This window comes from Cataglyphis hispanica, chromosome 4 (assembly GCF_021464435.1).
Source record: "Cataglyphis hispanica isolate Lineage 1 chromosome 4, ULB_Chis1_1.0, whole genome shotgun sequence".
Lineage (NCBI taxonomy): Eukaryota > Metazoa > Arthropoda > Insecta > Hymenoptera > Formicidae > Cataglyphis > Cataglyphis hispanica.
In genome coordinates, this window is record NC_065957.1 from 9436834 (window position 1) to 9680626 (window position 243793).

Sequence of the window (243793 nt, forward strand, 5' to 3'; positions counted from 1 at the left end):
AAGTTAAAAAGGTACCGTACGAAAAATTTAATCATATTGATTATATGTGGGGTAGAGATGCGAGAACACTTCTATATAACCGCATTGTACTCGTGTTAAAAAAATTTTAATGTATATTGTAATAATATGTTAAATACTAAAATAACTATATATAAAAGAAAGATTTCGATATTTTTGCATTTACATTGTATGTATTAATTGACTCATTAATCAAACCAAGTATATATATATATATATATATATATATATATATATATATATATATATATATATATATATAAGTATGAACATTGAAAAGACTTCAAGAACTATCGAGCAGGAGCAAGTAGTATATAATAAGAATTTGAAATACAATAGAATATAATATGTGATCTAATTTTTTTAAATATGATTAAATATAATATTTTTTTATGCGAATATATATGTCTATGATATTTAAAAAAAAATTGATACATACTATTTTTGTATATGAAAATATTATTTAATATTTTATGTATAAATAAATTTGTAAAAATAAAGAATTTACAAGAAACACATTTAGTAGTTTATAAAATACGAAATATTACTATCATTTTTGTATATTAAAAAAAACGAAAAGATGACTTGGTGTGTATATATATCTTTATGTTATAAAGTATATGTATTTTATTTTTATAATAAAAACTGCACATGGTCTTATGAATATTTAGATCAGATTAAATTTGCGGTTTCCAATGATGTAAAAGTTTCACAACTTTTTCTTTTTCTCATCAGACCGACGATGCAGTAAATGCATCATCGAGGGAATTACATCATATTACAACATACCTCATATAATGATAAACATATTTCGTGAAAAAAATTTCGTGACTATGCAACAAACATAAAATTCAATTTCATAACATATATATATGTAAATAGTTACCGCCGCGATAATGGCAATAGGGCTCTTAAATTTAATACGTAAGGCGGACGAGTTGACAAAGCCAGCACTGATTTGGACATATATATATATATATTTTATTTATATCATTGAGACGTAGTGTAGAGACAAAGAAGAGGAAAATTGAAAAAAAATGCAAAAAATACAATTGTAAAGAATAAATCTCTAATTATAACAGAGAATAATCTCCAATTTACATTGTCTTTTTTTCCCCTCCCCTTCTACTTCTGCATTCTTTGCATATCATACGTGATTTATTCAAAGAAATAGCTGATAAACGAGATGATTAAATGACTTTGCAATACATTGTTTAATATAATAAAAATCATATCAAATATAAAACATATATTTTTTGAAATCTCTATCTCTTTTAAAAGTGAAATCAAGCGTGATACAGCACGCTAGTAGATATATATTTGATTTCCGCATACCGAGATCTTTTACGTATATTTTGTTAACAAATACATGTGTATGTATATAGAAAATGTGATAATAAGAACATTTTCTGAAAAATAAATATATATTTACTTTATGATTCAAAAGTTATTTATTTTCTATGATTCATTTTTTATGATCAGGTATATGCCATGAATATATGCCTATGGCGATCTTTGAAATTATCTCTGATCGCGATAGTTGCTATAGATTTTTTTCTTATCATAGAGATAAGAATTATTATATAATATATCAATACATGCTGTAATTGACTAAAAATTCATTTTGTAATAGATCACGTTTTGTATAACTACTACCATGGCTTTAAAGTTTGCTAGTAACCTATCTTTTATGTTTACGGAGGCCCCCAGTATTATTGACAGATATCAGCTGGCTAAACAAGCAGGATTTAAAGCAGTTGAAAGTGGATTTCCATTTGGCTTTTCTATTCAACAGGTTGCCGCAGCTAGAAAGAAAGCAGATGTCGATCAAATACTTTTAAACGTATTCACAGGTATGTATTGTTTAGTATTCACACGCTACATTATAAAAGTAATATCATTAATTCTTTAAATTCTAAATTCTCTTAAACTGTCATACAGGTGATGTTACAAAAGGAGAATTGGGCTTTGCTGCAATTCCAGGTGAAGAGGAAAACTTTAAAAAAAGTATTGAGAAAACGATAGAATATGCAAAAGCTTTGGATTGTAAAATGTGAGTAACTATATATAATAAAGGCACAAATACAATTGAGAATTAATGCTTGTATGGATAAATAATTTATACTATATAATAGTGATAGCAAATTCTATTCTCAAGATTCTATCCTTAGGATTCATGTAATGTCAGGAAAAGTGGAATCGCCCACTGCTGCTAATGACATAGTTTATGAAAAAAATCTGTTATATGCCATTGAAAAATGTAAATCGGAAGACATTGTCGTTCTTATTGAACCAATTAATAATTACAGTGTTCCTAATTATTATATGAATAATTTTCAGAAAGGTGCGAGACCAAATTCATGGTTCATGTAATTATTACTTTTGTTTCTTATAATAGACTTATAAAGTAATTCTTTTATTTTTGTCATTACAGGTTTAAATTTGGTTAAGAAGATAAACAGTATACACTTTAAGCTACAAATGGATATTTTTCATTTACAACATTGCTGTGGTAATATTACAAAATGCATTCAGGATTTTTTACCTTATGTGGGTTAGTTTCTTTATAATATTACATTAATCTTTAAATATAATAAAAAAAATAATATTAGTATATTTATATAAAGTTATTTTTATAAAGTATAATATTATCATTCTTATAGGCCACATTCAAATAGCTCAAGTTCCTGATAGGCATGAGCCAGATACTCCAGGAGAGATTGATTATAAATATGTCTTTTCTTTATTAGAAAGAACAGGCTACACTGGATATATTGGTTTAGAATATTGGCCAAAATCATTAACAACAGAAGGATTAAATTGGATTAAGAAATATGGTTACAACCTGTAAATAGATATTTATGTATGTATATATATCAATGTATAAATGATTTTTTTTTATTTATAATCTCTTAAATGAGAAATATATTTTCATATTATATCTGTATTACATATGAATTATAATGAAATAAACATCTACATACCAATTTTATGTAAACATATAAACTACATTTTAAAACAATCAACAGATTGTTAGCTGTGATTAATGAATAATTTTCAATAAACCATATAAGAGATATAGAATTAATATATTTAATTGTAAAACATTATTATTACATAACTCATATATATGTAAGTTAATGTTTATATGTTTATTTTGGCTTTTGATATTTATTATGTACATGTGAGATTGACAATGTATATATATTGCTTTTATACCTTGCACAAGTATAAACATAAATAATATCTTAATACATATAAGCAAAAATATGGCAGTCTAATATAAAACGTATATATACAACCTTTTATACCTGAAATTCATAACATGTAGTAAAGTACACCACATGTATTAATAGCATAATTTATTTTTTCTTTAAGTATTTTTGTAAAAATAGTATTTTGTTTTCTTTGCAAATTAATGTAAGTCATAAATAATCAAAAGTGCTTAGAAATATAAGTACAGGCATTGTCATTATTCTGTATAATAACATTATACACTGCAACTAATTTTATAAATTTCAAAAACTGATGGCATTTATATATATGTATATATATATATATATATATATATATATATATATATATATATATATACGTATATATGTATATAATAATCAAATAGATTTTATATCATGTAAAATAAAATAAAATAATATTAAGTATTTATTCTGTAAAAATTAATAGGATGATTCTTGCTATATCATAAAAGATTATAATAAACATTATACTCACATCCATGTGTAAAGATAATCCATTTATAAAATGTGCTAGATATTTTTTGTATTTAGCACATTTTGTAAATGGATTAGATGAATCTTTTCAGTTAATAATAAAATATGTATAATTCTATTGATAATTTTTTACATTGCATACATATTTCTTTTAAAAAAATAATTAAAAATTATTTTATGTAAAAAATTATTAACAAGTTTAACATAATTTACATAAAACTCTAATAAAAGAAAGGAATATTGGAATCATCCTATTTTTCACAAGTATGGACGAATATTTATTTGTAAATCTTGTTTTGTTCAACACACCCATATACGTATGTCTATATCTTGACAAAGCTAGTCATTGCAAATGCAGTACCCTCTGGATTATACTGCAGTGATTCGTCTCATCATTTATGATACAAGTAATCTATACACTCAAGCAATTATAAATGTATAGTATGACAGATATTAATGTATTACTATAGAGGATAGTCTAATTATTTGATATATACTATAATTAAAATTACAAGTAATTGTAACAATATTTTTAACGATCCATGTATAATATATATTACAATATATATATAATACAGTTAGTATTCAAATCTTTTGGTGTGCGAGACACAATCTATAATGTTAAAAAATACTTGCATTTACTAGGCTAACATTCCAGTGTGAATTTTCAATTTGCAAAAACAAAAAAATTTCAACGCACAATGCCAATAATTAAAAAAATTGTTTAGGAAATATAAAAAAGCACACCAAAAATAAATTAATATTATATTCCGGATTATGTTCGATATCATAAGCAAACTAGCAATTGCATGAAAACATACATGCCGATTTGTGGTACAAATGGTGCTATTCAGACAGATTCTGTGTTATTCACCAGTGGTTGATCGACATCAACAGAAGGACCTATCACAGCAGTGCTGTAAAAATTTTAATATATTATATTAAGAGAATTACTACGAGTTTATGAAATATAATAGCAATGTAGAACATGGAGATCTTATGTATTACGACAGAAATAAGATATAACATATAATAAAAGCCGTCGAATCACACATATTGCACAAAAAATCAAAAATAAAAGCTATAGCTTTCCCAAATGTTGTTACATAAATATCATCATTATAGAAATATAAGCAGTATTAAATTGCATTTCTCACACCCAGATAAAGTATACATTAAGATTAAATAGAGATTCAAGATTATAGAATGAAAAGAAGGAAAGAATGCCCAAATCTTCAGAAACCTTATATATGTATACATATGCAAGCAGGCATAAAATTAGCTGTAATATATCATCAGGGGATTATGGATAATATTACCCAGTGCCAAGAGCCAAAATTGTAGCTTCCTGTACCAAAGTCATTTGATCAATGGTGGACCTGTGATCAATCAAAAATTCAGTAAAATAAATTATATCAAAGGGAATATATTATGTTATATTTACCTATATACATCATACGTAATTATAATATATATGCTACAAAATAAAATTCAAGTTGCAATTTTTTTTTATTTATAAAAAAGTTTGGAACATTTACTACAAGCTTTCGAAAAAAATATATAAAAAATATCAATCTGTTTATTTTAAGCAAGAAAAATATGCGATTGCATATATTACTTATTATTTTTATATATTTCTAAGCATATATTAAATTGACAAAATGAAAATTGTCTTGTAATGAGAGTTAATATTACAAATCATTTAGAAAATAAGTTATCTTAACAGTTTAATACAAAATTATTAAAAGGGAAAATAAAAAAGACAAATAACTTGTAAATGATTAATTAGTTTGTTGAAAGCAGGAGCACTCGGCAAAAAAATAACATTTAGTATTTATTAGTGTTAAAGAAACTTACTGTAATTTTTTTCGTAGCGCATGATGTATATTTTATATATAATTTTATATATAATTCTAATCTATTTGATCAGTATATATTAATAGTATTTCTATAATCATATGACTTTATGAACAATACTAATTTGTATAAATTATACACAAATTTTTTGTATTTCTTAATATTGTATTTTTCATAATATTTGTTAATATTTGCGTTGTAAAATATAGGATAGGAACATTTTTTCTGAATAAAGAATGATGATAAATAGAACTTTATTTTCATAGAAAAAAAAACTGATTTTCTTTTAAGATGTTTAAAGTATATTTTTCCTACTTTATCCTATACAAACATTCTTTCAATAAGAAAATAATAGTATTTAGAATCAGTATTGGAATCTATATATCATTGCCTATTAATAGACAAATAGCATTAAAAATAATATGCATTAATTATATGATGTAATATGAATTCCATTTTATCACAATTCAAATTTGTTCCTAAATATACATCGATTTATTTGCTATTAATGCAAGAATATGTGCCAAGTCCTCTAAATAAATAAAATTCACAACTCATGATCTTAATTTCAAGTGATCAATTTTTTAATTAATTTGAAGTCGTTTTCTCCTCAACAATGAAAAATATCGAGGAATATCATCTCGTTTATAATATATATAATTTTGCAATTTTTAAACACATGTTTCTTGCTTACATACTAAAATAAAATTTCTACTGGAAAACACAATTTTATTATATCTATTTAATAGAGATAATAAAATGCAAGCTTAATTCGCGAAAATAATCGTTCGTATAATTTGAAAATTATTGACTCGTAGATATTTTCGCTCAAAGTAAATTGTTTTTAGATTCGTCAGAATCTATAAAAATTAAAATTATGAGTTGTAAGATGCATTTCAATCAAGATCTTACAGCTACATGTAGATTACTAAATAATGACGAAATATCTATGCAAAGTATAAGGAACTTATAATGATTGCTATATAAATTGTCATTTTGATATGCTCTAACTGTTTTGAGCAAGATTATTGACTCGATCTAAGAATCGAGTCTGTAAAGTACCTGATTTACGTAGGGAAGTGGGGAATCAAACTCGGTTTCATCACCCCATTGTTGGGTGCCGTGGGAGCCCAATAGAGTATGTGTATCCTCATTGCACAGCCGCTCGGGAAAGTTTACCCCATCTCCAAAGCTGCAAGCCATACCCTACCTTCTACTCGATGTCATCCCATGTCCACTACCCTCATGATGTAACTATCTTACATATTATCATCTTGATTCATTGATTTTACTTATCTGTTTTTGCTAATTTGTTTAATTAATTTTCAATTCCAATAAAGAGAGGAGGAAAATACCATAAGAAGAAAGATACTTCTTCCATAAAAAAAATTATTATACATAGTTACATCATTTTTGTACTACAAATTACTGTCTGTAAGAACCAGATGCACAATACCTCACGTAATAATTGTAAAAGTTTTATGCGAATTTGTCTTAAATTGAAATTTATAATGTGATATATAGAACATGCAACTTTGAGACAAAAAAATTAATATATCTCTGAATTGTTTCTATGTGTAATTTAAAAAGATGTCATGTTATGTCTTTCAACACACACAATCTGTAATAAGTAAAAATTTATATAAATAAAATATATATAATCGAGATATATTTTTAGAAAATACTGTAGAGACTAGTTTTGTTTCTCTTTTTTTTCAGTAATATCCCATTATTTTCTTCATTTCTTTAATATCCATTATTTTCATTTTCTTTAAAACACATTTCATTAAAAAATAAAAAATATAAAACTGATAAAAATCATATTTTGTAAAATAAAATTATATTTTGTTAAAAAAATATGCAAACTATAAAGTGTCAATTCTGCAAAACATAATTACATTTACAAAAAATATTATTTTCAAAAGCAGAATAAATGAAGATTCCATAGATTTTGCAGATATTATAGAAAAGCTTGAGATATATTAAGAAAAGATTGGGGAAACAGCTGTAGAAATTATAGGCAGCGTCAAACAAAAATATCAATATACAAATGCGTTACATGCAGTATGAAAGCACTTATAAATCATGTCATTACTCTGGAACTCTGAAGAAAAATAATTAATATAAAATATGAACACTAAACATATAAAACAAAAATATAAAAATATAAACATTAAGAGAGTGGCACGAGAAAGAATGCTTTTTTTAAATAAAATATAATTCACACAAAAATAATTTATAGGAAATATCTTTCCTTCAAGATTTAGTAATAAATTTAAAAATATTTATATATATATATATATATATATGTGTGTCAATCATATCTTTATAGCAAAGAAACGAGTTCCATAGTAAAGATAAGTCAAGATAATTATCACTGCATTTGTATTTAAAGTTTTCAAGATGCTGACCTGTTCTGAGTACTGCCCATGGAATCATAAGTATTGGGTGTGCCCTGGTGTTGCGATCTTACTGGATAGACGACACCATTTCCCAAACTAGAACACATCCAATGCAACCACTCCAATATAAAAGTGAAAATTTAAAGTGACTGAATCTACTAAATCTCTTATCGGCCGTAATCGGTGCAAATATAGTGCTCATCGAAACAATTTGAAATGTGCAATAATTGCATACTGATCAATGGTGCACCAAACAACAGTTTTCACATTTCAAAAAAACTGCGTTTGCATGAAAAAAAAAAAGGAAAAAACTAAGAAGAAGAATTTATACACACGGGATAAAACGTAGAACAGTCAAAATTTCAACTTATGTAAGTATCTATTTGTGTGTGCACATCCTGTTCTGATTATAAATATAAAATATAAATCGCACTGACTTCTTTCTAACAAAAAGATGTGTTAGAATAGTTCTTAACACATATATTCTTCCATATTTCAACAATATGTGTAAATTTTCCTAAACTAATTTTATATAAAAAAAAAAATTAAATTTAAATAATATCATATATATATATAGATAGTATTGCCACATAATTAGAGCATTCTACGTGTATTTAGACAAAAATATATATTTATATAGAGAAAAATAAAAAAAAATAATATTACACAAAACATGCAATCGTTTTGTCTTTGAAGGAAAATAAACTTTAAAAAATTAAAATTGCTCACACTTTACTTAAGGCCCTGCAGTACTTATATGTTACCGCATTTCAAATTTCGTTTAAGTATGCCATAAACTGCATAGTTGCTTTTTTATGATAAAGATTATCATAGGCAGTATACTAGAAGCATACAAATTGATACAATAATTCAATTATTACGTATGTGCAAATGGTTCCCACTTTGTAAATTACGCAATTCCGTCGCATAAAAAGAATTAAACTAAACATACATACCTACTAAATATGGGAAGAAACCAGAGTCGTGGATTGTCACCAAATACTTCCTGAAAATTATTGTATTTTCCCAGACTAAATCCATCCTTGTCTTTCCCTGTTCGAAACATAGGTGTTCTGAAGGCCTCTGTAAACATTGTGTTAATTAATATCTCCCCCAAAAATTTATATATAAGATATATAATACCCAATAATTACCTAGTGTTGATCTATTATGCACAACAAGATAGCAATGGTAGAAGAAAAGGGAATTAAGACTGACTGCAAACATCAACGCAACAAAAAAAAGAAATAATAGATGAAATCTACCCATTCCATCTAATTCTCCCTACAACAAAAAGATTAAAATTCATCATGAATTGCAAGATCAAATTATTGATGTAAACATTCCATCATGTAATCTAAATATATCGTTTTCATATAAATTTATTATGAAAAAAAGAAGAGTACTCACTTTCCAAAATTGTATAAAGTATTGTAAAGATGTGGCGGTAATAAACATACAATAGAGAAGTGCATATGCAAGAAACAGCATAAAAAATTTATAGTTGTGAAAGCCCACACAATTGTTCACCCATGGACAGTGATGATCCATTTTTAGGACACAAGTGCCACACACACTGCAATGGTGTGCCCTATCAGGCTTTATTAACTGACATTTCTCACAGAATCGCATAGCTAAAGAAAATATATAATTTTTTATAAGTATGAAATTCTTACATGTATTAAATAAATTTGTTACCTCCTTTTATAGTACGATTAGTAACTGGAAGATCTTGTGCAAATCTTTCTAAAATTTGTCTCTGTACTTCTTCCGTTTCGGCCTGCTGTAATTTTTCCATCTCAACATCAGGTATTTTAAACTGTAACATTTGTAAAAAAAATATATATATATATATATATATATATATATATATACAAATTATTCTGCCTTATTATTTAATAAAATAAACAGTTATTCAATTGATATAAATTAAAAAAAATACCTTATCTGGCACTGGCATTAAATTTGTATATACTGTCTGCCAATATGACCATAAAAACATCAGAAGTAGGATGTGGAAGAAAAGCAGGTAGAAAGCTGTTAACATACATAAACAATAAAAGTATTGTGTGTACAAGAGATTGATTGATATCAAAATTAGGATAAAATATTCAATATCATATAAAACAATGATATTCAATAATATTCGATAACATATAAAACAATGAGTACTAATATTTATAATTACAAAAAAATAAAACAGCTAAATAATGACAATAATAATGCTACAAACATTAACAGGTGATTAAAATAATAAATGATATGTACAAACCTTTTTGAACATAGTTGTCTATTGTATCTGAAACAGACATATCATAATATAATAAAAAGCTTCTAAAAGATTGAAAGCTTTATTTTATAATTACGCCACAAATCTATAAATAGAAACATATACATTTATAGTATAGCTGTGTAAATAAACGTAAATAAATTAAATGTGTAAAGAAACATATGTAATTAAATTAAATGTTTAACTTTATTTTATTTCTAGTTTAATTTTCTACATTATATATTTCTACTAACAACCAAATCATTTTTACAATTACACTCATGTTCGAGAATCATATAAGATGTCATGAGAAGACGGATACATCGTTATTGAGTTATACTTCGAGAAAAAAAAAATATGTGAGGTTAGAAAGATCATATTTCAACTTTTACGCTGATAAATCGATCGACAGCGAGCAAACGGCGTAAAATTAAATATTCTGGAATACTCACAATAGCACAATTGCACGACGTAAGCATAATAGGACCACACGACGATCGTCAGAATGAATAACACTGGTATCCACTTGACGGCCTTTACGCACCACCAACATGAGCTGTTTTGCTTGCCCATTTTTGTTCACCGGGTCGATGCCGTGCACGAGGATGCGTGCCTTCCGATCGTCATCAATAATAATACATTATTCTTCCCGCCGCTAAAACGCAGCGGCATCGCAGTATTGAAAAAAAGAGGAGACAACTTCGTCGCGAAGCGAAAACCCTTACGAGGATTCCGTGACTAGAAGGACGAGCGCCAAAGCGCGAAGAATCGTCATTGCGCAAGCGGATGCTTATCGCGGCGTTCTCAATGGGCGCAATGTCAAAGATGTTTGTGTATAAATCTTATTTTGGACCCAATCCTACTTTGCACACCGCACGCATCGTTTCACTTCCAACGTCGATCCGTTTTACGCCTGTCGCTTTTGACAGTTGTCGCAACCATGGATGAGCATACATATGTATGTACGCTTGTGTAAATATTTCTCCTACCATAAACAAAAAGGGTTATTACGCGCGCATAATAAAGAAATGGCGCGTCCCGCGCGTCAATGACGTAACAATATGGCGCAGCCAATCAGCTGTCTCTGTCTTTTATGAATTTTCTCATACACAAATGAAACTGCGTATATATGATGCGCAGAGCGTTGCTTTCTGCTTGCCTAAGCAGAATCGCGATCGCAGACACAATCGTAATCGCGGTTGTCTAGATATTTAATCGTGAGAGAAGTTTATTGATTGGAGATTTTAAAATGTCATAGTTGGCGAGACTGAAAACTGAAATTGTCGAGAAAATCGCGAATTTTCAAATCTTCCGTCATGACCGCTAGCGCCGAAGATAAGATTTTTCGCATAAACAATCATTTATGCCATTTTTCGAATAACGGAGTATATTTGGCGGTTGCATTTCAAACGAATCTGCTTATAAAGAGTGCAAAAACTCTCGAAACCTGTCAATCTTTTATATTCACGGATGTGATACAGGTTAGTTTTATATTGGCAAAAAATAATTGAATGAAACTTTCAACTTATTTAAATATTGTCATTGATAATTTATGTAATTTTACCTCTCTATTACAGTATATGGAATGGTCTTTAAATAGCGAATATATTTTATGTGCGAATATAAAGAAGGCTATCGTACAAGTATATTCGGTGCATTATCCGCAATGGAAATGTAAGCTCACCGAAGGCAGTGCGGGTTTACAGAGTGTTGCTTGGTCCCCAGACAGTAAATGCATTTTTACAATAGCAGATTTCAATGTAAGTATAGTATAATTTTTGATAAAATCTACGCTTTATTCTAAAAAAGGAAAAATTTAATTTTGAATCCTATAATTAAAAAATATATATTATTTAAAGATTCAAATATCTATTTGGAACTTGGAAGATCAGACTTTATCACACATACAAAATCTAAAGACCTCTGCTTTCGATAAATTACATTTTAATCCGGATGGTAAGAAATTGGCTGTGATAGTTACAGAGGAAGGTCAGGATAATGTAGAGATTTACAAAACTGATAATTGGAAGATAAGTCAAGTAAGTAAAAAGTTAAAATTGATTTTAGAATTTTGTAGATATTTATAGATTTCAACCATAGATTTGTATAAGATTGTGTACAATTTTATACAAGAACATTTTATAAAACACAATATTGAAGTAGAAATTTATTTGCACGTTGTAAAAATTATGTCTTTAACATTATGATAGATTTATATCATATATCTTAACTGAATGATCGGAACTACAACTTGCTAATTGCAATGTATTGCATGAATGTTCATTATTAGGTCGAAACATAAGTTTCTTTACAGTTAAATGATGAGCCTGAGAAGTATCATATTTCAACAATTCCAACCATGTCTTCTCCAAAGTAATAGTGATTTTTCGAATTTCTATGTATCCTGTTTCATATCCAATAGCCAAAACATAAGATCCTTCTATACTGCTTGGCGCAAAGCAAAGTGCTGTAACTGATTGATTTTGTGTATCTAGAATCATTTCTGGTATAACATCTTCAGTTGTGTCCTCCATCGCGAACCACACACCGATTTTTCCATCTCTGGAACCAGTCACAAAATAACTCGAATCGCTCGTCCAAGCACAGCACCAAATTATTCGCGAATGCGGACTGTTTTTCTTCGAACTAACTGCGATTAACGTGTAACTTTCGCCTTCATTTTTGAACAGCGACCATCTTCGATCTCTAGAGACAGACAGTAAATATCTGTCATTCGGAGAGAACTCCATTTGTGTTACTGTTAATTGATGAGAAAATAATTTTTGAACTTGCGACCATGAATCGGTACTCCATAATATAATTGCAGAGTGTTCTATAGAAGTTGATCTGCATGCTGTAGCAAGTAATTGTCCGTCGTGTCTCGCTGCCATGCAGAATATTTCATAACCATGTCCATAAAGCTTTTGCAACTCTGGCCAAAGTGTATTTTGTGCTAGTTCCTCTTCTGTAGGTGGTTCATATACATTCTTCGTTATTGGATCTTCTTCATTTTGACCATTTTCGCATTGACCATTTTTTTCGTCAAATGTTGCTTTATTCGTTAATCCAAGAGAAGGTACAGTAGCACCATGGGCCGCTGTAGATTTGAAATCTTCGACATTCGCTAGCGGTCTCAAGCGTTTTTTAAATGCTGATGTAGCTGCGAAAATGCGCACTACTTTTTCTTCTGCGCCAGAAGCATACATATATGGTGCTAACATAACTAAACATGTCATATCATATCCATGTATCTGAGGACGTGCAATCTCGTGCCATAATTCTTTGAGATCATCCTTCCATGGTGCATGAACCTTTGTAGTTTGATCTGTGCTGGCTGTGATGAGGAATCTATAAATAATTTAAAGTTATTCTCTTTTCATATTGCTTCATATTTCTAATCTTTTTTTATTAAATTGATCAAAAAATTCTAATTATTTACAGATTGAAATGTAATAATTCACAAAAAGAAAGAATTTCACACTCATCCATCAGTCCAATTTTATATACATTTGCATTGTAATTAAATTTTCTTACAAATTCTAATCAAAATTTAATTTTTTTAGTAATGTAATATGAATCCAATTAATCGATACAAACCTTCCTTTTGGTTCCCAGCATAAGTCAACTACTTCGGCAAAATGGCCACTGGGTGTAGATCGTGGAATCCAATTTGAAATTTCTTGGGAATATTTCCAGATGTGAAAAGAACCTTGATAACCATGTGCCAATATATGTAATCCATCTGGACCAAATTTACAACCATAGAAACCCAGGGAATTGCCACCAACTTCTCCGACACGTATTTTCTCTGTCCAAATTCCACTGGATTCGTCCAGTTCCCATATAATCATAGACTTGTCAAGCGAGGAGGATAGTAATTTCATTGTTTGGTGATTGTTTACTTTTATAGACTGCCAGTGCACTCCATAAACCCAACCTTCATGACCAGAAAGAATAGATTCTAGAGTAATATTATATTCTTTATCATTTATTATAAAGATATCTTTTTTTTGTTCAAGTTCATCAGTCGACGATTCTGTGACAGTCTCGGTAATTTTCCATAGTCGTATCATATTATCTTGCGATCCTGTCGCAAGAAAAAGATTTCCTTCACCATCGTGATGAAAATCGATACATCTTACCCAATCTTCATGCCCAAGTAAACTCTGGATTCTTACAAAATTCGATTCTGATACATCAGAGTCTTTGGTGTATAACAGAATGGAAGCATCCTCCAATGCTACAGCCAAGAGAGGACATTTAGCGTTTGGCAAGTACATCAGGCGACAATGTACTGGTAATTTCCTTCCATAGGAAATAATTTGAATAACTTCAATGTCGGCATTTCCCTTTCTCAACCATAATTTTAACTCGCCGTTGATAGAACCCGTGCATATCAACAGTTTCGGGAAAGCGATGGACAAGGAAACGTCAGATAATTGGAGGGAGTCAGCAAAAGTTACGACATCTCCCACATCCAACATCGAAGTAACTCGAAAGCCATCTCGACGATCCTCGCTCCAGATGATCGCGGTACCGTCCACAGAGCCGGACAGAAATTCCTTCTCCGGTGTCCCGTTTCCCGGCCTTATCCAGTGCACCGTGTTGACGCGGTCACGATGCCGATGCAACGTGTGTGTGACGTGACCGATGTGCATGCATGGTTCATATATCGCGATCGCATTGCACGTTCCGAAGCAGACGAGGCCGTTGCTACCCCAATCGGCGCAATGTGGCACGCGGTTGCACGAACAGGAGACGTAACGCATCGTCATAATCCAAATGTCATGAGCGCACGTGCTCGGACTCTCGGACTAGGGCTGCGTTGGCGGGGGACGTTTTTAGCGCTATGAATAACTCGTCCTTGTTCAACATTCAACAAATAACAAAGATAGAACGACGCTATTAGCGCTAATATCGTCTTCCCGAGCGCACTCTAGCGTTGTGAATTGAGACGAATCTCGCGCATGCGTTAGAACGCAAGTGCTAGCAGACGCTACTTCGCTTCAATCACGTATATATATTTCGTTGCAATAAAGAATATCATCAAATTCGTTGCGGAAAGGGAGTACAAATATTAAATATATATAATTTCATATTTCTTACTTCATTTTTGCGAGGAGTCTAATATATATATATATATATATATATATATATATATATATATATATATATATTTTATTGTAATGTAATATATATGCATAGTATATATGTTATGTATATATGGAACTGAAGCGTAATAATGTCTGCTAGGGCTTATGCTATTACGCATGTGCGAAATTTATTCCTTGAATTTGCAACACTGGCTCGAATTGTTATATTTACTCGATTTTTCCATTCATTCATAAATTTTATTTTAGCGACCACAGAAATCGTACACTCGTCTGACGCGTAATAATCGAATTGTTGAATTGTTCTAGAAACTCATCTGCGAACGTTTACATAGTATCGATGGGATCCGTTGGTCGCCGAATGATGAGTTGTTATGCATATGGTGTTCCTCTCCCGCCGAATCGAAATTGCTCATTTATTCCACCGTGTGGGAGAAACCCGTGGGTATGTTTTTTCCATTGGAGACATACAAGGAGCTTAAAGGAATTGAAAATATTGAATGGACTCCCAGTGGACAATTATTAGCTGTGATCGGATTTAATGAAACGGTAATTTCTCTCACATTATTTTTCACTCTTGTTAGCTCTGTCACATTAATATTTACAGCTAATTGAAATTTGTATACACAGATCATTCTTCTTAACTACATCACATGGAAACCATTGTTGAAATTATATCTGGATCCTGTGATCAGGGAATGTAATTACTTAACAAAAGTGTACAAGGAATGCACTGATTTGGAAAAATCTTCTGATAAACGCTTTGCTTCATGTGATGAATATGTTGGTAAGTGAAAGATATCAGCAAATCAATGTTTATTAAATAAAAGAAATCTATTATAAAAAATATTTTAAGGAAATCTGAGTTTATTGTAATTTCAGTATGTGAAATACACGAAAGGCCAATATTTATAGAAATTGGGAAGAAAGATGATAATGACAATTTCTCAATAGCAAAAGTAAAACTATTTGAGTTTAGCACATGTGGACAATACTTGGCTCTGAAGCATGAGCTTTATCCTACCACATTGTGGATATGGAATATCTGTACAGACTATCTTGATTACCTGTTACTCGAAAACCCCATTACAGGTATGTAAAATTAAAAACCAGGTTAACCCTTTTGAAAACAATATGTTGATGCATTTTATTATCTTTAGCTATCAAATGGAACCCTGTGCATCCACAATTGCTTGTGTTTTCCGAATGTACACGTGTTTACGAATGGACCCAAAAAGGTATAAAATCTGTGCCAATATCTAAAAATATGACAATTGTGGATGCATATTGGCATCCCACAGGAGAAAAAGTTGCATTATGTGGTTATAACAAAGCGATGATTTACGAAATTGCATGTTAATGCATAATAATTTTTTTAACTATAAATCTACGCGGTTTTTTTATATTGTGCTATACAATTTTCTGATGTTTTCATAGGAAAAAAAGTTTTAAAAGTAATACAATATTACACATACTTTATCGATCATTTTATGATTGAAGTTGATGAACACTAAAGATTTATAAAGAATATGTATTAGGAGTCATTACAGTATATGTAGATTGATCTTTAAAGATATAAGAGATAGATAGAAGCAGTTTTCTCTACTCAGGAGTGTAGTTATAAAGTACGATTTATCTTAGTCATTCATTGGTCTAATAATTTTTGCTGAAAACAACTAACAAAAATATTTTTAATGATTATATATTTTTCGTGATTATCACATTTTTATTAAAAAATAACGAATAAAAAATATCAATCTGAATTTGCTATTTCAATTCAAGTAAAAATGCATTTTTTAAATCCATCAAGTTTGGAACATTTTATGTATTCCTTAACTTTATTTATATAATAATTTATATAAAATTCTTATCGCATTTATAAAATAACAATATGAAGAAATTTACATTTTCAATTTTCGCAAAAAAGAGAAAGCATTGGTAGATTATTATTTTGTTGAATAACTGCAACTTGCAATTTTAGTCATCGAGATTTTTTATAAAAAATGAAAAAAATTACATTTCGAAAGATTTATTCTATAAATTTTGACACAAGATACATGTAGGGCGCATAGTGCACTGAAAATGGCATGATCACATTACTGTCGGAGAAAGCGAGTCTTCGCGATGGTTGACGCGCGAGCATCTATTCGTGATACATTACACGAAGAGGATCAAAAGATCCTAAACGAGTATGATTATGTGGTTTATGCACTAACATACACGTTCCCCACCCACGGACGGAGAAAACATATTTTTCTGCGGCTCTTCTCTCTCGCGATGCGTCTACCGCCGGCTTATCTCGCCTTTTATCACCGAGAAAGACCGTTGCATGGGAACACCTATTTTCTCTACGATGGCGACAATGAATGTAGGAAAGATTGCACGCGAGAAGGCATTCATTTAGCATCGTTATAAACGGCCATGAAATACCGTTGATACATTAGCTAGCGAAAAAAAATTATGTATTTGATATAACAAATTTATATTTAAGTTATTTAAATATAGGTAATTTTTCGCATTCACGAGAAATGATTGGGAGGAAGATTTTATTGTACGTATTATATATATATTTGTAATTAAAATTGTATGTAAAAGTAATTGGAAAATGACTGTATAATGTTGCAATTTCAAAGTGTGCATGTGTATATATGTGTGATCTAGCACGGTAACGATCTAGTTATAGAAATAATGTTTTTGTTTGAAAATATTAAGTGAAAGCTTGTAAATCCGAGAAAGATGCAAGAAGTTTATCGAACCAACCGTACTTGTATTGCAAATTTTTTTCTGAGAGTAAAATTTGCGCGCAATATCGTTTTTAAATTTGCATGCAAAATGTTAGTCCTAAAATGTTTTGTGTCATTGATAATTGTTACGTGTACATAATTGGCGGGAGTATAAGTGGCAAGATTGTAATTAAATTTGTCGCTTTTCCATGCGCCTAATTATACAATCGTCCCCGTTAAAATGGAATAATTAGCCGAATGTAGTGGATTTCGAAGCAAATATAATCGAATCGGAAAAAAATTAATCCGTAGAGCTAAACTATTCCACACACATCACGCAATCAATGCGTGCATTTAAATTCATTACAATATAGTGCTAGAATCTCCCTCCGGTCTTTCAATCATACCGCGGCCACACCCTTCGAATATATATCTGTTGTATATCTATCTACATAACACACATGATTTTTTTATGCGGGTTACCATATGCGATGAACAAGCGACGATTTACTATCTGCGGCCTCATATCTACTCAGGGGGACGTACATTTCCTACTTTCTCCGCCATCCGTTCGTCACACGCTCGTACGAGTATTTACCAATCTACTTACAAATGTCGCGCATTAGCTTCTCTGTTTTCTTCAATAATGAACGCTCATTTACGAGGAAGATTTATCCGCGAAAACACAATGCCATTTATATGCTTTTATATATTTTCTCTTAAGAATATATCTAATACTTTAATGCAGTTAAGAGATATTGTTAAATAAATTCTAATAATTTAAAATTTATTCATTAAAGCTATTCTATGTCGCGAGCGATTATTTGTCTACAATATTTTTTTTCAAAATATGTGAATATTTGTTATTTTGTACTAAGAAATATTCACATTTGTAAAAACGTTGCTCACCGCAATTAAGTATTATTATGAACGAAGGTGCTTTCTCGAAGCTACTCCCGCCAACTCTCTGTTCACTGCCACATAGACATATGATCATCTACCATATATTACCGTTGTAATATAAACTTCTTTGCCTTCTCGGGCTGTCACTTGCTGCGAATTGCAGGGGATCCGATAACGTCACTTCTATACATCGCACGTGATCGTTGTTGTGTCCCTCTTCTAAAAGCGCTCGTTCCAACAGCGATTGTGCCAAACAATTATTTATAAAAAAATTTATATTACATGCGCACCGATTATGATTTTCGAATAAATATCAAATAAAGAAAATGTAAATAAACGTAGAAATAAGAAATTTAAATATTTATGTACGTTCAATTATTGATCCTGCAATTTTGATTGTAAATCTTAAGAAAGAACGAGGCAAAAGAAAAAAATAATGCAAAACCATCGTCAATCGCGGTGTTGCTATCCACAGGAGCGTAGCGTATATAGCAGCGAACCGTTGACGTTCACTCACGCTCGTGTGCTCGCACACACATGGTGTTTAGAAAGTCCGGCAACAAGAACACTACCACCGACGATCGACGAGCGCGGAGGAGGTACACCTTGGTACCAGAAGGTAACGTGGTAGACGAAGGTAGTGCACGCCGGCTTAGAGGTGGGGGCATCTCTAAGCTAGCGGTGTCAGCGCTTCCTCGACGCTCACTGCTCGTCGACCCGTCGAGCCATCGACACCGGGTGACAGATCGTAGAGAGTTTTTAAATAATCGTCCATCACCGGGAGAGAGAGAGAGAGAGAAAAGAATAGTCAATCGGTTAAAGAAGAAGAAGAAAAGAGAGAAATATTGACTGTCCTGGATCATCTGACCGGTCGTTTTGTGCTACGTGGATTAAGTCGAGCTGAAAATACAATGGAGAAGGAACAACCAGACTCCTTGGCGACCGTCGCCGTCGTCTCGGAGAAGATGCCTCAGACTCATAGCCACTATGCTCCCAGCGAGGTCTATTCCTCTGCCGAGCCGCCACCGGTAAGCTTTCACCTACGGATTAGAAATCCATTCACTTCTTATTCGTTTATTCTTCGGCCAATTTGGGATCAATTTTTCTTTAGCGAAAGAAACAAGTTTATTACTCATTCCAATTTTCACAACATATCTAAAGAATTCTATTTTATAATTTCCAAATTAGAAATCTAAAAAAAATTTTGAAGTCAACGAGAACTTAAATGAAGTTTTATTTTAATTAAAACCATATATTATCTTCTATATTTTTTGTGAACTTTATAAACGGATTTTTAAACAGTCTCCGAGAACTCACACAAAACTCGAAAGCTAAATTTTCATGAATAATGAAAATAATTATTACATTTTTACACTTGTGCAAATTTTATTGCTCTCATTATTTTATAAAAAAGCAAAAGTAAATATGAAAATAAAGTTTGACGTAAAAAAAAAGAACAAAACGTTTAAAATCGCAAATTGTTTTACTTGCATTAAAAAATATTCGGTTTTAGAAAAATACTCATTTGCACGCATACATATATATACAATAAATATAATTTTTTAACTCATTTAGATACAGTTAGTAATAATAGATGATATTTTTTATCTCTAAAATTTCGATTAAATGTAACTGCAATTAAAAAGATAGTTTACTAATGTGATTTGCTACGTATAGATACAGAATGTATCATAAAGCAAAACTTGATGTTAGTTTTCACGTGAAATCATCAAGTTGCAATTACGACGACTAAAACGGCAGATAATTTTGTATACGTGCGGTTGTTTCCCTGAACAGAAAAATGGCAAATAATAGCGAATATAGTGTGGCGATAATAGCAATTCAAAAATTGGCACTATATATAATTGAATATTGCCGCTATAACGAGAAAGATAATTATAATGAAGAAATTACAGTACTTCTCATGATATATACTCTTTGTTTGTCGGTTCGGATGATCCACGCGACTTGTCTTACATAATTACGTCTCTGTCGTTATCGATAATAATGGCAATCAATCGATTTCTCATTTGCAGTCCGTATTATCACGGATGTTATTAATTTTCTTGGATGCGAAAGGAACGCTTTCATATAGCAAATCTATCGAAATGATTTTAGAAATTTTAGAAATTTAACAGGTAGAAAGTAATAGTTTTTATCGATAATTTTTAATATTTTTATGCAAATCTATCATGTTATCGGAAAATAGAAATATTCCATGTCGAGAGTGAATATTTATTATTGTCGTGATTGTCGTTGTTTCTCTGAAAATGAATATGTTAACGAAGTATATCCGCATCATTAAGCTCGAAGCGAGACGTCATAAGAGAGCACGTCGCGTAACACCCATAAATTTGGCTTCATTCAAATTGATGAGCTGAATGTGAACAATTAATAATATACATATAACGTCTCATCCATTGATGTCGCTGACGTAGTAATATCGTATATTGTAACGCACTTGCGAACGCTCGACTCACTTCAGATCATCGAGTGAAATTTAATTGTTTGCAAATCAAGAGCCAATATCGGATAATACGATCGTACAATTGTCATTACGCGCTCAACTGTGTCTTTGCAAAGATTACATACGAGGCTCTATTGATCAGGATGATAAAACGCATATAGAGACGTATTGAAGAATTTTCGAAGGACATTAACGGAAAGATATAGAGAAAAAGGATATTCAACGAGTTACGTGATTTTTCCTTGAAAATGCATTAATGACATATTGGACACAGCTTACATATAATACAGCATGAAGCATAACAAATGGCCTGCAAAAATTAGAAATTATCATTGCTTAAAAAAAAAAGTCTAAGACAACGTGAATAGACATAGAATATTTTTTCCTTGTAATTTCTTTAATTAATCCTAATATATCCTTGTAATGTATTATCAGTTTTCTTTTTATTTCTCAATAATTTATACTGCAGTTTTTGCACTTGCAAGTTTTAATGCAAAATGATCGCACGCATAATTACATAATTGGAGAACAATATTAAATTTAATGATCTTTAAATTAATCTATTGAGATCATAAGCTTTTTTTAATTATAAAATTGTATTTGCAAAAAACGCGAAGATAAGTTGTACACCACTTCCGCGAAAGTTGTTTTGTAACATAATTATGTGTGCGCGGAACTCGCAGTCACAACAGCGATTGTACATTTGCGCGATTGTTCATTATTATTGTTTATTCATTTGATCATCTATCTCTCAGACTAAGACAGATAAAAAATAGTTGACGTTAATTAATGGTAAGATAATTAAGAGAAGTACTAGAATAAGAGAAGTCTAGAATATATCAAGTACACTTCATTAGCAGTCGACATCTATACATTTAAAATGGATATTTTTTTTTTTTTGTTCATCGACACAGGAGAAAATTTTACTTCATTTCTTCATTATTTTATATTTCTGCGAAATGTATTTTAACGTCTAATCGAAAAACGCATACATTCTTTTCTTCAAGAAAATTAATAGAAGAATTAAACAAAGATGATACTCGAAATAAATAGCACGCGTTGCATTAGAAAAATAAGGATTTAATTAATTATAGTAATTATAGTAATTATAGTAAGCAAAAGAACGTGCGATTATTAATTTTACGACGAATAGACTTAAATATGTATCATATTCCAAGAGACCGCGTGCACTTCCGCTACGAAAAAAAAAAAAACAAAAAAAAAACACTAATGTTGTTTCGTCGTTAAAAATTAACGCTTAATTGACCAACGAGAGAGTTTGGGAAAAAAACAATAAATACAGCGTATATTTCCTTCCTGAAAATATTTAATTTTCTACTTATCATCGTACTTAAACTAATATATGTGTATGTTACAAAAATTATGAAAAATTACAAGTACAATGATCAGATTAATATTTTATTCCAGATAGTAAAAAAGTTAATAATTTTAGCAGTGTGTTTTTTTGATAGATATTTTACACAAAATTGAATTTTACTTTATTCTACGCAACAGAAATATTGTTGTCAAATATTTTTTTATTTAATATGAATGATTTTTTCATATTTCAAATAATTAATTACACAATTATATCATGGATTTTTATTTGCTAATAATCACATTGTTGCATGATGATAAAAAATTTACTGTTATAAAATAGAAAATTACAGTACAAAATAATAGGTGATGAATAAAGAATATAAAAAAAACAGTTCGCTTTCTGTCAATTTTTTAATCAGATAAAGAGAAGAGCGTCTTTTCCGTCCGAAAGAACCACGTATTAGTGTTAAGCAAAAAACGGTCATTTACAGTATGAAACATTGCTTGAATACGTAAAAGAAGGAAAAATTAAACCTTGAAAATATATGAGAAGTGAAACAAAGCTTTCGAAACTCCGTTCCATCGTCGCGATGACATCGTGTGCTATGTTTATCAACTCGTAGGGGCCTTGAATGCCGAATTTGTTGGTCATTCCATTCTCTTTCTGTCTTTCTCTGATACACGCATATGTATGTAGATATTACTCGCCGATGAATTTTGCAAAGTCGTAAGCAAAAAAATCGATGTTTGGCAAGAGTTGTTTTAAATTTTGATTATTACACAAGAAATAATTTAATAATATTATTAATGTATCAATTCTTTTAAAAAATCGTAACGTCTGAATATAATACATAGATGCGAATATTATGAACGTAACATCGGAAATATATCTATATAATAAATATTGGAGAAAGATCAAAATCATTTATAAGAGACGTTTTTCTTATAACATTTTCGCGTGAATAAATATCTTCTTGAATAATTTTTTAGCTGTTTTTTGCATCAAGCGCAAAATTCTTATATCACTGACTCCAAATAGCATGTTTCGCATTTCGTTTCACTATTGAGTAATCAACCATTCATTCACTGAGGTTTGACTTGCGCGTCGAACTTTCCGGAGATTTCAACGCGCGAAGCGGACTTGCAACAATATCGAATAAGGCAACCATAAGCGTATAATAATTATCATTAGTAATATGCACTAATTTGCTATAAGGAAATCGTATTATTTTATTTTTTTATGAATTCAAGCCCCTTCACCTCCGCAAACCAGAAGGCCATTTCCGTCTATGCCGTCAGCAACAATGATTGCTCTGCCATGCATATCACCTGCCCCTGATAGATATTATGTTTTTTTATTAAATAATATTATACGTGCTAATAAGATAAATCTCGATCACGCATAAAAAATTCTTTTTAATCATACGTACGTACTCAAGTTTTACATCTTAACTTTTAAAATAAATAAATGGACATGATATGATTACCTAGTACATATTATATAATATTTTACTGTACAATATAATGGTTGTACATTTTATAATGTTTTTCGCACTTCTTGTAAAGTGATTTGGCTTGTAAAGTGCTTGAACAAAAAGATATTTGTCCCTGAACACCTCCGCATTTTCGATTCTCTCTCTCTTTCTCACGCATTATTAGCGATTATTTATTCGCGCGTGTACATATAATGGAAGCAGTCTGCGCTTACATAAGACGAACTTGAACAGGAATTTCAGGGAAGTACATGATATACGAACCGAATTTTTTCCCGTGATTGCTTAATCGTCCCTTCTAATGAGAGTTTGTCGACTTTCATTTATTCGTGAATTTTAATAATTCAATTATGTTTCCCAAATTAAATAACAGGATAAGTGAAAAATCAGAATTTCTTGTGAAATTACAAAATATAGAATTTTTTTTTTTTAAATGAAAGTAATAATAGATATATTTTTTTAAATTAGTGCATTAGATAAAGATATTGAAAAAAATGAAAACAAAATAATCTTGCAAAGAAAGTTGGACATTAAAATGTGTGTTTAAATATATGAAAGTTTAGAAATGTGTGTCAGAATATATGTACAATGCAATACATAATTTTTTTTTATATTCGTGCTGTTCATGCATATAATCAAAATACATACCTTATTCATCGAATACGAAACAAAAGATACGTTTACGAGCACACGCTCAACAATTTAAGGAGTTAATAAATGGCTAAAAACATTACTTTCATTCGTTAATTTCAAGCGTGCAGCCTGAATCGTGCACTGGTATATATATTAGAGAGAAAGTGCAAAACGTTGTCTCACAAAATTATACTACGGCGATCACATGACGTAGGAATTACAGTCTTTAAGGTTGATTGTCATCTTCGAGCGCGTTTCACGATTTATCAGAGCATCGAGAAATCACATCTTCTATTAAATATAAATTAATTAAATATAAAAAATTTGATTGACTATATCATACAATACAATTTCTATAAGTTATTATTTACGAATGATTTCGATTAAATATATAAAATCACGATTTTCTCTAGCGCGATTCTATCGAACCAGTTCGCGACGCGATTAACCATTGTTCCGGAACGTTCTTCGCGAACTCAACGAGTGTCAATGACTCACGAGTGGAGGACAAACCGAGATATTCGTCTCAAAGAATAAATAATAATTTTTTTTTTTGCCTCCAATGCCTGGCAACAGTATCTGTTTACTTTCGTCAGATAGATAGCACGGCATAAAGCCAGCTTCGGATGGCCTACTATCTCTTGGAAGCCTCTCACCCGAGTCGTCCATCCGCATCGAGGTCATTACGAATTGTATGTACAAGTACAGTCTGTGATGCAAGTCTCACACGCATCTTGCGTAGAGAAATTTTCGTACAGGAGAGTATGCAAGATTTATTAAAATTTGTGCCGATGAATTAACGTAAAAATATTTGATCCATTTTAGTCTAAAAAAGCGGATGGACTGTTAGAAGTGTGCTTTTTATTTAAAAATCAATACGGGAGACGCGACATTCATCTCGATCAACGTCTCGACGAATCATATAGCATAATTATAATAATACAGAGATCACACAAGTCACATTTAATCGGCGAGTTTCGCGTAAAATAGCGGCGAGCATGATCTACAAAGGCGTCAGGCGTCAAAACGGGCTCGCACCACGCTATAATAATGTCAAGGTACAGTTATCACGCATCAGATGTATTTTATCGAGTTTATTCTCCTTCTTCTCTCGAAGAAATTAAATGACGACGTAGTAATTTATTTTTAGCTGTCGTTAACCCATTCGATTGCGAGGCGCGGATTTGTCATTCAATGACTGGTCACCGATGTTATTATTTAAATATATGGATATGTGCGTATTTATTGTATAAAATGTTTAATTTATATCTTGACGGATTTTGATGAAGAGAGAGGTCAACAAAGATGAATCGATAAAATTTAATGTATGAAAATATATAAATAATATTTTTAAAATACAGTATGTAAATTGAAGAGAATCTACATACGTATATATGATACATATTTCCCGTGTAAAATCTGACGTAACTTGGAGAACACGCCAAGGAAAATCGAGGCTTGCATTTCCACGATATCTAATTAAATCGGTTGAAAATGAGCATACAATAAACACACATATAAGAATTTACATAATCACCTTTCTCCCTCCTCTATCGTTGTAACTAGGCGCGGGAAACCGCGGTAAAGCGCGATTTGTTCACGTTCGCAAAACTGCTTGCATGTATAAACGTACAAACGCATACGTTTCTGTCACACTTTTGTCACAGAGCGATGCCAGTATATTCTTCTCAATGCGCATACGTACAATAGTACATGGGACTTCACGCTGGTTAACCAACCGAGTCGAGGCCTTTTGTCGTTTCGCGCTCTCCTTTGACATTCTCTTCGCGATTGTCGCTTTTAAAACGTTAATGTTAAAAGCAGTGGATTTATTTGTCTCTGATTTATTTGCCTCTGATTTAATAATAAAATAAAGAGATTAAACCCTTTTCCGTAAAATGTTGCATTTTTTTTACAGGCGTACATGAGACCGCCGATGAAGAGCACGGCGGTTCAGATCGCCAGGATCGCCGCCGTTACCCTGATCACGATGTCCGTGGTGCTTGGTAGCTTCATCCTGGCGGCATCCTGGGTTCAGGCTAGAGCCTCCTGCACGCCGGAATCGATCGCGGCGATGCAGGCCGAGCTGAAGCAGCAACAACAGATTTCCGGAACGTATCAGCCGCAAGGCGAATTCCTCAAACATCTACAGCCGGAAGCTTTGGTGCAGGTAAGAATACAGAAAATCAAAATAGGAGTCAATTAAATTATTGTTAAATATTTAATTTGTTTACGAGAAAAAAAAATGAGATACAAATGTAGATATATATTGTTTCTATATTGTTGTTATATAGAAATATGCGAAAAAAAAAAACACTCAGACAATACATATTTGATGCAAAAGGATAAACGTAATTCCACATATTATATATCAAATGCTTTTTTTCACAACGCTCGAAATTTCCTGCAATGATAACGAAAATTGGCATTGATCTTGTTATCAGTAGATTTGATCGATGAATTTGACTCGTGGCGATCACAGCGATTTGATTGTATGGAGCCCAAGGTAAGTGTGTCGAATGTAATTATGAAGAAAGAATAGAGTAAAACAGAATTTTCATGAATTTTCTGAACGCCGTTATCGACATTTATTCCAAAAATACAGTTATAAACGATTATCGAGCATCCAACGATCATCGTTTTGCCTATAGTCGTTACAAAGAAATCGCGTCTTGCTAATTTTTCGTAGCAAGGAAAGTAATTCTATCCGTATCAATGACGGCAGATCTCTCGTTTAATTATTAAACTCTCTGTTCGATGCAAAAACGCAGCTTTCAGCCTCGTTACATTCACGATGATGATTTTCATGGAGATTTCTCTAAATTTTCACATTAAACGCGACGGCGTTCGACAGATCGTAAAAGGAATTGATCGACGGAGAAGTCACCAAGTGCGTTCTTTACGATCGAAAGTGAGAAACGTTAGTGCGATGCCGTTAATGCAATTAACGCCCGTTTTTGCGCCTGCTAAAAAAAAAACATAAATTTGCTTTCGTAAGTCGCGACGCAGAATACACGTTCAATGCGCGCAAAGATTTAACTGATGCGATATACACTGGAACGAATAAAACCTGACGTTTCGGGAATCTAATGAGTCTGTACATAATGAACCAACAGATGCTCATTCACAGATTCTACCTTTCCTTTCAAATTCTTTTGAACGCTTACAAAATTCGGAATTTGGATGTCTTGACGATTAAGCTTTGAATTTATATTACCTGCTAAGGTAAAATATTCATTAATCACAACTTTTATATATCGATTAATTTTTTTAAAAATTGTGCTAAAGTCCGAAGGATATTCACCGTTATATCAGCGAGTGGGATCGTTTCACGCCGTTCGTTAGAAAGAAAGGATCGTATTCGATTTATCGCGGTCACGCCCATCTTTGTGGTATTTGCTTATTTTTATTACCAGCATGATGCTTACTGAGATCTGTCAAGATTAGTCAAAGATTCTCTCAGCCGCTTCGACCGCAAATTACGACTTTACAACTTTGTAGATATTTAGAATCGACAATCGATAATTAGAATCAATCGACAAATCGGTTATTCCAGTAAGAGTTCGTAGAGAAATTTTATCTGTCAAGAAAAAAAGTCTCCGAAAAATTAATAAGATAAATTGTTGGTTTATACCATATCGAATAAAGTAAATAAATATAACGAATAATTGCGATGTGAGATTTTTTTTTCAGAAAGTACATAATTGCAAAATTATCCACGATATCGCGTGCATGACTTGTGAGTAACAATTACATGAGATAATTATCAATTGCTATTTATACATATGTACTATGTATAATATTTTGTTAATGTTGCGTTCAATGTAAATTATACACACATTTGTTTTAATAAAAATATTTAATATTTTCAATTTATATCGATATAATAATATATTGATTTTAATTAGTGTTTTATATTTAATTTTAATATTTACATTTATTTTAATTTGATATTAATATACATATATCTATAAATGGAAATTTTTGTAGTCTTGAATGTGTAACAATTTAACGGAAAAAGTTAAATTCTAAAGGCAATATAAATTGTTTTGTTTCTTTCCAGCTATTGCATAATGACAAAATATATTTCTCGGAGAATTACCCAATAATTGTTTCTTGTCAATATTCTTGTTTTTTTTTTCCGAATGTTTTTGTTTGACTCTATTGCATTTATACGAATACTTGCCAAATTTCACATTTAGCAATCGATTCGTCCAACGAATCGAAAGTGGCATGCGTCTCGTCGAGATGAATGATCCGCTGAAATTTACAAACGATCGGATGCTAATGAGTGAATTAAGCATAAAATATCACAAATTTAGAAAGCGTAGAGCGATTTACAAGCGTATTCTTTTATGCACCTTGTCAAGAGAGCGAGAGAGAGAGTGCGCGAGAGTCTTGTGGATATATGCTTGAGTTGGCATGATGGATATATGGATGAATTGCTTATTGAACGGATTATGATATGCCAGACAATAAAAATATTTCTATATTGCTGAGCGCCGAAATTTGTGAGAAAGTTGCAAAAAACGTCGATGGCTTGGACAATGTTATGCACGTTCATTAAATCGGAAATAGCGAGGCTTCGATGGGAAACGCATTGTATTATTATCGTTTGACTTTTATATCTGCACGCGATGACACGATGTCGCATTGACTTGCTCGTCTCGAGCACGGAGAAAAGAACGAGCGCCTTACGTAAAACAAGAATGCAATGGCTTGGAAATGCATTCGAAACCAGGAAATTGGAAAATACCTCTCTCTCTTTCTTTCTCTGTCGGTTAAGAGTCCGAAATTTTACAAGAGACATTTAATTGACTCCCGTAATGTTCATATATGCTACTCAAATGATGGAAGCTTAGAAGATAATAGCACAGCGCTCATTTCGAAGATTACGATGCCACGATCTCGCCGTGCTCATTGACAACAAAATTGCGAAAATTGGCACATAAAAGAAATTGTGAATTATATGAGAATTACATATAATTCACAAATGTCAAATCTATCTTAAAAATGCTAATTTAATCATGTGATTCAGAACAGTGTACACATATACATCGCATATATTATAGCAAACATTATAAAACGAAATCTCAATAAAACGAATCTCTCGAATTCATGTTTCGCTTGATTCGTTTCTGCTTAAACCGAGATTCAAGGTTTAATTACAGACAAAGCAATTATCGTAACTGCACGTGACAGTAATGACATCGGCGAATCGTTCAGAAAAGATTATTCATACTAAAGCAATGTTAATATATTCAATAGTTGGAACATTTAAAGACTTTTATATTAATTAAGCTTTTCTCGATTCTCCAATTTAAAATTGAGATTTATTCATCAAGTACGTTATTTAAATGTGTGCGTGTGCTATTTAGATTTATATTTAGATTTAATATCATTATAGATAGATTTAGATTTAATATCTTTAAGAAGATAATATTTATGAAATTTTTTTTTATAGCGTTTCTAAAATTCAAGTTTGTAAATACATATTAACGAATACGAAAGTTTAGATATCTCGGATACACGCGAGTCGCAGGTAACTTTTACTTCGAATCTCTCATTCATCTCGACGAGCACTCTATCTGGTATTCTCCCTAAATCGCAACCATACTTTCGCTCATGATCATGTCGCGAGAATATAATAGCCGCGTAGATCCAAAAGAGATTATACACGTATCTCTTCCTAGTGTCTAGTTGACTGACATTTGATGCGGATATAAAGATCGCGATTTTTTTTCACGCATCATCATTCCCATCATAAATTCGAGATGCGATCTCTCGTCGCCGCGAGCGCGGAAAGAAGCGGTGGGAACGTGCCGGCACGTAGACAACGGCGATTAATTCCGGCAGTAAAGTGTAAAAAAGGATGGACTTTCGTAGAGGCACGTTCGGCATGTAAAAAAGGACTTTTGAAGAGGCACGTTTCGATCTCGTCCACGAGTTAAAAGAAACAAAATGCGCACGAAACTGGTGCGAAGCGGTGCCAGGAGCCAGGCGCGCTCAAGGAGAACCGCAACCGAGGAATTACGTAATTCGGCTTCTTGCGTTCCTCGTATGCGATTGCGATCGTAGATCGAGGAGCGAGCTACTTGGGTTTGCAAATTCGTAATCGATCATCGCTTTTACAATCTCGATTAATCTATGACAAAGTATAGATCAAGATTCTTTTTTCATTTGTTGATAAAGCTCGATTAATTTCTTCTTGATTTTCGTGTTTTGTAAATCTATAAATATTAAATAGTTTACAGTTTAAGTAATTACCTCGTCAAATATTCGATTTATTTCTCTTGTAAGAACTTTTAATTTACGAATCTTTCATTTACCTCTGCTTTACAAGAAACATGTTATTTATTTTATTATATATGTTTTATTATATACAAATGTAAATTAAACTCGCGCTTCTTTTGAAGTAAACTCGCAGCACATTCCGTCGCCCATCATTTAGCTTCCGTTAGACGAGGCTCGAGTGCTCATTAAATAATCGCGGAAGTCGCACAACGTATTTTCTCCTTTGTCGTTAATCAATTTCTCTCGCTCACGAGAAACCGACTCTCTCAAATTAGATTGTTTTCACGAGCCTTGCGGTGAGCCTAGATAATCAATGTTTTCGCGATAATGTCAATTCGGAGTATCTTTGTAATTCTCGGTAATAAAATATCGCGCGAGGGAGTTGTTTCATCTTAATTGAATTGAACGAAAAATATCGAAGATCGATTATTTCCCGTGTCGATAAATGTCATGTATCATGATCGTTCGTTACTATATAGTGGCCGTTTCCGGTTCGCTTATGGCGACCGATAGAAAGTAAGATCAGTATATGTACACCGCGAGAATGTAAAAGCACTTTGTACTCATGTAACGATCGTGCAAAGGTGAAAATCGGTCATCGTGAAGTCGATGAAATCCGGTGAGATCGGTTACAGACGAACCATCCGTGAACATCATTTCATCGACGTCAAGATCTAGAGATCCGGGGGATCAGGGAATTTTTCGATAAAAAAGGACAAAAGAAAGTTTTATAAGAATAGAATATAAAATTTGAATATAAAAATTAGAATATAAAAATTTGCAAAATATAATAATTAAAATCATTAACTATTAAAACTGATTTTTGAGAAATTATTATCTCGAAATTTATTATCGCATCTGAAAGATTAGTCAATTCTGAGAAAACCAACTAATTATCAAGCATACAATTGCTTATTGAGAATTTTATGAGAGTGTATTTAAAGAACATAATTGTGTTCTCTCTTTGCCTTAATCACCTTGACATTAATCACTGACAATTTCATACTGACAACGAAAAAGAAGCTTCCTCGAGGCTTTAAATAGATGTTTTGTCCACATTTTAGAAATAGCGTGATTTCAAGGATCATCCTTGAACACGATATCCTTAATTTGCGGTAAGTCATAAGTGCAAATTAATAATTGCATGTGCATGTTCCTTGCAAATTATTCCCGGATTTTATAACCATTTTCTGTTTTGCCATAAACGGAAATCATTTGGTTACATGATGCTGGATCGTAACGCATAATATCTTCACGAGGATCATTTGTCTTCAAAAACGTAAATTAATATTTCCAGTTTATATGAACTTTATGATTTTTTAAATCTCTATTGAAAAATTCTACTTAAGAATTTCTTTAAGAAAACTTAGAATTTTAAATGCATGTTTATCTAATATAGTATAAAAACCAGTAAATTACTCAAGTATGATTATTAGATAAATCAATTTTCTGTTAAATAAAGATTGTTCGATATTTATATATCAGTAAAGTGAGAATTATATTTTCAAATGCCATTAATTATACATAAAAACGTGCAATGCAAAATTGGAAAAAAAAAAAGAATTACACAATTCGAGAAAATTGTAATTTCTCTCGTTAAATTCATGGACGACACGGTTGCCGTATCTTCAGGATGCTGCTCAGTTTTATCACCTCGATGAGAGCAACGAGACTTGGAAAACGTACTGCGACGAAAGTGGGTTGCCAGTTGCGCGAGGTGAACGCTCTCTGAACAGATTTTCTCTCGTCGAATTGGCTGTTATTGTTATATTATTTCGTTTGTCAGTTTCTTTCTTCAAGTCAACTCAATATACCGCCATTCGTCCGTCATCGTCATCGGTAGAAAATAGAATTCTGACTCACTCATTTACTTATACGTAATGCTCTGCTCTCGTGGCCGTCTCTTCCTTTTTTATACGTGAGAATCGTCGATCGGTGATATAAATTATAAATGAATGTATCTAGACGAGTTTTTTTTTCTGTCCATTGAATAGTAGATTCTGTTCTGCGTCTTAGACAGAGCGCTGCGCATTATGATTATTAACTTGTGAAGGAAATAGCACGGACACTTGAATATATTTAGCTCGCACGCAAGACTTTTTGTACAATATCTTCTATGCTAAGTGAATTCAAGTGACTATGCTATTTATTCCATATATAAGAGTTACAATTTCATATAGATATATCACATATATATTTTTATATATATATATATTATTATAAAATTAATGTACGCATTTCTTTAATGAAAAACAAAATTTTTATTTATTTATTTTTTTTAACATAGAAATGTTTAGTTTTGAAAATCTAAATGTCTTAATTAATAAAAATTTCTCTCAAGCCAAAAATAGACGAGTCTAGTCTTTAAATTAATTTTGAAAATATATTTCATTCTATAAATAATAAATATAAAATTAAAGACGCATGATGCAGATAACAAGCAAATATTAATAAAGATAGTAAAACTAATAAAGATAAACGCATATATAAATTATCTATAATTTTATTAATGAACAGAAAAAATTATCTCGTATTTCTATCTATCTCTTTCCGCATCAATAATCAATTTACATAATACATCAATAATAATAAATTTAGTTTACTAATTTCTCTTGACGTGCGATTGAAAATTGCAACTAATCGCGTCGTATCATTTCGCAATGCCACTACATGTATCCAGCACCGTGTCTTGAAGACGATAAAGTAACTATAATGTCTCGCTAATTGATGGATCGAAGGTAGCCGGTGCGTTTTCTAAAGAAAGCCATTTGCCTTACGATGGAGTCATCGCTGCGGCAAATTACAATGACAATTTCTTCCATGTCGCACGCTTCGTGAATCCTGAGCGGGTGGAAACATGGTTCTCGTTTCCCTTTTTCTGCGGGATTTCGTGCCACGATGGTTGCACATCGCGATGTACACAGGATAATTGTACTGTAATATAGCAAGCCTAGAAAAGAGTGACACGTATCGCGCAACGTGATGCGTTTCGCGTACATGCGTGTATGTATGTGAAAAGATATGGAAGAAATTTAACATTTCTCTGACGGTTAACGGATACGGTTAATAATCACAATTGTCGATTTAATTGACCATCTAATTATTATTGTACATATTAGAGAAATATTTGTTTCGAACGAGAGGTTGCAGCTAGCAATATGTGAAGATATGTATCGTATCTACTTCGACATGAAATTTTATACGCTTTAAACACAAGGAGAAGCGATGTAGATCAGCAGATCTTTTCTCTCTCCGAAATTAAACTGAATTTAAATGGAAAATTAATTACTATGGAACGGGAAAGTATTATATTTACTATTTTACTGGGAATAAATTAACGAGTTTCGTGTATGATAAAATTTTAATTGTCTATCTGATAAATTTTCATCATTTTTTCTTTATTATATTTTCTAGAAACTTTTCAGACATCCTATAGAGATTTGAAGAACATTTTTCTCGTCTTGTTTGAGGTCGTTAAAGCATGCTCTGGAAATTGTAATTGCTTGCTAAGAGCTGCGATACATTCTCTAATAAAGCTGCGAGATAAACGTCAGCCTTCTTCATCGCGTTCCCATCATTAAATCAATATCGCGATTTATTTCACAGGACGTACATATATAAGGCGCTATCTCTTTGCCCATGTCATGTATAACGCATGTTCCCGCAGTTTATCGAGTTTTATTCCCATTCTAACTAGACGATTAGGTTGTCTGTCGCTCTCGTCCGGTCTATCGCGAAATCCTTTCTACATCCTAGGCACAATTTCCCCGAGTGGAAAGTGTTTAGTCGTGTTCCCGTTTCTTCGCGCCCGGATTATTGCCGGTTAAATCTTTTAAGCATAATGGCGTGTACCTCTTATGTCTCTAATGACTTTAACAATTATTATATTATATTGAACATAAAAGAAAATATATGTGCATGTAAAAGAGATTATATTATAGATTATGTTTCAATATTCTTATAATGATATTCGATATATTTAAGCACAACTTTTGAAATAATATTATTTAAAAATAATATTCAGAAGAGAATTGAATTAAAAATTAATTTTAATTCCAAATGATAAAATTAAAAATGATACTTTTAGCTGTTTACAATTCGAAAAGATCGTAGCAAGAAGACTGTGTCATAAAAATAATTGCTGCATTGTTGCAACAATACATTTCATGCGTTGGCAGACATCCCAAATGTTAGTTATGATCCACAATTGTATAGCTGTTGCAACGCGCGTTTCTTGCACAGAACTGTAATCATTTATTACCAATCGGCCTGTGCGTTAGGAAGGAAAGACACCTAACAGCCGTGATGATTCGTGGGGAGAAACGTTTCAACATATTTACGCCGCGTTCGTGGTGATCCCCGATTTAGGCATTTTACCGGATGCGATGAGAATACAGAACGAAATGGCACGCTTGGATCGACAAATCTCTTGCACAAAATCCAGTAATTGCACAAGATCCAGAAATAGAGCCGATGAGAAGAAAAATTTTTACTAAATATCTATTAATTTACGTTATTGCAGTTATTATAATCTTATTATTGTGAAAGAGATTTAAACAAGAGAAGTGGCTTGCATGAAATTATTATCGGAGAAAGTAAGCTCTAACTACGATAGTTCTGAATTTATTCGTGCAGAAAGTTATCCCGTTTCTCTACCACATTATTTATTATTATTTTAATCAGTTTGTGATTTAAAAAAAAAAATTTCTAATTTTGCATATATAATATTAATTTATTCGAATGTGCGTATGATATTTATCGTGAAAAAAAAAAACATATGGAATCAAGATAAGATTCTACGGTTTCGTTTATATTCAAACGTTTTTCTCTTCGCGTGCGATTTCCATCGTTGGTGAAGTCACAGTACAATAATATAAAGCGAGTTTACTTTCACTGGTGACCCGATGTCGCGACCAGGAAGACGAGTTGCATCAACGAATAATGATTGCCGCCGTGATATTTGTCCTTTCGAAGCCTCGGGAAACTCATCTTTTTTTTCATCAGCATTTTTTTAAGTTTCTCTCGCGAAAGATAAAAAATTGTAGAGTGATCCATTTTATTAAAGGGAAATAATTTTGTTCGATTTTTAATATAATATTAATATTAGAATTATAATGTATTGATTCATCGCCGATATAAATACAAACTTTTTCAACGTCTGTGACATTTGTATACAATTGTCTTCAATATATTTTGTAATTAGATTTAATTATTGACATTATATTATACCTAGATACAGATATCTAAACACAGATATGTTGTCGATATAAATATTTAAAAAAAAATAATTTAATTTATAAATATAATTTAATTAAATATAAAATAATATATAATGTGCGAAGTTAATTTTTTTTTATAGCAAAGACATGCGATAATGCATTCAAATAAACAATCAAAGTTATATTCTTCTACAAAAAATTATTTTTTACAAAAACCTCAGAATTTAAAGAAGTACTACTTTCTTTGCAGGAGTCTGTCGAATCGAAGGATTCTTTGCAAAATCTCGCTGCACCAACAAAGAAGGAGATTGATCCCGATACTAAGGATATGAAAGTCCAAGGAGAGGGAGAGAACAGCTCGAAATCTGACAGCGACAGCAGCGATGACGATGATGATTACGATGACGATGAATTCCCTCCCGTGCACATTAAGCTTCCTCTACAGTTGGATCTCGACGACATTGCAGGCGTAAATATTATAATTCTTACACAAATTTAGGAATATTTTTCGCACATGTGCCTCACAGATATATTAATGATAATTATCATATAATAAAATTTTATAATTTTATAAAAATTTTTATAATATTTGTTTGCAAAGATACTAATTCAAAAACATTCGAGCCGTTCTTTGAATTGTGATTGTGATCTTCTAGACGCTAATTCAACAAGCTCGTAGCAGAGTTTCATGCGTGGTTGAAAGACGACGGGCCGATGAAGTGATGGACGGAACTGGCGACAACGGTTTAGATAACAGTACCGATCCGCAGCGTTTCCAAAGACTGAGCGGCGAACGAGTTGCTATTCTTTGCGAATCGGGCAGTCCAAACCACGAGTAAGTTAGAGGAGAATATATGTATAAATCAAGGCATTAAATGAGTGAATGATATTAAGTCATGATCTAATTAATAATAAAGTACCAAGAGACAATATCATTTGTCGCAAAATTGATAGCTAGATAAAATAACTTTACATTGTAAAAAAAGTATTTTTACAATTATTAAATAACAAAAAAAAATAAGCAATGGAGAAACAAAGAGTTAAATATTTTTATATGAGTTACTGTTAATAATGTAAATAATAAAGCGCATCGATAACGTTTTATTATTAATGTTTCTGTTTTTGCAGACAACAGGAACAGGAAATGCTCACTCCAATCATCGTGCCTCTGGGCACCGTGCAAATTCCCCTCCAATCCCAGGAACCGAATCCGGGTTACCATCAGTATCAGATACACACCCAGTATCAAGTTCCCGATATGCAACAATTGCCACTCAGTGATCCACGAGGATTAAATCACATTCCACCGGGTGTACTTCCACCTGAGCTCCGTAATCTTCCTCAACTTACTATGGAGATGAGACCGCCTCGAATGGGCCCGCAGATGCCAGTGATGGGACCTCAAAACAATCCGATGGGACCACAGGTGAGTCTTGCCCGTCGAACGATGTAAATAAATTCGGCGCCGTCATAGATAGAATTCATCTATTAATAATTTATTCAGCGCAATGGTTAATTATTTCATATTGATGCAGGTCGAGATGCGCCAGATCCCTATTGAACTGCGTCACTTCCCGATGGATCCGCTGAGAGGAATGCGACCGATTGCTCCGGAATCTCGTCAGGAACCGCAGATCTCGGTGATGTATCAGCAGCAAGCCGAACAAATGCCCAATACTTACAACCAGGAGCAGCAGGGTCCGGTTATGATGCCTCCACCTCCTCCGCAAGCCGAGGCGCAGGTCCAAGATAACAGGATACATCAAACGTCGCCCGTGATGATCCCGCAGACCGAACAGAGACCACCCGCTCCGCCTCAGGTCGCGCCTGAGAAGCCACGCTCCGCTTTCCAGGGCATTCCCATCGAGATCAGAAGAATAATTCAACAGGTACCGTTGGAGATCAAGAATATCATTCAACACATCACTGGCGAAGCCAGATCGTACCCGGTGCCAGATGGAGCACGTCGTGAAGTAAGTTTGCTTATTTGCCTCACGTTAAATCGTAAAATGGTGTTTTGAAAGAATATACAAATTATAATTTTACATACGTAACGTATCTTGATGATAAAATTATGCAAGAATTTTGGTATAAAACTAGCGATATAAAAATCTTTACAGTAAATTTTCCGGAGAAATGTGACAAATAAAAGTTAGAACATGTTTATTATATATAAACTTACGTTGTAACGTTAACAGGAATACAAACCGTTCGCGGAAAATGCGAGACCAATACCATTAGGACCGTTCCCACTTCCGATGGAAGTGAGAAATTTGATCGAGCATGGAAACATTGAAGGTCGCCAACGCCCAGATGGCGGCGACGAACAACAGGAAGCGAAACCTTTCCCAGGCCCAGAGGATGAGGGTGATGAAGTCGAAAGAAACTTTCCCGTACCTGTGGAGATTCGCAATATAATTCACCAGGTAAAATAATAAACACATTAACGATATATAATAACAATTATTATAAGTATTTTATTTTTTAATTATCAAATAACTATATAGTACCGGATTCCTCTACATAAATACGACATAAATTTAATGCAATTCTATATGAATTTTATTAATCTATATATTATATTCCTTATTTTAAAAAATTGATTATATGACCTCCAGAATACATTTATTTCTTTACTAAAGCATAATTTTATCTTATCATTCTTAAGAAGAAGACTTGACAGAACTTGACAGAAATAATCAATTAAGAGAAAACAATTTCTGGAATCGTAGGTCGTAGAGGGCCGTGCTTTCCCGGTTTCGAGATTTGCGTTAAGACCAGTCGAGTCTATGGAAGTACCGGTAGAAGCACGTGCTGAGGTGACCGATGGCCAATCTACAGAGCAACAATCCCAACAACGGCCACAAGAGCAGCACCAGGAGGTACACATGATGATTCAGCAGCAGCAGCAGCAGCACGAACAAGAACAACAGCAGCCACAACAACAACAACAACAACCACAACAACAGCAGCCAATGCAGGAGGAGGAAGTCCGCCCGCATTGTAAGTAAAAATTGATTTAGATTTAGATTTTTTATTACTATCATTAATCCATTAATAGTCGCAAAAATTCATTTTGGAGAAAATTTATTATGAATAATTTGATTTGAGAAAGTATAAAATAAACGTTAAAGAGAGAGGAAAAGAATTAAACGGATGTATATATTACAATATTCAAATTTGATAATAAAGGAATATCCAATTATTCACAGATGTGCAACCACGTTCTGTGCGCTCTGTGCCAGACGACGTCTTCCTTCATCATCGCGAGAAACGCGTGCGTCGTTGCGCCTGTGACTGCGCGTGCTAAAGGATGCAGCCGACTGCACTTCCGTGCGTGTGTCGGACGGTTCAAGGTTTCAAATTCCGTCTAAGATAAGAGATTAAGAAGAAAAGAGTTCTAAAATCGCGTCATCGACGCACACTTTGGTCAAACGATTGCAATCGTTGCGGTCTTAAAGAATAAAATAAACGCAAGGAAAATAGTTGCATATATTCTCATTAATATTGCAATCTTCTTGTATCAAATTTTTCTGATCCAAAGTATATCATTGTAACAATAATGTTCAAATATTTTTTTTTTTAAATTATACCGGATTCCGAGATTTTCGATAATATGAATAAAATATCGTACGAAATTGATAATATTTTTATATCCCGTTCGACAGATAAATACTAATAAAAAGATATAATTGATTATATGATCGAGGAATAATATCCGATTTCAATGACAACGCGTAATTGATTTCAGAATATTTACCTTTCTCTATCGGCTAAGAGAATAAGATAAAAAAACATTTATAAAGATATTAAACTGTTATATATAAGTATTAAGATATATTTTAACAACTCGCGAGCTGTTGATCAGACAATAAATAAGTTTTCAAATCGATTCGATTGATTATATCGTTATATTATTCTTTCATAGAGAGAGAAAAAGTAGAAAGATAGTTTAGTGATCTGTGATTCTCCTATATAAATCTTCTTGTGAAAACGCTCTGTAAACAAGGATGGTTCTATTTTAAAGAATGATTTATTATTAGATATTTTTCTGTACAATAATCTTGTCTTTATGTTTCGTTATTAATTTTGCATTTTTCTTTATTTTCTTCATGTCCCTATCCGACTCTTCCAAATAGTAGAAAAAAATAAAGATCAATTTTTTTTTTACGTAAAATTGCCCCAAAAAAAATACTATGTATTATATATTTTAGTTTTGATTAAATTACTTACGAAAATACATTTCTATAAATTGTTTGCGTTTATCAACAAATTAATTTTAAGCTTTGAGTGTTTTATTGAATTATGTTCTTTATGTATTATGTTTTTTTCTTTTTCATGACAAATAAAGTGGTACAATGATTCAATTGATATCTTACAGTACATCTGGACGTATACGAATCTTTTGCACATTCTAAGATAGAAATTAAACATATCGCAATATAAGGAATAAAAGAAAAAAATATTTTTTTTTAATAACACCTTCCTCATTTATTATTTTAAATATTTTATTTAATATTTTCAAAGATATTTTAAATATAATACATATCAAATATTTTGCAGCTGACAAACATTGTTCGGCGCTCATTTTTTGTTATATTTAACAGATTATTAAATGCATTCAATCATTTTCAATTACAATTATATGACGCTTAATATAATTCGTGCGATTCACTATTTTCTGCGATTATTGTTTCATAAGCCTATTGAAACGATAAATATTTTTTTTCGAAGATATTCCTCGCGCGCGCGTACACATTTATTCTAAATTTATTCTCTTTGTAATTTGCTCGTTATTTTCGTTATTAAAAACACGCACACATATATACACATACACACACACAAATATACTAATCATAATAATCTGCATACAGTTTGAAGCAAAGTAATAATTAATCATTTACTAGAATAATTAATTCGATATTTAAGAATCAAATTATTCTGCAGACATTTATTTTGTAATATATAAAATATTTTAGTTGTGAGTGTGAAATATACACTACATAGCGCGCTATTGTTTACATTCCTAGGCAGCTTTGTTATTTATTATTGTTATTGTATTGAATCTTGATTCAAGAAATGATTGTTGACAGTACACTCTGCTTCGGAGAACGGTTCAGCTCGAGTCAGTTAGTTTGGTCGATTATTTTGGAATCGTCGGTCATGAGTCCTTTCTCTTGTACCGTCTAGCAATATGAATCGCATTGAGGACAGTTGGCTGGGTTAATTAGGTTCAATTTTCAATCGCTAGAAAAGAAACTGACCCCATTTTTTAAATTGTCTAAATTGTTAGCATCTTGGAAATGGATATCTTTATTCTCGTCTACCTGCCTTATGATATCGCCAATTTCCGATTGATATTAGAAACTTGGTGATTCGTTTGAAATCGTTCCTAATGAATTTCGAGCCTGCCTTCGATGCGAACATGCGCGGATAAGCGTGATTGAGCCTCATTTACATCGATCTCATCAATTCGATTTCGTTTTTTTTTTTTTTCGTTTTGGCCTTAATTTTTGCTCGAAGTAATCGGTGAATTCCCGACTTGCCGTCTCGAAATGTGATTCTCGTATGAAACGGTATTTAATCATGCGGAAATTCGAAAGTGCAAGAGTGTCATTCAAATTATCGCATGTACAAATGCGGGAGTAACATATTTAATAAAAGTGCGGGAGTGTCGTTTAAAATATTACGCGTGTGAGTCAACGACAATTTGACAATGAGAGAAGAAGGAGGCCTAGAAAAAGCACACCGGTGGAGCAATCTTGTGGTATGTAAATAATTTATTATATATTAATTATTTATTAATTGTGTAAGTGTGATATAAATTAAGCAATTAATCACATAATTTAATTTTTTACTTATATGATTTAAACAAAAAGATTTAGAGAAAAAGATTTTTATATAAAAGCTATAATTGTATTCTTTATTACTATATGATTTATTATATATATTTTTATTGTATTACATACAATTATATTATATTTTATAAAATGATATAATCTGTGTAATTAAATAAAATAATTATAATAAAATTTTTTTATACCTCCTCGATGAGGAGCATCTTCACCTTAACGAAGGCATTTGCCAGGTGAGAAAGTTTGAATATTCTGATAAATCTAAGAGCTATGCCGGCAATAACTTAGTTACCGGTAGGGTCATCCATGCCTGCAGGGAAAAGAGTCAAATAATAAGAAAGAATTATATATAATATTATATTTATTATATCAATATTTTATAATAAAATATAAAATAATAAAAAAGACAATAATTGAGAGAATAAAGAAAAGGAAGCTTTAGTTATTTGAACATTTTTTGTTAAATAACTGAGAATAAATAATCACAGAAGATTCCAAAAAGTACTATAGGAAGGAAGAAAGCGCGACTAACTCCTATGATCTTGAGACAACGGAATGCGATAGATTATAGCAATCCGAAGACTTGAAGAAGAGGATGCGTTGGACAGAAATGTCTTATTAGGAATAAAAAAAATATTTTTTGAGAAAAAGAGAAAAAAATATGAATTCTGCGTAATATCATCGTAAAATTTATTATATTCTCTTTTTGTAATTTTTTTTTCTTTAAATAGATATCCCCATTATATATATGCTTTCTCACTTTACGCAGTAAATTTTTTTCAGTTTTTGTCAATGTAGCATGACGCTTTGCCATAAATATAATGTCCTAATTTTCAAAGAAATACATTTGCAACATTCCCGTGTTTCTTGCATTAATAAAACATTCCACGAAAATCTTGTGTTTTGCGAGCTTCTACGCAGAATGCGGAAATCGTTGTGATATTTCTTGTCGTCCTTCACTCGGGAAAGTAAAGAGATGCAATTTAGTATAATTACATATATTATCATTATTTTTTCTCTCTACATTTTGCAGCTCAATGCCGAATAAAACCACACAGGTTATAGGTCGCGTAATATATTCCGATAAATCGCTGAAATAATTACTAATCACACACACACACACACACACACACGCACACACACTTCTTCTTATAACCATAATTAAAAGTATGTCGTTTCTATTCTTGTATTAAATTTATAAATTTTTTATTTTAATTCTTTTTTATGATGAAGAAATTATTGCAAAATAACGCCAAGTAATTTTGCATTCTTGAGATTAACAGAAAAATGAAACAAAAAAAAAAACTAAAGAAACTAATTAAACAAATTAATTAAACTCATATACAGCAAGTTTGAGCAGTATATTGTACATTTCAAGTTGATTTTATAACATGTTTTACATAGACATATTTGTTTAATAAAAAACAATTTTATATTAAAAATATGTTAATTTATATTGATAATTCCTTGATGTGACAATGCTGAAACAATATAATATATTTTTTTAAAATAAAATTATTTATATAAGAAAGAAAATTTTTAATAAGGATATATGTATAGAAATTTATATTCTAGATTTTTTATATTTCTTAGATTCTCACGGCTTGATATAAATAAAATAATTGGAGATGTTGGTATCTTAATCGTGTTAAAAAAAATATGCAGTTCAGAAATTCTCCATGCGCATCATGATGCACTGATTAAAGTGCATTACTTGCCGCGTAACGGAATACGCGTCTCAGAATGTTCCAATCTAATCCCTGCGCCGAATAATCAATTCATGGCACATATGAATTGACATAATCCTACGAATAATCGAACGTAGAACGCTAGACCACCCGTGTGATCAGCGAGATTTTCTTGTCAGGATTCATCGAGAAAATTATATAAGAACACGCGTTCGATGAAATTAAATTACATCGTACGCCAGACGCAATGCAAGACGCCCGATGTTTGCACACATATATTGCGCACGAATGATTATCCTTCGCGGGTATATATTATTAAACAATCATCTTGGAAAGCGGGCCACGCATGACAATGTAATTGGCTCATCGCGAGCGGTTAAATCGCGTTTCTTCGTCTATTAATTTTCGCGATTAGGTCGGTGGCTTCGGTTCAACTCGCCGGTGTCACGCACGAGATGTTCCTCGTGCGGCCAGATGATTATCAGGCCAGAGAACTGATTCACATCGCCAATTAAAGATGGTACATACTTGCCGCCGGAGACTTATACATATGTATGTATGCGGGAATTATGCGCCGCTGCGGATTCATTTTTCTGCTAAGCGCCGGCGAACGTACATATTTGCATACATTCTCGACGGAAATCGAGTTTTGTGATCGTCCGTATCACTTTCGCGGTTCTTCGTAGGGGATTACGAGAGCTCTTGTCACGAAAAGATGATTAATCGATAATTAAATCCAAAAGCGTGGCTCCGATAACCTTTAGTATCACGATTTAACGTGATCGATTTTTATCTATCACTTCCTGAATAAATTTTGATTTCAATATTTACTTTCTATGATTTTATATTTTATTTTTTATAGAACGACTAATCGCAATATTTCTCATTTTTTTTTTGCAACATTAAAAATACTTCCAAAAATTATTGTCGTATATCACGGCGCTAAAGTTATATCAGTATGAAGCCAGAATAATTTTTGCAGTCAGGTTATTCATTCAATTTATATTGTCACGCACCAACACTTATGTCTTAGTAATTCTTCAATCGGTATACTGACCCGAAATATGCGCATAAAATGCATTAAAAGCTGAGAATTAGTTCCGTTCTGTTAATATTCCGTAAGCATAGAATAAGTATTTTAACCTCCTACTCTCTTTCATTACTCTACATTGACGTATTACCGTTAAACCAAAAAATTAGAAAAAAAATTCATTAAAAATTCATTACAATGATACAATAATACATGTGTGTAATAAAGTATAGCAATGATTATATAATAAGATTATTTAATATTTGATATCTGATATATCGCGGAGAGATTAATTCAAGTTTATTTTCGTAGCAACATTGTATAATCAGCTGACTGGGGATTAAATTGAAGACAGAAGAAGCAATTAAACACGGTTTAAAAATTGTCTGATCTCATATCAGTTGAGTGAAATGACTCTCTTTGCCGGCGGCAATTAAAAATATCGAAACGATTCTCGAAGGAAATTATGTGCAATTTCTTCCAGCATTTAATGATCGCTTTCTATGAGCGAAATATTCCGCGAGCAGTTATGGGTTTCGTGCGAAACATAGACGGAGAGGAAAGATGAATTTATGCAGATACTCTGCTGCAACGGATCGACCGGTTTAAAGGCAACTGTTGCGAAACGTATGAACAAATCGAAAAAATCAAATATCGAGAGTCCGTTTTGACAGAAAACATCGCTTCAATCTTTGGCCTTTACTTTCCATTTTCAAATTAATATATCAAGATAAGAGCATCATATATCACATTGCGATACTTATCTCCGCTTTACATAATAGAAGATCTAGGTATACTATATATTATGTAATTAATAGCACGCGACATCGTCATATTTGTGAGATCGTCTCTTTTCACCGAAGATTAGAAAGTATATTAATTGGATATTTAATAATTACAGTCATATTCAATATTGTAAAGCGCCGATATTTATGATTACTATTATTTGACCTAATTTCTTTTTTTTTTATATATATAAAGTGCACTCGTTATTAACTTAATATTACTTAAATTAATAATTAATTATCCTATTTATTTAATTGGTAATAAAAAATTAGAATAATTTATCTATATTAAGAAAAAAATTAAAGTTATCTGTATTTCAATATCGCTTTGTAAAATAGTTAAATTCCTCGAAATTATTACTATCAAAGCAGATTTTACGGAACAGTAGACAAAATGAGAAGCGACGACGTGATACATCGTTGATTCCAGGATGCGTTGCATCCGCGTAAGATTTGAAAATGAGCAACACAAATTTAATGCATTTAACGAGCACACTGCTTTCTGGCTGTTACGTGTTATTGTCCATTAGTGATTGCAAAGGCTAACGAACCCTGGACATCGAGACCTTTCTCTCGCGCGAGTCAAGGTACCTTTGCTCTACTTAAGGCATACTTAAGAGATCCGGTGGCAACCCCTTTTTCTCTTCGATGCAGTATCCATTGGCCGACATTCACCTTGGAATTTCTGCCTCTACGGTTTCTGCTTTACAGAACCGTGCTATTGAAGGTCGTAGAATTTTCGCATCTTTGCACGCGATTCTCCTTATTGAACTTTAATTTAATCAGGAATTTTGATGAGATTAATGGACTGGCAAAAATGAAGAAATAATTATCGATAACAGAACTTATGGGGCAATGAAATTCTCAAAAATAACATTGATTTGTTAAAGAAAAAAAAAAGTTATCTTTAATTTTCTTATAATTATCTTTACACATTGCATATTCTGTATACAAATTGTAGTGCGAATATTTATTCAGCGTAATTCTAACTTTAAAGTAAAACTTTATTGATAAAACTACTTTCATTCTCGTTTTTTAGATAAAGAACTATATAATGAAACATACCGATCTTCGTATAATTAACAATATTTTATTTAAAACTCAATTTTCATATCAAAAAGCTATTATCTTTAAATTGACGACCGCACGTCGGCGATTTTGATCACAAAATTTAATAAGTCGAGAAAATAGAATAATTGCTTCATATTCCGATATATAATGATTCTAGCAGTCAGTCGTTCGTTCGATAACCCTACGAGATACCGTTGGCGAAACCGGAAGTTGCAGACACTCAGTATTCAGTGTCAATGCCACGAAATTGCTTGGGACCTTCGCTACGGAACGAGAAGCATCTGGTATGTGTGAGAACCTGCTTCTTCCGCAGATCTCGTTCGCCATAAAATTGTATTGCTTAAAAATTATTTTACAAAAATTTAATTGTTATTTTTTAATAAATATTGTCACTGTTTAATTCTATGCAATTAAAGTTAAGATTATAATAAGATAAGAAGTTAAGAAACTCTTCATATATCGATTAAAAAAAATGAATATTGAGTTAATTTTGAATAGATAAATAAGGTTCCAATTATTTCCTTTTATAATACAAATTGAAGCTATACCGATTAAGCTTGCTAGAAACTCGATAATTTCACGCTTTAGTGGGATTCAATAATCCAAGGTACCTTCAATCGTATATAGATTATTATATACATGATTCGCCTCGTTGTTTACTGCGCGTGACTTGGTGCGAGACCGTGTTTCTTGATAACCGGCAGTTCTTTCGAGCAGAAAGCTCGGACGCCATATATATATAATTTTTATCCATTATTCCATAAATTTTCAAGCCGATGAAATTGACGAGAATGAAAGCCGAGAGCGAAGAGTCATTAAACTCCCGTCAATTAGCTTCGCGCGGTTATCAGGGAGAAAGGCGCGATAGTCAGTAATAAGGACGCAAATTCTATCCTGTTCGAAGGTCTAATTTAAACTCCCCCGAGATTTAATTAAAACAAATCGACTCGTCAGATCGTGCCGCCGCTATCTTGAAAAAGAGCTTGCCTATTTAAGGTAGGGAAGATCTCTCTCGCGGTGCGCTACGAGCGCATCTAACTACACGAGTCTCATCTCTGCGAATTAATTAGACTAGCGATAAAGGAATAAGTGTGTTACGTAATTACGCCGACTAGGGTTCTCTGGTTTCCGCGGCGGCGGAAACGCGGTTTGTTTTGCCACACTTGTCATAATCAACGCGGTGTGAAATGAGATTATTCGGTTCCACTGGCATTAGTTGTAACTCATTGAAATTATTCGGTTTCAATTCTCTCTGATTCAATATCGAAATAACGGAGATCGTTACAATATACGTGCGATGACCCTCTTTGATCCAATTTTTTTTTTTTTTTTTATATCTGTGTTTGAGGTGCTTATTCAATTATTTTATAGAACGACTGATTTCATACGTTATATGCGCATGATGCATCAACCGTTGGCCGATATCAATCTAAATGAAACAATTTCCAACAACAAATCGCTTTCCGGTCCTCGCTTCTCCGTCATTAAGATGACGACGTTCGATTACTCAATTTGCTTACACAACACTACGACCCGTTACAGGGTCTACCGTTAGAGTCTCGATCGAAGAGACAGAAAAAAAAATAATCGGGAAAATTTTTAAACGACATACCGACCTTCAAACGGGTCTTAGAAACCCGGTGGAGTTGTAAGTCGAAAGATTCCAGCGTGAAAGTCAAGGCCAGCTGGTTGCAACCTGCCCGTTTCATCTTGTACACAGGACGGGTTGTATTATTATTATTATTATTATTACTATTACTCCGTGATTTTGTGCGGATTTGCGAGCACGTTCGGTGAAAGCGAATCGTCAGGCACTTTTGCGAAAATTGTTCTCCGTCCGTCTGCCGTTCTCGGGTAGATATTAGACGCGGTTTAAGGTTTCGAGCGATCGCACGAAGAAGTCGCCGCTCGATTGATACGAATTAAAAGAAATAATACGATCACATAATAATGGCGCTATCTCGGATTGATAATTTGTAATTCCACTTTGTGATAATTTCAATTTTTTCAAAAAAGAGCGCGGGAATCGTATGATAAAATAATTACAAGCTGAGGATAAGTAAAGGTAAAAGCAATAATGTATCAAAAATTTAAAATCTGTTCTTGTGGAATATAAAATTCTTGGCCTGCCAATTATATGAAGGAGATTGCATTAAAATATCGTGATAAAACGCTTTCACTTATTTAATGATTTGCGTAAAAAGAATGTTTTTCGAGATCAAATTTGGCTTTATATTTAAATAGCAACTCAGAAATTTCGCACCTTTTATTGGCAATTTTTCAACGTCTTCTACTGTTTCCAAGGGAAATAAAAAATGTATATCGTTATAAATTCAGGGTGAATATGGATTTTATTTATACACGATATAATTTCTTTCTTATAAATGTTCGCGAATTAAAAATATGCGGATCAATTTTCGATATATATATTTTTCGAGAAAATTATTGGGGAATATGTGTAGAAGTTTTGTGATTCCAAGAATAATATTAAATATCATCGAAAACACCGCCTTGCATCTCTTTCAAATTATTCTCGTAAATGTACAAGCTAGTACCAAAACCGGTATTGAGATCATGAAGAGCGCCGTTTTCCAACTTTTGGAACGGATTCTTGGATATGTCCAGGATGTAGAGACTGCCCAGATGTTTGCAGGCGCCCTTGCGAATCTCGGATATTTCATTTTCCGAGAGCCAAAGACGCCTTAAACGACTCAGACCTTCGTAGCTATCGCCTTCTATGGTCGTCAAGAGATTCTTGTTCAAATACAGATCCCGAAGAGTGGGCAGATTGAAAGCGCCGCGCGTTATGCTAGAGATTCTGTTTCCGGTCAATGACAGAGTGAATCTCGGGGCTTGAACAAAATTGCCTTCCTCGAGCACGTCGATCTCGTTATAATCGAGGTACAAGAAATCCACGGACGACGGAAGATCGGCGAAGGTAGCTTTCACGATGTTGTTGTAGGCGAGATTGAGCTCCTTCAGAGCTGTCAACTCAGCGAAGGTGCCCTTTTGCAGATCGCGTATAGAATTGCGATGAAGATCGAGCGTCCTGAGAGCAGTCAAACCTCTAAAAGCGGAAAGCTCGACGGTTGTTATGTTACTGTTCGTCAACGTTAGTGATTGCAAGGATTCTAAACCTTGAAAGACGCCGCTCTGCAACGTTTCGATTTCATTGTCGTCGAGATTCAAGTACAACAGACGAGAGAGCTTGGAGAAAGCGTTGTCGGAAATAGACACTATGCGATTTCCGCTCGCGACGAATTCCGTCAGAGTGCCCGGTAGACTGGAGACGAAGTTGAGACTTTCCAGCTGATTATCGGCGAGAAACAATCCGCGTAATTTTATTCTTTCAAACGCGCCCTCTTCGATCTCCTCGATCAGATTGCCTTTAAAGTTGAGTCTCTTCAGATGATCGTTCTCGATCACTTGGCTCCGAATCCTACGGATTCTATTGCCTAGAAAGTTTACGTACGTCACATAAGCTGGCAGATCGTTCAACGTCTCCTTCGTGATCTCGGTGATCTCGTTGCTTGACAGATCCAAGGAAGAGATCGGCAGCGATCGCAGCCGATACCAGTTTTTCTGAAAACCGCTGATGCCCTGCTCGCTAAGATTCACTCGCGTCGCGTCGACGTCAATCGACACTTGAACGCATCCTTCAACCAGCTCTTCATCCTTCTCAAAAATCGCTAATGATGTCACGATGCCATCGCATTTGCAGATTTTTACTCGAGTGTCCTTGTTAAGACTTTGAACGACCTCTTGAGGTTTTACAACTAGCTCTTCAGCATCGCGCTCTGCGCTGTCGACTTTCTTTTCCTTTTCCTCGCTCTTCTCCATGAAATTTTCTTGATTCATCGTCGCCGCTAGTCGCTTCAACTCCTCTTCCTTGAGAAAGAAGTTAGTAAACACGTCCGTGCTGATGCTCCAAAGAATATTTCCATCGGTGAGAATCTTGACAGATCTAGTGAGACCGAACAGATGTCCTCTCCCGAGATGTTGGATAGGATTGCGTGAAATATCCAACAATCGCAAATTCTCCAGGCCGATAAACAGATTTCGGACATTCGATATTTGATTGCCCGACAGCGACAAGCTCCTCAATCTCGTCAGATTGGAAAAAACAAAATCCGGTAAAGTAGTCAACAAATTGTCGGCTAATATAAGCGACTCCGTGTCAAGCACATTATCGAAAGTGTTCTTTTCCAATCCGCGAAGAGAGGAATTTGACAGATCTAACTCCGTATGATTAGAGCCTTCGACGAATCGAATGTTTTTCAGGATGCCGTTATAAATATCCAGAATTAGATTTGAAGGTGTTTCGATGATCATTTCTGAATCAAGGGGCGTGCTTGCCACTAGAGGCAGCAAACATATGAAGAACAGCATCGTGATCTCTCCTGAAAGCAGTTGATGGATTTTTCTTTTTCTTTTACAAAATAAAATCTCGCCTTTCTATTCATTGTGTAATCACGTTTATAATTTATATTTCTAAATTATTTTATTTTTAAAATATATTTCTAAATTTATGATACATAAATTATGTACATAAATTATGGTACATAAATTATGTATGGTACATAAATTATTTATGATACATAAATTATGTACCATAAATTTAGAAATTGGCATATTAATAATCCAATAATTTTGTAATAAGACTAATGGAGATTTTAATATGCACAAAATAGATAAATTAATTGAGATTCTTTTTTCTCTTTTTTCTAACTTTTTAATTTTCCAATCTTTTTAATGTGTTCTTTTCTTTCAAAATAAACATAATCACCGTGATGAGAATTAACTAGAAAATAATTAGATAAAAAATATATATGTTAGATATAATTAGTTACATTAGTAGATAAAAAATATGGTACATATATAGAACATATATGAAATATAAATGAAATATATTAGATAAAAGAATATATATGTTAGATATAATTAGTTATATTTTTATCCGCTTAATCACCGGTAAAATATGAGAAACTTTGTTAGGACGTTGACTCTACGATTATACGCTGATAGCCTAGAAAAATTCCATAGAAGATGCATCAGAGAATCCCACGATTATTTTGCGACACTCCGTATAATAGCCGGCTCTCTCGCGTATCGGCATAATTACAAGAATCCCGATAAACGGCGGCTCGGACTGTTCTCCGAAACTCTTATGTCAGATATTACAGAAACCGGTTGCGCCACTGCGAAGCTGGGATGTGCACAGATTACATAATTCGTGATATCTCGCGATAATTTTCATAAACGAATGCATTCCAGTAGCATCGAGTCTTATATACAAAAATATTATCAATTTCGAAAACATTACAAATTCAAGTTACGACATATGAAAGAGTGGAGCGAGAGTCGACTACATTTTCGCACGCTTTGCGGGGGACAAGTCGCATCTAAATAAAGTACGAGATTCAACATGAAATATTTTTGAAATAAAAAATTATATTATAGAATGAACAAATTGAGTTTTAATTACGAAATTTATATATTCTATCGCATAATTATATTCGATTAACGTATCGCAAAAACTCCGATCATCGCGAAGAAGAACACGTTCCACTTACCAATCAATTTGCTAAATCACAGAAGAAGATCCTCGGCGCCTTCTATCCTCGAATGCGGACAGACAAAGACTGTTTTGCGTCTTCTATTCCTGGTGGACAACGCGTGGCGAGATTCCTGAGGACGAGGTAATCGCGAAAACAGGTCTTGCAGGCCTTTATAGAGTCCCACGCGTGCACAGATTCTTAGATTCGTGTACGCACGTGTATGTAAAAGAGAGATGCGCGCTCTTGGCAAGCAATCTCTTATCGAAAAAAAGGAGGATGTACGATGATACGTTTGTTGAATCCGATTCGATATATCCGTTGGCGAGAATCGAAGAAAATAAGTAGCATGAGCCTCGAGCCTGGCCTTCCTCGAATTAATCACTTCGTCACGCTTTAATCGACGTTTACACTCTAATCTCTATTCAGTTTCGCACGAACGGTTTAATCATAAACTTAATACTCGATGTTTTAGGAATACTTTTCAAATCTGTAGAAAAATTTCTCCTAGATTTTTCTAGAGCGGTTTATTAGATTTATCAACGATGTGCAAGTAAATCAATCAATTTGTCCAATTGATGAATTATTGTCTATTAATTGATACGACTTTCGCGAATGTATTATACATTAATGACACGTTAAGATCGCGCTTCAAACACTTTAAAGCATTTTTAAACCACATTTTTACGTCAATCGTTATATTATTTATCTTTCGATTAAATATATTTCCTAGAAGTTGTCGTCCGGAGATATTTTTTGTTTGAAAAAGTGTGGATCAAGAACGCGTTACGTCATAGACGACGCGATAAAAGAAATTAATCTGGTCAGTTTTGCAGTCATAACATTTAGGCGAGCAATTTAATCTGGAAATAAGAATCGACTGGCGTGTGAATTAAAAATTTTTAATACAATGTTTGTCGTTATTTTCATATTACATCGGCTAAGATTCCTACCGGCTGTCTTTAGTATATTTCAAAACACGCTACATAATATCGTTGAGAATTATGCGAATAATGAGGAAAATAATATCGGGAACGCTTCTTCATAGTCGATCGAAGGATCGATGAAGCACGACCGATCTCGACGGACCGCAATTGAATAAAAATTCAATAACTCGTATATTGAAACCGGAACACATTGACGATCAGTTAATTAACATCACAAATACGACGATTAATGACATTTCGGTAAATCGGCCCGATCTTAGCAAAAGCTGGATCCAATTAAAATCACTTTGGCTCATAAAATTGATATCGGTTTTATACAAAATGTGAAAATCGCTAAAATAAAACGGATGTATGTATGTGAGAAAGATTGCTATCTTAATACAAAACTAGTATATTAATATGAGACATTAATTCTAATATTGAAAGAATAAATGTGATTAAATAATTTGATGATAACTTGTTAAATAAGAATTTCTTGAAGAATAATTCTAAATTATTTTTAATATACTTTGATTATACATTTCATGTATCGAATACGAGTCAAATGTATCTTGGCTCATCTTTCTTTTCAACCACGAATCTTCCCCTAAAATTAAATGTAATTTTCCTTAGTGAAAGTTTAATAAGATTAATAAGTTTAATAAGTCGTTACGATATTATACATGTTATTCAGTATAAATGCTTTGTATCTCTGAAATATTTGATACTAGTGCATTCCAAACAGATAAAGATAAATGGAGAAATAAAGAGAGGGATGTTATTATAAACAAAATAGTTTATATAAATCTCAATTTGATCCAATTCGTCTTTTTTCTTTTAACAGATATTTCATCGCGAGTACAGAATAAATTTGATTTAAAAGCACAAAATCGTAAGAGGTTGTGAAATATTGAAGCATACTGTTGTGCATGCGTCTTCAGCATGCAGAGCCAATATTTTCCGCAAATGTGTATAGTACATTTATCTAACTGCACGTACGTGTATATTTTTCTATGTATTTATGCACGCGTACGTTCCTTTTAAGATATACGAAACTCCCGTGCGCAGATTGCGATATATCGCATGAGAGATTTATTTTCCAAAGAAGGCATTCGTGAAAACACCTCGTGCGAAGGATAAAGATTTGCATAGTGATAAGGATGTCCTGCAACGAGTTCCTCGGTGTTCTCTCGGGAATATCATCGTCGCGCAAAAACAGATAAATTGATCACGTATAAGTACGCGAAGTAAACATCCTGTTAGTCCATTATTCTCGCGCGATTCAGTAGGGACAGAAAATTCAAGTTAAGCTTGAAACTTCGAATTTGAAGCCGGCGTCATTTTCAAGATCTCGACGATTCCGGAAATTTATCCTCTCAACTTTTTTCTTAATTTTGTGTTTGTACTACGAAATTTTTTGCAGACACACATATAGATGGAAAAAATCTACAGTTTTTTTTTTTTTATGGAGAGGAATTCACGGACGGAGAAAAATTAACGGGACGCATCATATTAATCAACCATCATCAGATGAAACTTGACGAAGGAATCATCTGCGCTATTTGACGAACTAGATCCCGCTAAATCGAGTCTCCATCGAACGTGAGGCGCGATTAACGGGGGACACGCGTGAATAACAACGATATCAAGATCTCGCTGCTTTGCTCGATCTCGCGCGATTTCCGACAACGCGCATTCTCGCGCTTATAAGCGCGGATAAGCTCGCTTTGCCTGCGAGCTTCGTGCCGCTAATTTCTAATGTTCGTGACCAGAGATGGAGGTGGACCCTTTGCTCCTCTCGCCCAGCCAGCCAGCCAGCCGTCGTCGGTACGGAGGTCGTCGTACTTCCGGAAACCAGCTCGTACTCTTCCGCTATGAGAAACGCTGGATTCGTCGGATCACGGTTATTACATATGCGGGTATCGCAAGAGCGGGTTCGTACTTCTCTCACGGTTCCATTCGCAAAAAGAAAAAAAAAGAAAAAGAAAAACTTGCCGTCCGATAAGGCTCACGTACGTTCAGTTAATTAAGTTCGTTGCGCCTAGTACGTCCCTAGACGATGTCGAAGGTTGGAACGATATCTCGCATGCGATTAATCCGCTCTCCGAGCATCTACGCTCCTCCGATCACGTATTACTTCCTTTTTACGTACGCCGGATACGTATTTCACCGCCGCGAAGCTTCCTTCCCGAAGTAAAAGTAAAAAAATTCTGAGAAATTCGACACGCGGCCTTGGATCTATGTACATGCACAATCTCACGCTACCGTGATATACTTTACTCATATAAAAGAAATAATTAATAATATTTAATAAATATTTTACATATAATAAATATATAGTAATTATATAAATAAAAAATTATAAATCTTGTTTCGCAATAGGCTCTACAAAAAGGCAATAGTATATTATAAAGATTTATTTGATTGCTAAAAAAATTTATTTATAAATAAACTTTTTTAGTAATCAAATAAACTCTTTTTTAATTTGTGAATTTTTTTAAACATTTTTTTAATATTACTTGCGATATACGCTTGATCTTTGCCCACTCACCCAAGATTTGTCACACCTTTCACATAGTTAAAAATCATTCTACCTGCACGTTGAACCGTATAACAATGAAGCTTATAAAACTCGATATAAAAAGAGAAAGGATTTTTTAATACTAACGTCAGACACCGATTATTTAATACACATGACGAAATATTGCGTTATTCCTAGTTTGTTCTCGTAATAAAAAATATGACTTATTTATTATTAAAATTAAAGTCAATGTTCTTGAATTCTACGAAACAAAAAGGTATCTACGTGAATGGCCTCGCGCCAAATTGCACCAGGCGTTAATTAACCGCATGTAAATTTATGTTAAGCTCCGCTTCGAGCTGAATAGATTAGCTAAAATGTATAAAGGTTCCCCCGTAATTTTCCATTAAAATTAACAGAATAATGTACGGTGGATAAGGCGAGGGTGGTGATATTCCCGGCTTAGGGTAATAATTATTCCGGTACGATTGTGTTAAATAATTAGTAGCTTTAATCTCGGTCGTGACACGACAGGATGCACGGTGGTGGGAGTTCCAGAACACGATAATTAAATTTGTAACACAAATCTTCTCTCATCAAATGACAGTTTTAGGATGTGAGAATCGTTTTCAATCATTTTCACAATAACACATATGCGTGTGTCTGTGTTAAACATGTCGCACAATAAAATTTTTTCACTTAAGAGAGAAAAAGATATTGGTATTTAAAAAGTATAATAAATTAGATGGATAAGAACGTGTTAATTATCTCATTGACATTATCTCGGGATCTGAAAATTGTAGAAGGTTGCGTAGAAGGTTTTCCGGCCAACGATCATCGGCCGAATAATTATTTATGAGACGCCGGGTCGTAATAGTTAATTGAATTGTACGCAACGGCGTATATATGATTCAATCTAAGTAATAATATCGTACGTGCGGCCTTGCATTGTTGTATAGACGCGCGCGAGCGAGGTAAAAGAACAGCGTTTGTGCCATTGTTCCTTGTCGAGATCTCTTGCAATATCTCTTTCGATATTGATGCGACCGTAATGCTAATCGCTCATCGATATGAAATTCCAAGCGATTTCCACAAGAGTGTTTCTAATTCTCTTCCTGTCATTGTGGTATGCGCTATAGAAATAGTGCAGGTCACGAGGATACGCGAAATACAAAGGACATAAATTAAAATAAAGCTTTTTCGAACGCGATAATATTATCTTAAATATATACCATTTTATTAATCATTATTAATATCGCGTTTCAAGTTTCTTTTTTTTTTTTGAAATACTGACTGGTTTTGCAATATGATGTTTCACACATGCAACTGACGCACTTATCGCTGGAAAATATTGATGGCAAAGGGAAAAGAAGAAACATAGAATATGTACAAAAATATAATTTTTAATAGTTTAGCATTTCGCGTATAAACATTACAAAAAAATTACATATTTTGCATACTCATATGCATTTTATCAGCGCAATTTTGTCTGCGTTGTATTACGAATCATGTCACTTTTACTTTTCAAAACTATTTTTTCTATAATATTATTTTTACAATATTAGAATCATATTGTATTTATATTCTTGGCAAATATTTTTACTTTATCAAGATTTTGTGAAGACAAATGTATTACCTCCGGTTTAACGCACCGGATGAGAATTTGCTTTTATAATTTTTTTTTTTTTTTGGATAGAAAAAGAGATTCGTTCTCTATCTCTCTATTTCTCCTTCTCTCTCTATCTTTCTTTCGCTCTCTATTTCTCGAATTTATTAACAGATAATCATCGCGATTCAATGTATATATTAACGTCATTCTCAGGCATTAAATTATCGACCTTATTGAAATGCAACGTGGTCTGTTACTTTCGTCTAGATGAATTTCTGACTGGATTTCTATCCGATCGCGGTAGCGCTAATAAATGCCGTAGCGAGCATTAAATTTTCATTCGGAAGAAGTACGTGCTTCTCATTAAACGCACATAATACATGTATAGCGATAGAAAATTTCATTTTATCGACTCGTTTAAAATTACTATGAGAAATTTGACCGCAACCATACCTTGAAACCTGAACCCCATTGCACTTTCTTACAGTGTTTGAAGGATAGTATTTAAGGATCAACTTTTACTCAGGTGTCATGAATTTGTTGTGCATTTCACTTAAAATGGAAATTAAGGTCATTACCTAAAATAAATATTTAATCTCTTCTTTAATTTTATGCAGACTTTAACGACGCAAAGTAGCGCATGTATAATCTTATCTCTTTCCAGAAAATTTACATTTCACATAAATATTTAAAAATCTATCGTATATATTATTGAGAGAAATTTTACAAAATAATACTAATTTCAGACTTTTTTGGGCGATTGAAAATCCATTTTAAGATAAAAACAAATCACACGAATACAGATAGATCGTAGATTTTAAGAGATTCTAATCTTAACTTAAAATTTCGATGTTAGAAAATCATTTTTCGAAGTACAGTTATTATCTCCTTCATATTTTATGCAATCTTAGCCTTGTACAAAAATAGACGTATATCTGCATATGCATAGTATTGGCGTAAAATGCGCAAGTTTTCTAGAACAATCTAATAGTTACACGTTGCGAAAATAGGACACCTGTGTACGCGCGCGCCCGGATCAGGGTTAAAAATCCGGTCACCTTAATTGAACCCCTCGAAAACGAGTGTCCCTCTCCTCTTCGTCTGGCGCGTCGCGGAGGAAGCGGCAGACTGCTCCTCTCTCTTCCTCTCTCTTTCTCTCCGGCAAGGAGAGCCCGGTGGGGTGCAAGGTGAATGTGGAGTAGAATCGCGGCATTACGTGCCACCGAGTAACGGAGCGGACGCGGAATAGAGCGTATCACGTGTCTCGTCCCCGGCTGTGTGTTTGGCGTCTTCCTCGACGCGGTACTCTCCTCGACGAGGCGCCGAAACGCGAAGGAAAAGCGGCAGTCGCGTGTCGGCCAGCGGACAGATCGGTCCAGAGCGCCGCCGTCTCATCCTCGCGAGGACACTTGACACAATTGTTCGCCGGATGATCGATGACTGAACAAATTTGCGGAGACAATTGCCGGAGACACGGACCTCGAGACGCGGTCCTCTACATGCAACCGTCTATACGATTCGGTGAAATCGCGCATCGATGAATGAGATGTCGTAAAGTAGCACGTTCGAAGAGGACTCGATCGAGACTCAAAGAGGATGTTGACCTGGTAGCGGGTATCGATCGACGAAGATCGGGGAAAATCGCTCGCGCGTTAAAGAATTCAACGATTGACGTTTGCAGTCCAGCTGCATCATCCGATCGTTCATCTCCGTCTCTTCGCATTCTTCAATGGTGTGAATCCAGTAAATGGATTCTTTATGAGTGATTGTTGCCGGATCAACACAACGTCGGAAGACACGAATGGCCAGCGACGAGACGTCATATTCCGATGGACCGCGTGTGACCAGCGCGGAATCGATCATCTGATCGGCGCCGAGAAAAATCCCGCGAGTGCGCGCGCGATAAAGGGCCTTGATTTCGAAAGGAAACTGACGAGAATGCCGAGGGAGAACATGTGGCGGCAGAGGAGAGTGCCCGTTCCCAAGAGGTAAGGAAGCTATCTCGAGACGCGAATTAACGACAGCGTTAAAGCCGTCTAATTATGCGCGCGCAATTAACATGTTCCACGACGTCATCAATATTTATCCGCGCGCGCGAAACGTGAGAATGCACGAAGGAACATCTCGTTTCTCTTGTGGATCGAAAGACTTATCCTATATTAAGAATCGAGGTGTTAACCGTTAAACACGCTGGTGACTTACTCTTGACAAATAACCGTTCGCCTTCTCGCGATGAGGCTTTCTCCTGGTTTTCTTCTATTCGCTTTCTTATAAAACTCGATTTTGAAGACTATAATCATAGATATTGGCATAGGCTATAATCATGTCATATATAATTTTGATTAAACTATAATTGCTTTAAAATTTTTCAAGTCTTGGATTTTGTTTAACGTTGGCATTATGAGAAAAAAAAACAAGTTTTTTATCTATTTTTTAATTTTTTAATCATCGATTCACAAATAAAACTCTTTAAGATGAAGGAAAAAATGTGTAAAGAACATTATTATTATTTTTTATGCCATTTATTTCTTTCATTCTTTAATAATCACAAAAAATTGTTATCAATATATGATTATTTTTCTAGGCAACTTTAATATATTTGAAAATTAAATGCTTGAAAGTTAAAATAAAAATATTTTCTTTTTCTTTTATTAATATAAAATTATTCTCTACGCATATCTATAATAAAAACTTTTTTTCAAGAATACCGTTAATAAGTAAAATCTAGGGAAGAAGAAAAGGGGGAATATACACATGTAGAATATAAAATATAAAGAGTATAAACATATAGAGTAAATAATATAATATAAATAATATAAATTTTACAAACATGCCTGAATATAAGATATAAAAATTTCTCACACATTTTGGGAAAGATTGTAACTTAAAAAAAAAGAAATTGCAAATGTGTGACGGGATAATTTATGCAAATAAAATTCGCAAAATAAACATAGTGGAAGTAAGCTAGAAAGTTGAACAGCTTATAGTTTTGCGAATGCATATATAATGAGTACTTTTATCTTCTCTTGATGAGAGATGATTACGTCATTATTATTAATATTATTCGTATAGTATTAAATACATTTTAATTACACGATAGCATAACAAAGAGTATTTTATATAATTTTGATATAATTTTAGAGTAACTTATACTTTTAATTATTGCCACTCGTCTCTAAATGCATATAAAGTGCAACAAATTTGCATATATATATATATATATAAAAGTAATTCGTGTTTTTTAACAAGGCATTAAAAAATATTGCTTATGAGAGATCAGAAACTCATTTAGAAAGCTTATCGAAAAATCGGTGATTTTCCAGTTATACCACAAATAACGGAACGTCCTATATAACTCGCATTACATGTCACATAGAAAATGCGAGAAAGTTGGCGACAGTAAGAAATATTTTAGATCTCCAGATGTTCGCCGCAATCGCTTAAAATACATTCTATTATCAACTGTACAAGAATGCAAAAGCCATTTGCGCGAAGAAGAGATCCCTGAAATAACTTTACGTAAGATTTCCTGTTTCGCTTCATGAATATGTCGTTAGTTTTTAAAGGTATAATTTAACGAGAATATAGAGAACATTCGCGCCGACCGCGATCAGGGTCGAGGTGACGCTTATTTAGAGTCGAAGTATCTCTCACGTGGGATTCTCTCGGATGTGTCAGGCGTGCGACAAATCGATTCATCGTGGCGCGAATAATGCCGGCCAACGGCCGAACGCGTGAGTGGTGGTCGATTCCTCGATACCTCCTGTCCTATGCAAATGCACGGTAGTCACGAGGACCACTTCTTCTCGCAATTGACCTCCCGAGCACGCATATAACGTCACACGATAAGTTGACGATCTTGGAGAGAACGTGCTTTGTAAAACACGGTAACCGAGTTAAAATCTCGTATTAAAGTAGGACAAAAGATGGATTATTCGTGTTTGGAGATTATGTCAAGTTTTGTGATAAGGATTGAATTATACTTCTATTAAATTCATATTATTATACAAAGTGTATAAACGCATAGATTATCCGGGATTAATTGAAATAAAACAAAAGATTAAAATTAAAACAAAGTTTCGTTTTCTTTTACAAACAATTATAAATAATTTATAATATTATTTGTGATTAAACTTGGCACGCTTTTTTTTTTTTGATAGAATTTGTTGAAGAAATATTTCTCATCCTTTAATCTCTCTGTAATTTCTTGCTTGGAACAATCAACGAGGTGCGATCTTTTGAAAAAATAATTAACGAAATTTTTCCTTCAGCTATATGAACCGTAAATTTTTGCAATCTACTGGGAATTATTCGCGATAAGCACCACAGTCTCGTCTCTTTCATTCATCTCGTGTTAATACAGTTGATAATTACGAATTCTGCTGGCGCGAGTGATGGACCATCGTGACGTTTGCAAGAACGTGAGTCGATTTGTTTCATTTCTGCGGCTCGTCTCGGGTGATGAATTTCACCATCCGAGTGAGAAAACTGCGCGATAATGAATCTTCAACGTCTATAAATAAAAGTTATAGGCTCGTAAATGAAGGCAAGAGTATTAAAAAAAATATCATTGTTGTAAAACGGAAAAAAAATAGGAAAGATTTCTAAATGGTAAAAAAAAAAATTATTATTATTATTATTACGCCTCTCTTTTTTTCTCTCTTTTTCTTGCCATGCGAAATCCCGTATACTCGCACTTCCGACTTCTCCGATCAAACATTTGTCGAGAACGTCGCAATTAACGGTGACGATGATAATGCGCGTTAAGTGGCCGTCTAAGAAAAGATTGCCTACCGGGAGTATTTCCATTACGGAGAAACAACTCTCCTCGTATCAACAGGTAGACGCTGGCTATACGTCAAGCGCGTATAAAATCTGATTTAATAAAGTATCCCTATATGTAATGTCAGAGGGCGCGTCCGGTTAAGTGAATAGAAAAAAATCGCGAATTAACATGGGTCGGACATGCGTACACGCCGTATAATTTTATGGCTGTTAACTTGGAATATGCGGACGTGCGCATTTTTTTGACGCAAGTCGTTAAAGATCTACGCCCTTAGAAGAAAGATTTGCAATAGTTGTTGAGGACGTCCGATATATATATTTATAGGTGCGGCAGAAAAACTCGTCTAACTGGATTGAGAGATTACACGAGCGTCTTCCTGGGTGAATTAAAAATTTAATTGAAAACGCAAAGAGAGATGTAAATATAAAACAATTCACTTCTCGCACAAAAATTAAGTAATTCCAATTGTTTCTGCATCGGAGAAAATTTCCGAGCATTTTGAAATGATCACAGGCACACATATACAAAGAAGCAGCGGGCGGCTTTATTGGAATACACTTCGACGCAGTAGTGACTGCGATAATTTATCATATACGCACGCTCGTTAAAGTCAATTGTGGTCGTTGTATTGCAACGAGCTCCATTGTCGACTCCATACATCGAGCGCGATCAAAAGTTGCGTTCTTGCAATTTCAACAGGAAAATCTTCGCGTCCGTCGTCTCGCGGCTCTTGTGTGTTGCATTCCGCAAATGTTACCACGATCCATTACGAAAGATTGCGAAAAGAAGGAACAGACAAAAAAGATCGCACAATTATATATCCCTCTATCTGTAATCATAAATATATGTATGGCGCGTTCGAAATGCGAGATCAAATCTGACAGGAGATGAGTTGCAGCAGCCTTTCAAGAGATTTTTAATGATATTAACAATACAAAGAAATATATATGCATGCCTTCAAACGTTAAACCGAGTGCTTTGTTTCGATTCCTCCTTCTCACGGTGCGATGTTGGAATGAAGATTAGAAAAAATAACGGTCGTCTTCCCGCATCCGCGTATTCACAAACGCTAATCTAATATGACATAGCGTAAAAAAAAATTATTTTAAATACGAAAGTATTTTTTTCCTCGAGAAAGAATTGTCGTGGCTGTCACACCTGACGCTATCTCTACTATACATATATAAATTAGACCGCGGAAGATTATGAGAGATCTGACCCGCAGACCCCTTTAGCACGTGCGACACGTGCTCGCGCAATCGACGAGACGGAAATTCCAATCGCTCGCACATTCTTCGCCCGATTCTCCATTTCGCGACTCGAATACACCAAGACGTGCCGGACAATCGGATTTCCAGATACGCCATTATGTACCCGAAGCGCATGTACGGTGCCCCTTTATATACCCCGGTTACGGTATATATAAACGCGTTCCTCCGAGCCTTACGGTTCCCTTCTCTCCGCGTGTCGTTGACACTGCGTCCGGCAGAACGATACCGTTCGTTTCTCGCTTTTCCCTCGACCAGATCTGCTTACGTTTCGCCGATAAGCCCGGAAGAACCGCGGCGGAATGCTGAGGAAACGTCCTTGCATATCCTCGAGGATCGTAGATCCCGACGTTGCGAATTACACTGGACGATCGCAATTCAGAAATGATAGACAATTTCTTTTTTACGGATAATTTAAAGAAATTACAGATATTTTTTAAAATTAGATAAACTGCTTTAATAGCTAATTTAATACTGTTTTTTCCAGACAAGAATATTAAAGTATCTTATATAGTGGAATATAAAAATTTGATCCTTAAATTCTTTAATATATTAATTAAAAATTTTTGTTACTTATGATTTATAAAGACAAAAATAAAGCAAAATAGACGCTATGACTTGTTTCTTGTTAAATTTTTTGATATTAAAAAAATTGTCTGCACATTTATTTTTAAATTTTTAAATAATCTATATTGCGTTTTTTTATAAAATTTATATAAATATACATTTTAATTTCCGCTTTATGCATTATAAAAATATTTTATTTTCTAGATCGCAATCTTTCTGATCTGGTCAGAGTTTGTCAGAAATTTTAATGCAAACGAAAATTTACATATTACACTTAAAAAGAGTTTCGGTTCCCAGAAAACATTCTCGGCACATTATTAATGTCCGAGAAATTGTGACTTACTCATAAGATTGCGGATCTATAAATTTCTTTCTTTAATTAAAATGTCGTTTGACTCTCAAGGAATGATCCCATGTATATTCAATAAATATAATGCATGTAGAGAGAGAGAGAGAGAGAGAGAGGAGGGAATTTAGATATAAATTGTGCGTAAATATATGACTACAACTGTACGTGTATCATTTAGAAGATTGCATTCATACATCATTCTAGGGATACTACTAACCTTCCGTTAAGCGTTTAAATCAGAGGTCGGCAACCTTCTCTAGCATTCGCAAACCGCATATTCGACTTTTAATTTTAATAAGAGGCTTGCAAGACGTAAAAGAGACCTGTGCAAAAGTATGAAAAGTAAAGCACAGGGTATAATGTGGTTAAATCATGCATAAAATCTATTTAAGAAATTGGACAATATATAAACGGATATTACATAAACGACGCAAAATAAGCGCGAAAAGATTAATTATATAATTAAAAATATTAATTTATATAAGAGGGAGAGATCTCTTGTCTCACGGAGAGATTAATTTGTAATAATTCTATTTATTTATAATAACTTGTTCCTTTAAAAATTACGATTTAATTATTGCAAAATATGACTTTTTCTAGAAATTATAAATATTTATATTTTCCGGCATATTAGATTCCCACGCGCTAATGACAAAAGCGACCGTTCAATGACAATGCAGTCATTTTGAAGCTGCGGTTATTCATGGAATTAAGTAATAACGGTGGGAAATGTAAGAATAGAACGCTAAGTGCAGATAATTTCGAAGAATCGGTATATACGGCTCTATCAATCCATTTCGCAGAATATAAAACTTGTATAAAGTAATATTAAAATATAATAGAGATCCACATCTTCCTCTCTTCTAATTCTAATAATAACCTTTTCTATGGAGAGAGAGAGAGAGAGAGAGGGGGGAACAATTTATTAATCAATTCACAAACGATTCAATTTTATTGCAACTTTCAGAATGATATTAGTACATCATCATTAAAATCAATAATTATTTCTTTCGCAATTAGATGTATCCGAGAGTTGAGAATTGCCACGTAAATTGCACGTGAATCGCAAAATCGGTCGAGGCCAAAGATGCATCTGCGACGATTGCGCGAATTTCTTAACGCGATCATACGAAGAGATCCGGCGAATTATTGCACTCGTCGTATTTGAGACATTATTATATGTTGCGACGACGATCACCGATTATGATGGAAAGTAACGCCGAGACAATTAGAGGGCGGATTTCACTCCACTGGTACTGAGATATTACTCTAATGACGAAAAATGATTGCTCGCAGGTTAATCGCCGATAAACTTGCCACGCGAGAAGAATCAATTGTTCTTTCCTTCCCGTCCTTCTTCCTCCCCTCCCCCTCGCATAAGCATTCACTTTGCAAGATCGAGAATTACAGATGAACTTGATGATAGAGGCGCCTCGTGATTTGCTATGCACAGTCATGGCGCAAGCGATCTCGCGGCTTCTCCTGATCGCGGAAGGAATCGATTACAATGGTTTCACGTGCATCGCGTTAATGCAACGTTTATTGCATTATTTATGATATACCGTACAAATAACGATCGTTACTATCTCGCGGGGATTTATACGATACCGTTGCGCATATTAGCGAGTAAGTGAAATTGAGGGGCTCGAGGTAACACAATGTACTAGGTAAGAGAAGCCTGGTAATTTTCAACTTTGTATATTTTATCATTAATTAGCAAAAAGCGTTTCTTAGCGTCGCACAGGAATTAGAAGATTTTTTTTAAGGATTATTATTTCTCGAGTTGATAAAAATATACGGGCAAAAAAAACTTGCGACTCGTCGCACGCAACTTGCGGCGTGTCGATTATAATTTCTCGATTTCGAATCGTCCCTTTGTCGTGAATGTGCGCGTGTTGTGTACTTATCGCTTCGGTCCGCAAAATTGAAGCGATCGTCGCGCTTTACGGTCGGCGCTTCTTCGAGAACCAGGTCACATGGAGAAACGTCAACTCCCAGATGGGACGACCAATTACGAGATGATGGCTCCGCCGTGTCCTAATTCTAACTGTCAACCTAGATAAGACTCGACTCCGGGTTATTTAACGTGCGAGAGAGCTTCTTGCGCCGCCATCGCTCCTTCGCGTTCATTTGCATCACGACTTAGGTTCCTCCGGTTTTTTGCACGAATCATGCACGACATTCGTCGTATATGAATAATGTATCCCTCGAGTTGCCCGCGAGCCGCAAAAAATGGGAAGTAAAACTAAATTAGAATATTAATATAATTAGTCATAATGACATAAAGCTATTAAGCTAATGAATATATTTTTTTCTTGTTACAGAACGATCGAGTTGATCGCTTTGATAGCGATTTCCAGTACGTTGTTCCTCTTTCTGCATACAAGAGATCTACACTCGCGTCTGAAAAAGATGGAAGTGCGTCTTCAACCGGGAGAAGATGACGTGCTTTCAGCGAATCAGCTATCGTTTGGTAACGTATTAAAATATATAAGATAAAATTAGAACATACGATGCTGAAAAGCCACCGTCTCGCTTTCTTTCTCTTTATTAAGGCAATAAAAAAATAGAAAGATATAGAAAGACCAAAGAGGATGACATAAGAAATAAAAGAGACATAAAAGATAAACATAAAGAAATGAAAATTTATATCTTATTAAAAAGAATAGACATTAATTTTACAATTTAAATTTATTAAAAATTAATTTTTAAATTTTACGTTTCACATTTCAAAATGTAACATAATTTCTTAATCATCATGTTCAGATAATAAATAAATAACATACATATAAATAAGCGAATAATAAAAATTCAGGAAAGTAGCATTGATAAATTTATTTCAGCTTCTTAGAAGCGACAAGGACGAATCCGTTAGAACTGTTAATTGGAAGAAACTAATTATCTATTTAATTACACAAACCGCACTCCGGTTTCCTGTCGCCTGAAAATGAACTACATCAGAATTACAGTCGTGTCAGTCTCGAAAGGCGCACCATAATAGACACGTTTATACATGCGCTTTTATCTGCTCGTACAAACTCCTCGAGGGTGCTGTTAACTTCCCGGTTGAGGAAGGTTAAGGTGTGAGAGAGTGAACGCGGATAGAAGATTCAAGGAGAGTTACAAATGCTTGCGCACAGGATATGTATATAGATCTGTTACATCGTCGCTATTATCCGTACAATTCACATTTTAAAAGTCCAAGTTTTGAAATAATATACACAAAATATATTGAAAAAAATCGTTAAAAATCTATTTATAATTATTTTAAAATTATTTTAAAATCTATTTATAATTTTCTTTTTCAGTTATATCATTAAAAATTTATGTATTATTGTTTTCAAAAAAAAAAAAAAAAAGAGAAAGAAAAAATAAAAGTATTTTTATCCGCTATTGATATTTGAACGAAAAAATTCAAAAATGACTGATGAAATAGATTTATTTCTCGTTTAAAGTAATCGCGCACGGATGTCGCAGCATCAAAATGCCCTTACTAATGATCCTTACATATCTCCTCGGATGCGTTTTGCACAAATGTACATGATACACTCATACGCTAAATGAGAGAAAGAGAGAGAGAGATCTCTATCGCATCAGTAGTTACCATTCCACATCCATTTCGCGGGATTCGTAACGGTAGCGAGAGCTTCGTTTACTCGCAATCGCGAGCTAATTATTCGTGCACGTCCCATCGTTCGTTTCACACGTGTGAATTAACCATCCACGTCTTTGCCGCGCCGAGTGTATTTATTACGTTGTGGCTCTCGCAATTACGTGTCCGCAGCGTCGCTTTATTATTATTTAAGGTCGTACCGAAGCGAACGCAAATCGTGTTCGTTTAAGAGAAAGTACGAGTTATTATTATGTCAGGCTTTTTGCGAATTCGGATGGTCCCTTATGTATATATCTGCAGGAATTGCTCTACGAGAGGAATTGCTTTACGAGAGAAATCGCACGTGATTCTTTTTTAAATTTTTGATCACGACGTAAAAGAAATAAAAATCAGCGAAATAGGTATTTAAAAAATTTTTCAAAGTTTGAGAGGATGCAATTTAATTTCACCGAAATCGTTTCACGAATATCGTAAAAAGAATTTCTGATATCGTGTAAAAAGATCGCTAAATAAATACGATTATTCCCGCAAAGTCGTGCGAAACAGTCTTTACTTTCAATGGCATACCCACTCGTAAATTAAAAATGTTATATGCGGCATAAAGCAGCCTTCACAGAAATTCATCTCTTCTCGGAATACAATGATTAATAATGTATTGTATTATGAACGTGGCTTATAATTATTATAATGCCCAGCCGCATTACTTTCTACTAGAAATTTTTGCTCACGACAATTGAGAAAGAGTAAACATAGTTGGTCTTTCGTTTTTGTAAAGCGAAAGTCAGCGCGTTCGAACTCGCGTATTAGCGATCGGAGACGGAATTGTAGCAGCAATGTATAATATATACATAGTTATTTCCGCGATGAAGAAACTTTGATGAAAAGATTGCGTCGGTCGCAGAAAGTCGCGAGAACGATAAAATCGCGGAAAAAATCCAATGTTAAACTACAGGCTATTGTTTCATGTATAAATCCCGCTTAAGACAATATACAATTTGCGGAATATAAATTTAAAATAGAATTCTATGCCACATTTGTGCTAATATATATGTGTTCATGTAATGTCTCCTGACATTTTATACATATATATATGTATGTGTATGTATATATATGTATATGTGTGTGTGTATTTTATTTCTTTAAATATTTTCTATATTTATATGTGATATATATATATATATATATATTTATTGTATATAGGGTGAGCCCAAACGATTCGATCAGGCTTTGAGATTTTATAGAAAATTTAATTTTGAACAAAAATTTCCCATAAACATGGGTCCAAAAATGCTTCCTTAAAAATGAAGCTCAAAAACTTCTGAAATCATAGTTTTTATACATTTTTTACAAATATCAATAAAGTATGCATTTTTTAATAAAAAGTATCGAAACAAAAGTTGTAAAGAATTAAATTATCTTTCAAATGAGATCAAAATGATAGTAATTCGTTCTATTAGGTTTTGAGATAACTAGTTTCAAAAATATGTACAAAAAACTGTTTCTTTGACTATCGAAGGTAGAACTTTTGAAAAAGCTGATTATCTCAAAACCCATGGAACAAACTAAAATCATTTTAATCTCATTAAAAGATAATTTAATTCTCTACAACTTCTGTTTATAATAAAAATACTTTTTATTATAAAATGCATACTTTCCCTGATATTTGTAAAAATGTATAAAGTAATCGTTATTTCAAAGAAAATTTTTTAGGTGCTAACTTTCTAAGAAAGCACTTTTCGATTCATATTTATACAAAACTTTTTGTTCAGAATTTTCTATAAATTTCCTATAAAATCTTCTACAAGGTCTGACCGAAGTGTTTAGGCTCACTCTGTATAAACATATATATATATATATATATATATATAAACATATATATATATATATATGTACGTATACATATATGTATATACTTATTTTTTGATAAAATATCTAACAAGTAAAATCCGTGCGATACACTTAGAAGCCATTCACCAGAAGGAAGAGACGATCGAGAATACACATGAAAGATAAAGGATGTTTCCCGGAGGCGGAACCGACTGCCGGGGGGCAGTGGAGAGTGGCCGCATCAAAGGGAGGTGAAAGGAAAAACGCCGGCGCACGTGAGCGAGAATAAATCAGATGTGCAGAAGAAGCGCGCGCATTAAAAGGAGAAATGGATTAATCGCTCGCGGCGAAATAAATGGCGATGTGAATGGAAATGAAAGTTCAATCGCTCATATACCGAAAGCGTGTTCTTATCGAAGAAATTCGCTCTTAACGCGCGGCGGGGATGAAAGGACGATGATTGAGCTCGAAAATGCATGAAGAGTGATTACCTGCGATTTTATGCGAAAAAAATCGCGGCGACGAGGACGGGTGCGAGAAAACGCGTATACTAATAATTACAATTATCATAATGAGAATAATTTTCTGCTCTTTGATCAATATAATAAGTTTACGGAACGTAATTAAATGACAAAGACATATAGGATCTGGATGTTATTACGTGCAGGCGTGTAACTTCAGTGTGTGATTAAAGAAAGAGGTGGAGAGGTTTGGCGGGAAATCTATTCAGCGGAGACGAAGTGGATTAACGAGATACCTTCCACCTCCTCTCGGGGATGCGTTCGCACCTTCGTATTCGTGCACCCCGACTCTCGATATTATCACTCGGCAACTGCTCGTAATACGTCCACGAAGAATGCACGGAGCCCGGTCTCTTCGCGCACAAAAGATCGAGAAGATCAAGAAATGATCTATGGAGAGGCCGTCTCGCTCGTGGAATGATTCGCCTCGGTCATGAAAACGATCGCGAATGCTCGGTCATGAAATCCGGTAAAAACCCGAGCACATTCGTGAATAAGAAATATTAATCTCTCTGGAATTTTTTTTTTTTCTATATATTTTCTAGTTTATCAAAATCGATTAATTAAACAACTGGAAAAAAAACATATATTATTTAATAAAATATTAAAAATAAGAAGCTAATTTTGCTTTAAAGAAGCTATACATATCATAAATAATCCGAGTTCTCTCTTATCATTAAGCCATCACGAAGAACTTTCTCAATATCGTAAATAATAATCGTATATATCGACTTGTAACGAGTCACATAATTCACCGTCTATAGCGTCGTGTTATTTTTAACGAAGCACTCAATCATTCTGCGTTCGGCTTCCTAAATACTTTTAAGCATGACTGATAACTGTGCAATTTCCTCTCCTCCGCAGCATCACTCGGAAACAGGATTCCGAGGGCAGAGCTACTTCCGTGTTCCCGTTCACGGCTAACTTGATACGATTCAGCGCGGAATAAACACGTACGCGAGATAATTCGCACTGCTCCTCGGGCGCGAACAAGAATCAACAGTCAGTTTACATTCGACCTCCTTGGCTGCATTTATTTTAACCAGCCAAACGTAAAATGACAACGCATGTAAGTGAAAGTAAAGTAAAGATATTCCTTATACTTTATGCAGGTACACGCGATAAGAAGTGTATCGTGTACCTGTTGAAAGCAGCTTTTCTTTACGAGGACTTTTGTTGTAGTGAAAGTGACATTTCAATTGATACACAAAAGCATCATCTCAGAATCGATTAGGGTTAATCGGTTGCCCGCGCGTCAGTAAAATCATTCAGACGACAAGTCGTGTAATCATTCACTTGCATATCCGTCAACTGCCTAAGCAGTCAATCAAACATCTATCGATCATCAGCAATTAGTGTGAAATTGTTGAGTAAAATAATCTGCATAGCAATTTTGAAAGAAATAATTTCTTTGATAATTATAATTTTTATTTTCTTTATAATTATAATTTTCTTTTATAATTTTTTCATCTATAAATAAAATCTATCTATGAACAAAATCTAAATTTGAGGAAAAGACTAAATGATTAAACTCAATAATGGTTGCATGTCAATTAGAAAGGTAATTTTCTAAAAAAAAAAAAAATTATACTTCTTGATTTTCTGCAGCATTATCGGTTTGATTAATGAGACAAGATCAAGATCACATCTTTCTTCGCAAGAGAAGGAAGTGCCATGTCACAGAAAATTAAACGCAAATTTGAGAACGCCGTTCACCTTTTGTTCGTCGCGCGCTTTCTTCCTAACTGTTGTCATGCAATGTGCCATTGTTCCGGTCACAATCAGTCGGTCAGTTTAAGACACAGAATAGGGAACGATCCTTATTGTTCCCTTTACAATATACAATACTGTCGGATTCTCCAATTGGAAATTGCAATTGGTTAATCTATTATCGTCCACCTTCATTGAAATGAGAATGCATGCTGAGATTATAATAGCTTCCTTTCTTCGGACGAATACATCATGGTGACAATAATAATAACATTTGTTGAAGCGTATATTGTTGAAATAGAATTGCTAATATTGCACGGAACGTCTTCGCAAAAGTAGGTTAATTGCAAGATGGGATTATTCTCTCAATTGAAAAATCTCTTTCTAAGAAGACTTTATATTTTTATTAATTATCAATCCATTGCAATTATTAGTCACTTCAAAACATTTTAAGGCGTAATATATGTCAAGATATATAATATGTGTCAAGATTTTTAATTACTATCATTATATAAACGTTTTTCTCTTTTTTTTTTTCTTTTCGATGCGTTATTAATGTTAGCACACATTTAACGCGCTCTACTAAATTATTACGGTGCATTTGAAAACAGCAATATGATAACTATAAAAGGCAGAATAAGAGCGAAACTTCTCTGTAGGTCATTTAAAGTTTTACGGATAGAAACGAGTTTAAATATTCGATAAGAAATCGTGTCTATAAATCTTGTAATTAAAACGAATATGTATTGGGTTGGCAACTAAGTCATTGCCGATTTCAAATAAGAAGGCAAATTCAGAATTTTTGTTTAAAAATATAACTTTATTCAATTAGATATTGCCCGTTCTTGTCGATGACCTTTTTCCATCGTTCTGGCAGCGTAAAAATTCCCCGTTCGTAAAATGTCTGGTCTTTGCTATTAAAAAACTGAATTAGGTGTGATCTGACATCATCCGCGTTGTTAAAAATTTTACCATTTAAAGAGTTTTGCATGGAACGAAACAAATGGTAATCCGAAGGCGCAAGGTCAGGGCTATATGGTGGGTGTGACAAAACATCCCAACCCAGTTCCAATAATTTTTGCCGAGTAACCAAAGATGTGTGGGGCCTTGCGTTATCATGATGGAAAACAACACCCCTCCGATTTGATAATACCGGCCGCTTTTCTTCAATTGCATCCTTCAGTTTGTCGAGTTGTTCAACATACACATTTGAATTTATCGTTTGGTTCTGCGGCATGAGTTCAAAATACAAAATTCCTTTGTGATCCCACCAGACTGACAGCATAATCTTTTTTTGGTGAATCTCTGCTTTTGATGCTGTTTGGGCTGGTTGATCTTGCTTCACCCACGATCTCTTGCGAGTAACATTGTTATAAACTATCCACTTTTCGTCGCCAGTAACTAGGTTCTTCAGAAATGGATCATTTTCATTGCGTTTCAGTAGCGAATCACAGATGCTAATCCGTTGCGTCAAATGAATTTCCTTTAGCTGGTGAGGGATCCATAAATCAAGTTTCTTGACATAACCAAGGGTTTTTAATTTTTTTTCAATGCATGTATGCGACACATTGAGCTTCTCTGCAATGTCTCGTGTTGTGCTGTGACGATCTGAATCGATAATGGCCTTGATATGGGTTTCATCCACTTCGACTGGGCGGCCAGATCGTTGTGCATTTTTCAGTGAAAAATCACCGGAACGAAATCTTTCAAACCAATTTCGACACTGCCTTTCTTTTAAGGCTTCATCTCCATATACGGCACATAACTTCTTTTGTGCTTGCGATGCGTTCTTGCCTTTTCGGAAGTAATACAATAAAATGTGTCGGAAGTGCACGTCCTGTTCTTTCATTTTTAAATTGGGATAAAAACAAAACTAAAAAACTAATCAAAAAATTTTTTTTACTAATTAAACGTAGAAGTCCATACAGTAAGAAAAAAATATAGGTTAGATGATCTGGCCACGCTAACAAAACAAAAGAAAGTGTAGAGTGAATCTATCGACAAAAACGGCAATGACTTAGTTGCCAACCCAATAGTACGGTATTACTTAACTGTAACGACACAAAATGTCAATCTTTCTTTATCGTATAAAGAGCTCGTAACATAAATTTGATAAAGATAAATTTAATAAATTAGCTTAATAAATTAGAGTTTTTAATTTATAATTAATCTATAATTCACGCAAAATTCAAGATGGAATTCTATAATTTTATTTATTAATATATATGTGCATGATATGTATTTTATACATGTAGGTATTTTATTTCTTTAAATATTTTCTGCTTATATTACACGATATATAAGATTATAAATAGAATTCTATAAAAATCTTGTCGCGAATAATAGATTATCTTGCGAAGCAAACTGAAACTATCTCCCTCTCTCTCTCTCTCTCTAAATTTTATAATAAGCAAATTTAAATTCTAATATCTTGTTTCTTTATGCGAAAAAAATATAATCTCACATATATATGGGCAATATATTCTTCGTAAGGTCTTTCAATAGGGTCTATAAGGTCTTGACAATAAACTTGCGAGCGACGTGAGAGCCATACTTATATTCTTGCACGAGCCAATAACGATACGTTATAGGTCAAACATTATCCGGAGGAAACGATGCGAATAGTGGTGTCCGTTTAACCCAGTTCAAGTAATTTTTTCCCTGAAACGCATCAACGAGCTGGATCATTTTGCACATTTACATACATAATACACGAGCGGATCGACCATCCTCGTATGCATCTAATATGCGTTTTACAGACACAGCATGTGTCTCTTCCGCGTTATAGATCCTGAGAGGCGATAATTTCTTTTCGTCGTTTAATCAAAATATTATAAAGCAAGAAAATAGGAAGAAGGAAATGAGAGTAAAATAAAGAGTGATAGAAAGAGATTCTTATCGACCTTTTATCGCAATAATCTATTTTAATGTAAAAAAAAGAAAAAAAGACGATTGTTTAAAAATCACGCTCGCTTTATATACTGTAAGTATAGAAATATAGACCGGTTAAATTAAATAATATATACTTGAGATTACACAATTTAACGGCTACCGTTCGCAAGTTCCACCTAATAACATTGCATGATAATAGCTATCGTAAAGGGAAAAGAAAGCGCACGTTTCTATTCCACTGTATCATTAGCACGTAAAAAGGATGCTACAATCGAGCGATTATACAAACGAACGATCGCGTTTGTATGATCAGCTAACATTATGGAAATGCCGTTAACGCACACGATCTCGGTTGGCGATCTCAGTTTCGCATAATGAAATTGTTTGCGATCGTGATGCGCGCTTCTAGTTGACGAAGCGGTATTTATCTCCTCCAGTGGAATTGCGAGATCGAATGCGAGATGACGGTATTTCGCGCGGAGAACGCTTATGAAACACTTTTGATCGGTTATTAAGAGCCGATCGATAAACTTTGAACGGGAAATAATAACAATTTAACTTCCTGAAGACAAATGATGGGAATTAGTTGATGAAGCTCATTCCACGAGAAACACACGCGTTCACGCGCGTGTTAAATAAGATACTAAGGTTGTAAACCTTAATAAAATCAGTGAATAAAATCTCTATTTTATGATCGAAAACATTTATTGCTCGATGACATCGTTTCGAATTTATTACCGTTTGTAAGTGAAAGTCTAACCTGATGTCGTTATTATACCGTTATAGCTACGTTATAAAAAAGATGGATGATAATTAAAAGGATGCGTGAGCTCGGCACTTAAACATATAATATAGCTACATATGTATGATGTGCAGGATTATCATTCGATAAGAAAAGAAGATTCTACTAAACAGATTGAATTTATTATATAGTTACTCATTGTGATAAATTAATTGAAGTAATTATTGAATTATTTATATTAAACTTATTTATCGCAGTATAAGAGGTTTAAGGTTCTTCGATTAGAATTTCACTCCAAGCGTAACGAAATTCCACAAGAAAATTAATAACGACAGGAAAACATAGTAATCTCTTGACACCGTTCCCATGGATTTGAAGCACGCTATTAATTGTACGACGATAAGCATTCCTTTTAATTGCGAATATCTTTGTGAAATTGCGGATTTCTCGAATTCCTCGATACTAGAAGAAGAATTCGCGAATCTCGACAGTCCGCGAGTCCGTTTTCCTCCTTTGTATCCGGCGAGTTTTTTGTATCTTTTGCGGCCGATTCTATTACCGTGAAATCTTGCTTTTTCTCTTCGACCGCAGATGAAGGCGGGTATGTCACGATTACGGATCCCTCGTTATTGTCGACATCCTAGAGATACGTGACTCCGCCAGGATAGTCACGCGTCGATATCCGAGAGAGGAGCTTCTTGCCATCCCATTTTCGGAACTCTCTTTCCCTGCAAGCTTTATACGCAAATTAATTATTGTACTTCTCGAAAGGTTGATATTAATCCAAGAATTTGCACCATAGAAATTGAATGTCCACAAATCATCCGATAAAAATAGTTCTATCGCTTTCGTTCATTGAATCGGTGAGATTGAAAATCACGCAAAATAAATTTTTTCCAAATCTTGACAACGTTCAGGATTTTTTATTCTTCAAAGCAATAATTGTAAAAATAATACAAACTTAACAAGTTAAAGATTAAAGTCAATTTTTGAGAAAAAGAAATTATCTTATATACAGTTTCTGAAAAATTAGTTATATAAAGTGTTTGAAAACGAGAGAGCAATTTATAAATTATTTCTTTGCCGGATATCTTATTTTGTTAGTAAACAAAATAAATTGCACCCGAGCATTTCAAGCGCATAGGAAGTATCAGAATGACTTCGAGAAGTTCCGATGACGACCCACATTCTCCATTCTTAGAACGTGCGCTTCGCGAAAGTAGTCAGGTAGCTCCCTTTCGAATTTCTCGTGTAAGGCACTCCTTTATATGCAAACGCCTTTCCTCGCGGAACGGACGTACGGAGTTCAAACAATTTCATCGCGATCATTGACTATTCGAATTCACTCGTCAAATTTCTCGTTGTTACCTAAAAACTTTTTTTTTTTTTTATCAAGACCGCGCGCGACAGCTGCAGCAACGTGTCATCAGGTTTATTGTCGACTTGACACAGTAGTGGTAATTGACTTTCGCGTTCATTCGCTTTCAGTCATGATTAATTTTATAGCAACGTATGTCTCTTGTCGCACATTAGTTTTCCATTAGTGCTATCAGATAGTGCCAGTTTGCGAGAAAATCTTTGCCAAACGATTCTTCTTCAAACAGCGGGACGAGATTAATTGTAGACAAGAGCGAGAGAGAGAGAGAGAGAGAGAAGCATAAGCTATCGCGATATCATATCCGTGTACAATAAAAATCCGTGATCCCTATTTCCTAGATAGTTGATTAAAGAAATTGCAATCGCTGTCACGGTAAATCAATTATATGCAACGCGCGACTTTTCACGCGCTTTTAAATACATGCACCTGTATTCCCACGGTAGCCAAGCCCAAGAGAGTTACTTTTCACATGTCATTTTTTCTCTCTCTCTCTCTCTCTCTCTCTCTTTCTCAATTTATTTTTACCTTGCAAATACACGGTGTACGTGCCGATCGTAACCTCGTGAAGGAAAGGCGGAAATTTTATCTCCCGTCCCTCAGCCCCACTTTTGGCTAATTGTAAGATGAAAGTTACCGCGGCGAGCTTCTCCTTCGAGGCGTCACGAACAATTAGCTCGCAGAATCGCCCCGAGATGCAAGCGTCATTCCCTCCTCCTTCCCTTCTCTCTCTCTCTCTCTCTATCGACCTCTACAGCTTTCTCGAGTTCTGGATCAACGGGTCGAAAGGCGACTGACCAAAATAGGAGTAAAAGGTTGCCGATCCGGTCCGCCGTCCTGACATCCTTTCTTTTTTTTTCGTGCGCAACATCTCGGCCGCGGAAGCAAAGGAAACGAGTTTCCCTGGGTCCGTGCAGTCTCGTAAAACCGACTCGGGAAATATCGCGAGAGATAATTCGAATTGATACGCAAGAGCGGAGCGCGATCAACCGATCTTCTTGAATTTTGAGGAAAAAAGATTGCACTTATCCCCCTTTTATTTAATCGTATGCTGAGAGGAATCGCATCTCGTAAAAAGCGACGCAAGTGCACAAGAGATCCGCGTATTGTGTTGCCGAAGCAATCTTCTCTCTATTGCCCAGCGAACAATCATATCATTTCCTTTTCCTTTTTCTCTATCTGTCACACATAAATATTTACAACATAAATACTGAGTGCTTCCTTTTTTTTTTTTCTCGAACATAGATCTAGATTTAATGAGATAAATCGTCTGTTTAAGTGGCAATTATGCTTGAGAACAAGGCGAATGCATTTATTCAACAATCTCGAAGGAACTTTGATATACATAATTCTGAGAATACTTACAGCAAGTGTAAAAGTGATGTTTCATGCAAACATGTAAACCTTCAATATATTATTGAATGCATCAATTACATATGACCACAAAATGTAGTTTTTCCTTGTATATAACAATCATGTATGTATGTTATAATACATACACTGCAGATGTATTGCCATATTCGCAACATTAAAAGAAGAAACACTATATATGACTATGTAATAATTAATGGTTGTCTTTCTAAAAATTAATAAAGACTAATTGCCGCCGCTTGTGGTACATGGAATGTGAAACGAGATTGTTCCTGCACACGCAACAGCATGGCGTTAAATTATGAAGAAAAAATTGGGTTGTTCCACAGCATAGATATAAAATTAGAATGTGGAAAGAATAACACATATTCCACAATTTGCCTTTCATCATATTATAATATAAAAAAAAATAGATAATTTATTACATGATGTAGAAGCATTACAATGTCAATAGAAAATTTTAAATAAAAATTAGGAGAGAAAGAGAGAGAGAGAGAGAGAGAGAGAGAGAGAATTACCAATATTTTTTATATATCATTTTTCCTTCCCAGAAATAGAGAGGAAATCACGTAAAGTTATTGGAATCTCTTATCATAGATATCAAATTATAAATTATGGATGGTAATCGATGAATCTCTGTACTTTTTATATATTTTATCTACATCTAACATCATTTCTGATTTTATCTCAATTTTATATAAAATAATAAAATAAAGTTTCTTGTTGGATTCGCCTTAAAAACGCCTGCCAGAAAAATCACCAACGGAAATATCAGGTTTTTCATTCTCTCCTTTTCTTCATTTCTCTCCAAGAAAATTTTGTAGCTACCATCCATATACGCGAGATCCTGGATATAATTCTGACGCCCATTCTGGCGTAATAGAGCGCGTATAGACACAGAGAGCATAGGGAGTCGAAGAGTTGTTCCCGCTCCATCGGGCAAAGATCAACGATCGGGAGATGCGCACGGGGCGATGGTATTTTTTTGCGGCCATCAATGTAACCGCGGCTTACGTCTTAAGCTTGTGAATGACGTGAATAAAGCCTCTACGCCTACGCTGAACGACGATGCCCTCGGCGAGCGTGCAGTTCCGGACGCGCGCGGTGCCTCTCGTCCGTCCGTCATTAAACTTGCATCTGTATCAGTCACGAGGCTCGCCGATTGTAACCGATGGATGTCCTCTGGCGTCGCTTGCATAAGCACGATAATAAATTATATTGGCCGATAATAAATTATATTCGAACGATTTTCAATTTGCGCGATCCGAGGAAAGAAAACCTCACCCCGATAGATATCGTCCTGAATATAAAACATAATAATAGGAAGTATCTAACAATTCAAAGAAAGTGCGCTTAATTAAGAACAATTTACATTTAAATGCCAGCTTTGAGGAATATACAAGATGCACGAGAGAAAATATTCAAAGTGAAAATTTTGCCTTTATCGGCTCGATAGCGTACAGTTATAACGAGCCGATCGGGTATTAATTATGACACCTACGCTGTATGCGCCCACGAAGTTGGCTTTCTATTATACGGAACTCGATTTTATAAGCAAGAGTTAAAGGAAAGTGGGGGGAACACAATGCCGACGGAAACCGTTATTACATGGAGCTATCGCGAACCAATCTTGTGCATAACTCATCGGCATTGTGCGCGAGTTGCAGCTGCGATGCTCGCGTCAATCGAACGTCTACCTTAGCTTCGTTCGCAAAGTGTTGCGATAAAGGAGCTATTTGCCTCGAAAGAAGGAAAAAGCCATCGAAAAAGAAAAGAGATAGAAAGACAGAGAGAGAAAAACAGGGAGAGAGAGAGAGAGAGAGAGAGAACAGAGGCGATATACACCATCGATAATCCGGTCCACCGTCGGCGTTGCGTGAGGTCACTGAAGAAGCCCCTCCCCTCCCCCACCCCCCTAGTCGCCCCCTCCTAGCCAGGGCATTGTCAGTCCGATCACGAAGCGACCTCGCATCTTTCCTGGCGATCGCGAGGGATGCTGTTCTCGCGAGTCCGCGCGCTTTTATCTCCCCGTACAATCTCGACTCGGAGACTGCCCGCTATGCTACATTTTCCTCACGGACGATTTCCTCCTCTCATGCGCGTTGAGTTTGATTTCCAGATTTCAGACGGAATGTTAATCGTTGACCGTCCGTGACCACCGCGTGCCGGGATATAAACAGACATAACGCTCTTGCCGAACGCTCCGAAACGAAACTTTCTCGCGTGCGCGCGATCAATTTCAGATAAGCGTTATTGAAGAATGGGATTCGAAAACTTTCGAAACTCGATACTTTCGACAAATTAATATACTCTCGTGCGAACGATGAAAATAACACGTCGCGTTACGCGTGCTCGTTTAAATGCGGACGCGCTCGTCGGGCGTTAAATCGCGGGGATTAAACCGCAATCGGGCGGAAGAATCGGATTAGTCGCGTCGATCGGAGACAAAGTATATACCGGATGATCTGCCTGGCGGCTTCGCACGAAACAAGATCTCATTTCCAGCTGGCTGCGTCGGAGCAGAAATACGGAGAGCGAGAGAGAGAGAGAAAGAGAGGGAGAGACGCTCATCGCCCGCAGCGTGCGAGCGTTTTTTCTTTTTTCCTCTCTCGCGCGTGAGAGGAGATGATTCTCTCTCGCAGCATCTCGACGGGGAGCGCGGTAAACTTTCTAGAGATGACCGACGGTTGTCTATGGAGACGACTCGATTCCCGTCCCTTCCGTGGATCGCTGATCTTGGCCGAGTTCCGCGGCGACCTCTTAATCACCGCGATCGTGCTAATTTATCCGTGGGGTCTCGTTTTACTTCGCGACTCGCGTGCAGTGTCCGCGCTGACAAGGAAAGTCGGAGGAAAGGATTTATTCTCGCGGAGAACTCACTCGTGAAGATCTAAGAGATTTGATAAATTTCGAAGCGTCGATAATCAATCACACAGCCCATGAGAAATTATTGTATAATCCCATAGTTAAATCGTCAAATTTCTGTTATCGTGCGTCGATTATCGCGCGCGTTTATAAAGACTGTGTACTTATAAAGACTACGTAATTATAATATTAATTATGTATACTAAAGTGAACTTTAAGGATCGTCGAACTTATCCGTCAATGTTCGCAGGCAACGTGTTCCGAGCCGGCAATCCCGCAGTGCTGACTCTCTATGAGATAACTCCGTCGTTGTTTCGTACACATGTAACGGATCATGTGCGGACTTTGTTACGGTATTTCCGGCGTAGCTTCGTACGTCGCAACGAATTCCGTCGCGTGTCGGGAAATACGCGATAGAGATCTGCACGCGTGTCACGTCGGACAACAAGCCGCCGACACATTCGCGATATCTCCAAGTTATTATAAATCCGTGAAATTGTAGATAAGTTCGAGAAACTGCTGAAGAACCAAGAAATATCTCTTTATTTCGCTGAATGTTAAATGAGATAGACATGTGTCAGGCTCAAATAGTATGCGAATGAGAAAATTTAACGGTACAAATTACATGAAAAATATATTGCCTTTTACAACATTGTTGTAAAGCTAGAATGTAACGGTATTAAGAATTATAAATGTATAAAATATTTGAATGTATGAAATATTTATATTGCTACAATGTATTTATTCTATTGTTTGTTAACGATTATGCATTTATTTATGCATCGAAAAATTTGAATAAATACTTCTTTGTAAAATATAATACATATGAAATATGTTATCAAATAAAAATATTATGTGTGTAATATTTTATATGTTAGTATGTTTTACGATTACAAAAATTATGTTGTAATTTTTACAATAATAATTTACTATATTTACAATAATAATTTACTCCGTATACGAATAAAAATTATTATAACTGAAAACAAATATAAAATTAAATAGCAACATTGAAACATCGAGTCAACGACACGTATATATAAGACTTTGATAAATTGGAGTATGGCTTTTTAATAAACTAGAATATAAATTCCGAGGGATTCCAAGAGATTTTAAGGCACTTTTAAGGAATTTTTGAATTTTACGCTATACGAATGTTCTCTAAAGCGAAGCTGTACGTGTGTCTCAGTTAGAGATCTCCCGTCATTACGCACGCAATTTCCCACGTGGTCGTGACGACGGAGGCAGGGAATCTCGGGACATTCGCTGACTCGCGTGACGTGGCTGTCCATCAAACGTTAAACGAAGTTCGTCGTTCACTTCCGCGCAGAGACAATTTTTCTTCAATGACACAACACAAATCCATCCGCAGTTTTCTCCGCGAGACAAGAAAAAAAAAAAATTCGGCCACGTTATGGAAAAACTAAAGTCCGTTGTTCACCTTTCAAATAAATTTCTGATAAATTTAATTTCTTTCAAATAAATTTCTGAAAAAATTGAATTTCTCGATATATCCTTCTTACACAGTTATTATGACGCCGTTTTAATTAATTTAATTATCAGGATATATTAATCATTATTAACGATGCTGTGCTATGTTTTCAGAAGGCGTTCAAACGGATTCCAATCCAAGCGGAATCATTCATTACTCAAATGTGCAGCGTACTGTTACGGGGAAGGTAATTAGCGCAATTATTACTTCATATATATATAGCAAAGAATTACTTTGTATGTACTTAATAATCCAGAACTTAGAGGGAAGAATCTTAGATGAAATCATCAATGAACGATAATGACATTTTTGTTTCGCATTACAATTATTATAATTAAGAAGCCTTTTATTACTCCCTTTAATGACTTTTGTTATCTAATTTATGAAAATTGCGCGATTTTTTCTCTTACATCCCATCTTAATGAAGCGGAAACGAGACACGTTTCGCTCATACATATGTACGCGCATGTGTAGGCGCTAATTTTTGCGACGCTTCGATCTGATAAATTAGCATGCAGCATGCGTTTCGCGCCGGAGAAAAAAAAAAGAAAATACATCGATCGATGCACAACTGCTAGTGGCGAAAATATACGTGAAAGATACGCGAGACTAGAGTGAGAGAGAGAGAGAGAGAGATAGAGAATGGATCTTATTACCGCGCTGCTGGGTATCAGCAATTCGCGACGCGGGCAGCTGGCCTCTTGTATCTGCCTTGCCTACACTTGCGCTAAAGCACCTTTACCTTCGTTCGCCTTATGCCGCGGAATGACTTGCTAATAACACGAATCGTTATCTAACGAGAGGGAATCGGAAACGTCCCGCGCAAAACAATATGTTCTCTCTTTCGCGGGGAACGCGAATCCCCGATAATGACGGGTCGGCGCCGAAAATGAGTGGTTAAAGTCGTCGGTAAATTATATCTCCGCAACATTCTCCGCATTTCAATTTCTGTTCCTCAGATGTTCCTTTACATTTGCGCGTTTTTGAAAGATTATTTTGACATTTCGATATGCCGCCTTATATATATATATAATTTTATTCATGAATAATTATATTTAAATATTGAGATATTAATTTTATGACAATTATATTTAAATATTAATTCAGTCGAGTATAGAGAAAAATTAAATCATTTATTTTTTAAATTAAATAATATAAGTATTGATGCGCTAAAATATTAACGATTTTTCTAGTATGACGAACAGTACGAGGTGCTCAACATTGAAGCCCTCAACAATACGAGAAGGGCCGACCGGCAGGTCTTGTTCTTCAATCGCGTGCCGAAAGTCGGCTCGCAGACCTTCATGGAGTTGCTGAGGAGGCTATCGATAAGGAACGCGTTTTCGTTCAACAGGGACCGCGTGCAGCGAGTCGAGACCATACGTCTTGCGCCGATCGAACAGGTAACGAACGACCCCCGGCCAGAAGGGGCCCCAATCAATTATCATCAATCGCGCAGCGACGTTCGCGTAGTAATTACCTATCTTAATTTATAATCCCGTCGAGCCCTACATGGTGATAAAAAAGTACGACGATACTCGGACCGATCAAGTGATTCACGCGCTAACGGTTCCGTCTCTTCTTCTTGTACTTCCTCGTGCTCGCCGCGGGTCTTTCATGATAAAATTATGAAGGGAGAGAAGAAACGTGGCGTTTATTTTTTATATAAAAACCTGCCAAGAAACCTGTCGAAGAACGATAAAGATAAGAGAGTATCGATCTGCGGGCAGATGTGTATCTTGTCATTACGAGAGAAAATAGAATCCGCATGTGCGATTTAGAGCGAGAGTTCAAGTTGATGCTTGCCTAGATCTTTGCGTAAAAAGATTTCTTCTTATTTACAAGAACTGTAAGCTTGTAATAAGAAAAATAACAATAAAAGATTTATTACTTTTCGCAATATAATTTGTACATAACTTTGAATTAACTTTGTCTTGTATACATTTTCAGCTCCATCTCGCCAGGATGGTCAGCAGCTATTCAGAGCCGTCTGTCTACGTAAAGCACGTCTGCTTTACTAACTTCACAGAGTGAGTGCCACGAGATTAGCCTAGGCAATTTGAATGATTGCTACCACTCACCATTTTCTACTCACTACTTTCCTTGTGTCTCTCCTCGTCGTCAGATTCCATCTGCCAGAGCCGATTTACATCAACGTGGTCCGCGATCCTGTGGAGAGGGTCATATCCTGGTATTATTATGTAAGAGCGCCGTGGTATTACGTGGAGAGGAAGCAGATCTTTCCGGATCTGCCGCTACCCGATCCCAATTGGCTCAAGAAGGACTTCGAGTCGTGCGTCCTTAAGGGTGATCGAGAGTGCAGATATCTGGAGGGCGAGGTCCACGAAGGTATCGGCGATCATCGCAGGCAGACGCTCTTCTTCTGTGGACACAGCGAGAAATGCACGTAAGAATATCGTAAAATATCAAAAATTTATCTCTAGGTAAATAATTAAATCACACACGTCACAATAATGCAAATAATTTTCAAATATATTAAATAAATACAATATAATATACATATTAAAATAATGTAATTAATAATATACTTTGATGAATTTCAAAATACTCCTTAATTCTTATAGTTATCAGGATGATATATATATATATATATATATATATATATATATATATAAACATGTGACATTATTTAATATACTTGTTTTTTTTAAGTCCTTTTAACACTGTGGGTGCCCTGGAGCGAGCTAAATTGGCGGTGGAGAAGCATTATGCGGTGGTTGGTGTCTTGGAGGACATGAACATGACTCTTACGGTGCTGGAAAATTACATACCACGGTTTTTCCAGGGAGCCACCAATGTTTATTATGGTAAATAATCAATTATTTTAATTAAACGTCATCGATGAGTATGCGATATTTGTACTACGTATAGCTACGTTTGTACAATATTATTTTACAATTACAATTAATAGGATACGCTGCTAAAAAGTTTAAAACATTTTAATAGAATCTTGTATACAATAGTAATTATTAGTACTAATAATATCTTGATATTTTTATGTATGTTATAAATTGTTATAAATTGCCAGAATTAAATTATCATTACGTTATTTCGATCGTATATAATGTTTCTCAATTTCTTTCACGCAGATCAAATAAATTCGTTTACAAGGATCAACCGGAACTTCTTCAAACCGCCAGTCAGCGAGGAGGTGAAGAATCTGGTGCGCAACAACTTTACTCGCGAAGTCGAATTCTACCAGTTTTGCAAGCAACGACTTTACAGACAATACAGAGCTCTCAAATTGCCGTCCGATGTTCTGTGATTGGGAAGCAACAATTTTTATAAAAAATATCTTCCGTCCATTGATATGCACGAATGTACTTATTAAAAGGTTGACGTGCAAAAAGCATTACGAAGAAGGACGTATCTCTCGATATAAGTGCATTGATTAGAGTGATTCGCTAAAGCTTTGCACAAAACAAATATGATAATTAGTTTCGAAGGATTATTAATTTACGAGAATTTGATTGGATATCGAATGATATAGAAATAATATTTTATTTGTAAGAGAAAGAGACTATAATAACTTCCCGATTAATATTTCGCGAAAAATACTGTGTTCTTTATTAATTTATTACGATATTATCGAAATCGCAATCCCAATAATGACTATTTCGAGCCGAAATAAGGAGCTTATAACGTCAAAGATTTAATTATCAAAGATTTAATTAAAATAACTTTTCCATAAAGACAAAGAAGGAAATATACATTTGTTCCCTTCGATTCGCTTCCTTGGCGATCACTGTACCAATTTTTTAAAAAAATTTTAATGAAGGAGCAAAATCTCATGACATTATCAAATTATGAAGAAAAAGAAAAAAGAGAATGATTAAATCTCTTTATCATTGTAATGATCCAGTACCATTTCAGAGGATCTTGATAGACTCATGTTAAAGGAAGATGAGAAAGATTGATGTACATTTAGCATTGAATGTTTGCAAAATTTCAGGAGAAGGAAGGACTCTCGTTTTATATAAAGATTATATTGTGTGACGTGGATGTGTGTGCGCAACGTGCAATCCAGAAATAGAGACGCTCTCAACGAGTGCCACATGGTTTCTGCGATCGGACGTCATGTTGCTATATTTTTTTTTAATAGGAATCACGCGCGAGTTATACGCGAATTTGGAACGCATTTATCATTCTAGGCATATATATTTCACAGCGATCGAAGTGTAGCGTTTTCGCAATGATTTCTCTTGGGTCAGTGATGAAAAAACGACGCAAAGACTGATAAAACCAGGATACTTTTAATCGCGGAGTTACTTACGATAATAGAAAGGAATTATGCAGGTTAAACATTTAGAGTATTTGCGCTTTGTGAAGAGAAAATGTATAACACACTATTTGTACTTTCATCGATTATTTGGAATAAAACGCTGCCATTTAAAAGAAAAAAAAAAACGAATCACCTTTCGAACACTCCTCTCGCGTTGTCTTACCGTTCAAGGATCTGTTGTCAACGATAGCTTTTATCGTTATCAAGTCACACCTGTTCATGGATTAAATATCAACTTTAAAATCTACGATCTCGCTGATAATACTTTGAAATACTTTGGTAAATGTTAACTTGATATTTTTTCAGTATCGAAAGAAGTCTATCTGTATCGTTCGAATGAAGCGTACGTGCCAAATCGCACTCCTCCATCCGATGAAATAATTCGCATCACAAGTGCGGGAATATATATATATATAGTGTTACTTTTATTTTGAGAATCTCTAAAACGAGACTCGTGAACACGCAAACCGTGATATTTGTGCGCGCGTTTTAAATGTTTACATTTTCTAACTGGTGAGCCAAGAAATATTATTCATCATTTAGTATTCTGGTACATTGGATATAAATTTTTCCATTTCAAATTAGACGAAATCGTAAGTGAAATTTAATGATGCAACATGAAAATGAATCCATAATTTATCCATCTTGAAAGCAGTTTTATATATTTTTTTTAGTCAGTTTTTTTTTTCATATATAAAAAACGAGGGTTCAAAAATATCTCACTGTTTTATACTTAATTTAATTTTTACACTAATTTTTCAACTTAATTCTAATATGAGGATAAAAATATAAGATGAAGCTAAGAATATATATATATATATATATATAATATAAGACAAATTTTTTTGATCACAAAACAAAAAAAAATTATAAATCGTTTCATTTATTATTTCAATAATATATAGAACAAGAGTATGAGTGTATGCGTGTATGTGTGTTACAGAAATATCGTATATGTTTGTATATATTTATACATATTGTACTCCTTCCCTATTCAGCCTTTTTTTCGCGCATATATCTAACTTCTATTTTCAAACAACGTTATTTACGCACGCATTCTCGCCTTACAACGTGTGAATTGACGCGATTAGAAAAGAAAGAACGCTTAACTTAATATCTTCATCTAACAATACAGATGATTGTAACAAATTATGCGAATATAACGTCGAGAATTATTCTGATAAAATTTCGCAAAACATTTCATTAATTTTTCAATCGTTCGAAGTTCTCTTACGATATATACAACACACAATACCATATTTATAAATAAACATATGTTACGCTAATAATATAAACATGTTAGATTGAGAATCAGTTTTCAAGCGCAACTTTTAACTATTCGATGTATCATAAAGATAAAAGGATTAATTGGGCATTGCATAACAATATGTGAATATTGCATAATAATCGAAAGCAAATTTGGTCTTGCACTTTTACAATTGAACACCATGTATATATGTATATTCAGACTTGGTATTTTTATCTGTGAATTTATCAGCGCCCTTTGACATTAATTACACTTTTTTATATTCAACTAAATTCATCAATAAAATTTACGAACTTTCGTAAATATACCTTCGCAGGATCAGTATTTTATTCTCGCAAACATATAAAGTTGAATCGATCCTTGATATGCACTATTTTGGACTGTTGTATTACATTGACTTTATAATAGAAATATAATTATCGGTAATAGCTTTCAATATTGCAAAAGATTTGACACGGATTTCGACTTATCCACATATATCTATGTATCTACATAGAAAAATATATGCTAATCGACGCTGTCTCGGACACAGATATTATTTTCGAATTTATAGTCATATGATTTATAATGATCTAATGATTAGGCAAACGTTTAGGCACATTTTCCATCGATCCATACCTTCTTATCAACAGCACGAATATGTTATTTATCTGACGTAAGGCTTTCTACAAATTAATCGATATTAATTCTTATTGATCCAGAAATGTTTGAATGGTATGGACCGAGAGAGAGAGACGCATGGACGGTACCGATACATACTAAATCTCGTTGCAAGATGAAATCGGCTATTGATAATGTAAAATGCGATGTTACGTTAACATGTAATTCGCACAAATTGTATAGATTATAAATGTAAATTGTAATAAATATCCCGAAAGGCTCAAGGATAATTTTTCTAGGCACATAATTTTATGACAAATATATATATGTATATATAATACATTTTTTATAACAAATTTTATGACAAATATAATCAAGTCTATTTTATAGAGAGATTAAAATTAAATAAAAAGTAATATATTTATTATATATATTCAATTATGTACTCTCAAGATCTAATTGGGAGGTGTGGGAGGAGATCTAACAGTCTTTATTTTACAATATTATACAACTGTAACTGTAACTATCGATATTTCACCGTATTATTTCTTTGTCTTCTAATATTCGCGACAAGATAAGACTTTTATCTCGAAAAACTATCAATTACAAATTATATTCGCAAGAGTGATTTTCGTCGTAGATGAAAATGTTTAGAGATCTCTTGATCTCTCTTCTGTGTCCGAGACAGAAACGCCTTTAAAGTTACAAAATCTTAATAGGGTATAAACGGGGGGACTAAGAAAAATAGTTCGTTCCACAAAAATCTCCCGGCTACATATCGAATCTTCCAAGCGTCCTTTCTTATTCCCTCTTTTAAGGTCACCTTTTAGGGTAGAATGTATTGTACTGGTAAATTCTTATTCCCTTTTTTAGGGTCATCTTTTAGGGTAGAATGTATTGTACTTGTAAATTGCTTTAATCGGACATATCATTACTGTAGAGGTGACTGTATGTTTTTCATACACGTACGATTTTCTTTCGCATATTTATCGCATAAATTAAAAAAAAAATTTTATCAAAATAATCAGACCACATGTGTTTAAAATATCCAGATAGCCAATTTTAAAAGTGTTTTTTTTTTCTTTTTCATTATTATGACGTTATCATTAATGATTCGTTACAGGACTACTATTGTGACGTATTTCTAACAGAACTCCATTAATTAATGCGGTTACTTTGTATATCGGACATATCATTATGGAAGTACAAGGAAACATGATTAATGAATTTATAGTCATATGATTTAGAATGATCTAACGATTAAGAATATTCCAACATAATAAACGATGTAGGATATGACAGCAATATCTCGCAGCGAGAGCAATATTGGTCTGCGATCTAGAAAGAAAAGAAAGAAACTATACAAATATATCAAAGATATTTAGCCTTTCACTTCCAAATCGCAGAAGATTGCTTATTTGTGAGAGGAAGAGAGAGATTTCGAGATATAGATACAATTTGAATAAAAACATAAACAAAAAAAAAAAAAAAAAAAATGATGACAACTACTCTCATTCACGCATCATCGATTTTTATAGCCCGTTAAGATTAAAAAGTAGAGGAATATATATATATATAAAAGCCCCGTACATAAAATGATCGATGAGATTAGTACACGCACTCATTGCAACGTTTTTCATTCTTTTCGATGTACCTAGCGGAAACGGACTATACGACAAGATTAACTCGGTGGTCAGAAAGATACAATTTCAATCGTCGCTATATTATTAATTAATTCTATAATTACTTAATTATTACTACCGGTTATACTAGTAATCATTGCATCTTGATCGACGACATAAATCGTTGATAATAATCTTTAGGAAAATATTCTCGGTGTGACTTCTCTCGCTAACAATCTCGCACTTACTGGAAGTTACACGTGCGCCGTGTTTAGGCTTCGCACATATAATTAGCGCTTTTCGATAGTTTACTTCCGTGACGGCGTACCGATCATATCAGTAACAGTATTCCTTTCAACATACGTACGATATATAACATCTTTACACTGTTATTATATTCATAATGCACATTATACATATAGAGTATATTATACGGTAAAATTTGAGATATATCATTTCAAATTTCAACTTTTTTATAGTTGTAAAGAAAAAAAAAAAAATATATATATATATATATATATATAAAATTTTATTCTTTATATATATTTAAAATTTTATTTTTGTATTAATTAAATTTTTTACTTTACGTAAAATTATCGTGACAAATTCGTTGATATTTTATTTCTTTTATTTTCAGTTTATTGGATAAACAGTTAAAATTAGAAATTTTTTTTTGTGGAAGACAATCAATATAAATAACACCGAAAAATACAAAAAATAATATTATTTAAAAAAACGTGGCTAAAACTGTGTAAAATACTACTCCATTAGAACTGCGATAAAGAAAAATTTTAACAACTGATGACTAAAAGACTTGTTAAATTTGTTTTATTATCAAATATATCTTACTTTACTCTATCAACACTTATATTTTACAGAATATTCCGCCAAGAAGCTAATTTACAGACACATCCGACGCCGAAAATTTCTACAATATTGTCTAGCGATTAACTTGATTATTCGATTTGTTTCACATGTGTACATTATTATGCGCGCCTCAATAATGATGGTGTACGTGACATTCGATATTAAATTCTTATATCATATAAATTCTTATATTATAAATTAATGTCACGAGCAAAAAATAATGATTTATGGCAGCGGCATTAATCCCAAGCTTAAGTATGCAGAAAAACGTGATCGAGAGTTGAAAAAAAGATAAGATAAAAATTTATGTCATTGTACTCTTTAGATATGGCTAAAAGATGCGATTTACTTATTAAAATGTGAAGAACATCTGAGAAGCATATAATTATAATTCGATAGATGCTAAAATATTTGTGGATATTCGTAATTGCAAAAATATGATGATTGTATGAAGAGTAGAAGTCAATTGTGCATCCAAAAACGGCGATATACAATCTTTGAGTATAAAATTAAAAAAAAAGATCTCTATCTCAGACGATTCGTATTTTAAATAAATTCTCGCAAAAAATCTTTCCATCCGCACAATCGACGCATTTTCAATGCATAATATATTGTACATACATTGCGTAAGAGAAGCATCGTATAACGTATCGACGTATATACAGGGATTATATCATAAAACGCAACGAGTTCTACATAATATAATGCATTAATATTATGTTGAGTAACGTAAAGTAAAATTAGTCAATGAATGACACGCCTGCCATCAATACTGACGCTACCTGTACACGTATGCATATAATATATATACAAAATAACCATTCACGCGTTTTTTTTTTTTCTTACACGAATGGAACTCTTTTATATACGCATATACTAGGTCTCCTACTATAAGAAATAAAATATTAGTGTAAAAGAGATTTTTAATGGGCAAAGAATAATGTTCAGTTAGTATATATCCAGTTCTTATACTTATTTCTCTTCATTATTCTTTTATTTTTAATTTTTTTATTTTCAATATTGAATAATTTTGAAACCGATAATAAACTTGCGAGGGAAATTTGCTCTAAAAATAATTCGACTTTATATTTTCGATAAAAAAAAGAGATGATTTATAAAAACGTTAAAATCTTTATTATATTGAATTGAAAAATATATATAATTGAGTGATATATCTTTGGAGGCACCAGTTACAGTTCAATCTTATGTTGTTCAAAAGTCCCATCCCGTGTACCCCATGTCGAGCACAATAACCCGAAAGAAAAGTATAAATGTATTTGTACGTGTAACATCTTACGGAACATTTTCTACGATAAAATCTAAATTTGTAAAATATCGCTAACAAGGACTAATATTATAACAAAGTTCATTTCGTTATCGTCTGTCGTCGTTTTGTACCGGCTAACAAAATCGCGACCGTGAGCGACATTTCCTTCGTACGATCGATTAAATGATTCATCAGCTTTAACTCCGACATAAACTCTGTAAAGGTACTCTTTCCATAGGAACGTTTAAACCGTCTACTTGTCCTTAACGTTTCTTGTGCCAGCTCTGTTTAGGCCATTTCACAGTTTCGAACGAGTACTCTCGTTTTTTCGCTTTGCGCGAGAAGATATTTAGCTTGCAAGATTGTAATCTCCGTTGGCTTGACAGGTACAGTTTAGGAAATGGGCGGAGTATATTTCGTGATTCCTCGGGAAACGCTTTCGTGGAAAAAGATTTCGGAGAGTAAACTGTGCAAAATATCAAAAGATATTTTAGTGTGTTATTAAAAAAATTTGATGTAAAATTTAAAAAATTGTTTCGCACTTCAATAAAAACAAAAAAATGCACGATTCTTGTTTCGTTTCTAAGTCTAGAAAAAACTAATTTTCTAAAGTAAGTTTTACAAAAATAATCTTCGAGAAAATTGTAAATATTTCTTATTAGTATCCAAAGTGTATGTTTGAAAGAATCCTTCGCAGCCAAATGTGAAATTAATAACACAATCGTCACGCAAGCTCTCCGAAAGCTCTGCGTAAGCATAAAAAAAAAAACCATGATAAATCCCGAAGATTTCATTTTTCACACTTCGTCGCGGAGCACGTCTAGGAACATGTAAAAAGTACCGCGAGTTCGCGCCGTTAGCCTCTTCATTAACAACTGATTCAGTCTGTTTGTGTTTCCGTGCCGTCGTCATATCAAGTCGATTCAGTCGTTCATCAGTAGAACGTTGGTGACCAATTGCCGCATCGATTCTCAGCGGTGATCGGTATGTATCCGGGCGATGACGTGGCCGGCAGGCACTGAAAGCAGTAATTGGCACCGCCGTTGTTGTCCCAGTACTGCGCTCCCTTGCACTGGAAACGTACCGCGAATTCGAGCCTCTGACCTACCAGTAGCGTATGACAATAGAGGATGAAGGTGAACTTGTCGCTGAATCCGTCACACGAGTTGGGCACGTACGTCGCCTGCAGGTCGCTGAAGTTTCGCCAAGAGTTGAGGGTGTAACGTATGTGCACGGATTTGTGAAAGTCGAGATTGATAACACGCACCGTGCCCTGAATCGCCAAGGTCACCGGGTCCTGCACCAGTACGTTTTCAAGGCAAACTCGTCGCTCGCGCACCACATCAAGAAAGTTCGCCGCGCCGCCAGGCTGCTGGAACAACGGCACCAGCATCCGATCAAGTTTCCTGGGTATTGCCGACATGGATCTGCGCCTGCCATCGTCCTGAAAACGATCGCACCAGTGGTGATCGCTAGTGGTCGCCGCGATGTTGTCCGGACTACCGTCTTGTTGTGGTCGGAAAATGTCATCGTAGATCAAGTCGCTATACGCAGAATTCGGTATCTTCGGTATTTCGTCCAGGAACGTCCTCACATCGGCCAGATCGAGACCGAGCTTGTCCGCGAAACGGACGATCTTCTTCCTATGCGGAGTGCCTGGCGGTGTTTTTCCCGTCTTCAGCGAGGAACATCTACGTACTCTCTGCGGCCTGTCCTCCTCCTCTTCTACTATCTCGCTCTGTGTCTCTTGCTCCGGCGATGACGAGTCTTCCTTCACGTTGGAATTACCACCGAGCTTCTTCAGCAACAAACTCAGCCTCTTGTCCTCGTCATTACATTGCGCGTCGTCGTTTTCAAGCCGCAACTTTAGCTCGCTCTTCGGAGTTGTTATCTCATCGCTGCTTGAGCATTCCAGTGTAAGCTCTTCCGGAACATCAACAGCGCTGCTATAAGTAGATTGATCCGTATCGTTGGCAATCGTATCATCCACTTTTAGCGGCGTTGCATGCGCCGTATTTATTGACGATGCCTTCGTGATATCTGCAAATTCTGTACAGCCTTCCCGATTCTTCGCCTTATCAACAGAGTCTTCAACATCATCAAGAAAGTCATCGAGCTCATTGTCATTGCCCATCTTCGCTACACCGTTGACGAAATTAACTTCCTCAACGTCATGCTCGTCGTTCTTGTTCTTTTCATTGTCCTCATCTTCTTCTTCTTCCTCTACCTCTTCGTTCCACCTATCTGTTTTGAGTTTGTTGGATATTGCCGTGTTAATACCGTTGCTAGGTAGCTCCGAGTCTGAATGCGACTTGGGTAGACAGATGTGAGAAACAACGGAATTCTGGTTGATCCTGGGCGGACTCTCGTCCTGCAGTGACATAGTGCTATCGTCGAACGTGCTCCATAGAGACTCGTGGCTGGGCGACGTCGTTTCCTGAGAACTCCTGCCGTTAAGCGAATCTTCCGAACTGCAGACGACCTGTTCTTCCTGTTGACCATTTATGCAAGAAGCGGGATTTCTTCTCGACGAGCAGCTCGACTCGGACGTTGTGTCCTCGTTGCGTTCCACATTCGTGTTCGTTCTTCTAACGCATCCGTTCAATGCGATCTTGGTTCTCGCGCGAATAAAATTACTGTTGGTGAGATTCGAATTATTGACTTCGCTATCCGAAGTGCTGACCGGGTCGAAGAAGACTTCGTTCTTTAATTTCTCAGCGTCCGAGGACTCTGGATCGAAGAACACTTCTGAAGAATCGCTGTCGGGTGGCGTGCCGGCAATCGGTGACGCAAAGATGCATCCGGATTCGGAATCTCCGGAGTGAACACCCACGAGGCCGGACGTCATCCTAGTCCCACTCGGCGAACAGTGGCAGGCGTCGTGATGGTTCGCTTTCAAAATTTCTGGATTCACCAGCAGGTGCGCCAACTCGGCAGCGGTTGCTTCCTCGGCAGGCGAACCCGAGCCGTCCTCCAACTCGTAGAAGAGATCCGACTCCGAACTGTGGCGCGGCTGATGCTGAAGAATCGGATGTTGATTAGTGGCGGTGAGACTGTTGGCGGTGGAGTGGCGGTTGCTCGACGACGACGGATGCAACCACGAGGTCTCGCGCGGTACGGCGGCATCCGCGGCTCGCTCGGGCGAGCCGTTTTCGCCGCTCAAGGATGTCAGCCGTCGATGAAGACACCGAGCAAACGCCTCCGCGCTACCCCGACAGCTGGTGGGCAGAAGGGAACTGACGAGACCGCAGGAGGGCCCGCGAGCGTTGCCCGCCGAATCCGTGCTGCTCATCTTGAGGACGTTGGAGCCCGCTGTTGTTTCCGCGGCCTCCGCGTGCCTGCCCTCTGAAGGCGAGGGCGAGGGCGAGGTCGGGTCGCTGCCTCGACCTGCCGGCACGCTGTCCGAATTGCCGTTCTAAAAAAGAGGAAAGCGACGGATTTAAGTTCGTCGCGGCAAGGAAAACATACTTGATCGTCAGATATTGACTCTACGAGACGAAGCGAGAATTTAAAGTTTTCTTCATATTTGTCGATGTCATTGAAATATTATTAGCACGAAGCAAGATAAATAATTCAAACATATTTTTACTATAAATAATCTTGTGTATCATCTAAGAGATATAAAAAAAAAACGATAGTTAAATTCTCTTTTTTTTTTCTTGTACAACAAGATGACTATCAAGATTATCGATCAATTATAATTGCGTTAAATGTATTTCTCTTCCGATATATTGTGTTGCCAGCGGTTATTTCTTAGAATATATGAGAGAAAGAGAGAGAGAGAGATATTTTAAAGTTAATGATCCTTACTTTATCGATTGCGAATGGAGCTCGATAGATAATTGAAGTCAGCTCGTTAACCGCAGTCAACAGCTCGTTAACGCTTTGTAAATGGGAATATAAAAAAAGAATCGAAGCACTGAATAGAGTTAGTGACGGAGTCACTAATACGCTCATCATTAATAGTCACAGCATTGGCTCACGGGCACAATATTGCGCGGTATCGAAAGAGCGCCGCAGGAAGTGCAAATGATTGGTCATTACGATCCACGTGCATCATTCTTTAACGCGCAAAATATCCAATACCAATCGCGCCGATCTTTGATTTCTCTGTAGAAAAGCGGTACGTGCATATACGCGATTATTCAAATATCTGTGTCTAAAATTTACTGGGATCGACGATAATTCGGAGTTTATGTAACCATCTCGCATTCTTTTCCACACAAGAATAGAATCGAGTGGCACAGATCGCGATAATTGACAATTAAATTTTTAGAATAAATATCGATTTATTACGAAGATTTAGAACGAGGCAAAAGGAGGAGAAAAATGTTTCCTTAGGTTTCGCGTTTCTATTCATTGCTATTTTATACACGATTATATTTTTCGAAATTATAATTAGCCATCGACAGCGATTCTTAGAAATGACAATTTCTCGTCCTCGAGATACGTCTTTGTTCGCCAAAGTATGTACCTAAGGGAAACACTCGACGGGCATTTTTTTCATTGGAAAAAAAAATCGTGGACAGTACGTGTCGCACTCAATGAGAATTCAAAGAGGATATCACGCGAGCGCAGTTATATAACAAAGAAGTGATAATCAATTGAGACGCGCAAAACAACGATGTGTACACTCTACTCTCGGTAGATTCGCGATCGCACATACGTAGAAAAGTGGCGTGCGCGCGGCGGCGTGAGAAAATTGGAACGATATAAATACACGCGCAATTGGCCGCGAATCAATTCCCCCCGCCGCCCCCTCTTGCATTAGCGTATCGCGCTAAGGTGACATTTCGCTCACGCATCCTGCACGAAATTCCTGTGCAATGGACGGATATTTTGAAGCGTGTGATTTATCGATATTTATTTTTATCTCGAGAGTCTCTCTCCTACATACACACGTACAGACGGCGCCGAGCGCAAGACGATTTTAAAAACCGCATCGAGAAAAATAACTCGCGCTATGATTTATATAACAGACGCTTAAATGATAGAATGCGATTTACGATCTTGAGTTTTTTTTTTTCAATCGCATCATTAGCATTTAACACTGACACATCTCTCGATTTTTCAATATCGGATCTATCGAATTTATTTACAAAAATATTTTTTTGTAAATAAATTCACTATATCCATTTTATTTATCCGTCTAAAATGTAGTTTATTGTTAGCAAAAAGTTTAAATTCAGAAATTGTAGAGAAAAATTAACTCCTCAAATATATCAGAGAAACATTTAAAATCATAGAATTGTGAGATATATATATATATATATATAGATTTATTATTACAAATGACAAAACAATTAATTCAGCTACCTTATACGCGATGCACAAGTTTTGATGCACGTCAAATATTTTAATACGAGAATCCAGAAATAGTGCCAGTAATGTTGTTTAATGCGAACACATCGAGTTAGCATAAAACCGGTTTACGACCGTATGGCGTGTATCGGGGAAAAAGCAGCGCGCATAAAGGGGTTAACTTTGAAGTGACAGATAAATTTCTTCGTTTTTCTAGTCACTCGCTTTGCCATGAATGCTAACAGACACGCATGTGTTTACGCGCGCTACGTCTATTGGAAGTCTGGGCGGCTCGCGATAGATAATCGTTATGTAAGACTAGGCCTAGCATATAGGCTTCAGTAAAGAGTTGCTCGCAATGACAGCACGACGCCTGCATAAACGGGACTTAAAATGTCGTTCCGCTTCAAAAACGGACCCTTTCACTAGATCTTTCGGCTTTAAAATAATCTCGAACGAAACAATCCATCATAATTATTATGTCTTCACCGTTCTTTCTTTAAAAACCACCGGCTATCTTTTATGCTTACACATTCCCCGTCCGACATGCAAATGTTTGCTTATTTACGAACAATCTAGATGCAATTGCATTACAATTCGAGCCACGCTACAACGTAATAACCCGATATCTGAGCTTTACCGTGAACAATACTTTAATCGCTCCAAGTTGCTCCGAGATTGCGTGCGTACGCGTTTATGATTGAGATAAAGAAAGTTTACGAGTCAGATAAGATCGCGCGCCTTCGGCGACGAGGTGTGGAGTCTGGAGCGGAGACCCACGGCGAAGAATTCACCGGATGACTCCAGAGATCCGTGTTGCATTGACGAACGCTTCCCGTCTTGGACGCGATAACGGCGAGTGTCAAGCGAGTGGCCGCGAATACGCCACGCCTTACCGCGTCGGGAAATGCGAAACTCTCTCTCTGTCTCTCTCTCTCTCTCTCTTGTATTTTATTTAGCAGGAATAATCCCTGTCTTTCACCCGCGAGCGATACCGGCGTACACTTTATTGGCTTGGAAATGAGATGGTGTTTCACAAGATGGTTCCGTTATACGTTAAAATCTTCCGCGTGAGATTCAGTCGACGATCGTTAATTTGATAAACTACGGTACATGATAAATTGGACATGATATTTCATACTTGTAGCGATATGAAATCGGGATTATGGAAGGAATGATCGCGAGATGTAGCATAAAATAATCTCGTATGAAAATTAGATGAAAAAGTATAGAATAAGTTTTTTCTTCTTACAAAGCTTTGCTTTTGAAAAACTCGGCTCTGAGGATTAAAGATTTATCTCCTATACGAATTTGAATAATTTTGGACAATCTTACGTCAGGATAATCGCATTCGACGACGGTTATAACGCTCTCCCTATTCAAACTGGCACGACTTACGAATTGAGGTCTTCTTGGCATCGGACACGCGTCGAAATATCACTGTCTGTACGTTTCCAGCAGGTTTATTTTTGTCCCATTGTGACAGAGAAAGATGGAGAGAGAGAGAGAGAGAGAGAGAAAGAGAGAAATAAAAAAAAAGAGGTTTTATTTTTGTGCGATCGTTCACCGACACAGTTTAAATCGTGACTTGACCCATAGTTAGGGCAACGTCGCAATTTATCGCGACAGATTTATCGCACCCCGCGAGAAAATTGCCCAATCATCATCGAGATCCCGCTTCCTAATTGATTAGTAAGAAATTACGACGTGACAGCGAGATGATGAATCGCATTACTTACTTACGATCATAACAGCCCCCGATCGACAGAATTAAAATCCTTCAATGTACAAGGTTAGATCTCTGGACCAATTGCTCCGTTTTACTGCTGAATACTGTTGGATACTGCTGGATATTATAGTGTACAAAACATGTTCATAAAAAAATATGTAAAATCGGAAAAATTAGATAATAAATTGAACACGTCCGAAACGCAAGAGACCGGCTGACAATCACGTGCTCGAATTTATGGAGACAACAACTACCCAGTTAATCGATGATGGATTGGCAAACTTAGCGCCGCAGCCTGATAAACAGATCCAACATTGCAATATTTGCATATTCTTATCTTCTCGATTATTTTCTCATTTTACAAACATTAGTTATTTGTCACCCGAATTTTATTTTAATTGATTGAAGTCAAAGTCGCAAAACAATAAAAAACATCGAATTTTTCATGTTATTAAAATTTGGTTCTTTTAAATTTCGAACATGCTTCTCTGCGGCTTGTTTAACAAAAAAAAAAAACAAAAAAAAAAATTATAAAAAACATATGTTCTCCAGATTACTGCGGAGAATTCCGAGTCCTCTCGAGAGTCCATCCCTTCCGTTAATTTCGTAATATCTGTTTTCAATATCGCGGTAACCCACAAAAATTTACTAGGGAATAAATGAAGATTGGCAAGTAAAACGCTAATTAATAATTCATCGATAAACTTGCACGCGAGCGCCGTGACTCGGACTCGAGGCCGACGAGAATCGACTTCTTGCCAAGAGTAAATAAAGTCACAGTTTATATTTAGCCAGAATGGAAATCTGCGAAAGCCACACGCGGGTTTCTCAACAGTATGATTTTATATGCGTTCCAATGAAGATTGATGCGGAAGTTTCACCCAAAAAAATTATTTGTAATCTTGGTGACATCGCAATTATAATAAGTTCAGTTCGAATAAAATAAAAAAAGATCGATCTTTGTGGATAATGAGAATATTCTCTCTGCTATTTGATATACATATACGTAAATATGATATGCAGATAATAAAAGTTAATTTCTTAATTGGTTGCCGCAACAATTAATATGTCGGCTTGCTAATCAGTTCAGATTCACAAATGAGAAAACTTTTTAATTAAAGATCATTTCTTAAGTATATTTAAATATCTTTCGAATCAATTAAAATCTCTCGAAATAATTTATTTATGAAGATATAATATATATAATAAAATGGAAAATTTATTATTTTATTTAATTTTATGTAGCCGCTAATTTTAAATATAGTGACATGTTATTATATCTAAAAAAGCGAGATCAAATATATATAGGTATATCAGCATTCTAATTAATTAATTAACAACAGTAAAACAACTACCTCGGAGAATGAACATCTTGAGATTTGATAACCGTGATGATTTACATTTGCCAGCCGTAGAAATCGGCTATTTAATGGCAGCTATAAAATGGCAGGATAAAAAGAGAACGGTATTCGATGCTTTATATACATACAACTAAATATCCTTTGGCAACGTACAGAGATATCGCTCATCAATATATCTCGCGTCCCGAAATGCGCTTTTTGCGTAGTCGGTTACCAGAGGAGGGGCCAAAAAGCGTGGTGAAATTACGTGTGAATAAGATTAAACATAATCGCGCGTGACATGCATCGTATATGTGTCCTTATCTTACGCATATCTGCGTGACACCGATTATCCGATCTACTAGCGCGAGACATTAAAAAATGTTTTCGTTAAACGAGCGAGCAGGTAACTTGAGAAGGACCCGCATTCTGTCATCGAGAAAAAAATCCAGATTTTTTTCGACAACTTCACGTACTTTGCTTCTCTCAAACTCGACCTCGTCACCTCGCCCGGCTCTATTCTCTATCGTTTCAGTGAGACTTGCTGGGAATCACAGAACATACGTCGTTAATTTAACGCTATATCGCGATTTATTAGCGGAGAAAGATTTCATTCCGCGAATAAAATCTCTCATCCTCGTCCTCTCGTGCGTCAGCACGAGATCGCATTTGCGCGATATTACACGCTACTTTGTTAAATGCAGGATGAAATTAATTTTCATTATAAAAACTTGTGAATCAGTGCTGAAGCGTGTAAGCGCCTCCGATAGGAAGACATGACCTGTGTAAAAATAAACATCTCATTGTTATTTAAATGATTCTCCGCGCGAGCTTTTTTTTCCTGCGAACTTATTTCATGACAAAAGATTTTCTCCTCGAGAAATATCAAAGAAGAATTTATTAAAATCCTTCTACACACACACCTTCATTACACGGCAATCTTTCGGCAATCACAATAATAAATACGCGATGTATGTATGTGTATTATAAAGATTGAGCGAATCGTTTTGTGCGATTCACGAAGAATGTGATAAGGATTTATCAAGATCTGTTTATGTCGGGTCAAATAATTAGCTAATTAATTGATAGCGCGCTAAATTCCCGATTTATCCAAGAAAATGCTGACACGGTTCTTTTTAAAATCTATCCATTATACGATTTTTCCGAAACGGCAGATCGCGTTAATGAAGTTTCCTTGCCTATTATTCTGCTCTAAACGTGTGTCGAGCGACGATAAGAGAGGTCATTATCTCATACTATAAGTATCAATTCAACAATCGTGCATTATTATTCGCTGTTCGATGTTATCAAGTTGATAGAAAGTGTGTGCAACGTGATATATCGACCAACATTTATCACGCGTAGCTCGTTTGCAAACGGCCCTCTCCTATGCAAACTAACTGCATTAGGTACAATGAACCTTCCGCATGTGTACTACAAGACGAGGTACAAGTACTCTGTATAAGGATTGCATTATTTAATAAAAAAGAACTCACACACAAGAGTCAGTTGTTCAAACTGACTGATTAGATTATGTTATTAGAAAAATTAAAGCAATTATTAATTTTAATTATTTGTTCTCAACAAAAAGTTTGGAAAGTATTTAAAACTTTGGAATATTAAATAAAACTTTAAGGAAAGGCGGAAGCAACAACAAAGTGTGATTTAATTTCGAAAATTGATAAGTTTAAAATAATTTTATCTAAAAGTTAAATTATGAAAGTTTTATAAACACACAGAATTTAAGAATTAATTAAAAAGTTATTTAAAATAAAACGTTAAAATATTTATTTTAACCAAACTCCCTCTTGGAATATCTACTCATGTATGCATTCGATTTCGTTGTAATATGTACTGTAACAAACTGAATTAAATAACGAGGGATTATCAAACAGATAACAACTGTGATAAATAATTATACGAGATTTTTTTATCAGAACGCCAAACTTGCAAAATGCCAAATGTCTGCGAAATGCTGCGATCCATTAAGTTTTTGCTATTCTAATCCTGGACTCATTAATAATAAAATATAGATGTCAGATGATTTCTAGTTGATGCCCCTTTATGATCACTTACTCGTCTCGAGATGCGCGTTTCAGAAGAAACTCGTAAAATTATTTGCACAAGGATCAGATGTTAAGTATGATTAAGTTAAACTCTTCTTCATAACTTTGTCCTTCCGCATACCTGATCAATTTTGCTCGACTGCAAATAGGACAAGACGAAATAGTCACATGCTTTAACGATGAACGCAGACGGAACTTTCTCCACGTCTCTTCCTATCAAACCGCTGCAGACTGAGAAGATTGTAATTAGCGCATTAATTACTGCGAAATACAGATATCATCTGATGATGGATACACTGATCAGGGTACGCGTCTTGTGAATTGCGACGCGATAACCCCTCGCCGTGTATAATCTCCGTTGACGAAGAGAAAGAAAAGAAAAGAGAAAAGAAAAAAAAAACTTATTCTGAGATAACGACTCTGCGGATGCATTTTCGCACCTAGTTACTTTGTTTTCATGCACAGCAACGCTGTGCATGAAAACAAAGAGAGAGAGGAGTAAGGATAAATAAATTTGCATACATTGACATATTCATAGTACCTCAAAATTACCGAATGCTCTTTTAATAACAGACATTTTTTATACTGTCTCTAAGGAAAAATCGACTGCAGCCAAGGAATTTGTTGTTAAAAAAACATTTAATTGTTTTAGAGCATTTTGTATTATATATGTATACGTACATGATACGATCAGAATGCAACAGATGTTCTATTACATGTCGACAGACAGTTACATTAGATACAAAAATGGCAAAGTGATATTAATTAATTTCTGCACACACAAAAAAAGTTAGAAAACTTTTTTGTAACATAAATAAAAAAATTTACGTAAATAAAATGTATAATTTATTCGTAAAATTAATAAAACATTTATAATAAAAAATACACATATTTGTATAAGCTGATAAAAAAATAGTAGTAGACGTAGAAGCTGATAAAACTCTACGCTTTCGCTAAAACTAGTGATCTCTTCCTAATGTGATTTAAATCATGTCAATATTTAGATCATGTAAACATTTTTGAAATAATAATATTAAAATAATAATGAGCGTTTGATAATGCAGGAAGAAAATCTCCTGATCAAGTCTCGTACAATTATGATTGCAATTTACAAGATTTCATCACAGTATGAAAATTGATTTTCGCAATGTTTTTTTTTTTTTTTAGAATGTATTTATAAGAGAAAGCAAAATAAAAAATATAAGACGAATTCTGGGATTATTCTATGGTCGTGATATTTAAATGACGTTAAAAATATTGTTCCTTTTATCGAGATATCTTGTGAAAGTGCACGCGGTCGTGAGCAAACGATAAGCATGCGAAAAAAATCATGCACTCTAGCGAATGCGCGTCAGGAAAAAATATATTTTAAAAATATAACAAATGCGATATTAAGTTCTTTAAAAACCAGAATCAGTCTGCATAATTGTGATAAAATTCAACTATCATCGTATCGAATGTAATACAATGGAAAATATAATTGCTCTGATTATCTTTGATGTATAGAATAAAATTTAGAATAAAGGATAAAGAAGTAAGTTGTTTTAAGTTATATTAAAAAAATTCACAACAATTTTTTTGCTTCCTCTTATCGCGATTATTGTGGCATCGATTATAAATTCTTCTGGCTTCAAAAATGCAGAAAAGATACAGACGACAACAAACAGAAGAATTTAACATGACCTTCCTACATCGTCCCACCGTTATCAAGTCTGTTTCGTACCGACGATTATCGAGTTCAGTGCAGATGCGTGTAAACATTTTTTTTTTATACACCGATACATTGTATATAAATAAACGCATAATTAATCGTCATCAATTCACTTTTTCTCTATGATGTATGCGATACATGATACATCTTTCATGCGTACATAGAGACACTCGTACAATCTACGATGGGGGGAACGATTAGCGCTGGCATATTTATAGCAGCTATAAAAACTGATAAGTCGACGCCACTCACGTTCGGTACATCATAAGCCAGACCTTGAACTTTCCGACACGTTTTAAAATAAGATAAGACGGCTCGCGGTTTTTAAAAACGAACAAATCAATTTGTTGGACAAATTATTTTTTATCCCTCTAATTTTAGAGTAACTTATTATTTTATAAAATAATAATTAAATTTATTATTTTATAATTTTTTCGTAAAATAATATGCTCTTAATCTTTCTCTCTCTTTCTATTTTTTAACTTAAATTCATATCGTTGTACATTGAAATTCTTAAGATTATTGTCACAAATCACACATATTTTTCTAAAAATAGTAATAAATAAATTTTGCTGGTAAGAAAATGAATTCAATAGAAAGAAAAGCCAAGCATTTAAATCTTTTAGTTTTCCTTAAAAAAAAAAAAAAAAAGAATATTTTTTGTAATGTTAAATCAACTTTTTCAGTTTTTGACTAGTACCTTTTACTTAAACAATATAAAATAATCGGCAGAATTATATTGTATAAAATTGAAATAATCGCATGCAATTTAAGTAAAATAATCATGAACTTAACAATGACATTGACAGTTCATATATAGCTTTATTTTCCTTGGAAATCATACACAACTATTAATAATACCATCAGTCTTGGTGGTAGAAGTCAGACAATAAGACGGGGTTATCACATTAACATTCGGATAGCAAGACTCATGCAAGGAGCATCGTGAATGTCCACTATTGCACTTGAAGATAACCCGCCGCACATACATACGTTTAAAAAAATAATTGTAAATAATGCTTTTTGCAGACGTCTAATTCAAATTGACAGCATCGCAGCTCTGCGTTAAGTGCGCAGTTAAAATTTCATTGCGATATACCTCAGATAAGGTATTTCATAATGACAGTTTTTTTACATCGGAGGCAAACAATAGAGTTCGCAAGAAAAAAAAGCAAAGATGCGGTAAATCGAAATGTTTTAAACTTATGAGAGAGAAAGAGAAAAAATTCGTCTCGATCTATATACTCCTTATATCATTAACGAAACCTTAATAACATTATTAATTCTGAGAGGGAAATTATCGCAGTTATCGCCACTCGTTGCATCTACTCGGCGATAAATCCACGATCTCCTTCCAACAAAGTGCTTACACTCGAAGAGAAAAAGAATTCATTCATTCATCATCATTCGTACGAGGGCGAATAACGAGCAAATGGCATATGGAAAATTCTATTAACGCGAATATCAGCATTATTTCTAAAAAAACACTCTTTGTTCGTATTATAAATTATCTTCAGTCTTAAGATATTGGACGCGGAAATATTGGTAACGAAACCGTCTTATATGCTGAGAGAAATGCAATTCGAATCATTCGTAATCCGATTATGTAATCCAATTAAGTTTTGTAAAAATCAAATAAAATCAAATTCCATAAAAATTAATAAAAGATAAGAGATGCTGTAATAAAGAAAATTCACTCTATTCATTAATAATTTTATATTAACCTTATATATCAATATTAGTCTTCCAAGAGAATCTCAAGTTATCTCTTTAAAAAATCAATCAATTTGCGCAAAAATTTTAATAAATTATATATATATATCACAAATTAAAATATACGATTTATAAAAAAAAATTTCTAGTGCATTAGTCATTATATTATTTTTTTATTATAACTAATCATACTTATATTTATTAAGTATGATATATTTATATGATATATTTACTTATATTTATTAAGTATGATTTATACATATTAACTGATACAGATAAAAATCGAGATGTAGCAATAATTCGATTTTTTTCTAATTTATAAAGAGCTACATTTTATAATTAAACAATATTTCTCCGCACGCAAACATTCCAAAAATATAATCGCACGAAAATACGATTCACGTCCGTTATGACAGACAGAGCTCTTATCAAAACAAAAATAGAGTACTCGATTTGACTACAAAGGTCGCCGAAATCACGGCGATTTCGAATCGGCGTGTTATAACGACCTTTATCAGCCTCGTCTGAGCACGATGCAGATGCAGAGCTGAATACAGTTGGCGCGAACGACCATCGTTCGGTTTTTGGTGTCAAGGCGTTCAAGGAGGCTTCACCTTCGTATTTACCGTGGAACGTTAATTCATTCATCCGTGCATCGCCCCGAGTGAAATAATCTAGAACGGACCCTCGTCAGTAACCCTCGCGAAATGTTTCCTCGAGACGAGATGTGTAAAATAGTGCGCGTGTGCACGCAAGTGCAACAAATTGCATAATGAATACTCATTATGCGTTTCGATAAAATTAGCTACTTTTTAGTTTTTATCGAAACGCTTTAGAATCGTGAAATTACGGGACGAGAAGCAACAAATCGTAAGTGCGTTCTGTAATTTCATTGTCCGAGGAGAATCGCGTTATCTCTCAGGTAATTTGCAAAAAAATTTTTATATTACCCACCGTATCTATAACGTCTGTGTGTGTGTGTGTGTGTGTGTTATCAATATCGATCAATATATCGTTAGAAATATTTCAAAAATGCCATTCTTCCTCTCGAGAAAAAGAGCGGTTATTTATTTACCATCGAGCTCGCCTGTTCTCCCGTCTTCGACTCGTCCTGGGCTTTTTCCTTCTCTATCATGATCACTCTTAAAACCGTCGAATATATCGTGTATCGGAAATCGACCGGTCTTGATTTCGTAACGAGACTTACGTGCCGGTGATGTTAGACGATCAACCGACGATCGCGAAACTCCGTACAAGCTATCCGATATAATCGCGAGCCTTCAAACATTATGCGTTAATGATCAACTGAAAAAAAAGCGTGCTTCCCTTTTAGAAATCAAATTCACTTCTCGCGCGCGAGTTTGCGGCACAGATGGAAGTCCGTAACGCGTATAACTCTTCGCCTCACGCGGCGATGGTCTCACGAACAGAGCAGCGCGCGACGCGAGAACCCGGCGAGCCGCACTCGTCATACTTTTCGCTCGCGAATCCCCTATTTTAAGAGAATTCCCCTTCAAAACAAATCTGTGTTTATTTTTCTTCGGATCGTGCCGATACTAATCGATACCAACGCCGGAATTTAAATCGTACGCCTTTGGAGTTAGAATCTCTACGATATATGAGAGGGAAATAGAGATGATCCCTTAAATTGAGAAAAGTTTCACGGCATTTGGATTTCGACTTTATTTTCGATTTTTACAAACGCGATTTCTCTTTCTTTCTTTTTGCCAGCCGTGACGGGTGTCCTCGATCGCGTACGATCGTTCGATCGATCGTCACCGACGTGGCGAAGCCGTGCTACCCGAGAGAGAAACTCTCTTTACGGCGCGACGGAACGGCTACTAAGCGGGTGTTGCAGCGCGAGAGCGAAGGCTGAAAGCTGAAGTGGAGCCGGCACGACCGGCCGGCTTACGCACACTGACTTCTGACTGGTCGAGCTAGTAGGTGACTCCGGAGACCCCTTCCATATCGCATAGCAACACCGCTCGTAAGGCGACTGATAAGTGCCTGCACTTTGTCAGGCATCGATGAATCTGACCAAGCGTGATACGTGGTGGTATATGCAATTTTCTTTTTAAATTTATAAAAGAAAGAAAAATTAAAAGGTTGACGTAAAGATTGAAGGCAAAGGAATCTTTGATTAATCCGACCGATTAATCAATTCATTGTACGCTGCATTAAATGGAGACAAAATGAGAGAAGATAGAGAAATATTATCGAGCATGTCGAAGAAGGAATTTGATATATCGGCAAAGTGACACATTCATAATTATATGCGGGCTTACCTTCATCTTATTCAATCGCACGTCTTTTAAGATTTTAAGTGAACGATAATTTATCATTCTTGCACCTTCGATAGAATCGCGATTCCGGCGAAATTCGAGCGCTTCGAACGAAGCGGCGAATTCGCATTACCAGGGCGCTCTCGGCGAGAGAATCTCAGTGAGAAATGGCGCATCTCCGTTCATCTCGTCGCGTGCGTCCATGCCTGAAATTGCAACGCGCTGCAAGCCGGAGATCAAAGTCGCGCGATCGTAAATCGAGCGATACCGCTCGCGATTTTCGAAGATCGCACCGCGAAGGGGCGACGCGTATCGAGAACTGCTTCGGTAATAACTGTTTTCGTACGCGCGCGGAGAAAACAAAATATAAGATAACTCCGGTGTACGTTACATATCCGGCGCGATAAAAACCGGCGCATCTCTCGCGCGCGAGCAGAAGAAGAGGAGGTCGTAAATCAGCATCAAGGGGGGGGGGTTGCGGGGAGGTAAGAGAGACGGCCGGTAATATTATTAAATTATGCGGCGGCTTCGCTTCCTGCCGCTACGCGGCGGATCTCACTCTATCGATCTTATCGCGCGATTTCATCGATTTTCACCGCGACAGGCCGAAACGCATACGCGCCTACGATGCACAATCGCCAAACGTAACTGTACCCGACCTATGACAACGTGGCTCGAACTAAAAAAAGCCTAAACGCTACGAGGGACGCAGCGGTGATTTTCGACAAGTATATAGAAGAGACGCTTGTCCATTCACCATAGACATAAATGACGAAATCTCGCGCCTCCGCAAAGGAGATGCGCCCCTGAACACTCTCTCGCGAGGACGCAGGAGATACAGACTCCCTTCTATTAGACTCGCGCGTTTAAAGTATGATAGATTACGCGAGACGAATACGCCTCGCGTATCAGCGAGAAAGCATATTTTCGAATCCTCTTTCGCTCACCTCTCGTGTCCCCCTTGATTCTCCCGCCGTAATCCGGAATTTAATCCCCCGATGACGTAATTATCGTATCATCGAGACCTCATTAGTAACGAGCAAACGGCAATCGCGTTATTACCGATGCGCCGCGGGGAGGATTAAAATGCGACCGGCCGATTGGCCGTTGTACTCGATAATGATGCACCGCGAGAGAGAATCGACCATCTACCTCCATATCTTCTCTCTTTCTCTGTTTTCTTCCCGCCCGACTCGTCTCTTTTCTTTTTTTTTCTTCTCGGCGACTGTAACCACTCCCTGCCCGGTTTTCTGTCGGTCGTTCGCCGTCTGCAGGAACGCGCGAGTCGACCTACCGCGAGTCGTCACGCACGATCGACGCACGACACGTTGTAATAAGGTTGTAAGCTTTTTCTCGCAACGATCGTCCAGGTTTCCATTAATGACGCTCCGTTTGTGAGATCGACACGTGAAATATTATTACACAAGCCGATTTTAAAATATAATTTAATTTTTCCCTGAAGAATCTACTTTAACTTATTAAGTAAAAATTCTAAATAAGATGTAATCGAAAACAAGAAACAAGAAAAGCGATAGAATGATTCAGTTGTATTTTGACAGATGTCAGAAAACACGTAACTTTTGAATAGATAATCTTTTATATGACACATGATTTAAAAGTTACTGAAGATTGCCAAGTTAAACAATTCTTTTCATAGTTTAAGTATTAACAAGTTTTTTTATATGTATAAGTCAACTATTTATCATTGCTTAAATGAAACTTGTTAATACTTTTAATAATTGACTTATATATTAATATAAATAGTTGACTTAAAGTGTTTGACTTCTTGTAGCTATAATAAAAAAAGATAAAAGTCTTCATGTACAAAATATTTTAGAAATATCAATTCTACTTTGTTACTAAAAAAATAAATTTTCTTTTTTATTAAAAAACATTTTATTAAAAGAACCAGTTCTAAAATATTTTATTGCAGTTATTATATATTAGTGCGTATGAAATTCAACTGCCATTACAGAGCGGATAAAAGAAGCGAAGACGCTATATTGAATCTATATGAGATTCGAGCTGATCATAAATCATTACGAATCTTTTTTTCGTTCTGGATGTTAATTCTGGTGGTTACCAATCATATAATAGATCGCATCCTATTTTTGTTCACTATATTAATGAATCATGTATGTAATTAACTTCAATGATCGATGAATGTCATGCAAAATATTTTACGAACGAATGTAAATGCCATTTGTTTCAATGCTATAACAATCATTCTTTTTTTTTTTGCTAAAATATCTAGTAGCACATATATTAATTACAAAAATCAATCTTGCAAATTAAAGATTTTTTGTGAATTAAACATAAGAGATCCACATCCATAGCGTGCTTTTCTTGAGAAGTGAAATAGAAAACCTTCGTGGGATAAGATCTATAAAGCGCTGAACGGATTTGCCGAGGGTAACGACCCCCTGGCGATGACCTTTCTAGGCATCACGTAGGAGTGCGACGAAAGCGGCTTATCTCCACGAGGAACCATGTGGTAGAAGCGATGCCGCAGGCGCGACACACATTCGAGGAAAATCCATCCGGCATGCCGTATCGAACGCTATATTCATCAAGGTGACCTTCACTGACTCCATCGCAGAATCCAAGGACGTAGAAGCAAGATTCACGTTTACCAATTTTTTCTCGATATCGAGGTGAGAGCGCGTTTCTTCCTCCCCATCCCATTATAAATTATTATTATTATCACGCGAAGCGAAATAAACTCTAATTCAATTTTGAACTAAGAAAAAAATCAGACGGTTTAATCTGCGAGAGATTACTTCAATTTTTCACTGGAAATTTTGAAAAGTGAAGAATCTAATTGTAGTTTTAAATTTGTAGAATCAAAATCAAGCGGATGACAGAGCCAGTGTCAAGCAGAAACAGCAGACCGTGACCTTTATCTCACAATCAGCTTAAAGATCTCGCAATCTACGGTCTGGCGAACGTCTGCGAGCGATTAATCGGTCGATCGATCGGCGCGACGTGACGTTCGATCGCGGTCGCAATTCGCACCTCTCACGAGCAACTAGAAATGTGAACAACACGCAGGTGAGCAGAAAGGTGAGAGGAGGGGAAGAAGGGAGGTTAAAGGTCAAATGCAAACCTACCTCAACGACTTGGTCGCGCGACGATCAAAGACTAAACTCGTTTCTCTTTTTAAACACGTCGACACGGGATTGGAAGGTGGGAAACATTCCCTTGATGGTGACCCCTCACGCGCTCGTAGATCGCGTCCGAAGATAGCATTGAACTTTATCAGGTCACGATAGGTCATTAACCAATATAAATTCTCGCGAATAATTGCAATTATAATTGTATAGTCATTACGCGAAGTAAACTTGTGGAAGCTAATGGTAAAGCTAAACTTATCGGAGAGTTCATTTAGAATTCAATCTCAACTTGACACATGATTAGATAACGAGATAACGTGAAAATCACACGCTTAATCGCGGACAGTTTCGATAGAAGAATGTGCGCTTTCGTTGGGCGCGTGAGATGAAATCATCGAACGTAAATCGCTGTCAAGCTGTAGACTCTACAATCGCGTTTATTTTTGTCCGCCTATACGGTGTGGGACAGTAATTGCAATCTTCTCTACGATGTACACGTCGAAGGTCTCGCGGTAGCGTTGTCAAATATATTTTTCGCGTCGAGAGATTCATCCTAAACACGAGACTCGGTCCGTGGTGGGTTCGTCAGATTCGGCAGATAGTTTATGATAACTGATCTAATCGGTGAACATTTTGCGTTCTCATTAATCAAGAATGTCGGGCGCGGTTTTCCCTTTCGAACTGCGACGTGATTTTTTTTTATATATAATCTATATCTATATCCTTTTTTCGACGATTGGAAAATCGAAAAAAAATCACAAAAAATCTTATGTATATGAAAAATCAATTAAATAATTTCGTACGTCATAATCTTGTGAAGAAATGAAATATGATTTATTATGTCATCTCGCAACCGCCTTTATTAACGAAGTTAAAATTGATGCGGTCATGTCAAATCAACAAAACAATTTCATCAAGAAGCAAATCGTCAGAATGAGCGTTTAATGTAAACTGCCCACGGGACGAATCATATTGCCTTGATTTACACAAATTTTCTACATTGTACTTGCTCCAGAGATTTATGATTAGAAATCAAGCAAATTGGTTAAAAGAAGCATCAATACCTCAATTAATTAAATCCTCTAATCAGAATTGTAAAGAAATCTTTTCTTAAATTTCAAAAAAATTAAGAACAGAAAAAATTTTTCAAAGTTTGAGCTACATTTACTGAGTGAAAAATTGTCATTAGATATAACTAATGAAAATTGCATTAGCACATCTATTTCACTCTTTAGACATTCATTGCATCAGAAGATGAAGTATCGATATCAAATTCCCTACACTACACTTATCACAATTTTTTCATACAATATTAAAATTCTATTCTTTCTAAAAAAAAAAAAAAAGATGGACAATCACACGTGCGTGGCACTCACCGACTCCTCGGAAAGCGTCCTCCCTTTTTGAAAAAGCAAAACCGTAAACAGAACGCATCCGCGCGCGGATGTTCCCGCTCAGCGAAACACTTCCGGTCTTCGACTTTACAAGCGCGAGACCGATTCTCGACGGGAGATGAACCGGGATAAACGAACGAGCTACGACGACGTCGGTGTTGACCGAACGACGGAGCAGCCTCTCTTACGTGGACCTCTACGTGAACGTGCGTCCCGTGTAAAAATGACGACGACGTCTCTGCTGCCGGAACGGCCGTTGGCGGTACAAGGGCATCGAAGGTCGCAGCTGCGCGTCGCGGTACGCAGGTGCGTCTCTGTCTCTATTCGCTCACTCGCTCACATCGCACATTCGGTAGCGCGTCCGATTCGGAAACTGCTAAGCGAACGCATTACGCGACGCGACGCAACGCATGTGCGTCGCCTATGACGATGATATATTATTTCCACGCGAAAAGATAAAGATACGCCGCCGGAAGATAAAGATAATCGAGAGAGAGAGAGAGAGAAGCGATCTATTCTTGTAATTAATTGCGTTTTTTTTTATTTTTTAGTCGGAGCAAAAAAACTTTCGAAAAGGAAGAAATAAAAAGAATAATTTTAGCAAAACGTAAAAAAATGCTTTGTACGTAGCATTACTCTCGATACTGCCCTTATCACAATCTTTGACAGATACATTAGACTTTTTATACTACAGTATAAAAATAAGCATTTATCAATGTTTCAAATTTATATTTATAAAATTTCCTAACAATTTTGACAACTAAACAATTATATCAAAATAAAAGTACGCTGCAAAATCGCATAAATGACAATCGTGCAATTTGAAAAAAGAACAAATTAAAAAACTGCAACATACTAGAGTGCGAGAGATATTAAAATTATCCGCACGCGTTCTCCGACACACAATTAAGAGTAACGGAATGTCAATATCAGTCGCGTCGTTGAAATATGCAATATACAAGCTACACACGAGATCATGGAAAAAAAGAGACTTGGAACGAAATATCGAATCGTCCGGACGTGCGACTACAGCATACCCGGCGTATTCGAATGATTTGAGAAACGACGCGACGCTATTTCAACCACCAAACGTCACAGATCTCTCCACCCGGGGGAGATGATCCGCCGGCATACGTTCCTGAAGGAAACAGAATAATTCGCCGCAAGAGGCGCAGCGTTGCGACCCTCGTCGCCTCGCTCTCGCACGCGCCGCAGATTATGCCGCATTGCTGCAAACGCGCTCGTCATCGCGCCGCGACATCAGGGTAATGAGCACAGGCTCCGCCGAGAGTCGCAGCCGCGGCGTAAGCGGCAACGAGACGACGAGATGTCTGCGCGAGACGTCGCAGCGTCGCCGTGGAAGAGGACGAGGCCGGGCTCGCGGATGAGAGATTAAAAGAGAGAAAGAAAAATATATAATAAAGGATACTCTCTCTCTCTCTCTCTCTCTCTCTTTCTCTCTCTTTCTTTCGTACACTCTCACTCTCTCTTTCCGACGCTCACCTTGATCCCCGTCAGGAATCTGACGAACAACAACGTGATCATGAACGTCCGCCGGCTTCCCGGCTTCATGTACAACTACAAGCTCGCAACGGCCCTCCTGCTGTCCAGCCTGTTCCTCGTCGTCTACCTGCTTCTGTATTGGGGTATAATGTGCACGAATATCGAGGCCTGGCGTCACGTGTCCATCGTGGTGAGTTTGCCGCGCGCGAATTACTTTGATCGGTGTAACGCGAATCACTAACTTTACGATTGCGCGACGGCTCGAGACGAGATATAAATATGTCGGTGAAAGTGTGTAAGGGGTGAATCCTGCGCCGGGGTTGAAGGAGCGCGACGGACGCACGCGCGTACTCTACGCAGCCTCCGGTAGGAAGAAGTGGATCTGCCGACTCGCGCGGCGAATTCGTACACGTTTCTCGTATACAAAGCACGCAAAGTATGACAGTTTATTACAATCGCGAATTTTGACAGACGGCGAATTGTTTCTACCGGAAATTAATCATGGTCGCGTTTTATTCTTATCGTTTTATTTCTTTGATAAACCTGTCAGGAGAGGTCGAGTTTGTCGGTCGACGTACAAAAGGTTCGATTCGAAAATCAATCGGAGCGTTTTTGAAAAAATTACCGATGAAATAAATATGTTGCGAAATTGTTAACTTTGCGGTAAACTTGTCATATGAATGAGAGAGGTCAAGTGTGTACTTAGCCCGGGACTATGTCGCTCGATAAATCCAATTTAGAGACTTGACTAATTAGACAGCTTATGTCTGGAAATTTTATTACTTATACGTTATTATTAATATATATATTTGTTTATTGATGAGTATGTAGAAATTTATTGATAAAGAATTTAATTGTAAATCTAGATATTGATGCAAAAGGTAATCTAGCAAGGTCGATAACCCAGATGTTCCTCTACAGATATCGATCCCCTAAAATTTTCCTAATTTCGTCAGGATCGATTCGCGCTCTGAATAAAATATCTGTGAAATATTCTAAAATACTTGTGTCACTATTTGACGGAGTTAAATCAATTACATCCAAGAAATAGCTATTTAAATTATAATCTACATATATAATTTAAATTGCATATGTGCAAATATTGAATAATTCATTATAATCTATTTTAACATTTCAGTGAATCAATTTACATTAAAAAGTGTAACGTTTAAACAGTTTGCATTGTAACGGAGAAAAGCAGAATTATTAATGTTTAGCGTAATATTAAATAATTCTTTTTTAAAAATCAAAAATTTCATTTATAATTTAATGATAAACGTCGAAATATTCTTAGAAAATTATTATAATTGACTCTTTTTCTGTCCAATAAAGTCTTTCAAATTTTTTAGTAGAAAAAGATTGTAATATAAGACATTCTGTCGGTGAAGTCTTATGATTTAAGCCTTACATATGTCATTGGTTATTACAGTGCTGTCGCAGTATAGAATTTAAAAAAAGTCGCTTACATAATACTTGACTAAAACACGCGAGATACATGAAATAATAGCGGAAACATGACGTCTGCCAATCTTCAAAGTTCTCTTTATCATAAATGTTCGTTTAATTAAAAAATGATTTATTTCATTATTATTTAATTAAAGAATCTAATGCTATCGAATTATACTTTAAAAAATTCTATAATTGTTTATCTTAATTTATTAAATTATCTAAAAATATTTGCATTCTAAGAATTTTTGCATATTTGCATTCTAAGAATAAAAGAAGAAGAAGAAGAGATATGCGAATAAATATTTTATATATATATATATATATATATATATATATATATATGTACAAAATATTCTAAGCATAAAATAATCTCTTTTACTTCCTAAGTTAAAAAAAATAATTATTTTTAAACTAAATCATAATAAATAAAACTAATTTAGTTTTACTTTGATAAAAATTGTCTCTATTGCGAAGAATGGAAAAAATAACTGATTTTTTTTGTCTATAAAATGTGAATAATGTTGTAATTTCTGCTAGTACTATTTCATAAATCGAATCGTTTTTCCGCTTTTCCATATTTTCACGTTTTCAGCAAGAATTTTCGCAAGAGTACGAAGTTTATTGTCGAAACATGAGACAACAATAAAAGATAATTTATTTTCTCGTAAGCGTTTGATAAGTTGCTTCGGAGAAAAATGCGGCAGACACGCATAACATACGCGCATATACGGGGACTGCAAAGTAACGGTCGTTCTCTCATTGAGGCCGATTGGACCGACTAAAAATATCGTACGAGAACAACGAGCCCGTACAACGTTACACGCGGTGCTGTGGTACGACAAGCGAATAATATGTGATACTCAAGAATATAGGCGCATATATGTGACAGCGCCCACGCGCACGAGAATAATATGTACTCCTTTGCTCTCAATTCGTCGGACAACGTGTGGCAAAAAAGGAAGCCATCTACTGAAACGAGCGCTAAAATATTTGTTCATGCTATTTACATTCGGTCGTTTTCGTAGCAAAATATTAAAGTGGATATAGATTTTTGTTGCGTATTTTCATTATGTATCATTATTGTGTTGTGAAATTAATATCAATATTTATTAATATTATAATATTAATATATACAGGATGAGCCAAAACGTTCCGGACAAACTTTGACATTTTATAGGAAATTTAATTCTGAACAAAAAATTTCCTATAAACACGGATCAAAAATGCTTTCTTAAAAAATGAAGCCCAAAAATCTCTGAAAAATTATTTTTATTAATTAACTAATTTTTATTAATTAGCTTAATATATTTTTCCCACTTTGTTTTTCAATCTCTTTTAAAACATTAGATGAGCCAGTAATTTTATTGAAAGAATTCAAAATCAGCAACGGTACAATATATTCTACATGAAACAAAGTAATAAATATAAATATATGCAAGAGAAATAAAATTATAGAAATATTCTATAATTTTAGTGAAATAATTAATTTACTAATTGCTATAATATATAAAGCTAAAAATATAAGAAATTGCATTTCTCGTTTCTTTTCTTCGCAAAGCATTTTTTATTCGATTCTTATACGCACTTGAAATTTTAGTATTTGTGTAGTAACCGATCATAATTTTCATTTTAGTGCAGCCAACACCGAGACGGTACCGCGATGGGAATTCTCTGCGAACCTTTATGCGCCGAAAAGGGGATACACTCGCTAGCATGCGAATCTCTTCATGCAGGCAAGGAGGCGGTATTCTCGGCGCATTGGGAAGCGACTCGGCTCGTGTTCAAGGCCTCAAAGTAATCTTTTATTTCTTCCATATACTCTTTCATCGTGCTACATATATATGTATATCTCGCGTAAAGAATTTGAATTCAAATACAAATATTATTTCAATTCAGGATCAAGACATCCTCGGAGCAAATCGATTCGCTCTACTGGGTGGACACGACCGGTTTGCTACACTTCCCGTCCGAGGAGGACTTCATCATCATGATCAAGGACTTGGTTATCAATAAATTAAACGTGACTCTCGCGCGACATCAGTTGGAGAGACTCGCCCGATTACGGACACATCGGATAGAGACCGAGGCGACGAGACGTCGGCTAGAGATAGGGAATCTCTGGCCGTTGCTACAGGAGAATGAATATCTGATGATGATTTTGTACGAGGATAGGGACGTGTTTCCGCAACTGATTGGCACGTGCGGCACTTTTTATGCGGTCGAATATGTCAGACCGATCGAGACACCCACGACAGTGCTAGCCCTGTCCGATTCGAAACCCGAGTGGGCCAAGAGGCTGAAGCTCGCCGTGATGATCCTCAATCTGCTCGAGGAACTCGAAACGGAATTCCCCGAACCACTTTATCTTTGCGATATTAAGATCAATCACTTCGGCTTACCTCTAGGCGGACAAAAGTTAAAGTTTTTGGATCTAGACGCGATCTTCCCGAAAAGTGTCATCAATCGCGTCACCGCTAACGGTAAAAGCTGCGAGAAGCACGAGGACTGTGATTTCTTTGATTGCCGGTCAGTATGCTCGAAGAATAAGCGTTGTGAAGCGCCGGTTCTCAATAATAATTTACAGGTAATCTTTTTCGATATTATATATTTGTATATATTGCATAAAATTATTAATTAATTTTTTAATTAATTTTAAAATTAGTAATAAATTATTAATTAATTTTATTAAATATTGTGTATATTATGTAATTTTTAATATTTTTAAAATTTAAAAGCGATAACATATATATATTATATTATTATTATTACTTTTATTGCATATTAACTCTCACTATATATTTATGTAAATTAAACATTGACTTTAAATAAGAAATATATAGCGCTCATTTATTATTATTGCTAATTTTCATATGATTTCAGTTTTATTATGAATTTTTAAAAAGTTAGAAATATGTGTTTGTAGATTATCTGCGAGAAGATCTTTCTCGGCTGGACGGTTTCGGGAACGGTAATCATTCCTGGATTGCTAATGTCGGAGCACACCACCAGCACACTGGCTGTGTTATTGAGACAATGCGCTAATCCAGACGGCGATACGACGCATTTACCGCGCGCGGCAGCGACCGACAGCTTGAAGAAACGACTTTACAATATGCTGAGTGAAATGGAACAAGAGTACGCGGCCTTTGTGTAAGAAAGAAAACTGAGAAAGACGATACATTCGGAATTAAGAAAAAGACGGACAATGATAAAAACGTAACGTTGTGAATTTACGTTTGGATGAAATATAGAATGTAATTTTTGTCGTACCATTGAAACCACGCATAACGCCTGTATTTATTTAGTTTAGCCTGTATTTATTTAGTTAAGGGAGTAATATTAATACTTACAATCGCATACTTTTACAATACGGATTTAACAATCAGACTTAACTTTTGTTTTACACTGCAGAAGTAGCGAAGGAAAGTCTAACAGAGAGGCTAGTGATACCAATAAAGATTATTTATAAATAAGAGAATTTAAATATTTATCTTATTGTTAGTTGTAGAAATATTATTGTCATAAGATCGTGAAACACATAAATGGATCTCTCGGAAATTGAATGCTAAGAATCCGAAAGATATTCTGACATGAAATTTATGCACTTAATTAGAAGATAAAGAACAACCCATTTCTAGAAGAGATTCTTACGTATGAATAGATAAATGAACCTATAATTAATTATAGGCATTATTATTGTTCGTTATACACGTTTAGTACTAGCGGAGTCACGCGATACACTTACGTGAAAAAGAGAGTGCCTATTATATTACTTTATATTACATTTCTTTTAATCTTAAGCTTACGTAATAAAAATCAGTCAAAGTGCCATTATAAATTTTAAATAAAGAACAAAAGTGAAACTTACATAACGATGTCTTGATGTCTTCCCAATTTGATTTCATCTCTACTGCACCCTTTAAAAGTTTTCATATAAAGATTCAGCATGTTTAAAAATATTATTTCTTCAACATTATGCGTGCGCACTTGACAAAACTAGCACATTATAAAATTTAAGCTCATAATATTTAATATATTTTTATGTAATATTTTTTATTCCGAAGAAATAAAAAAATAAGAAAGTCAAAAACACAGACTTTCAATATTATTGAAACATTTTAAAGCAAAAATAAAATAACATAGCTAAATATGTCAACATTTTTCCATACCGTAGTTCATAAATATTAACTTATTTTAATTTACTTAATACTATATGTAAATATGTTTCAATCTTCATGAGATATAAATACAAAAAATTAAAATAAAAAAAAAGTTTTATTTTCCAAAAATATCAATCTTGTATTTTAATATCGTTTCTTTTTTTTTCCTTCATTTTTCAAAATTTATTTATATAATAAACTTAAAAATTTAATTAATTATAATATAATCTTGAATGATTTTAATGTATTTTTAAATAATTATAAAGTATACTTAAAAAAGATTTATCAAAATTATATGTATAATTATTAATATATTACATCTTCACAGTGTTTTCTTCGTTGTATTTTTTAAAAATTTTGTTTATGCAGAGTGATAGAAAGTCTAACATAATAAATTTTTTATTTCTTCAAATTTTCGCGTATATGTAAAAATTATTTCTTTTTCCAATAAAAATTATTAATTATATTTGTTATTAAAAAATTATTAATTATTGTGTTCGTCTCTTTGAACCAATCGTACTCTTGGTGTAAAAATATTTTTCTGAGATAAACGACCAAACTCAATAATGCAAAAATAAAAATGATCATTTCATATATGTGAATTATTTATGTGCACATCTTTATGCGCATTGACACATATATGTCACATTCCAAGATTTAAAATATTTAATTCAATTTATCCTAATTTGTCCATTTTAAGACAATGGATTTGTGAAATATATATAAAAAATATTTTTATATATTTTTAACTTAAACTTTCTTTCAATTTATTTCAGTTATTTTCAATTATAATTTTTATTATTTTTTAATATGATTCCAATAAAATAATGGTTAATATATGTATAATAACATCCAATATCAGAAACTTTACAGAAACAAATAATAAATAATATTTTACTATTGCAATTAATATGATTCCAAACTTTTATATATTAATAATTATCTAAAAAATACTTTAAATTGTATGATTCTTTTTTAGTATTTGTCATCTTATAAATACATTTTATACAAATATCTGATAATTTCTGACAAATCCATTACCTCTAAAATAGAAAACTGTTTAAACTCACTTATGCGATGCGCAGCGGCGAAGTTACACATATATACATGTAGCATTCATCTGTAAAATATAAAAATATATCTATTTAATGTAAATTAAAGCAAGTATACAAAAAAAAATTGTATTTAATATCTCAAAAAGTAATTATTGCACATTAAAATTTTCATTTTATTGAACTTTTAACATTTAAATAAATTATTCACCTCCTGATTACTCCGCCGTTGCCCGATGCCACTCCGGATCTCCTCCTCCTCCTCTCTCATTTCATCGTTGCTCCTTCGTGACACTCATTCGTGAAAACAATTAATTACAATTACAATGCGCGCACTCGAATACAATTAATAAGCGCGATTAATTAATGACACTTTTCACTCCCGATTTTACTAGCAAGCGGCGCGCACTTGATTATGGCGGGAAACCAACACGGGAAACGCGCACGAAGTTATTCACGATCGCTCTAGTGATATCTCTAGAGACTAATTTCATATGCGCGCGAATACAGCAGAGATTTAAGGTTTAAAGTTTAAACAAATTGATAGTCGCATAAATATTTAAATGTTATACGATCGAAAATGATTAAAATATGATTTTAATACACAACACACAATTATTGTAGTTATATTTATTATAAGACTATATAACACACTCACTCATGAAATATATACCATAATTTATATAAATTCCGATCGCGTCAATATCTATTCAAGCAAATAAACCGCACAAGAATTTTTTTCGACACACACCCATCGCCGCGATTCGTTTAATCAAATTGAGTAATGCCGGTTGATACTCATTAATCACACTTGTAGTATATCAATATATCATGATCGTAGTATTTTTCACGAAAACGTCTTGAAAATTAATGTGATGCGATACCGTTCTGTTAACCTACTTGTTCTCGACTGTCGGCGCGCGCGTATGACAGGATGACAGCGCGTAAACAACGATACGAGTCGCACATGGCCAAACACTAGATTTACATGCTACGCAATGGAAAATTATTAAATATGATTGCAATTATGACTTACTCTTAATTAAATACATTGCGAATCTCCGCGGTTCGTCTCTCGTTCGCGGCATTTCGTTAGTGATTCCGGAACGACGGACGTCAGCAACTACGCATTAATGTGACGCGTCAATAATAATGCCTACTTCACGTGAATAAAAGGCGCGAAATATTTGCTTCTAACAAAATCGTCGCCACGATATCCTTACGATTTATTTAATCATCAAACAAGTTTTACATACAAATTAAATAATTACGAAATAATATTAATCACTCATATTAGAGAGAATAATTCTGTAATATTTCTCGCATCGCCATGCTTCGCGAAGATAACATGGAACGAAATCAAAATTGTGGGCGTGTACCTACAGGAAAGATCGCCAAACGCGGCTATGTAGTTCTCGTGTTTCACAAGAGAGTCGCACGGATCAATTAAATGACAATTCCTTCCGAGATGTTTTTATGTTCTATGGCTTAGCCGAGCAGTCATTCTACTTGTTTGTTCTGTTTCGGACGTGCCGTCCGACAATTATCGATTTGGCTTTTACAGCCGAATTTCATCATGGGAACGAAATTTGAGCTGAAGATGGGTGGCTATCCCGCTGAGTACGATGCTGCGAAACATGGACCGTACAATCCTGCGCGCTATTATGGAAAACGTGAGTTCGTTCATTGAGCTTGTACATAGCTCCTCTACTTGACCACACGATTAATAAATCTTATGTAATAATCCTTTATTTAACGCAGCCGACACCAAATTCTTGGATCTGAAAATCAGCGAGATCCCCGCTTGGATCGCGCGACGTCAGAAGACTCCTCAGGCGATTATGGGAATTTGTTCAAGAGGTACTTCCTATACAGAGGGGCCATTTTATCAGACAAAAATTGCATAACTCTGCAATCCCTCGTTACTTTGATTTCGAGAACAACAATGTTTAAAAGAAACCTCTATCGTAACATTGTTTCTGTTTTGCAGCATTCTGGCGTTGGCAGCATAATTATATACAACCCAGACGAAATGGTATAGCTCCATTCTTCCAAGTGGCAGTTGCTGGTATAATTGCGTTCTACATAATGAATTACAAGAAAATACGTAAGTAGAAGAATATGGATAACTAATATTTTGATACAAGTATACAAATATAAAGCTTTGTATTATTTCATTTCAGGTCATCATAAACATTACAAATATCACTAATTGTATTATTAGATATCTCTATTATAGATATCTCGATTTGATCAGAATACAAGGAACTTGTGTATCAATTGTTCAGAAAAGAGATATTCAATTTATTAGAGTATGTTCAAATAAACATTCTTAGTAGGCACAAAAAAATATAAAATTTGTCATACTGACTTAATTCCTATCAATGTATAAAACAATGATTAAAATTATTTAAGATTAATTTAGGACAATATATTTTAATTTATAATATAGCTAATTCATATTTTAGCAATTATAATATTAAAATTTGCAAATTGTAAGATATATATGTGATATATATATTTTTTTTATATTGTTTCTGCCGAGCAACATAAAAGCAGGCCAAGTAAATTCAACCCTTTGATATAAAAATTTTTAATTATATATTATAAAATATATAAAAATATAAAAATTTTTCAATTATATATTATAAATTATATTATAAATTTTAATTATTCTATATAAATAGTAATATAATTTTCTAAAGGTTAATTAGATTAATATTTGAAAATTCTGAAAAAATAATTTAATGCTTGGAAATTTCATCCATAAGACGTGGAATTTTATTCATTATAAAAGTTGCTCTGAAAATTGGGACAATGCGCTCGTGCATTAATAGCCCATATGTCGACGCTGCCATTGGTCCAAATGGACGTACGCGTAGCCGGGAATCATTTCCGCGCATCGTACACGCGTATCTTCACACGATTATCGAATGGACGGGGCGGCGATTGGCCGACTGGCAGATGACATGCGCGCGATCGTCCAATCGGAGCAAAACCAAGGGACAAAACTCAGGTTCACCAGCAATATGGCTGTCAGTATAAATTTGATGCTTGTAACATGAGTTTCTCTCCGAGAAATTTGACAACCGTAAGCGTAGTTTCGCGTTACACGCGACGTGATGTGACTTTGGCGTGCTTGGCACGCTGGGAAACGGCAATGCGGGTTGGTTGAAGACGGAACGAGGACAATCGGAAGGGATTCCTGCAGGAGCAAAGGTACCAACGGATGCCCGCCGTCCCTCATTCTTGACGCGCGCTCCTTATGTCCATATTGCGCTCGCTATCTTACACGCCGCGATCTTACCTGCGTTTTTTCCTCGAGCGCAGATCCAGCCGGATCTGCGATCGAAGGAAAGACGCAATCGCCTACGTGTGCTCGCCGTATCATCGTGATAAAGCGCGATGGTTGAACGACGCATCACAGGTCACACACGCGCTTCGTCATCTCTGTCATTCCCCTCTTTCTCCTGATTTCGTTTCTCCAAATCGACTCCCTACTCGAGGGATCCTTTCATTTTACAATCGCTTGCCGCAATATTATCGCAATCTCTCTCTCTCTCTCTCTCTCTCTCTCTCTCTCTCTTTCTCTTCCGGTAGGAGAGATAACATTTTGCGAATCGCTTCTCCGGAATATTAGAAGGGAATATGCCTGGATGTTGCACAGTTATGGAGGGTACAGTAATCTCTATGTAGGAATGTGAAATTAAACAGTTTAGACAGTCTTAAGAATTGACTAATAGTACTGGCATTGATCTGCGCTTAAGTCTATGTGTATTACGAGTATTATTTTAATTTTACATACAAGAAAGAAAACAAATTATAATTATTTGTAATTCTTTGATTTAAGGTATTCATAGACAATTTTTGCTCAGCAATATTATACATCATGACATCAAGGTAATTTTGTAATAAAATTATATAATCTTAATTTTTTGCTTTGAATGCTCGTGTATTTTTATACTATAAATACTGTTTATAATTATGTCTTTTGATTTTACCAAAACTAAAGTTGTTCAATTTAGCATTGTAAACAACTAAATATGGACAGAGATAATCTTCGAAAAGAAGAAAGAACTTATATGTTTATTTAAGAAAAGAAACAAAAATTGAAATTTGTTTTGTGACATACTAAAAAAAAATAAAATTAATTTTTAGATAAATAAACTGTTCTTATTTATATTAAATATTATATTACCAAATAATAAATTATAAATATCTTGTAATATCTCTTTCTTAATAAGATCTAAATCAAATTATAAAATAACAATAGTTTTCTAGCGTTTGCTATAAGACTGTTATTATGCTCAAAAGAACTGAAATGAACAGTTTTTATAAGTATTGAAAACACATGAGTGTTCAAGGTAAACTTGTCCAATGAATATTAAGTGCATAAATAAGTATCTTTATGTATCTATAATAGTAAGTTTTTTAATCAATATCAATAAATTATTGCAATAAACTATGCATTACATCGGATAACTGATATAATTCACTTTTATAGATTGGATAGATTATTTATACTGCTGGAGACTGGAACAAATGCGGTAACTAAACGAGCAGCTGCACAACAGCTGGGGGAAGCACAGAGATTACATCCTCATGATTTGCATCACTTATTAGCAAGAGTCTCTACTTTATTAAAATCTCCACAATGGGATACTCGGGTATCAGCAGCTCATGCTATACAAGCTATACTTGCTCAAGTTCCACCCTGGAATCCAGAATCTATTAAGAAGGAAATCTCTGCAGGTAATAATAATACCCTTCATTAATTAATTTTTGAATTCCTGTTAATCGAAAATCTTTAAAAGATCGAATTATATGATACATGATTGTCTTGAATTAATAGATGAATTGGAAGTGACAAAACAGAAAACTACCACTACTAGATTGAATTTAAAATCCTTCGACATGGGCAGAGTTCTAGCAGGTAGTTCACATCTTACTGGATCAGAGGGCAGCGAGTACGATTTGACTATAGCGGAGGGAGAGCAACTGTCACTTCCTAATCAGCAAGAAAAACTAGCCACAAAGCTGGGTTTTCATCCACGTTTGATGGGCGTCGATACTGCTGATTTATTTACTGTTGAGGATCTTACTCCAACAGTGCAAATGACACAAGTCACTACAATACCTGTCGATGAAACTTTAAAACAACCAGGAGGATTGAGCAGAAGGGAAATGAACAGAGCAAAACGAAAAGTATTACACTTTTAAACACTTACTTATAACCAACATTTTATTATTAATTTGTTTATACAAGCAAATAGATATTTTAGAAAAATTACTTTATGTACTTCATTAAATATTCTAATGCAAATATTAATTATTTATATCTTGATAATATAGGCACGTCAGTCAGTGTCGAAACAGCGATCACGCGAACCAGAGGATCATCGTGCTAACGATGACCATTCGAATTCAACAAATGTTAATACTGAAAATAATACTGAACCCCCGGTCAAAAAATTGATATTAGAGGAAATGATCTCAACAGATGCTGGGTCGAAGTGCAGCACATCCAGCGAGCTCGTAAGCGGAGTGCCGGATGGGACTGGATGCTGGCCTGACTCTGTTGTAAATTGGCCTTTAGAACCCTTTGCAGAAAGCTTGTGCCAAGATTTATTCAGTCAAAAATGGGAAGTGCGTCATGGAGCAGCAACAGCTTTACGGGAACTCATAAGACTTCATGGAAAAGGTATATAAATGCTTTATTGATGTTTCTGTATTTTTCCGAATAAACTTTTAAATGTACGTGTTTGAAATGCATAGGAGCGGGCAAATCGAGAGCTCAGACCATAGAAGAAATGCAAGAGAGCCATTATGAATGGATAACCGACGCTGCTTTACGATTATTATGCGTATTAGGACTTGATCGATTTGGAGACTTTGTTTCTGACCAAGTTGTCGCGCCAGTACGAGAAACGTGCGCGCAAGCATTGGGATCACTTTTCTTATTAATGCCCGGCGGCCAGCAAGCCAAAGATACTAATGGCGTTTTTCATGGAATACTCTCCATAGTACTGAAACTCTTGGGACATGACGAATGGGAAGCCAGACACGGAGCGCTCCTTGCACTCAAATATTTACTGGCCGTGCGAGACGATTTATTGGACGAGATGTTGCCGGAAGTGTTTCCCGTTATTATACAAGGTCTTTCCGATCCTGTAGACGATGTGGGTGCGGCCGCCGCGAGCGCACTTATACCAGTAGCGTATGCACTACCGCGATTGTTGAAACCAGCGGAACTGGAAGCAATCGTGATACGCCTTTGGCAATTGTTAAAGGAACAAGACGATTTGGCTGCGGCTTGTAACAGTTTTATGGGTCTTTTGGCCGCGATACTCTCATTACCAGCGGCACACGCTTGCTTGACACCTCAACCGTTATCACAGGTAATGTATCCTCTTTATTATTTCGGAGAATATCTAAATTAACGATTGAATAATGTCTATGTTTAGGTGTTGCCACGTTTATGGCCGTTTCTCAGCCACTCGAGTTCGAGTGTGCGTAAAGCCACGCTGCGAACGCTGCAGACTCTGACAGAGGGCGACGGCAATTGCAGCCAAGATAAGAAAGAACGGTGGGGCGAAGGTGGCGGAATAGTTCTGCAGGAAGCGTTACGACATGTGTTTCAGTGTGTGCTGATTGAACACATTACCACGATACAAGACGTGGCCGAGCGTGTCTGGGAGAATCTAGTCGTGCAAAGTGATCTCGAATTATTGCTACACGCCGCGTGCCCACACATCAGCACATGGCTCTGCCTTGCCATGCAGCCGGAATACGTGCCATTCAATCCGAACCTATTAATGATCGTTACTAGTGGCATTACTAAGGGCGTGAAAAATAATCAAACGGTCGCCTATTGCGATGGACAATCGGATACCAGCAGTAATGGCGGAAACGTAAACACGACCGCGAAAACATTATCCGAGCTGAAAATGTATATTGGCGGTATCGAAACGGTAGCACTCAACGTACGAAAGGCGAACGTGGTGCAGGCTCGTTGTAGAGCATCTCGTATGTTAGGACTGTTGTCGCACTATGTCGTACAGCCCGCGCCGGGCGTGATTTATCCATCGGACGTACCCAGTCCAGCGCTATGTTACGCCAAGGTATTACTAGCGCATCTCAACTCGCGATCGGCATTACAACGCACAGTCGTGGGACTCACAATGTCTCATTGGGCGACTGTAGCTCCTCTGGGGCCGCCCGAGATACCAGATATACTCAGGTATAAATATATAATTTTTGTAAAAAGATTAAATTTATTGCTTTAATATTTGTATTAATAACAAAAAATTTTCCTTTTAAAGTGACAGACTGTTAGCTTGTTTAAACGAGTGTATGTACTACGACGAAATTGCGGCTTCCTTTACTCGACTTCTGCATGAAAGTCGAGATTACATCGCGACTCTGAAGCATTATAAGTTGCCTGTGCCAGTTGATGTGGATTCGTCCGGCGTGATGACTCTAGAGCAGATCACGGTGCTTGCTGGAAAAACGATTTCTACCCTCTGCACCGCGGGAGTAAACACAGGCGGAGCTGGAAATATCAGCGGCAGTTCGATATCTATTAAATTGAAACCTAAATTAATAGAGAGTTTAGAGGAGAGGAGGCGAGCGTTGGACGTCGGAGCGGCTACAACGGCGGCGCAACAACAGTCGTTGCACGTTATGTCAATGGCCGCGCTCGCTGGTGCCGCCACAATGTTACATTGCCTTCCCCAGCCTCTACAGCCGCTCAATCCGTTGGTAAAACCGCTGATGGAAGCTGTAAAACGGGAAGAGAATGAGGAATTGCAAAAACTAGCTGCAAAACATTTGTCTCATCTAGTCGACCTTTGTGTCGACAGGAAACCCTCTCCGAACGCAAAGGTTTGCATATAAAATAGCACATTTCAAATCATATTGAAAATGAAAACAAACATAACGCAAAATATTCATAATAATCTTTTCTATATGTTGCAAAATGTTATTTATTACAGATTTCTACCAATCTATGTACATTCCTATGCTCTGATGTCGAATTTACACCGCGAATATATTGTGCCGGCGATAATGATATTTTTGATGGAATACTCACATTGAACAACAGGCAAAAACATGCCGAGAGAGTCGCGTATAATCGTGGTGCAAGTAGCGGACTTGGCGGTAGTCGAGGCCCTGGTAGGCCACCAACAACCGAGATTCCTCGAGAAGAGTTACTCGCTTGCGAAGAACCAGAAGCCAAAGTTGCCAGAACGCGTCGCCGTGGAGCTACGTTAGCATTAACAGCCATAGGTATATAAAAAGCGTAAAATGATGTAATTATTCCAGTACATATATTTTAATTAAAATTAATTAATATTTAATAGAATCTCTGAATATTTAATAGATTTTCTCTAATCTTTACAAAGAAAAACAATCTATTAAATCTCAATTAATATGTAATTAATATTTATGTGAATAATTTATTCATCTATTGTAAAAACATTTTTTATGTATCTTAAAAAACGTTCTTGTTGTATTCTTGAAGCTTCTCTCTTCGGTGCTCAATTACCTGTTCGTCTGCCTCAATTGTGGAACTTGATTTTACCAGATGTACTAAAAGATACAAACAAGCAAGATAATGTACAAGAAGAAGATGGGAATCAATTGATTTTTAGCTTACAAGTGTTAGAGATCATGGCACCTAGTTTGGATAAATCTCTCTTACCACCCGCATTAGAATGTTTGCCGCGTTTGTGCAATTTATTAGCGCATCCATATAAAGCTGTTAGGCATATGGCTTCGCGGTGCATAGCTATATTAGCAACTTTAGATACAGAGAAGGTAATATTTAAATTCTATCAGATGTACAGGATAAGAGAATATATAATATATACAATAAGTCATAATTTTGAAAAATTCTTTTTTAGACAATGGTACACATAATACGAAGCGTTATACCACTTTTAGAGACGACTGGCGGTGAAAAGAAATGTTCTTCGGGTATAGTGGCACCGAATAAAGTCGATTCCATACGTCAGGGAGCCGCGGAAGCTTTAGCTTGCGTTGTAGAAAGCTTAGGCGTAAAAGTGATACCGTACGCTGTACTATTCATGGTACCCTTACTGGGACGCATGAGCGATCAGAATCAAGCTGTAAGATTGATTTGTAGCGCGACATTCGCTACGCTCGTGCAACTGTTACCGCTGGATCCCGGCGCAATCGCAGACCCACCGGATTTAGTGTAAGTTATTCATCTATGAGTGTACATAAGAAAGGTAGAGGTGCATTTAGTGTACATGACGAAATTCTTGGAAAATTACTCAGTTTTTTTAAATTGAAGTAACGACCGATTCCACAGACAATATATTTCAATAATTTTTTAAATTAAAACTTGAATTATTAACGCAAGCTGTAAAAATTGTTGTCTTACTCACTTATTATGTCTGTCATCAAAAAATATAATCAAGCGTAAAAGAGTAAAACAAATATTAACATCGCATTACAGGCAAGAAAAGACGCAGGAACGAAAATTTTTGGATCAACTTCTGAATCCCCATAATATTCCCAATACGGAGTTACCAATTCCCGTAGCTGCGGAACTGCGTTCTTATCAGCATCAGGGTTTGAATTGGCTCAATTTCTTGAATCGTTACCATCTACACGGGGTTCTATGCGATGACATGGGTCTCGGAAAAACGTTACAAACTCTTTGTATCTTAGCGCTGGACCATCATCGTAATCCACAGGCGCCAAGTAGTCTGGTGGTATGTCCGCCGACTCTTACAGGTCATTGGGTATATGAGGCTGAGAAATTCTTCAAAGCACGAGATTTGTCGGTTATTCAATATGCCGGGACACCGCAAGAACGCGAAAAGCTGCGTCCCCGGGTGCCGCATCATAGACTCATTGTTGCGAGTTACGACATTGTACGGAAAGACATTGAATTTTTTGAGGCGCATCAATGGAATTATTGCGTGCTTGATGAGGGCCATGTAATAAAAAATGGCAAAACGAAGAATGCCAAAGCTGCGAAACGACTGCACGCTAATCATAGGCTCATATTATCCGGCACACCGGTACAGAATGATGTGCTCGAGTTGTGGTCTCTATTTGACTTTCTGATGCCGGGCTTTCTCGGCAGCGAGAAACAATTTGCCGCTAGATATTCCCGTCCTATCTTGGCTTGTAGAGAGCCAAAGGCAGGACCGAAGGAACAGGAAGCTGGTGCTTTAGCCATGGAGGCTCTTCATCGACAGGTTAGTTTACGGTTCTTATTATTATCGTGAAAGTTTCTTGTTTTCGATTATTACGTTTATAACGATAAGAATTGATGTTACATTACAGGTACTACCCTTCTTACTAAGACGAAACAAGGAAGACGTATTACAAGATTTGCCTCCTAAAATCACACAGGATTATTACTGCGATTTGTCGCCTTTGCAACGTATACTTTACGAGGATTTTCGCACTCGTCATTCGGCTACTCTTACCTCCTCCGGGTCCTCGTCTTCGAACGATCCTCAAAGTGGTCACGTATTTGAGGCGCTGCGATATTTACGTAATGTTTGTAATCATCCTAAGCTGGTGCTAAGTCAACGGCATCCACTTTATCAAACGGTATATATTTAAAAAAAAATATTCAGAAAGAAGTGTTAAAAGAAAAACATTTATAATCTCTTGTCTCATGATATTAAATTTTTCAAATTCCACAATTTTTAGTTTTTAAAACGTATGTAATGAGATTTTTTTATCATCATATTCAATTATTCTGTAATATTTTTAGGTGTGCGATATGTTGAAACAGCAACAGAGCACATTGGCGGAAATTGAGCACGGTGCCAAGTTACCTGCGCTGAAGCAACTGTTACTAGATTGCGGTATCGGACAACAGCAGCAACAGCAAGCTCGCTCGAATGCCTCTGTCACCGCGAATCTCCCCGAAAGCACCCAAGAACAGCAATTAGTTAGCCAGCATCGCGCTCTGATTTTCTGTCAATTGAAAGCGATGCTGGACATTGTGGAGAAGGATTTATTACGTACTCATCTGCCGACGGTGACTTATCTCCGTCTCGATGGTAGCGTACCGGCAGCGCAAAGACATTCGGTCGTAGCACGTTTCAACGCCGACCCATCGATAGACGTTCTCTTGCTAACTACCCAAGTCGGCGGTCTTGGACTAAACTTAACAGGAGCGGATACCGTCATATTCGTGGAACACGATTGGAATCCCATGAAAGATCTGCAAGCGATGGATCGCGCGCATCGTATAGGTCAAAAGAAAGTGGTCAATGTGTATCGCTTGATCACCAGATCGACAGTAGAAGAAAAAATCATGGGACTGCAGAAGTTCAAACTTCTCACTGCGAATACGATAATATCAACGGAGAATGCTTCTCTGGAAACTATGGCTACCGATCAGGTAAGTAAACACGATTATCTATTCTACCAAATTCATTTAAAGGAGATATATAATGGATATAATCAGTTGTTAGATTTATTCTCGTTGGATAACGGCAAGGAAAAAAGAATGGATCATCATGAGGACGCCGCTTTGTCAAAACTTCCCGGCCTACCAGGGCTTAGCCGTTCCGTTTTGGATATCCTACCTGACCTCTGGGAACAGCAACAATACGATGATGAATACGATCTCGACTCATTTTTATCTATTCTGAAGGCTGATAGCCAGTAAGCTTATATCTCGATAAATCATTGAACGTAGATTAGAATTCGGTAAGTTCTCATCGAAGACTTTCATTTTGGAGTGGAAGCTATCACTCAAAATTGAAGGAACATATTGTAGAAATCAACTCCGATTGCAAACTCGCTGACGCGCAATTCGGAAGTTATAGCGCATCCCAGTGGCCAAAAGCGACCACTTAAATAATTTATATATTTAAAAAATAATTTACATCTGAAAAATAATTTACGTCTGATTAAAAATTAATTCTTAATCTAATCGCATTGCGTTCTTGTTAAATGTTAATATTAAGAAAAATGACATCGTACCTAAACTCAAATAGTTGGTATGATAGTAAGTAGAGATAGATTAAGATATCTTGTAAACGTGTGTGTTTTGTTTAGTTATAATAATTTATAAAAATGCCGATACAATTATTACAATTCCGCATTTGTACCAAACAACGCCATGGTGCATAATTATTATTTATAATGTATACTAGTCTCTCTCTTTTTTCTTTCTTTCTCTCATTTTCTATACCTATTATGGCGAGTTAGCAAAGGACAATACCAGACAGTACCATTGCCTCAAAATATTCGCTATCTATGTGCATTTACATATTTCTATTGATAAGAGAAATATCGAATTTTTTCTCTGAATTATCCTCTAGTAACGGCATTTCGTCAACGAGATTCGTTAAAAGACATTGCGCTCAGAATAATCCTAATAACAAGTTGATGAGATACCATAACTTTCCATCAAAGTATGCGAAATCGCATCAATCTGCCGCGATGACCATATTGTCCATGACAATGAGTTTAAGATATTGGCAAACCGTCACATTAATAGAGTATGGAATAACTCTACAAATTATTCTCAAGTGCCACACATATAGCTTCACGATGCGTACGATTTACAATTTTGATTTATACCCTGAAACCAAGTTACCAGTTGCGAATATATTATGCGGATCTAAGTGTGCCTTGGTCGCTCGATAAAGGGAAACACCGGCTTCCCCAACGGCCTCGGGATAAAAGGATGCCCGTATTTTGCCTACTCCGTGATGATGGGAAAGAGATCCACCACTCGCGAGTATTTCTTCACGCGCCGCATGCTCAATGGTTTCGTAAGTTTCAACGGGGTTCTTTATGCCCAAGTAATTGATCGCCATGTAAAAGTATACGCAGCAACCTGCATCATACGTCTGCGTGACGCGACAGGAAATAAAATATTTGCATACGCCGCGCGCATGACACTCTCTGGCTATACGAGACTTAACATTTCTGCAGAGCGATAACGCGCGATTCCAAGAAACAGAAGTCTCGAAGGATTCCGCTAACACATTAAACTCGAGTCCGAGGTCGCGGATGTATGCTATCACGAACGTTAACATATAACCACGTTCGCCATTCGCTTCGCCTGCCGGAATGCCGCCATGCTTGTCGGCTATTTTGTAAATTTTCCGTTCCTGAGCCGCGAGGTCCGCCGCCACGTCGCCCTCCATCAACAACGTGGCCACGCATATCTGATCCCATCGGAAACCTTTTATTTTGGTGATGTACATTTGTTTAAGTCCTTGCAATATCAGACCACCCCAGCCGGCCTGCGGGCGTAGAGTTTGTCCCATTTGAAATTGTTCGTTGTCCATTAGGCGTATGCTAGCAGGTTGACATCGTTCCTTTGCGATCTATACATATTCATAGAATACTTATATATTCTTCTGTTTGATATTTTCTATTGCTCGCAACAGAAGAAGAGGAAGAGGGAGGGGCCTATGTTTTTATTATTTACAAAACCGGTCGTGCGTGACGGAGCTGTCTCTTTCACTGCTGTCATCACGGTATTTGTATTAGACAAGTGTTAGCAAAGAACTCATGGGCCTCGCCGGTTAATGGGAAAGTCAACATGTGAAAGATACGTACCTCTCGTAACGCTTGAACGCCACTTTGAAAATTCGGGAACACAATACTTCCGTATTTCACTACTCGCGGTAACGGTCTTATTTTCAATACGACTTCCGTGATGACACCAAGAGTTCCTTCGCTGCCGAGAATTGTGTGATCAAAGTCCGGGCCGCAAGACGTACGTGGCACCAAAGTACCCTTTTCCAATGTGATAACTGGATCTTCCGTTCTGCCGGTGACCATTCGCATTCGCACGACCAAATCCTCGATATTGCCATATGTGTTCTTTTTCATGCCGCTCGCCCTAGTCGCCACCCATCCACCTAAACTGTTCGAGATGAGTTATTTTCAACCTTCTCTTGTGCACACATTTATATTTTTTTCTTTTCTTCATATTACAAAAAACATCTTTTATTATTATCTCTGTCATTCGGGACTAGTTTCTGATGCATGTAATGTATCTAAATCTTTGAAATATGTGTGGTGTAAGATATGGAATATTTTTGCATTGAATATTTTTTACGAAAAAAAATGAATGTGTATGGATTGCACCTTTTATGTATACACATTTAAGCTGTCGCTCACTCTGGACTAAAATATTAAATTTTAAAAGAAGATTTCAATGATAAAGAGTGTCTCATGTTTTATACAATGTGGTATAAAATTATTAGTGTCTCCTATACATTTTATATATAATAATTTGTTATTTATGACATCACACATATTAACATCATTATACAAAACGCTGCAAGATGCTAATTGACATTATTCATTATTCATGCTAACTTAAAAAGCTTTTTTGATTGTGTATCATTCTATGGCTAAATGTGTTTTTTGTGTGTATTGCATTCTTTCAAAATGTTTACTATCATCCTTTATTATATAATGTGTATCCTATTAAATATATCCATTCAAATTTCATATAAAATTAATTTTTAATTTTATTTTACAGAATGCGAATTATGGAATAACTACTGCAAATTTTAACTGAATTTGTAGCGAATAGTGTTTCAGTATTGATTAAATATTAATATTGATACACTAACTTCATAGAAAAATAATTTTTAAATACGTATTATAAAGAAACAACTGAGTTTTTTTTCATCGAAAATGAACTACTTCATTCATCATCATAACAACATGATATATATCTAGGATATATATCTCAGATATGTTGATATAAAAATTTTATATAATTCAGAAGAGATTGCTTGATAGTGTACCTGGAGAATTCATAAGAATCGGGCTCGTGGCCGCACGTGAATCCTTGAAGTCGAAGCATTCGCTCCAGATCTTGTCCGATAATACCCGATTCGCAACATATTAACAAATTATCTCTGTCTATCCATAATATCCGATTCATCTGCGACGTATCTAATGAAATTATCGCTCGGCGTTCGTCTGGGGGACAGCACGCCGCGCGGCTGACGCTGGTTCCACCACCGAATGGTATACAAACGGCCCCATAACGCACACACATATTGACAATCCTGACGACGTCATCGTGACACTCTGCAAACATGAATATTAATAGAGGACACTTTGCACAGTCAAGATTTTTCCGAGGAAAAAGATAAAACATGAAGTTTTCATTTTTTCGATGCGCAATGGAAGATATAGTAGGTAGGATATAAACAATAAATTCAATTTAATGCTCATGTAAAATATTATAAGTTTTTTTTTATAATCGATGTTAGAAACAAATATTTTATTGAATGATTCATTTTGAGAGACAAATTGATAGATAAATACATTGTTAAATTCTTCAGGAGAACGAGTCCCCTCCATTTGATTAAAGAATTCATATATATTTTTCCTCGCATAAAATTGATTCTCTTTTCGTCATTTTGCATATAAAAGTTGTAAGATAAGATTACATATCGAAAAATAGATATATTTTTATATACACCGATATATATATATATATATATATATATATATATATATATATATTCAAAAATATATTCTAAAGATATAAAAGGCATATTTCAAATTGATGTTGATTAATTAATATAGCTAAATGTAATGAATGTTAATATGCTTTCAATGTATTTTGAAGCTTTGCTTTTGATATTTTTTATATTGGAGTGTAAAAAAAGAATCATGCAAACGATAGAATTCAACCTTGTACATATAAACCGAAGTTTGATATTGATTATTGCTGTTATATAATACAACTTTGTATGTCGCTTATAATAGTGATTTTTTTCTGTGAAAGATTCTTATGCATATAGACCATTTAGTGAAATATTTTTAACATCTTAACATCTTAAATATTGCCGTATAAAAATAAATTGTGGCATCGAAGAAGGTTTACAACAAAAAAAATCACTTATATTTGATTCAAATTAAATATAAAATTATATTGAAACATCAAACTCATCGGTAAAATTTATGTAAGTATATGTATGGGCATTCAAAACAAAATTAATGAAATAAATCAATTTAATTACTACAAGGAAATAATACTTAAGAATCGTATTGATTAACCCAGATTAAAACAGCAAGGAGACTTAAAAAGTTTTATAAAATAAACATTAAATAAAATGAAGATTATCGCGTGTTGTGCTTTTTTTTATAATTATAGATAATGGACAATATATAGAAATTACATATCATTTTTAGTTCAAACTGATGACAAAGAATTGCTAGTACTATGCAATTGCATGAAAAGTAATTAAATAGGCGGAGTAGTGGCATTCTGATGGCAGGCTTACAAAAAAAATTCTGCATATGAAAAATAATGAAAAAAAACTGCATTCTAAAATCAAGATTGAAATATATTCTGTATATCGTTCTTCAATTTATTTGCGCGGAAGAAATTCATACTTAAAAATCAATAAATTTATTTTTCAGAAGCTTTAGATATCTAAAGAAAATATTTTAATAGATATTAAAAATAGATATTAAAAATAAATATTAAATTCCGTCTATATTTTTGCAGTTTTTATGATGATAATTGAAAAATATAAACTTACTCGGCCATATAACGATATCCGGTATTCTTTCGAAAGAGCCGCGTTTCAAAAGATAAACTTCTCGCAGTGTATGACCGTGTGCTCGAAACAGACGATCGACGCCATCGGTCGAATGGTCGATCCTCAGCTCTTCGATCGCTTTCAATAATTCCGTCGAAAGTATTGGTTCTGGAAAGTGCGTCGGTAAATTTTGAGGACCCTGCTTCATGTCCCATGTTATATCGAAGGTCTTTTCGCACCATTTTGTGAAGTATGGCAATTCCTGATTTCCAATGGGATATCTGGTAATATGATATTTATGCATTTATATATAATATAATGTAAAATATATTAAATTTAACATTGAATTTTATATTTAATATTGAATTTTACATATATAGTGTATGATATATTTATAGAAAAAAGTAGAGAGGGAGAAAATAATATATTTTTAGTCTTAAATTTCTTTTAACTTACTGTTAGCATTCTCATCTTTAAAAGGGGGACCCGATTTTTTAATACCTCGATCAGGTTTACTAATTTTAATTGACGATTTTTACAAATTACAAATTAATATTATAATTGAATGTTATTCCTAATTGCTCAAAAATAAATGTAATAGAATCTTATTTATATTATTTGAGTTAATCGGGCGACAAGATGTCTGGATAGTCGATTTTTCTAGATAATTGAATGACTATCATGATATTCTGTTTAATAGCATGTATATAATTGTTTGGATAATCGAACTTTCGATTAAACGGATATTTGGATAATTTTTTATTATAATAAAGTTAACAGACACCACCGCGCAATTAGCAATTATATCTCCCTGAAGAGAAACTTTAAGATTAATTTAAATATTTTAATACGTCTCAATGCATCAATATTTTTGTTTCATTTTCGTCATTCGTTTATATCTTGATTTAACTTTAGGCAACTTTACACGAAGCATTTGAGCTAATGTTACGAACATCGAAAGAAACTTTGTGTTCTTATTATAAATTATTATCATACAGAAAAATATGCAATAGAAGATCAAGATTTCTAATTAGATCTATAATTATATACAATAGCTTAAGTAAAATAGCGAGTAATAATTAAATGCAACTACAAGACATTTTTACTTTACGCTAGACCAGTTGTTTAAAGCTGATATGTATGTATTCTGTTATTATAGTGTAGTATAGTCGTCTTAAATTTATCATACATAGAATATACATTATATAATTCTAAGAAGAATATATAATATAATTCGTATCAAGATACACATTGTATATCTTACACGCGAACCATTTTATATAGCTTCGATAATGAAGATATAAACAAGATTTCTCTTATCATTTATTTATGCTAGATATACAATTACAATTACACGCGAGATGCTCACAAAAACTGTACAAAACCTATCGTACCACCGTGCTCGCAAAAATGTGTATGATTTAATACTCTCAATTTTCTAGCAGTCTTATTAAAAAAATTTTGTTTCAAGTCTTATTTAAGATATATGATCGTCTTCGAAAGAAAGATTAGATAAAATTCATAGATACATATTATTTCACGTGTGAAAATTCACGTCCTCACGCCTTTATGTATATTGACACAGTAATTTTAATGGGAATTTAAATATAATTTCTGACGACTTCGATTTTTGTATTAGAATTATGCATAAAATAATCGTTAACACGTTTATGAACTCACAATTTTTTCAGATCGGCAAGTTCTTTTTCGATAGAATCATCTTTTTATCGATGGCCACAGCTATAAGTTTCGCTCGATGCGAAGCGCAAATAAAAAATGCATATGCGTTGCAGAGAACATCGCGGCGACATTTTTACCAGTAACTGGGCAAACATAATTAACTAGGAAAACGTGTGTGATGAAACCGTGAGACAATACGCGAGGATTTCAAATCTGCCGACATCATGTCCTGTTTATTCGAATTTTCATTTTAATTATTCCCCTTAAATAATTAAAATATATTAATAGCAGAATTGATTGAACTGAAAAATTATGTCGACTTTATAAAAAGCTGAATGATAGAAGAAAATAACAGAAAAATAATAAGAATTTAAAAGAATAATTTTCGCGCACACACTCTTTATATCAGTATTATGAGTTCTTCATTTGTAAATAATTTGTATGTCTATAAACAATATTCATAACTTTTAATTTTCTCTTCTCATTTTTTTGTTTATTTTTGTGCGTTTTATATCATAATGTAATATTTATTTCTTGTTCTACAAATCAAGATAACTATCTTATGTAATCTTCAGATAATACAGAAAAGCCAAAAGACATTTTTAAAATATCTAAAAATATCTGAAAGACAATAAGAAAAAGAGAGAGAGAGAGAGAGAAGTTATTTACTCTTTAAGTTATCTATTCGTTACCTGTAGGGATTTGTGTCATCAAACAAGTTATATAAAAGATCGCAAAAAATTAATATTTTATAATGTAAGTATTTATGATATATATATCTTTAAATTTTCTACCAATATGCAAAACAATAAAAATCTTGCCTCTTTCTTTTTTAATATTCTATGTAACTAAAAAGAAGAATTAAAAATTCATATAGAATCTCTACTATTCGTATTAATCGATAATAAAATATTCAAATAATCAATTTTTCTGAATAATCAAATGACTCTAATTAAGCAAAGAGAATTTTTCTTGTGAAATGTCTTTTTGTTTCTTATGACACACTAACTGAATAAATAATCGAATGTTTTAATATGTGCTCAGAGAATATAGCGAAGATTCTAGGAGGATTCAAGGAGCTTCTGCTATACATAATTTATTTAAATAGCTAAAAAAGTGTGTATTTTAATCTTATATTAAAATTTTATTTCTTTTTATTTTCCTTTAAATCTCCAACCGCCTTGCTATCCGAAAAAAATATAATATCACAAATGTGTTAACAATTATTTATTTACTCGCGCTTGATAGTAGTTAGGCGACAAGATATATCAATGTTAATTGAAATTAAAGCAATCGTAATAAAATTTCATGAAACTCACCTGTTACCGGTGAACTCTATCAGCAACTTGTCGTTTACGTGAAACCCGGAATCCTTGTAACCCCAGCCGTTCCATTTTAGCAACTGCTGCCTTAAACACCAAGAGAAGCGACGACCGATAACGTGAGTGAAAATCCAAAAGGAAAGCCGAATATAATTATAGTATCCGCAGCGCGCACGAGTCTCAAAATATTTCGAATCGCCGGCGCACGTGCTACACAAGTTTCATCACGTGACAAATCGTTTGATTAATCGATCGAGCGCCGCTCCCGAAAAATCGAAATGTGATTTTTCGAAATTATCGCATTTTTCTCCGAGAGAAATAAACATTATATCCGCCTATACTAATAAATTGAATACTAATAATGTGACAAACAAGAACAACGATTCGCTCTCACGTGGATGATCGTGGGTAGATTTTGGAAAGGGGAGTGTCTTTTTATTGATTGACATTACCGATCATGCGAGGGTGTCGTTCACGTTTACGGGAGAGTCATGACAATGAGTCACTAAATTTCTACACGATGATAAGAGGTGTGGTCGGCGATGATTAAACGCACGCGTTGGAGGCTCGTGTGAGTTACATACGTCTCGCGCATGTTGCACCGTGTACAATTCGCATGTACACGCATACATGTATATACATATATATGTATATACATATATATATATATATATATATATATATATATATATACATACATAGAAAGAGAGAGAGACACTTATGTCCCTTGATTCCGTTTCGCGGACGAAAATCGCAACACTGACCTGATTTTCGGCACCGCGCTCTCAAACTTAATCGGCTCGTTCGCGGCCGCCGTTTCCGCGATCTTCTCTTGATCGGACATACTCTCTTCACGCGAAGGATCGATAATTCGTCTATTGTGTCGGGAACAAACGCGTTCCTAGAACGCGCGGCGACGGCTCCGCGTCCACTATTAACACGCGCACCGGCAAACCAAATTTAAATCGATACAGCCTCCACCCGACCATCCATCCACGAGCCAATCCCCGCGCATCTCGCTGACAGCTAATCGCACGCGCCGCTAACAATTTACGGCAAGGATTTGTTCGTCCGCTGGACACCCGTTTGTCCACTCGCTCGATTGAACACAGAATTTTTTTGATTGGTCAAGTCAAAAAAATCCCTAGGTATTAGGCATTGGGTCTGTTCGTTTTAGCTGAACTGGCTGCACTAGTTCAGAGTTTATCTTTTTCTTTTCAATATGGAGAGAAAAAGATAAACTCTGAATTAGTGCAGCCAGTTCAGCTAAAACGAACAGACCCATTGTTTGACGTTTAAATTACGTACGACACGCGACACGTTCTTCTCTTCATTTCTTCTATAACGTTAAAAGAAAAAAAAAGAAAATAAAAAGAAAAAAAGACAGAGAAAAGAAGGCACTATAACTTTGATTCTGGATCATCGTGCAACAATCTTTGATATTTTTTCATCAAGATCATCATAATACAAGTAACTAAATTACTTTGTATGCTCTTGTAATCGGATCTTGACTTGGATGATGTGTCTAGATTGATTAATTCTACTGCCAGATAGAATTCGCTTAGTATGGACGACGAGGACGTGAACGATCTGCCAGTTGATTACAGCAAGAAGTATACCGAGAGAAATGCTCCGCCGCAAAATCATTTGGCCGAGTCGAGTGCGCAGCAATCATCACGTCGTACCTCGAAGAAGGAGTACGGCGAACACGACTCCAAGGTGGATCTGTTCGGCGACTACGCTGAGACTGATCTGGATCAGCCGACGGATTATAGTCTACGATACGCCGAGGATGACACTGACGAGGAGGAGAAACAGGGCGCTGAATATTTCCCTGTCAGCGGACAAGAAGATACAGTCAAGACTTACTGTACAGAGGGAACTCCTTACGAGACACCCTTCAATTTCTCCACGGCCACCTCCATGTCGGATCTCCGAGTCGAGGACGTGAAGGAGAGCGAACTCTCGAAGAAAATGCCGAAGAAGCCGATTGAAATCGTTAGGAAGAGTCCTGTGTCCTTTATCAAACAGCCTGAGATGCCTGACTGCGATGAACAAGATGGTCTGATAACGAAAGAACTAGAGGAGGAGAACCCAAAGAATGCTGCGGTTCTTAATCCTGGCCAAGTGACTCCAGAGAAGATAGTAAGTTATTATGAGGAGGAAACATCGCACGGTTTCTCTCGTGCCAATTCATTAAGTTCTCTGAGTAGTGCAGTAACTTCTCAGAATAACGTTCCAGGAGTTATATCAAAAATAAACTCACCACCTTCCATGAATAAGGAAGAACTGGAAAATGATGATCACAGTGCTCTGAAATTGAATAACAATCAAGCAGAATTGTCTTCGAGAAATGATAATCTGTCCGAACACAAAAATAATCCACGTGTGCTGGATAAAGAAGGTTTGTATTGGATAAGTTGACATTAAAAGAGAAACAATATATTTTCATACATATAAATTTGACAAATATATTTACGAATGTAATATAAAATATATGATATATATTTCAGGAAAAATGGTAACATTTAGTGGCCAAGATTGTTACGCAGAAGAAACTCCTTTAATGTTTTCGCGCTGTAGTTCACTTGGCTCATTGAGTGGATTCGAGCAACATTCAATTCATGACGATCGTAGTTCTGTAGTCAGTGATTTTAGGTGAATTATATATTTTAAATGCCACCTTTATAAATTTTAGTTTTTTATTTACTACATTTAAAATTTTGCAATAATATGTAAGATATAATATTATTTTTTATTTCCTTAGTCGTAGGACCAGTGGTATAGTTTCGCCAAGTGAACTACCAGATTCACCTACACAGACAGCTTTACCTAGTCCACGTAATCATAAACCTCAGAATACAGAATTTCATTCAAAACTACAAGAAGAGGCAGTAAGACCATCAGTTCGACAGCATTTATGTATGTTAATGATAATGTATTTATAATATTGATCACTCATATGTAACAATAGTAATAACATTAATAATAATGTAAACATTTGTCTGTTGAAAATTGTCTAAATTTTATATTTGTTACAGCATTTTCCAAACCGCAAACTACAATGAATAGTGTTTTTGAAGATGAGATTGCTACTTTCAAGGAAGAATCAACACCAATTGAATTTTCTAGTGCCACAAGCCTAAGTTCTCTTACAATTGACGACGAAGTCAAATTATCTAATGGTACACAGATATATCATAAATTAGAAAGAGTACCCAATGAAGATAAGAAAGACATTCAAAGACTTGAGACTAATATGCTTAATATGACAATAAACAGCTCAAAGAGTAAAGAAGAACAAGTAAGCGATGGTGATGAGGATGATGAAGATATGTTGGCTGCTTGTATTAATATGGGAATGCAAACTAACAGGTAATGTTCTAGAGATCAAATAAAACGATTTCTATAAATATATATGTATAAAAATCGTACAAAGATTTTTGTTTAACATTTAATTCTTCATTTTTTTTATGTTAAAATATATTTACAGGTATAGACAGTCTCTAAAGATTCAGGAACCCACACAAACAGAATCACCAAGTTTACCAATCTTAGTATCATATCAAAGAAATTCTATTCCAAGTAGATTAGAATCTCATGCGACTTCTGTAGAGACACCTACCAGTACTTTGAAAACGAATAGAACTGCGGTGGATACCGTTGCTTCAGATACCGTACACGTATATTGTACGGAAGATACGCCCGCGGATATCTCTCCGGTAGGATCGCAATCCAATCTGTCCGCTCTTTCGATGCCAAGTGTACAAGAGGATGTAGAAAAGATAGAGCCAGATAGCCAATCAGTCGAAATCGATTGCCACAGAAGCAATGATTTATTTGATGAAAGTTCCAATCTTTCAGGCGAGGACGAAAAAATATTAGATGAATGCATTCAATCAGGCATACCTAAGGTATTAATTTTTTTAATTGAATTTTTTTTTTCTTATAAGGAAATGCTCAGAAATTGTAATTCATTGATTTCGATAAAACTTGGTAGTCGTGCTATATTCGATATTATTTGATTATAATAATTATAGATTTCTTACTATTTCGATTTGAAGCTTTATTACAAATATTTTTTATAAAAAAAAAAAAAAATTCAAAACCGAATTACATTATACCATTTAAAACAACTTATTTATATTATTATTATTTATAGGCGAGGCAAATAACTTTAGCTCCAACAAATAGCATTCCGTTCGCCAAAAAGTCGGAAATGTTGCATACGATTAACATTTGCGGTACCCCATCGTCTTCGCCTGTCGAAGCAAATAATGGAAATAAGAATCCCATATTGAGGCCTAAATCGCCAGGCAATGGGTTATTGAGACATCCGGACGAATTTTCTGATGACAGTTTGAATCATTCAGATGATGAAGCAATTTTGACAGAATGTATACAGTCTGCAATGCCAAAGGTTAGTCGATTCTTTATAACTAGAAAATAACTTTAAAAGAGAAATATCAGGTCATTTCGCCATGTGCTTGTTTGTAAGACATTTGTACATTGCCACTTTACCGTCTCACATTTCATCGTCCGAAGTTTCATTTTCCGTGACATCAACAAAAACATTACGAGACCAACAAATATACTGAACAATGAAATATAGCGGACGATAAAATATCGCTAAAGATGAAAGATCAGATGATGAAATATCGCGGATGATGAAATGTCGGACGATGAAATGTTACGGTCGATGAAATATCGAACGATAAAATGTCGCCGGTGAAGTACCCATAAACCAAAAAATAATATTCCATTCATACAAAATGTCACGTACTAATCAATTACGAATTATATTTTCTTATCAAACAATTTTTTTTAGGCAAGATTTAGCATATCACCATCAATCAAACAGCCATTATTACAAGTCACAGAAAATTCTAAAGTAATGAATACAATGCATACGCCTTCCATTTCCTCAACATTTCTGCAGTCAAGATATGTACAGCAAAGAAAGAATGTAATTAAAAAACGCTCAACTTTTGAAGATAATGTTGGACTTTCTGAAGAGGAGGAAGATATCATGTTGGCGCAATGTATTAGATCTGGGATACCAAAAGTAAGTTTTTTATTTGTATAGTATGTTGCAAGCACTAAAACAGATGCTAAAAACTGTAATTGTAAGGAAAATACTTTCCTATTTCAAACTTGAAATATATTTTACAGTATATTTTATATTATTTCTAGAATAAACTATCTCTTTAGTATATTTCCAACAAATATATGATGATTTTTAGGCACTAAGTTCCATACCTGCAACAGTGACGTCTACAATCAAAAAATCCGAGCCATGCCCAAAAACTACGAAGATTTTTTCGGCCCATCCATCTTCCTGTTTTACCAACAAGGTTTATGCCTCCAAGAGCGCTGTACACTCACCATTGTACAAATCTGTAAATGTCAACACGACGGACACGCATTACACCAGAAATGTATCAAGTAATCTTAATGGTTTCTCAGGGAGAACGAGTAGTAATATAGCACAATGTAGTGAGATGTTGAGAAATTGTGATAATGGTACACGAGAGAGGATAAACAGTTCACCCTACTGTGCTCAAAGATCGTCGTTTCGTCACACGGAAAGTGAAAATGGCAATTCCGTTGACAATCATTGTGTATCTGCGCGATCTCGTATTGTGAAATGTGCTCCGGTTTGCAATAAAGTAGAAAACAATGATTACGCGTGTAAAAGTACAGCGAATGGGGTTGTGCCTTTGCGTCACAGTTCGGCGAACTCTATCAGTGAGGATGCGCGGATTTCCACACAGGAATGGGCCCTATTGGAATTGTGTATTAATTCTGGTATGCCTACAAACAAGTATCGCATTAAGGGAATGAAGTCTAGTGAGAGTGCAGTATCAAATGGCCATGATGATAATGAGCCAATACCAGAGGACAATTATTCAGTGTGCAGTTACAATTCTTACGTTTTTAAAACATAATGTGCAAATACATGATAAAATTAGAGAATTTCTCTCTGAACTTCTCTGCCTGATGATATGTATATATATTGTATATTAAAAGACTGAATATTTTTATATAGTAATTAATAAAGTACACACGTTTATTGTGTGTTTAAGGTGCTTAATGGAACTGTAGAAATTCCATTGTGGATTAATTTTAAATTAATAAGCATAGAAATGATTATTGTGTATTTAGGATATATTTTAAATATTACATAAAAATAAATTTTTTAAATCTTTTATCTTTAAGCATTATATCATTTTTATCATTTCTATTACATAACAATAAATTTTCAAAATCTTTTATCCTTAAGCATTATATCATTTTTATTATAGGCTTATCATCTTACATTTGAGTTTATAACTTAAATGCTAAATGATATTCGCATACACTTTATTATATATTATATAAATTCTAAATGTATGATATAAGGTAAATTGCTTTGTTGTATGGGTGCAGATGTGGAATTATATGCAGCGTTATACGCACTAGAAATGTCAACTTGTCTACTTTCAGATTCACGATCCAATATGAATTTAATCATATGCTGTATTCTTTATTGTATTTCTCTACCAAAGCAGAAATATTTATTTTGAAATGTATTTTGTAATAGATATATTTTGCTATGTTTTTAAATATCTCAAAAAGACAATATTTCAGATATTATCTTATTCCTCTTTTCTGAATTTCTTATATATATCTACATTGATTAAAAGACATTCGTGCTTTGCACCAAGTTACGCGCAGTTAACAGCGAGTAGTCGCTTAATTACCGTGATAGTCGCTTAGTTAAGAGTGAGATTATAAAATTTCAGTGACGGAGCTGGACCGGTGCAATTCCTAATCGAATTTGTTTTGCATAATAAAAGTATATTCATTTTTACTCTACAATATATTTTATATATTGAAGCAACATATTTCTTTGTACAATTTTTTAAATAGATGCGTGAACTTGATGCTTTTTTCAAAAAGTAAAAGAGAACATAGATTATACCGATTTCTCCGAGATTTATATACACAAATTTAATCTTATACAATTATAATTTTTTCATTTAAACATTGCGATGAGCATTTTAAATTATTAAGTTAATTATTTTTCGCAGAACTTGTATTTTTTATGTATATATAGTATTTATGTTAATCATCGATATGAAGACAATAAATTGAATAATTGCCGGAAATCAGAATCGAATTCCATCGTCGGAAAGAAAATCGCAGTGCCCGGATTGTCATATTAGCTAGACAGTATGTGCTAACATACTTCTTGCTGGCGATTGCGAAGAGAGGTCAGTCGAGCGTAAAGTCCGGCCGCCTTTTGACCGCTACCTTGATGCCCTTCGATGACTCGTAATGACTACTTGCACGGCACCTTAATCTATTTTCTGCATGTATAAATGTACGCAACGTATCGCTCGCACGACTGTATTCCGCAGTGCACCGCGACGTGTCCGTTGGCGAAGAGATTCCAGGAGTGCCGATCTTTCCAGGTAAAGATCTATACAAGTGTTTATGTGAATTCAAAGAATATGTCACAGATTAATGAGTGATATTTATACAATCCTATGCTTTCGCTCTTGTTTAACATTTTTTTTATTTAGTTCAAATACATAAAAATTAAAGATATATATCTTCGTCAAAATAAAAAAATATATATATATAATATATAATAATAAAAAATAATTTTAAAAATTAATAAAAATAAAGCAATAATAAATTAATATAATACATTTAATAAATAAGATTAATTAATAATATAAAGTACATAATTAAATGTAAAATATTATGAAATTATATTTGCTCGAATTTAAGCACACATATTCTCTTTTTCAATAAATTATATATATTTATTATTATCAGAAATGAAAGAAAAATAATAATTAACATTGTGACATCTTATAATTAGCTTTTTGCAAAAATATCGATAATTATTATATTTTTTTAAGTTTTTAAATTTTGCGGGATCTTCGATTTTTAAAGATATCAACATTCCTAATTTCAAATTCATTTTCTTCAAAAAATAATTGTACATTTATTGCTGCATTATTGACATATTTTCCACTATTATTCTCAAACATTTCACAATTTACGTGCACATATGCATAATAAAGAATCGAAGATAGAAATATATAAAAAAAGGTAATATGATGAATAATAATAGATCAAATTATTTTGTGGACGACTGAAACAAAAAAATGAGCAGGAGAAAGAATGAAGCACTTGTAAGCAGTGCTATAATCATATTATCTAATAAATTTGATCAAATTTATATATTTATCCGAAAGTTTTTTTTTTATTTAATTTTATTTTTAGACTTGATAATATCGTTTATCAAATATTTCACAAAAATAATAAGAATTAAAAAAAGAATTAATATGATTTTTGATAATAATAAAAAAAAGAGATTAAATTTATATAAAATATATAAATACATATTTTTATAAATCATTCATTTTTTAAATTTAATTTATATTTTCATAGAAACAAAAGTTGCAAAACGATCCAATTTTAATTTTTTTAACTTCGAGTTTTTCATTTCTATTATTTATAGACTCGATTTGTATTGTTCATAGTTTTCACGTATAGATAGACAAGGTATCTTTTATTAGATTTTTTTTGAATTGTGTATTCTTTTGCTAGTTTTAATATCTTTACTTAAAGAACCTCTCGATATTGGCATAAGAGTCGTTCAAAAAAAAGCGAGCAATTTAAGGAAAATGAATTGATTTTTAACGAGATACATTCTCTGTAAAAGGAAAAAAAGGGAAAAAATTTAGCCACGCAGCATTAACCCACATCGATATCGTCGATCCTGAGAGGCTCGTACGCGTTTAAATGCAGATGCACCCTCGTGCTTTTCACGTCCTTGCCCTCGCACTGATTGCGGTCGTAAGGGTCGACTGTGACGACAAAGCAAGATGGTATTCCGAATTACGGTCTGTACTCAAAAATTGCTCACCGGAGTCCTGGAACAATTCCGGCCAGGATGAAGTATTGGAGATTTTTAAAGGATGCGTGCAGCAAAGAATTATCAACACCCTGGATGCCTTTCTCGACGATGATATCATTCCGGTATTCGAGGGAATCGATTTGATACGATTTCGTTCGAACGACAAAAACAGCACGGAATTTAAGTGAGTTGAACTCTCTTTATAAATAATATAAAAGATTAACCAAATAAAAAAAATTGAATGATATAAATAAACTTTGCGGGACCGCCAAGTTCGATGGATTGCAGCGAGAAAACAGGTAGGTGTAATAGTCAGAAATAGAATTTGTCCAACAAAGGCTAAAGATACGTTAATCAGGGAGATAGGGGAGCTGGAATGTTATTGGAGGGATTCTCCTGTAGCGGTTCGTAATATTTGTTATATTAGAATTCTTGTTAAATTTCGGAAGAATGTGTTATCTATCGCATGCTTCAACGTTCAGAGCGCCGTGCATCGAAAATTTTCAATAATTTTCAATTATACGATGTTATTGAAAGGATTATGAGTAAAAGCGTTTGTTATATACATACTGTTGGTGATGCAGCAAAGTCACTGTAAGAGAAATACATACTGTATAATTGTATATTATAAAATTAATCACGTGAAATCAGACAAAGAAGAAATTGTAATATTGTTAAGCGACATCCGTGGTTTTCAAAATCGCTAATTAATTTGCAGATATAATTACTCCTGATATAATATTCTTTTGGAACATGAACATTATAACACAAATTGCAAAGTTGTAAAGAAAAAAAATATATATTAAATTAATATCTCTATAGTCTCCTTTTTCATTGCAAAATTTATTGTGTTTAAAACAAAATAAAAATTATTTTAAAGAATTTACTGCATATAGTCATCGTTGCAAGTAAAATCATTATTTGTAATTAAAACGCGCGTGGCAGTTCTTCAATAGAGACAATTTTCTCGATAGATCGAGAGATAACACCAACTGGTCAGCAGTCATTTGGAATCGATTGGCACGCGTTCTGCGGACTCATGCTTTCAAAGTTGAAGTCGAACATATGTTCAACACACCGTCCGAGCTTGGTCCGAACAGAAATATTGTCCAAGGTAAGTTGCAAATTTTATGAAGCAATCGAGTTTGAAGCTAATTTACAATTAATTTTATAAATTTTCAGGTCGAGGACGTCATCGACGTCGTCACCGTCATCACATGATGCCGCTGATGATGTTAGGTCTGTTGATGATGGGTTCGATCCTAATACCGATGGGCTTTCAGTTTCTCGCAGTGCTGGGCGGCAAGGCTCTGATCCTTGCGAAAATGGCTCTTATATTATCCAGCATCCAGGGCTTAAAGAAGATAGCCACGAGCGGTATCAATTACGGATTATACCACGTACATGACAGGAGTCATCAGGTGTTCCCCCAGGAAGAGGAGCAACAGTTTTTCGTGCCTCCGCATCCTTAGCTCCTCGCTACAAGTGAGAGTTTCGGAGATACGAATTATTCAAGAAGAGGTTTCAACGTGATGCGCATTGTATCTTTGTCGATAAAATCAAGGATAAAAGCGTGAGCAGTCGGCATTACTTTCTGAAATTCTGAATTATTCATTACAAAAAGTCCTTGAATTTTATTAATAATCACGTACACGCGATCTCTTGCGTTCTATTTTTTCTTTCGAGACATTTTTTTTACCCATTGTTGCGCATTTCGCCGCAAGCTGTTTGCTTACGCAAAAACATTCTCCAACTCATGTTTGAGATGTGACATTACACATATAGTACATAATATATTAGAATATATATTGCCGAGATAAATTTTGAAAGCATTTTGGGAAGCTGTCTTTCTGGGTTTTAATAAGATGTTAATTTTAATTAATTGAAAGTAATGACTTTATTTCGCTAATTTGAATTAACGATTACACGCAAGAGACTAATAACGGAAAAGGTTTCAGATCGCTGACGTTCACGTGTCAATTAATCCAACAGAATTGCAAATTGGCGATTGTATTATTGATATACCCATAAATGTATACAATATTATTTACAATGGTTTCCGCTTTGCGACCATCGTTTTAATAATATTAAATTTAAACATGAGAATTCACTCTCGAAATTGTTTTGTCATGACACGCGCGATTCTCGTATCGAGGATACAAACTATCATGCGCGCATCTAAGAGGAAACCTATCATTTTGAAGGAGCACATGATACGGTATATCATAATGCGTCAATCACAATGTTCGTTAACTGATTGTACTTTCAACTGTATTTCCCTTATAAAATGAAATAATCTAGAAGATGGATACATGTCATCGAGGATAGGCCGTCATCCGTTTGATAAATTCGATAAAGTTATCGAATGATAAATCGCAGTTATTTTATTCATCAGTGTTACATCAGGACGCGTTGCTCTTCATGTTCAACTTCTATGGGCAAACATGCATACACAATGTCTACGATTTACATCTAAATAGATACCGTTATAGGGTGGTTTTGATTTTTATAGAGTGCTTTGGCTTCACCACGTGCAAAAGATCTTTATCGAAATATTGATCGCTATTTGTTTTGTATTTTTATCTCTGTATTTTACGTATTATCTATAGAGAATAATAAATATTCGATTATCAACGGTCTTTGTATTAAATATTAAAATATTTATTTCTGTGATTATATAATGTAAAAGTTTTTTTTTAAAAAGTTTAATTTGAGGGATAAACATTTAAATTTTATTAATTTGAAATTTTGTGTATTTGACATGGTTGGCAATTATCTTTTACTCTATAATTTATTTTTGATCAGTTGTTCATCATTCATTTCATATTATGATATAAAATATTTATTAATTATTTATTACATCGCTTTTTATATTATGATTTGATAATAAAAATATTTTGATTTTTTGTACATTGAATATTTGATTACACATTAAATATTATTGCTAATAACATAGTATAAATTGATGGCTAATTGAACAGTTATCTAAAATTTCAACGTTTAATTTAAATTTCTTCTGTCATCTGCCATTCTTAATTTCTTGTGTCTTCTATCATTATCTCGAAAGTAAAACAGATTTCTTACTTTAAACTATTTAAGCTATTTAAACTATTAAAGCTGACAAATGAACCATTTACATTTACTATAATACATTTTTTGTCTTTATTTTGTCTCTTATTGTTGTATCGAAAATTTAACTCTGATATAATTATATAATTTTCTATTCTCTTACTCTATATTCACATTTAATAACATTCTGAATTCGAGAGAAAGAAAAGAAAATAAACCTAATAACGCGCTCTTTCTCAGCGCACTTCCATTGTAGGAAAAATCATTTGTAAAGCTTACAGGACATTACCTTGAGCCACACGGACAACGACTTCTCGTCCATCGATCTCAATTACTGCTTTGGGATTAAAGCCGGACAAGACGTCGCGATGTTGAGACGACACATATATGTATACATATACGATGAATTTCTCCAGGTTGCGCTAATCGAGCGATCGTTTAACGTCCATCTCGCTGACAGAATGACATACCCGAATCCTGCCGGATCTCAATGTCGTGCGGTTGCGATCGTGCATTCCGACGCGGACATCGCCGTAAGCACAAATATCGAAGAATATTTAAAATGTCAATCTATTCTCTCTCTCTTTCTGTCTGATACAACATTCGTCATTGATGCTGACGCAGAGCATCGCGATAGCGATTTTCAGTAGTTGCAATAAAATCCATCGTTAATTGTTATTCCTTTGACATTCACGTAAAATTGGATATAGAGATAAAAAATAAAATAAACGTGTTAACAGCAAAAACAAATTTTTGCTGTTAAAGTTGAAAAAGAGAAAGAAACAATGAGAGAGAATTTGTAAGTATATATATCTTGAATTTCATTATATCTTCTATTTTTTTTTTTTTATAACAAATAATTGATTAGAGAACGACCAAGTTTTATTCTTTTAATTTTTCTCTCATGTCTTTCAGGATATTCAAAATATGTGAACATGAGAACAAAGCGTATTTTTTTTCCTATCAAAAAAAGTATCAAAGTGCTTGTAATCGTCGAGCTAACTACAATGAAAATAAAATAAAGGACACGTTTTGTGAATTGATTGTCAAAGATGCAAATAAATGGCAAATTTTTGAATGGAAAATTAAAATTTAGAGAGAAAGAAAGAAACACATGTTGCAGTAGAAATTCATAAAACTGCACAACCAGGTGGAATACTTTTGTCTTCCTAAATGGGACAATTATAGTGCATCGTGCGCGCGCCCACGCTTCCAAATCCAACGTGTCAAGTTATTGTACAGCGTAACAATAAGGTTCGGGGTTGCGCAGCCGAAGCAGGACGAAGCTGGAGGAGGCTGTGGACGAGGCGGCTATAAGAGGGACGTTGTGCGTCGCGACGCCACCAGAACACCTGCCGCGCTCGGTCCAACCCCACGATCTTGCGCTCTCCGATCTCTCGGTAGCGATTGAAAAAGCAGAGGGAAGCCGCCGGAGAGAGAGAGGGAGACAGAGAGAGGGAGAGAGAAGTTTTTCTTTATTTACGTGTCATTCTTCTTGCCGATTTCGTTTCTTCCTAACCGGTGAAAGATGTTCTCCAAGTCGATTTCAGCGTCAATTCTCTTGGTCATCGTCGCCAGCGCGTTTCACGTTGCGAGAGCAGCGATTGACAACGATCACCATCAGCAACAGGTAAATATGTATTCCGAATATATATTTTTCTAGATTAATATCTAGTATTATTTTGACAAAAAAAGACTTTGTATATAATTTGAAATTTTATAATATGTCAAATATATACATGACAATATATAATTTGAATAAATGTAAAAAATGTTGAAATTTAAATGTAGAAAGATCGATGAGTTAAGTTGTAATATTGAGATAAAAAAACACTGCAATATTTTTCAATATCTTCATCGTACGCATTTTGATTATCTTCATAAGTCAAAATGTTCTCTCTCTCTCTCTCTCTCTCTCTTTCTCTCTCAACCTAATTTCTGAATAATTAATAAAGATGATTCTGAGAAAGGAATATATATGTGATATATTTCAAAAACTCTATTATAAATAAATATATATTGTAATATTTCTTTTAATGAGAAAATTATCATTATCTTAAAATCATTAAAAATGTATGCGTTTTTTTATAATGTATGTTAAAAGAAATTATTAAGGAGTAATTATTAAGGAGTAGTAATTATAATCAAAAAAATATCGCGATTCTAAATTCATATATTTATCCTGATAAAAAGTTAACTCAAAGAAGAGTTATTTTGATATATGATATGCATCTCCATCTCTCATAATCTCCGAACATAATTTTAATAAATTCTTTGATAAATTTTTTATAGGGAAAATTTTAAAGTAACTATTGCGATTTATTCTAATTTTTCATACTTAACATTAAATTTATAATCGCATATCTGTTTTAAAAGAGTAAAATGTATTTTTTTGTAAACAATGATTTTAAAATTTATGATTATAAACTGTAAGTTGTTAATCTTAATTTTTTATTAAGTCTTATCTCATTGTTAAAATTATAAGTTTCTTTATTTTTTTAGCACTGTCAATCATACTTTCAGCTTTTCTTGTCATTTTCCTTTTATTAAAAGTAGCTAGAATTCATTTAAGAATCATTTTAACGTAACAAACTCAATGAAGATAAAATTGCCCTTATAGCAGGCCGTCATATGACAGAATTATCGTAGTTTCCTTTCGCAACCAATAAGAGAAGCTCTTCTCTCCTTCCTAAGAGAATTAATTATCTAATCAGCTTCTTTTCGCTACATTTCTCTACTAAAGTTTAATCAATGTAATGTGTTTATAAAGATATAAAGTTTTGTGGAAATATATCCAGCATAATTATATTATATTTATGCAATAAGACAATAAAATATTTATAAAAACAAATATGGTACATAAAAAACAGTATATTATCAAAAATAATAAAAAAAGAATAATAAAATATAATTATATATACTACTTAAAAAGAAAATAAAAAACACTTTCCATACCTTAAAAATTGGGCTCTTTTCAAACTGCTGAAATTTGACAAAAAAATTATCATATAGATAAAAAATTAAAAAAGCATTTTGAAGCTTGAAATTTCAACTTTAACGTATTATCGGCGATTAAAAATTTCATTATTTTCTTATTTCTAAAAAATACAGATTTAGCTTCAAAATCGTAAAACTCGTTCAAAAAAAAAAAAAATCGTAGAAAAATTTTAAAAAAGCATATTGTAGGAAAAATGTAGTTTGTGGAACTTGAGTTGAATCTTCCAAAAAAAATTTTTTTATTGAGCTGCTGAGTGTCACAAAATACGTAATTTTAAGGAACAAGAAAATGTGTTCTTTTTTAAAGCACAGAACAAAAAAGATAAAAAGATTTTTTAAAATCACTGATAGCGTGTTAAAGTTAAAACTTTAAGTTTTAAAATGCTTTTATTTAATTTTGTATCGATGATTTTTTGTCAAGTTTCAGCGGTTTGAAAATAACCTAATTTTTAGGATATAAAAAGTGTTTTCTATTTTTTTTGTGAATAAATTTTAATATATATAAATATAAAAGATTTAATAATATAATATTATAATATAATAATTAAAGAGAAATAGTTATATATTACTTTTTTCTGGAATTTAAAGATTAAGTTAAATTAAAAATAAATGTGACATAAATTATGTTACATGAAAAATCAAAAAAGAAGAAGAAAAGAGCTTCGAGAGCTGTAAAAGCTTTAAAAACTTTTGAATTTTACTGATATCATTTGCCAACTTTTAACGAGTTTTGGTTCCCCACTTTTAAATGAGTAAGTCACTTTTTAGTTAGGCAAATTACCTTGTTTTGCCTCCTTTTCATTTTTTACAACGAGATAGAAATAAATAAACAGCATTAAGTTATCTTCAGAGAGAAAAGTTGAGTTTCTTATAATGTTTTTTAATAAAAAAGAGAAGGACACATATATGAGAGAATGTAATAAAATTTCTCTCTCTCATTTTTTTATAATTTTTACAGAAGACAAACTCTATGCACACAAAGAAATGAAAGAATTTTTTAATCTACATTAATCTTTGTTAAATTAAATTCAAATTATTTAATTTTCTTCAAATTTATCTAAACATTATTATAAAATTATGCTTACTAATATTAGCTAGAGATTCAGCAATGAAATTTTGTGCCTCTTTTGACGCATATACAACATTGTATCTTATGTAATATAAATTTTTGTAATATAAATTGTAATATAAATTTTTTTTTTATCTTTATGTATCTCTCAAAAACTAGAAAGTATAACTCGAAGTATTCTACTTTACATTATAACAAATAAACGATCTTGTCATGCCCGTATTAGCGACATGCGATAATTACTTTGCTCACTGCGATCGACGAGTGCACCTATACGCAATTGCGCGCCGAGGCCATCGTTCAGACGCGATTCCTCGCCAATTATTTTCGAGACAGGTTTATATCTGACAGGCGGGGGAATATGATTTTCCGTATAGCGGTTTCGTATCTGTGGTGACAGTCGAGAAATAATGTTAATTGAAATAACGCGGATATAGCATGCTAGCACGCGTGTTTGTTGCGGGGAGTGCAATTTGCGCGATTTTTGCACCAACGCGACAAAATGATGGAGCACGAACGGAGATGCAACAACGAGATTGCGCTCGGATTTAAAGCGCTGTACTGGATGTTTTATTAGTAACGCTGTTTTCTCTCGTCGAGGGAGATTCCTTGATAATTTGGTACCGATTCGAGATTGGGACACTAATTGCGGAATAATTCGCCGTTCCTGCTATTATATTTTCCAAGCAAGTTGAAGAAACTATGTGGCGAGTATAAAATTATAATTAAATAACATGATTCAGTTTATATTTATTGTGTAATGTCTGGGACAGAGAATTTTGTATCGTGTAATTCGATGCCTGGAAACTAAGAGAAATGGAAGTGTTGTGAATTAAATAAAAACAATATAAATCCTCTGCGAATAAAATAAAATAAATAAAACAATATATATGTTATGTCTAGTTCGCTTTGGAGATTTTATCTGCGCGTGCTTTATTTAACAGAACAAAAATTAATTTGCCATTTAAAGCATTGCATTACATATGGTCAAAGAGTTTAATATATCTGTGTTGTCAGTAACATATTCAAAATAAGTTTGACTACATAGAAATAATCAAACAAACGTTATCTGGTAAATAGTATTTGTTCAAAAAATGTAATGCTTTCTCATAGATAATAAAAAACGATTGATTGCATATTGAACGTATACGAATGTATTCGAATGCTTCGCGGAAGGAAGAAGCAAGAAATGCAAAAAGGAAAGCGCATATAAATTGGACTTTGCAAAGTTCAACAGTTATATTAAATTCGATATACAGCAAAACTTGCTGTATATCGAAATATCGAAAGGAAAATACCAAGTTTGCCCGATATACATAATAAATCTTTCATTTATATACCATCCAAGAACAAGTGGTAAAGATGAAATGCAATTGAAATTCTAATGTAATTGAAATTGTTTATATAAAAAAGAGCAAATTACATAGTATATATTTCCTAAGAGAGATATAAATATTCTATCTAAATATCGAATCATCGGATCGATAAATTAATATCGTCGTCTTATTACTCAAACATCTTGTCTTATTTCCCTTTCTGCAACTATTCATTATTTCAGCGACATTTTGTCCGCGTCACCTTTCATTTTTTCTACCAATGCATATAATATGAAACCATATTATAAATATATACGTCAAAGTCTGTTTTATCTCATTCTAGTTTACTTCTCTTGCATACATGTCACGTATTAAATCGAAAATTCTACAAATGTATACAGTGAAATTCTCAATAATTGTTTACATGCAGAAATCAAACGGAATACAAATGATAATCCATTTTTCATCGAAAAATTCAATCTCCAATTTGTTTGGCATTACTTGACGCTATAGGTGGAATTTACTATTAGACAAAAGTATTATTAGATTTATTATAATGTTACGTCCGCGCGGACGTAACAATAATTCAATTAACTGTCATATGCCTGTTCTTATGTAATCTAACATTATTTTTGTCGTAACCATGCTATTTTCAGTTAATACATGAAGCTACCAATGTCTTGGCTTATGAAGCGGGAGGGAAGGCTTTATTCGGAATATCTCGCGGACATTATCAACCGATTACAGGTAAGCAAATAACATAATTGTAATTAACATGCATTGTTTGGAATATGTATAAACGCAAGAAGATAATATTTTAAATAACTTATTATTATATTCGAATTGTTAAGGCAATAGACTGTGGAAATTTAGCAAAAAGTAAAATTTTATATGTCAAAATAATTATTTAAAATTAATTTAGAACTTAATTAATTTAGAAATTAATTTAACACTAAACTATCTTTATATTATAATCTTGTCGCGCATTTTTTTAGGTATAAACTTTTGCTTCTATGTTTAAACATATACAATCAATATTTTGTTGTTTTTTTTTCTATTATATCGTTCTATCAGTGTTTGAGGAACGCTATAGCGTTTGCTCGTATAATTGAAACTAGTGATAATGCATTCACGAACGGGATAATCTGGGCTCGGAAAGATTTGCTCGATATACATTTCGAGAGCTTACGCAAAGCTGCGTTCCTTTGTTTGATGATAGCTTACAGATAGCTATAATTACTATGATATCTTATAAATTATGATGCATATCGCAATTTATACGTATAAAAAAGTAATTACATTTTCCATTTTTATCTTTTATTTATTTTCACGATTGATAAGCACAAATAATAGGCTGAAAGCTCACGGCGTTTTTAATAGAAAAATTTTAGTATGATTCTGGACACATTTGATCAAAAAATAATTCGTGGAATGAGTAGAATTTTTCTGAAAAAGCAATTTATATGAAAAAGTTAAACAACAGAATCCTTTAAAATCAATCGAGATTTTATTATTTTAGTAGTTTAGACCTTTCTTATTTCATTTGTGTATTTCGTAAGAAATTACAATTACTGAGAATTTTTTTAATTTCGACGAAATGTCAACCATGATTATTTATTGATAAACAATCTTCCAATTAATATATTCTATATTTATATTATATAAATTGATGACGCACACGCACTTTACTTACATGTTGATTTGTGCTTATTATTCATGAAATTACTGAAATCTGGAATTAACATTATTAATCAAATCTGCTTGAATCAATTTGCTTCACTTCAAGCAGAGAGATATGGATTACACATTCTATGTTATATATATATATATATATATATATATATATATATATATATATATGGATTACACATTAGATATGGATTATACATTAGATATGGATTACACATATATTATAAGTCTTTTATTATAAATCTCTATTATAAAATTAAAAAATACATTTTTGACATTATTACAATTTTTTCGTTATATTTATAATTAAATATTTTAATTTTATATTTTATTATTATTTATCTTAATTCTAATTCTTCTTGGAAATTTCGATGTAATCGAATAATTCGTAACTCATATATAATATATATTCTTAAAATATTTCTCGGTTATGTATTTTATTCAGTGTATTTTATATAATTTTTTTCCGGTTTTCACTTATGATGAGCTACTTATAATCATGTTAATCCATCGTAAGACGCGTAAAAATAGTTCTATACATACCAAGTATTTTGCTTACAACGGAAGCACATCACACGCTTGTAAGCTTCGCTATTGAGCCGTTTGATACCGTAACTGCGTTACTGCACAAATTGTGGACCGCGTTAATGGATGGATGGTGCAGTTTCCGCAACAGTGGCCGGGCCTAGTATATTTTTGCATGCATTATGTATTACCCGATAATCACATGCGATCATTCCGAGTTACATCGAAACCTACGATTAAAGTCACAGTACGATTGAAAAAAAAAATAACAAAAAGCAGTAACAAAAACAATAACAAAAGTTAAAATTGTATTTAATCTAAGCAAAAATTAAAATTAAAATTAAATTTTATTCTCCAAATTTAATAACTTCTTCTTACATGTTCAGCATTTAGATACATGATAATCTTTTATAAAAAGCACCAGTATATAATCATTATATATCTTCTACGTTTTCTTTTTGATGTTCTTTGGTCGCTTAATCCGCAAATATTAATTATCTCTTTATCCGTAAACCCTGAAATATTACGGTATTAACACACAGAATACGTACAATTATAATAAGGAATTTATCAGCGTTATTGTATACGTATAATTATATATATATAAAAAATTGTTTCATGACAAAAAAATGCTTTTCTCATCGTTGAGTGTCTCTCATTTAATTAAATAACTATCAAGATATACATTCTTAGTTATAAAATATAATTCTAAGTTTTAAAAATTACAGAAAATGTTACTTGAAGATTTTGCTATTTTAATTTAGATATCGCACGTTATTGTACAATAATTTATAAAACATAAGCATTATTTTGCATCATTTTACATTACTTTATAGTAATGTAAAAGGATATTAAAACCTTACAACATAAGATACAGAATATAAAAAATAATATATGTAGTGGTAATGTTTATAAAAATATATAAAAAATTGTTCCGTCAAATTACAAGACAAAAAAATAAAAAATAAATGTAATAATATTATTATAATTTATACTTAAATTTTCTTGTATAATGTGCACACTTTCGATGCAAAAATAATTTTGCGTTAATATTATTTATGATAAATGCATTGGAAAACACTTGTATTTAAATACACTTGTATTATAAAACAACTTGTAAGAATCGATGTATTTAATTATTTAATTGATGTTCTGTTACAGACTGCATGTTTGTTACTTCGGAAAGTGGACCGTTCTCCTACATATCGCCATCCGACAGTGATGACGTTTGTGGAATATATTTTTTAACTGATCCGGATCGTACAATAGAGATACATTTCGACAGCTTTGACATTCCCTGCGATCATCATGGACTCTTGGCGGTATGTAATATCATCAGTTACTATTAAGCGTCAATTTTTAGATCAATTTTCACCTGCAAATATTTTGCTTTTAATCGAAAAGATAAAATAATAGCACAGTAAATTAAATCGATTTCTAAAGCATCGAAAAGAATCATTGAACAATAAATTATTCTTTTTGTTATAGATAGGACTTATTCGAGAATAACGTACCAGATTATTTTAAAGCCAATAAACACAATCAAACTTAAAATATTTATTAGATAAATAGTAAAAAAAAAAATTTATAAAATATTAATGAAAAAAGCAAAACACATAATATATTTAATCTAATATTTTTCTCTACATATATATTTCTCTCAGAGACACTAGATTATGAATTAAAAAAAGGTATAAAATCCTTGCAAATGTCACGAACAAATGTCTTGAATTTTCTTGAAAAAAAAAGAAATGGAAAAGAATATATGTCGAGAAGAAGAATTTGCGCATGTTGCTACTAACTTGCTTCTGTGTGACTTTCATAGTGACAATAAGCGAAACCCTTGAAAGCTATCTATACAACGAGCCGTAGCCATAAACGAATTGTCGCAGCGCATGTGCCAATTTTACGCAAAAATCGAATCGCAAAGTTTTCCCTCCTCGATTCACGCTTGTTCCCTCTTGTCGCTATTAATGGAAAACTCCTGTAGGGTAAACTTGTGTAATTTCCACGACGGACGCGGTGCGTCATGTGTCACACAGAAGTCAATGTTACAAAGAACAAGTGTCTAACAACACGAAGAGTGAAGTTTTGCTCGACTTGTCTTTGCAAGACGTAATTTCTCTGCATGATTGCAACTGTATACTTCGAATTTCGATTTTTTTTAAAATTTTTATTTTTTATTACATTTTGCAACTTTTTAATTATTTATGAAATTTATATAGCATATTTATCTCTCTCTTTCTCTTTCTCTTTCACTTTTGTAATAAATATTTTCTTGTAATTTTTTTATTTCATAAATATGTGGCAAGTAAATTTATACACTTACAGATCGTAATACATGTTAAATACAACTTGGTAATCAAAAAAACGCGTTCTTACTTCGAGCAACAGTAATTTTATTTAATTTGCAAATTTTATGAAGCAATTAAACTTTTATTAATTAACTTGCAGGTAGTCGACGGCTGGGAATTAAACGGCGAATTATTTCCGAACGAAGGCGACCATCCGTTACCGATAAAGGAAAGAGTGACAGAATTCTGCGGTAAGAGCAGATGGTATCGCGGTAAGAAGATTTTTACGAGTTCACAGAATGCTGCGCTCCTCCAATATAGAGTACCTCTACGTGGGAGAGGCTTCGTCGTATCCGCAAGATACCCAAAAAATCCGAGACGTGAGTATAACGATTTAATTATGACACTAGCTTGAATTTCGGAGAACATACAATTACGCAATCCGAAAAAAATATACATCACAGAATTAGAAAGATATATATATTTTGCTCACATATAATTTTACATTTTTTAAAAGAAAAATGGATAAATATGAGAATCTATGAATATTTTTAGCACATTTCATGAAATCCAACAATATGGCTTGCTCTTCTATTTGCATTTTATTCGGTATTCAGATTAATTATATCTTAATAACAATTAAAAAAGTTATACATAATATGGAAGTATAAAATAATTAATAAATTGTATTTACAGAATTTAGGCAAAATTAAGAAAATCAACACACATTTGCATATTATTTTCTTTTAAATTATGATTATTATTTAATTTTACTTTGATTAACATGATCTATATCGAAATAATTTAATTAATGAAATATTCGAACGCAACATTTCAAGTCGAAATAATGAACGTCGGAAAATTGATGCTACCTATTCTGAATAGCAATGTGAAGTGGCCATAATACATTAACATTGCAAATGGGTGGCTCCATCAGAATTTTAGCTCTATAATTCAATTATTCAAGCTTCACGCCGTTTTAATCGAATAACATCTCGATGTAGCTAGAATCAATTCTACAGATCGGGTTTTAGTGAGGAATCATCTAATCTTTGATAATACAATAAACTAGAGAGAGACCTAAAATTATGTATATCAGAACAAAAATATAAATAGTGATGGTAAAAAGTATAGGAGGAATAATAGGGTATCTTCCTCTTTTAAATAAAAAGAGAGAACGTACAGAGAAAAATACTGTACAATAAGCTCTATCTTGCTACGATCCAATTTTTTTCCCACAAGCAAATATTCGGGTAAAGACTTGAAGTGATTAATACACCGACAGGGACGAGAATATTAGACTTGTCTCAGTCCAGTAAATGAAATAAACTCAAACTAATTCCAATACTTAGCTGGCGAGCTGAATTTTACATTTTTACGTCTCTTATTTTTTATTTTCCTCAGCCTGCAATGTCTTGTCAGTGAGCACAACGGATCCATTCACGCTCCGCAATTATGGCAGACGGATCAACTGCACCCTAATAGCGGTGTATCCCGGTACCGTTCACGTGATCGCATTAGGAGTCGGTGGCACCAGCTCGCACAGCATCGCTCGTACATCCGAAACTGGCACTCTACGCAAAGTACGTTGTTCTTCTTCTCGATATACATTGTATTGTAATATATTAATTGCATCCTCATAAAAGAAACTTCGTTTTCGTGATAAAGCTTTTTTTTCTAGTTTTCTATCAGTTTAGAATGTTTAGAATATTTCAAAACAAAATTATATTTAAAAAAAAATAATGTCTGTTTGTATATATGTATGTACGTATACATATATGCATGGGAGATACGGAATATACGTGCAGTTTCCAATTTCCGCTGTCGGACTAAATTTTTTAAAATGAGTATCATTAAAATGGTATTGAATTTGGTAAGGGTCAATGAAAGGGTTTATTTTTTTATAAAATTTTAATTTTTTTGAGAAATGTTTGTGTATGCTTTAACTTCCTCAAATTTTAAGATATCGAGCTAAATATTTTTATAAACAATTTTATTTTATTTATAAAGCTTCCTTTATGAGGAAGCCAATTTATTTTATATGTTAATTATTTTGCTTTAATTTAAAAACTACTTCCTCTGAGAAGGAGCTTTGTGGACGAAATAAAATGATAAGAAAGTAATGTGCAAATTTCTAATTTGCATACTTTTTTATTCCTTTTCAGTGCTTTCCGCAGGACCAAGTGCAAATCGGAGGCAGCCGCGACTTGGATACAACAAAGCTCGATATAATCGACTCCATTTGCGGCATGGATTCGAAACCGAGTAAGGAGCATTTCATACTCATGGAATCGTAATTGAAAACATTCTGCAAAAAAATCTATATCAAGTTCATAAATTTTTATTATTATTTTTGCGATTTGTTAATATTTATTATATAGAATATAATTATAGAGAATATAGTACATGTAATTAAGTATTTTATTAAGTATTTTATAAATAGGTGTAATTGCTTTTTTTCTTTCAGATATAAAAGAGCCTGTGCCGTACGATGTGACAGTTGTCCGATTAATATCGAGCGGTTACTGCGACAATTCGGTGACAGTGGCAATAAGATCAATGATAGACAACGATATGCTGGAGGCTGCTTCTGGTCTTTAAAACGACCGCATCGTATAGTTTTATCTCGTTCCACCGCATTTGCTATGTATTCTTGACATTTATCTTTGAACGAGCAGGTACAACGCTAATATCATCGAAAAGAATTGTTGCATAGAAAATATCCCGTCATCGTAGTTTAGCTTATACTGATCGTATATTTGTGTTGCATATTAAATGGGGATGTCGCATACATACGAGTGAGAGGAGACGAGAGTTCTATCTAAGACTGATTATTCTAATTACTCTTTTTCGTATCCTTCTATTGAACAATTTCACTTACTTCATCAACAAGCTCTTACTTCTATACAGCTGTAAAAGTAAAAAGATTTATCATATAATTTGTAGGATACTTTCGACTCAAGCAACGCTTTTAATAGGAAAGTGAAAGGTATATGATAAGTGCAGAGTAAACATTTATTTGAAACGTTTTCGTAATGGTACTGCGTTAATTGAGATAAGCGTAATATCGGAATAATTTTTGATGATAAAATTAATTCAATCTTAATAATATATGTTATCTAAATAAAAGTAGTAAAGACTTTTTAAATATTGCTCAATGATTATTATTTTTATCAAAAATAATTGAAATAATTTATTGACTATTTTATATCATTGAAAAATTACTTAATTTTCAATATTTATTGTATTGCTATCTTCCTTTTTTCATTGATCTTATTTTATTCTGCGAACTATAGCTTTCTCTTTATTATACTTTCTTATAAATAATAATATCATATCAAATATTATATACATATAATTTTTGCACATATTTGGTGTTACAACATACTATATTAAAATATTCCATTTATGATATTAAATATATCAAATGTTTATAAAAAATAGCATTTTATTCATTTTAAAATATATATTATAATATTTTACATTAATATTATAATATTAAAATTATAATTACATTATAGCTAAAATAAATATTTGTGTTGAATAAAATGCGCACACGAATAATGTAACGGTAGATAGCTTAATATGTATGCGTTCGTATTTATTTAAGTTATAAATAAGCAAAAATAAATGTGTATATTATTTAATAGATATTATTATTCTTAGTTAAAAAATTATGTACAATAGCGGCTTTCATCATCGAAAAAAATAAACTTGTGTTAATTGATAAAGTTTGTCAATCATTGAATAATTCTAATCCAAATGAAATTGAAAAATAATATAATATAATTTACCTAATCATAACTTACATCTTTTAAATTAAAAAATATCTAGTTTATTTAGAGAAAATTTTGCAATTAATTTCAAAATTTTTCACGTTTTCGTCTTAGGGAAAAAGTTACGTGATCGAAAGATAGGTTCTAGCAATTAAATAATCTAGTTAAGAATATTTTTGTCCCTAGAAAACAAATCTTCCTATTGGACATCAGATATTATATGACAAGTTGTCAGATATCAGCTGATTGGCTACTATTTCAAGAAACTTTCGAAATATTCTAGAAATTCTCTATTCATATCCAATGGACGTCAAACTCATCATACGACAGATGTAATGTCAGTCTACGAATATTTTACAATGACGGACAAAGAACAGAACATGGCAACATATTTGTAATATAAATTCTTAATCTCTCTCATTCTTATGAAAGAGTCGAGTAGGTGCGAGCGGAGTGTATCTTATCTTGTTGAGTGAATAGCTATTGAAAAGCTGTTGAAAAGCTGTTGAAAAGCTGTTGAAACATGAATTACAATCATTCGAATGCACGTCGAGGTAAGCGTAACCTACGAGTGACAGATGTAAATTTAAATTTATATTTCTGTTTTTAGTATAAGTTATTTATACTTATCAATAATTTGTCTTTATTTTTGTTCTACTATATACTTCTCATTATACCATATAACGTTCTTCATTATACGAATATAATTGAATCAAACTTGACTAAATGAATTAGTACTTTTTCATCAATAATATTAACAATGGAATACATAATAATAGTTGCATTTTATTGTAATATCTATTACTGTTATTTAAATAATAACGATTATAAAAATTGCTAAGTTTATTCTCCTTACATCTGTTTTATGTAGAAATTAATTGTGATTTGATAGGAAAACCAAAGAGATTATTAGATCCATCAGCTGGTTTATCTGCACCAACTCCTCCAATGACGCAGAGCCCATATATGTATAACCAACAGGTAAATTTTATAAAATGCATGTTATTTATATTTTACATATGATATATAAACCATACATTGAGTTTTCAATTAATTTGTTGCGATTTTAATTTTAGGTGCCTGTGAATAATGGTGCAATGCCAGAATATGGCTTTAATGTTTCTGGACAGGCACCATCACCATATGGGTTTAATCCACAGATATCAAATTATCCACTCGACAATACTCAAGGTGGGGAATTTGCAAATTCACAATTCGCGACACAATTATTGGCTCAACCAGTAGTTGCAGACATGGCAGTACAGTATGGAAATGCATTAGTTGGTACTGGGAAACAGCATTTTGAGAAATATGTGCCAGTTACAGCATTGAAATATTACTTTGCTGTAAACACAGATTATGTCTTCGCAAAATTAATGCTGTTGTTCTTCCCATTTACACATAAGGTAAGTTTTCTTTAGGTTACTTGTGGAGAAAACAAATACACTGTAGTTGAAACATTGCATTTTAATAATTTTATTATTATATCCATTTATATCTATTATATATGAAAATATATTTATCTAAAATTTACATATTATAAAAACAAAAAGTGTCTCATTAAGGTGTCAATTATGTTAATTAAATTAAATAACAATTCTTATAGGACTGGTCTGTAAAATATGAGCAAGATGTACCATTGCAACCAAGATATGAGAAAAATGCGCCAGATATGTATATTCCTACAATGGCGTTTTTCACCTATGTTGCTACAGCAGGATTAGTTTTAGGTATGCACGAACGTTTCAGTCACGAGCAATTAGGTATCTTGGCTAGCAGTGCTCTAGGTTGGGGTTTGATTGAATTGCTCGTTCATACTGTAAGCCTATATGTGATGAATCTTCAAACGAGTCTAACAACATTAGACTTGTTGGCATATTGCGGTTACAAATATGTTGGTATTAACGCAGCCTTGTTGATATCGTTGTTATTTGGAAAGTTTGGCTATTACGCGATGCTACTATATTTTAGCATTTCTCTAGCTGTCTTTCTGATGCGATCGTTAAAGTTAAGAGTCATTCCGCAAGGCCATAATGCGTATACAGCCTCTGGAAATAAGAGGCGACTTTACTTTATACTGTTCTTAGCTGGTATACAACCCATTCTGATGTGGTGGTTATCATATCATTTAATTTAAATGGCACACACACGCATGTGCGAGAAATTTATAAGACACGCAGTGAAGGGGACAACAAAAATGTATATTTATTATTTGGTTACTAACATCTGTACACTTTTTGTAATAAAATTCGGTATGAATATAATTCACATCATTCATTATTAAAAAATTCTGGGGAAAAAAGAAAAGGTCTGGCAGTAAGATATATTTGTAAGCGTTTGATATGTATGATAGACAAACACGCGTCAAATTAAAAAAAATAAATCGTATTATGTAATTGTAATTAATTAATTATAGTTTTAATTTTTTTTTTATTTAATGGTCATGATACATAAATATATCTAGATAAGAAGCTCAAGTTTTAAATGCGCGCGAATTTCTTTCAGACATGTAATATACTCTGCAATTAATAGAAATTCCTAAAAAATAAATTTTCTCATTGGATTTGCATCTGATTGCATTTTGATTGCATTTAGATAGAGATAGAGAACTCTCTCTCTCTCTCTCTCTCTCTCTTTGTTTCTGCAATTTAATTTTATGTACAATTTGTTTTTGAATCTTTTGTACGTAAAAAAACATTTATTTAAATGTCAAATTGCTAATCGCAGTTCTGAATTACATTGATTAATACAATAAATAATGAAATATATACACATGTTTTTACGGCGATACGCACGCGGAAAACACTCGAATTCCATGCTTATTATTATTGTCACGTGCGCATTCGGGAGTCGCGCGATGGAGATTCGAGCTATTGATCGGCAATGGCGGTAGTACGTAGTACACGTGAAAACGCGAGCGCAAGTGTATCATGATCGAAGTGGGAATTTGAATCCGACGATCAATCGCGCGCGCAAGGCCCGCACGGTCACTACATTGTAGGTGTGCTCCTCGTAAAGTCGCAGAAATCGTACACGCGTGGTCAGCCAACGCAACGGAATCGCGTAAGGTTCGCGATGTGAAAAGATGATAATGAAGAGAGTACGTATTTTATGCGTGTCAATGATCGCAAAACTAAGTGTAATATGTCGTCTGTCATCGCATATACCATTATGTCCGCGTGTGTAATGTCAGTCGTCAGTTCGCGTGACATGTTGCAGATCGATATGTAGCTTGAGCGGAAAAAAAAACGGAGGAACACGGGGATATCCATTGCGGGAGAAACAGACGCGGGAAGACACGATGCATCCGCATATAATGATAATTGCATACCCGTAATTTCGCGTCAGGGTCGGGTCAGGGTCGTTCTTGTTTATTTATTTCTTGCAAAAATTGTTGTTCGGAGGTTGGTATCCCTGGGCTGTCTCTCTCTTTCCCATGTATATATTCATTATATGTACATGAGTACATGTGTATACGCTCATGCTCGCGCTACAATGTGTTTACATTATAACTCGGAGAAACACTATTACCTTATAAGGGCGAATCTCAAATCGAGTATACGTGCAATATGAAGCGTCACTTCTTGATTCGCGCGGTAATGTCTGTCCTCTCTGTCGTCTGATGCCTTGGGATTTTTTTTTTTATTTTTCAACGATATTTATTTAGGTTAGCTTGTCAATGTTGACAATGTTTACTTGATCGCTCCAATATCATTCGTGCAATAAAACGATCGTTCTCCAATTGTATATATTTGTATATATATTTTTAAACCTCGCAAGTCTCTTTTTGTTTTAATTCATGACTTTTTAATCTTTCAGGTATCGGAAAAAGACAATGAAGCCAAACAAACTTTTGTTAAGCAAGAGTCTATAAATTTTGGATACGATGCTTCTTCGTATGCCAATTATTCTTCATCATCATCCTCCCCTTCCACTCAACCTTTACCAGGACAACCACCTTTGCCACCTATGCCACCTCCACCCAGCGGAGTTCCACCTCCGCCTCATGTATTTGGACCAGTGCCTTCCCAAGTGACTCCTATTCAAGCATGGGCACATCCACATGCTCCATGGCAATGGATAACACCGCAAACGTCTCCTTTACCACCACCAACTCCGCGTGAAATTACTAATACTTTTCAAAGAGAAATGCCTCTAAGAGGTAACTATGTACATCGTGAACGGTTTACTCACAATAGAAGCAATATGTATGTTCAGAGGAATAACTTTCATCGTAAAAATAGAAGGTTGGCGCGTTTCGGACAGTCGCAGGGTCAATTCGATCAGGCCGCATACTTTGGCGCGACACTGACAGGTAGTCTTGGTTTAGAATGGCAGAGAAATAATTACACCGCGACAGCAAATGACGCTATAATAAACCACATACCTGTACCTCTACCTAATCATCCTATACCTCCCATTCCACCAGGAATCGTGACCAATAGACATAGCGAAGAAACAGAGGATCGAGATGTGAAAACTGTACGGTGATTATGCTTTGAATACTACATAAATTTTGAACATAATATGATGAAATTTTTCAGAAGGAAGTAGTAAAGAAGAATAAACCAAGGAAACCAATGTCCCAAAGCTATCCTAGTAGACCATGGAATAGAGAGGATGCGGAAAGAGCCTTGAAGACTGAAAACGAATATAACAAGAAGAATAAAATTAATGCACAGAGTTTAATAATTAAGTTTCCTGATCCAGATTTAAATAAAGATATTGTTAGATTATTTCATCCTGGTATACAAAACATACATTTTCAAAGTCCAAGTGGGCCGAGATATTGCTTCATCCAGATGGCAGAGAATGTGAATATTGACGAAGCTATAAAAGATTTGGAGAAAATTCAGTTCGGTGTAGGGAATCTGAAAGTCGAGAGAAAGTCATTAAGAGACGAGGATAATCCGATGCCTGAGGAGATAGATCCCTATACTTTATATATAGGAAATTTGCCCGAATCTGTTAATGTAAACGAGGTTAAAAGCAAATTTCCAACAGCACGAGTAGATGTAGGATACGCGCAAAAGATGAGAAATACCCGGTTAGTTATGAGATACATTTATATATAAATATATATATTGTTAATTCATATAGTCGATATGATAGGATTATTTTTTACGATATTATACTTACAATACATCTGTTACAGATATGCTTTTATAAGATACAATAGCGTAGATGAAGCAATAGCAGCTTATAAACAAGCGCATGACTTGATGTGGGATACAAGAAGTATTATTGTTAGATTCAGACGGCAGCGAGGTAACGCTTGTCTTCCTGGAGAACCTAAGCCTAATGTTAAGAAAGTTAAACAAGAATCAAATAATGCTGCGCAAGTAAAAAAAGAACAGAGTGCAAATCATGTTGAATTGAAGCTTAACGTCAAGAAGTTGAAGGATGAAGGAAATAATGCCAATCAAATGAAGAAAGATGATAAGATTAATCACGTAGATAAATCGTCGACGGATCAAGATGCAAATAGCGTTGAAGCGCGACTGCAAGACAATTCCAATAAGGCACAAAATAAACCAACCTTGCAAGTTCAGGAACAAAATACAAATTCTCCTTCCTCTGTGTTACCGACTTTTATTACGTCGGCTAAAACAGCACAAGAACAACAACAGCAACCCTGGGTAATAGATATAAAATCAATGTTATTAAAATATATGTATTGCAATTGATATGAAACCATTTTATATTCTTTTTTTTATAAAAAAACAATTTAATATATTAATAATGTTTTCTAGACGTCGCAACCTCCTCAGATACCTTCAGCATCTGAAGCTCCACCACCAAGCAGTCCAACTGAGACAGATGCGATTGAAGAAACAATGATGCTTAGTGAGATCAAAGAGGAACCTCTAGATTACGAAGAACTGGACACATCGTGTACTATGCAAGAAATGGACACGTCGTGTACTATGCAATCAGATGATGACGATGACGATGACGACGATGAGGAACCAAATGACACTGACGATGATGAGGATGATAATGAGGAAGACTTTGAAGATGACGAGGATATCGATGATGATGGAAATATAATGTTCAGCGATAAGCAATCGGAAACATTACAAGATAATGAAGATGATGAAGATGAATCAACCGATGTAAGTATAAGGGTGATCAATTATTTCTATTATCTAATTAGAAATTTATATATTAAGATTGATATACTAGTTTGTCAATATAATTCTTTGTACAGAACGTAAGAATTTGATATATGCCGTTTTATTTCAGCACCTCGATCAAATGTTCAGCGAATTAGAGAATGTGACAGGCGATATAGGTTTTTTGGAGCATTAAATAATATATCGTTTTAATGCTCGTGTATCATGCTGACCGATTTTTATGAAGATTAATTTCATATGTACATATAGTTACATAATATAAACAAATGAGACTGCATGTATTTAAATACGATAGTGTAAGCGATTGCAAAGTGTTTAAGCATTTTGTAATTATCATTTTTTTTCCAATGATTTTCAATGAATATAAGTTTAAGTGCGAAATTATGTAAGCTATTGTATTATTAAAATTATTATTTTGTGTACTTTCTCTGTAGTAATCAACTTATGCGTCATATTTTATTCAATAGCCCAATTTAGTAAATATTGAAAAAGTTAATTGTGAAAAAAGCTACAAATACCGCATTTTCTACGTATCCATAATTGCCAATAATATACAATGTCAATTATAACTAAAGAACTACGAATTTGCTGAATTGCAGAAATATAGCATTTAATATTTTACAAATAATGATAATTCTTTTTATGTACATATGTATGTAAAACCATAATATGAAAAACTTGATTCTTCTGTTGTATATAATGGATTGCAATCACGTTGAATACCGGATGCGAACATTTTGTGTAATTTAAGAATGCCATCTACTTCCGTTTTAACTGACGAGAAAAGGCGGGTAATTGTGTTCCGAAGCCGCGAGAATGCCTGTTGCTTTGTGTTGCTTTGGTTGATGTATTTTGCAAGTGTGTTGCATACGATTTTTCCACATTATTTTCTGTTCGAAGTAAGCTTGAGTATACGGAATCTAGCAAGCAGAAACAAACGGCAATATGTTTGAGGCACGTCTGATACAGAGCGCGATCCTGAAGAAGGTGTTGGACGCGGTGAAGGATCTCTTAACAGAAGCGACGTTCGAATGTTCCGACTCGGGGATTCAGCTCCAGGCGATGGACAACGCTCACGTTTCCCTGGTCTCGCTGAATCTCAGGAGCGACGGCTTCGACAAGTATCGTTGCGATCGGAATTTGTCGATGGGCATGAGCATCAGTTGGTGAGTCGAATTTCGAATTTTCAAGGTTATAATCCGGGGAATTTTCTCGAAGAAAAAGAGTAGAATTACTAAGAATAAAGTACTTTCCTTTCTTTTGACTGTCTCTCAATATTTTAGACACTTTAAAATGAATTAAATACGTACATACAACAGATTTGAGGCAAAAGAAAGAGAAAGGACTGCGGAGGGAGTGAAGTTAAAAAAGAAAAAATGTTTTTTCAGTATGTCGAAGATTCTACGATGCGCTGGTGCGGAAGATACAGTGACCCTCAGGGCGTGGGATAATCCTGAATCTATCGTTTTTATATTTGAATCGCCAAATAAAGATAAGCTCGCCGAATACGAGATGAAGCTAATCAATATGGATCAGGAGCATCTTGGCATTCCTGTGAGATATAAATAATGAGATGATATTGAAAATACATAGTTTTCTTTATACATGATAATTTATTATTTAATTGTTTTTTAGGAAACCTCTTATTCTTGTGTTGTGAAAATGCCATCTGCAGAATTTACTCGCATATGCAGAGATTTAAGTCAATTTGGAGAATCTATAACTTTTGCCTGTACCAAGGAAGGTATAAAATTCAGCGCAACTGGTGATTATGGCTCAGGTAAATATTTTCTATATGTACACTTTAAAAATAGATGTGCTACAGATAATATAATATAATATATGATACAATATATCATATATACAATTTATGTTTTATTTACATCATTAAAGTAAGATGAGAGGGAGAGTATATATATATATATATATATATATATATATATATATATATATATATACTGTGTTATCAATATTTTCCTTAATATTGAAACTTTCTATGTACTTTACCTCTACATAACGATAGATTAAAGTTGATTGCAGGAATTGATTTGTAACATTATTAACTAAAAATATATTTGAAATGCATATCTTTCTATTAATATATATGTATGATATGTTTGAAAGCAAAAATTATACTTGTTTGCATTTTATTCTTGTCAGAAATATTTTTATTATAAATATTTGATTATCAAAATATTGTGTGTGTGTGTGTGTAAAAAATGAAACTAAGTTTTGTAGATACATTTATATAGAGAGATACTCAAGACTAAAATTGAAAATTTTGTTGATAATGCTTATAATTGTGACACAGAAGATGTTGCATCTCATAATCTTACTTCTTTTATATTTTAAACTAAAAGATACAGAGATCATGGTAAATAAAGTTTAAATTTTTAATGGTTTGAATTGAACTTTATTGTATGAACATAACTGTGATTCATAAAAGCTATTGAAATTGGTTAAGAGAGATATTATCAATAAAAAAATAATATTAGTTCTCTATTCTTAAATAGTTTTCTGTCAGAGTCACTATTATATTCTCATGATAGAGTTAAGTTTAAACCATTATTAAATTTAAAGTTGATTATGACTTATACATGTTTCTTTTTTTTATTTTTTTTTGCAGCCAATATCAAGTTAGCACAGACTGCAGATGCTGATAAAGAAGAGGAAGCAGTAATAGTTAACATGCAGGAACCAGTAAAGTTAACATTTTCTTGTCGTTATTTGAATTGTTTTGTGAAGGCTGGTCCTCTTTGCAATCAAGTTCAACTGTCCATGTCTGATGATGTGCCTTTAGTATGCGAATATAAAATTGGTGATATTGGACACATCAGGTATTACCTGGCGCCCAAGATCGACGATGAGGAGGAAAATTAAAATAAAAAATAAAATTCGTATACATTGAATTATAATTATCAGTACCGTATTAAGTTACTTATTGCTTTGGAAAATGTGTCCTAGTAATTTTTTTACACTTATATTTATTTCAATAGAAAAAGATGAATCGGCTTGACACGTTAATTCTAATAAAAGGACAATACCATACATATATTTTAATAATGAAGAGAAAATTAAATATTCTGTTATTAATATTGAGGTACAAGTAACGCAAAGTTAGAAGTACTTTTAAGGTAATATATTATTTGAATTTTACATTTAAAAGTTATTTGGCTTGTCACAGTGCTAGCGTAATGCAGAATTGACACTAAAATTTATAGTAGAGTGACACAATAATGATTAATATAGCAAAATGGTGTCATCTTCTTAATCAATATTCATATTGTTACTGTTCCAGAGACTGTGACAGTATTTTGATAATATCGCATTGTTTTTTTTCTTTTTATATGTAAGAACTCAATATATCTCCAAAAAATTTGATAAATTTTAAATATTATGTTTTATATTTTTATATAACCTAGCCTAGATCGAAGATTCCAAGTTTTGCTTAATCTTATTTCTTATACGTTTGTGTGTATAAGCTATTTTAATATAAAAATACATAATTAACTTACGAGCTGAGGGAATGAAAGGGCTATCATGGATGGAATAGCCTAGAAGTATAGTTAAATCTTACATAATTTGGATTTCTCGTATAATTACTCTAAATAATTAATTAATTGGTAAATATCGATTTATACTATAGAATTATTTTACACGCAAGCACTCCTCGATCGACAGATCTTTATAAGTAGTAAAATCATTCACCACACATTTATTCTCCTTGTACTTAAAGAAAAAGTTTCTTTTTAAATTAGTAACTTTTTTATGTGTGTTCTACATTAGAGGAAAAGAAGAGAAACAGTTGAAAACACAACAAAATGAGAGTTTTGGCAATATTAATCAGCCTCTTTGGTATTAAAGCCCTGATATTGCTTTCTTGTTTTAACTCAATCAAAAATTATTTAACGAGAGAGGAGTTCTATTATATATTTTTTATACACGATTAAAAAGAAGATTATTATGTTATAAAGAACGCGATAATTCTACCCTTTTTAGAAAAAATAGTTTGTATTATAGATTTCTCTCCAATATGCATTGGGAATTTTTTAAATGCGCTCAGTTATGCTTTTTCAGTGGAGATTACAACACAGATCTCGATTTTTACTAGTTCCTTGTCACATCACGCTCCGATTTGGCATCCTTTTATACGTTATATAGATACGCGTTCAGTCTAGGTAGACATAATATTGAACATAGATAAGATACTGTATAGTCTCTCCACGACTGAGACGCCATGCAAAACAGAAATATATATATCTATATGTATACTTTTCGAAAAGGAATGTGAAGGGCCTTTAAGCGTTCGTGCTACCATTACTCCCATATAAGCTGGGATGTACGTATTTATCATGCAGAGTTCTTAAATGCCTCAATAGATTGCTCTTTACATTGAAGCCTTTTTTGCAGTAGGAACAGAGGAATGGTTTCTCGCCCGTATGCGTTCGCTGATGGATGACCATGGAGGCATGGCTTGGGAATTCCTTTTGACATATGTTACATAATTTTTGGTGATTGTGCACCCTCTTCGGCTTAGGGGGCGCCGAATTGTTCATCAAGGCCAGCTGCTCCTCCGTGTGCTCTGTCTGTATGTGACGTACCCACTCCTGCGGCGTGGAATACATGTTGCCGCATAGATCGCATTTCAGAGGTGGGAAGTCCTTGCTATCGTCATTCACGTCGTCCTGAAATCATCGCGTTTCATAAAGTTTCGCTGATATATCTACATGAATCAAAATGCGTTTAAGGAAATTGAAATACCTTTCGTTTCTTTCTTCGATTTTCAGTCATATCAGCGTGCGTGAATTCTATATGTCTCACCCAATCTGATGGTCTGTTAAACGTTTGACTACACATATCGCATGTCAATGGTGTATATTCCTCTTCTTCCATATCTCCATCTTCGTCCGCGCTATGCACAATCTCCTACAAAGAAAATAATAGGAATTGTTATTGCTTCTCATCTCTTCATTATAAAAAGAATAAGTAATTTAGTAATAGTTTTTTTTAACTCACTGGTTTGATATCAATCTCGTGGTCTATCGTAAGCGATTCCGACGGATCGATCGTCTCTTCCCAATCAATCGGCTCATCCTTCACTAATAACTCCAAATTTAGTTCCGTCTAAAAAAGGAAAAACAAGAATCTTAGATTTTCTATGAACGCCTCTTTTTTGCGTTATTATAATTAAATCTATAAAAAAAACACTGTCTCACGTTTTCGCCACCTTCGCTCTTCGACTTGTTCGATTCGACGTCACTGTTAACAGTCTTCTTCTTCTTGCCGTTCGTCTCGAGATTCTCCTTGTTTTTATTTTGCTCATTATTTTTATTTTCCTCTAAAATCTTCTTGGCGTCGGATTCGTTGGTCTTCTCTTCGATGATCTTCTCTGTGCTCTTCCTCTCAACTGGCTTCGAGGGTTGTACATTATTTTGGCATGCCGTGGCCGCCTGTTGCGCGTTCTCAACTATTTTCTCGGTACTCGGTTGTACCAGTTTGATTTTCTGTATTTGCCCGGTCAGCTGCGACGGTTCCCGTTTGTCACGTTCAATTTTCTGATTGTTCGACTGTATGTTTTCCTTCTTGCTACTACCGGTGTTCGATCTCCACAGTCCACGCACACGCAATATATCGCCAGCTTTCAAGACTCCCTCCAGCTGATCATTCGTCACAGTAGCTTCGCCACTATACATGTACTGTATCAGGATTTTTAGCGTACGGTATCCAATTTCTGTAGGAAGTACCTAAAAAGAACAGAACAATATCCTCGAATCGTCTATAGTAAATGTATGCAACGCTAGTTTCGAATTGATAATCGATTTCGTAACGAATAAGAAAAATGACGTAATTAAAAAATCCGGCAAATTTTTATTATACCAACCACGATTATTGGAGCATTGGTGTTCGCGCCAAAGTGGCACGTCTGGAAAATGTGACTTAGGTACGATGAGCAGGCCGCGAGGACGAACCGATGAGCTGCCACGTGCCGGCCGCAGGACGTGGCCAATAGAACATCCGCAAAGGACTCCGAATGAAGCAGCGTCGCGACGGAGCTATGCAGATGCGCTCCATAGCTGTGCCACTTGAGTTGATAATTCTCCGAAGCGGCGATTGCCATCTTTTCTATTAGACAAAAGCGTGGTCTCGAATTAGATAGGTGTGAAAATAATTAAATAGGTATGAGACAAAAAGATAACATTGTTATCCTGTAGTATTTAGCGCTAAATGCACATTCCTCCAATTAATTTATCTAATCGATACAATTTTGATGTAGAATAAAAATCGGAGAAATGATGTATATGTTCAATTGCAGAAAACTGTAATGCGTTGACGAGCCTATTTGCGTGGCGATGTAATCTCTAATTGATAAACCGATTAAATTATACATTTGGCAGGATATGGCAGCACATGGAATGTGTTTTTTGTCAACATCTTGTTATCTATATCGATCTATCGATTAAACGATTCCGGATGATTATCTGCAAAGGCGGTTTAGAAAGAGAGGCTACACGTCGCCATGATCCGCCACATTCGATCTCGCAAGTGAAGAGCGTCACGATCTAGCGAATGATCCTTCGCCGCGTGATCCACGAAGATAAAAAAACTTCCTGTCACTTTCTATCTTCACGTTATCTTTCTACTGCGACTATATCATAATAATCGCGCAAACTTGATGTCGGCACACTCGTGTTACTTCAAAATTATACAAATCGTTTGAAAAATCGATACAAAGAGATATGACAAATACTTTCTCGAGAACGACTACAATATCATTTGAATTGGTGGGATCGTTTAAATCCTTCACTCACGACTCGAGCGGAACTGTCGAGCTGTTTCCTCGATCACGTTTGCGACGATCCCGTCGACGTTGTCGTCGTCGCCGCCCGTATACAGATCAATGCAGACCGATAAGTCGCGCAACGTGATAAACTCGCGCGCGGTGTCACTCTCGCCGCCGCGAGATTATTCCCCGATCTCCATACCTCGCCGCGCATTAATCGAATTTGCAAACTCAATCAGGATGCGCAGGCATCGGGGTTGACCGCCCCGTCCTTTACCGCGAATCCGGCGATCCGACACGACACCCTTCATTCGCACCCTTTCGATACCGTGGTTGGGGGTCGCGTGTACTATTACGTCGCGTATATGTATATATATATATATATATATGCGGATTACACCGGAAACACTCTATCGCACGTCTTGGCACTGAAGAAGAACCGCATTGATATTATCGCTCGCTCGTGAATCATCTACGGGGAGAAGAGCGCGAGAGAATCCGTCGCGACGAGCCCTCGATCGCTTCTCCCCTCTCTCATTCTTTCTCTCTCTCTCTCTCTCTTTCTTGTTCTGGCCAGACGTCTCGTTTTTGCCGTTGAATTGCGATTTACCTGAAAACATCGGCGCACACTGGTAACGATTCGCAGGATTCACTCCAACGTGATCTACTTGAACGCGCGATTTACACGCGACGATAAATCAATCCGTGAATAAGACGTAAGATCAGAACGTCGACGAAGACGAGCACTGCGTGCACGAGCGCGGCGTATCTCGCGCGCGTCGTCGGTGTTTTGAAAGGCGCTTGGCGCGGACAGGACGGGGCACGGGGCAGATACGAGCATCGAACGAACCGCCGCGTAGGGGCCTAAAAATCGATATTTCGGTCTTTGCTCCATCCTCTCCGCGCGCCGTGTACGGTGCGGTGCGGTGCGGTGCGGTGCGGCGCGGCCGTGGCTCGCCAGCTTTCGCCGGCTAGAGAGGTAGAGGTAGAGGTAGAGGGTAGGGTATACCCCCCTGTTCATCATCGATTTTCCCGGCTACCAATCGCACGCATCCATTTATCGCATCGATCGCCCGAGCTGATTTCAGCGTTTGCGTCTGTACGTCCATCCGCCCGCTCGCTCCACGACGATTCATGCACCCTCCCGACGATTCCCTCTCCTCCCCTCGAACCGTCAGTTCCCTATACCTCTCTTCCTATCCTCCCCACACGCTGGGATACCCTTCTCGCGACCCTACCCCTTCGTCGAGGCGACCCTCGCCGCCGCTGCTTCGGTTCTCTGTATGTTCGATCGTAGATACGACTCGACTCGAAAGACCCGTCGAGGGTCGCGTCGAGAGGGAGGCCGATCTCGCGGACGATGCTGCGATCCGACGCGTTCGCGTCCGCCGACTTCTTGATATGCCTGTTGATATCCCGTCACGTCGGACGATTTTCTTATTCGAAAGCTCTTCTTTTGTAGAAGGAACGTAAAGGATTTTCGGAGCGAATTGTAGCCAAGTATCGATCACTTTCCGCTCGATGATCCAGACGAAAAATCAGAAGGCGCTTGCTTTCTCCCGTTTGTGAGTTTGTATGCGGAATATCTAGAACATTTCATCAAGAAAATTAGCCGTTTTCTCATTATGATCGCCGCGTCTCTTTGATTGATTTTTTGAATGGTTTATAATTTTTATAATAAGCTCTAACGCAAAATTTACTCGCGCATTGATATACATGGGATAAAAGCGATAAAGCAAATTACAAAATTGATAATGTATTTAATCATTGCGATTTAGTCAACAAAGAGCGCGTTTTTGCATCGCTGAATAATAATGCTGGCAATATCTGCCGTAGTCGAGTTTGAATAATTTTTTTTTTAAGATTTAGCTTAATTTTACATAATAACTTTACATAATAACCTTTATGTATCTACGTATTTATGATGGAATCAACAATTATACTCTATTACTCTAATGTCATTCTAATGTCACGCGACGACGCGCCGAGGGATCTATGGATCCTTTCAGGCTTTGTCTTTCCGACTTCGTGGAAATTGTACGCGATCGAAGATGCCATTCGTGCCCGAAGATGGCGCCGGTAGTGAGATTGTTCGATTTTCAGGATTTCCTCGGTCACATGCACACGTAGTGGTTACGTGTTACGTGTATGTGTATGTATGCGTGTGTGTGTGTGTGTGCGTGCGTGCGTGTGCCGTGCGCGGCGATCGACGTACCGCATTGCGTCGACGACCCATTTTACAACGGGGGCGATATAAGTCGCGCTCGCGCGACCCTCCCTGCCGTTTAAATAATCAATCTCGCGACATCCGCCTATCAAGACGCCTTTTTACCTGCCGGTGCTATAACGAGAAGGCGGTTAGGGTACGCCGGCGTCGTCGAATTCTCTGTTTCGCGTTGCATCTGTATGATTTTCTCTTCGCTCTCCGGCGATCACCTCGGGCTCGAAATCCGTGCGAGGTATCGTCGTGAAAAAGGTCGTCAGACAGTCCGCGTTGATCACCGAGGGATAGAGAAATTCCGATGATCGACGATGATCGATCCGCAGGATGAAGGTATGCGCGGTTTGAATCGCGATCGCTCGAGTCACGTGGTGCCGAGTCACGTGGCGTTTTCGCGTGAGCAGCGCGAGGGCGCTTCGCGAGCGAACACGTCGTGCGACAGGCTTCACATTCATAACAGTCCGTGTGTTTCGTAAATATGCGTATTATTGCCGTCGGTCGGAGGTTCGTCGCAACGACGATGGAGTCGAGGGCGACGATCTGAAAAGAAGAATGCGATTCCCGGGAACGTAATTCGTGTCGCGAATTTTATTCGTACGACCGATAGTGCTCGCGTGCGATTCCTGAGTGGCTTCGTTGACCCAATTTTGGTAGACGAAGGTCCTTCCTTTGCGATTATGACCCTTTCAGTGTACTCTCTGGTCGGAGTCGGTGGCCTCCGAGGCGGACGATGACGGATCGCGCGGATTCGTAAAATTCACCAAATATAAGTAGAAAAAAACTCGTGGTCTCCATGCGAAAATACTCAGCTGGGGACTCCTCTCTACTTTAGAATACGATAAAATTAGGTTAAGTCGAGTTCTTATCACTTCGTCATCGTGGCTCGATTCCCCGATGTCGTAAACAGTGAGCTCAACAGGCAGTTTCCGCGTAAAGTGGTGAATAGATATATGGATGTTGCTGTTGGCTCCGGCAGCGTGTTTCGACTCGGGGATCAAAAGGAGCAGGCAAGATGAAATATGTTTGTCCAAATTCTCGTGCAGGAACAACAAAGAGAGACGATTGTACGATTTTGATAAATCGCCAGCGATCCATAACTGTGACTTCTACGTTCATATATGGCAATACGTGAGAGGAACTTTAGCCACGAGCAAGATGCCTCACATCACGCGAAAATGGGAGCTATTTCCGGGCAGAAATCGCTTTTGTTGCGACGGCCGAGTGATGATGGCACCGCAAACCGGAGTATTCTATGTCACAGTGTGCCTCATCGTTGGAACAAGTGGATTATTCTTCGGTTTTGAGTAAGCGCATCATATATAAATTTATATTATATTATATATCTGTTCCTTTAAAAATAGAGAATCAATATAGGATCAGATTGAGATAAATTGTTACAGCATCTTGCATACTTTAATCTTCTTTGAAATATACGCAAGACAAGAATAATGTGTCTTTTGAGATAGTTTATGAGATCAAATCTATTGGCAAAAAGATTAATGCATTAGCAAAATAATTATCTTCTTTTCCAGTTGTCCATATTTGGCATTAAATGTAACACCAGCAATACCAGTAATAGGAGCTTTGTTATTCATATTTGTAATGTCTGCTTTGTTCCGCACAAGCTTCAGTGATCCTGGAGTAATTCCAAGAGCAACACCTGACGAAGCAGCTTATATTGAAAAACAAATCGGTATATAAATATAATTGTATATGTTAGTGATATTTATAAACAGTTCTATTATTTCATTTAGCTATAATGCCATTATAATATCACTAATATTTAAATGTAGAAATAATGAAAAAAAAAAATCTTTTACATTATACATTTAAATATTAAATTAAAATATTTTCCATGCTGAGCTGTAGAAGTACCAAACAACGGCAACTCTAAAACATATAGACCTCCTCCTAGAACAAAAGAAGTTTTGATTAGAGGACAACCAGTAAAACTAAAATATTGCTTCACGTGTAAAATATTTAGGCCACCAAGAGCCTCTCATTGTAGCTTATGCGACAATTGTGTAGGTATGTGTATATCTTATTGTGTTATTTTATTAAAATGTAGATCATTTATCAAAAAATAGATTATACATGTAAAGATATCTGCAATATTTATTTTCTCTTTTATGTATTATCAGATATATATCAGGATTAATATTGTACAATAATCACAAACTGATAATTAATCACAAATATCAGACAGGATTTTAAAGATAACTATTTTTGCAGAGAGATTTGATCACCATTGTCCATGGGTCGGTAATTGCGTAGGCAGAAGAAATTATAGATATTTCTATGCTTTTATAGTATCCTTAGCATTTCTTTGTGTCTTTATATTTATATGCGCAGTCACACATCTAATTATGCGTAAGTGTTTTAATTTCAGAATTGCTAAATGAATTGAAATAAATATTTTAGGAAAATTAAAATGAAATATTTTATATTTATCACATTTTTATATCATGATTGTAGTTACAAAGGATAATAAGCCGTTTTTAGAAGCTGTCAAGTTATCTCCGAGCAGCGTTATTGTCGGAGTCGTATGTTTTTTCTCGGTTTGGAGCATTTTAGGCCTTGCTGGGTTTCATACATATTTAACTAGCAGTAATCAAACAACTAACGAAGATGTAAGTAGATTTGACATAATTATGTACAAATTATATAAGCAACTTTTTAATTCTTTTGTATCTTTCTTGTGGCTGTTATCCCATAATAGATTAAGGGATCATTCACAAATAGGAGAGGTCAGGATAATTTTAATCCCTACAGTCAAGGAAATATTTGTGGAAATTTTTTTTATGTTCTATGTGGACCAGCTCCACCTAGCTTAATTGGTAAGACCCCTTCTTACATATTAAACATTTAATATATTTACAAATATATGTAACTTATGTAAGAATAAATTATGAATCAAAAGATATTATACAACTATCATTCTTGTATTCTGCTCTTTTATATTGGTTTCATTCATTCTCAGATAATATCTTTTCAGATCGAAGAGGAATAGTTACACCCGAATATCGCGCAGAACATGAATCAATTGGTGATGATAATGTAATCACTAATAATAAAACATATGGTACTGCCAAGATCGTACAGCCTCAGGTAATTATCGATTAAGCACATTTATTAGTCTATTTTATATTCTGGCATCAATTAAATAGTGTAATAGATATTATTTAATAAGCAACGTGTATAATATTATAATTTCTCATCTTTTGTTTTTCTTCTATATTACAATAGTCAAATGGTACCACGGTTCAAATAAGTCCTACTACGGATCTCACGGGCTCGATGAACAATTTAATCAGCGGTCAACATTCTCCGAGAATAGAATCAATAAACGGTGAGTTGACCTTCTTGAGACATCCTACACGTTGCCCCGAGGATCTACCAAAATATTCGCGCCAATATATCAACGACACTTATGTGCCGTCATATCCAACGCAACATTGCTCTCAGGATTCTGTGAAACATATTAAATATAACACCGAGATAGATCGATTAAATCCAGAATTTCAGAAGTATCCGTGTAGATGCGAAGAGAGTTTACAAAAATATCCTCACAGATGTAGAGAGGAATATCATAGATGCTCGGATAATAATCTCATATACGATCAGTGCATAGGGGATCAGAAATATAGCATTGATCTTCAAAAGTATCCTCAGAGATATTCCGAGGATCCCCTACGTTATCAGATAAGCGAGAAGAATGGTTATACCGATCTGCAAAAATTTCCACAATGTTATTCCGAGGATCCGTTGCGAATCGCGCAATCCTCGCATATCCTTAAATATAATAATTTAAGGTGTACCGAGCACAGTTTAAAGTATCCGATATCGAAGAATATTTTGCCGGCGCGTATATTAGGTACGGGTGGCATACCGATTATCGGGCAGTCCGCGATCGGACTCGTCGTCAATAGATTTGGCTCTGGACCACTAAGCAATGATTTATCATATACCGAGAATTCGTTATGTCCGAGCGATAGTACGGAAGAAGATCTCTTGAATCGACGTTTTATTATGAGTTCATTGAGTGATAACGAGGATATTTAACGTTTGTTATATATAAATCAATAATAATGCATTTTTTAAAATATACGATTTGGTTATAGAGAGAAAAGAAAAAACAATATAAATCATAGAATTATTACATTCTCTTACCAAAGAAATTGTGTATTCGTAATATTAGAAAGCTTTAATATGATTCGTCCTATTCTCCAACTCTTGCACTAAGAAAGTGCTCTAATTTGTATATATAAAGATTATATAGTTGTTCTTGATACCTTCAATTGGGAATTGGAAAAAAAAGAATTATATATACAAATCAAAACAGTTGAAATTAATTGTTGCAAAAAAAGATCTATTTATTTTTTAAAAATACCGTTTTGCGTTATAGATTTTTATTTTAAAAGTAAATTATCTATATTATAGTTATGTATATATATATGATGATATATAAGTGAAGTTATAAGAGATATAAGACATGTAGCAGTTATATTTACTTAAGATTCATTTTTCTTTTTTTTTTCAAACATCTTTTTTATAATTATAATGTACATATTACAAGAAAAATAAGTTTTTTTCTATTAAACTTTTAAATTTGTTATATTGCATTATTTTCTGCATTCTCAATATAATATAAATTTAAAATTTTTTTATTTTTTTTCGTATAATATAAATTATGCTTAATTGGATAGCTTTCATTCATTATAAAGATGGATAAAAATATAGTATATATGAAGATATATATTTTTAACATTTATTTTTTTCAATATTGAATTTATATTGTAAAAACAACATTCTTTCTTCTTTAGATAAAAATGTATTTCTATGTATAAATATATATATATATATATATATATATATATATATATATATATATATATATATATATATCTAAGTTCTTTAGTAGTTAGTAAAACTTGGACATAATTCAATGAATTGTATTTCTTTGTTGTTTAAAATTCCTGTTATCGAGGGCTCAGAGCATACTACTTGGTAAGTTTATTTTATGCATTTTGATCGTGATTGAGTGTTTAATATACAAATTTCTGATTTTCTGATTTTTATCTTCACTAGCATTAATAAATCACATGTGACATGTTTTTTTTTTTAATATTTTTACGACTAATTTTAGAATAATGTATTGATTATACAGGGTTTATGGTTTGTGACTAATTGTTTGCTCAATAATTTGGGATATAATGACAAATAATGTTTTAAATTATAGATATGAAAAATATATATATATAAAATTTGTAAATAAGTTTTAATAGATATAATATATCAAAAAAATGCACTGGGTACATGAAAAATGGATTTTTATTAGAAAAAGGCTGAAATTTATAATATATTTATAATATATAAGTTTTCAATTCTTTCTTTACAAATTTACAGAAATTTAGAATTTAGTAAAAATGTTAATAATACTATTTTAAAAGTTGTAATTATATTTATGTATGGTAAAACAAAAAGAAATATATCGAAGTGATTTAATCTGTTTTATCATGCATAAAGAAACACGATATTTACAAGGAAAATTTTTCCAATGATATCTAATATAGATTAATCTTATGGAATATGCTGAGAACGAGTTAAATAATTGAAATTACAATGAGAAAAGTTGTATTGGTATTGCTGACAATTTGTGTGTAAGAAACACAAAGCCAACGCTGCACTTTTTTTATAATAATTGTACAATATGGTTTTTCTTCTTTTTTGTCCTCTAAAAAAATTTTTATATAACAGCTTGCCCTTCACAAGTTAATAGCAATGATTTATTTTTTTTTTTTAATACAGTAATGTATGCACTTTGTACAAATTGTCCATGTAAACAACCCACAAACAATCAAGTTACTTATTTATCAAAGCTAATTTTGCTTCTAGGTAGTACGACAAACAGCATAAGTCAACTTGTTACCAACGAAATACCGCTAGCGTCTCTCAATATAGTACCAATTGATATCGACGAAATCGCTCCGCTGCCTCCTCGTCAAAGTGTCGTTGTCTCCTCCTCTCTGGATACATCTTCCATGCCGGCAGTAACGACTCCGTTATCCGCGTCTAGACTTAGACTCTTGCAAGATACGACTATGATAGAATCCGCTTTAGACTTAGATTCATTGGAAGATGCAAGTGTCGGCAGAGGAAGCCAATCAGGGCTTATAAAAATGGGTGTAGTATAAAATTCAGCTATCCATAAAACGCATAGAGTTTAAGAATTCTGTTGATTTCTATCTGATATGGATAGCAATTTTAACATATTAAATTAAAAAAGCATGAAATGCAATTTGTTATCTTCGTCGTGAATAATTTCCGCACGAAATGATAATTATACGCAGATGTGATCATTAGTGTGATTAATTTAAAGATAAATAATTATCATGTTATGCTTTTTCTTAGGAGAAAAAGTAATTTTGAGGGAGATTTTCAAAAATTAGAAAAATTAGATTGTAAATTAACAAAACTTATGCTATTATTAAAGCACAAATATAATTATTAATTAAATTTGTACAATTGCATCAAAAATTTAAATTTCAACATTGTATAATTAGAGATCGTTATTTTCTACAATTGCATTATTTATTATATCGTATTTATGTGAATATTACATGTGAACAATTGCTCTAATAATTGCATGTATGCCCGGAAAGAGGAATTAATAATATATTGTTTTTATTCTTTAAAACACATCTGCATTATTAGATATATATTCTCTATTGGCTATAAAGTTTTTAAAAGAATTTTGAAAAGTATTATTTTAAATATGTTTATTATAATTTTATTGTTTATATTTTATATTTATACATACATATATATATATATATATATATATATATATATATATATATATATATATATATAATATAAATACATATTATATAGGGTGATCCGGAAAGAGAGAAAGAAAGAGGAACAGATTTCAATAATGAATTATATGTATTACTGAACAATGCAAAATCTATGATATTTCTTCTGTTATTTCCTGAATATTCTTAGCGATATTGTTTTTTTGAAGAAATTTGTCATGTGTACAGTGTAAAAAGTTTTGTAAATAAAATTTTCATACATGTTAGGGTAGTTTTACAGATGTTTACGAAATTTATGAAATCAATGCCGCTGGTAGTAAGCATTTAAATATTAGAATTATCACTGCCTGATTTATTGATGAAATTTTGTATCAAAACTACATGTTATTATCTAATTTGGCATTATTGGATTACATATTATTTATATGAATAATATTGAAAAATATATTAATAAAATAGCAGAAATGTCATATTAAGGATATAAGGATTGCCATTATAAAGACTAAAAATGCTATTCTTTTGTATATAAGACATATGTATAATATTCTGTATATGTACATATTATATAGGTGTATAATGAAATCCGCATATATATAATATATAATGCAAATTGAAAACTTTTGTTAGTATTTTATTGTATTTCCTCTCAAAATATATATTATATATGAACAATTTCTTGTAAAATACATACAAATTAATTTGATTTTAAATGGCCACAATTGTAATTTTTGTTTTGCACACTTTTGCCATATTTTTATCAATATAAAAATGTTTATGTAACTATGTATATGTGAGAATACTATCTCACAAATAAAAATATCGCGCATTAACAGTATTTATAAAAAAATAATAAGTATTATGTATATTATAGTTTTTGTTGTGTAACATGTATTAAATAATAATATTTTTACATCAGAATTTACATATAGACATGATTTCAAAAAATGTATTTATATTTTAAAATAGACATATAGTGTGTAAGACACACAGAGTGTATGCCTGTATCTCTCTCATGTGCATTAATAAAATTATAAACATAGTATATATATTAAACCGTGAGTAGTTGATGCACAAGGACAGCTATTATTAATATAATAAGCGCAACACTTAATCCAGTAAGATAAATAGTTATTTGATAAACACTTATTTGACAATTACTTTTAGTTGTATCAGGACTACTGTCCGACGATTTAGTATTGACATCGCTTTGGCAGTAAAATTCTGTAGGATCTGTATCACCATATTTAAATAATGACATATGTGCAACTTTTCAAGTTATTATAATGAAACTTTAACATTTCTACTTACCGGCTTGTAGTTCGACTTCTTTTTGTACTTGACTTTCTTGTACTTTAAGGTCTAAAAGTTCTTGTAACGACATTAATGCTTCCTGCGGCCCTTCGCCGGGAAATAGATAATCCGATAGTGTAACTTTATTTTCCGGTAAGGCTATCAATACTCTTCGCGGTGGTTCATGCAATGTGATATTTTCTAAAAATCAAAAATTGCCTGAATGTAAATGTATCAAAATCTATGTTATATTATAAGAGAGATACACTTAAAAAATTATTAGCAATTTACCTTCGGGCGAACCATTTTCCTCTTCTATTAAACTGTCCCAATGCATTTCCAATCTGCTTGCCAGAGATCTCACTATATCTTGTTTTACAGCCATGTTAGCTTCTGCAATACTTGCTTTTTGATGTAAGAATGTTCTACTGACTAATTGTCCTATTAGTCGTATTGATGCGCTACATGATGTCACTTTTATACATGAATTAGTATTGCTTTGCTCCTAAAAAGATAAAATATATTTTATTTAATAAATTAATTTTTCAACTATATAAATGTAATATTTAAATAAATCTGTTTGTACTTACACAGGGAATGTATAAACTAACTTGTAAAGAGTTATTGTTATTGTCTTTCTTATTTTTACATTCTTTGCTATTTTTTTTTCTTTTGCCAATCATTTCCAATGCGTCATCCGGAGCTCCGACTTCTCCCTCGATAACAACAAGTGAAGAATCGATTAAATCTGCTACGCTTGCTAAAATATTCTGTGAGATTTATGTTTTTAGTTCATATAGTATTGCAAAAATAATGAATTGTTCATTTGTCAATACCTGTAGCTGTTTCTTAAAAGTCTCTGGATTCTTATCTGCTGCAATAAGATACAATCTGTCAAAGTCTATTAAAGCTTCAAGTTGATGCCATTTAGCCGCTCTTTCTTGGAATTTCCAGTCGGCTGGTTTTAATATATTATTTAATATATTATCTTTAGTAATGTCTATAGATTTGCAAATATATCTAAAAATATTATACAAAAAAGTTACTAAATTAAGTTAATTAATTTAAGTTACTAAGTTAAGAGATATATGAAGAATTAAAGTTCATTTAAACTATCAAAGGCAGTGTACTTTTGCGTAATGCTGTTAAAACTTAATATAATCTTCTCATCATAGTTATTTCCACAAAGGTGCTTATTATTCCATGATAGAGTTTTGTAAATTGCACTAAGAACTGATTTAAGCTTCTGTACATTATTAGTATTATCTAATGTATCTTCAGGTCCGACAATAAATACACCAAGTACCCACATTCCACCAGGCAGCATTTTTGTAACCTGAAAGAATGTAAATGAAAGAAAACAAGATACTGTTATTACCACTATCTTTATGCAATATATATATGCTATTTCAATATATATATATATATATAAAAGATAAGAATTAAAATAAGAAATAAAAATATGGAATTATGTATTGTATATGTTACTCTGTAATTTTGTCAACAAGATAATAACATACATGTTTAGCGTGATCAGCGATCCAACTGATAGGTATATCCTTAACAGATTTAATATATGTATTTGCTGTATCCTGTTCTTCAAGTGAGGCAGAGCTAATTAATGTTTCTTCAACAACATTTTTAGTAAGAGGAGGTGGTGTCTTTGCTAAATGTACTGCATAGTCTTTTTGTCCAGCATTCTGTAAAATCAAATTGAAGAAGTTAATACAAGTATATTACATATGATTTACTATGAAATCTGATACTTAATCCTTGTAAGTCATATATTTCTTTTGCCCTGGTCACATATGGGTCATAATATCTTGTCAGTTTTAATTGTTTTAAAATATTTGAAAAAATCTACAAAAATTTATATATGTATATTCCTTGACATCCATAGAAAATGCTCATATAACAAAAGCTAAAAAATAAATTTTAAATTAATAATTATATTAATTAAATTTCAAATTATTAATCTTATTTTTTTATTGATTAATTCCTTTTAGGAAATATTCTGTTATTAAAGTATCGATAGAATCAAAATAACCCATATGTGACCCTTAAGAATTAAGAATCAAACTCTTTTTAAATTGATTAAAAAAGAAAGTGACTTTTGGAACAGATTTGCACTTGAATTTTAATAATTCGAAGAACTCGAAATAAATTTGCACTGCTTGTTTTTCACATATGTTCGTCGCACATGTTAAAAACGAGGGAATAGAATGACATAGGGAAAACTGAAAGATTAAAAAGAAATATATAATCGAACCTGTCCTAAAATTAATCCCATTACATATCCGTCCGATTTCGCTAGAGATGCTAAATACGCGCGAAGATGTTCCTCGGCATAAATTGTTCTTCCCATTTTTTTTTTCTTCTATATTTTCGTGCTACTCTTTTTGACAGATCGTCCGCGCACTTACAATTTACAATTCAATTGAATTCGATATTATTGCGTACATGTATACAATCAGAATGAAATATGAGACTGACAGGCCACGCCGACGTTTTTCATGGGACATCCTCCGTACCTCGTACAGTAGCACCGTTACATTTACTTTTAGGAATTGGAAACATGTTCACTTTTTGATACTGTCGATTAAATCACATCGTCGGTGTGTATCTTCAATGTTACCTTAGCGAGATAATGTAGGCCCCGTGTTATTCGATGTATTCTGTCAGATAAAATATTCGCGAGCAGGTTCGAGTCGCAGCCTGCGACGTTCCATGTTCTACAATTTCCTTGTAAACATGATCGAGTAGAATATCTTATAGAATTGGTGTCGATTACTGTTCACTAGCATGTTCGCTACTATCGACCGAATAGAGCGTGTGATAAAGGTCATGATAAAGGTGATAAATGAAACATAAGTGTGTAATGCGCCACAATTTGCTCGCTATTACTACGTGTTGTGCCCGCATGTCGCGAGCGCGAAAAAAATCTATATTATTTTAAATAATTATTGGACCAGATAGCCAAAGAATTAACTGTTTCCTGTGCATATCATACAATACGTTATCTCATATTGTGCAGCGCGTTAAAATGAATATTGTTTGCAAGATAGAAGTGGACAATGTACGGTAGACAATGTATCGCTCTTCTCTTATTTATTCTTGTACAGGCAGATGAATTTACCTTGGACAATTTGCCATGCACTGTGAGTTATACGATAAACTTATTTATCTCGAAAAAAATAATATGTAATATTATATGATACTTTACGACTTTGTAATTATGAACGATAGATAAAAAATTTGTTAGGTGTGAGAAATAAATTATCATTATATCATATGTGTTATACATATACATATAATGATGTTTATATATATATATATATATATGTATATGGTATATAGTATATATATGTATATATATATATATATATATATATATATATATATATACATTATTATATATATTTTATTTTATTTTTCAGTATAAGTTTAAGCAAAAATGCCATGGAGATGTAGATAATTATAATATAATTGAATACCATCCTTCAGTTATTAATTATTGTACTGCTGAAGATGTTCCTGATGATATCAATTTTTATGTAAAGAGAGATGAAAACAGAGGCCATTTAACTGGTACATCATCCTCTTATATCGAATGATTGATTTATGAAACAATTAGTTATATCAATTAATCATATCTTTCCTTTTATCTAAGATTCTTTGAAAATTGAGTTTACACCTCCCAAAAAAGAATGTGGATTAGGAGTAGCCTTATTAGTCAATCCTTTGATTGAGAATGAAAGAGAATGTGGAGAGTATAAGTTTAATGAAGTGAATGACATTAATTCAAATGTACATACTATAGAAAGGACCATGTGTATTCTTAGAAACACTAATCAACCTGTAAAATATAATGATAATTCGACAGTATCCTTATGCGAGGTAATAAACAATATTAAGACCAATATTAGACCTGTTTACATATGTTTGTATATAGATGTATATATAATTAATACCTAGTATTAAATTTTGCAATTGATATTTCAGGGCAATATTAAACTATGGTTTCAATACATCTTTACAGGATGCTATGCACTTCGATTTCACATAGGTAGACAAAAATATGTAATAAGGGGTCATAAATTTATAAATACTACTTATCAAAGTACAGAAGTGAAAGAACCACAGTTTATCTGTAAATATAACTCATATTATAATTTTGATCAAAGGTATAGTAATAATAATTATTATGTATAAATCAATGTATATATAAAGTGAGTGACTAGAAAAACTTCATTCCAAGATATTTTTTTTACATTTTTATATAAAATCAATATTTATACATATATCTTAAAAGGCAATTTCTAGTTACTCGCCCTGTATATATATTTCATATATCATAAAATTTCAGAGAATAATATCTATTTCCTATTGTGTGCATAAGATAAATTTATTTATAGAATATTCTTTAATATTTTGAAGAAATTAAGATATAAAATAGGATATATATATACATATATATATTACAGACATGAAATAACAAATTTTACATTAGATACTTCCCTACCAATAGATACAGGATTGTTACTTGAAGTGGCTTTGATATCACCACGTAATAATTCAGGAAAAGGTTGCGTCTGGAATAAAGAATCACTAATATTCACATGGCCAATCAATCTGGTAATATTTAGTTATTAAGAAATATGTATACTTATTTATTTTTTTGCAGCTAATATCCAGATTTAATTTTTTATCTTTGCAGACTAATTTTAAAGAAACATTGGAAAATCATTGCAATGTAAAATTGGTAAATATTATCTCTTTTAATTACTTTTGAAATGCAAAAAGTTAGTCAAAATCCAGATCCAATTTTCTATCTGTGTGTGCATATATATAAATGTTACATTGAATAAAAACTTTGATTAAATAGATGCAGACAGGAATCGGGGAATACATGAAAACTGTACAATGTAATTTTCAAGAACAAACTACACAAACGCATTATTGCTTCGTATTTCGCATACATGATGATCGATGCTATAAAAATACTATCTGGAAGCCAGCGCATGCAAATACGATGCCATGTACATGGGTGAAACGTAAGTTTAAATCAGAGATAAAATATATTACAAAAAAAATTAAAGTTAATTAAAGAAATAATATCTTTTGTTTGTATTATACATATTTTGCCATCTAATATATCAGAAAAGATATTTTGAATTTATGTAGAATTATAAATTTACAGAAGTTTTTTATTTTTTATAAACAAACTGTGTATTGCAAATTATGTTTGTAGGTTGTGTGAATACTTCGTTATATAACGAAAGTAGAGAGATGATAAAATCAGATAAATTGCTGGGTGCAAACTTACATTTACTGTTGCCTATCATCGTCATTGTATTGATTGTATCAGTGATAATTGGAACATTATGTTTCTGGCATCTGTGTATTCGAAAGAAGAAGGTTACCTTATATGTTAATCCACAGCATGATGATTTTCTGAACTCTGGTTGTTTCGAATCCACCGATCTCAGTATCGTTGATAACAACGACAGTGAAAAAGAAATCGATCACGATAATCTTTCTTGCGATGATATTGTTCTCCTTTATACTAAAAATTCGATATCTTTTATGGCATTGATGAAAGATTTTCGCAAAACACTTGCCAAGATGTGTTCCTGTTTCGTAAGTTTTCTATTGCACAGATTAATTGTTGATAATACATTCTACATATCAACATATGTCAATCAAAATTTTTATGATTTAAAAAAGTATCTTTATTAAAATTTTCTTATTTATATAATGCAAACTATAATACAATTTGTCAAGGATATTTTTCACAACTATTTCTTTTAAAGGTATACGACTGGTATGATGAAGCTGAATGGAATAACGTAGCTAAAGTTGGTCCTGTTTCATGGTTCACCAAATTGCTTAACAGTAAATGTCGTGTTGTTTGGATAGATACACCGACAACAAGATCCATCGTTATATCAAGGGAAAACGATTCGGGCCTGAATAAACTCGGTAAATATTATGAAATAGGTGGTGATTTTCGCGACGTGGAATTTCCCGTTGTACTTGAATTAGCAAAACGTTATACAAATGATGCCGTGCACCAGTATCGCAGACATTTTGTCGTGAGGTAAGGCTCATAATAAATAATTATTTTCGTTAAGAGAAACATTTTTTCTATGCCATAATTCGTATTATATGTTTTATTTGTGTAGATTCGAAGGGTTGGAAAGCACGGCAAATGTGAATGATCCGTTTCTGGATCTCTCTCCTCACGTGCGATATCGCATGCCACAGCATCTTGCGCAATTGTGTTTAGACTTGTAAGTATATCATGTAGCATATTTGAAATATTTCGTAAGATAATTTTGATATTTTTAGATCGATGGTAAAACCACTTATTTCCAAATATCAGTTGAAGGCAAAAGAGAATCTTTTACAGCAGCACTTGAGACTCGTGAAGATGGAGTCAGTAATGTGAAAAATGTCAACTAATATTATAAGTTGTTATAGGATTTCAGCATTATATTTTATATCTGTCCAACATAATGATACTTTATTGTTTTCAATGCAAAGTATTTTAATTAGCATAAATTTGTTGTTAATCAAAGATGCTACCTCAATTGAAAAGGGAAATGTCTATAGACGTTTTCTCTGTTTCGATAAGATTTGTATGTGCGACTTACTTGAGGTTTTTCAATAACATTGAAGTTAAGAAGACAATCGTTGCGTCCTGTATTCTTCAGAATTCGTTAATTATAAACCACGTTGAACTCGTTGAACGATTTTGCATAATATCATAAAAATATACCGTAATTTAAGTTTTAACTTTATACATTTATCATGTTGATATAGATATATTTTATATAATATATATATATATATTTTTTTTAATAAAATTGTTGAGAAATTATATATACATATACAAAATCTGTTCCAATAAGTATTCTCATTATCTGTTTCTTATTTCATGTTACTTATTGTGTACACACATCTTATATAATTAAAATATATTTATAAAAATTTCTGTAATTATGCACGATCTTTCTAAAAAAGTATAGCGTTATTATAAATACACTTTTTTTACGTTAATTCAACAACTTTTTCAGATATACTTTTTATTAAAAAAGAAGTTAAAGGCTCTAATATTGAATATCCATAACTAAGAGCTAGTTATTTCAATTTCTAGATTTACCCATCAATCAGTATAAATAGAGATCTTTACAGTGGTTGGAATACAGAGTAAAATTACTTCTTGGTAATAACAATTTAATTTATAAGTAAATTTTACCAATAGATGAAACAACATTTATTGATATATATCTAATGGATAATTGGATAAATCTACCAAGAAGTTGGAACATCGGCCCTAAAGGAAACAGATTAATTGAGAGCTATACGTGGTAATGAAATTATTTTATTACTTGCTTTATTTTTATTATTATTACTTTTTCTTGTTGTTTTGATTTATACTTTATTTTCGTAGCTGCATTCAATATTCTTGAACGCGCTTAATAACAGAAATAGTTGCTCTTTAAAAAAATATGCTTAAAAAAAATGTAAATAAATTTTACTGTAAAAAATATTAATCTTTCTACCTTTATGATATACAACGGATGGAATGTTCGTTTTCATATTAAAAGTGCTAACAAATACCAACATTATCATGATTTGATTATCTCAAAGATCGATTAGGAAGCAGTGATGTTATTATCATCCAGTGAAGTAATCATTACATACTTTTTCATAGTAAAAGATAATGCAATGTAAACTGGTCATCTAAAAAATGAATAATCCCAATATGAATATGTTGACAATATTAAAATAAATATATAATTTTAGCGTATTCTTAACTTTTCAGTATCTCTTGTTCACTTTCCTCCAATCAAAATGAAGATATAATATAAAATTAAGTTTTACTGCTAAAGTATTGTAATAATTAATGTTGATTTTTTTTATATTATTGAGTGCGATCATAGTTTTAAAATAATCTTTAACACATTAACATGCTAACCATTATTCGGTTTATATGTTATATCTTAATAATAAGATAAAAATGTGTTGTAATTGAGTGGCAGTATATTGAAAGAAAAAACAATAAATGCATAGTACTATATATCTTGTGATATTTGAAATTCTGACATTATACAATTCAATATCCGTTTTAACATCATCATGATATTGAATTAAAATAATGATGTTTAAGAACATTGACACATAATTAATTGTAAAATTAGATGCTTTGTTTTATTTAATATTTTTAATAATTAAAATATATTTCATCAGAAACCTTTTTTCTAACTTTCTTCATTGTGTTAATTCGAATTAATGAGAATTTTCGATCTACGATAATATAAAAAAATATAAAAGAGATCTTGTGTGTAAAAAATTTTACGGTCTCGAGATAATTTTCAGATAGATTTTGAGATTTATTCATGCAATACACTACTTAATGCGACTTCTCGATAAATATCTGTACGGAAAATTTTGAATAGTTTTGTCACATAAAAAAACATTTGTGGTATTATTACTGAAATTTTTTTGACCAAAGTTGCTTAATTGCTATTTAATTACGCTTAATTATTTAAATTTTCAAAATATATATACAATATGTCAATGTGTTAATTATGTCCTTATCTATAAAGTTCTTATCTTTCGCAAGGATTAGTAACCTTTATGTAAGAAGTATTTGAGAAAATATTAGTAAACGCACACATATATACACACATAAGTAAGTTATTTGCTCGTTCTTCATTTAATAGATTCTAACGAACGCACATTTATTGTTCTACATCGTTAGCTTCTACACATGGGGTTCTTCAGGCGAAGAAATATTTCGTTTCAAAATGCGCGTAGCGAAAGATTTATGTGAATATTTCGTACAATCTCTGTTATACAAAGAGGGTAGTTTGCATATCTAAGAAAGAGAAATAATTATTTTGAAAAAGAACACGGCGCGCATACATACTCACAAGTGAGGGATTTTAAAATACTCTAAATACTATTACGTATTTATTATGAGTAAGCAATCCAATCTTAATCGTCGTAGAGTATGATCTAACATCTCTTAGGCATTTTTTACGAGGGATTCAGCATAATTTTAAGGTGACAACCTCCAAACCGCTGACGAAATTCGAATTTGATGGCAAAGCTTTTTTAATGCGAACATACACTTTTTCTTGGAATTTCCTCTTTATGATTGACCGCATATTTTGGGATCGCATTCACGGATAAGATGAATTCAACGAAAACGACGAAATATTATCACGATTAATATAAAGAAACATACATTTGATTCATTAAATCGTAATAAAAGTAAAAAAATATATGGCACTTACATTAATAATATTACATTCAATCGAAATTTTCGATATTTCGCGTTAATTCAATGAGAATCTTCTTTAATCGAAATGATGTCATATTCTTATCTGGGAGATGAGAATTATTTTTTCTTAAATTTTATTTAAAGTTAGCTCGCGTAGATCAAATAAGCTTATCGAAAATTTGTTGATTGAAGAAAAAAAACCAACATGAAGAGAAAGAGAGAGAAGAGCTATGAAATATAGAAGATATGTATAAAAATATTTCTATACATGATATTGAGATCTGATGAGTAATTGGAATCATCTTTTCTCTTCTTGATACACGATCGCTTTCAATAAAAGTAATTATCGTATCATTCTTTTGAGATATAAAAATCGATGGACCGTAGATGAGGGTGGAAACAAATTGGGGAGATATCTATTACGCGGGTACAAACGACCCGTGCAGATAATGAATTCGATTGTTTGTCGGTGGTATTATCGCCCTACTCCCGGTAATAACGGCCAATCGGGTAAAGGGAAGGGCGCCCGCTGTTACATTCGAAATATATAAATGGACCAATAACTGTTATACCGTCGTTCAGTCGGCCTCCTCGATTCGTCGGTGATAAACTGCGGGCGCTTGACTCCTTTTTCCTTTTTTTTCGAATCTCCCTCGGAACGAACAGAGTTATTCGGAAAATCGCAGCGTTACACGCACGGTAAGTCACGCACAAATTCAACATTCCACTTAAATCCAGAGAGAGAAAGAGTAGGAGGAATCCACTGCAAATATATCTAACAAAAATTATTCTTTTTTTTATAAATACATGTGTGAATTTGTTATACAGAATCTAATTGTATGTATTTTTAGTACATCGCTCAAAACAATTAATGAAAGACTTTCTCTAATATGATTAGATTTAATATCTTTCTTGAATAATCTTCGTGTCCAATAAATATATTTATGTAAATGAAATATTTAGTCTTTTTTTGACAATTTAAATCAATTATCAGCATTTATAAGTCTAGTTAACAAATTTTTGAAAAGATCACATTTCTCCGATTGTTTCAAGCGATGTATATCCTGATAAAACTTACTTAAAATTCGCGAATAAAACTGCGTGTTAAACCGTGAGAGACTGGACAAAAAATTGAAGCATCTACATCGAGAAGCGTGCCTTTCGCGCACGTGTCTTTCGTCCCGGTATGTTTTCCCTCTCCATCTCAAGAGGCGGCTAAAGCAAACCAATCCGAGCCAAAACGACTGATGCAACAAGGCAAAATAGCGCATCCACCGCATCTGACGTGCTCTCGCTCACGTACTTTTTTTTAACCGCTGTGGGTGGCATACAAGATATTAAAACGGCTCCCTAATCAATATAAATTAATCGCTACATGTTTGCATCATATATACAGAGTGTTCCCTGTCGCTTAGCGCACTTTTCAGTCAATTTTTTCTGTATTAAAACGCGTCGATGTACTTGAAATTACAAGAGATTGAAAATTAAAACTCATTTGAAAACTATAAGTTACAAGCGCGAAACGATAAAATAATATTCTTCATTTTGAAAGAATTCTAATTTAAAATTTAGTGATACAAATTTATACAATAAATGATCTTCCTCGATATTTTTGCAAAGGAAGGAAGAATTGATTAAAAATTTTAGCCAAAGAGAAAAAGACCCATAGTTTAAGACAAAGTGCGTTTAGCGAGGTAGGTACACTACATATATCATCACATGCATGAAAATACGAACGACACGAGTATAATAGATGTATTACATGTACAATTGTTTGTTTAGCAACATTTTTTTTACATTTCATCATCTACCTACCTGATAAAATTTCTAATTCGGCCCGCGTGTTGCTATTACGGTATTAATTCAATACTTATAATATGTAAATATAATCGCTTGTCTTCAGTCTTCTATCTAGAGGGAAACATTTTTGGGACAACATCTCGTCTTACTTTCCCTTCTTGAAGGCAAATTGATGTGCTGAAGTCTTTGTATTATTGTATTCTTTCTCCAGATGTGGTTGTATCTCTCGAACTTTGCGCATCTTCTGGTGATCGTCGCCGTGTTCGGTATAACTCTTGGTAGCCCTTTGACATTCTTGCTGCTGACAAATACATCGTACACACGGACAAATGTTGACCAGTCCAGTGCAGCGAATAGACTGAAAAATGATATTAAACCGGCCGGCGAGAAAAAGGTGTATATCATCAATGAACATCTGAGCTAAAGTTTTGAGCGTTTATAAAATTTCTTTCAGTTTACTATTTTGCTAATTTGCTACACAATTTCTCAGCTATTTGAAATGTATGAGATCCAGTCGGATACTCTCTCTGTGTGCTCCTCTCTACAATAGTCGTCTTCGTTCTAGAACGGTTTTACGTCGACTTGGACCAGGATTTTACAGAATCCGCCAGATTCCTTGGAAGCCGCCGTCGGGTGAATATACATATTTAACATGAAGTAACGATTAATATGAAGGTAACATAATCGCATGTATCACGTGCATTAAATTCATATTTCTTTCAGGAGTCGCGTCGAATTGCAATGCGAGGTAGCTGGAAATCCGCCGCCCCAAGTCTATTGGATAACCGGAAATGAACCGGAAAGACAGGTCGGTTTCTCGCTATTAATATTTATGTTTCTCGCTTGAGAAATCCTCGAAGATTTGTGATAAATCATTATACAACGGCACTTCCCCTTTACATTTATTCGATGTGATTGTAATCTGGCAGATTCAGGAATTAACCACGCGGGTCCAAGAAGCGACCAATGTTGTATCCACGGAATGGGAGGGGGTCAGTCAAGTTTCTTCCACGTACGTGATCGATTGCGTCAGACCTGAAGATCAAGGTTTAAAATATTGTGTATCCGTGTCTAAAAATATAGTGGCCCAATCGGCAGCGACGGTACTCTTAGTTAATAGTGAGTAAAAACGGATGGGATATTTCGCATCTTTCATCTATATAAATAGATACATCGATATCATCAATAAAATGGTAATTCTAATATCATCTTACTGTCCATCAGCAACCAGAACAACCATTTGCAGTAGCGAAAGCCAACCCACCATCACTTTGCACTCTTCTTGGAGATTCGCTCTTCAGCATAATACGGTGATTCTTCCGTGCAGAGCCACTGGTCAACCGGCGCCTTATCTATTTTGGATAGATAATTTGGGCAACACCATAAGTTCCGCCACACACGTGAGACATATCGTTCTCGCTAATGGCGATTTGCAAATAACGGATCTCGAATGGGCCGACATGGGTGAATACACTTGCAAGGTGCAATCGGGATATACGGAAAAAAGTGTATCCACATTTCTGTATCCCGTACGTTCCGTACGTAATGTAATCCGTATGTAATTAACTTTTGCGAATTTTTAGTATAATTTGTAGAGCTAATATATCTAATATATCTAATGTATTCCAAGAAACTATCGTTAATTGTTAAGAAAATCGTTGATGTTCACAATTCTCTCAAATATGTTTAATGTAATGTCATATATAATTTTTTTTTAACACACAACAAAGTGATTGCGATTGTATGATTCTTTCTATTTTTCTTCTAGGAATCAGAAATAAGACAAACGGAAAATCCCGCATAAAAGAGACTTGACTCTATTTCCAATGCCTTTTTGCTACAACTCGTGCATAAGTGTGAATAACATCTGTTACACTTATAATTTATATATTGTCTAAAAACAGAATGTAGTTTAATTATATAGAAGTATTATATATGTATTATAGAAGTACTTATTATTATTATTTTATTATTATTATTATTATTATTATTATTATTATTATTATTATTTTATTATTATTATTATTTTATTATTATTATTATTATTATTATTATTATTATTATTATTATTATTTTGTTACATTTACGATACCAGTGTTGCTTTTTCTTGGGAGATCAATATTTGTACAATAAATTCGCTTTCCTCGTTAGGTCGAAGCATACGGAAGAGCTTCTCTTTGAATTCACATCGAAGAAAGTTTGTAGATGAATTCAAAGCAGTTTTAATAAATGCAACCTATGCGATCTGCACTTTTGTAAGGATTTTTATTCCTACTCCGCTTGTCTGAGAAATCTTGAATTATAGATTTTTGGAACCAGGCTAATGTATTTTTTATAACTTATCGATATGTGTGAACAATGCATTTTAAACTTTTTAAACTAATTTTATTATATATATATATATATATATATATATATATATATATATATATATCAATTCTTAAGATATATCAATTCTTAAGATATATATATATATATATATATATATATATATATATATATATATATATATGTTATTTGATTATATTTTGTGTACAAAGTTTAGAAATTTAGAACAAAAATCTTAAGAGGGAGTTAATTCATTTTTCAATATAATATTGCAAATTATGCATATTACTTACCATTTACATAAAATTGTCCATTAACTCCATATAAGAATTGTACACAATCAATTCGTTAGAATAAAACGCTTTTTTTTCTTTTGGCTTTCACTCTCTGTCCCTCTTTCTTTTTGCTTACAAGTGTGATATGTGATGTAAACGTAGACAAACTTAATTTATTAAATCGATTTATTAAGCAAAAAACAGTCAATCTCTGATTCTCAAAGTTCTGTCACTGTTTGTCAAAATGATAATAAAAAAATGACATTTTTAGGCGGAATCACAAGTTGTATATATTGCATTTGTTGCAAAAGGCCATCAATAAATACTATTGTTCTATTTATAAATGTATTTATGAGATGATACAGAGTAAAATCTAAAAATTATATGGGAAAAATAGTATGTGAAACACACACAACAATATCACGCATCCTAATGTCGGATAAAGTCGTAGCATCTGGAACATTTGTTTGAAGTGTTCGACGATGCATGGAAAGGGAATAAGAAGGGAATAAGAAGGGAAGATAGACGAAGGAGATGAGCGTTATGTTTACGGGCGGAAAGGAGAAGGAAAAGGGGAATAAGATTTAGAATCACATCTCCGTATTACGGTCGTTCTCTAATAGCGCGATATAGAATAGTGTAAACTCAATTATACATACGCGCGTACATACACGTTCATTCATTTACCTTTAGTGGCTCGTATCGCCTTGCATATTTCGATCCACGGGTGCCCGTAGGAACTGCAAACGTCGCACACGTTGTTAGTCGAGCTCGAGGATGGTTTTTGTTGACTAGCTTGATGCCCGGGTGTATTCGGCGACGAAGAGCCCTCTCCTTTTGATTTGCACGTAATCGACGAGAAACGACGAGTGAAATCGATCATGGAAGGCGACGGAGGAGAGGCCGGCGCGCGGATCTTACGTGACGACGGCAACGTTGCTGAATTATACGACAAATTCGACGACGGTAGACCGGCGGAGGACGATCGTTCCGACGACGGTGACGACTTCGTCGTCGGTCGGATTGTGCGGCAGGAGGGCGAAGATAGGCGCATACACCGCAAAAGGTTGAGTCAATCGTTGACCAGCCCTTGGGAAACACTGATCAGCTGCTCCTTCAAAACGCGGAAGGATGGTCGCACTTCCGGGCAGTGTGCCCAACATTTGCGCATCACCTGATATTCGAATTCATAAATTCGTAAATTTAGGTTGGGTCATGGATAAATGACTTCAAAAACGCGAGAAAATAACGATAACTTACCTCGTATACTTCTTTAAAACATGCCTTAGGTCGTTCCAAAATAATTCCACGCTGTACTCGCTCGACAACTTCCGTATTCTTTAGACGACCGTAAGGCATCTTTCCGCATGTGAATACTTCCCACATAAGTACTCCGTATGCCCACACATCTGATTTCGAACTAAAGCGCGTATAATTCAATACTTCTGGTGGTGCCCACTTAATGGGAAATTTGGTGCCACCACTACTGGTATACTGATCATCGAGTACGTACCTAGAAGTAATTGTTTGAGTAGCTAATAATAAATTTCACATAATTCACTTATATATCTCGTTAAATTTCTTTTTTTTAATTCTCTGAAATATGAAGAGATGCGATAATAAAATAATTCTTACCTAGCTAAACCAAAATCTGCAACTTTTACTACGTTTTCTGATCCCACTAGACAATTACGTGCAGCAAGATCTCTGTGTATGTAGTTATGCCTCTCTAAATATGCCATTCCTTTGCAAACCTGTAAAAAAGGCATAAAAAAATCTCGATTATTGTATTATTTCTGAATTATATGTGTCGGCATGTTCTATCATTTACTGAACGGAAAATTTGCATTACCTGTATACACATGTCTAATAAGAGGCCAACATTTGCACCTAAGGAGGTTTCGTGACGGCGGAGGTAGTTGAGAAGAGATCCATGTCGCATGTATTCCGTGACAATATATATCGGTCTATCTTTACTGCAAACGCCATACAGCTGGACTAGGTTTTGATGTTGCAGTTTTCTACATACAAGAAATAAATATGAAATCTATCATAATATTAATATAATATTAAATACAATATTTAATACTAAATTTATAGAAAATAAAATTGTAATAAAATATATTTATAGAGATTCAATTTCAAGTATGTCCATCAAAAGTTACAGTGCAACGTAAAGCGAAATGGGTCGAAACTTACGTCATTACTTTAGCTTCTTCTATAAAATCGTCCTCGGACATGGTTCCCTCTTTCATCATCTTCACGGCAACGTCGATGGAGCCGCGCCACTTACCTCTCCGCACGACTCCAAATTGGCCGGATCCGAGTTCCTCCAACAAATGCAATTCCGCCGGGTCGATCTCCCATTTGTCTGCAAAAAGCCGCCGTTAAGTGGCACCGAATAACCGAGAGAGGTTTTATTTTTTTTACATTTCTCTGTTTCACTTTATACCATTTGAGAGAAAAGATTTAAAAAAATAATTTTACGAACCGTGACTAAGGCCGGCGGTTGGTGGTACAGGGCGATCACAAGGACTAGTCTTGAGTCGACTGGCCAGACCGCCGCTATTGTGTCTATGATAATTCACTAGGTCGGGAATGGAGCCGCAGCAATGTTTTTCCGATAGATAAAATTCACCACGAGTATTTTGTTTGATGTGATAATGTTTCACGTGAGGATGTGGCCTGCAACAAAACGGGAAGTCTTAAAGCCTTAGACTATAAGGAAAAGCCTAAGAGAAAAAGATAAAAAGAGCAAAACAATTTCAAATTGAAAATAATTAAACGATCAATGAAATCTATTTGAAAAATCCATTTTTAATAAATTGATAGTTATTTAAGTTGACTTACACTTTCGTGTAAAGGGAGAGGGTGTACAGCCCTTTGGTCGAGGAATTACGAACAACGAAACAACCCTCCTTATCTTCCTGCTTCAAGAGCGATTCGGCACGTTGTCTTGACATATCACCTACATACCATCTATGACAGCGCAAGCGGAACGGTCATTTTTTTTTTATATTTAACATATACGAACATCTTGCGATTTATTGTGAAACTTCTATCGACAAGCGTTTTGGTAGGAAACTTGGTCGCTCGATAACTTGGGGAAAAATGGAGGTAGCAATAGAGCCTTATCGAACTCGACAGACTATCAAATTCTGCGGTTCGCAGAAAAATATATGTATTAACTCACTCGTATTTCTGCAATCCCAGTAGTTCTTTCTCTTTGACGTAATTGCTAGGAATATAGCCAATCGATCTGCAATTAAATGACTTTGTGCAAACTGTTCTTCGCTAACGCCGTACTTTACCGCGTAAGTAAACACAACACATACAATCCGGCTATCATGAATAATTATCGCTGACTATACAAGAAAACAGAGAAGATTACTATTATCGCTAAGATTACTGTTTGCAAGAACTTTATGTATGCTGTAACTGATTATTTTTCACGATAGCCGGCTAATTGCTGCCACTGTGAAGTGTACGTGTGAGATAAAAATGTGAATAAATTTTGTTGTAAATTAAGTCGTTGATCGTGAAAAAATATTGGCAAAATAGTTCGTAAAATATTTGTGTAGTTGCTTCGAACAAAAAATCATATACCCATTCTCGTCCTTAACTTTCCACCAATGCTCCTGAGAATCGTCCAAGACTTCGTATTCCGCACCCTGTATTGTTTACAGAAACAGATAAATCGTTAGTAAATATTCTATTTAATAGTATAACGATATATACATGTATGTATAAAATATATAAGAATTTATATCATTTTTAATATATTTATTATTGTATTTTTTTTTAATTTTTACCTTTTCAAGAGACAAATCACCGCCTTCGATAGCTCGGAAAGGATACAGAGCTACTACAACTTTCGCTCGCAACATTATCTTTTCCTGTAAAAAAATTTAATTCTAGATAAAATATCAAGAATTTCAATATTTATTTCAACAAAACGTGAACCTGCCTTTGTTTTAGAGGATGGTGTACCGGGTGTACCGCCTGGCATTATCGGAGTCGAAGGAGTTCCTATAAAAAAGAAAACAAACAAGAAATAGTTAAGTATTTTTTGATGTTTGTACGTAAAATTATTTTGCGAATAATTTGATAATAGCCCGTCTTTGCAGACAATTGAATTTATTAAAATACAATGAGACAGAAATTTCTAATAATTTTATCTAATAAGAGTGTACACACGCGCAGCACGTGGCGATTTAAAAATTGCTTTTTTTATTCTATTAAACGCGATCGTCCCTTAATTTCACCGAATGAAGGACCCGACAGAGCGACATTTCCTCTTCGCTTTGCAACGATCGACGAGAACTGAACGGAACATCCCGACTGACAAGTATACCACGCCGGAACGACCAAGCATACCAAACCATGGATGAAAAGGACGACACCACGAGAAAGAGAGAGAGCAGTCTCCACCCTGTCTAGACAAAATCAATGCGACCTCAAACCTTCTACATCCCCTCTCCCCAGCATCTCTTCAACACCGTTCGCACGTGCACGCTCGTCGCGTGTATCGTGCGTGCGCGACTGCTTCCATTATATCCGCACGACAATCGCACGCACGCGTGTATACGCAAATCTGGAAATTTAGTGCGTGGAAAAATATGGAAATTAATATTTTCGACTTTCAATTCACAAATTTCGTAGACGATCCGATATTCTCAACGCATTATTCAACAGATAATCTCTCTAAGAGCGGCTCTCGTGGTTTTATATTGTCGTTCAATAAACAGCAATGAATCTTTCTCTCGCATCGCGCAACATCTCGTATTTTATCTATACTTTTTTTTTTTTCTTAATAATGTCCATTTCTCTAGTACCTCTGTTCTCCTTCATATCAAGTCAAGTTTCATTACTAGAGGCAATCCTGGCAGCGCGATAAAGAGATTTTCGCCTGAAAGTTTTTTTGCGGGAAATATCTGCAGAGTATTTTTGCCAGGCTCGAGTGGTTTTCTGCCCTTTGGGAAAAATTTTCCGACAAACAAAAAGCTATATGACCGAACGTGAAATTAAAAAAAAAAAAAAAAGAGAGAGAGAGAGAGAGAGAGAGAGAGAGAGAGAAACTTACCGCGAGAAAAACTCGATATAGTGCGAGTTGGTATGTTACTTTAATTTTCCATACAGAGATTTTCTTCTTCAAATTATATTCTCAGAGAAAATAGAAACTATAAAATTGATTGAACAAATGATTTTCCGTTTAAAGCATTGTCAATTTTCGTACAATAATTTTTCATAAACCAAAATTTCTACGAATACAATTTTTCATATAAGATACATATGTCGCGCACCAGGATTCATTCTTTTTCCGAGGGACGTCAGGAGAATCTCAAGAAGAAAATCTCGGTAATGAAAATCTCGCCGGGACACAAGGCCCGCGACGTGAAAAGAGCGTAACAAAATCCGCCGGAGGCGACGGAGTCTCTCTCCTTGCATCTCCGAAAATATTCCGACTCTCGGCGGAAATTCAATAAATAGAAAGGAATCTTAAGAAAGGGAGAGACGTATGAGGTAAATCTCGTGTCTGAAATAGCGACATCGCGATATTGAATCTTAGCATTGGTTCAAATATATGATGCAATATATATATATATATATATATATATATATATATATATATATATATATATATTATTAGGTGAAGGAATGTGTCTCGGTACAATACACAACATACACACTTTCGTTTCTTTTTTCCTCTTATATATTTCCAATAAGACACGCTTCAAAAAGCTACTGTAAAAAATTCGTCGCTCTCGCTTACTCTATTTTACAATTGAACTGGATTTTGTTAACTTTGATTTATTTTTTCAATATAACACAAATATAAAAATTGCGTCTTAATATTTTGTCTACATGACACAAGATTGCGATTCTGAAAACGAAACGAGAACTAATTCCTTTCTCAATGTGACAGAAGGATTCTATATGTCGAAATACAAACAAATCCTTAAAACGTTTATATGACAGTAACTTCAGATGGGAGTCCGCTGATCTTCTTATCGATTTCGGTAACGTTGTTGCCGCTGAAGTAAAGGCTTCGCAATTCGACGACATCTGCGAAAGCGCCGTTATCCAACGTGTGGATGTTATTATCGGACAGATTGAGATCTTCCAACTTGAAGAGACCTGTAAAAGTACCGATTGCAATGCGAGACAGTTTGTTCCCATCCAATCGCAGTTGTTCCAGCTGTAACAACCCCTGAAACGTTCCCGGCTCGAGGGTGCTGATCTCGTTCCGTTGAAGATAAAGTCTCTTCAGACCGACTAGGTCATGGAGAAGCGCTTCGGAGACGCTTCTTATCCGATTGTTATTTAGGTAGAGATCCTCCAACTTGCCCAATCCTCGAAAGGCACCGCTCGGCAAGCTCTCCAGCTGATTGTGATCCAAATGGAGACGATTCAATTCGGTTAACCCGGCAAAAGAACCCGGGGCGATACGGGCAATTTTATTGTTGTTAAGCCACAGGTACAGCAGTCCGGGATTCAGATTTGAGAAGGATTCCGCCTCGATCGCTGGGATGTCGTTGTGACCTAGGTACAACCATATTAAGTTCGACAGACCGGCAAACGAGTCCCTCGGTATCGAATTGATCCTGTTAAAGACCAACGATAGCGATTGCAAGTGTCCCAATTCCGCGAACAAATGCTCCGACAACGACACCACATTATCGTCTAAATGGAGACGCTCCAACTTTGGCAGACCACGAAAAGATCCTCTCTTTAACACGGATATTCGGTTGTTTTGATTCAGATACAAGTGCGTCGCTGTCACATTCTTGAAGGCGTCTTCGCGAATCGCCAAAAGATCCAAGTCGTACAGGTCCAATCGATCCTCGAAACGATGCTGCGTAACCTCGACGAGCACTCCTTTGTAATAACAAATGTTGTAAGCTTCCATGAGCCGGCAAGTCGGTTCCTTTTTCTCAGACGAGACTCTCGCTGAGAGTATCAGGATGATTTGGGAGAAAAGCAGAAGAAATCGCCACATGATCAAACAGATTTAGTTCAACACGAATGCAGCAACTGCAAACCAAACCGTCGAGCTTTACAGTTTTCTACTCCGTCCCAGGCGATTAGATAGCGAAAAGCGACTTTTGACATTGATATCGCTGCTAACGAGATGAGAAATAGCCGCGGTTGCATTCTCGGAAGGGATCAGATGTCAAAGTTGATGATAGACGAAGACTTTAAATTCATGGATTACAATGACAGAGGTGAATTCTGTGTATTCACTTGCTTTTTTTCCTCTAGAGAAAAGAGCAACAGAGAAATAGAGAGTGTCTTTATCTATGCTGGATTTTAAAATCATTTTTTTTCTGATCGCTTGAGTTGACGCTTTAATTAAAATTCGCATGATTAAATATCTCGCGTTAACCGCGGCCCTTATAATTGCAAATCCACTTTAACGAATCGCTTGTATTGCGGATGGCAGGTTGTTGTTCGCCACTTATTATCTGTAACGAGCAGTAGAAAGTACGTAATAGTCCAGTGAGCACCCAGGACAGTGAGGCGATCGCGGAAAGTGGAGTGAAACGATAGAAAAATATCATGCGAGTTGTATAAGAACGTCGAGCATCCTGGGACATAAAATAATTCGAGTAATATTTTTTTTATCGCTTTCCCAAAATAATATTTTTTTAAATACATGCGAAAAATGTTCTCATTACATATTATATCACATATACGCTATTGTGTAAAATATTTATGAATGTAGATATATGCTTTGTATTTATTAATATTATAATATATCCAGAACGATATTTATTTTCCCCGAGGGAGAAGAGAGGAGGCAAGAAAACTCATAAAATATACATGCCAAACTCAAGGTTTTGTTCGTAAATTCAAAGAATCCAGAGATTCCGCGAAATCAGCGCCAATTTCGAAGGAATTTCTCGCGTGCGATTTTTCGGGCATGTCGAATTGCGAGCGAAATATCCGAGGTGAGTACTCCGTTTGATTGAGTTTGACAGATGAGACAGATGAGAATATGTATGGTGACGCGCGAGCGATTTTCAAGGCTACGCACGTCTTTTACGGCGAGCGATGTCGAGAAACTTTCTAAGGTATTGGTGAAAACATCCAGAAGAGCGATTCGCCTCTCGCTCGCGAGGTCATCGAACGATGTACATCCCACTCACTCGGTTTCTCGATCCGCGGTCGGTCGGTCGGCGGTTAGTGACAAACTGAATCGAGATTGTCAATACGATGCTAATGACAAAGGCTGATAAATTTTATCCAAAAGGTGAAAAACGCATGTGGCGTTACTTGACACGACATTAGTCACGCTTTTATATCCTATTTCTTTTCTCAATCAACCTTGGATGACATTTATTATCTCAATAGAGGAAGGCGATAATAGACTGCAGTGCATTGTCGCACAAACAAGCACGTACGCTAGTAATATAATTGCGATTAATTACTTCTTTTATTTGCAATCGGCATGTGAAATAAAAAAGAAAAAAAAAAACAATCATACAAAAGATACACGTCGTTGATTTTTGCCTCATAATATTTGATTATATGTTCTTTAAAAATCATTGAGATTTATCTGTGTATTCTTGTCTCGAGTATTCTCTTCGTTTGGAGAGAAACATTAATGTACTAGTACACACTATACACAGTTACCATCAGCACTCAACGCATCGACGTCTATGCGGCCGGTGAATGTCACCTATAATGGACACATTACGCCTCGCACAGCAAATATGTGCGAGAGTAATTGGCATTTGTCTAACTACGCTCTTAATCGACTTTTGATAGGTGGAAAATAATAAAAATTAAAATTAAATAAATAACGATAAAAAAGGAGTCTTTGACTCGATTTCACATACAGATTAATTATCAAATATATTTTTTCTTAACAGCTAATATTATTATAAATGATCGACATTTTAGAGAAAATAACAGAAAATCTTCTCCTTATAAATGGTTTGTTTTGTAAGATGTCACGTGATAATTTTTCAGGCGTAATTCCGCCTGCTAAGTTGACGGTTCCTGGAAAGCTTGTAATTTGTGGGTGCGATTTCTTTTTACTTAATAAATACAAGAGATATATTCTTGTGATGATGCGAAATGATCTACATACGATTGACGTTACGATCTTGACATTAGGCGTGGCAGGAAAGTTACCGTAGTACCGTTCTTATGAAACCTATAGAGGTCGGTCTCGCGCGCGCGCCTCCGTGTAACCTTTTACATTTTGCGCAAGCGATATTTCTTCGCGAGTACAAATGTGTATGCAACGCGCGGATGCTTTCCTGGATCGCTAACCAAATTAAAAAATTAAAAAAATAACCATGGTGAGAGAAAAAAAGCAAGATTTAAGATCAAGAGAAAAAGAAAGAGAAAACGCACTAGATTGTTTCATTTGTATATAGTGCGGTTTATTTTACATTACAAATAGAGAACGCAAGCTTTAATTGTTTTAAAGCGATATTTGTTGCTGTGTGTTTATCGTTACATCTCCTTAAACATATCTGTTGAATGTTCTGAGGATACGTACCGTTTATATCGCAGCTTGTAATTTTAATATCTCGTTCGTTCCATTAAAATGAATCCAGTCGCTTTAAAAGTATTCAGATAATTTTAACTTATCGTAGAAATTATCGTTGAGAAATATCGCGTACTTTGTGGCCATTAGCCTCGCCTCGTAAAGAGAGGAGAAACGAAATTAATATCGACTGTTCGTGGCGTATACGCGCCGTATAATAAGGTAGATCGTGGCGTTTAGATTCCAAAAATGGAAAAGAAATCGAATCGAACTCACCGGAATTGTTATGAGCGTGTCCGGTAACGTTACCGGTGGCCGAGTGGACCGCATTGCTAGCGGCGTTCGCGACCTGCTTCAACGCGCTAATCACCATCATAGTTTCCCGTTAATTAATCCGATCAGCATCTGGCGACACGACACGAGACGCACTTTCGGCTGCGCACGGACTGAGCAAGGACGACTTCGACGAGCAACTGTTCAAGCAGCTGGCTCGACGCGGACTGGATTCTCGGCTCGAGTCGGTCTTAAACGCGCGACTGGTCGCTCGCACGAGCAACAGCAGCACCAACGCGAAAGGGATCGTCGTCGTCGTCGTCTCGCTTCGTCCCCTTCTTCGGAGTTTCACCCTCACGGAAGTCTTCCCTCGCCGCCGATTAATGCACGCCGATCGTAGACTAAGACGGCTCTTCGACACGCACTGTGACGCGCGATGCAGACGTTACGTGGAATTTTGTTCCTTTCTCTCACCAGTCCGGAAATTAATATGTGTAATCGCGCGCGTGCGGAAATTAATTATATATATATATATATATATATATATATATATATATATATATGTGTGTGTATAGAAAAGATTCTAATAATAAAAAATTTTATATTCCGAGCGTAATTGACATTGAGAACTAAAAAAAATATTCTAACGAAAAAAAATTGCTTCTCAATTAATAAAATCCCTCAGTCACCTTGTACTATCTTTTAATTGAAAGAAGAAAATCCATTCTCATCGCAACGACAATAATATTCGCACGGAGGAATAGATTGACGAATATCGATATCGGTTCTCTCGTCGATTCCGCTCAGGCACCGAGAGAGGTGCATCGTTGTAGAAGTTATAGGACCCGGGAAAATGGCTTGTGACATTGTAGACCAGCTTACCGGCAAACTCAGCACTTTGCGACAAGCACCTATCTGTACCACTCATCCACAGCGATGTCCAATTAAGTGAGCTAAGATTACCACGAAATAGCAACTTGAAGCAGGGACAGGCAAGGGAACGTGTACGAGACAAATAAAGCGCGCATTTTAGGGCGACGCGGATAAATAAACTTGCCGACTTTAATGAAGATAAAGATACGCGATAAAATGTTAGAAAAGTGTTGGAGGAGAAGAACAAAAAAAAAAAAGAGAGGATAAAAGGGAGAAGCGAGAGGCATGGAGGCCATGCGATAGCAAGCGTGATATCGTTATCGAGACTCGCGCTAAATCGGATTTCGAGTCCGCTTCCTCGGCTTCCGTCACCGTGTACTTGAGAGAACTCGATGCGATCTCCTCGAATTTTCCGAGCACGAATGACGGAATATCGTACGTAGGGATATACGTGGCGATCATTTTCGAGGTGAGACGTTTTTCGAAGCAGATTCCCGTGCGCATCTTAAATCACTCGGTCCAGCTCGCTTCACGCGAACAAAATAAATATCTCGCGCGGGAACGATTATTATCCGCGAATATAAAAGCGGAGAAATCGCGTAGTTTACAATCCGGGAGATTTCAGTTCGTTAAGAGATCCTCTGTCTGTATATATCCACGAATTCAATACCGTCGCTCGAGGAATATCGATTTTGCCTCTGCGCAAATTCGCTGAAAATCTTCGCAGCTGCCATACAGCAGCTACCGTATTATGCATTTCGAGTTCTTCTCGCGCCGAGTAGACATCGATTCCGACCTCCCGCTGCTGCTGTTGCAACAAAAGCGAAGCTGGTATAATACGCCGACGACGACGATGACGATCCGAATCGCGAAAATAGGGAGTCAAACAAGAAGTGCCTGTCGTAGGCAGGGTCTGCTTGCACTGCGTCGCAAGCATTTTCTGGGAAATCCGGTCCATCAAAACGTGGGAGAGAAACTGGAAGTGGGTTTCTGATTCTCCGACCACTCTCGGGCCGAATGCATAACTGGGTTTTCAGGACGGGCGTAATTCCACCGCGAGATAAGTGAAGGCTAATTTTAAATAATTTTCAATTCACGTCGGAAATTTTTTCACGATTTTTAATCGTACGCGAGGAACAGATAGACGGGTATCTTCGTCCAAAGACGAAGGATCGCAATTTGATTGATAGTGAGCAATATCGATAATGCATCATTCACTTCTAGCCGAGTCGATTTCATCGAATCTCATCGGATCACCCCGGGATATCAGCCGTGATATGTGATCTTTACTTGAATTTCGGTCGATCCTGTCTCTATGTACACGCTGCGTTTTGCACAAGCGGATTCCCGCAAAGCGGTTTAAACTTCGACGCTTTTGCGAAAACGGGAGGGAAAACATGCTTCCTATATTATCATATCCGTATTAACGACACAGATATACTTATAAAAGAAAGAATTCCTAAAAAAAAAAAAAAATTATTTTTCATTTAAAAATTAAATCTAATCGAAAAACGCACCAGAGGAAGAATAACTTTACTCGTATATTTATATTGTACGTGCGATTTTAAATGTGTGAATATACATGAAAAGATTATCTGATAAATCTTTCTCTCTCTCTCTTTTTAACAATTTGACAAGTCTAAAGAATAAAAGAAATGAAAAAGAATGTTAAAAATAATATTGCAGATTGTTTATTTCTCTTTCTATGAAAATCATGCGATTTTTCATCACTAGCATTATCAAATTTGTTAGGCATCCAGTCGTCTATTCGACGTATCCTATTATGTCTATGCTAAAGAATGTATATCTCTTCATAAAAATCGTAAAGTTCAAACCGTCTTTTATGTTTCTCTCTTTTAATTCAGAATTGGAATTAATAATCGGCAAGTAATCATGCAAAATAGGAAATCTTTTGTTTGATATTTGCATTATTACGTAATTATTATACGTATATCGGTATGTAATCAATCCATTAATTGTTGCAGACAGCTTATAATATGAAGTTAATATACAAATGCGTATGTGTCGGTTAGAATATGAATATTCGATTATATATATAATACTTCACATGAATCATTCTCTTTATCTCTTTCCTGCAAACCCGATAAATCTTGTTCCACGTAAATCTACGAAGATAAAGCACATGTACATTCAATCTGACAAAGATGTTTTCCAATTTTTTTTTGTTATGCAATAATAATCGCGTACGGGTTGACTATATATTTGCCGGATTGAGTATATATCTGCATTGTCGTCATTTGTATTAATTGCCGGTTATGCTTGCTATATAACTAATAGACATTTTAATATCTTTTTTTTTTTACACAAAAAATATTTCACATTTCTATCCTTTTAAAAATTATACTTATTTATTTAAGTAATACATCTCGTCTAAAAAAGAGACCGGATGTATTTTGTGATAATTGATATGTTTTAATGTTTGTGGAGAAAAAATTATTTACATTAAATATAAAGCTTTTGAGTAACAATCTCTAAGTCAAGACTCTAAACAAATGCTGAAAAAAAATTAAAATAAAAAAAAAATTAAAGATATAAAAGTTAAAAATATATCTATACAGGTCTTATAATGCAGCCATTAATTAAAGTTTTCGTTACATTTATGTATTTTGTGCAAGAAAAGAAACGCGAGAGTGGAACGATATGTATCTCAAAGCTAATCGGACCGACTAAGTTTCACATCTCTAATAAATTAATAAAAAAATCTCTAACGAACTATTAAAAAAAAAAAAGAGATAATATGCGATATCGTAAATCCACCAATTAGGTTCGGTAAAATCCTCACGATACTCGCAAATCGGTGCGAAAACGCATAAGAAATTTGAGTAAACATTATTTCAGCTGCTAGAAATTTCTATCGAACAGCAACATGACGTTCAAGATAAAGGAAGAATCGCTCTTGCCAATGTGCTGCCAATCAATACGTGGAGAGCAGCTAAACTCGAAGCGCTTTTTACGACCGTTTTCCATTTGCGGTTCTCGCGGTCGCCGATGAATCCCCCATTGAGAGACACAATTGTGCGCCAGGAACATCTCTGACAGTCCAATATTCAAATATGCATTTAGATTTATGCGCTACTCTCCCAGGTGTCTGGGATATTTTATTGGACAGACATCTTAGTATCTTAATAATTAATTCGTTAATTTTGTGTAAACTCGAAGATGCAATTCGATGTGCGTTTTTCTTTAATTATTCCTATTTATAACGCGCATAATTAATAATAAAAAGATTATTTTTCGCAAATTCTAACATAATTTTTTTACATGATGCAATAAATACGAGTAGAATCAATTCTGTTTCGTTGATCTTTTTTTTACTTCTCGTTTATACATCCCGTGATCAAATACTTCTCCCGCCGAACCGTTTCGCATGAAAACACAATGTATACTGTCAGAGGTTATTAGACTGGCAGTTACAACTACATTCAATCTCATTTTACCACTTCTATCTCTCTCTTATTGAATTCACATTTGCCAATGCGCCGTCACATATCGAATCTTTATTTATTATTATTAATGGTAGACGTTATGAAACATTGTTTTTTGTGAAAAGGAAGAAGCTAGTCTTTACGGAATACATCTCGGGAATAAGCGGATTGTCTCAGCAAACGAAAATAAGACAGAATGATAAGAACACAAGGAAAATTCAATAATATTCCATAGCGTTTGCGCTGAATAAAACATCCGAGATGAAGGCGGATGATATATAATATATTGTTACATATACATAAAACTATATATATATATATATATATATATATAAAATGAAAAAGTTTAATATTTTAATCTTTCATATATCTCTCATACGCAGATATATGTATATCATATATTCATAGCAAAATTTCAATAGAGGCAGCTTCATTTTACGATCACCCGATTGGAGCTCCTTCATACCCAACGATCTCTCATCCACGCAATGAAACCGGAAGAGAACTCAATCACCGTTATTCGCAAACTCGATTACTCGCTATTCGAACCAACTGAATAGTATTCACGGCTGTACAATATTGCGATCGCGACACTTTTCGTCGGTCTTACTCGCGCAGTTCAAACTATAGGTACACCCTCGCTAATCTAACTGTATGCTATCGCTGCACTCCAGACGCAGGTCGATCTTTCAATGGGATCCCTTAATATCGGTAGGGAATAACGGAGAACTGAGTGAAATTGCGGTTCGGTGTCACGTTGCGATTAATTTAATCCGTCCTCGCGCGCTTTGCGGAAGCGAGGAGGAAATCAAGTTTGCGACATCGTACAAACACTTCGATATTAACGATATCGATATCCGTAAAAATGAATCTCTATAAGAATTTTCAATCCCCTCGATTTAACATTATAGGAAATAAATGGAGAATTGCTCATTTATTTACACGTACTATTATAAATGCATGTATATACGCGCGTGATTATCTGTCGCACAAGCAGATCTCTCTAACGCAATATAATTTTACAGAGGAATCTCGCAGAAAAAGGAAAACAAGTTGTTACAAGAGTTATCGTCCATTCCACCTTCCACAATAAGAGCCGCGCAATTTTGACCCTTATAGTTATCTGGTTCGTTTGGCCATTTAGTAGTCCACCTCGTGTACCCAGTATTTTCTAACGCCTCGCCTTTAACAGTAACCCAATCGCCCTCTTCAAAATAATCATGAAGCCCGAGCCAAGCCACGTCCATCTGTCCCTCTTGCAACATACGCAAAAGAATCTTCTCCTCCGAATCCGAATTGATAATCGCCAAATGACCTAACGGCATACAAAGTATAATAAAAGATTTTGCTCGAGATCTATCGTTATCCATCCTTATCACTTTCATGGTATAACGTTGAGCCAATTATAAAAATTAATATTACACGTGCTCGTAAGATCTAACAGCCTGTTAATGATTTTTTGTTAATGGTTTTGTTCGATTTATGTAGTATTTTTTTTACCTCCTTCTTGGATACAAGCCTGGCGAGCCTTATTCCAGGTGAGCTTGCGTGGATGAAGCTTGTGCGCATTTATGCCAGGTGTGACCATATAACCATTCAATCTTTCCTTACTACTCGGTAATAATCCTTTCAATTGTTGTTCGTTATATATATAAAATACCTGCTGGCCCACGTGATAGTTATTGTGTCCGTTCATAACAACCACGTGCTTCTTATTGAACTCCTCTGATAGAAGAATTAAGAGACGTTTTAATTTTTCGAAACACATATTAAATATTTTACGTTTTTCTAAACTTCAAATTATATTTCTTCACTTATGTAATCACTAAAAAAACGAGTGAATCACGGGGAGTCCACTATTTCTCGTAATAATTGATAATTTAATTTTCAATATTTATCGAAAAAAAGTTTTCCAGTAGCGATCTTTCTCTTTTTCCTTCTTTAAATAATTATATATACGATAAAATATTGAAAAAAAAAAGATATTGAGACATTAAGTAAAAAAATCGTATAAAATTAGAATGTTTATTTTCATTTTAAGTGAAATGGAATATATTATTAGATAAAATTGTGTTATTTACCTGCAATTTCACTACAATTGGGATTATTTGTTTTTAACGATTTTAATGGAATCTGAGTCGTGTCAATTTGAGCAAATGCATATCGTTGCGTTAGACACCAAAGAATAAAAACTATTGCAAGATACTTGAACATTATTAAATGTTGTTACTTGATAGTTTCGCGAAGTAATGCCACAACTAAATAGTGCCTGTCTTTTGCACTCCTTCGGTAAGATACTGATGACCTGGGTCACGAGCGAAGATTAAGATTATCAATCATCTACTGATCTCGGCGAAGTGAGAAAAACAATAAATTGATATGTCGTAATGTAATATCGCACGCTGAAAAAGTTTAACAAAATGATTGCGCATGATCGCACAACGGAACGACAATTACGTAACGAAATAGCCAATAATTTTCGCAACTCAAATCACTTATTATCTTATCTCTTCATATATCCTTACAAATGTGCAAGATTATATCTAAGATAAATCTGATAAATCTGTTATGTTGTACAGATGATCATATTGTAAAGATTGTATTTTAGTGGAATTATTAGCATTGTGTTTTTGATTTATAAATATTAGATTTCTCGATCTTTGATAAATTTTTTTGAATACTATCTTTTTTCACTAAATTACTTGTTTGTCAATTCTCTATGATTTTTTACGCTATTTAGTATATAAAACAACTTCATCGGGATATCTTTTTTTTATAATATTCTGAAAATTTATGCAAAGATGATAATAGCAGCAAAAACATATTCTTCTAATATAACACATAATCTAATAAAATTTCCAAAAAATAAATAAAATAATGAAGAAAAGTAATTTTTAGAGAAGAACGTAAAAAATAGTGTAATAGAAAAATAGTTTAGCCGGTAGCTAAATCGATAGCTACTAGCTAACGTGGCACGCCTCACTGACCAAACGCACAATTTAACAGCAAGAGAGATCACAGCTACAGGCATTTTTGTGACGATACGATACTGGTATAAAGTAGCGGTAGAAACCAGAACCTGCTATCTCCGCGTTAAAACATGTTATAATTCTATTTACGAAACGCGAATAAAATTGATAAAAACTTTAAAGCGCCATATTTTTAGGCGCTTAAATTTAATATAATAAAAAAAAGTGGCATTGCAATAATGATCGCAATGAGACTCATAAATGATTGACGATCTGTATTTATAGTCGCACACGTGAATCAACTGTGCTCTTAATAATTTAACTTGTATCTGCACGTTGTGTCTGCCAGATACTTTATATACATGTGCGCGAGAATGGAGAGACAATAAATATATAACAATAGGACAGAAGTCGAAGTTGAAACTTTCAACGAGAAACGATTTGAATTGTCATTAAAATTGAAGTGCCAAAATTGTATTAATAGCTTCTAGTAAAAACGCGCTCTATCAAATCCGAAGCATATGTGAGTATAATATTCTTCGCAAACGCGATGATAAAATATTTGGAAAAAAAAACCTTGGAGCACTCACTCGCACCAAAAAAGGATAATGGCATATCGAGAGAGTTCGAAGTCATTCGTTTCGATCGGGATCACTCGATAATCCTTTGAAAGAATGTTCTTAATCGATTAGCGTTTATTACCGTCAGATCAGCCATCGCGACGTCTCTCGTAATCAGCCTCCAAACGACATTCGCATCTCCGAGAATCAAAATAGAAAGATCTTTCCCAGCGATACTGAAAGGTCCTCTTGAAGATTCATTCAGGGCTGCGGATTTAATAGTCCCGAACGAGATTCGCAATAAGAAGGAAACGTCGCGATGCGAGCAGTTACACTGACTGAGAAGTTCGGTCGGGAGGTAGCTTTGGGACTTTCTCGAGCAACGTTACGTTAGTCTCGCCGTCGCTGCGCCACATCAATCCGTCTCTCTATTCATTTCTTTTCTTTATTTTTTTTTTTTTTTTGTCTTTTTTCCCTTCCCACAATTCCTCGCATTTCCCCGATCGAGCCAACTCGGGGGCTCTCGAGCCGGTTGTGCTCTATCGGTTATTTAATCAAATATCTCTCACTACAATTTATTGATTATCCGCCGTACGGCGTAGTCCTCTGTGAGCTTTGCTCGTCCGGCTTTTATTTTACGGCACGCTCCAGCGTGCAGATTGTCCCGATAGATACATCTCCACCTTCTCGGATATATCCCGCGAATGTCGCGCCGTGAAAAGCAATCGCTTGGAAAAGCAAAACGGAAAACGAAAACGGCTGCAAATTACTTTGATGTAAAAATAATCAATTGACTCGATATAATCGATCGACATTCGCTACTCGACGGAGCGCGCAATTGGCGCGACATTAACAATTCGGGATGTAATATACTCGCTGAGATTCACACTTCAGTGCAAAAGCAAAAAAAAAGAAAAAAAAATATCATGTCGGACTCAAAAGAAAAACGCACCCTTGACGATGAGTCAAGGATGCTTGAGAAAAAAAAAAAAAAAAGAGGACCGCTGTTTCGCGATGCGCCTTGTATCCGGAGATAGTTAAGATTTAGCTCTCATTTGCTTAACTGTAGCGCCTCCGTTCCCGTAGTCGAGCGAACTTGTTAATTGCGTGCTCGACCTACTCGACGTTCATATAATGGAGTCGTGTCACGTCTGATATAGCGGCGAGCGAGTTAAAGCGGCAGGACCCGGATGAAAGTTGAAGATCCGCGCGCGCGAACGACGAGGGAGAAAAGCGCGAGAGTCAAAGCCCGATACTCAAAGCCGTAAACGAGTAACGACCAAGTGTAATTTATACAGAGACGCATTCGAAACTATTCACATTTCAACTCTCGGGGATCTTGCTTTTCCAACTTCATGTAACACGCGATTATTTATCTTGAATTTGCGAGATTTTCAATGAACATGACGCAGTCTTACGTAAAAGATACAATGTCATAAATTAAGATGAGGTCTCGAGTTAAATTGCGCCCTATCGCCCTTCAAGCATCAGAGAGTCGAATATTGCATGCATAAATGCAAGCCTATCTCCTGTGAAAACAATGCACAGACCGGCACTACATCGCGATTGATAAACTCGGGGAGGCGCGAGATTTTTTTTGTAAATCACGTCGATTCGAGATCAATGGAAAATAATATTACGTTACTTAATCGGAGTGTCATAATATTAGAACTTAATTTCGGGCAATCTCTATAACGAGAAACGCCCTAAGCGATTACTTTGACCAAGTTGGGATAATTGCTAACCGGATAATGGTCGTTACGTAACACCATCAAGTTTTGAAGAGAACTATCGGAAAAGCTGAAAAACGATAACAACACATCAAATATTCGACAATGGACGATAAATGATAGGAGAAGATGCTCTTCTTTAAGTAAATAAGTTAAATAATGAAATCAATTCTCTCGCCGACATCTCGCTTCAATGCATCTCACCAAATTCGATTAATCTCCTGAATTAAATTTATATTTTTATTATGCGCGCCTCAGAAGCACATCGAGCGTCGTTTCAATACTTAGATTTGCGATTAAAATATCTCAAATTCAATTTTACTATTAAGTAGGTCAGCTTAGTTCAAGGAACTCTTCGCGAAGACTATCATAAGTTTCGTGCGGTTCGCCACCAATATATTCCGCTTCTGGATAACACAAATGTATGATGGACCGACACATTCGAGAAAGATAAACTTTTAGAAAAAGTTACTGTCAAAAATATAATGAAAAGAATGATAATACGCAAAAACCAGCTAATAACTCAAACTGCATTTCGCGTTAATTTACCGTTAACAGTAACGTGTTGTTAAAAAAAAAAATACATGTGGGCACTTATTTTACACGATCGCTCATGATGGCAAACGTATCGATTTTTAATAAAAAAGGCTATCTAATAATAAGATTTTCTTGGTAAAAACCATCATCTGCGTCATACCGTTCCGGGATAGAATATCACGCTTTTGGATATTTGCGAATGAGAAGAGATAATATTTGCAGATAAGAGAGATACATCTGAATTTAAAGTACGACGCGTCGAGAATTGAGTTCTAGTGTATATCTTTCGCAGCGTCCCTCTTTGTAACTGTCGTATTACGTACTTTACCGGTGACAATTTCTCTATTTCCTTAAGCTCGTCTTTTGATCTAATAAGTAATGAACGTTTCGCGATAATCAGATAGATTTACGACAAACGAAAAGATCGGGAATCTCGTCTGCCATTTCCCGCGTCGAATGAAAACGCGAAATTCGTCGTTACGAAATCGCGATGATACGAAATTTCAATTACCGATTCGCGATATTGGGAGCACCGTCTCGTTTGGCGAAATCGAAAGGCCTGTCTTGCCTCGAGCGATAAAGGAACTGGGACACTCGGTTTATTGGGGAGGAATGACGCTTGACCGAAGCGATTTAACGACGCGTCGCGTCGATTTTCGATGAGTTTCGACGTTGCAATTCGAAGAGTCAGAGCGTTTCAACGGTACACAAAAATGTCACGCTTCCTGTTATCTAAGAGAAAAGTTTTCGTGGCAGACGCCAGAGACTTTGACATTACGCCAATTCGCGGATAGTGCTCCTTTTCATGAAACTCATGTTTCATCGTTTTTCGACTGTCTCGTTCACGATGAAGATTTCAGAAACGGAAACATACGCATACATATAGACGTACATGCTTATGTGCAATTTATCAGTCACGCTTATTATCGAATTATTTTAATCGAATAACAAGAAATTTTCCTACTACCGAGATGACATCGCTCTCTACAAATACAGTTTTTTATCTTTTTTTTTTCATTAAAAGTGCAAATGCAATGAAAGCTGTACAAAGATTTGCGATATATGTTTTTTTGGAGATCGCGAACCTTGAAACAATTCCAACTTTGAAGATGCACATAAAACGCTTTTTCGAGTTACAAGAGATTCTGCATCGTTAGACAAGACGTAAGAAATCCAGATTCGCAGAAAATCAGTTTCTCGGAGACAATCCTCTTGCGGGCGCCATATTAGCTCGACAATCGTACGAGAAAAACGAGATTTTCTCCAGGACAGAAGAATCCACCACTTATTCCGATAAATTCCGATAGATAATGTCGCTCCGTGGCAATATAGACTAGAGCGCCAACAAACAAAATGTCGGTCAATTTTGAAACGAGAGATACTCGTTATTGCGCGTATCACTAAATATTTAACGAGAGATAAAGCGACAATTAGTTAATTATATGCTGCTGATCATACGCATTACTGATCGCGCGTTTGTTTTACGTTTATTATTTTAATATGTTTGAACAATTTTTTTCCGCGATAACGAATATTCATATATTGCATATATAATATTGCCATTTCTGATATTATATATAGTATATACAATTGAATCATATAATTAGCTTATGTTTCGACATGAAATACGATATTTCGACAAGCGTATTTTATGTGTGATAAAATTGAATGATATATCGGCATTTAAAAAGCCAATGCAAATAAATAACGCTCCTCCGGATAGCGTTTGATTCTTCCTATCGATTGTATCAATTAACGAATCCTAGCTAATAACCAGCACGATAATAACGGAATTTTTACGTTGATATTAAAATGACAAGCATATCGATTCGCCAGTGAACCAATTAAAATCCCAGTGGGCTTTGTAAAGGCAAAAGCATGCAATAAATATAAGGTACGAACCGATCGTTGAGCGGGCCTGGGTTTGGATGATCGGGTTATTATTCGCCTCGGCGTTCGTTAACTGTGCACGATGATCAGATGTGACGGTGGTCGTCGAAATGGTGTTGTTAATGGTACTGCCAGGCACAGTTGTCGCGACCGACGTAGTCGTTGAGGACGGATTCGTGACGTTCGATGCAGATTTCGCGGACCAGGAACTGCAAGTGTCGCAGCCTTCGGCGGAACGTGTCGATAATCGGCAGCAGGACCAACGTTTCCCGCTCCAGAGACCGGCGTGGTAACGCCCGCTCAAGCCAGAATTCTCACTGCACACTACAAACAAGTATCTCACTAGTTTTCGTTTCTTAAGTATGATGATGTTCATGGCATTTCTAAAGTGATAGATCGCATTCCTTTTTTATATGAACGCGCAAAAATATTCTAGAATTTATCCCACAAAATATAATAATGATTCAACCCTCTTTCAGTCATGAAAAATATAAATTTTATCGTAATTATATATGTACATTAAAAAAAAAAAATAATACTTAAAACTTATATGCATGACACACATGTACTATGCTATGTTTGCTATGTGGATATGATGCGGTTTTTATAATTTATTATAAAAATCATCTTATCTTCGAATTTATACTTTTATTTATAAAATATATGATATGAGATTTCTTTTCATCTGCAAAGCTTGAGACCGAAAGGATTATGAATGTTAATGCGTTCAACGTATATCATAAGATATCAAAATAAATATCACAAATAACAAAGATAATATGCATTTTCTATGTCGTAAGAAGCTTATACGAGCGCAATATTTGTATGAGCCGGCAATGAATATTAATGTGACGGAGAAAAAAAAAACAGTACAATGAAAAAAAAAACAAAAAAACAGTAAAATGAAAAAAAAGAAAAGAATAAAAAAAGACTTACCAGCGCGTATGGCACGTATCCATTCGGCGCGATCCTGTTCACGAGCGGCGAGTAGATAGAGCGTATATTCTTGGCCAGCTTCTCGATATCCCACCTGGAAGGGTAGTCCGGATGGTATTCCACCGCCTCCGCTGCTCGCGTCGCCGCCACCCGACGCATCGCCAACATTGCCGCCGCCACTTCCGGTGCTACCACTTCCAAGGCTAGCCGTTTCCACCACGTGGACGCTCTCCACGGCGATACGTCCGCGTTCCTTACGGCGCTGTAACCAACAACGATTTCTGTTATTAGAATTTAATAGTTAATATATTAAAAATTTATCATGTCGGACAATCTCTCGATCTGGATCTGTTACCAATAACTCTAAATATAGTTGTAGGTAAAATATAACAAAATATACAGAAATATATATTTTGTCTTAAGAACGGCATATACATATATTTCTATACATATTTAATAATAGTTATTAAATAAATTTAGCTTACATTTCATTCACAAATTTAATAATAAAAACGGGAGAAAAAGAAAATGTTTGATAGGAATACATAAAATCCTTTAATATATATATATATTAAAATTAATTTTAAAAATATATAATAAAAATATAAAAATATTAATTAAATATAATTTTTAAAATGAATTTTAGATATATATAGAATATATAGAAAAAGAGAGAGAGAGAATATAAAAAGTATAAAAAAATAAATTGTTTTATATTAAAATTGTCTATGATTTTTTTGTATATTTAGAGTACTATATATAGATTTATATAATAAATAATCCCGGAATTAAATAAAAAAAATTACAGATGTCTCAACATTGGAATAATCTCGATATGTTTGTTGTCAGGATTTCATGCAGCTAATACGATTTTAAAGATCGGATAATTTCTAACGACGAAATCAAATTGCAATAAAATATTCACATATTACAATATAGACCAATCTCCGAATTTCGAGATATGATATAGCTACACTTGAGACGTGAAAAAGTAATTTACGAGCGCGGATGGCATCGAGCGATTCTCCCCGGGGAGGATTCGTAGCAGAATTCATGATAAGCGGGTTCGCGCGCAACATGGATTTTCCATCCGACGACGTGGGAATTTAATCAAACAAAAACAAAAGAGAGAAAAATATCCAAATTTGATGGAAACTTTCTTTACCTCCACTTTGTACGCTGGATCTCACGTGGTAGACAAAACGAAACCGACCTAATCGGTCTATCGGGAAATCCGCACGTGGAGCCCGTTGTCGTCTCGACCCGATATCGGTACAATGAACGGGCAAACGTTCAGAAACGGACGATCTTCTCGAAAGGAAGGTTTAATGAATAAAAAGATCGAAATTGATCTCGTGTCTATCCGAGATGTTCTACAGTGCCGAGAATCGACAGATATACTGTAGTTCGATATCGCGAAAGATGAAAGCTGGATAAAGTATATCAGATCAGGACTAGAGGACGACCGTTACCGCCAAGGACCAAGGCGCGCGTCTTGTTCTTCCGCACACGTCGCCTTCGACGACAGAGATTAAAACGTTATAGACTCGTCCAAGGAATCGTCAACTCAAGGAATGGTATCGGGTATCAAACAAAACTGGAAGAATCAACGTAATCAAATTCGTTGCGTTTCGTCGAGATCGACCTCGAACGACGGCCACTGACTGAGCAAGCAAACGGTATCAGGAACCCAACGACGGAGCGGAAGATAGAATAAAGAGTAGGAGGTGGAGGTAGGATAGAGAATTCACGCGGGGCGCCTGCGCCACTAATTTTACACACGATATCATGGTGCATGTTATCTGCCAACCCTCCGTCGAAAGCAGCCCGGTCCTACCTAACAGCTCGCTTAGCTACGGAGGCAGCTATTGGTAGTAGTCGCGACCGCACGCAGTTACCGAACCGATAGTTACCGATTATCACTCTGCTCGTTGCTGGGATTGAAGACCATTGCAACAAAAACGGGATTAATGCTCGAGCCGCTATTCTCTGATAAAATCTATTGGGATAGCGAACACAATTGTCTAAATTAATAATAGTTAATTAGCACATAATTAACGTAAGTTTAAAATCTAATTAAAAGATTTATAAAATATGGTAGATCTCTTTATATCTCAATTTTTTTACAATTTAAAATTATTTTTATAATTTAAAAAAAAAATTAATAATAATAAATTAATAATTGCAAAAAAAAAATTTTGAAATAGATGTTTTTAATGTTTAGTAAGGAAATAATTGTTTCTCCATATATACATATATGATATAATTACAAATAATAATTGAATGCAATAATATAATTACACATAATAACTGATAATGTTGCAAATATATTTTAATTATTCTTTGTATTTAATTATTGTCTGTATAATTTACATTTATGATTCAAGATTTTGTTAAAATGCAATTATTAATTGTTACAGTTTTGTAAACAGTTTTCCTTTATAGCAGTAGCAATTCTTCAATATAAAAAAATAATTTTATAAGGGTAATAAAATATTGTTGAAAAGATAAGTTAATTAAAATTGAATTAGCTATTGCTGCCATACAATTAGCATAATGTAAATAAGGACTAAATTGATTGTGAATTGATTGTGTCACACATGTTTTGATCTTACTATAGAAAATAATATATTTAGATATTAAAATATATTTAGATATTATAAATTTCAAAGCTACTCACCTCACCATCTCCATCGTAGTAAATGAGATAGTGTTTTGTCAGCACAAACCATCGTTGCTTGTAATTGACTGGAGTGAAACGTTTCTTGTTTTGGGAACGTTTTATCATAAATCCTTGACGAATAACATCTCCACTTTTTGATTCTAACTTCCCATCCTTCCCTGCCATCACAGGAGGGCCTCCCTAGCAACAGTAAAAATATTATTTTTATGTATAACAAGAAATCATAATTAGAAATTAAATATCTCATTGCATGTTCTAAACATAAAATTAGATGTAATACTTGTTGCACATAATATATACTAATTTAAAACTTTTATATTATAAAAAAAACACAAAAGATTACATATTATTGTATTTCTCTATATTTTGGTTTATCTTGCCTACATTCAATCTATATCCAAGATGACAACGGACGCAAACGAATTTCTAAATATAGCACACCGGAATTTTTTCCTCGTTCTACAACTCGCTTCCTACCGCCTATAATTCAACTCACGTGTCGATTACCGAGTAATTATTGTTCACATCGTGACCGGTACTTCCGCGAGGTGAAATCGAAAAAAACGCAAACAAACGTTGCCCAGACTCTTCAAAGTGTCAACGTACGGAAAAGTGCGTGAACGCAGCAGCGAGAGGATACATGTATATGCACGGTTATATCCCAACGTTTGATAATTCGAATTCTACATACGCGAGACGCGAGGTCCAGCGGCCCGTTTATCAGTCGCGCTTCCGACATTCTCGATCAAAATCGCACTTACCATGCAACAGATATGCGCTAGCACCACGCAATCCCGACACTTGTCAAAAGCATGACCGGCGCCCAAACAAAGAATTCACGTGGAACGTACGCATATACACACATCGACAATCTGTCAAACGAAGACGTCTCGCGGCGACGTCGGGAATTCGCGAGATATCAGGAAATGCCTCACTACGCTGGTCAATGTGGCGATACGTACCGCCCGCGAATAAAGAAACGCGTCCGCGAGAAACGTCAAACGATGACCCGAACCGACACTCGGATGTTTCGAGTATTCTTTTGAATAAAAAAAGAATTGATGAAAATTTTGCGATCTCAGATTTTTTTAGAAACGTGGAAACAACGAGCGGGACGTTCGTTGACTCGTGTAATCTGACATCTGACAAAATGGCGGACTAGATCGGCCGCCTGTCGCTTTGTTTTTCTTGGGAGGTGTTTATACGGATTGTATACAGACCTTCGAGAGCGTAACACGGAAGGAACATTTTTTTGGCATTTGTTTAGAGGATTCGGAAAGGAGACAAGTTTACTTCTCTCGATCGGATATCGAGAAAATACGATCTCAATTATGTATTTATAGAATGTGGTCTAACCTATCTACCGGTTTGAAAACTTTTCTATCGCGTCGGTGAATTGAGAATACTGTTCATCATCGTGATCGGTTCATTGCTGAGACATATAATATTGAGACATGGCAGCGCCCGAAGCGATACAAGTCAGTTCCCTGCCATTGCCCCCCGTTCAATATATTAATTTATACACGGATGAGAATGTTCGCCGTGGAAGAGCTCCGCGACCACCGCCACCAATTCACGATAGTTACTCCATGTTCGGTAACGTTTTCAATGCGGATGACACGATTATCAGACCGTTGGAGGCTCAAGGAATCAAAAGACTGTACCCGCAACACTTTGACCGTCGACGTGAATTAAAGAAGCTTAATCATTCTCTGCTTGTCAATTTCTTGGACTTGATAGACTTACTCGTCCAATGTCCCGATAGTCCCAGACGTGCGGAGAAGGTAATGTATCTGTAATTCGAATAAGCTTTTATTAGTGCTATAATTTGTAACATTTTAACTTTGATTCGAAAAATTATAATAACCTCATATAACAATAATTGGTACTTTTATAGGTCGAAGACTTGAGCTTGTTATTTATTCATATCCATCATCTGTTGAATGAATTTAGACCGCATCAGGCTAGAGAAACATTACGAGTTATGATGGAACTACAGCGTAGACAACGTCTTGAAACAGCGCTGCGTTTTCAGAAACATCTTGAAAAAGTATATTTATTATTAGCATTTTAAATTTCTATAATATTCATATATTATATTTAATTTTAAAAATGTCGCCAGTAAATAAATTAATAAACAAGTGTTTATACGACCAAACTGGCAATTTATTGTTTGATTATTCAAGTTGATTATTCACCAATCGAAGTCATGATCAAGTTTGATCATGACTTCGATTGGTCAGCGCCTGATATTCTACATAACGAAAAACATGTAAGAAAGAGAGAAATAGCTGAAATGTTTTTTATTAAAAAATTTGACAACACTATTAATTCCCAAAAAGATACAGAGAATTTAAACAACATATACAATAAATTAATAAAGGTCGTTTAGTTGATCTCAGTATTCCAAACATAGTGGTTGACACAATGTCAGTTTGACATTTCGATTTTTCTCTTTCTACTTTTTAATTATAACGTAAGTTGCTTAATCCTATTTTTTTCTTTGTAACATGACTATCATTATTTATTGTATTGTAATTTTAGTTTCACTTGATAAGGACCAAAACCATATGGTCGAAACGTCGTGATATAATAATCAAACAATAAATTGCCAGTTTGGTCGTATAAACACTTGTTTATTAATATTCATATACATTAATTCATATATGTTAATGATTTGCAATTTTTGAATCTTAAATATTGCATTATTCTAGGTTCAAGAAATACTACAGCATGCTTTACAGATGCTTCCAGATACTTCAGAACTAGATTCTAAACTTGCAATAAATACAGATGTTATGGAGTCTGTTGATAATATGGGTTTTAAACAACAAACTCAGGATCCATGTAGTCCAAGTGATCGTATTATGTGTAAAGTGATAGACGATATGATTTCTTCAAATGGGTTATTTTGAGCAGTAATTAATTTATCAATGAATATGCTATAATAATTATATATGTGTATATAATGTTATGATGGTGATATAAGGATAAAATGTGATCTTTTTTAAATATATTATTTATGTATTTACATTATTTTTAATGCTAGGATTATATATAGTTATTTAATAATTAGTTGAAAATTATTTGTAAGAATAGTCTGATAATAATGAAATATAATTTACAATTACTACTTTCTTCTTAAAAGATCATTAATAAAAATGGTGAAACATATCTTTTATCTCATATATTCCTTTGTTGCTTTGCCTGTAGCTGCTCAAAATTCCTTAAAACTTAACATTTTATTATTTATTTATTAATAATACAAAAGTTGACCAATTATATACATATATAATTCAAACATATTACTAGTATATTTCTCTTAGTAACATTGAAATATACTCATAATATAGCATAGTTGAGATTATTACACGAGATTCAAATTCTATTGCACATTTGACACAAATATGTAATTATACACAATTTTTATTAACATATTAATGCAATATAAAACCTTAAATATGTATAGGACAAATTACATATACATACATATAAATATGTTTATACTTGTGTGCTCTTAGAATTGAGAGATTTCTACTAAATCTCATTTTCTAGCCTTATTTTATCATCTATTATATTTACTAAATAAAAAAACAACATTTAGTATTAAATAATGTTATTTATTGAAATAATTGAAAACATTGACGAATTGCTGATGACACAAATGTTTTTACAAAATGATCATGGATAGAGGGAAAGGAAAGATGGAACAATATTTTTTTGAACTCACCTCACAAACAGCAATTATACCAAGAAGATATATATATATATGACAATATAAACATATAATATCATTAGTTGCTGAAATAGAAAATCAATTAGCTTCTCCAAGTGATCTCTGCCTCTGCATCAATTTTTTTTTAAAAGATTTCTGTAATGAGAAAAAATTATATACATATGTATATATGTATAATTTTAAACAGCTCTGGCTCAATCCACGATTTCCAAGTCTCTTGTTAGTATGTGTTTCCTGCAAAAGAAAAACAACATAATAATCGCTGCTCCAATTCCTCTTCTTATTTATCGAAGAAACATAGATTCATGAAATTAATATTTTTAATTAAAAATATATTAACATATATATATATGTGTGTGTGAAAGAGAGAGAGAGCACACACATACACACACACTTTAGATTTTTATAAAATATATTTTAAGAGTGATATATTTACATGTATAAAGAATATATATTTATATATATGAAAAGTGTAATATATCTATGTTCATTAGATTTATAAATCCTGTTTACTAAAAAAAAAAAAAATTAAAATTTTGTACAAATGTTGCTTTTATCAACAAAACATTATATCTGATGTTTCTTCGATTAGATTGCTTTTATGTATGTCTGCCTAGATTCCCTTTGTACCGATCCTGTTAACAAATATTGACAAACATTAACAAATATAAAAGTTTGGAAAGATAGGGAAGTTAATTTAGGAATGGATATACAGGAGATTAAATTTTTGCACTCTTGAAGTTTTTGACGAAGAAAGAGCACCGTCCATTTTCATATGTTTTTCTATCCATGATTTTGCATCTATCCATTTGTATATGTTTCTATCGATGATGTCTCACAATGTCTGATTACGTAGTTTGAATTTGCATGCAATCTTCATCAAGGTTTGCTTCAACTTCCTCAAACATCATCTTGATAAGTCTCGCCTTTTGCGATCTCTTCTTTCTTCCTTTTCTGTTACATTCCACTAACATCTTCATTAAATCAATTAATCATACTGTACTAGAATCAATATTTTCTCTTAATTTTGATACATTTGTCAGCAATGCATATTGTTGGCATACTTTCATTTTTCTTTCACGTTATATGTGTCTTGATTTTTCATTGCAGAATTATATAATAAGAATTAAACACAAAAGATCTATATAATGATAATCTCATTCTCTTAAATCTTTTTCTCCATGTTTGGAAAACATTAATAAAAATTTGAAAAATTATTGATTTTCCTCTTTTTGTTACTTATCTGCAATTTGTCAGAGTTTAGATAATGACAAAATCATTTCAATTAGAGCACAAGAGAATTAAATTTTGTAATGTCATTTTTTTGAAAGTACTTCCATGTTTAATCTCAAGATAAATAAGCACTTATGTCATCATTCCAATTTTAGCTGCTTTCAATCTCATTTTTTTTTTTTTTAGTGGATTTTGATTTCATAATTAATAAAAATTCTTTCGCCATGAACCACGGCCTCTTGATCTGAATACACCTCTTCCTCCAAATCTATTACCTTTAAATCTACCGCGACCTAAAAATTAAAAAAAAAATTATTGAATAAATTAACATTTATCTTATCCTTTTCACATTTTAAAATCGTATATTTAACTACTTATATACCATAATTCGATATGTTTGAACTATATTTGCCACTCGGAGGTGTATATATTTCTCTTTTGTTGCTTTTATCTTCCTTGTTACGTTTACTCGAACCATTGTCGTTTCCAAATGTAATTGGTGTATGTCTTTTTTGAGCTGAATTCTTTTCATTCTAAATCATAATAAAATTTAAACATTGTATAAAACGTCCATAGTTGTGTAAATATTGCATGTATTTGTATATGTACAAATTATTTAAAATGCTTATAAAGATTAATTACCTTCTTGTCATTGCAAGGCGTTTTCCATGAAAGATGTATGATACTCTTAAAGCTAGGAGGTGAATGAAATAGATCTTTGATTAAGGTATTGATGTTATTAGTTGTTTTTAGTGCAACAACCTTTAATTGATTTTCCTCTGATTTTAATTCTTCTTCTGTTTTCCCACTGATAGCTTCACGTAATTTTTTTATATAACCTTGAATGCCTCTTGCAAAGTATTGTAATCTTAAACGGAATTCTTTAAGCTGTTCTGGATCTTTTATCAAAAATTCAGGAGTTTGCTTACACAATTTATGAAAAGCGTACATCAAACATTCCACATGACTAAATTGTAACTTTGGTACATCAGTAATCTCTGTAGCTGGAGGAAGTGGCATATAAGTCTGAAATATATAATAGTGTAAATGATATACAAATGATAATTTTGATCAATGAGATAAGAACATTAGACATTACTATATGAATGAAAACAACTCATCAGATTTGTAATACAAAATATGAAAAGAAAGACATATTACTCACAATGAGAGTATTATAAAGTTGTTGAACTTTGTCCTCAGGTTTTTCAATACTTCCACAAAATACTGTTAATTCAGCAAGCAATTTTAATAGTTCCAATTGAATGTCTCTACCATCGGGAGAAGTCATCAAAGAGAGATGTGGTAGCACTTGCACGCAAATATATGAAACAAATTTTGATGAATCTATCTGTGACTGAAAAGAGGCAGAGATATTTAAATATAAATAATTAATCATATAAACAAATGTGAAAAATATTTAATATTGCTCTAAGATATATTTAAATGTATATAAAACACATATACATATACATACGCTAAAGAATGGAAGAGCATGTTTAATACATTGAACCAATCTATTCCACTGTTCCACGTTAGTATGTTTAAAAGGGACAGACAATTCAGCTTGTTCTATTGTAATATCAACCAATTCTTGTTGACCAGTAACAGTAGATCCTAATCTAGTCCAAGCAAGGATTTCCATGATACTATGAAATTCGTCAGCAGTTACATCCTGCATAAATAAAATATATTAATTAAAGGGTAAAAATAAATATAAACATTTATTATAATATAAGAGCATAACAAAAGTTTACCTGCAATACTTTTTTACATTCTCCAATTAATAAATCTTCTGGTTCTTTTGTAATAACGTCGTGTCCTATTGCTTTCAATTTTGTAGCTAAAAATTTTATACAACGTTCTCTCGTTCCATCATCACCATTAATGATTTGACTGAAAAATCCACTTAAAGTACCTGCAAATACAGAGTTATTCTAATTATAATAATTAAAATATTATATAAATACATTTTTTATATGTGTTTATGGCTTTGATCATACCTTTTGGATCACTCTTCATAAGCGACATAATACTGTTATGTACAACCGATAATTCTGAGGAGTCCTCAGCTTGCAATAGTTGCGCTAAGATGTCTGCAATTCTTGCTGTATGTTCCTTATTATCTTTACAAAGAGCTGGTAAATCTTTAATAGCTTGTTTTCGAATCTGTAAAGAAAACAAAGATATATTATGTGATATGAATAATTATCTTAGTTAATTATTGATTAATTGTTGCATAAAACTTTCAAATATTTTTGTTCAAAAACTATATAAAAATAAAATATAGAGTCAATTCATATTTGAAAACTTACAGCCATGTCTTCATCTTCACATAAATCCAACTGAGCATCTATAGCTTGATCTGCTAGTTTTGGAAAATGCTTGAAAAATCTAGCAATGAATTGCGATGCTAGCCGTTTTTCTTTAGGTGATCCTTTAACTGCTGTCAAAATTTCCAAATATTCTTTTTCATGCTGCAACATAAACAATGAGATATAGAGTATAATTTGTAAGAAAGTACAACAAGCTTTTCTAGTAAATATGTTATAAAGATATTTAATATAATTGTATTTTTTAAATATTTCCTAAAAATCAAATATATAAAAAATGAAAAAAATATTCCGTCATTAAATGAGGAATTGTTACTGTAAATTACAAATTAGACTTTCTCAATGAAACTAAATAAAAAGCATTAACACTATATAGTACAGTAAAATGTTATTGTATTGCAAGAACATTATTTTTTTTCCATGTATAGAATCTACATGTAAATACATGTAAATATACTTAGAAAAATAATCATAGATAAATGAATCAGTTATACAATATATATTTGAAAATTTCGAAGCCAGAAAATTGGCAATAAATTATAGTGGTTCTTCGTACACAGAGAATATTATCGGTAAACCACTGTACTACACCCTTGTAATCTAAAAATTAATAATACACATAGAAACACAAGAATGCCTAACACATGAATTTAGCTGCATATTGGAGTATATATTGGAAATGTATGCTCCAATATTTGCATAAATTTATGTATTAAACATTTCTGTCCTCGTATACATGTTTATATGTATGTATGTGAAAAGAAAATAATCTTGCAATGACTCATATTGTACATGTGCAGACACCATATGAAGACGCCGTGCACATCTCCGATTTTTCGAGCTGCACATTGATGTTTCATGCAACGAGAATGATTTGTGAGTAACGTGTGAATGATACTTATCAGTAAAGTCATGTTAAACACGAGAGAAAACGTATGAGAATGCAGAAACAAGAAAATATACGGAACAAATTCTCCTCAGCTATATTTATCGCACGATATAACCAATGCGGCATGTACCTGCACCAATTTATCTTTAGCATCCGCGAGGATTCCAAAATTTTTGTACAGTTTTTCGATACTATCAGTACTCATGATAAAGTTTACGCGCGATCTCCTACGGCCAAGAACACAAGATATATGCACGAAACGCAATTGAAAGTCGAGAATTTCAGTAGAACGCCGAATATATAAGAGCGGCACACAAACATGGCAGCGCAGTGATAGAAACTCGCTTTTGAAAAAAAAAAAATTTCAAAGTCCCTATCTAACCGGAAGTAGCAAACTACGTGCGCGTGACGTAACAAATATTTCAAAGAAGCAAAGGTTCCTTTGTTCTAACTGGTACTAAAATATTAATTTATGATGAGTAGATTTTCGAACACAACTTTGCGGATACAAAAAGGATAAGAGGAAAATTACTAGGGATATTAGGATATTGATGTAAACGGTTGGCTATGGATAGGGCGTTGACATTAGTCGAAGAGGCGATCGGCTAAAGTGATATGCGCGTGTGATATTTGCGTAGTTTTGCGGTATCGCACCATTGCCCTGTCCTGTCATAAATCATTTATCTGAATTTGTTATGAATTAATTTAGTCAGAAATATGTCAATTAATCTGACGAAAAACAAAGATGCCTTGACGGCTGCCTGGCACAGCGTAGTCGACGATAAATTGTCTACTAACTGGTAGGCATATATACTTAAATTTCCAATGTCCTTTCTGTCAATCAGACAGGTAGTTTTCGGCACATAATATTTTCCAATATCGAACCCCTATAATACCGAATCGTAAAATTTGTATGGATTCTCAGCAAACACTATTGTTTTTGTGTAAACATCGACCTCCCTGCTAAAGACTCATATCGATTCCGGCTATTTTAATCTTAATGATCATCGCATAATCGATAGAAATTGATAATATAATTTTCTTGTTATTTGTTTTTGCTTTGATATAATTGTGTTGTCAAATGGAAAAATCTATATAAAAATTATAAGTTATTTTATATATACATATCTTTCAATATATGAGATATAATTAAATTTGTATAATCATTTTTATAAATAAAATATTAATTATAAATAATTGAATTTAAATATTCGAAAATATTCAAAATATATACATATATATATATTTATATTATATATATTAACTATGTTATATTAACTTATATATATTTATATTTATTAACTATGATAGATAATTGATTTATAACAACATAATACATTGATATAATTTAACTCTATTTTTGATTCAAAATTCCTTATAAATTTGATGCCAAAAATCAATCTTATATAATTATTATTTTTTATAAATTATTATAAAATATATATTGCATAGTTGATAATTAAGACGCGTTTCTATTTTTGCCAGGGCTTTATTCGGTTATGAAGGGCAGACAAATGACTTAAAAGTAGTTGGAACCGGAAGTGGCGGGTTGGAAGAAATGATTGATCGATTGAATAGCAGTCATATTATGTATGCATTTTGCAAAGTCATTGATACTAAAACAAGTCTACCAAAGTGTTTGCTTATTAATTGGGTAAGAGTAAAGAGATTAATATAATCATAATAAAAGACAAAAATGGAGTATAACAAATATATAATAAAAGTATAATTTATATGATAAAATAGTGTGATTTTATATTATTCATTCTTTATAATAAAGGCAAAAAAGAACAATATAAAACATTTATGTGTCTTAACAATAATAATTTATAATTTATATAAAAACTTTTATATATATGATAAAATGTTTTTTACAGCAAGGAGAAGGTGCTCCAATTGTTAGAAAAGGAACATGCGCTAATCACATCAGAGATGTAGAGAAATTATTAAAGGGTGCACATATAACAATTACTGCACGTTCTGAAGATGATGTAGAGGTAGATGCAATTATGGGAAAACTTGCGAGAGCAACAGCCTCCGCATTTAAGTTTAATGAACCTCGTGGTGAAAATGAAGGACATACAGGTCCCATTGGAACAACATATCGCCGGTATACTTTTATTTTCTCTCATAATATTTACATTTTAAAATGCCAACTGTAATTTCAATTTTGAATAAGTAATATTATGGTTTTTGAGGCAGTCTTTCTCAACTAACATATATTTTATAGAGTAATCCCGGAACAAGAGATAAATGCAACAGAAAGAGATCAGTTTTGGCAAAAGGAAGAAATGGAAGAGAAAAAAAGATTGGAGCAAGAGCGGCTACGTTGTGAACAAGAACGACAAAAGTTAGAAAAAGAAGTTAGAGCTCGAGAAGAAAAGGAAGCACAAATGAGAGAGCAAAAAGTACATTGTGATCTAATCACATTTTTCGTTTATATATCATATATATCTTAGATATCATACCAACGCGTATATTTCATTTAAAATCGTTTCCACTAGGTAACTGCTAAGGAAAACTCAATCGCGCGACAAAAGTTGGCCGAACAACGTGCCGAGGAAGTGAACAACTTACGCAATCAATTAGCTGCACAAAATTATAGCAATGATGTCGAGGATGATCATAAATCACGAAGTGAAGAGCTACGAAGACAAAGGAGCAAGGAGACACAACAATTGATTGCTCAAAGAACAATAAACGCTAGAGCGGTTTTCGAGCAAAATTCGGCGGCCGGTCAAATGAAGACAAGTTCAGTTCAACAATTTTTACCTAAGAATAATCACGTGGAGTCTGTGAGAAAAGCGTTGGAGGATGCTCAAATAAAAGATCAACCAAAATCTTATGAGGAAACATCATCTGAAGAGAAAAAACTTACAAATGTGGAGACAGTGACGACTTCATCATCTGCAGTGCCTCAACCTCAAAACACTAATCAGGAATCAAAGACAACAGCGAAGAATCTACAATCGGAATCTGAACAAGCAGTAGAAATTAAGGAACAAGTCACTGAAAATGAATTGTACAATCAATTGGATGGCCCGTATTTATATTTCGATCCAAATAACGAGGGAATGAAAGCCAGAGCTTTGTATGACTATCAAGCTGCAGACGATACGGAAATCACTTTTGATCCTGGAGATATAATTACGCATATAGACGCGATCGATGAAGGCTGGTGGCAAGGGCTTGGACCTGATGGGACTTACGGACTTTTTCCTGCTAATTATGTTGAAGTTATTGACTATAATACAACATGATAAGATAATTTCAAAAAAAAATGATTGAGAAAATTATTATCCTTTTTTTTTCTTCTCTGCATAATTATTTGCATAAAACTGCGAAAATCAATACGCAATCTTATCCTTAATAATTACAATTATGTCTTAGATGTAATTGAATCAGGTAATAAGATAATAACTGGAAAAACATTTTGAATGATAAGAGAACAATTTTGTGATGACAGAAACGCGCTTACCATATTTGATAGTGGTTAAAATGCATATCTCCACAATGTTTTGCGCCTTCCATGCTATTATTTAATATTAAAACATTTATCTAAGAAGTGAATATACACAGTTAATTTTTAATTAGTAAAACTTCATATTTGTTGTTATATCCGTCGATATAAAGTGTATGTCTTCCCAGGTCATACAGGTTTTATCTGATAATTAATGGATATTACATAAATATATCTTTTTATAACACCTTGTATTAGATGCCGATGTAGCAATAACTAAGAGTCTTATAATGTCCACAGAACTGTGTCATACAAAAATATAACAACTGCTTATTCAGACATATATCATTTTTAGAACAATAAATATTTCAATTTGTTACGGTTTAATAAGAGAAGAAATTAAAAATTAAAATACTCGCTTATATATATGAAAAAGCTGCTTTTTTTCATATTTTAAATATTGGTGCTATTATTTATATCCAAAAAGAGAAGAAGTATGAAAATCCTTCCTTTTTGTCGACAGTTGTTGGTGAAATAACATAAGAGCGATATATCGACACGTATTAGATATGAAATTATTTTATTGTATATGAGACCCAAATTTTTATAGATAATTAATAATGAGATAAAGTAGCATCACAATATTCATGTTACATAAATAAAACAAAGAAAATCATCTTCGATAATTCTGATTTTGACCGCCACTTCCACTACCTGCATGACTCAAAAATGCTAAATGTCCTTTTGGACATTTATTGGCATAATGACCTTTCTGTCCACACTTGTAGCACGTTACTTCTTCGAGCGGTTTTTGTGGTCCTCGTGGTGGCGGCGGTCCATTGTGCATATTCATATGATGATGTGATGCATGAGAATTATTATCGGCATCTTGTCTGACTTGAGCTTCTCGTACATCGGGTGGCATTTTATTGCAATAAATTGCCTTGTGACCGCCTTCTCCACAGAAATGACAGGTGATCATCACCTTTTTGCCTTCCTTTGGTTGCATGTCTTGTACCGCTGGTAATTCAAACCTTGGACTAAACATAGAAATTAAGATGCAGACATTTCAAACATTACAACATAATTGATACTTGCATTTTGTAAACTTACTGCATAAATTTGCAATTTGGTCCTTCTGGACAAAAACCAGCCAAGTAAGCCATACAGAGAACACGTCTGACATGTCGATGTCTACACAAGGGGCCATGCCTACAGAAACCACGATCGTACCATGGACAATCTCTGACTTTTGTCTCAGGGTCAATGTGTAAGAAAGGACACTCCTTATTGTGACATGCATCTATAATTAATTACATTTGTTTAGATATAATTTAATTGTCACATAGTTAAAATATATATTAAATATTAACAAGAGAATATAATAAGGGATATAATAAAGGGATCATTATATTGAATTCTTGCATATAAAGTGTTCATAAAGGAAATTTTTAGTATTGTATAATATAAATAATAATATATGCATAATATTTGCATTAAGCTACTTACTGAATCTAGAATAAAAATAACATTCCGGCATTTTTGTCATGTCATATTCGTGCAGAAATTCACATTGATCACCCTTTTTACAAAGACCTCTTAACCAATGTTTACATACTATTGTGCGATCACCACGAACATGTCTGAATGGACATGATCCTCCTTTACTACAAGTACCTCTTGGGTAAAATTGACATACTGCAGCAATTGATTCTGCAAATTGAAGGAAAGAAAATTATTTATTAACAATTTTACATTTTTCATATAAAATGAATCTGTCTCTTAAAAGCATTGTACTATATTTTTTTTCCAATAGTAAACATAAAGCTATCAAATATAAGTATAAAATTCATAAAAATTAAAAAAAGAACAGAAGATATACAATTGTAGAAAATGTATAACCAAAAGAGAATAATATTAATAATAACATATACATATAATATAAAGAAAAAAATTTAGAATTGATTTATTCTAAGTAATTCTATCAAGAGAAAGGGAAAGATTATTTACTTTTCAAAATTATACACATTTCTAAAATTATTTATTTCTATATAACTATGTTTTTAAATTAAATTTTTATTATATAATTAGTTGCTAAAATACTGAAATTATTGTTAAATATAATATTATCTGTATTTATATGTTTATATAAACTCTAAATCACGAGAGCAACTCTACCTTCAACCACTAAATATTCAAAGATTCTACTGAAGATTATCATTGAAACAAATCATAAATAAATTAACCAAAAAATTTGCCAGTACATATTAATACAATATTATTGGAAAAAATCATACCATATATTGTATGTTGTTATAGATTGAAATAAAGGCACAAAGTATAAATACGATAATATTATGGTGTGCGCAAACTTAACCAAACACAGTTCACTGTATAAAAACAGAAATGTATAAAAGGACGTACTGTCCATGCCGGTGAAAGGTAATGGAAGAGCTCCATATTGCTCATCAAGAGCAATTTCAATGTCAAATCGCATGTGTTCGACATTTGCCACTACGCATTCCATTGTTGTTGCAAAAATCTAAACAAACAAACAGGAGACACTCATGATCCGTCTGCTCCGAACTCCGAACTCCGAAGCTGCTGAACTCTTCTGAAATTGTTGCATGTAGCCAATATTATCATATGATATATCCCTAAAAACATAAAGTTGGTATTAGAATCATGACTAATGAGGAATGTTTTTCAGCAAGAACACACAAAGATACAAATCATGCAATTGGCGAATAAAAAAAAAAAATTTAGGACTTCAAAAGTTCTCTATTCGATAGCCAATTGCGTGATATTATGTCTCTCTATGTCTCTCCTGGAAAATGCCTGTTGATAGCTTAAATTTCTTTAGCTTAATTAAATTTACATTAAAATTTAAATTTACATTTTAATTCGTAGTATAAAAATATGTCTATAAATTTATATACTTATATATGTCATCTATGATTTAATTTATCGAAAGCCCGAGGCATATCGCGAATCGAATATTATTTTCGC

At 34.2% G+C, this 243793-nt stretch overlaps 30 protein-coding genes and 1 long non-coding RNA gene across 55 annotated transcripts in view; 19 read left to right on the forward strand and 12 right to left on the reverse strand.

Moving 5' to 3' along the window:
* LOC126849302 (lipase 3-like) overlaps window positions 1-247 on the forward strand; it is a 5072-nt gene extending 4825 nt beyond the window's left edge. The window contains exon 8 of the mRNA XM_050590995.1: window positions 1-247. This exon is cut by the window's left edge and continues 40 nt beyond it. Within this exon, the coding sequence (XP_050446952.1) occupies window positions 1-110 (110 nt within the window). The 3' untranslated portion in view covers window positions 111-247.
* A 1127-nt stretch (window positions 248-1374) lies between these two features.
* Window positions 1375-3024, forward strand: LOC126848650 (putative hydroxypyruvate isomerase). 2 transcript variants are annotated; one of them, XM_050589683.1, is made up of 6 exons: window positions 1375-1500; window positions 1652-1871; window positions 1960-2071; window positions 2190-2362; window positions 2453-2572; window positions 2682-3024. In XM_050589683.1, exons 2-6 carry the CDS (start codon window positions 1676-1678, stop codon window positions 2867-2869), a joined length of 789 nt encoding a protein of 262 aa, XP_050445640.1. In that variant the 5' UTR covers window positions 1375-1500; window positions 1652-1675; the 3' UTR covers window positions 2870-3024. The 2 variants fall into 2 exon arrangements, with proteins under 2 accessions (XP_050445640.1, XP_050445639.1); XM_050589682.1 differs by lacking the exon at window positions 1375-1500 and having other exon boundaries at window positions 1511-1871.
* Window positions 3025-3561: 537 nt separating this feature from the next.
* LOC126848646 (palmitoyltransferase ZDHHC2) lies at window positions 3562-11254 on the reverse strand. Of its 5 annotated transcripts, XM_050589672.1 has the most exons (10): window positions 10730-11252; window positions 10281-10307; window positions 9951-10045; window positions 9707-9827; window positions 9419-9642; window positions 9163-9292; window positions 8965-9091; window positions 8018-8104; window positions 5069-5128; window positions 3562-4666 (listed from the first exon to the last, which is right to left on the reverse strand). In XM_050589672.1, the coding sequence occupies exons 1-10, from the start codon at window positions 10848-10850 to the stop codon at window positions 4600-4602; spliced, it is 1059 nt and encodes a 352-aa protein (XP_050445629.1). In that variant the 5' UTR covers window positions 10851-11252; the 3' UTR covers window positions 3562-4599. The 5 variants fall into 5 exon arrangements, with proteins under 5 accessions (XP_050445629.1, XP_050445631.1, XP_050445628.1 ...); XM_050589674.1 differs by lacking the exon at window positions 5069-5128; XM_050589671.1 differs by lacking the exons at window positions 3562-4666; window positions 5069-5128 and adding an exon at window positions 5135-6798 and having other exon boundaries at window positions 10730-11254.
* Window positions 11255-11516: 262 nt separating this feature from the next.
* LOC126848643 (WD repeat-containing protein WRAP73-like) lies at window positions 11517-19372 on the forward strand. 3 transcript variants are annotated; one of them, XM_050589665.1, is made up of 7 exons: window positions 11517-11758; window positions 11855-12037; window positions 12137-12316; window positions 15698-15937; window positions 16019-16175; window positions 16271-16480; window positions 16549-19372. In XM_050589665.1, exons 1-7 carry the CDS (start codon window positions 11594-11596, stop codon window positions 16746-16748), a joined length of 1335 nt encoding a protein of 444 aa, XP_050445622.1. In that variant the 5' UTR covers window positions 11517-11593; the 3' UTR covers window positions 16749-19372. The 3 variants fall into 3 exon arrangements, with proteins under 3 accessions (XP_050445622.1, XP_050445623.1, XP_050445624.1); XM_050589666.1 differs by having other exon boundaries at window positions 17442-19372; XM_050589667.1 differs by having other exon boundaries at window positions 17452-19372.
* LOC126848632 (elongator complex protein 2) lies at window positions 12341-15301 on the reverse strand. Its single transcript, XM_050589645.1, has 2 exons — window positions 13875-15301; window positions 12341-13625 (listed from the first exon to the last, which is right to left on the reverse strand). Exons 1-2 carry the CDS (start codon window positions 15050-15052, stop codon window positions 12479-12481), a joined length of 2325 nt encoding a protein of 774 aa, XP_050445602.1. The 5' UTR covers window positions 15053-15301; the 3' UTR covers window positions 12341-12478.
* Window positions 19373-19758: 386 nt separating the features above from the next.
* On the forward strand, window positions 19759-40823 carry LOC126848635 (putative mediator of RNA polymerase II transcription subunit 26). Its single transcript, XM_050589648.1, has 9 exons — window positions 19759-20042; window positions 26846-27097; window positions 36691-36909; window positions 37097-37275; window positions 37569-37866; window positions 37976-38413; window positions 38639-38866; window positions 39173-39443; window positions 39653-40823. Exons 1-9 carry the CDS (start codon window positions 19926-19928, stop codon window positions 39748-39750), a joined length of 2100 nt encoding a protein of 699 aa, XP_050445605.1. The 5' UTR covers window positions 19759-19925; the 3' UTR covers window positions 39751-40823.
* Window positions 40824-49201: 8378 nt separating this feature from the next.
* Window positions 49202-52755, reverse strand: LOC126848637 (insulin-like growth factor-binding protein complex acid labile subunit). The gene is made up of 2 exons (XM_050589654.1): window positions 52443-52755; window positions 49202-51269 (listed from the first exon to the last, which is right to left on the reverse strand). The coding sequence occupies exon 2, from the start codon at window positions 51256-51258 to the stop codon at window positions 49357-49359; it is 1902 nt and encodes a 633-aa protein (XP_050445611.1). The 5' UTR covers window positions 51259-51269; window positions 52443-52755; the 3' UTR covers window positions 49202-49356.
* A 5643-nt stretch (window positions 52756-58398) lies between these two features.
* LOC126848642 (heparan sulfate 2-O-sulfotransferase pipe) lies at window positions 58399-86756 on the forward strand. Of its 2 annotated transcripts, none has more exons than XM_050589664.1 (8): window positions 58399-59468; window positions 66775-66923; window positions 82975-83045; window positions 84052-84261; window positions 84809-84888; window positions 84984-85265; window positions 85532-85686; window positions 85969-86756. In XM_050589664.1, exons 1-8 carry the CDS (start codon window positions 59239-59241, stop codon window positions 86142-86144), a joined length of 1353 nt encoding a protein of 450 aa, XP_050445621.1. In that variant the 5' UTR covers window positions 58399-59238; the 3' UTR covers window positions 86145-86756. The 2 variants fall into 2 exon arrangements, with proteins under 2 accessions (XP_050445621.1, XP_050445620.1); XM_050589663.1 differs by having other exon boundaries at window positions 58402-59468; window positions 82972-83045.
* LOC126848655 (uncharacterized) lies at window positions 85143-122937 on the reverse strand. Its single transcript, XR_007687291.1, has 3 exons — window positions 121809-122937; window positions 121616-121665; window positions 85143-85241 (listed from the first exon to the last, which is right to left on the reverse strand). It is a non-coding gene; the product is annotated as an uncharacterized LOC126848655 (long non-coding RNA).
* On the reverse strand, window positions 88027-115079 carry LOC126848631 (glycogen-binding subunit 76A). 2 transcript variants are annotated; one of them, XM_050589643.1, is made up of 2 exons: window positions 114937-115079; window positions 88027-96199 (listed from the first exon to the last, which is right to left on the reverse strand). In XM_050589643.1, exons 1-2 carry the CDS (start codon window positions 115003-115005, stop codon window positions 93719-93721), a joined length of 2550 nt encoding a protein of 849 aa, XP_050445600.1. In that variant the 5' UTR covers window positions 115006-115079; the 3' UTR covers window positions 88027-93718. The 2 variants fall into 2 exon arrangements, with proteins under 2 accessions (XP_050445600.1, XP_050445601.1); XM_050589644.1 differs by lacking the exon at window positions 114937-115079 and adding an exon at window positions 107720-109401.
* On the forward strand, window positions 107038-120247 carry LOC126848644 (divergent protein kinase domain 1C). 3 transcript variants are annotated; one of them, XM_050589669.1, is made up of 6 exons: window positions 107038-107566; window positions 111281-111580; window positions 111768-111977; window positions 118019-118179; window positions 118282-118969; window positions 119309-120247. In XM_050589669.1, the coding sequence occupies exons 4-6, from the start codon at window positions 118046-118048 to the stop codon at window positions 119537-119539; spliced, it is 1053 nt and encodes a 350-aa protein (XP_050445626.1). In that variant the 5' UTR covers window positions 107038-107566; window positions 111281-111580; window positions 111768-111977; window positions 118019-118045; the 3' UTR covers window positions 119540-120247. The 3 variants fall into 3 exon arrangements, with proteins under 3 accessions (XP_050445626.1, XP_050445627.1, XP_050445625.1); XM_050589670.1 differs by lacking the exon at window positions 107038-107566 and having other exon boundaries at window positions 111280-111580; window positions 111768-111989; XM_050589668.1 differs by lacking the exons at window positions 107038-107566; window positions 111281-111580; window positions 111768-111977 and adding an exon at window positions 114977-115126 and having other exon boundaries at window positions 119309-120240.
* Window positions 122938-123068: 131 nt separating the features above from the next.
* On the forward strand, window positions 123069-124017 carry LOC126848654 (putative ATP synthase subunit f, mitochondrial). The gene is made up of 4 exons (XM_050589686.1): window positions 123069-123270; window positions 123359-123457; window positions 123588-123704; window positions 123781-124017. Exons 1-4 carry the CDS (start codon window positions 123174-123176, stop codon window positions 123807-123809), a joined length of 342 nt encoding a protein of 113 aa, XP_050445643.1. The 5' UTR covers window positions 123069-123173; the 3' UTR covers window positions 123810-124017.
* A 621-nt stretch (window positions 124018-124638) lies between these two features.
* Window positions 124639-133532, forward strand: LOC126848629 (TATA-binding protein-associated factor 172). Its single transcript, XM_050589640.1, has 15 exons — window positions 124639-124816; window positions 125448-125497; window positions 126102-126349; window positions 126450-126802; window positions 126950-127298; window positions 127373-127995; window positions 128062-128837; window positions 128920-129481; window positions 129592-129886; window positions 130122-130417; window positions 130504-130817; window positions 131082-131832; window positions 131921-132193; window positions 132360-132995; window positions 133062-133532. The coding sequence occupies exons 2-15, from the start codon at window positions 125487-125489 to the stop codon at window positions 133263-133265; spliced, it is 5691 nt and encodes a 1896-aa protein (XP_050445597.1). The 5' UTR covers window positions 124639-124816; window positions 125448-125486; the 3' UTR covers window positions 133266-133532.
* Window positions 133533-133647: 115 nt separating this feature from the next.
* Window positions 133648-142075, reverse strand: LOC126848639 (alkyldihydroxyacetonephosphate synthase). The gene is made up of 6 exons (XM_050589656.1): window positions 141902-142075; window positions 141135-141224; window positions 138136-138416; window positions 136381-136669; window positions 135176-135485; window positions 133648-134940 (listed from the first exon to the last, which is right to left on the reverse strand). The coding sequence occupies exons 1-6, from the start codon at window positions 141979-141981 to the stop codon at window positions 134167-134169; spliced, it is 1824 nt and encodes a 607-aa protein (XP_050445613.1). The 5' UTR covers window positions 141982-142075; the 3' UTR covers window positions 133648-134166.
* Window positions 142076-142426: 351 nt separating this feature from the next.
* LOC126848630 (adenomatous polyposis coli homolog) lies at window positions 142427-147348 on the forward strand. 2 transcript variants are annotated; one of them, XM_050589642.1, is made up of 9 exons: window positions 142427-142607; window positions 142688-143541; window positions 143651-143795; window positions 143905-144059; window positions 144179-144512; window positions 144631-145051; window positions 145300-145557; window positions 145966-146202; window positions 146381-147348. In XM_050589642.1, the coding sequence occupies exons 2-9, from the start codon at window positions 142704-142706 to the stop codon at window positions 147083-147085; spliced, it is 3093 nt and encodes a 1030-aa protein (XP_050445599.1). In that variant the 5' UTR covers window positions 142427-142607; window positions 142688-142703; the 3' UTR covers window positions 147086-147348. The 2 variants fall into 2 exon arrangements, with proteins under 2 accessions (XP_050445599.1, XP_050445598.1); XM_050589641.1 differs by having other exon boundaries at window positions 142427-143541.
* A 2591-nt stretch (window positions 147349-149939) lies between these two features.
* Window positions 149940-151526, forward strand: LOC126848653 (uncharacterized). The gene is made up of 3 exons (XM_050589685.1): window positions 149940-150238; window positions 151029-151168; window positions 151237-151526. The coding sequence occupies exons 1-3, from the start codon at window positions 149940-149942 to the stop codon at window positions 151524-151526; spliced, it is 729 nt and encodes a 242-aa protein (XP_050445642.1).
* A 2956-nt stretch (window positions 151527-154482) lies between these two features.
* On the forward strand, window positions 154483-166327 carry LOC126848647 (corticotropin-releasing factor-binding protein). Its single transcript, XM_050589677.1, has 7 exons — window positions 154483-154753; window positions 159162-159252; window positions 161881-162041; window positions 163174-163393; window positions 164418-164596; window positions 165179-165278; window positions 165481-166327. Exons 1-7 carry the CDS (start codon window positions 154652-154654, stop codon window positions 165612-165614), a joined length of 987 nt encoding a protein of 328 aa, XP_050445634.1. The 5' UTR covers window positions 154483-154651; the 3' UTR covers window positions 165615-166327.
* Window positions 166328-167118: 791 nt separating this feature from the next.
* Window positions 167119-169053, forward strand: LOC126848648 (protein YIF1B-B). Its single transcript, XM_050589678.1, has 4 exons — window positions 167119-167343; window positions 167682-167770; window positions 167866-168195; window positions 168396-169053. Exons 1-4 carry the CDS (start codon window positions 167313-167315, stop codon window positions 168924-168926), a joined length of 981 nt encoding a protein of 326 aa, XP_050445635.1. The 5' UTR covers window positions 167119-167312; the 3' UTR covers window positions 168927-169053.
* A 629-nt stretch (window positions 169054-169682) lies between these two features.
* Window positions 169683-173348, forward strand: LOC126848633 (histone-lysine N-methyltransferase SETD1B). 2 transcript variants are annotated; one of them, XM_050589647.1, is made up of 6 exons: window positions 169683-169889; window positions 170609-171271; window positions 171334-171836; window positions 171945-172428; window positions 172543-172905; window positions 173036-173348. In XM_050589647.1, exons 1-6 carry the CDS (start codon window positions 169875-169877, stop codon window positions 173099-173101), a joined length of 2094 nt encoding a protein of 697 aa, XP_050445604.1. In that variant the 5' UTR covers window positions 169683-169874; the 3' UTR covers window positions 173102-173348. The 2 variants fall into 2 exon arrangements, with proteins under 2 accessions (XP_050445604.1, XP_050445603.1); XM_050589646.1 differs by lacking the exon at window positions 169683-169889 and adding an exon at window positions 170259-170385.
* A 351-nt stretch (window positions 173349-173699) lies between these two features.
* Window positions 173700-175855, forward strand: LOC126848652 (proliferating cell nuclear antigen). Its single transcript, XM_050589684.1, has 4 exons — window positions 173700-174092; window positions 174315-174480; window positions 174562-174706; window positions 175553-175855. The coding sequence occupies exons 1-4, from the start codon at window positions 173872-173874 to the stop codon at window positions 175804-175806; spliced, it is 786 nt and encodes a 261-aa protein (XP_050445641.1). The 5' UTR covers window positions 173700-173871; the 3' UTR covers window positions 175807-175855.
* Window positions 175856-176439: 584 nt separating this feature from the next.
* On the reverse strand, window positions 176440-180593 carry LOC126848640 (zinc finger protein 37 homolog). 3 transcript variants are annotated; one of them, XM_050589658.1, is made up of 6 exons: window positions 180318-180593; window positions 178808-179049; window positions 178143-178670; window positions 177943-178050; window positions 177688-177852; window positions 176440-177611 (listed from the first exon to the last, which is right to left on the reverse strand). In XM_050589658.1, the coding sequence occupies exons 1-6, from the start codon at window positions 180325-180327 to the stop codon at window positions 177225-177227; spliced, it is 1440 nt and encodes a 479-aa protein (XP_050445615.1). In that variant the 5' UTR covers window positions 180328-180593; the 3' UTR covers window positions 176440-177224. The 3 variants fall into 3 exon arrangements, with proteins under 3 accessions (XP_050445615.1, XP_050445614.1, XP_050445616.1); XM_050589657.1 differs by lacking the exon at window positions 180318-180593 and adding an exon at window positions 179985-180275; XM_050589659.1 differs by lacking the exon at window positions 180318-180593 and adding an exon at window positions 179736-179976.
* Window positions 180594-182339: 1746 nt separating this feature from the next.
* On the forward strand, window positions 182340-189363 carry LOC126848636 (palmitoyltransferase ZDHHC18-like). Of its 4 annotated transcripts, none has more exons than XM_050589651.1 (9): window positions 182346-183232; window positions 183461-183621; window positions 183792-183956; window positions 184161-184298; window positions 184404-184558; window positions 184648-184765; window positions 184924-185036; window positions 185175-185277; window positions 187824-189363. In XM_050589651.1, exons 1-9 carry the CDS (start codon window positions 182883-182885, stop codon window positions 188120-188122), a joined length of 1602 nt encoding a protein of 533 aa, XP_050445608.1. In that variant the 5' UTR covers window positions 182346-182882; the 3' UTR covers window positions 188123-189363. The 4 variants fall into 4 exon arrangements, with proteins under 4 accessions (XP_050445606.1, XP_050445607.1, XP_050445608.1 ...); XM_050589653.1 differs by having other exon boundaries at window positions 182347-183232; window positions 183798-183956; XM_050589649.1 differs by lacking the exon at window positions 187824-189363 and having other exon boundaries at window positions 182340-183232; window positions 185175-186622.
* On the reverse strand, window positions 189362-192585 carry LOC126848641 (protein odr-4 homolog). 2 transcript variants are annotated; one of them, XM_050589662.1, is made up of 8 exons: window positions 192306-192585; window positions 191557-191736; window positions 191167-191372; window positions 190873-191056; window positions 190627-190752; window positions 190328-190541; window positions 190055-190237; window positions 189362-189976 (listed from the first exon to the last, which is right to left on the reverse strand). In XM_050589662.1, exons 1-8 carry the CDS (start codon window positions 192399-192401, stop codon window positions 189795-189797), a joined length of 1371 nt encoding a protein of 456 aa, XP_050445619.1. In that variant the 5' UTR covers window positions 192402-192585; the 3' UTR covers window positions 189362-189794. The 2 variants fall into 2 exon arrangements, with proteins under 2 accessions (XP_050445619.1, XP_050445617.1); XM_050589660.1 differs by having other exon boundaries at window positions 190627-190806; window positions 192306-192584.
* Window positions 192586-192729: 144 nt separating this feature from the next.
* LOC126848638 (uncharacterized) lies at window positions 192730-197852 on the forward strand. The gene is made up of 11 exons (XM_050589655.1): window positions 192730-193194; window positions 193474-193624; window positions 193707-193933; window positions 194039-194220; window positions 194521-194671; window positions 194754-194798; window positions 194922-195090; window positions 195288-195676; window positions 195850-196136; window positions 196222-196329; window positions 196388-197852. Exons 1-11 carry the CDS (start codon window positions 193111-193113, stop codon window positions 196485-196487), a joined length of 1893 nt encoding a protein of 630 aa, XP_050445612.1. The 5' UTR covers window positions 192730-193110; the 3' UTR covers window positions 196488-197852.
* A 145-nt stretch (window positions 197853-197997) lies between these two features.
* LOC126848649 (neural/ectodermal development factor IMP-L2) lies at window positions 197998-203385 on the forward strand. Of its 3 annotated transcripts, none has more exons than XM_050589679.1 (7): window positions 197998-200030; window positions 201343-201525; window positions 201697-201764; window positions 201855-201939; window positions 202061-202250; window positions 202356-202685; window positions 202900-203385. In XM_050589679.1, the coding sequence occupies exons 2-7, from the start codon at window positions 201343-201345 to the stop codon at window positions 202944-202946; spliced, it is 903 nt and encodes a 300-aa protein (XP_050445636.1). In that variant the 5' UTR covers window positions 197998-200030; the 3' UTR covers window positions 202947-203385. The 3 variants fall into 3 exon arrangements, with proteins under 3 accessions (XP_050445636.1, XP_050445637.1, XP_050445638.1); XM_050589680.1 differs by having other exon boundaries at window positions 202356-202669; window positions 202900-203052; XM_050589681.1 differs by having other exon boundaries at window positions 202356-202660; window positions 202900-203052.
* Window positions 203386-203902: 517 nt separating this feature from the next.
* Window positions 203903-230051, reverse strand: LOC126848784 (tyrosine-protein kinase Btk29A). Of its 4 annotated transcripts, none has more exons than XM_050589975.1 (15): window positions 229895-230051; window positions 229131-229313; window positions 226451-226712; window positions 225527-225838; window positions 207702-207763; window positions 207547-207630; window positions 207341-207405; window positions 206928-206993; window positions 206585-206713; window positions 206226-206419; window positions 205934-206105; window positions 205587-205755; window positions 205370-205488; window positions 204995-205247; window positions 203903-204908 (listed from the first exon to the last, which is right to left on the reverse strand). In XM_050589975.1, exons 1-15 carry the CDS (start codon window positions 229895-229897, stop codon window positions 204807-204809), a joined length of 2175 nt encoding a protein of 724 aa, XP_050445932.1. In that variant the 5' UTR covers window positions 229898-230051; the 3' UTR covers window positions 203903-204806. The 4 variants fall into 4 exon arrangements, with proteins under 4 accessions (XP_050445932.1, XP_050445933.1, XP_050445935.1 ...); XM_050589976.1 differs by lacking the exon at window positions 229895-230051 and adding an exon at window positions 229518-229657; XM_050589978.1 differs by lacking the exons at window positions 225527-225838; window positions 226451-226712; window positions 229131-229313; window positions 229895-230051 and adding an exon at window positions 221500-221826.
* Window positions 218744-220234, reverse strand: LOC126848818 (hemolymph lipopolysaccharide-binding protein-like). The gene is made up of 3 exons (XM_050590048.1): window positions 219910-220234; window positions 219329-219553; window positions 218744-219143 (listed from the first exon to the last, which is right to left on the reverse strand). The coding sequence occupies exons 1-3, from the start codon at window positions 220040-220042 to the stop codon at window positions 218848-218850; spliced, it is 654 nt and encodes a 217-aa protein (XP_050446005.1). The 5' UTR covers window positions 220043-220234; the 3' UTR covers window positions 218744-218847.
* A 245-nt stretch (window positions 230052-230296) lies between the features above and the next one.
* On the forward strand, window positions 230297-232307 carry LOC126848816 (mediator of RNA polymerase II transcription subunit 7). Its single transcript, XM_050590045.1, has 3 exons — window positions 230297-230917; window positions 231031-231183; window positions 231848-232307. Exons 1-3 carry the CDS (start codon window positions 230588-230590, stop codon window positions 232046-232048), a joined length of 684 nt encoding a protein of 227 aa, XP_050446002.1. The 5' UTR covers window positions 230297-230587; the 3' UTR covers window positions 232049-232307.
* Window positions 232308-232732: 425 nt separating this feature from the next.
* On the reverse strand, window positions 232733-237655 carry LOC126848800 (apoptosis inhibitor 5). The gene is made up of 9 exons (XM_050590017.1): window positions 237455-237655; window positions 236418-236579; window positions 236106-236271; window positions 235860-236020; window positions 235580-235777; window positions 235268-235459; window positions 234745-235128; window positions 234485-234635; window positions 232733-234395 (listed from the first exon to the last, which is right to left on the reverse strand). Exons 1-9 carry the CDS (start codon window positions 237527-237529, stop codon window positions 234307-234309), a joined length of 1578 nt encoding a protein of 525 aa, XP_050445974.1. The 5' UTR covers window positions 237530-237655; the 3' UTR covers window positions 232733-234306.
* Window positions 237656-237899: 244 nt separating this feature from the next.
* On the forward strand, window positions 237900-241461 carry LOC126848795 (drebrin-like protein). The gene is made up of 5 exons (XM_050590003.1): window positions 237900-238124; window positions 238810-238978; window positions 239202-239434; window positions 239555-239732; window positions 239829-241461. The coding sequence occupies exons 1-5, from the start codon at window positions 238042-238044 to the stop codon at window positions 240582-240584; spliced, it is 1419 nt and encodes a 472-aa protein (XP_050445960.1). The 5' UTR covers window positions 237900-238041; the 3' UTR covers window positions 240585-241461.
* LOC126848812 (cleavage and polyadenylation specificity factor subunit 4) lies at window positions 241348-243403 on the reverse strand. The gene is made up of 4 exons (XM_050590039.1): window positions 243209-243403; window positions 242294-242497; window positions 241898-242087; window positions 241348-241824 (listed from the first exon to the last, which is right to left on the reverse strand). The coding sequence occupies exons 1-4, from the start codon at window positions 243309-243311 to the stop codon at window positions 241458-241460; spliced, it is 864 nt and encodes a 287-aa protein (XP_050445996.1). The 5' UTR covers window positions 243312-243403; the 3' UTR covers window positions 241348-241457.
* Window positions 243404-243793: the final 390 nt, after the last annotated feature.

Excerpts from the sequence above, each read along its gene's own strand:
- LOC126848650 (XM_050589683.1), top strand. The coding sequence starts at position 1,676 with ATGGCTTTAAAGTTTGCTAGTAACCTATCTTTTATGTTTACGGAGGCC. Across the intron at positions 2,363-2,452 it reads TATGAATAATTTTCAGAAAG|GTTTAAATTTGGTTAAGAAG; the intron begins GTGCGAGACCAA and ends TTGTCATTACAG. Across the intron at positions 2,573-2,681 it reads GGATTTTTTACCTTATGTGG|GCCACATTCAAATAGCTCAA; the intron begins GTTAGTTTCTTT and ends TCATTCTTATAG.
- LOC126848646 (XM_050589671.1), bottom strand. The coding sequence starts at position 10,850 with ATGGGCAAGCAAAACAGCTCATGTTGGTGGTGCGTAAAGGCCGTCAAG. Across the intron at positions 9,293-9,418 it reads ACTTTATACAATTTTGGAAA|GGAGAATTAGATGGAATGGG; the intron begins GTGAGTACTCTT and ends TTTTTGTTGTAG. Across the intron at positions 8,105-8,964 it reads TTTCTTCCCATATTTAGTAG|TTTGGGAAATGGTGTCGTCT; the intron begins GTATGTATGTTT and ends GATGTGTTCTAG.
- LOC126848643 (XM_050589665.1), top strand. The coding sequence starts at position 11,594 with ATGACCGCTAGCGCCGAAGATAAGATTTTTCGCATAAACAATCATTTA. Across the intron at positions 12,317-15,697 it reads ATAATTGGAAGATAAGTCAA|AAACTCATCTGCGAACGTTT; the intron begins GTAAGTAAAAAG and ends GAATTGTTCTAG. Across the intron at positions 16,176-16,270 it reads TTCATGTGATGAATATGTTG|TATGTGAAATACACGAAAGG; the intron begins GTAAGTGAAAGA and ends TTGTAATTTCAG.
- LOC126848632 (XM_050589645.1), bottom strand. The coding sequence starts at position 15,052 with ATGACGATGCGTTACGTCTCCTGTTCGTGCAACCGCGTGCCACATTGC. Across the intron at positions 13,626-13,874 it reads TGCTGGGAACCAAAAGGAAG|ATTCCTCATCACAGCCAGCA; the intron begins GTTTGTATCGAT and ends AATTATTTATAG.
- LOC126848635 (XM_050589648.1), top strand. The coding sequence starts at position 19,926 with ATGGAGAAGGAACAACCAGACTCCTTGGCGACCGTCGCCGTCGTCTCG. Across the intron at positions 20,043-26,845 it reads CCTCTGCCGAGCCGCCACCG|GCGTACATGAGACCGCCGAT; the intron begins GTAAGCTTTCAC and ends TTTTTTTTACAG. Across the intron at positions 37,867-37,975 it reads ACAATCCGATGGGACCACAG|GTCGAGATGCGCCAGATCCC; the intron begins GTGAGTCTTGCC and ends ATATTGATGCAG.
- LOC126848637 (XM_050589654.1), bottom strand. The coding sequence starts at position 51,258 with ATGCTGTTCTTCATATGTTTGCTGCCTCTAGTGGCAAGCACGCCCCTT.
- LOC126848642 (XM_050589663.1), top strand. The coding sequence starts at position 59,239 with ATGAGTGATTGTTGCCGGATCAACACAACGTCGGAAGACACGAATGGC. Across the intron at positions 84,889-84,983 it reads TGCTTTACTAACTTCACAGA|ATTCCATCTGCCAGAGCCGA; the intron begins GTGAGTGCCACG and ends CCTCGTCGTCAG. Across the intron at positions 85,687-85,968 it reads AGCCACCAATGTTTATTATG|ATCAAATAAATTCGTTTACA; the intron begins GTAAATAATCAA and ends TCTTTCACGCAG.
- LOC126848644 (XM_050589668.1), top strand. The coding sequence starts at position 114,977 with ATGAACGTCCGCCGGCTTCCCGGCTTCATGTACAACTACAAGCTCGCA. Across the intron at positions 115,127-118,018 it reads GGCGTCACGTGTCCATCGTG|TGCAGCCAACACCGAGACGG; the intron begins GTGAGTTTGCCG and ends TTTTCATTTTAG. Across the intron at positions 118,180-118,281 it reads CTCGTGTTCAAGGCCTCAAA|GATCAAGACATCCTCGGAGC; the intron begins GTAATCTTTTAT and ends ATTTCAATTCAG.
- LOC126848631 (XM_050589643.1), bottom strand. The coding sequence starts at position 115,005 with ATGAAGCCGGGAAGCCGGCGGACGTTCATGATCACGTTGTTGTTCGTC. Across the intron at positions 96,200-114,936 it reads GATTCCTGACGGGGATCAAG|AACGGCAATTCGGACAGCGT; the intron begins GTGAGCGTCGGA and ends CCTCTTTTTTAG.
- LOC126848654 (XM_050589686.1), top strand. The coding sequence starts at position 123,174 with ATGGGAACGAAATTTGAGCTGAAGATGGGTGGCTATCCCGCTGAGTAC. Across the intron at positions 123,271-123,358 it reads TGCGCGCTATTATGGAAAAC|CCGACACCAAATTCTTGGAT; the intron begins GTGAGTTCGTTC and ends TATTTAACGCAG. Across the intron at positions 123,458-123,587 it reads TATGGGAATTTGTTCAAGAG|CATTCTGGCGTTGGCAGCAT; the intron begins GTACTTCCTATA and ends TCTGTTTTGCAG.
- LOC126848629 (XM_050589640.1), top strand. Across the intron at positions 128,838-128,919 it reads GAGATACCAGATATACTCAG|TGACAGACTGTTAGCTTGTT; the intron begins GTATAAATATAT and ends TTCCTTTTAAAG. Across the intron at positions 131,833-131,920 it reads TGGAGGCTCTTCATCGACAG|GTACTACCCTTCTTACTAAG; the intron begins GTTAGTTTACGG and ends GTTACATTACAG.
- LOC126848639 (XM_050589656.1), bottom strand. The coding sequence starts at position 141,981 with ATGTCCGATCAAGAGAAGATCGCGGAAACGGCGGCCGCGAACGAGCCG. Across the intron at positions 141,225-141,901 it reads AGCGCGGTGCCGAAAATCAG|GCAGCAGTTGCTAAAATGGA; the intron begins GTCAGTGTTGCG and ends TTGGTGTTTAAG. Across the intron at positions 135,486-136,380 it reads GATTCTTATGAATTCTCCAG|TTTAGGTGGATGGGTGGCGA; the intron begins GTACACTATCAA and ends CATCTCGAACAG.
- LOC126848630 (XM_050589641.1), top strand. The coding sequence starts at position 142,704 with ATGGACGACGAGGACGTGAACGATCTGCCAGTTGATTACAGCAAGAAG. Across the intron at positions 144,060-144,178 it reads ATCAGTTCGACAGCATTTAT|CATTTTCCAAACCGCAAACT; the intron begins GTATGTTAATGA and ends TATTTGTTACAG. Across the intron at positions 145,558-145,965 it reads TACAGTCTGCAATGCCAAAG|GCAAGATTTAGCATATCACC; the intron begins GTTAGTCGATTC and ends AATTTTTTTTAG.
- LOC126848653 (XM_050589685.1), top strand. The coding sequence starts at position 149,940 with ATGCAGATGCACCCTCGTGCTTTTCACGTCCTTGCCCTCGCACTGATT. Across the intron at positions 150,239-151,028 it reads AAAAACAGCACGGAATTTAA|ATCGAGAGATAACACCAACT; the intron begins GTGAGTTGAACT and ends TTTTCTCGATAG. Across the intron at positions 151,169-151,236 it reads GAACAGAAATATTGTCCAAG|GTCGAGGACGTCATCGACGT; the intron begins GTAAGTTGCAAA and ends ATAAATTTTCAG.
- LOC126848647 (XM_050589677.1), top strand. The coding sequence starts at position 154,652 with ATGTTCTCCAAGTCGATTTCAGCGTCAATTCTCTTGGTCATCGTCGCC. Across the intron at positions 163,394-164,417 it reads ATACCCAAAAAATCCGAGAC|CCTGCAATGTCTTGTCAGTG; the intron begins GTGAGTATAACG and ends TATTTTCCTCAG. Across the intron at positions 165,279-165,480 it reads CGGCATGGATTCGAAACCGA|ATATAAAAGAGCCTGTGCCG; the intron begins GTAAGGAGCATT and ends TTTTTCTTTCAG.
- LOC126848648 (XM_050589678.1), top strand. The coding sequence starts at position 167,313 with ATGAATTACAATCATTCGAATGCACGTCGAG. Across the intron at positions 167,344-167,681 it reads TCATTCGAATGCACGTCGAG|GAAAACCAAAGAGATTATTA; the intron begins GTAAGCGTAACC and ends GTGATTTGATAG. Across the intron at positions 168,196-168,395 it reads TCTTCCCATTTACACATAAG|GACTGGTCTGTAAAATATGA; the intron begins GTAAGTTTTCTT and ends CAATTCTTATAG.
- LOC126848633 (XM_050589646.1), top strand. The coding sequence starts at position 170,359 with ATGAAGCGTCACTTCTTGATTCGCGCG. Across the intron at positions 171,272-171,333 it reads AGGATCGAGATGTGAAAACT|AAGGAAGTAGTAAAGAAGAA; the intron begins GTACGGTGATTA and ends GAAATTTTTCAG. Across the intron at positions 171,837-171,944 it reads CAAAAGATGAGAAATACCCG|ATATGCTTTTATAAGATACA; the intron begins GTTAGTTATGAG and ends CATCTGTTACAG.
- LOC126848652 (XM_050589684.1), top strand. The coding sequence starts at position 173,872 with ATGTTTGAGGCACGTCTGATACAGAGCGCGATCCTGAAGAAGGTGTTG. Across the intron at positions 174,093-174,314 it reads ATGGGCATGAGCATCAGTTG|TATGTCGAAGATTCTACGAT; the intron begins GTGAGTCGAATT and ends ATGTTTTTTCAG. Across the intron at positions 174,707-175,552 it reads AACTGGTGATTATGGCTCAG|CCAATATCAAGTTAGCACAG; the intron begins GTAAATATTTTC and ends TTTTTTTTGCAG.
- LOC126848640 (XM_050589657.1), bottom strand. The coding sequence starts at position 180,018 with ATGAAGGGTGTCGTGTCGGATCGCCGGATTCGCG. Across the intron at positions 178,051-178,142 it reads AGAGCGAAGGTGGCGAAAAC|ACGGAACTAAATTTGGAGTT; the intron begins GTGAGACAGTGT and ends TTCCTTTTTTAG. Across the intron at positions 177,612-177,687 it reads ATCGAAGAAAGAAACGAAAG|GACGACGTGAATGACGATAG; the intron begins GTATTTCAATTT and ends CGATGATTTCAG.
- LOC126848636 (XM_050589649.1), top strand. The coding sequence starts at position 182,883 with ATGTTGCTGTTGGCTCCGGCAGCGTGTTTCGACTCGGGGATCAAAAGG. Across the intron at positions 183,957-184,160 it reads CTTATGCGACAATTGTGTAG|AGAGATTTGATCACCATTGT; the intron begins GTATGTGTATAT and ends CTATTTTTGCAG. Across the intron at positions 184,766-184,923 it reads AGCTCCACCTAGCTTAATTG|ATCGAAGAGGAATAGTTACA; the intron begins GTAAGACCCCTT and ends ATATCTTTTCAG.
- LOC126848641 (XM_050589660.1), bottom strand. The coding sequence starts at position 192,401 with ATGGGAAGAACAATTTATGCCGAGGAACATCTTCGCGCGTATTTAGCA. Across the intron at positions 190,807-190,872 it reads CTTTTAAGAAACAGCTACAG|AATATTTTAGCAAGCGTAGC; the intron begins GTATTGACAAAT and ends TAAATCTCACAG. Across the intron at positions 190,542-190,626 it reads TTAGTTTATACATTCCCTGT|GAGCAAAGCAATACTAATTC; the intron begins GTAAGTACAAAC and ends TTATCTTTTTAG.
- LOC126848638 (XM_050589655.1), top strand. The coding sequence starts at position 193,111 with ATGTACGGTAGACAATGTATCGCTCTTCTCTTATTTATTCTTGTACAG. Across the intron at positions 194,672-194,753 it reads TCACATGGCCAATCAATCTG|ACTAATTTTAAAGAAACATT; the intron begins GTAATATTTAGT and ends TTATCTTTGCAG. Across the intron at positions 195,677-195,849 it reads CCAAGATGTGTTCCTGTTTC|GTATACGACTGGTATGATGA; the intron begins GTAAGTTTTCTA and ends TTTCTTTTAAAG.
- LOC126848649 (XM_050589679.1), top strand. The coding sequence starts at position 201,343 with ATGTGGTTGTATCTCTCGAACTTTGCGCATCTTCTGGTGATCGTCGCC. Across the intron at positions 201,526-201,696 it reads AACCGGCCGGCGAGAAAAAG|AACGGTTTTACGTCGACTTG; the intron begins GTGTATATCATC and ends TCTTCGTTCTAG. Across the intron at positions 201,940-202,060 it reads GAAATGAACCGGAAAGACAG|ATTCAGGAATTAACCACGCG; the intron begins GTCGGTTTCTCG and ends GTAATCTGGCAG.
- LOC126848818 (XM_050590048.1), bottom strand. The coding sequence starts at position 220,042 with ATGTTCAAGTATCTTGCAATAGTTTTTATTCTTTGGTGTCTAACGCAA. Across the intron at positions 219,554-219,909 it reads CAATTGTAGTGAAATTGCAG|AGGAGTTCAATAAGAAGCAC; the intron begins GTAAATAACACA and ends TTCTTCTATCAG. Across the intron at positions 219,144-219,328 it reads GGCTTGTATCCAAGAAGGAG|GTCATTTGGCGATTATCAAT; the intron begins GTAAAAAAAATA and ends GTATGCCGTTAG.
- LOC126848784 (XM_050589975.1), bottom strand. Across the intron at positions 207,406-207,546 it reads GTGATTTGTCTCTTGAAAAG|GGTGCGGAATACGAAGTCTT; the intron begins GTAAAAATTAAA and ends TAAACAATACAG. Across the intron at positions 205,489-205,586 it reads TATTAGACATGTGTATACAG|GTTTGCAAAGGAATGGCATA; the intron begins GTAATGCAAATT and ends CCTTTTTTACAG.
- LOC126848816 (XM_050590045.1), top strand. The coding sequence starts at position 230,588 with ATGGCAGCGCCCGAAGCGATACAAGTCAGTTCCCTGCCATTGCCCCCC. Across the intron at positions 230,918-231,030 it reads GTCCCAGACGTGCGGAGAAG|GTCGAAGACTTGAGCTTGTT; the intron begins GTAATGTATCTG and ends GTACTTTTATAG. Across the intron at positions 231,184-231,847 it reads TTCAGAAACATCTTGAAAAA|GTTCAAGAAATACTACAGCA; the intron begins GTATATTTATTA and ends GCATTATTCTAG.
- LOC126848800 (XM_050590017.1), bottom strand. The coding sequence starts at position 237,529 with ATGAGTACTGATAGTATCGAAAAACTGTACAAAAATTTTGGAATCCTC. Across the intron at positions 236,021-236,105 it reads TATGAAGAGTGATCCAAAAG|GTACTTTAAGTGGATTTTTC; the intron begins GTATGATCAAAG and ends CTGTATTTGCAG. Across the intron at positions 234,396-234,484 it reads TTCAAACATATCGAATTATG|GTCGCGGTAGATTTAAAGGT; the intron begins GTATATAAGTAG and ends TTTAATTTTTAG.
- LOC126848795 (XM_050590003.1), top strand. The coding sequence starts at position 238,042 with ATGTCAATTAATCTGACGAAAAACAAAGATGCCTTGACGGCTGCCTGG. Across the intron at positions 238,125-238,809 it reads GATAAATTGTCTACTAACTG|GGCTTTATTCGGTTATGAAG; the intron begins GTAGGCATATAT and ends TATTTTTGCCAG. Across the intron at positions 239,435-239,554 it reads ATTGGAACAACATATCGCCG|AGTAATCCCGGAACAAGAGA; the intron begins GTATACTTTTAT and ends TATATTTTATAG.
- LOC126848812 (XM_050590039.1), bottom strand. The coding sequence starts at position 243,311 with ATGGAATGCGTAGTGGCAAATGTCGAACACATGCGATTTGACATTGAA. Across the intron at positions 242,088-242,293 it reads TTATTTTTATTCTAGATTCA|ATGCATGTCACAATAAGGAG; the intron begins GTAAGTAGCTTA and ends AATTAATTATAG. Across the intron at positions 241,825-241,897 it reads CCAAATTGCAAATTTATGCA|TCCAAGGTTTGAATTACCAG; the intron begins GTAAGTTTACAA and ends TTCTATGTTTAG.